The sequence below is a fragment of the Agelaius tricolor genome, unplaced genomic scaffold (assembly GCF_023055355.1).
Source record: "Agelaius tricolor isolate 1412-34295 unplaced genomic scaffold, bAgeTri1.0.p SCAF_9, whole genome shotgun sequence".
Classification (NCBI taxonomy): domain Eukaryota; kingdom Metazoa; phylum Chordata; class Aves; order Passeriformes; family Icteridae; genus Agelaius; species Agelaius tricolor.
Window position 1 is genome coordinate 20227525 of NW_027269269.1, and position 258855 is coordinate 20486379.

The 258855-nt window shown below is 40.9% G+C and overlaps 3 protein-coding genes across 10 annotated transcripts; all 3 read left to right on the forward strand.

Annotated features, from left to right (window-relative positions):
- Nucleotides 1-3268: 3268 nt before the first annotated feature.
- TEAD4 (TEA domain transcription factor 4) lies at nt 3269-40113 on the forward strand. The gene is made up of 11 exons (XM_071433031.1): nt 3269-3403; nt 19713-19777; nt 20412-20474; nt 24326-24460; nt 25269-25312; nt 25875-25930; nt 26670-26800; nt 27772-27945; nt 35553-35693; nt 37100-37252; nt 39870-40113. The coding sequence occupies exons 1-11, from the start codon at nt 3397-3399 to the stop codon at nt 39981-39983; spliced, it is 1083 nt and encodes a 360-aa protein (XP_071289132.1). The 5' UTR covers nt 3269-3396; the 3' UTR covers nt 39984-40113.
- A 7090-nt stretch (nt 40114-47203) lies between these two features.
- TSPAN9 (tetraspanin 9) lies at nt 47204-215785 on the forward strand. 7 transcript variants are annotated; one of them, XM_071433035.1, is made up of 10 exons: nt 47272-47351; nt 57108-57151; nt 88406-88554; nt 124535-124614; nt 206396-206587; nt 208184-208258; nt 209767-209868; nt 210428-210559; nt 210680-210763; nt 211718-215785. In XM_071433035.1, exons 3-10 carry the CDS (start codon nt 88470-88472, stop codon nt 211787-211789), a joined length of 822 nt encoding a protein of 273 aa, XP_071289136.1. In that variant the 5' UTR covers nt 47272-47351; nt 57108-57151; nt 88406-88469; the 3' UTR covers nt 211790-215785. The 7 variants fall into 7 exon arrangements, with proteins under 7 accessions (XP_071289140.1, XP_071289137.1, XP_071289136.1 ...); XM_071433036.1 differs by lacking the exon at nt 88406-88554 and having other exon boundaries at nt 47258-47351; XM_071433039.1 differs by lacking the exons at nt 88406-88554; nt 124535-124614 and having other exon boundaries at nt 47204-47351.
- A 10003-nt stretch (nt 215786-225788) lies between these two features.
- On the forward strand, nt 225789-239136 carry PARP11 (poly(ADP-ribose) polymerase family member 11). 2 transcript variants are annotated; one of them, XM_071433041.1, is made up of 8 exons: nt 225789-225921; nt 229395-229523; nt 229622-229742; nt 230971-231046; nt 231972-232044; nt 232132-232262; nt 235967-236118; nt 236542-239136. In XM_071433041.1, the coding sequence occupies exons 2-8, from the start codon at nt 229398-229400 to the stop codon at nt 236853-236855; spliced, it is 993 nt and encodes a 330-aa protein (XP_071289142.1). In that variant the 5' UTR covers nt 225789-225921; nt 229395-229397; the 3' UTR covers nt 236856-239136. The 2 variants fall into 2 exon arrangements, with proteins under 2 accessions (XP_071289142.1, XP_071289141.1); XM_071433040.1 differs by lacking the exon at nt 225789-225921 and adding an exon at nt 226045-226237.
- Nucleotides 239137-258855: the final 19719 nt, after the last annotated feature.

Sequence of the window (258855 nt, forward strand, 5' to 3'; positions counted from 1 at the left end):
ACTTGAAATTAAACTAACATTGCTGGACAAGGAATGAAAAATAAGAAGCATTAAAAAAATGTGTCTGGTCACTTCAAGATTTATATAATTTCTTCTGTCACTGCTATTATGTTCCATATCTCCCTTGATTTACACCAACATGAGAGAAAGTTCACATATTCTGTCTCTGGCTTTGTGGATTTCTCTTAAGGTACGAATGACATCTGCTCAAGTCAAGTCAGTGCAACTTTTCTTTAAGGTTTGGAAAACAGTCTGGAGAGTTGACACTGCACTGAATAGGACATGTTTTCTCCTCAAGTTATTCTGAAGCTTGGATTAGAATGGACCCAAAGTTTCCTGTGTCACCAAAAGCACTTAGTGCAGATGCCAAGCCTTGTAAAATATGAAATGATCAGGGTGTGTGATGGGGGGAGGAGAGTTATGCCTCAGAGATATGCTTCAGATATTTATTGAGTTTCAACTTAAGAGTGTGCCATGATGAAATCATCTGCTAGGTATTCCCCTGTGACAGCATGGACACTAAGGAGATGAAAATAACTGGATTCAAAGTAGATGCTTTTTATGGTCATGATGGTCCTTCATCCCCTAGGAGATGACTGCCTGTGTGCATTGCTAGGGGATTTGGCTTGACAGCAGACCTGTAGCTTCCAGTGACTGTGGCTTTGGGAGTCTTGTAGTTGAGCAGCTGGAGATGCTTTCACTTGGTGTGAAACCTGCTGGCTCCTGTGAGATTTGCAGCTCCCAGTGCAGGTGATATGATGAATACTCTTGCTGTCACACCTTGGGTTTCGTTCTGAACCCTCTGTTTTTCAGCCTGTCATCACAAGTTACAACCAGCCTGGGCCTTTTGTTGGTGGATATTTTGATGTGTGTTAACTGTGGAGGGTCTGCAGAGCCTCCAGGGACTAGGGGTAATTGGGGAAATATGAAAGGAAGATTTGGAGCAGGTAACTTCTCTTTCCCTGTGAGTGTCTCCCTGTGGAAAGCTTATTCCTCTACAGGCATTCCCCAGCAGGACAATCTCTTAAATACCCATGTAATTTTTTTATTAGCATCTGTCAGTGAAAGGGGGAATGTCTGGGGAGGGAAGCAACTGTTACCCTTCATTTCAGGGTCTCTTAAAGTCACACAGCTGACCTTGGTGCCATTCACAGTGTACTGGGATGTCTGTCCCAGTGGTAAAAAGCCACGTGTGTGTTCCCCTCTCTGCCCCTCTCACCTCCCATTGTATTATTTCTTTCCATGTTGATTAAATGGATCAAGAAGGTTGAAATAATCTCATGTAGGTGCTGAAATGAATGGATGGGCTGTGGTAGACCATTCCAGTGATTTGTGTGTTTCAAATACTCTCACAGGAAATAAGTCATCTACTGGGTTTTTTAAATGTCTTTGTGCACCATTTGTTAAAATGCTGCATAGTACACTGTGTCTAGTTATTTGTCTAATTTATATTGTCTGTATTGAAATTAGTCAAAGACACAGTATTGTCTTATTTCCTTAGCTTTTGGAGATGTAAAATAATATGCGTGTGCTGCTGTCGAAAGTCATTAAGGAGCAGCAAAACCTTCTGAGAGCCAGTGTTGCCAAATCTTAACAATTTCAGGTTTTGAAATGTTGAAGTTCTGAAAGAATTTCAGCTTTAATTAAAAAAATTAAATCTGGTCATTGTGGTCTTGGAGAAGATTTAAAAACCACAAAATCCAAAGAGATAAGAAACTAAAGAAAGACTTGAAAAAAGTTTGTCAGAAAAGTTTCTGGAGCTATGAGCCCTGAATTTTTGAAGTTCTGAGCTTGAATGAATGGACTGTTATCCCCCTATATCAACTACGACATGGCATAACTGCATGGATTTTTTTTAATGACTAGTTCTTGACAAATACCACACCCAAATTTCTCCTCTGTTCCCCTTTACATTTTCACTGTGATATTTCTGAGCTAGAGAGTTGCCATGTGAGACTTCTCTCCTTACTCATGTTCAGTGCAGGTTTGATGATTCTGCTGCTTTTGGAAAAGCAGTCCTTATTCTGATTTTCTTGCTACCCAGCTCAATGTGAGAGGGAAGAGGGAGGGAAGTTTTGAACTCTGGCTGGATTCTCAAATGCTGGCTTGTGAACATTCTTTGTAGCCCAGATAACAAAGCTATTAAAATGATAAACAAACAGCTTTGGGATTAAGGCAGAAGAATTATCTGTGTCTTTAGAAGCCATTTATCTCCTGCCTGGTTGACTGGAAGTGTCTGTGTGGTCTGAAGTCGATTTCTCAATGGGTGTTTCAGCAGCTCCACTCAAAGGCTTCAGCCTCTCCTGTAGGCATTTATAAGTAGACTATAATTTATTGTAGTTTTCAAGAGCTAGCAGCTGCCTCATTAGGTTCAATGAGAAACCAAATTCTACTCCTGCCCAGTGGCAAATCTAATAGTTTGAGACTAGTAAGTGATGAGAGAGCAGAGAGGCAGAGGACACTTGAAGGAATTTGCCCAAAGTCGTTCTAAAGATGAGCAGTAACAACAGGCTAAGCACCTTGGTTCTTGACCTGCAACTGGTGCTGTCATCCCTGTACTCATGGTGCCTTCTGCTCCTGCCAGGGTATGGTGCTGGGCTTTGGAAGACACTGCATTAAACTGTCTGGCTCCAGGAATGGCTTTTTAAAAGCACAGCTGATCCTTGAGAAGAAATGTCAGCGTTAGAAGTGACACCAACTACTAACTCTGATCCAGTGAAACAGTATCTAAGAAAATTTCAATCCCAGTGCTCAGTGATGACTGGATAATTCATCACTGCTTTAGTCTTTCACACAGGCTGAATCCCTCTACGTGTGCTTTGGAAAGTTAAATAACAGTGACATGGACAGTGACAGTGCAGGGAGAAAGAAATAAAGGAGATAAAGACATGAGAAGACTCCTCTGAGGAGAACTGGGAAGTGACAGAGTTAATGAATCAAAGAAAAATTGGAGCAGGCTGTTTTTCAGAAGGATTTGTAGAAAATGTTTTCATCTCAACACAAATAAAAACCCAACATGTGGTTGAGTTATCGTTTAAGATAAACTTTGAGTAGACCCCTCCTAACTGAGATTTTTTTCCGCTTTTTTTGCTTTAGTATGTCCTTGGAGGGTTTCTAACTGCCCGGTGGGATGTGCTCGCCCTTGCAGGTTCTGAGTCTGCTCCTCCGCGTGGCACCTTGGAGTTTCTAGCTGGCACCATTACCTCCAACGAGTGGAGTTCTCCCACCTCCCCTGAGGGGAGCAACGACTCGGGGGGCAGCGAGGCCTTGGACAAACCCATCGACAATGACGCCGAGGGCGTGTGGAGCCCGGACATCGAGCAGAGCTTCCAGGAAGCGCTAGCCATCTACCCGCCATGCGGCCGCCGCAAGATCATCCTGTCCGACGAAGGCAAGATGTACGGTAAGGAGAGAGAGAGAGAGAGAGAGAGGTCACAACACAATGCTTCAGACAGCCTGTCCCCTGCCCCAAATGATGCTCTGAGAATTCCCTTCTCTCACGCGTTCCCAGGCTGGCGCTGTTGGTTGCCTGGAATCTTTATTTAGGAAAATGGGTGTGGCATTCACGAAGCAGAAAGAGTTATAGGTATCTTTTTCAGGGGACTATCCATAAGGTAGATCTCAGAGCTGAGCATGCAAGTGAACTAATCTTTATATATAAACATATATATTTATTTATATATAAATCTTTATATACAAATATATGTGTGACAAAGCCTATTTTTTATGGTATCTCTTGCTGCTGTCTTCACTGCTCTTGTTGGAGGTAAGAACAGCTAATGGTCTGCGTGTCTGGTGCTACAGGACAGAAGCTCAGCTCCTGAACCCTTGAATGGCTCTGCTGCTGTGCAAACACCTACACGTTAACTACCTACACTTTTCAGATGTTAAGGGTGGAAGGTTCTGTGTACTCCTTTTCATTGTAGTTTGCCGTCTCACAGCCCTGGCACAAGTATCTTTCACCTATGGATTCTTCTCATCTAGCTAACTAGATACCCAGCCCTGAGTACAGAGGGGCTCTGGCTTGCAGCTACAGCAGAAGTCAATTGTATACGTGGCAGACGTGCTTTTGAATTGGGTTTTTTTTGACCTTTTCCACAGTTAAAATTTCTTTTGATTTTGTTAACCAGAAGCTGGTCTGGCCTGGATTCTCTAGGTGAGAATTGCAAGAAGCCACTTGGTACTTCTGTGATTAAAATGCAAAGCAAAGGTTGAATACCCAGCATTTGGTCCCAAGGTGGAGAGTTTCTCCAAACACTAGCAAGGATCTTATGGAAGACAGCCCTGTTTCTACCCAGTCGGTGCTTGCTTTCCCCCCCCCCCCCATACATTGGAATCTGCCTGTCTTCACAAGCCCCATCACGGGATGCTCCGTGCATGCCCCGGAGCTTCCTACGGAGCACTTCACAAGTAATTCTCCAGGTTTCTGTCCACCTATCAGGCTATTGTTCCCCGAGCAAGGGAATGGATTGCTCTGACTGTGGGAGCGTGGGTGGGGTCTTGTTTACTCGGCCTTATCTGCAGTGGATGGTTTTACTGGGTACACACATCATTGTACCTGGGAAGAGCAATCGGGGCTGGGTAAGGCTGATCACCCTGAGGCTAATCTGGGGGCCAGTATTCTCAGGCAGACATCAATTCCTGCTCTGAGCTGCTGCAGACATTTTTATGATTCTGCTATGGAACCACCTGGGGAACTAATCCAGTTTAAAACTAACATGGCCAGAAAAGGGAAAAGATGTGAACTTTAATTTTGGTACTGCCCCGCATCTTGTGCTGGTATTCAGAGAAAGGATGGTGAGATTGGGAATGAGCAACCATGACTGAGGCTAAAGTAAGACTGCTTCTTTAGGGACTGATGCTTGCTTAAAATGTTACTCAGACTAAAATATTACCTGGGAATCCACCCCATGGTTATTAAGCATGAACTAGTGACACGCCTCTTGTTGATCTATGTCTGCACTGCTTTTCATGATGGGTGACTTTTAAAATGACTGTTGAAAAATTACAGATGTGTTTTAAGAGTGTATTAATTTACTGAACATTTTGCCCCTGAAGTATTTCAGCTTTGGAGTGAATGTGTCAGAGCAGAGAGTGAAAGACAAGAAAAGAAATGAGAGCAAAAGTGAAGCACAAAGGAATACAGAAGCCAGTGACACTTGGCTGGGCCTGACTTAGCATGAATTGGTGTTAAGTGGAACACACCTAGTTGACTGGACTGGTGAACTGCAGAAGGTAAATAACCCTCTTTCAGGGTGAAAGGTTCAGGGTAGGCTCAGGGAGAAGAAATAAAGAGCTTTTCTGCAAGCCCTCCCCCACTATTCCAAATGGGACAGTGTCCCTGCTTGCCTTCAGTGCACCTGTTCCTGGTGGGGATGGTTGGTTCAGTGTGCTCCTGACAGAACCCGGGCACTGATTTATGCCCTCCTTTGCTTACTCGTCTCCAGGATCCAGGCCAAGGAAGTGGGGCCCTGTCTGGGAATCTATAGAAAGATATGACCGGGCAGGGAGAATAAATATAGCCCCTGATTTCATCTTCAGTGCTCACAAGCCAGCTTGTGGAACAGGGCAGGCTTGCTGTGGAGCTGGCCCTGCCTCTGAATAGATGGTTATTTATCCACCCTGTGACTGACTTGCACAGAGCCCTCTGAACCAAGGGGTGAGGTGTTACAGAGAGCTCTATATGCCCCTTTCCCCTGACAAAACTGGAACCATTTCACTGTTTCTCACTGAGGAGTGGCTCATGTGGTTATGGGCAAGATGTTCCAGGTCTCAGAATTTATATGCCTCTCATCTTTTGTGAGGCAACCTGTGGTCAGTTCAAAGTTGGCAGCTTTTAGCTGAAGTGTACTGAGGCAATATGAAGAATTTGTGCTATTTTGCTTAAATGCATTTATATTTGTACAGAAAGTTGTGTTTCAGCCTCTACACAGGCCTCATGCTCATGTTGCCATGCCTCTTCAAAGTTGGCTTGTTTACAGCTCTTTAGGCAGCCCTGCTGACTGCAGAGTGAACACTATTCCCTCTTCACTCCAAAGTCAGCCAAGCTCTTCTCTGTACACTAATAATCTGTGTCCTGATTCCTTTGCTGCCTTTCTTTTCGTTATCTTTTTCCATACTAGACATGTTCCATTTCTGCGTGGAGGCAGCATCCTGGCTGAGTTGATGGCACACCCCTCTCTGGGTGCCAGCCCTCACTGCATTTCTAGCAGGCTTTGCTGACCACCTGCTTAAGGCACAAGCAGCTGTCTCCTGTGATATGGAATGCTGTCCTTTCTCCTAGTCGTTGTGTTGAGTGTGGGGCACTTTCTGCTCTGATGACTTCTGGTACCACTAAGGTCTTGCAGAATAATTTTATGAGTCCTGCCTGCTAGAACACTGAGGGGGTACAGTATTACAAATCTGTCATTTATGTTTTCCAACGATTTTTTTCTGTGGGAGAAGCCATACCTGTAGCATTTGTACTAAACAAGCTGTCACAGAATTAGGTGTTGGGTGTCTCCTGGCATCTTCAGTACTGATGTAGAGAGAGTAGAGTGAAAAAAGCTTAGTACCTTTGTGAGATATTCGTGGAGATGTTAAATAGACCAGGTCTTCCAACATTACTGAGAGCAGAGAAATAAGACATGGTAATTTGCAAAATGATACCTTTTTTGACATTACAAGAGAGACAATAAGATCTTGGAAAAAACCTAATGATTATTTTAGCTGTCCAGTGCTCCCTTCCACCGCAGGAACATCTGGCTTGGAGCGCTTTTTTGCAAGAGGGTCTAGAATTGGTGGCAGTTTGTTGGATGGCTGTTCTGAAGGAGTCAGTAGTTTGGCAGCTGCTTTTCCAACAGCTCAGCCATTTCTGTGCTGAGCAGGGTGGGGCGACAGCTGGGGGCAGTCATCCATCTCCTAGGCTGGTGCCATCTGTTTGTGAGCTGCTGATAGGAAATACTTAAGAGATGTCCAAAGCTTAGAGGCTGAGAGATAGAAGCAGGACAGTCAACCATGTTACTAGTTAAAACTTGGAGCAGGCAGTGGACCACAAAGTCTTGCTTTTATAACATGACTTAAGATAGGATGAAAGGTCAGTCTGATGCTAAAAGCTGCCAGGTCACAGGTGGTTCCTCCCACACCTATTCTGAAATGATTAGGTAAATTTGCAGGATAATGCCTTTATCTCAAAGGGCTAAGTTATCATTTAATGTTCTCTCCAACCTCAAAGAGTCACTAAAAGTAGAACTGACAAGCAAATGCATAAATCCAAAGAGGCATAAAACATATACCGCCTGTCCTGGCTCATAAACATTTCTTCAGGAGAGGGAGGAGCATGGTTGTTATTTAAAATAAAACCTACAAGGTGAGAGTCTTCAAATGCTTTCCTCCTGTATTATAGTTTAGCATCTTACCTGGTGATGGTTCAGTCAAATCTATTAAAACATGCTGAGAATGTGCTCAGTTGACACTGAACTGAATGTTCCAGGTAATTGCTAAATTTCTATTTCAGCTGTGATATCCCTCTGAGAGATACTTCTGAAGCTCCTATCCCTTCCATTATTATGACCTAGTGAACTCCAGAACGGTCCTTTATCCCATGATTTGGGAAGAAAAAAGGAATCTCGTATTTTAAACACTAGAAGACGGACAAAACTTGGATTAGTGGACAATTGGTCAGGATGCAGACTTTGCCCTCCCCTCTTGTGGTAGGTGTAATGTTTCTGGAATTGCTTAATAATGAGATTTTGTTTCACTCAGTCATCTTTCAACTTTGCTTTTGTGTGGCTCTGGTTCTTTGTTTTCAGCTAGACGAAGCCAGACTTCTGGAGACATGAGCAGTGGGTTAAACTTCTGCTGGAGTTTCTCATGCTTTTCCTTCCATCTCCTTTGTAAGCCAGGTTTATGGTTCTTTGTGTTAAGCTGTATGTCAGTTTAACTGGTGTTTTCTCCACGCAAGCATGAAAAGAAATATTTTTGCATTAATTCCAAGCATTTAAGTATTGAGAAATTTGCCACTTTTGAAATACCAACCCACCAGGAATCTTCTTGCAGTTAATAGTACTGGCTGTGGCATCTTTCCTCAACATGCTTAGTACTGAACATAAATATAGTAGCAATCTTATTGAGTACTACATGTTATCAAAATTATTGTGACTCCTTTTGTGGGGGCTTCATTTTGTTGGTTTAATAAAGGGCACAACTTTTTCCTGTCCCTTTTGATTTTTTAGCAGCTTTGTAGTCCCATATTTATCTGTCAGGCTTAAAAACCAAGTGAGCTGTGTAGTACTACGTTTTCCCCATTGTATATGTCTGCAGCCACAGAGTTTTCATCACATTTAAGTGACTTCATTGGCAACATTGCATTAACTCTTATGGCTCTTCCTCTGACTTGTTAATTTTTAAATTTAAATTTAAAATTTAAAATTTTTTGTAATTCGCTAAGACAGAGTGGTATATTGTCGGAAAGGCACTTGGTTTGGGGTGCTTTTTTTTTTTTTTTTGCATTGTAGTAACACGTACAGTTTAACTGATTTATAATTTAGTAGGCCAGATTTTTGCTTTGTAGGTGTATCCACTCATCTGCCTCTTAACTTAGAGACTGTTTATATTTCATTTTTCATCCTTTTTCCTCAGTGCATGTTATTGTTTTGCATCTGCTCTTCTTTTGGATAACTTTACACATTTCCAGTGATTTTCTGAAAAGTTTAGTTTTAAAAAGCCTTAGTGTTCTTTTACATATTAAAACCCACTTTCTTCTTTCACAACTGGCTTCAATACTATCAGTTGTTAATTTGCTCTTAAAAATACCAAATGTTCATTAATACTTAAAAATTCAGATAGAATTCAAAATCCAGGAACAAAAACCAGATATGGAAAATGAAAGTTAATAGTGCCCAGTGACTTGGGTTTCTTCTCTCTTTAAAACAAGTGCATGTAAAGCTATCTTCTGGACAGGTTTCTGCAAACACGTTACCAGAAAGATCTCAAAAACATGGAGTGAGTTCTGAGAAGAGCAAGCATACCAGACTTAACATTGAGCTCTGGGGGTTGAAGGGACTGATTTAGGAGGAAAGATTAAAGTAGCTAAATATACATAGCTTGGCTAAGTGATGACTGAAAGGTGGAGGGTGGGGGGACACATAATAACAGTCTAAAAATATTTGAAGGGTGTTAACATTTAGGAGGGAGAGGGATTTTATGTGGAACATGTGAGCATGACTAGGATTAATGGGGGAGAAAGAGAGAATATAGGATGGATATCAGCAAAGGTTTCAGGACAACATGGTGTTCAGTGCTGAGGGATCTCTCTCCTATGAAAGGCTGCAGTGGAAGTGCTGTTGTTGGGGGCTTTTAAAATTGTATCAGAGAAAACTATAAGGATTGTATTTGTGGAACTAGTCCCAGAGATTGGTGTGTCTGCATGTGCACACGGGTATCTGTGAATGAGAGGAGGATTCCAGATGGGAAGTGCTGTGGTTTTACACAGGAAACAAGAGAACAGTGGACATTAGGTGGCTTTACTCTGTAAATGTCTGCATTTTTTTGTCAATTGTTAGTATTGTGATTCATACTACCTGTGGTTTTGTGACATGAGCATGTTTATTTAAGTGATTGACTGCAGGAGCCCTTCCTTCGGTCTGAAACAAAAAGAGCAGACTTCTAGGTAAATTCCAGGAGTGCTTTCTCAGAGTTTGTCTTCTGTCAATTAGCCAAACATTGACTAGAGAAGGATGACAGCATTTCTCAAGAAAGGGTGTGCATATACATGGACAGAGCTGATAATGTCAATATGCAGATTGTGTGGACACCGGCCTAGGAAAAAAGGAACTCTTCAGTGCAAGTATGAAAAACCTATCAAGTGAACTTTCTTTTAAAGTCTCTTTCAGAGGCATTCCTTAAACAAAACCAGTGAGACAACATTACCTTTCCATTTTCTAGCACCCCAAGTGAAGGGAAGCTGCTTGTTCAGAAAAAGCCAGTTTTACAGCCAAAAGAACAAGCAGTGTTCTCATTCATGTAGGATCCAGATAATGAGCACAGGAGAACTAGGGCTGTCTATTGGTCTAAACAGTTGCTCATTAGCTAATCCATAACAAGCCCTGTATTGTCTGTGTGTGGTGAAGATCTGGGCAGCAAAGCTGGGAAGGCTGTGTGCAGTTTGTGCCCAGACAGATGGTCTTGTAAATCTGTTGGTCACTGGCAGAGCTGACTGAAACCTCTGGGGCCTGGGTACACCTGCTGCTGAAGGGTGCATAGCCAGCAGCTGTTGCTCATTGCTGTCACCTTGAACTTGTGACCCTTCTTCTGGGTACTCCTTCACGTTCTCAGTCTCACTCCATGCACATAAACAGCCAGAGTCTTGCTCTGCCTCTGGCTTCTTGAACAGGAAATGACACTTTTCATGTAAAATGCCTTTAGAATCACTCCTCTTTCCTCTTGGGTTTGATTTGTACAATAGTTGCAAATGCTTTTCCAGGAGTCTGTGGGCAGGAGTGCAAGGAGTGTAACCAATGCTTGCTGAGGTAACCCAATAGCAGTGCCCAAGCTGCTGACTGCAAGCACTGCAGATTCAGGCAGGCTTCTAAGCATGGCAGTGTTGCAGGGAAACACACAGCAGCACGTGTGGCACTCAGTTCAGTGCTGCTTTCAACCCTGACTGGGGATTAGGAGCATTCCTGCCTATAAACATGGCATCATCAGCTTTGGTTGCAGAATGATAGAAAATGGTGCTGGGAAAGACCTTCAAAAATCATTTCATCTGCTCCTGGGCTCAGAGGCAAAGCCAGCTGTACTTGTGATGTTCATTTTTAGTCTGATCCTTTATGGCTAAAGTTGTTGGAAAGTGATTTGACAAATCTAGATATAGAAGTTTTTGTATATCAGGTAGCTCAAGCACCTAGATTTGTGCAAATTCCCTTCTGGATCCATGTGCATTTTTAGGTATCTCTGCAGCTTAAATAGTTTTGTCGTCCTCATGTTCCTGCTCTCCTGCCTGAATCATGGTTGCCCAGTTATCTATCAGATTTACACAGTAGACTCAGTCAGGGAACAGGTACTTAAAGAATCTGGAAGAGAATTGTGCTGGTGTTAGAAGAAAGAGAGCAGGGTGGGAAGGAACAGGGAATATCACAAGCCATTGTAAGGAATTTTCATGATCTTGGCAGAATTCAGCTATTACCCAGACCAGTCCCTGGGTGACTATGCAATTATTTAATCTGTTTTTCTGCTAGGTTTTTCTGTTCACATTCTCTTTTCATCTGTTACAGAGTGTGACATCTTTAACAACTATTCTTGATAATGTTGGGATGGTGTAGAACTGTTGTGTTGAGACCAAGAGTATATTTCCTTCAGAAATGGTGAGATGACCTTACAGTTCACAGCAGAAGAAAAGAGGGAGTTGCTAGTCTTGTTTCCTTGCTCCCCTGCTCTGCTTCCAGTTTTGTGCTCCTGTTCTTTAGGCAAACATCAGTTTCTAGTGGACTCCTCGTGGATACATGTTAGATTGCTAAACTGATAGCAAACTAGATTGGCAAAATGAGCTGGACAGATTTCTGCCAGATTAGAGTTGAACTCACCCTTGGAACAGTCCTGGTGAGAGGGAGGGAAGGGGAAAGGCAACCACATTTTTCAGGAGTGTCCAGGCATTTGTTTCTGCTGATTCTTTAACTTGATGGCTTAAAGTGATCACAAGCAATGGGTGCACTGTAAATCATGATGCTATGAACTGAAATTGAGTGGTGGCAGCTATTCCACTTAAAAAATCAGTATTCATTTATTTCTATAATGCAAGAACAGTCTCTGGGTTCTTTTTCTCTCCTTGCTAAGTGAAGCAGTCATGGTTCCTCACAGGACTGAGCCAGACCAGAGCAGCTGCCATGAGAACTGCATGGTCGTGCAGCGACTGCACAGATCTCACAGACCCCTTTTAGCTCTAGTTTCTGTTGTAGCTGAAGCTTTGAGCACTCATCTGGGCTTGACCAGTCTTGACCAGCCTGTCATCTGGAAAGTGCACAAGATGAGCACGTGGGGCAGAAATCTGCCAGAAACTCTGTACTCTTGCTGCTGGCAGGGGCAGCTGACCACAAAATCAGTAGAAAGGCTTAAGTTTTTGCTATCCCTTAGGGCAACATCACTGTGAATTGCTTCAAATGCCCCACAGTTATTAGAAGATACCGAAATGAGCAGATGCTTATTGATCTAAAGAAGAATTTAGCAGATGTCCAGGTCTGGAATGTAGAACTTGGACTGATGATAACTGGAAAATGCTGTTACACTTAAGGATGGGTTTCAGTGCTACCCTCAATAGTCAAGTTTCTCTGAACCGGGGCCTTGGTGAGTAAAGTGTCTTAGTGCCTCAATAGGGTCATTCTCAGGTGTCCCAAGAGACTGAAATCTGTTGGTTTGACATGCCTTTCCATGTAGGATTGTTATTGGCTTTTTCAGGTATATTGGCTCTTTCAGGCTCTTTCCTGGCATATGAAGGACTCGTGTTACTATATGCAGCTGCTTTGGTGTAATTGTGAGATTTCCTAGCCAAACTGAATCTAAACACTTTCTGTAGGGTTCTTATCAGTCTTAACCCTGGGAAGTACCAGAACAAGTCCCAGCTCTGCTCCTTTTGCAGCCCTTAACGTGTATATGGAAGAGCACTTATTGGATGGATTAACTTACATTTCTGTGGCCTGAGGCGATAATGTGGGAAAACACAGCTGATGAGGACATTCAATTTATGCACTGAAAAGCACTATTAAAGACTGAGGTGTGGTGAAGAGCTGCATTGCCTGGAGCTTCCCATTAGGCTGATGGGGAGGGACTTCTGCCTGTGTACATTGTTGTGCCTTAGAAAGTACTCACCTTTACAAGGAATAACTTCACATGCCCTTGGGGCAGTAATTACGAGGCAGTTTAACGCTGTTTAGCCTTTAGACAAATGATGTAGGCACAGGAAGTGCCTTGCCCATTTTCTTACCAGCCTGTTTGTGTGTGAGGGTTAGGTGGAGTACAGTTCCAGGCTACAGTGTCTCTGGTGGCAAAACTGGTTTAAGAGGTTCTGCACCAGTTCTTCCTCTGTTCTCTTTGCTGTGCCACTGCCGTGGTTAATGTGACTGCAAAATGAACTAGTTCACCAATCCATTTAAAAATAGGCTGATGGGGGGAAAAACAAATCAAAACCAACAAAATACATATGAGGATGGGGAGTTTTATTTTTTCATTATTGGTAATTAGAATGGTGCATGTCAGTCTTTCCTCCCCTGTCCCCCCTCCCCTTTTCCCATGAATTTAGTTGCTACAGCTGCACACAGGAGTTGATGGAATGTTGCAGGAGGAGGAATGACAGCCAAGGAGAGGGAAACCTCTTCCCTTTGTTCTAACTACACCCATGGTGACTGACTTTTCATTTATGTCCAGTACTTGTTTGGAACCAGTAAGAGGCTTCTCCAAAACTGCAGGGTCTATAATTATTATCCCCATCCATATACCTTGTGTGAAGCATCTTAAACTGATCATCAAGAAACAGCAGTTTCTAAATGGTGGTAGCATTGTTTGTGTTTCTGGCTTTGAATTTAGGTTGTGCAGTGGCAAGGGAGAGGGGTAAACACCTTTCCAGCAGAAGGCCTTTTACACAAGAGAGGGTTTCAGTGTTTAGACCAGTTGGTAAATGAGACAACTGAGTTTTATGACCTCGGACAGATGAATCACCCGACTGCCATGTGAGGGGCTTGACTGGTACATCCTGCCCAGCAAATAAAGCTTTGAATTTCTCATTTCAGAAGAGGAAGGAGCTCAGAACTTGCACAGTCAAATGATGAAAACTGGTATTTTGGGGAAGAGCTGACTGTGATGGTGCTAATCTCTTCAATGTTGTGTTTTCAGGCTTTGGCTGTTTTGATGTTTTTCAGAAATACTGGCCTATCCTTCTTTGATTCTTTATCTCAAAATCCCCTTACTGTAGGGAGGGCATGAGCTCAGGGAATCTTTGTGTGGAAGTTTCACCCTGAGAAAATTCAAGCAGGGAATAAATTATCAGAGTGAGGAAATTTTCTTCTTCCAGCTGAATATTAAACTCATTGGTGTGTGTAACTCTGCTATGGAAACTCGAACCTGACTATTGATCGCTGAAGTTCTGCTCTGGTGGGGTCAAAGATGTCTTCATAGGATGGGTCAGTGCCATAAAATGCAATATGGTTTTCCATGGTCATGGGAAATGATCACTGTGTGATGGTCATAGTGGTGTATTAAGTTCTAATATTGCCTCCTGAGTAGAGGAACCAAACAAAATCTTCTCACCAAGGCTCTGGTGAAAAAACAAGGTTTATGATGAAAAGTAAGTCTTAATAAAGGTAGCATTAAAACATTATTATATTAGTAAAAGTTGGATGTCTGTGCATCTTGATAACCATCAAAAAGACAAAAATGTGGTTTCTGGCACATGTAGACCTATTTCTGGAGCAGCTGATGTCCAGGAAGACATTTAGCATAGCTGGGAGGAGGAAACAGTGGAATGAGAGATGGGAAGTAAGGCTGTGGAGGGAGCTATGGATGGGGCAGAGCCCAGTGGCAGTTAGTCCTGTATGGTCATGCAACCGCACTGCTTTTGTCCAAAATGTCTGTCTGGTAAGACTGGTTGGTAAGACTTGGTAAGACTTGGTTGGCACTTGGTTTTGCTTTGTATGCACAGAGAAACACTGACATTTGGTGGACAGATGAGGTGTCCTTACCTTCCCTCTTTTGTCTAGATTTATTTGTCTGATGCACACATTTCATTATGTTTATGCTGATTGTAACAAACAGTTAATTAAATAAGTTCAAGGAGATAGTCATGTCCCAGGAGATATCAGTAAGTGACACAGAGAGATTGAAATGAGAATTGAGATGGCTTTCTTGACCTTGCTTTGATAAACCTTTCACTGGATACAGCTGGATAGTTGCTTCTCTTATAGAACTACTTATAGGTAGCTGTTAGTGTTTGCTTTGGGTACAGAAAGATACTGAATCTGCCAAGAAACATGCCATTTCCATGAAACATGACACTTCCATGCCATTTCCCACTGAAAGGATTTTGATCACTGAATTCTTTGATCTCACTTTCTTTGGCAACAGGTGTGTGAGGAAGTGTTAAGTCCTAATGAGATACTGCTTATGAGAGGCAGAAAAATTAATATACCTTTACTAACAGAAAGTCAGCATGAAGCTTTGAGGTAGGACTGGAAAATGCTTTCTGTGGTGGTGGGAATTCCCTTTGATTATCCCTCTTCCTTACAGGAAGACACTTCTCTGCAGTTATATTCAAAGGTGCACAGGTGTAGAATGGAGAATCCAAAAGCCTCCTTATTCACTTCTCTTAGCAGTTCCTTCCTGCATAACTATTGAATGCAAAATTTTGCAATTTAGTGTAAGACTGAATGGGAGCCAAATTGCTGCCCTTGGAAAATTATCTGTTAAGAATGAGAGGTAAAGAATGTTCTGTAAGGCAGTATCTCTTGACTGCTTTTTTTTTTGGTGCCATGCTTCCCAGGGGAAGGCTCTGTGGAGGATAGAGGTGCTGTGCCACGGTTGGAATGTTGGCTGGAGCTCCGTGAAACCCAATGCGCGGTTTCGACAGAGGAGTCACAACTGTTGGCAGGTTCTGGTGACCATGGCAGACCTCAGCGGGAGTTATTCTAAGAACACAACATATGATCAGATTACTGAGGGACACTTTACATGGCTCTAAAAAATGAACCATCTGACAGTTTGTGACAGCTCTGCCTGCTCCAGCCAAGTGAGGAGTGCTGGTCTTTGCTGACCCTGCAGCCCGGGTTGTGAAACAAAGAAGGTGCCTTCCAAAGCCTGTGAGCATACAGGCTTCCAGCCACATTACACCTGCTTACATCTAACTACTGATAAGAAACACAAAAGACATTTAGGACTTGCTTCTCTTGTAGTTTTGATTCATGGTAATTTAATACTGCCATGCTGCAGTTTACTGGGCTTGGCAATTTACATAGTTCTATATTTAGTAATCCCTGTGATGAATGTCTTTGTAGAGTGATCTGTTTGTTTGGTGGTGGTTTTTTGTTTGGGCTTTTTTTTTCTTTTTTCTTTTTTTTTTCCTTTTTTTTTCTTTTTTGTGCTACCAGTATCTTTATTACCTTAACATAATCTGCCACTTTTCTGTTTTAACCTGACTGTGGGGACACACTTCTGGAATACGAAGACTGTATGAGAGATATTAGCAAGTGGGAAGTGAATTCTAAAACTGGAAATTTTGATGATCCACAGTTAAATGATCTCTGTGTAGAGTTTCTTTCTAGAGAATTTCTGTACTGGTATCCAGTATCTGCAATTTGTACAACAATTTCCCCTCCCACTAGTTTTTTTTGGTGAAGTACATGGCCTGAGAGGACTTTGCAATTTTTGCTGCTGCTGTTGTCAAAGACAAACAGTTAAATGCACACTTATGGAAATACCTCCCAGTTTCCCAGGCCTGACTACAGTTTATTGTCTCTCCTCCCTGCTTCCTACTCTGTTTCCCTTCTTTTGTTCTCTCTAACACTCAGTCCCTCTTAATTCCCTTGATGAGGTGCTGGGTGACGGAGGAGATTGGCATCACTGTGTAAAGGTCTCTTTCTGCCAATTCCTGCCTTTTTTTGTTTTGTTTTATTTCCCTTCTGGTGCTCCTTGTTTCTAGCTGCTTGTCATCTCTGCATGGGTTTTCAGTGGGCTGCAGTCCTTTCAGGGTTGTCTCTGCTCTGGCGTGGGTGCTGCAGTTGTCTCAAAGTGTTCTTCTGTCATGGAGCAACTTTTTCCAAGATGACTTTTCCAGCCACATCCCCAGGAATGTCCCCTACCATGTCTCCTTTTCTCTATATTCATCTTTTTGCGTATCTTGTATTTCTCCTGTGCATTCTCATGTCTTCTTTTTTGGTTCCTCTTATGTCTCCTCATGTGTCTCCTGTCCCTACTGGCTCTTGCCCTTTCCAAAATACATTGAAGCAAAGGTAGCTTGTGCTCCTCTGGTTGAGGATTTGATGGATTGATTGTTATTTTCATCCAGTTTGGTGGTGGCTGGAATTCACTATGACTGGCACAGAGCTGTTCATGGCATCCTCTCAGACCAATTACCCTGCAGCCCCTTACTATTACAGCAGAATAATGTTCTGTCAGACTGTTCAGCCTCCATAATTTCTTTACTTGACACACTATACATATGAATTTGCTCCATAAAATTTATTGTATCTGGTTGAGAATCCATTGAAATTAGTTTTGCAAGGATCACCCATAATTGAGCCAGTGTCTGGAGAGTTCCCATGTGTTTAAATTTTCAGTGTAGCCTGATACATGCCCTTTAGAAGTTTGCTTCAAATTTTCCACATCCACTTCTTCTCAAGGCTAGTTTTTCCTCTCTTTTCCATCAACTCCTTCGCCTTGCCTCTCAAAGGATCCCCTTGTTGAAACAAAAATTCCCTTCTTTCTTTATAGATAATAGAGTTTGAGTGCCTTGTTCTGTTCAGCACATTTCCCATTTCAGATGTTTGTCACACAGTCCTTCTGAAATTTCTTATGTTGGCATCTGTCTGAGAAGAATCACTTCAGTTGTTTCTTACCTTTCAGCTTGGATCCATGTCTAAACAGATGGAAGCTTTGAGAAGCCATAAATGTTATTGTTGGCACAGGAGGAAGGTGGTGTGGATGTGTGTTGCTATAATTGGTCTCAGCTTTGTGAAAATGGTTTATGTGGGTTGGAAGAGCAGCCAGGTGGAAGGTGGCAGAACAGCATCTGCTCCCACCAAACTCTCCTGGGCATGTCACTGTGCTCAGGCAGAAACTCTGGGAACTGAAGAGGTCAGGGCTTACATGGCAGGGCATTGTGTTTCTGGCACAGACTCAGTTCCTAATTTGTGTTTACAGGAGCTGGAGTGGATTTCTCAGCTACAGACCTCTTTCTTCTCCCAGGGGAATAAGGGGAGCTGCTACAATGACACTATTAGGGAAAGATTAGGATCTGTGTATGTAAAATGCTTTCCCATTCCTATGTGTGCATTGGTTGTGTTTCATGAACCTGGCCTAATTGCAGTCATGGACATTTGCATTGTTCTGTTTCAGAAACAGATGGAATTAAGGGCTTTGCCAGTCCTTCCCTAAAGGCTTGAGTGGTCAATTTCAGCAGTCTTTCCTTGCATACACTTTATTTCAGGGCTGAGAGAAATAAGAGTTTAAAATAGAAAAAAGTTACTGCTTTTTCATGAAATATTTAACTACTGGAATAGTTAATACTGATAGTTTAATACTGATTTCACTGCTTGCCTTTTCATGTCTGTGATGTCCTAATATACAAGTTCTTTGCCCACAAACTTTCCACAGACAATACTAGGGTTTTATAATTTTGTTATTAAAAAAACTTCACAAGAGCTGTGGCTTTGTTTCCTGGTTCATTCCTGCTTCATTCTGCAAACACTTGCAGGCATATCAAGATGTCTCACAGCCTTGCAGCTCCTACTCCCAACTTTTTATTGCAGCACTATCTTGATACTACTGTGGTGACCACAAATGTTTTATTTTGCAGAGCCTGCTCTTTCACTGTCGTGTTTTCTGCTTTGAACCAACCTTGAGTTCAGATGTGTAACTTCTGCCTTTCTGTTTCTGCTCTTAATTCCTCCATCTCCAGAAAGACTATAAAATCTGTGTGACTGCTTAGATGTGATACACTGGGAGCCAGAGTAATAAAGCTGAATAGTCTGCCTGCAGGAGCCTGAAAGCACTTGTAATTCAGTGTATCATATCACACTGATAAATTCTATGTAGCTATTTCCATGTGCTTCCCCCTTGTTGTTTATTTTCTTGGACTTGGTTACACAGAATGACAGGCTCCTTTTGGTTGGAAGGGATCTTCAGACTGCCTAGTCTGGCCCTGATGCTCAAGCAGGGTCCAGTAGGTTGTTACTATCCTCCAGGGATGGAGACTACAGCCTCTCTGGGCAGCCTGTGGCAATGTTTAACCACCTTTAGAATAAAAAAGGTTGGGTTTTTCTTTTTTTTTAATTGTTTTTAGACAGAATTTCATGTGTTAATTTGTATCAGTTGTTTCTTGTTCTATCTCTGGGCACTATTGAGAGGAGGGTGGCTCCCTTTTTCCCTTTATTGCCTCCCATCAGTATTTATTTTATTATTATTATTGGTTAAAAACTGCCCCTAGGTCCTCTCCAGGCTGAACAGACCCAGTTCTTTCAGCCTCTCTTCATAGGACAGATGCTCCAGTCTCTTAATAATTTTTGCTGACTTCTTGCTGGACTTGCTCCAGTGTGTTTACACCTTTCTCATGCTGAGAAGACTTGATCTGGACTCAGTACTCCACATGTTGCCTCAGCTGTGCTGAGTGGAGCTGAAGGATCAAGGGAAGTCCCTTGACCTGTTGGCAACTGGGATTTGCCATAAAGGGTGCATTGCTGCCTCATTGTCAGCTCATTGTCAGCTGGGACCCCATCCATTTGTTCAGCCAGTTTTCACCAAGCCACCTTGTCCAGCTATCTAGCTCAAACTTTGTCAGTTTGTCTATGGGGATGTTATAGGAGACTGCTCCTAAAACTCAGACTTCTACCATGTGCACTAATAAGTTCCTTTCTAAGAAGGAAAAGAGTGTGACAGAGTCATCCTGCTGCTGATCTCTGTAGATACACAATGGAATTATCTATTTTGTTGGGGTCACTGCTTTCTAAACTTGGATTTGCATTATTCCTGTGTTCCAGGCCGAAATGAGTTGATTGCCCGCTATATTAAGCTGAGAACAGGGAAAACACGCACAAGGAAACAGGTAAGGTACAGTTTTCTCTGGAAGGATTAGCTTCTGTGGACCTTTCGAGATTATGAGGGCTAATGCGAACAAATTTCTTGCTGTTCGCTTGTTGGTAGTTTCTGACTCTGGTGGAAGGAGGTTGTTGTGCTGAGCTGGTTAATAAGAATGGCAGGAAGAGTCAGCTCAGGCATTTTACAGGAGGTTTGTAATGCTCATGTCTGCCAATCATATCGTGACCCACAAATTTTTCTGCTGTTAAACAGTGTGATTTTATTTGCTTGGCCTACTAATGAATGTTTCAGGGAGCACCAGTGGTTCTCTGCATGAAGATTTCTTGTTTAGCCCAAGCAGACAAGTCAGCAATGATGATTTTGAAAGTACCTGTCACACAAGATGGAAAAGGAATCTTTGTAATTTGGGCATGAATATCCAGGCTATGCTGGACAAAGCACTGAGCAGCCTGGACCTGCCTTAGATGGCTCATCTTTGCAGGCCCTCCACCCCATTTCATGGCACTGGAGTTATGTGCAGAAAATCAGCTCCTTGTTACCCCCAATCCCTCCTACCCCCAACCCTAAATAACTGCCTAATTCTACAAGAAGCTGCCAAGTATTCCTCTGGAATGAACATGGAATTTTGTCTTTCAATGCAGGTATCTAGTCACATCCAGGTGCTGGCAAGGCGGAAAGCTAGAGAGATCCAAGCCAAGCTCAAGGTATGATGGATATCCCTTCGCAGTTTCACACAAGCCCCCCCAGGTCAGCTATTCCCTCTTTGAATGGCCTTTAAAAAGCCTGAGAGATTAATCACTGAACTGTAGTGGGCTGGAGAGGAAAAGGTTCTTCCCAGGAAATGTTGTGCAAACATTCATTATTGTTGAAGCTCTGTGACGTCTGGAGCAATTCTATTTAAAGAATAAAGAAACAATAACTTTTTAAATTTCATGTGTCTTATTTCTACCTCCAGTTTATGCTGTTGTCATTCAAATCTGAAAGACCCTTAGACTTAGGAGTGTGCAGAGAGTGTATACCTGAGCAGGAATTGTTTATGGTTACAAGTGCTGACCAGTAAGCAGTTGCTGGTGTTGTGGTGGCCTTAGAGTTATCAGAGCACCAGCTCCACCTCTACTAGAGGTGGTGATGTGGAGTTGTCCACTGAGAGGAAGCAATAAAGCCAGCTGGCATCTTCTCAGGTAAAATGGTGCCAGCTGAATAGACTTTGCTCCTTGATTAATTCAGACCTGATGTGAAGAGGCCGGTGCTAACGGGAAAGAGAAAATGGTTGAATACTTGTTTGAGAAAAGCTGTGTTTTCCTTTCCATAGGAAAAGCTCCAAGATCACCCTAATGAACCTCTTGACATTTATTTCCACTCGGATTTGATGTGGGGAAATGGTTTATGTGCTCAGACTGAATTGCCAGAAATGTTGAGAAGGTCAAGTTTGTATGTGACAATTGCAGAAGAGGGTGTCTGTCCCCTGTTAAAATGTGAGCTATCCAGAAAGGGCTTGCTGAGCAGGATGTGAGGTCTGAGCCTTGTTATGTTTCACTGAGACAGCCAGAGAAGGAAGGTGAATGCTGACCTTTCTCTTTGGTATGGCCCTAAGTAATCTGGAAGGAAGAGTTTGCTTTCCTGGTTTTCCATGCTTCAGGTGACAATAACCGTGACAGCCCAGCCCTGACTACTGAGGGATGGCTGTTAGCATGTGCTTCCTCTTGGCTGCCTGGGCAGCTCCTCACTGGGCACCAGGGCAAATGGACTGTCCTGTGTTTGAGCTGCTGGCACTCAGCTGCCCAGGGCTGACATGCATGCAGCTCTGTTGCAATCAGCGATTGTCTCTAAGCCATGACAGCACCCCCCCCACATCCCAGCCCCATTTTAGAAAGCTGTGCTGTGTCTTTTATTAGCCTGTTGTGTTACCAGCTGCTCTGATAAAGAGAAGGAGGCACAAATTACAACTATCTAATTCAGTGCACCCAGGTAGGGCTGCCTCAGCTTGAAACCTGTGGTGCTGTTAAGTGGTGAGTTCAGGTGGAGGCCTGCTGGAGAGGCAAGTTAGAGCGAGCAGGAAACAACAACTGCCCAGGGTGTTAAAAGCCTCACTGCTGCTTACATCTGTAACCTTGATTCTGTTCCTTGTGTGACACAGCTCTGGGGCTGGGCATGATTGGAAAGCCAGTCAGCCGAGCCTGTTCCCACTTAGCTCACAGGCGCTGGCCGGTTTTGTTCTCAGGGAATGAAGGTGTCTCGGGGAGCTCCATGGAGCCATTGGCTGCTGTCCCTTTACACACCCAGGCCATGCTGTGAGCTCTGCCCAGCTGCCTGCAGAGAACCCTTCCCCAGGACCAGGCTGTTCCTTTCCACCTGCAGTGGCAGGTCGGGAGCACTGATTCAACTCATTTACTTCTTTGCTTTTGCTGGCCATTTCCATAGAGCAGGGAAATGAAATCACAGAAGCTGCTGCCCTTCCTCCAAGGTCCTGCTGACAGCTGTGTGCTCTCCTATCACTGCTCATTTTCCATAGCAAGTGCATGATTTTGTGTTTATATCCTAGTGATCAGAGCAGCTACATGATGATTTTTCAGAGTAGTGACTGCAATAATTCCACCTCCACACAAATGAGTGTTTTTTAAATGTCCACTGTGTCTGTAAAAGATACAGTGGGGAAATAGGGTAAAACTTGAAGAAAACTCTGTTCCCAAGTCAGTAGTTTTTCCATGCCCTGGGTGGCTAATAGATATCATCTGCACTAAGGAAAAAATTGGGAAATCATGGTGATATGATGGTATTATCATCATCATCATAATCACCATCATCATTATAATGTGTTTAAAGAATAATAAAAGAAAATACAAACATTGCAAATGTTTGGTCAAAGCTTTTATTGTTTTTATCATGTTTATCAAAGTTTTTTATCTTTTTTCCATTTTCTTTCCTTTTCATACTGGAAAACACTTGAAATGCGTATAGAACTGAAACAGAAAGATGTCTTTTCTAAAAACATGCTCCTTCCAGCAGTCTGTCAAGCATTTAAACAAAACAAAAGCACAGCAAAGGTTAATAGGTAAAATACTCTCCTTCCCTAATTATTTTACATTTTCTTTTAACTTTTAGTACCTCCACAAGTAAATGCATCTTCCCAATAAACTGAGGTAGACAAATGCAATTTTTCCAGTGAGAAAATAAGGGAAGGAAATAAATCCTTTTCTGCAATGGCACATGCAAAATAGTCCTTATATATATATTAAGAAAAAAGCAGAAAACAATAATTTCACTTAAAAAATGTAGGTAATCCTTCAATTATTCCCTACAGCATAATTTAGAGTGGATTCTGAAAACATTTCCCATAGCTTTGGAGAATATTAGGAACTTTCTCAGCATTTAAAATGTTTCCCTTCCATTCACTTGACTGATGCTGACAGAAGTCACAGATGCTCTAAAAAAGAATAGGTGTAAGTTCTGCCTATTTCTAGTGATCATTCCACTTAAACATATACATTTATTATTGAGATTTTAGGGGAGGATGCCTCCTCCACTTTTGTGGTTAGACACATTAGGATATTTGGGCTTTGAACTTTAGAGAACCTTAGATAAGTTGGAGGGGTTAGAAAGAGTGGAGGCCCAAAGGTGAGAACTTACTGCAGTTTACTGAATGCAAGTGGGAAGTGAGAATTCCCCAAGAAGACAGCAAGGGCTGTTGTACCTCTTTCAGCAGTTTCTTCAAGCTATGAATTAATCTGTGAGTTTTTTGTGGTAATTATAATACCACAGAGAAATGTGGAATGTTTAAAGGATGAAGATTAATTGTAGGGGATGTAGGAGGGAAGGCAGAATATAAGTGCTTCTGTTTGCCTATTTATACCTTGAAGAAAATAAGAAATTAAGAATGCTGTTTGTTTTATACATAACTCAGACCCACTAATTGTGACACTGTCATTGCCTGTAAGAATGTGTGTAAATCTACAGTCCTGTTAAGATACAAAAAGAAATGTCCCTGCATATGTGCCCTGGAGATTATGAAGGTTTCAAGTTTCCCTGAAGATAGGGATAAAATGATAAACTCTACCTGAGACTAATGCAGTCCCAAATTGAGATAGTCATTTCTGCAGTGATATGATGATCTCTTTTTGTGACATTTTCCTCAGAGGTTTTTTTTTTTTTTTTTTTTTTTTTTTTTTTTTTTTTTAATAATCAAGAATCTTTCCCATTGAGTATTGTTACCAATTATTAAAACACTAGAGTCAGCTAGGGATATACTTTCCACAACAAAACTTTTCAGCTGTATGGTTGAAAGTCCTCAGACAGAAAGGATAAATGCTTCTCAGTCTTTAAATCAGCATTTCAGAAAGCTTGATTATTCACATCTAAAGCTATAGTAATGAGTCACAGCCTTACAGCTTTAAAGAGTTCTTAGGACAGTTATTGGTGAGTTTACTGCCCAGAATTTCAGAGATGCCTGTTCCTGACAGAGAAGCTGATGAGAATTCTGTTTATAGACCATTAGAGCTGGCAACTAGTTAATCATTATAATAATCCTGTTTTTTTCTGTTTCTTTTCTTGCTCATAGGATCAGGCAGCTAAAGATAAAGCCATGCAGAGTATGGCTACAATGTCATCTGCCCAGATTATCTCTGCAACTTCCTTCCATAGTAAAATGGGCTTGCCTGGTCTCCCACGACCAGCCTACCCTGCTGTTTCTGGGGTGAGTGGATCAGTGACTTGGTGGAGTTTTGAGAAGACACTTGACTGTTTGAAAGGATATTTGGACTGGCTGAGGAAAGTCCTGAGAACTGAGACAGAATGGGCCAAAAGGCATTGTCTCTGTAGAATAAATCTGTCATGTGGCTTCAACAGTTTTGTCCAATTCTTTGCTCACACTGATGTAAAACAATAGAGTTTCACTGTGTATATTTTTTTAATGATACAAGGGAGAGAACAATCAGTTCTTTTGGATTTTCATACCACTTTCTTAGTCCAGCATCTTTTTGGAATAAATCTGTTTGGGCCATCCTGACCCTTTCCCAAATTTATATTTCCCAATCTTTTTCTCAGCACTTTGATCAGATGGCCCTTACATAAAATCCGTAATAGAGAAACGTCTGTCAGCATCCCTGTACCTATGAGTTGGGCCTAGTGAGCATTTGCTGAGCATTGATTTCTGCCAAAATAACTCCCATGGAACTTTCCTGGGGAAAATGGTCCTTTCAAGAGAGTGAGCATCATAAAAGCTTTGGAGACAGAGGCACAAGTTGCATGCATAATATTTAACATTAAAGATCACTTTCGGGTCAGTTTTTTGCATATCATGAGTAGTAGTGTGTAGAATGAAAAAAAAAGAGCAGTCAGCATCTCCACAAGAATGAATCCAGGAATGTAAAAAGAAGAGAGAACTCATTCACATCTTTAAAGGTGTGTGAGCTTGCAGTTTGTTTCCTCAGAAAAGAGCAAGCCTTCCTTTTCATCTCTGTCCTAAGAGTGGTGACTTCTGGCTATGTGTTGTTCTCTTGCAGTTTTGGCAAGGACCATTGCCAGGCCAAGCAGGATCTTCCCAGGAGTAAGTATTCCTTCATGTGAGCATCCAAAGCAGGTGCTTCTGCTGCTTTCTCTGCTGCCTGAGGAACACCATTAGCTATTACAAGATCTGTGAAATGCTAAGGCCTTCATTTTTCTTACAGTAGTGTTAAAATGGAGCTGAGCTCTAGCTCTCCTGAAAACTGTGTTTACTTGTGGGTGTTGAATGTCTCTGAATTTGGGCCTGAGTCTGAGAGGCATCCAGACCTATATCCACTTGCAAAGATATAAAACCACTTGAAAAAAAATATAAAACCAGTGTATTAGGAGGCTGATAGGGATCTCAGAAAAACAAATCTGGAGGGAGGGCCTGCTGAACACCTGCAGGGAAATTTTTATCTGTCCTGTCCTGGCCCCTTACTGCTTTCTGAGTGTTTGCCCATGACCCTTCTCTTGCCCACACAGAAAGATAATTTCCAAAAGACACTTAGGCCACTTTCTCCTTGAGGAGAAATACTTTATCTAATCTGTGCAAACAGTCAGTGAAGAATATTTTTTGTTTGGTTGTGTTTTTATTAACCACCTCTCTTTGTGTACTTCTGTAGTGTGAAACCTTTTTCTCAACAACCTTATGCTGTACAGCCTCCACTTCCAATACCAGGTAGGTAAGGAAATGTACTTCCTTCCTTTGAAATTGTATTTCAACTTCAAAAACAACCAGCACTCTAAAATCTTGAAAGTTGATTAAAAAAAACCCAAAACCTATTGAAACATTTCAAAGAGCCAAAACCAATTTTATATTATTTCCTCTTATTACCTGTGCTCATCCTTTTACTGAGAGAGCTGAAGCTTCTAAATTTTGTTTTCTTCCTGTTTTATATTGGTTGTGTTGGGGTTTTTTCTTCTTGGCTCAGCAGAGAATAAAAGTTTACATATCTCTACTGGTCTTCCACCATACTTCATGCTCTAGAACACTGTTCTTTATCATAACATGATTGTGTTCCTAATTTCTCATTAAGTAGGATAACAAATGTCTTTTCCTTCTCAGCTTCCCCATTTTGAGAGATCAATGGTGACACCTCATTCTGATACTAAACAGATTATTTCAGTGCTCCTTTAGGGCTCTGTCTAAATCCTCCTAAAGTTGCTGAACATGTTTTCTCTGGTGTCAGACTTGGGTAGTTTGTCTTTTACATCATGACCCCAGCAATGCTGTCTTAGCAGAGGGTGACTGGCAAGCAATTTAGAGTACAGGTAGACTGAGGGCCTTGTGAATGATATTTTTGCATGATGACTGAAGCCATAAGGAAACTATGAGTCAGCTTTGACAGTAGGTGTTCTACTAGAAAGCCATTGCTGTTTTTTTCTAAATTATTGTTATATAAATCCTGTGTGCTTAGGGTTTGAATCTCCTACTGGCCTCTCACCTTCCCCGTCAGCACCAGCTTGGCAAGGACGAAGGGTTGCTAGCTCCAAACTTTGGATGTTAGAATTCTCTGCATTCTTGGAACAACAACAAGACCAAGACACAGTAAGAAACACACCTTGCTTCCACCCCTCATTAATTTTGCATCTTTGGACAGCTCTTGTTCATCATGGATGTGTTATACTGCTCTATGTGTATGGAAATACTTGCTTCGTTGCTCTTCAGAGAATAGAAAGGCATCTTTGGGAAACACCAGATATCCTCCTCTTAGAGGATAAGTAGTGATAGAACCAGGTCTGTGCACTGTGCTTCTGGCTTTCCTGTCCAGGATCATGGATATTCATACACCAGAGCCCAAGGCACTGAGGTCATAAACCCATGCCAGGCTATGCTGGTTGTTCTGTCCAGCCTTGTAAGATAGACTCCAATATAGAACCCAAAATCAGAAGTTGCTAGGATCACATAAAGCCATGTGTTTCTCTGGTGTGCTAAGAAGTTAAAATTGGTGGAACTGTGATGAATTTGCATCAATGTGTTTCCACAGTGAAATGGAAGTAGTAAGATTTGCCTCTCTCACTAAACTTTTTGATTCTGCATCTTGAGATGTACTCTGGTGAGTACAGAGTACATCTCTGTACATGGGCTGAGATAGGAGAGTTCAGAAAAGATAGTGTTATTAGCTTGGGATTTATCTGCTCTGGGATTTCAGGCTTTTCATTGGACAGGAGCATCAATGTTTGGCTGAGTGACCTGTCACAGGTAACACTCTGTGTCTCAGGGTTTTGCAGACTATATGGCAGCAGCACAAGGCAATGATTTAGGAGTGAAAATAGGAAGAAAAAACCCAACAACGGTGTTTCAGAGAAGGAAGAAGCATGAATGTATTGATAGGAAGGAAAGAACAGCATGAGCTGGTATTAGCAGAGATATTTCTATTGATTTCTTCTGCTCTTTTAGAAAACTCTATCAAATCTTCATTGACTTCCAGCAGTCTTCTGTGAAGGACAATGGATGTTCAGTAGGTACTGAATGGTACTGAGCAATTTTCTAATTCCATATTTTTCCTCTTTTTGCAGTATAACAAACACCTGTTTGTGCACATTGGGCAGTCAAGCCCCAGCTACAATGACCCCTACCTCGAGGCAGTGGATATCCGGCAGATCTATGACAAGTTCCCTGAGAAGAAAGGGGGCCTGAAGGAGCTCTTTGAAAGGGGGCCAGCCAATGCCTTCTTCCTTGTCAAATTCTGGGTAAGAGAAGGGCCCTCTGTAGGGTACCCATTTGCTATGAAGGTTGTCACTTTTAAAGCTGTGACCTCCCTGGCTGTTAGAAAACTGCTACCTCCCAACAAATTTTTCCCCATGTAGTCAACTTAAAACAGCCACAACTGTCACTTTTCTTGACCCCACAAGATCTTCTCTTGACCCCACAAGGCACACTTTCTGGCCTGCAGCAAGATGGATCTTTCACCTTGTCCATCTGTAGAGTTGTTCTTGACTACTGTCTGCAGATTTGCTAATGGTGACTTGGACCCTCTAGAATTTTTGTTCATGTATAAGTAAAGAATTCAGAGGAAATTATTCTCTGCATACTCTTAGGCCTTCACTTCTCTCAGTGTTGTGTAACTCCTCAGCCAGAAGCAATACTTTTCCATCTCTTCTCCTGTCTCTGTAGCTGCATTTTGTGTTTTCCAAGTACTAATAATTTACAGATGCATACTTACTGCTGGAAGAGCAAGAGATAAGAGAAAAATATCATGAAATTGGATTATGCTGATAATATATTACTGAAATGACTTCTGGTAAATTGGTAGAAATCAGCCTGGCAAAAGCTTACTCACTCAATTTGGATTTTTGTGATTTAACTGAAATTTGCAAAAACTGCCACTGTGCTTCAAGGTACAAACAAAATAGCTTTGGTGATTGATATTATCATAGGAATTATGAAATTAAAAATAATAGTAGCTCAGGGCAGTTGTACAGTAGATGGCTGAGGGAATGTGTAATGGGATTTGGAGCCTTTCACCTTGAGTTTATCACATCATTCAACCTCAAGTCAGAATGAGATGATGAAATATGAGCTTTTATATCTCATTCCCTTCATACAAAGTGGCACTGGAAAGCCTCCTGACTGGTGCTTTCAGAAGGAAGAGTTAAGTGCCTTGAGATGCAACTTCCCAGCTGTCCCAAGCCTAGCCTTTCCAGAAATGAGTTGGAGAATGTTGGCTGGGAGTCTTCTTCTCAAGCGCCTGTGCCTAGAGTGTTGGTTGCTGATGATTTTTGAGGACACATAATTTTATTACCTGCAGTCTCTGCTACTGAGCTGAGCCCTTTGTGGGATTAGCTCCTGGCAAAGTACAACAAAGCTTGCCTGGGGTGCTTAAAACAAAAGGTGGAAGATCAGCTCTCTTCTGGCTGGGAGAGAAAACAGCACCTTGCTGAGAAGCTTATCCTTTGACAGGGTATTTTGAAAGGTATTGATTGCCTTTTGTGCTTTGGAAGTTTCAAGAACCAAAAGAAAGAGCTTGGAGATGTTATGCAGAGAGAATTAAGCACTTTGAACTCCCTGACTTGAGGAGAGAGAAATCATGAAATTGTGATCTGCTGCAACTGTGATTTTATTTATCAAAATTGACAGTGTGCTTTTCTGCTTTTGTGGTTCAGTTTGGGGATTGTGATAACTTGGTTTTTAATATCAGAAGTATAAATGTGCCCTATGCACCATGTCAGACCAACCTCTGTCAGGGTTTTGAAAGATTTAGATGGTGGCATGCCATCAAGCTGGGTTTTTTCTGTTCCCACGTGAGGTGTTCAGAGGGTATCAGCTCACTGGAATTTGGCTTGTTTTAAGAGATGTGACATAGGATTTGAAACAGCTGTACTCCAATGTGTGCACAATGTTGTGGGGCTCTGCAACTCTATACTTAAAAGGACAGAAATATTTCTGGGCTTGGTTTAATATTTTGACTGTCTGATACTTTTTTTGGTACCCTTGAATTGTTGAATCCCATCTGGAGTTAACATCAGGTTTTATTGGTGGCACCCATTACAGCTTATCACTTAGAAATAGGCAAAGTTTACAAGTCGAGTCATTAGTTAAATGTAAGTTTCTAAGACTTTTAAGAAGCAAATAAAAAAACAAACACTTTTCACAAATAAGGCAATATGATTAAAAACAAAGAAGGAAGAAAATTAGATTTTAGCAGAAATTTTTATATCCCTCTGCATTTTCATACTTTTGTAGCAGTATGTGTTAGGGTGCTTTTTCATTTTGCTGCCTGATAGTTCTGGACAACTATACAAATATGCTGTTGATGTTCAAAGATGTATTGGATAAAGCAGTTACTACACCGTTGAATTTATAGCATCATTTTAGGATAAAATGGTGAGTAGAATTAAATACTTGAAGGGATGCTTTGAGACATGAAGACATGATTGATTTTTCAGAGGTTCTGAGTTGAAGTTGTGGTTGCAGGTGACAAAGACTTTAAACAAATCAAGGAATGAGTAAGTTGGGGTTGTATATCTGTAGTTTTAGGTTTGAAGAACCCAAGGCATGAACCTACCATTGCTACAGTAACCATTGAATATACCAGATGATCTGCTGTGTACCAGAGGCCTAGTTCTAAACACCAGGGTTGAAGTTTCCTGACCTCTGTGGTAGCACTGAGGATCTAGTATGACTGAGAAAGAGATGTTCACCTTTGTTCAAAGGTGCTTTAAATTATCTATACAATAGCTAAAAGTTGAAAGTTGATGAGTTTGAAACATAAGGAGTGTTGCAGTGTTTGCAATTCTTCCTTGATTTTTTCATTGGGAATTTGGTACAATGAACTGATTTTTGGACTTGGGTTGGCAAGTTGAGTATGACATCTGTGTGACATTTCTCTGTGCTCCAAGTGCATTCTAGCACACGACAATGAATGTGAGACATCAGCCTCCCAACACATGGACAGTGGCAGCCCTGCTCTTTTCCAGGCTAATATTATCTCTGCCACCTGTTCCTTGCTTCTCCCTGTGAACTCCTCCTCTATGGATCGTTATTAATAGTTTGGGGAAGAGGCGTTCTCAGGGCTTTGCACGTTAGTAGAATGGTGCACTTGCATCTTGGAGCTTTCAGAAGTTGTGAGACTCTGCATGGAAGACAGAAGGAAAAATGACAAATCAGTAATTCAGGACAGTTAGTACTTTGCACAGAGCAGTCATCTCCAGAGACATGAATCAGGGGAATTTCTTGTCCTGCCTGTGAAGAATGTATGTAGTAATTTCTTCTTGGTGATAGGCAAGCGATCTTCTGAGCATCTGAGTGCTTCTTTCAGCTAGATGGAACATACTTTTGTGGGAAAGTGCTGAAGGGTGGGCTGGAAACTGCTGTCTTGCACCTGGCTTCTCTCCTGTCACAACCAAATCCAGTCAAAACAGCAGCAGTGCAAATTGCCCTCAGCACCCTGCCTTGCCCACTGGATGCTTTCAATCCTGGAACTGCCTGGAGAGCAAGGAATGGCAATTTGTTCTCCATGTTCACTCTGTTCTTGGTACTCCTCAGGCAGCAAACAAGACAGCAGATAGAAACAGGGAATTTCATTATTTTTACACACATTAATTTCACCTGCCATCACCAGCACCATCCCCAGTTGCTGCCCCCCTCCAGGGGACTCTGCCAATGGCACATCTTCCACCAAATTTCAACAGATTGTTAGCAGCAAAAGGCAGATTGAAAGATTGAATTGCTGAGAAATTTTCAAAGAATCTTTTCCAGAGATGGAGGGGAGAAAGGAGCAAATTAACTTGTGGAGGGGTAGTATGCTCTTCCCAGAACAAATGCCTTCTCTTCCATCTAGAAATCTTGTCTTGTAGGTAATTAAACATTCTGCTTACTTCTCTGGAAAGGAGGAAATCGCAGATGTTCCCCCCAAGCAGGCAGATTCACTCTTGCATGCAGTATGTGAATATCTGGGATGTGCTATATCACAGATATCTCAGTGATTGCAGTTTCAACATGTTTAGAAGTCATCAGGCAAGCTATGGATAAGTGTGTCATTTGTGCTGAGCTTACACAGCAAGTTGAACACATCCCAGACACATCAGATTTGTCAGATATGTCAGAGTGTGCTCAGGTTTTTGCATCTGGAACTTCTGGGACAGAAAGCAAGAATCCTGACTTTGTCAGATAAAGTAGTTTGGTCCAGCTGGTGGCTCCTGACTCAGATTTAGCTTGTAATATGCCTCGTTTATTTGATCTTTACCTTTGCCTGTAAAAGAGACTGAGAACAGCTGTTTGAATGCTGGACACCACCCAACAGCCTTAATCCTGCTGCTGCTGCCCCCACAGTACCACCCTGTTCTAGCAGTGGCAAGTAGGAGCCTGGTGGGCCAGGCAGCTCAGCCCCCTCAGTGAGACTTTCCTAAATCCTGCCTACGTCTCCTTTGGCTGCCTAGATTGGGCTAAGGAATGTATTTAAGACCATCTCATTTGTTGTTGGACATACTAGGGCATTTGCCAGAGAGAAGTTGAAGCACCTGGGTTCTAGTCACATCCGGTTACATATCAAAAAATTCTATGCATTCTCAGACTATAAAGTGAAGATTTTCTCTCCTGCTTGATGGAGTTCTGGGAAGATGAATTTCCTTTGAATCATAGTCACTATTTATTATCTTGCATCTTTTCAATGTGGAATGTACTGGACACAGTAAGTCAGACCTGTCTCTGCTCACCTCGGGTGCTCGCTCCAGCGCTGGATGTGCTTTCACACAAGGTTTTCTTTAGAGAGGCAATGTAGTCCTGATGGTCTAGGTGTTGTGAGGAACTCATAGGAATCTAGGCATGAAGGCCATAGTGGTTTTAGATGTTAAGCTAAATGCAGTAGCTCTTTTGGTCACTATGGTCTTGTCCTCATCCTGAGAAGTTTAACTGCATCCTTTCGTGAATTACCCCAGTGTCCAATTGACATTTAAAAGTTAATTTGGCTATGGCAGATTACACTTTTCTTCCTCAATTTTCTGCCTTGCCTCCCTTCAGAAGGTAATCATCTCCACAGCAGGGAAAGCTAAGAGATGAGAGTTCCACTTCTGAGTTTTTCCTTGGTCTTGTATTCATGTACACCATTGCTATTTTCAGTTCACATGTATAAACCAGGTTGCAAATAGTTCAAGAGCAGATGTGCTAAATAATCTCTGGTACTGGGGCAGTGCCTTCCTTTAGAAGGTGGGAACCAGCAGCTGTAAATAGATGAAAAAGCTGTAACTGTAAGGCCAGCAGCGTCTGGGGTGCTCCAGCATTCTGCAAACATGAGCTGAAGCTCTCAGCAAACTGCTACTGTCATTCCCTGGAGTTGCTGAAACTCCCTGTATGTATGTTTATGAGATCTGTAAAGGTGACAGGAGGTGGGTACACAGCTCCTGGTGACTGATCACTCCATGCCTGACCATCCTAGCCCATAATATGGGACAAGCTTTAGAGTAAAATGTGCAGTGTAAATGTGAGGGAGTTCCAACATGATCCCGCTGCTCCACTGCAACAGGGCTTCCAGGTACTGATTGAACATAATGTCAGTGAATGGTGACAACTCCTTAATTCAAACAGTATTACTGTAGTTTTGCCGTTAATGTTGATTAATTAGATGTTAATTAGCTGCGAAATTCTAGTCTGGCCTTGTGATGGGAGGCTTGTCAAACTGTGGGAGCACCTAGAGTGGCTTCTTAGGGCTAGTGAAGCTTTTCTCATGAAGTGGAACTAGCACCTTTCTGCTTTGCCTTGTATTGAGTGTATTTATTTTTAAATTTTACCAGTGAGTTTTTGGAGAATGTAACCTTAACTTTACTAGTGGGACCCTGAAAATGTTTGTCTGGTTCTGCAAGTGTTTATGTAGCAGTGGCCTGACCAAGCCTCTGTAGCCTTGACCCTTTGTTCTTTTTGACTCAGTGGGAGAATTTCTTTGGAAGAGCGGAATCAAGTCCATACATTGTGTTTATTACTCCCAAGGGAAATAGCAGAAAAATATTGTGAAGGACTCCTAGTCTAGCTCCTCTCTGGACAAGGGAAGAAGTTAATCTTTATTCAGACAGTTGGAGTGTGGGTGAAATAAACAATACAGTTGATTGCATTGACATGGATGTGAATATTACAGTATTAAAGTACAGTGTTACAGTAACTTAATAAAAACCTAAACCAGAATGGAGTAATACCACTATTCTCTAATACAGGTGCATTTGTGGTACAAAGAAAGTAGCTGCTACAGTTATTTAATACCAAGGTCTTCAACATGGCCACAACAATACATTAGAATAAGCTGTCCTGCCTTCTGCTATCCCTGTTGCTTCCCATCCTCCCAACACATTCTTTATTTGAACACACACAGGTGTTTCTGAATCAGGCCAGGGAACTGACCCCACTGAGAACTGAGTAATTCCTCAGTGAGCCTTGTAATACAGCTACAGAGATATGTGTCAGTACAGCAGGAATGGGGAAGCACAAACTGTTCTGGAAGACTGAGACTGCTCTCTCTTGGGGTCAGGACCAGCCTGGTATCATCAAACTACAACTGAGGTACAATTTCTCAAGACACTCAAGCCAATCCAAGTATGTGTTGCTATGAAAATAGGCTTTCTTTGTGGTCTTATCTTTTGTGGTGCCACAAAGGCAGCAGCAAGCTCACGTGTCTACAGAAAGAGAGAATACTTGACTGTCACTTTCTAGACTGACCTAAACCTTTTGTGAAGCTGCTCCTTAAGATAACTAAGCTAACCATGAGGTATTTATTACCTCGTGGCACTTAAGAGGCAGGTATTTTGCATGGCAAAGAAAGAGGGGCATTCATTATTGTGGTGGTCCAGTTCTACCACATTGCTTGTCCTTAGTGCTGCTCTAGATCTCAAATAAAAATCTCTTCACTGACATTGGTTAAGAAAACCCTGCTAGAATGGCATCTAATGCTGTCTTAGTCCCACTGTAGCTGGAACACATTTTCTGCAGTTTCCTCTTCCCTTAGATCAGCTGGAAGAATAAAATGCTCTGGAGCAGCCTATGGGAAGTGATCCTTGCTTTTAGGCTGATGTGAATTAGCACATGGGCTTGTGGAGCACAGAGGAGCTCTGCCCTTTTAGTTTTGAAGGGGAGGGAGCTGAGCGGGGCATTCCCACACACCCGTAGTGTTTCTAGAGCTTAAGGGAACCGCCACTTGTTTCATAACTGCGGTTGGAATGACCCCTGGTGGAAGCTTCAGACAGCGAGGATTTTTAGGAGTTCTGTCCCAACAGGAGGCTTCGGTTGGCCAGCCTTAGGCACCCACATTTGAAAACTGTGGCTGCTACTGGAGATGGGTTTGAATTCAGGTGTCACTGGGCCAGATCCATCAGTAACCTACATTCCTTATGTTGCATCCTGTCTATTTACATTTGTAGTACCTGAGCCTGATGTGTGTGTGTACTCACACATTCCTTTTCCCTGCTGTCTCTTTTCCCTTACCTATGTTCTTAGGGTGGAAAAACTTTTTTGCTGTTGCTTTACTATTTTTTTCCTTCCTGGAGAGTCAGCCTAGTCTAGCCTGTCTGTTGCACTGCTCTGATTCTGCAGTCTGCTCTGCACAGTGAGTACCTCCAAGCTGTGTCATATGTTTTTCATGTTAGGAAGATATTCCACCAGATTTCCCCAATGTGTATGCAAACCACACCATTTTTTGAAGTGGAAATAGGATTTTATTCAGTACTCTTCAGATTTCTCCCACTTGCTCAATGCACATTGGTCTGCTTAAGGACACTCCCAATACTTCACTATCCTGGCTATGTAAGGTAATGGTGAGAAAATGCCACAACCATCTATTGATAACCATCTGAATTTTTATTGCTCTTCTTTTTGACAGGCTGATTTGAATACCAATATTGAAGATGAATCCAGATCTTTCTATGGTGTTTCCAGCCAGTATGAGAGCCCAGAAAACATGGTCATTACCTGTTCCACCAAAGTGTGTTCCTTTGGAAAGCAGGTGGTAGAGAAAGTAGAGGTAAGGAGTAGACACTTGGGTGCAAGATTCCCTCTGGCTGCCGTTTTGTCACATCAAGTATTTGCATCCTGCCTTTGTATCTCAAGGCAAAATATATCTCATGCTTCTTGTCAGGGAGATGGATGCCATAGATATAAGATCACTCAGCCTGCAAAATGCTTGTCTTAGGATTTCACTGAAGATCTGCTAGTGTTTGCTACTTTTCCCTTAAATCTCAGTTTCTGAGGAGGTTTAAATACATATGACTCTTAGCTCTGCTGATTCTCTGGGGTTTTTTGGGAAGCAAAGGAAAGCTAGGGAATATAGATGTGTTTTGTAGTCCAGAAATGTGAAAACATATAAGCAACACCTCAGTCTCACCAGTGTTTTTAAACAGATCATCTATAAACTATAGCTATTAATTTGACTGCAATAATTTACAGACTATAGCCTTACAGCTTTGTTAGATCTAGAGCTTATACGCTTACAGCTTGAGCAACTGCAAATAACTGGGTTATGCATAGAACTGGCATTGAAGAAATTCTTTTTGATGCCACATTCAGCTGCTAAGAGAGCTGCTTTGACATGCCTGCTGCTGCTCTGTTTCTTAAGGAACCTCAGGATGCAGAAGCATCTATGTGCAGAACACCAGCTGTTCTCATGTCAGCAGTCAGTTCAAGGTGCATCCTTCCCCAAAACCCATCTCCAGCCACATGATAGGCATGCCTGAAGTTGAGTTAAGTATTTGCAGAGGGACAGAGGGGCTAAAGGGAAGTGTCATGATGCACATGAAAGAAGACCAAGCCTCTGGGGTGAAAGAAGGTTACAGGCATTTAAGGGTCTGCTCTGAAATCATAGAATATGGCTTCAGTTTCTCTTCAAAGGCAGATAAAATATGCAGGAACCAAGGTGGGAATGTGAGAAAAAAAAATCCCTCTGTGTATCATTGGCCAGACCCTTTTTTAAGTGGGGGGCATAAATTCTGTGTTCTCTCACACAGATCCCAGAAGGCTTTAGTCTTTTTAACTATAAAGCATCCTGAGTATAGTATTACTATCATTACTTCCTGGTCTTGCTAAAGCAGTAGTTATTAACTTTTTCAGTTTATTCACACTTAGTACTTTTCCAGTAGAGATGCAGACGGGAGTGTAGGTGTCAATTGGTCTGTTCCTCTTAGTTACCTTTCACAGTGCCTTGAGGGTTTGCTTCTCAGAAGCTGGAACCCACCATTCTCAAGAAAACAAGAAATCAAGCTAAAGAACGTGGAGGATGCAAGGGGACTGACCTTGGTGCAAAGTACTGTGGTCACTGTTCATAAAATTATTTAAAAGTGCCACTGTAATTTTTCTGTTCTGAGTGCCTTTTTGTGATAGTGCCACTGGTGTGGCAGCATAGCCCCACGTGCCCTTCTCTGTTTTTCCCTGCAGACAGAGTATGCACGCTATGAGAATGGACACTACTCCTACCGCATCCACCGCTCCCCTCTCTGCGAATACATGATCAACTTCATCCACAAACTCAAGCACCTTCCCGAGAAGTATATGATGAACAGTGTGCTGGAGAACTTCACTATCTTACAGGTAGGGATTTCAGCTGTTTTCATTGCAACTTGGCAACATGTAAGCACCATGCAGAAGTTCACTGTTGAGAGTCAAAGCAGATTTCCTTTTATAGCTCAGCATCTAATTGAACTTAATTTCTTTCATGTGTATTGCACTTCAAGACCATTTATGGAGCTCTAGAGATGGTAACTCATGCAGAGGAGCAGCAAAAGAATTTGAGAGACCTGGGTAAGAGAGAGATAAAAAGAAAAATAAAGGGAGAGCTCATGAGGCAGAGAGACAAAGGAAGGGGAATAATGAAAAAGTCAGTGAAGGAAATGCTCATTCCACTATTTCACAAATATTGAGGTCCTTTCTGTGCCCTGGCCCTTTTTGCAAGGTAAAAAACCCCATAAGGGTATTGTTGAGTGGCTATAAAATTTTTCTGTGGGAAGAGTTCTTCACTGACCATATTAGGGGGGAAAGTTGTTTCCTGAGGACCACCCGGAACCTGTACAGAATATGGAGACATGCAAAGGAGTTGTGGGGAAACTCTGTGACACCTTCTGAATCACTGCAATCTCTAGATAGGTCAGGATTACAAGGCTACAGCAATTAGATTTCCATTAGTGTTTTGTTATACTGGGAGCCTTTCCAGGCTCAGATGCAGAAGCGTAAATTTGGGAAGAGGGCACACAGCTAAAAAAGTGTATTTTTCTAATGGACTGAATTCTGTGTTCACCTCTGTAAGAGGCATCACAGATCTTTGCCCAGAGAACGTGAGGCTGGGTAAGTAGAAGAGATGCTGGTGGCTGTATGAAAGACTGGAAATCAAAGTGGTTTTCATTCCATTCTCTGAAGATCTTTGATAACTGCAGGCAACTCGTTTCACTGCTCTGTGGCTCAGACACATCAGCTATAAAATTCAAGGTTAATAATATACATCATAGGGCATTAAGTTTACTCTTTCATGCTTGTATTAAGGTCTTAAACATCTGGAAGAAACGAGGAGTATGAATGCTGAGAGTTCTTTTAGATGAGCAAAAGCATGAGAGGGGCAGAGACAGAGAGAAGGAAGACTTGTGTGCTGTAGTCCATACTGGGGAACATTGTAGTTGCCTTCTGCATGTTTCATTCCTCAGTCAAGCCAGCCAGCATTTCCTATAAATTCTAAGAAAAAACCTGTCACATGGTTATACTTCCTCAGGGGCTTTATGTTTTGAGAAATCTCATGTCCTTCCCTTATCTTCTGGCACTGAAGGCATGTCCCACGTGGTGGCTGGCACACACTACCTTGCAGTGCTGTGCAAGATGAAAGTGCTGCTCCCTGAGCAGCAGCATGGGCATTTCCCACTCCCCACTGCGGAGATGAAAAACACAAAATGTAAGGCATGTTGGTAGTCCTCAGTCCCCACTACCGCCTTTGAGCCAAGTCTAATTACATTTTTTTTATAAACCCTTTTATAAGCTTAGAATACCCCTAATCCTATAAGCATCATTTATCTTGCTTGGCACATTTCTCTGGATCTAGATTTCCCAAGATTTCAGAGCCCGTTTTTCAGAAAAGGGCCTGGTGCCTTAGCACACCTGGATGTGTATAACTCACCACATCTTGCAGAAGAAAGGACTTCAACTGCAAATCCAATCATGAAATAAGAAAAGAAAACAGACCAAAACCAGACTGCTAAAATTAGTAGGAAATTTTGAAAACAGCTATTTTCTTCCTGTTTTCACAAGAACAGTTGGGCTTTGGTACAATTCAAGCCTCCAGCTGGAATGGTTTTCTTCTGCAGTTGAGCTTGTGCTGCTGCTGATAAAAATCTGTGTTCTCCAGCAGGAGAGAACTTTAGCTATGGCACAAACTCAGGTGACAAGAATGTGCAAAGCTGTGCAGTGACAAAGAGAGGGAGGCTGAACTAGGAATTCTGAGAGCAATATTTCTCTTGTCTCTGCCACCTAGTGCATGCTGCAGAAAGTAGGACAACACTGCTCCTTCACCATGCTGCTGACAGAGTCACGTTGTAGAGACGCTAAAGGGTCCTGAGGGGCCATAGAAAAAAAATGGGAAAAAAGGAGCTTCTATAAGAATGCATGAGTGTAGCAGCCATCCTTCTCCTAACATCTACAGTGTGTGGAATGGGAGGTGTAATGGAGTCAAATCTGTAAGTCTCCTGTAACAGGAGTTATACTCTCTAATCCTCGTGTTCTGTGTCTACCATTGACAAGCAGGAGCAGATGAAGGAAAACAACTGTCTGTGGTTGTGATGTATCAATATTTGTGTGATCAGAAGTGGGTGTGCCACAGGAGGGGGCCCCTCTATACCCAACAAACAGAGGAAGAAGAGCTTTTTTTTCAGAGTGAAACACTTTCACTCTGCTGAAATCTGCAACATCGGGGTGGGAAGTAGAGAACCTGCTTCCACTGATGTGATCACTGCTTGGTCACAGTGAACTTTTTGTCATCTCCCTGTCTCTTCACTGCATTGTAGTTCTGAGGATGCAAAAGTGCTGTGGTCTGTGGGCCAAGTTGTGTATCGATCCTGCACTTCTCTGTTCTTTGTCTATTACTGACTTTCTGCTTTGTGTTAAATGTGTTGGAATACATAAGCAGAGAAATAGCAGTTGCCATTTCAGCTTCTTCTCCTTTTCTGTCTAGGTTGTGACAAACAGGGACACACAGGAGACCTTGCTGTGCATAGCATATGTTTTTGAAGTATCAACTAGTGACCACGGTGCCCAACATCACATCTACCGGCTGGTGAAGGACTAGAGACTCTCTGCCCTGAGTTGTCCATGGAATGCATGTCTAAGAAAAAAGTCTGTGCTTGAACAACCCCTGCCCCCCCCCCCCCCCCCCCCAAACCAAACTGAAAAATAAACTGCAGATATTGTGTATTTTCAGAAAAGTACCTCTGAGCTGGTTTGTGATTGATAAAATGAAGTTTCCATCTCCAGGTTTGTGCAAATGGGAAAAAGATTTGGAGTCAAGGAAACAGGCAAATGACTGCTTTAGGGTCTCACCACAATCAGCATCCTGTGAAAAGCATTTCCCACAGTGCACACCCAGGGTGTCATTACACACATAAAAGGAGTGTGCACCTGTGTGCACCTGAGCATACAGGCGGGGCAGTGGCAATGGCAGCAGCTTCCACAACTCTGATCACATATGAACAGGTTGAAAATGTTTATGCTACACCTGGTCTGAGTGTGTGCACTCATTTACATTCATTTGAAAGCCAACACATGCCCAGACCTGGTTATCATACATTTATATAGGTGTCAGTTAGACATACACAGTCATGTGCCTGTGTGTAGAGGTTGCACATATATCCTGCACAGCTGCCTGGCCACATCAGCAGTTGTGCAGTCACAGGCTCATTCAGCCTTGCTCTGTTAGAGACTGTTTCTTCTGTTAGAGGCTTGTTTCTTCTTCCCTCTCTTCCATGCATGACAGTGAGAGACCAATCTTTCTTGTGCGTTTTAAATAAAATTATGCTTAGAAAATTGGGTATGTTAAATCATGTTGTCTTGCCCAGTAGATTTCCTCTATGTATCAAGTCTGATAACTTGACAGACTAAAATAGTTCTTGCTGCTTTTGCTTCTTTTCTCCCTGCACAGCTACCAATGCTCAGTGAGCCAGTCTGTGCTCTTGTGCACCAGCAAAATAATTGTTTACAGAGGTCAAATTATTCCACCTGTTAGTTGCAGACAGTGAGATGCACAAGTATTGCACAGGATGTCATTTGTGAGCAAACTGGAGGAAGAGAATGAGAGGGAAGAGTGAAAACTGCTTAGCTTTCTGTGTTTCCAAGGCAATCAAACACAGCCTCCCTGCTTTACTTGTAAACTGAGGTTGTCTATTCAGAGAGGAGTCACTGAGAGGCAATAATCTTGGTCTCCACAATGCTGCTGATGTGGGGGAAAGATGCAGCTATTCATGTTGCTCTGAGGGAAGAGGTGGTTTGCATGATGCTCTGGCAGAGGGTGAACAGGAAATTTATTGGGTGGCCAGGCAGAGTCGTGTGGTCTGGACAATCAATTTAATGTGGAAGGGGGACTAATTGACTTACTTCCTCATTAAGCAACTGCATGCCAGTCGATCTGTTTTAACTGTAAAAGTGTGGGTTTCCATTTGCATGTGTGAGGTCCCTGACAGGCATGAGTCTTCACCAGGCAGACCCTGTGCTTTGAAGCATGGGAAGGAAAGGATAAGGGTAAGGAGGATAGCAAAGATAATGCCATGAAGTCAGAGATGGAGAAGGATAGTTTGTTTCCTGTTATGGGAAAAGTGATATTTTTTCCCCCCAATCTTGTAGATGCTGCATTCTCAGAGGCTACTTTTAAGGACCTTGCAGGGCTAATGCTGTTAACCACCTCTGTGCAGGAGCCAAAAGTGGATGGTCAAGAACAAAAAATTTGCTTGCACCTATTAAGCAAAATCTGCACCAAGTTCCTGCTGTGCCTGCTCTCTCCAAGACAAAGAAATATCTTCAAGAACGGACTTCCAAACAGTAATACAGACACACAGATGCCAACAGCTTTCCTTAAGATCTGCATGGCTGGTAACCAGAATCAGTCAAGCTTGGAGAAAGATGAGCCAAGTACTTTAAACACCTAGAAGACAAAGCATCTTGAAATACCTGCTGCTCTGTGCTACACATGAAAAGTCCATACAAGCACAAGCTGCCCTCGCCCTTCCATTGGGTGTTATTGCTAGTCCCAGCCAGGTGACCAAGCCACCCAGGACTGAATTAACTAAATCTCTGCAAACCAGGCATCCCCTCCAGCTGGCCACATAGGTATGAATGGCACCAACTGTCTACAGTCCATTGGTAATGCATGCACCTGCCTGCTTCAGCCCTGTGCAATCTCCTTCCTGATCTCTGAACCATGTGTGGAGCAGGCAACAAATCAAATAAAACCTCACTAATAAGAAAAAAGACTGACCCTTGGGAAAAGTATTTTTGGCCAATGTTTTGAAATGAAGCCTGTACAGAGAAAGGGCAGAGAAAGTCCCCAGCAATGGAAAATTCCTTATGATGTGTATTAGTACTCTCCTGCAAACATGAGCTTGGTGCCTTGCATGCTTTCACTGCTGGGTTACACCACAACAGCAGACCCTTTGGAAGTCAGTCCATGAAGAAGATGAGCCCTAGAAGTTCACTTAGTCCATTAGTTGATCATTAATAAAACCACATTAAGCAAGTTATAGATGTTGTCAAGGCAGTAAACGTGAACCAACAGGCTGAGGGACAGAGGAAATCTTTGCACAGTTGATTTTGGGACACTTATGCAGGGTTTATTTTCAACTTAATACCAGTGGAAGATTCTTCTCTGGCAGTATTCCTTTCTATGCTTGCTCTTGGAGTTCACAGCTCCCTGGTGTCAATAACCAGGGTTAGCAAGAGACATCTACCTGCCTTTGAAACTCAGTGGAGAAAGGAAAAGAAAATTTGTGCGTCTGGGAGACCTCACTTTTATGTAGGCCAAGAGATGAAGAAGATTTACTAAAGCTAAGAGGCAAAAGGAGTACTGGAAATTTTGATCTGGACTAAAAAGCTTCTGTCCCCTTGCAGAATGGGTGAGATCCATGCAAAAATACTTCAAAGACTGGAAGGACTGTAGCTCTCTGTCCCCAAGGCTTCCTTTCTTGGAATTTCACCAGAAGAAATCCAGACAGTGCATCAAACTAAGAGCCAGCTGCAATTTTGCTAAAAATAAAGCAAAACAAACACAAAATACCAGCATATGTAAAAAAAGACATAGATTCAAGAAGAAAGGCTAACTGAACTCTAAAGAACTGACAACAAGTGAGGATATCAGAGTGTCTTACAAGTTTAATTTCTGTTGGGGCAGAAATACCAGAATTATTAACTTAACCTGTGAGAACTTGCTGTAAAATCAAAGGACGAAACATTAAAAGCTGATTCCCCTGGTCACTTTACAGCCACAACACTTAGGCCTTAGAAGGTAAAGTGACAGACCAGATCTAAATAGCCAAAACAGATCTAAATATGCAAAACAGATCTAAATATCCATGTTTTCTTTATAACAAAGCACTTAAAAGCTTTCCATTTAACTGATTCCCTTTTTTTCTAATGTACATGCTTCAGTTTATCAGCCCTCATTTGTGCAGCTACATCTGCTTGTGGAATCATGTCAAACTGAATTACTAAAATGATTCCACTTACTGATAGTCTTCTGAGATAAGACAGACCATGGGTCTGAGCAACACAGAACTAGGCAAGTCAGGAGCCCTCCCTTCATCTGCACTTCAAAGCCAAAAGGAACACTTCAGGTAAGACAAGTTCATTTGAATTCATTCATGGATTTGTGGTGAGGGGGTGGGAACTTCTTAAGCTGACATTGCCAACAAAGACAACATGTAGGTGGGCCTAGAGACAAAGGTAGGGATTGAATTTAAATCTCCTTCTACTTCAATATCTAGATCCAAGGATCATTATTTCCTTGAGTATAACACGCATGCTTTAGCCTTTGGTGCAATGGTTTCCCAGTGTCATTTCTTCCCATTACCCAGCTCATTTTTGTCTTGCATCTTTGACATCTTGGACCAGATGAAGGAGTTGAAGATCTTGTGTGGTTACAGAAAAGAATAAGAACTAATTCAGACAGGTGAGAACACCCTCAAACTTGCTGTAGAGCTGTAGAAGGGGCAGGAAGAACACATGCTGAGCCCTTCAAGAAGCTGCCAGGGGGTCATGCTGTTTCACCAATCCTGCAAGCAGAGTCTACATCAAAACCAAGCAGGAAGGCAGCAGACAACTTGCATGCTTGTACTGAAATGGCAAGATCGGGGCTACTCTCTATGAGGGAAGGCTAGCCAGAAGCTTAGGTTGACCACAGCTCTGTCCATAACCTCACAGACTGTGGTGCAGTCCCAGTCCTCTTGGACACCAGATCCAGATCTACTACCATGTTTGCCATGGGTCAGCCATGGAAGCCATGTTTGCCTGCTGGTTCAACAATTTGTCAAGACTCCAAATCTTGACTCCTCTCATTTAACAGGCCATACAATTTTGGCCTCTTACATGAGCCATGAAAGTACTGGTGCTCATTCTGAGGAAAACTAATACAGCATCTTTAGAGAAAAGCACCCCCCTCATCTCCTTGAGGTGCAAAATACAGCAATTGCTGGATGGAAAGAACATGAATATAAGCAAAGTTAGAAAGTCTAGGTGAATGATCTATTTCTGTCAAAAAGAGAAGCAAAGACTTTGATTTTCAACCTCCTTAATTTCCCCACAGCACTCAGCTCTGTTGCCATATTATGATTTCATCTGAAATTGGTGGCTGGGACCAAAGCCACAGACTTGCTATTACAGTAGAGGGGGTACATCCTGTGAATTACACTGGAGAGCATCCTTTTCTAGATGCCTCAAATGCAGCTACTCAAAGCTATTCTCAGAAGCTGCATTTGGCCTTCATGTTTGCTGGTCATATGCCATGGATTCAGGTACACAAAATCACACAATTAAGGTTGAAAAAGACCTTTGAGACTGTCAAGTTCAACCTATGACCTAACATCACCTTATCATCTAAAGCATGACACTAAGTGCCATATCTAATTTTTTTTAAACACCTCCAGGGACAGTGACTCCACCACCTCCCTGGGCAGCCCATTGCAATGCTGAACCACTCTTTCTGTGAAAAACATGTTTCTAATGCCTAGTCTAAACTTCCCCTGGTGCAGCTTAAGACTGTCGCCTCTTGTCCTGTTGCTGGTTGCCTGAGAGAAGATACTGATGAGGTGCAACTCCTGTTCCTCACTGTATGGACAACATCAGAGTGCCCCCACGTTAGATTTGGTTGCATGCAGAAGATGGCTAATTGAAGCTGGAACACAGGTCCAACAGACCACTTTCCTAAACTTAATGGCATAATTGAGAAGAGACCTGCAGATAAATGCAGTTTCCTTGGTAGAAAGTGTATCTACAGTATCAGCAACTCCAGTCCTCAGTTTCACAGTGATCCTCAAGCTCTTCCCTAAATCCTCAGGTTCATACTAAGCTCCCATATGTGTTTGGTTTTTTTCCTGTGCATGTTTTACCTTTTTTCCAAAGTAGACACAAAATGATGACTTGAATTCACATATTGATTTTTTACTGAGACTTGAACTATAGAAATCCCATATACCTGGGTATAAAGCTGCTTTGCTTATGCAACAGGTGAAGAACACAACATAATGCTGTCTCTTTTAGAGTGAACAACCAACCAACAATAACACCACCACCAAAAGTGTCAAATGTGTTCTCATTTTCTGCTGACTTCCTGTGCCGCTTCTCTTTCAGGAAGTTGTTTATTTCCAAAGTTTAACGTACTAAAGATTGGCATCAGTTCTGGAATGAAGATCCTTCAGTCCTCAGGTCTAAGGGGATTTGCTGCATTAGAGCTACAGCATCCAGGAGATGGACTCTTCTTGGAGCCTGGAACCAAAGAACCAAAAGAAGTGCTCTCCACAGATCTCTTTATCTCTTGATGCATTGCAAGATATATTTCCTTCATTGCTTGCTTTAAGGTAAACACACACCAATGTTTGTGTACTTCTGCACATAAATAAATGATGAACACAGAGATGCTGCACATGCTTCTCTTCTGGGAGGGAGAGAAACAAACATGCAGCAAATGACAGTTGTGTTGCTGGCAGCACTGCCACCAGGATGCTTTGAGTCTGTTGAACAAGCAGTTTATAAAAATCCACTTAGGACGTGATGGAAAGTACAAGAGAATATATTTGATGTGGACATCCCCTTGAACTGAGAAGTGTGACAGCAGCAGCAGTACCAGAGATGGAAATGAGAATACACAGGGAACCTCAGAATGTGAAACAGATCTTCTTTCTGAAAAACATTTATGGTAAAGCCTTGAGTTGCTCCTCATATACTGTAAAATACAGTTCCTCTCAGGAGGCCCATGTCCATAACTGCACTGCTCTCCTTCTGTAGGCATCTCAGCCCCAGTTCTAGGTTGTTTCCTCAGCATATAACACTTTGCTTAGTGGTTCATGCCAAAACTTTCCCCAGCTCTATTAAGACAACTTGAGAGAGTCTTCTGCTGGGGAGAGTGTTTGAAATTTACTTAGTTCAGTTTTTGTTGCACTTCCACTGACACCCAGAGGAAGGCAGGTGGGGACTTTCTAGATGATGTCAGAAGATCTCCCTTATGGCCCTGTCTCTCACAGCACCACAGATAAGAATCATTAAGATTGGAAAAGATGTCCAAGAGTCCAGCCATAAACCCAGGACTGCTGTGTCCACCACTACAACAAGTCTCTGAGCACCATATATACGCATTTTTTGAATACTTCCATGAATGGTGACTCCATCACTTCCCTGAGCAACCTGTTCCAATGTTTGAACACACTGTCAGCGAAGAAATACTTTCTAATATCCAGTCTAAACCTCACCTGGCACAGTTTGATGCTGTGTCCTCTTGTCCTATCACTTGTTACCTGGGAGAAGACACCGACCCACACACCTGTCTACAACTCCTGCTGCGACCGCAGCAAGCTCAGGGGAGCACTCAGACACGCTCTCCCCCTGTGCTAGAAGCCAAGCAACACACTGGCAGTCGTGCTGGGCTTCTCAGCCCGGGGCTGCCGCTCGCAGCGGCGGTCGGGGCTGCACTCCGGGCCGCCTGCGGGCATGGGCACCAGCCCTGCCTGCCTGAGCCCGGAGGGGACCTCCAGCCGCGGGTCCCTCGGGGCAGGGGCAGCTGAGGGGGGCGGTCAGTGCCCCCCGCCCCGGCGGGAGGGTGTGCCGGGGGATGCTCCTGGCGCTCACCCCAGAGGTTTCCCGGAGGGCACCGCGGGCGGCAGAAGGAACGGGTCGGGCTCCAGGCAGAGCTCTGCCAAAGGGGCTCCGGCGGGAGTAGACGGAGCGGGTGGGGTGCGCTGGAGGAGCGGGCCGGCAGCGCTCCCTCCCACCCTCCATCCCTCCCTTCCCTCCTCCGCGGGGCTGGAGCCTCCCCTGGGCAGCGCCCCCAGCTCCTCCCCGCTCGGTAACGCCGGTCCGAGCCCCTCCTCCCGTTTCCGCTGGCAGGAGCTGGGGCCGTGTCCTGCCCTACCTCCGCCGCTCCCCCAGCACTCGGCCCCATCCGGCCCGGCCCAGGGACGCGCGGGTGAGACCCGGCGCCGCGGGGGGCGAGGGGCGGCGGGGACCTGCGGGCCATTCCCGGCCCTGGGAGAGGGGAGGTGGCAGGAGCGGGGCGGCCCGGGGCGGGGGTGCCGGGGGCTGCCCCCTCACGGGGGTCGCGGGATGCCGGCCCGGCCGCCGGAGATGCTGGGGAGCGGCGGGGTCCCGGCGCGTTGGGGCTGCGGGAGGGGTGCGGGTGGCTCGTAGGGGCGAGGAGTGTTTGCTGGAAACAATAATCCCCCACCCCCTCCTCCGGTGCCTGCGTGATTTTTGCGGAAACAGGAAAGTTAGTTCAGAGGGATGAGTCGAGCCCGGCGGCGTCTGCGTGCGCTGTCCTGCTCTCGGCCGGGGAGCCCGCGGTGCCCATCCCGCACGGGAGCGGATGGCTTCGGCTGGGGATGGATTTGTCCCCGCCGCCGGGGAGAGCACCCTGGGACAGTGCTGCTGGCCGGCGGGGGCTGCCTCTGCTGTGGCCTTGCGCACCCCCGGAGGTGCGGCGGGCACCCGTGATGAGGGGCTGGGAGCGCGCAGGGCGCCCGTGAGGGGAGGGAGGCTGCCCGGGGCTGACAGCGGCAGCCGCCCGCGGACGTGGTGCCAGCGGTTCCTGCCTTCCCCCTTCTTATGTAAAACTTGACTCCAGCGTGGCCTTTTCCTGTTGGAGCTTTTGGAAACTTTTCTTGCTGTATCTTGGGATATCTGCCTGTCACCGTGCTCCTGGTGGGAGGCGGGAGCTCTGTGAGGTTTGCCTCTCGGGAGGGCCTTCAGCTCCAGGGATTTCTGATGGGCAGGGGAGGACCTGAGCTGTGGAGATGCTGTGTTAAGGAAAAATTAGACTGCAAGAGCTGCATTTCTCTGCTTAATCCTTCTATCAACTCTTTTGTTCTGTGCTTTTACACTGTATAGTTCTGTGGTTTGAACCACGAGAATGGGGTACCTGATTTTCCTACCTGACCGCACTGAACTTACTTTAAGACTTGGGCATAAGTCACCTGGGATATGTCTGGGTAGAAGTTAAATATTCTCTAGAACAACCATGAGAGTCAAATCACAGAGTTTGTTTGGGCTCTTGGCCCATTCCTAGATGGGCCTAAACGTTGCCTATGGAAGCCAAAACTTAACGTGTTCCTGTAGCAAAGTTGTTAGTAACAGGTGCCACAAATTGTTTTAATGGTTTGTTTGTTAAGCTTTATAGCCAGGGTATACAATTGCAAAGGATAGCAGCCACTGAAGTGTGCATTCATAGGAGTTGTGTTGGCATGGAATGTGGGGACAAAGTTAGCACTCCATAACTTTTTAGAATGTCTAAAGATTAATTATCAATGTGATGTAGAGAACACCAGGGAAAAAATCTGTCCTTGCAGTTTTATGTCCTTTGCTTCCAGTTTACATTTTTCCTGAGCTCCAAGTATGAAAACTGATGGAGCTAATATAGCTTCTGCCTCCAGATCTTTCCCTTTCATATTTTTAGACCTGTGATGATCAAATTGCATATCCTACAGAAAAAGCCTTTTCTATAACTGGGCTGTAAGACTTGTGGCACGCTTGGTTTTGGGTACCTGCACTTTCTTTAAACCTAATTCTCATTAATAAAGCTGCATGAAAAGACCTTGGGGTCAGAATATAACAAATGCAATGTCATTAGCATTAGTCAGGCAAAGCTCTGAGGTTAGAATGGCCCTGTTCATCTCTGTTGAGTAGGATAGAGGGTTAACTGAGTGTCAGTGTTATCTTAGCTATTTTGGTTATTTTAGCAGAAAGTAGCTATCAGAGATGCATATCCCACAGCCTTTGCTTTCTGTGCTATTTTAAGTTATTTTCTTCCAAAGCATGCCAAACCTCAGCCTGTCCATGAGGGTATTTCCATCACAACTGTGTATTTTTAGTGTTTAACCCCTGTCTCCCCAAAGACACAAACTAAAAAACTGCAGTAGAAAAGTGAAACACAGGAAGAGCACAGATTAAAATAGCAAACCAGCACTGAGGCAGCAGCACTGACTGGAGGAGTTACTTTCACATTTGTTTCACAAGTGAAACTAGCGAGTTTTCACTAGAGAATCCAAGACTTTGTCTTGGTGTTACTGTGAGAGAGCTGGAGCAGAAGTGGCTGCTTATCTTAGAAGTAGTGTGTTAATATTCCCCAGATACTTGGGTTTTACAATTGCTTTTCAATACTTGGGTTTTACAATTGCAATTTTTTGCCCAGCTCAGTTTTTCCCTTTTATCATATTTCAGGATTGTGCTGTTTGCAAATGACTGATGCCCCGTTAGTTTTCTGTGTTGAATGTCATTAGATTTATCGATGCATGACAAAAAGAGATGAGAATGCTTTAAAGAGGCTGAGCATGAGCCAGTGTTGTGCCCTGGTAGTGAAGGCAGCTGACAATAGTTAGGATTATTTTAATCAGACTGCAGCCAGTACCCAAGGAAGTGATTATCTCAGGTCAGGGTCTGCATCAGCAGGGTCCAGGACCAGGATTCACACACCTGGCTGGAGGCAGGGCACAGCTACTACACAGGGTGGGCAGACAATGAATGCCACAGGCAGAGCTAAAATGGGGTCCCTGGTGCCATGAGCAGAGAGCAGGGGTGGATGTGAGGCTTTTATAGAGAGCATTTAAAGGCCTTTCAGTGCTCTCAGAGCCCTGGTACAGCACGAGGGTCATATGCTGAGGGAACTAGGCTTGTTCAGCCTGGAGAAGAGAAAATTTGATGGGACCTATAGAGACCTCCTGGTACTTTTGAGGAGGTTCTCAGGAAGACAGAGCTTCTTCACTTTTTTGTATGGTGACTGTATGAGGGACAACAAAGGGAAGTTGAAATGAGGTTCAAGATAGATGTAATTTCCAACAAGGAGGATAGTCAGATGCTGGAACAATTTGCCCAGAGGGGTTGTGCAATGTCTGTTCTCACAGGTTTTCAAGGCCAAAGTGGATGAAGTCCTGTTGGGACCTCATAGCTGGTCCTGTGTAGGGTAGAGCATGATGGAACCCCCACAGGCCTGCTCCAACATGAATTCTCTGATCCTGAGATCAAGCAGCCATTTGGTCTGAGAAAGAAGGAGGTGTGTGAAACAATGGCAATACTTGTAAATACCCCAGATGAAGAAATGAAGGAAGGTTTTAGGATGCTGATGTGTTGCTAAGATGCTAAAAGAAATTAAATTAAAAACTTCTCTCAGTATGCTCACAGCTTATGCTGGAGAGGTGTGTGTGTGGGTAGGGGAATGATTTGTATTTGTAAACTCACTTTCCTTTAGTAATTCTCAAAGCACAAAGTGCCTTTTTGGTGGAACAGCACTTCAAGATGCATTCTGGAATGGATCAAACCATGCTCTTTCAAATTTCATGTAGGAAGTGTGATGACAATAAAGCATGGTGCTGAGCTTGGGGAAAGACAGTGTGTGACCAGGGAATAGCTCTTATCTGAGGGCTGTCTTCTTTGATTCTCTAGAAAATAGAATAAACATGCCAGGACCAGCAGATCATTTCCCCATTTGTGCTGTAGTTGTTAACAGACCTTAGGATTGAGTCAGTCCTAGTGAGACTATCTTAGCAATACCCAGAGAATGTGAGTGGATCAGAAATAGATATTTGTCTTTCCTCTCTACATGGCAGTGAAATTGTGGAAAAGTGGGCATGTGCTCAGGAAGTGCCAGCTCTTCGCTCAGTGCAATGCATGTTGGAATTTAATTTTGAGGAGAAGTACTTGTTGGGAAGATAAAAATGTTGTATATTTTACTCAGCTGTTAACAAGATACTTTATTGGAGACCACAGGTATTACTAGTCCCCTTCCTCTTCACCTTTCCTGATCTCCTAAAGCTGACTCCGAGGGGCTGTTTCTGCTGCTCCTTGTAGCCTCCCTCAATGAAACATGCATTGCTGAATGTCAGTGCTGTGTTTCCAGGGAAAAAAACCCTTCAAATCTGTCCTATGTGTTATTTCCTGTGGTTCAGCGCCATGTTTTCTGTGGTGTGTTTGTCATGAGGCTGGACTCTGTTCTCCAGTGAAAGATGTTGGATGCTTTTGTCATCCTGCTTGCACAGGTGTTTCTGGGAAGGTGATGTGTCTGTGAAGCCCTACCTCACCTTTCCCTCTGTTTTCTGATGATATTCCAAACACTTGTATTTATTGCTGTCAAAAAATAAACCTTGAGGGCTAGAGTTTGTAGAATGAGGCATGATCCTTGGGCAAAGCCCAGCTGCTGCAAGGTGTCACTGTCTGCAAGTCCAGTAAGAAAGGAGGCATCTGACTGTGCTTCACATGGAAGAAAGAACAGATAGGAAATGTGGGATCCTGAGTAAGTAATGAGCTGTGTTTTGATGCCAGTGGGATGTATTAGTCTGTTAGACTGCCTATTGAGGAGGGGTGAAAAAATTCTGTTGTTGAAAAGCTTTTAAAATCAAGAGTATAAAACAGGCAGATATGTTGTAGGGATAGCTCCAGGCAGACAGGGCAGATTAAATCATAAACATATGCTCCAATAAGCCTTTAAGTGGACAAAGGTATTAATTAAGCTTAGCATTTCTTTACAGTGATATGAATATGATGTTGTAATAGTATGATAACCATTAAGTAGTAACATACATTTAAAAGACTTGAAGTTTGCATTAATCTTTGTTTCAAAAGGTATAACAGGAAAACTTATTAAAGTTTTTTTGAAAGCACTTTTCCCTTTTGCTGTAAGAGTTCTCCTTTCTAATGCAAACGCTGTCATGCTGATCTAATTCCTGATATTTCTGAAGGTGGAAGTGACTAGTAGCTGGGTGTTTATTTCCATGATGCATGTTATGAGTGCAAAAGGGGAAACAAGTTGCATTAACTAGTAAAATGCTGATGATATTTTTGGGGCTGAGTCACTGTATGTCTCTAGAATCAGCTGAACTGTGTGAACTGGGCTTTAGTTTCTACTCTGATATTGCTCAAGCAGAACTGCCTGCCTTTGCCCTGGGCTGTCCTCACTGATTTACAAGTGCTTGGATTGGTCTGTGTAAGCTCACAGTGAGGGTGTGATGGAATATATCAACCTCATACTGGCACAGGACCACAGGAGCTGCATTGTCCATGTGTGGTGTGTCTGGGCAGGAGGCAGGGCTCGACTGGAGAAGGAGCTCAGGGGGGACTGGGTGGGAAAGCAGGAGCCTTGAGGAGGCACTAGGCTAAAGGAGAGGAAGTCTGCAGCCCTCCCCTGGGAGGAAGGGCTGGAAAGGAAGGATGAGGTGGTGCATTGAACAGAGAGCTGAAATGTCACACTCTGTCAGCAGGTTTGAAGGAGACTTAACTCAAAATTTTGAGACTCTGTTCTAGGAAACAGGAATCAATACAAGTCTTAGAGAGCATAGGGCTCTGTGAACTCTCCTGTATTTGGTGTTCTTTAATTTCACTCTTACTTAAATTCATTTGACCTAAAAGATGGAGGGAGTTGGAGGAATCCTGGGTTTAGGTCGCTGGTGGGAAGAACCCAAGTGACTTCTCTGGTGCAGTTGGGTAGTCAGTGCTGTCTCCTCAAGTGCCTTATGGCAGTATGCTGACAATCACATTTATGGTGATTTCAGCTGTACTCCAAACTCATGTTGAGCACAAGCAGGAGACTTTCTGTTTTCATTTGTACATTTCTAAAGGTTAAATAATTCAAGAATGCTTTCAAAAGCTTACTTTGTTTTCTGTTTCTCTACTGGTGTTTTTTACCTACAACTCTGCATACACTTCAGTGTAAGGTGGTTCTGCCAGGATTTTCATCCAGCTTTGTTTTAAACTGTTCCTTGATTTTGTAAATACATACTTATCCCCAAACCAGCTTTTCATTCAGTTTTAAGACTGCAACCATATGTGAATGAAGGTTGTTACGTGACTTTGTTTGAAGAAAGTGCAGCTGAAGTTGTGAAGGATTGAAAGCAATGTTCTGAGAATGTCTAGTATGTTGTTTCCACTGGAGGACAGTCTGCACAGTATTGTTTATATGTATTTATATACATGTGGACAAAATACCATTAGGGGAATGGGATAATGGTTCTGGCAGTAGAAGAGACCTGTACTAGCATGCAGATGGGAGCATGTCTCCTTGTAAAATAGAAACCTAAATGGCTGGCCTAAAAGCCTGTAAAGGAAACCTTCCAAGTAAAAATTAAGTGATTTTCTTTCATACATCAGAGCTTTTGGATCTCTCCAGTGCTGCTGTGCTGTCTCAGAAAGTTTTGCCAAGTAACAGTGGCTCTGAGCATTAGAAAAGCTCTTGCTGATCTGTTTCCCAGCAGTGGAGAGAGTAGCAGGACTGGCAAGACTTTACATTCATAGAACCTGGGACACTGTGGACAGCAGCAGAGGCATCTATAGGGAGGATATAAATAGCACAGACACCTAATACTGAGCTATTGGGTGCCATCAAAGATGAAGAGCAAGGGGGAAGAACTGCAACTCTGGGAAAATTCCCAATATATTCCCCTCACACCTACTCAGGATGGAAGAGCAGCTAAATCCCACACACTGAAACTGCTGCTGTTTCATGTGGGAGGACTGAGGATGGTATTTCAGGTGAATGTGGTCAGAGATTGTGATATGAAGGCTGTCGTAAATGTAATTGCTGGGACCAGTGATTTGTAGAGTGATTTGACTATCTGTAGAGGAAGAGACTTCATTGAGAACAGGAGCTTCTTGGATGTGTGTGCTCTATTCTAGTTATATAGAAGGCAAAGTAAAAAGGACCATGAAGTAAAAACGGGATTTTCTAGGGAGAACCAGGAGGAGGAAATGAGAATAGAGTCTTGAGTTCCCACACCAATGCAAATTCATCTGGATAGCTTTGAGTTGTCCAAGTTCCATGTTGATGCACCATTTCCCTGGTGAATGGTCACCACAAAGTACCTCTGAAGACTTATACAAGAAACTCTCACATTTTCATTCTGTTTTTCATAAAATAATTTCTGAAGATATCTTTCTTAAAGCAGTCAGTTTGCCCTGAAAAATCCATCTTCAGCTGCCTTCTCTCCAGGGACACCCAAATAATCTCTATTGCATCTTGCTTTCTTTTATGAAAACAAAAAATCCTGCTTGTTTTAAATCATAGCTTGGTTTTCACAGCTATTTAGCCTCTATCTTCAGTTCTTCCTTCTTATTCTGTTCTCCATTAGTTCCTCTTTGAAGAGCTGAGGAAGTTCATTCTGTGGTAAGAACAGAACAGTTTTGCTATCTTTAGTCCATTTCTTCCTTGCTGTTTCTACATTTAACCACACAAAGGAAACAAAGCTGATCCAAGTAATTTAGATATGTTGCTGTTTTTTTCTGAACTGCATTTTAAAGAGCTTTTTAAGGAGATACGTTGCTTCATTTAGGAATTTCTTTCTTTCTGCTTTAGCAAGTACTATTTAGTTCCTCTCTTTCTAAAATTTGAAAATAATTTATCAAAATCTTCTTAAGACCCTTGTTTGTTTTGAAGGTCCTAAGTCATCTCCCTCCTTTACTTCTAAGAGATACTAAGAAGTGATGTTCATTGCTTCATATTCTCTTAAGTCTTTATTAGAAGATCACTACCAGACCGTTTCTGCTTGTAGCACTGGACAGCCCAGTTTCTGTTTCAAAGTTCTCTAAGTGGTTAGAGCTGTAGGTTGTAATTTTATTAATAAAATGCACTCATACTTGAGGTACAAAATACCCCCGTGGCAAGTTCGAAAGTGTCAAGGACAACCAAAGTAGGTACTTATGTGTGATGGTGACATTGATCCAAAGCACCTATTTACAAAAGCAAGCAGATGTTGCTTGCCCTTGGGCCATGGTTTGAGGAACTGGAAGACAAGAATGCTTAGTTTAGAGATTGAGGTGTGGTGATATACCTAAAGGCTACCAGGAGATAAGTGCCTACTAGTCACTGTGCTTTCTAGAAGAGAAAAGTGCAGCATTTTCTTCTTCTAGGTTTTGTTAAGCCTCAGAAGTTATAGGACGTCTGCTTTGGAAGGTAGACTTGTCTCCTTACTTTCTTCTGCTGTGAACTGTGGATTGAACAGGTTGTCTGGCTGCTCAGTACAGTTCCCTACTCTTGGAGAAAACATAGTGAAAGATTTGAGTTTTTGAAGGACTTGCAGAGTGGCTGTTCCTTGCATCATAGTTTTTGCAACAATCTTGTACCTACCCAAGCCATGTAGTGAATCTTTGGGGGTATGAACTGAGGTCTTTGGTTGCATCTGCCCATGAGTTCTTATCTCACCAGTTCTGGTCTGTCAGATGAGCCTTGTTTCTTTGAGTTTATTATTAATGTTTACCTTTGCCAGCAACAAGATCTCCTTAACAGTTTTCTTGCAGGCATTTCATTTTCCTTTTTTTAATTTTGCAGTGTAGAGCTGGCTTTTGTCAAGCCAGTCTATGTACCTCTGACGTGGCTAGGACTTACCTGTTTTACAGGATCACATGACTTGAAGGGCTCCTCTCAGACCATTTCTGCCTTTGCTACAGATTGTGCTGTGTTCATAACTGGTTTATATCAGTGGTAAAGAAAGTTCATCTATAAGTGTAGCTGACAGCATGTTGTGTGTGACAGCAGTTTGACTAACTTGCTCACATCTACACAATGGAACTATGGGAATCTTGGCTAATTTAATTCTTGGTTTTTTAAAAAAATATTTATTTTATTATATATTAGTTACTGCTTAGCTACCCTTGACTTCAATATGGGTACTTCAATGGCTGAAATTGTTGTCACCTTTGTCACTGGGGAGCTGGTTAGATTGTGTGGTTGCCATGTAGCATGACAAGTGCTTGCCATGGAGCATGACATCAGTGATGAGTTCACTTTAAAGGAAGATGTATAGAAGTGATGTGTATGACCTCTTGAAGTCTTCACGTGCTGAAGCACGTCAGTAAACAGACTGTGAAATCAATATCAGTGTTTCATTGATACTTGATACAGTGAAGAAGGCAAAGAGAAAACATTATTTTAGAAATCAACAACAATGGAATGATGGAAACATTTCCATTGACCAAGTTTGGTGAATGATCACAATTTAAAGAAAATACTTAGTCTGTAATTATTTTTTTTTGTTTGTTTGTTTACAGCTGCAATAATATTGATGGTCTTTTAAACAGTGGAGATGGTACTGCTCCATGTCTTTCCTCCATGTGGTTGAAGGAAATTCTAGTCTCACTTTGCTAACTGTAGCACCCTTCTAACAGTGGGGTGGTGCTGTTACAGGCTTGAAAGCTTCAGTATGGACTGGATAAGGTGGAGTGCTTTCTGTTGTGTGTTTTTGTCCCAGAAGTAAAGGACTCTGTGTTGTACTAGAAGCAAAGGTGACATCTGGACAAGACAACTGGAGGAGAGTTTATCATGAAGGGTCTTGTTTAATTTCTAGTTGGCTGCTGTAAGCAGGTCATCAGGAGTCATGGTGATAATGGGGGACCTAAATGCCAAGGGGTAGAAGCACTGGATTTTTTTACTAGTATTTCTGATTTAATAGACACACAGGTTTTGCTTTTCCCCATGATCTCCGTTTTCCCTTTAGTTTCTGTTTTAATATTTTGCCTATTGCCATTATTTAAACTTAAGTCCAGATCAAATCAGTATATTATGCCCTGGAGACCAGTGTTAAGACTTACTCCTTTTGTTCAGGAGCAGGTGGAATTTGATATACCTTTTCCTGTTTGTTTTTTTAAATCTCCCTAAATTTCTCCTTTCTGTCCTCCTAAGCTAATTATGGTTTTAGTGGGAAGTGGGTCCAAAAGACAAATAAATTCATTTTGTTCTTCTTCTTCTTTCCAGGTTTGGTCTGTGACTTTTTCCTTGGTGTACATCCAGTTACCTCAGTAAGTAAGATCTTGGTGAAGGATTCTTGGAGTCATTGAGCTTTATCATTAATATTCTTCACATTGACATTAAGGGAAGACAAGTTGGTCCAACACTGAGCCCTTACAAAACCTTCTTGTAATCTTGCCACAAATGCTGAGAGAGTCCAGAGTAACATGGTTTTTGTTGGGATCATCTCCAAGTGCTGCCATAAGTACTGAAGGAAATGTAACAGAGAAAGACAATAATCCTCTTCCTTACATGCAAAGATTCCTCTTCCCCGTGTTTTCTTACCTGTAACATTTGTAGGGAAAGGAGGCAGAGAAGAATGAAACAAGGTTCCAATTGAGAGCAATTTCATTAGTCCGCATAAATTACATCCTTTTGTGAAAGGGTGGATCTATAAACAGGCTTAGAAAAACAGACTCATTTTAGAGGAACCCAGGGCTACCCTGGGGTTGGGTGTCTTCCTACAGCTGCAGGCCCATTGCTTTGTATTTTTACATTTGCTGTGTTCTTCAGGGATTTAGCCTTGGCTAGGAGCAAGTGACAGATGTGCCACTGCTTACCTTTCATTAAGTTTCTGACACAGTAGAAGAAACAACTTCTGCTCCTTTAGGGAAAGCAAGGTGATCCACCTTTCTGCTGAATGCCATGTGTTCTGCCAAAGGCTGCAAGGAGTGCAGTTTGATAAATCTAAGCAACAGAGAGCTAATAGTCCACTCTTGTACTTGGCTTGCCAAGAACTGTTTCATACTTCTGTGCTGCTGTGTAAAACTTGTCATGACAGCTGCAGGCAAAGAACATCTACTGTTGTACATTTTGGGATGAGTGATGAAAGATTATGGTCTGTGAAGGGAAAGAATCCCCTTGCAACTGGGAAAAGCTAAGAATATGTTAGGTGAGGCTATGAAAAAGGAATGCTGGAGCTTTCCTTTACTCCTGCGTAAATCATCATTAGAGGTGATGCTGCTCAATGGCCCAGTCTTGGGGATACTGTAAAGATGCATTGACTTAGGGATACTGTTTATTTAAGAAAGAACTGGGAAATATCCTGAGAGGGTTTTCAATGTCAAGGCAATAGTTCTGTTGTCAACTGCTTTGGAAAATTTCACTTGTAGGATTTGTATGTTTCCAAGAGAAAAATCAGTAATAGGAGGTATACAACTAGCTTAAAACCTGTTCATTTGATGTTGGACATGATTGTGGTTTAACCCCAGCCAACAGCCAGGCCCCACACAGCTGATCACTCACTCCCCCACCAATGGGACTGGGGAGAGAACTGGAAGGGTAAAAGCTGGAAAACTCATGGGTTAAGCCACAAGCACAAGCAAAGCAAGGAATTAAATCACTGCTTCCCATGGGCAGGCATGTGTTCAGCCATCTCCAGGAGAGCAGGGCCCATCACATGTAGTGGTGACTTGGGAAGACAAAAGCCATCTCTCCAATCTTCCTCCCTTTCTCCTTCTTCCTTCACTTGATATGCTGAGCACGATGTTATATGATATGAAATATCCTATAATATTTCCTTTGGTCAGTTGGGGTCAGCTGTCCCAGCTGTGTCTCTTCCAAATTTCCCACATACTTGCAATTTCCTTGCCATGGCAGTACAAGAAGCAGAAAGGCCTTGGTTCTGTGTAAGCCCTGCTCACCACCACCAAAAACCATCTCTATATTATCAACCCTCAATTTGTGTTCAGCACAAGTCTAAACCACAGCCCCATACCAGCCACTGTGAAGAAAACTAACCCCAAACCAGCACAGATGTGAATAGCTTCCTGATATTTCTGTTGCAAGACAAAGAATGAAAAGATAGATGAGGGATGTTAGGCATGGACACAGGTAACATCTGTATTTGTAGTAGATGAGACACAATGTTACACTATGTAAGATAAAGAGCCTATGAAATTTCATGCTGTAGAATTTAAGATTGTTATGAAGAGTCTTGGCTTGGTCATAAAGTGTCTCTCTGTAGGGCTGCTGTGTGTTTGCATCTTGCAATGATTTTTCTGATTACCTTTTGCATGTGTGCCATGCTCTGAATCACCCAGAATGGTGGTTTCTTGATTACTGTGTCCTAGGAGAGCTGGGTGATTGAGTGCACTAGGGAAAAGACAGCTGGGAAAGATTGAAGTGGATGTTATTTGTTCCAGGAGTTTTCTTTCTGTTCATTCCAGTGCCACTTGAAATGATGGCTGTATTGTGAGCTCTTTCATCTTGTTTCCACACCTTTAAAATTTGATACTGCAGAAATTAATGTAACATCATCTATAATGTTAAAGCTGCCTCATGTTATGAAAGTGAGAACTCCCACAGCAGCCTTAATTCTGCACCCAGAAGAGAATGCAAATCAAGTTAGTGTCTTATGTTACACCATTGTGTATCACTGGGCACTAGGATGTACATTTTGGCAAATATTTACATTTCAGATCTGGTCCAAGTCCATGGCAGTAATAAAATATCATGTGTTAATTATGCTGAATGATCATATTACACTGGTAAATGGGAATAGGATTGATTCCCAGAATGCTGATCTGTGATTCACATCATCAAGGACTACAAAAGAATCCACATCCCTTAGAGAGGGAAGACAAATAGGATATTTCAAACATTTTTCTTGCATGCATGGTAATATGCAATTTTCCCCCTTTTCATTATGTTTCTGAAATCTGTTTCACAGCAAATTGAAAAATTAGTATCCCATGTCTAATGGAGGTTTAGAAATTACCCTACTTTCTTACCTTGCTTATCAGTGTTAGCTACTGGATTTCAGATACGCTTTTGTATTAATTCAAGCATTTTCCTTTCAAAGTGGTCTATTTCTGTGAAGAAGATAGGACTTGAACATGCTGAGCAGAATGGGAAACATGCTTTTTGCTTTCTATGAAATGTACTCATGCATATTAAAAAGCTTGCCAGACCTGAATTTCTAGAATGAACAACAAATTGTTGTTAAAATAAAGTGATTGAATGCCTTGCTGATGTGTGGTATTGAAGTTGAGTGAAATGCTGCTACTTATCACTCAAAATTAAATAGAGTGTATTACAAAAGCTATTGTAGGAAAGGGCTGAGTAGAGAGCTCAGACCCAGACTGAATAGTGAAGACAATCTTCAGCTATATCTTGAAACCAGCACATACTGGTTTTAAGTGGGGATTTTTAACTGTCTGGAAAACACTGTTGTGTAATGAAATCAAAAAGGGTGTGTGAGATGCTTTGTGATGGCTTACTTTTGGCAGGCAGCCATTCTAGGTGAGATGGACATTTTAACATATAGGATGTATTGAATTATGGGTTTTAAGTGTTTAAGGTGCTATTGTATGGGAACAAGTTGTCACTGTGCCCTACCCATGTGCTGGACTGTGAGGCGTTCTAGGGTGATCCTGGGTACCTCATTGGGGCTGTTCTTCATTTGTGTGGTTTATTTTGGACTGTGAGCAGGGTCATTGCTCTCAAGGTCTTCATACTGTGCCCAGCAGAGTGAGGCACAGAGGGGAGGACCTGGGACCTACTGAACAAATACAGGCTGTAAAATTTAATCCAAAATGAGATCAGGCAAGCAAGGCGAGAAAGAGAATGAGAAGAGGTTTTGTTAACTTATATTGGCTGTCTTACAGTCATAGAGATAACTTGATGACCCTGTTGTGCCAAAGGCACATATTTGTAAAATGTGTGAAACGTGCTCGGATGTTCCACAGTTGGGCTAACACGTTGTTCATGTCTGATTTGAACGAGTACTTGGCATCAGTCTCTGTTCACAAGAAGAGCTTGTCTAATTACATGGATAATGTTAGACCACATCTTCAGGGGCATTATTAGAAGTTCTGCTAAGGTAGCCTGAGGAAAAGAAAGTTGCTGTGGGCAGTGGCCTTGGGATTGGCATTAGGCCAGGTCAGGGTAATTTAATTTTCAGAGTCTCAGTTTTAAGCTGCATTCTGAGGCCTTGAGGCAAAATTGTAAATGATCCTGTCCTGTAAGTTACTAAGTAATACGATACAGCTAAACTTTAATGTGCCATAAAGTTAAATCTCCATGTATGGAGCACCCCGCTGGCAAAAGATAAATTAGTTATGGGGAAAGGAAAATTATTTGTCCCAGAGATACTGTTAGTTAATCGCTGGTTCTTCTCAGGTTGCTTGAACCTGGAATATTTGTCCCCATCATTAATTAACATGTTTTATTATTACTTCTGCTCCCTTGGAATATCAGATTTGTGGCACTTTCCCATGAGTGGATTTTTATTTAAGTTTTTTAATATGGAGAAAGATTTTCACTTGAGTATTTAGTCACACATATAACCAAATCTCCTTATGAATGATGGGGCGAGGCTGTCTCTTACTTGTTTGTCATGTGAGAGAAGGCATGGAGGAATGTGTTGGAGCACAGTTTTCTGCTCTTACTTAACTTGTTGTCCTTATTGCCTGTCACCAGGCTCCCACAGGGCACATCTTGGGCATGGCAGCCCCTGAAAGAAACTGCAGGGTCCATCTCTCTGGGCTGAGCCGGTTTGTGGTACCTGTTTTGTTGCATGCAGTGTGTTGTCTGCTTCTCTGTGATGGAATAAAAAAGCTTCATTATAAATAGTGCTATGTAGATATTCCTATGGTAGCCTACTGGACAGCTGTGAACTACAGTAAATTTCTTAAAGCAGTAGTTTTTATTTCTACTGTTATCAGCCCTTAAGCATTTTCTGGAGAGTCTCTGTATACTCAGTTCTAATGCACTTTGATTTCTGATTTATTGTCTGCTGTATTTAAATTGTTGACCCAACTATTCATTTCTGTTTGGTGTATATCACACTCATGCAGCTATGCTTCAGAGAGGCTGTGAATGGTTAGAATGGTTAGGTTTTTTTGTCTTTAGAAAGCTCAAGGAACTGATCTTACCAGAGTACCAAAGCTTTGATTGTCAGTGGATTCTTTCTTGCTCTTTATTCTCTTGCATAAAATTATTGCTCTTGTAATCCCTGTACAGTTTCTTTCAGTGTAGGAGAGAAATCTGTGTCTTCATGTGGGCACAGGTGGGAATATCAGGAGCTGCATTACTTTCCTTGCTAGTAACACTGGAATCCTCCCCATCATTTACAAAGGGGTACTGCTGTCACTCAGCAGAAGCATTTGTAGTATCACAGAGGTTAGAGATGCCAGTGAGGAAAAAACACTACACTTTTCAGCCAGCCCTCTGCAGAGCCAGTATCAAATTTCTCCCTACTAATGTGTTTCTTGGCACTTTGGTTCAGTGGATTTTCCAGCAGCTGGGTGCCCCTTAGGCAGGTAGGTTTCCCCCTAGCAGAGGCACAGAAGTGTATTCCTAATACACTTGATACTTTTTTTGCAGTGTATCATTATCGATTGTAGAAGTCATTGCCCAGTTTTTTTCCAAGCCCATTTTCCAAGCCAAGTTCAGTGTTTTTGGTAAAGAAGTTGGGGATCCATGTAGGTATCAACAATAGCTGTTAATCCTGTTTTTATTCCCTTTTGTCAAGCTAATCGATCACTCTCCTGCTTTGTGTTCTGCCATGGCAGTACTGGGGGGCTGTCGGCTCGTGCTCAGCCCTGTGCTGTTCCTGACTGAGCTGTGCTACTCAGCTGCTCTATCTTTGCCATCCTGCCAGTTCCTTCCCTGCCTGCCTCTGTATTGCCCTCAGGCTGACATGGAGATTAATTGACCTAGTATCACAGGATGTTTCCTCTTTTGAAGTCCTCTCTCCAGCAATGTTTAAGAAGGAAAAAGGGAGAGTTTGAAAACAGCTAGTTGGCTAGCTAGGATTTGGTGGGCAACGTCTGAGGACAGCTAACACAAAGCAGCATTATTAATGGGAAAACTATGGCATAAATGCACTATTGCTATACAGAGCACAAGAAGTGAAAGATGGAAAGCCTATTGTATTTCCTCAGTTTGCCCTCAGTAGTGGGTTTCAGAGGCTCATGCACAGATCTCATTGTTATAAATACATATTATAATATCAGCTTTTTGAAAATATGAAAATGGATGCTATATGTATAATGTTAAGGTAACTGCTATAAAGATACAGTTTTTATTTCTGCTATTAACTAAACTTAGACATAGTAGTGAAAGAGCTGATGCAGTTGTACTTGTGCTAATTGAGCTGCCTGCTTGGTTGGATAACACCCAATGAACGTATGATGAAAACCCCTGCTACTGATATGCCAACTATCAGCACCTACCCTCTGTAGAAAATATGGACCAAAGCCCAAGCTGGAGGTGATAATAAAAACAGAATAACACCACAGCCGAGAAATGTATATGCTCTAAAAAGGCAGACCCAAGGAGAAGCCATGCTAAACGGTTCTTGGAACATGTAAACTAGTTTGGGGAAAAGTTTAAATATTAAATTGTTTATGAATATGCAATAGGCTGATGCAATAGAAAAGGTGGTGTGTAAAGGTGTCTCTGAAATAGCAGGTGTGCTCCTGGCTGAATGCCAAGCACCTGGCCGTTAACTTTGCTTTATTTTTGTATCCTGTTGCCCTTTATTAAACTTTTAAATTTTACCAGGAGAGTGAACCTTGTTTTTCACATCCTGAAATAACTCATCAGGAAACTTCTTCTAAATGTTCTGCATCAAGCAAATTGCAGAACCTTACCTGATTCAATTATTTGATTGAATTGAGAGTGGATAAAACCTATTTGGGGCTTGATAGGGTATTCAGTAACAAAGCCAGGCAACAAAGTGAGATGGAAATTGGAAGACACACAAACCGACAAGAGCCTGTCACATGGACCGGGAGGAGTGAAGCTGCAAACATTTTGAAGCGGCCTATTTGATGCTCTGCAAGATGGGTAAAATTTAAACTCAGGGTTGCTAGCATTTGTCCCATCTTTGTGTGTTTATTTTTGCCTTCTGTTCCAGGGGAGCACATTAGGTCAGGCTTGACTGTACATTGCCAGCAGTGCTGAGAATGACGGGAGATGCTGTAGGCATGGAGAGTGAGCCATGCATGACTAAGAACAGAAATGGAATTCAGTGCCTGTGACTCTGAGTAGGACAGATAACACAGATTTGTGTGGAACAGTTGCAAATGCAGACTCTTCCTTACAGAAAAATTATTAGAAAAATTAGTTTGAATTTGGGAAGAAAGTAAGCTTAAAACACAATCAGGCTTTGCAAAGGGCTCTTGTCTCTGAAATGAATGTTCACCCACAGAGTGTTGATACTGTAGTATTTTTGGATTGCTCTCAACCTAAAAAAGCTGAAAGGTGATGGTTTTGTCATATAAAACTGCTGATAATAGGTATGTTAATACCAATTATTCAGCAGAACTTGTATCATGATGAGTATATTTTTGTCAGAATAATTTTTGTGATCTTTTCAAAGCGTTGATGCAATTTAAGGTGAAAACAGAAAACTAGATAATTTTAGATGTCATGGTTTGATTTTAAAATGTGCTTTCTTTTTTAAAAGCATATTTTAAAAATGTTAATGACTACAGTTAGTTTATCTTGTCTTGAGGGATTTACTTTTAGCCTAAATAGTGTTTATGTGTCTAATTTAAGTGTGCTTCTTTGGCAACATTGCCTGCTTGTTTCTTACATGCTTTGTGCATATCAAAAAGAGTATAGGAAGAGTCAGGAAGAACTTAGGGAAGGCTGCGTGTTGTGACGTGTACGTTTTGCTCACTGTGTCAGGAAAATCCACAAACCCCAGAGGTTTATGCCCAAAAAGGAGACAAGGGAGTCCTTCAGCTTTATTAGAATTAAAAGGGGAGTCCACTGGGGTGCACACCCGCAGGGTTTTCTCTCTCGAGGTTTCGGAGGGTGCAGCCTCCCATGATCCCAAACTCCCAGCCTCATCTTGTTTCTCTTCTTTCCCCATTGCTGAGGCATTAGGAAGGTACAGCCTTCCCGAACCGCCTACCACACATTGCCCCCCTGAACCTGCTGGTTTACCCCAAAGCTCAGAAGTTCAGGCTTGTGCAGCCCCTTGTCTGTTTCAGGAGCCAAGGTGTCAGGGCTCTGCAGCAAACCTGCTGCCCGAAGTCAGCAGAGACATTAACACCCATTGCAAAGACGTTAACACCCACACCTTCAGCCATCAAACTCTTTGTAAAGACACCAGCTTTCCTCTTGACTGTTTTGGTGTCAAAATTTTTAATCGTTGCTGTGCAATTTCAGCTTAAGGCCTTGTGAACGTTGTTACTTGAAATATGGATCTTTAAGCCTATTTGTTTTTCTCTTATGCCTTGTGATTTTAAGTTCTGTTCACCTACTGGAAAGTAGGGATTTGCCAAGAGCTGATTTTTGTCTGGGAGCCTCACACAGAAGTGTCAGGTGTGCTCTTTGTCCATCCACACCTTGGTGCTGTTTGGGTCATTCCAGAGGCATGCAAGATAGGAGGAGGACTTCAGGAATGAACTGAAAATTAATAATTTGCAGTTTTGTATAAGTAAATCAGCATGCTATTAAAACTGGTATTCTTCCTTGTGATTTATTATTATAACCTTGGTACATAATTAAACAAAAAAAAGGAGAGAATCTCTGGAAATTAGTGAGTATGTCTGTATAACAGTACTAATTTTTACCTTTTGCATTTACTGACATTTGTATATATCTGGCTTTCAAAGCTGACAGCTGAAATAAAAATGTTGTCTCGGGGACAGCACTGACCTTTGTTAAGGTTTTTTTCTTGTCACAACTGTTTAATGCTTTGGTCTTCATTCTGCTTGGGTGTTTTTCTTTTTTTTTTCTTTCTGGAGTAGTGGGGTGGCTGTTTGTTTGGTTTGGGCTTTGTTTTGGTTTTTTGTCATTTGTTTTTGCTTTGAAGCTGCTCACAGTGCACCTTTTATATATTGGTGTGATACAGTACACAGTGAAGACTGAAGCTGGCAAAGAGCTGGTGCCACAAAATGTATTTTTTTACTTTTTCCTGCTTTTCTATTTTCATGCGAGTGCTTCCTTTGATAGTAGCCCAGAACAATACATAGCCTAAACTCTAATTTTTTTTATTTTAACAATTGTTACTTGTTCAGGAACAGTGCTTTACAGTTGGCTAGTACCAGTCATCCACAACTGGTGGATGAGGGTGCAGTTGAGGGAATCCAGCCAAGCTCAGACAAATTCCTGTTTGTTAAAGCATCCTGAGCTACCCAACTTGAAATGTATTAGATGAGGCTGATGAACCCTTGATGAATGAGAAGATGTAGCAAAATGTGGAAAGAAATAAAGTAGTTTGGGCATGGAAATTTTCTCTTTTAAGGGAAGGAGTGTAAAAAGAGAGAAAAAGACTAATCTTCCACATTTGTATAGGTTAAAATAATGTAGTGACTTTGTCTGCATTTTGTTCTTTGCACTCAGATTAAATGAAGCTGCAGATCTCTTTGTGTACCCTTGTTTCAAAATAACATCTGCTAATTCACCTTAGGCTCTTCTATTTACATTATCATAGCTCCATGGATACCTAACTGAAACAAATATATGAAATACTTAAAATTGAAAATATATGGTATTATTATTCATGCCATCGTATCTTTTAATTTAGTAGTCTCCCAAGATTCTTAAAGAAGGGGAGGTTCACTGAAATACAAAGATGGTGAAACAAGAAAATAGGGTGGTTCTTTTCATATATCCTTATTATAGGTTGTAGAAGTCATCATCAGGGTTGATGGTGGGGCTGTGAGTTTAAAACAGTTTGAGGTTATAGTTAGGTAGTGAATACAAAATATAACACACAAGAGTTTGTAATTGGTGTGGGATATTAAAACTTGGTTTCAGCTCTTAAGTCTATTTTCCACCTATTAAGTTCAATTAGGGATTTTCAAGTATGAACCATTTTTCTTTTTACCAACTGCTGTGAGGTTCTTGTCCTGTTTGAGGACAGTACTGGGTATTTCAAGGCTGCACATGTTGTAATCTTTTCTTCAGTGCAGCACCCTCAGACTGTGTTTTGTGGTGCATCTGCTCTGATCTGACCACGGTGCCCACGAACAGGAAATTTGTGGGCACCAGTGAACTTGTGGTGCTGTAGGAGCACAGCTCATGGCTGCGTCACCATGTCATGGGAAGGTGGTCACATCTGATCAGAGGCATGCTTATTAGTCAGCAAGAATGGGGGGCATTTTCCTCCTGTTTCAGTGCCTTCTGTTGTGAAACCAGAGTGTATTTTATGTGAGTGCCAGGAAAGAGAGAGAAAAGAAACAGGCTGTAGGCCCCTGGGGAATTTTTCTGCCCACAGCTGTAGGACAGTTAACAAAGATGATGGGAAATTGGGTTAGATGAGTTGTTTTGCAAAAGTGGATGGATGCCAGACTAGATGCTGTACTAACTCAGAGAATCCCAAAGGACGGCACATGTGCTAGTTGTGGTATCTGAGCATGCCCAGGCAGCAGAATTGTATTACCATGCTGAGAATGGTCATAGAGCAGCAGCACTGCCATAAAAGTATGTAGCTGACCAAAGTGATTTTGAAACTTCTGTCTTTGATGAGCTCTGGTCAGCTTTAGAGACCTTGACATTCCTATCAAATATTTATAAACATCATTCTATGTTTTAAAACTGTATTTGTCTTTGTCTTCCTAAAGATCTCACTGGGCTTCAGAGATCCAGTGTGCTTACTGTGATGTAATGCCTTCTGCTGATACTGGTGTGAACAGCATTGAATTTTTTGACAGATTTCACAAAACTGCTTAACAAAAGTAGCTGTGTAATGTGGGTGACTGTATCTGTATGTGTAACTGAGAGTCATGGGAGCAACTTGAAGCCAAGTATTACATCAGACTCCACATTCCAGGCAGTGATTTGGTTTGGCCCTGCTGGATTATTGCTGCTCTCAGAGTTTGTGTCAGCAAATTTACTCATGATTGACATGGATTTTTAGTCCGGATTAATGGAATTAAGTGTAGGCCCCATTGTTGACTATCGTGATCAGATACTTGACACTACTCCACAACTGGCAGCCTTCATGCCAGTGGTGCTTCTTATGGAGCAGACATGGTAAGGACAATGCCACTACAGATGTGATACCCAGGCCAGGAGTCACCATCTGTGTCATGGAAAATTTCCAAGGGCTTGCAGCCTGATTAAAAGCCTGTGTCTATATGACCTTGTGCATCTTGGTGCCCATATCAATATGTTTGTACTGAGGGAGTGGGGACACTGTTTTAAATTTTCTTGAAACAAATGCTGCTAACTAAGCAGATAAGCTGTGGGTGGAGCGCAAGCATTCCTCAATGCTGCAAACATATGCCAGCACTCCTTGTGCATTGTATGGTGCAGGAAGCCTTGGGATAGGCAAATTAAATTTCAGATATTAAAGCCATTTCAAATGATTTATAAGGTGATGTTACTTGCAGACTCATTCAGATTGGAAGGGACCTCCAGGGGTCATCCAGCCCAGCTCCTACTCGAAGTAAGATCAATGCTGACTTCAGACTAGGTTGCATGGATGTTGTTCAGATGGTTCTTGAAAATCTACATGGACATAGATTCCACAGTCTCTCAGATACTTGTTTCAATACTTCAGAGCAGTGATTTTTTTAATGTCCCGTGGCAACTTCAGTTGCCTATTTTCTCCTACCACATACTTTCATAAAAAGCCTGGCTCATGTTCTTGTTAACCCTCTCTTGGGAATTGAAAGTCTGCTATTGTGTTCCTCCAAAGCCTTCATAAGTGAAGCAAGCCCGTTTTTATCAGCATTTCCTCACAGACCCAGAGTTCTAATTACCTGAGAAACTTGGTGATCTTTGGCAGGACTTGCTCAGGTTTCTTATGGAATAGTTTGGGTTGGAAGGGACCTTTTAAAGGGCGTCTAATCCAGCCCCCTGCAATGAGCAGGGACATCTTCAACCAGACCAGGTTCCTCAGAGCCCCACTTAACATGACTTGAATGTTTCCAGGGATGGGGCATCTATCACTTCTCTGGGCAATCTGTGCCAGTGTTTTATCACCCTCATTGTAAATCTGAGTCACCATCATTATAATCTAAGTTGGTTCTCCTTCAGTTTGAAACCTTCCCTCTTCGTCCTATCAGTGCATGCCCTTGTAAAATGTCTCTCTCCAGCTTTCAGGCCCCCTTAAGGTATTGGAATGTGCTATAAGGTCTCCCTGGAACCTTTTCCAGGCAGAACCACCCCAACTTTCAGCATGTCTTCATCAGAGAGATGCTCCGGCCCTCTGTTCATCTTCACGTGCCTCCTCTGGCCGCACTCCAACAGTTCCACAGCCTTGATCAACACTTGCTTTTACTGGAGGCTCAGAATTGGATTTAGTACAGTGTTGAGTAAAGGAAAACAATCACTTTTGTTATCTACTGTGCATTGTCTTGTGGATACAGTACAGTAAGCTTTTAACCTTCATTGCAATTCCAAGTCCTGTTTAGCCCCATCTCCACTGGTACCCACAAATCCTTTTCAGCAGAGGTCCTTTCCTGGCAGCCTCTTTCTCTGGCCTGTCTGGGTTCCTCAAAATGGTAGCTCTGCCCTGGAGCTTATTGTCTGCATCCCCTAGTTTGCTGTCATCTGCAAGCCTGATGAGAGTGGACTGTATCACCTTCTCCAGGTCACTGGTAAAGGTGTTCAACAGGACAAGCCTCCAGACAGACCCATGCTATACTCTCCTCATTGCTGGCCCCAGCATAGATCATGACGCTTCAACCGCTGTTCTTCAAGCCCAGCCTTCCAAGCAGTTTTTTACCTCTCTAATTGCCCACCAATCCAGACTGTCAAAAGGCTTGCTGAGGTAAATCACATCCACTATTCATTGTCCACAAATCCAGTTGGTCAGGCATTATTTGTCACTGGCTGACCTGTGTTGGCTGGTCCCATTCATCCATACCATGTGCATATGCACAGGAATGTGTTCCAAGAATACCTGGTTCATACTCCAGTTCGTACTGACCCTCTGCAAAACAGCTCTGTCTGGTTGGTGCCAAGCTGACCGTGAGTCAGCAGTACACACAACTTAAAACTTAGTTCATCTATTAGAACATTTCTCCTTCTATCAGTACTTAATATTTTTAGGAGTTTAACTTATTGTTATATGAACTTTGTCATTGGTGCTCAAGATTTTATTGAATTTGCTGATAAAGAACCTTCCAGAGATGGTTTCCTTCTGAGCTTTCCTTTTTATGCGTGGTAATTAAAATCAAGTTGAAATTTATATGTGGAGCCTGAGGAGGAAAAGGAGAATTTTTCAGCCATGCTTATATAAACAGTTTGTTTTAAGTAGAGTGAATTATAAAACCCAGTATTCCTTTAATTTTCATATTTGCTTATCTTACAACTTGGGTTATGAAAATAGATGATTGATTCTTTTCTTTTTTAAAAATTCTAATAATTTAGTTTTTTTAGCATCAAGCAGAACTTTTCCTTACGCTGAAATAAAGGGCTGAAGCTGAATAAAAGATCTCCCATAATTTCATATAGTTAGTTGCTGTGGGGCAGAATTGCATGTTACAGGAAAGGTTTGAATACCTTAATTTTAAAGGAAAAATTGGCCCCGTGCTATTTTAAAATTTAATTTTTAATTTTTAGTTTCAGAGTGATTAAAAGTAAACCATAGTGAGTAATTTCTTAACTCAAGCGTCTTTTCAGCCTCGCTCTTGACTTACCCGTACATTCATTTTAACACTAGAGGGCAGCTGAAACACTTCAGTTCTTTCAGAAAACCAGCTTTAGGAGAACAGTTTGCATTCTTCCTTACCCGAAGAAAGGAGTTTTGTTAGCTGCCTATTATATGATGTTTATTTTAGCAATTAATTTGCTTTAATTCTTTCAGGTTTTTTTTTTTTAACTTTAAAATCGAGCTTTTAGCTTTCTAGCTTTCTTTTTGCCTCTGTAGCTGTATCATGCAGTTAAAATTGATCAGCAGTTGAAGAGGGAGAATAGTTTCACATTTTAGTGGCTATGAAGACATAATGCTTGTGCTTCCTGTGTGATGGGTATTTTGAACCACCTTGCTTCAGAAACAAGGAGAGAGGCCAGAGATGGGAAAGTGTTAAAGACACCTTCTCTTAAATTTTCTCAATAAAGTAGACGTTTGACTTCTAGCACTTGAACAATTTATTTCATAGTTTTTGTTTGTATATAATTTTAAATTTGTTTCCAAAATACTTGAGTGGATCTTTTCTTATTCTCTGCTTTGCTTTAAAGCCATCTTTTTTATTGTAGCAGAGCTTCAAAATGGCAACTTCTGTCCCTCCAGATGTTATTCTATCCTCTCAGCAATCAGGAAACAATCCAATACGAAGGCTTTAGAAAAGAAAGGTCAAACCAATTAAAAATTACTATTTTCACAGCTCGTGTGAAAATTGCCTAAGAAGTTCTTGACTTAAACCTGAAATTGGAAACATTTTTTATTAAAAAAGTAAGGTGAAATACATGGTGAAACATGTAAGTTGTTTTAAGGGTGTATTGTCAGAGGTCAGATCTGTTCTGGCTCTAAAGTAAAAATATATTCTGTCTTGTGAGTTGGTTGTTTTTGTATCTTATTTGGTTTAATTTCCTCTCTTCCTGTTTTGAATCTTACTGCTTACTGCAAGTGCTGAACAACATTATTCAGCAGCTGAGCGATTGAATGTTTATTTGCACTAAAACTTTGAATTGTGTCTGGAACAGTAATAAAATAGTATCATTAAGCTTTTAAGAAAGGAACTCTGTCTCTTAAGAGTTTAATCTCTTGCACTTAAGAGTGTTAGAGATTAAAGCTCACTTTTCTGACTTGGGATCAGATATTTTTTTCCATATTTACAGATGACGTGGTCTGAAAATTCATGTGTGCCTCTCTTAAGGAAATTTTGCGCTTTTGCAACTTTGCAGTGACTATAAGGACACAGTGTTTTCTCTTCCAAGCTAAGCTTCTGGAACTGTGTAGTTACAAGGAAATTATGTCTGTTTTTGTCAAAAGCTTTTCTTTAGCTTCAGAGGTGGAGAGATAAAATACTAAAGCAGTAGGCTCAAGCAATACGATTTTAAAAAAGGTATAATTTATTATTTTGAAGGAAAAAAAAAAGATTGATTTCAGACAGTGGGTTGTGTGGTTTGGCTTGTGATGCTAACTGGTGCCAAATTATGGACTGCACTTTTCCAAGGCTTGAGGATAAAAAGGCCTGAGCTGGGAACAGAACAGCTTTATCTCTTTTTATTGTGATATCCTGAAAATGCTGCAGGTTTTGTGACTTTGCTTGGTTTCTGCCATGATTTCTTTCTTATGTTGCAGAGTGTATCTGTTATCTGTGACACTTCTTTGGCAATTTTGGACATAACACAAACATTCTCATCTGTACTGACTGATAGGGCAGATTTTGAAAATGATTGATGCATGCTTAGTTTTTTCATACAGAGTTCTGCAAAGTGCAGGGCTGCTTGGCTTATGGACAGTGTCAGACAACTGCTGTAGTAAAAGCTGGATTTCTGTAGAAGGGATTAAAACAAATGCAGTAGTAAAACATTTTTCTTTCTGTTATTGGTTCTGGATCACAAGAAGGAGCCAAGCTGTAGCATTTTTATTTTGTCCCTAGCTGCCACTCCTGCAAGTTGAGAGATTACAAGTAGGCTTCACTTATAAAAAAAACTGAAGGGAAGTTGCTAAGAGCCAAATTTTCTCTCTGTGAGGCTTAGTTGTGGGGTTGTGTGTGGTTATGCCCCAATCTGTCACTGTGCAATCTCATTGTTTGGAGGTGTGGAGAAATTAAGCCAGCTGTAAATTGTTTTGATGATTTACAATCAAGGGTAAATTTACAATCAAGGTTCCCTCTCTCTGAACTGCATTGCCTTCACAGGGAAAAAAGGACCAATAAAACTTAATTGGCTATTTTTATCATTATATTTAATAGATGAAACTGTGGCTGCATGTTAGGGAATAGACCTGGTAGAAAGATGCTGCTCTTCTGATGACATTTGAGAGCAGATTCTATTTGAGCTTGACTGCTAAATAGGCCATCCTTCTTTGGATGTGGCTCTCATAAAAGAAATTGCTTTGTAGTAGGCACTCTATATTTTAATATTAAGGTTTCATATTTAAAGGTCCTAGTAGATAACTAAGCTTTGCTTTGGTATTTTCCTCTTTCTGCTTTCCTATTTTAGATATGAGTGATTGGGAGACTAGCCTTTTTCAGTAGCTTGTTTCATTTTATGCCTGGTTATGCAATGTCCTGGCAGCAGTTACTTTATGCTCTCAGGAGAAAATTTCTTACAGAAGTTTAGATTTTGCTAGTCCATTACAGCTTCCTCTAGTGTGTGAGAATTTAAAGGAAACAGTCCTTTTACAAAAATATAAAGCTTTGATGTTTTTGAGATAAAATTATGCTACCATTCATTGCCATTTACCTCTCCTACACCATCAGCTTTCATTTTGATCTTGTCTGAGCTGATCAGCCTGTCTGTGCTGATCAGCCCACTGCAGACAGAGTAAAACAAATCAAGGTGGTGAAAAAATCATGTGGTAGGACATAAGTCTTGTTCTCTTCCACCTCAAATCTCTTCTCTGTGCAGTGTGGGGAGGATGTTGGGTATCTTCCTATTCTCCACTGCAATCTGTCTGGGTGGGATGAGGACAGTGGAGTGATTTTTTCTGTTTTATGCAATGTGGTGTTGCTGTGTATGAGGAAGTCATAGGAGGAAAACAGAACTACTTTCCTGCATAATCCCACTGCCTTTGAAAGATTCGTTGAGAAATACTCTCCCAGTGGAAGAGCTGTGGCAGACAGTAGGTACTGCTTATCTTCCTGTACTTCTTTCAGTATGAAATTAATTGGACTGCTCTCTGCAACAGCATCACTGCATTGGTTTGGCTGGTGGTCTAAACAGCTTAAATTCTCCTTGTAAGTTAGTTAAGTCTGTGAGGCACTAATGTAATGGTCTCTTCCTCCCTGAGGGTGGAAAGCTCCTGAGAACAAACATGGAAGTATTTGCAATAACAAAGCCTCTTCTGTCTTGCTCCAGTTTCTTTTTAGTTTGCTGATGAAGAAGCATCTGGTACAGCCTTTAGCTGTCCCTTTATAGGCCATAAGTCCTGATACATTGCCAAGTGGCATAATATTATGTTTCAATTTTATAGAGGATTTTCCAGGGCAGAGGGAACTGCACAAAAAGTTTATTTGTTGCACGATAAGGTCATTCTTTAAGAATGAGGCAAAACTGTAAGTGTTTTATTTTTGATCAGCTTTGACTTGTGATTAGTTACAGCTTCCCACAACCAATGCTGTCATAGCAGTTTTTATTCTCAGCCATAAACAGTGATTGTAAACCATAGGAAAATAAAAACAACAACAAAAAATTATCTAAGAAGGAATGTGTTTGCAAGAAGATTTATTTCTGATGTGAGTCATACAGTTCATGAACTTCTCACGGATGAGCTCATCATAATCATAAGGGAAATCTTTAGTAGGAATGTTGGTATCTAAGTCACTCAGCTATAACCTGCTTCTCAGTGACAAAGGGTGCTGTGGATCAGCACATCTGCACTATGCAGCTGTGTTCCTAAAGTAATCCTATAGCTTCTTCCTTCTATTTGAAGCTAAACCTGCTTGAAATGTAGTTTTTCAGTTGCTTAAATTCTGACTCGCATGTCTTCTTAGTTGTAGGAGGTACCTTAGACTTCAAGAAATATCTGGGATAGTTTTTAATTCCGTTTCTTTAATAATGCAAATTGTTTTGAGTGGTTCCTAAAAAGGTGGTACTAGAAGCTTTGAGTATAGAAACATTTGAAGATTTATTAAAGAGGTAGGTTATTGCATTTTGGCAATACACATAAAATGCATGTTTTTAGAGGAACAGAACAGGATTGGCAGTGGCACTTCTGTTTTTTTTCTGGATATGTAAATTATATTTTGTGTTGAAAGAGGCCACAGTGTTCTTATATATAAACCAAGAGACATATGTGACAGGGATGGGCAGTGTGTGATTCATGTCCTAATGATTCCTTTGGTGATTTCGTGAATTTCTGGTGACTGCATTGGATTAAAATGGATTTGAACATTCTTAACTGGAAGTAACTAAAGCAAAATTGGCAAGACTTTGCAAAGCACATCTCCAAGAAAAAGGAACTACAAATGATGACTGTCAGAGAGAAACTACTAAGTGAAATCCTGTGCTCTCAGTTACTTCAGTGGTCAAGTGAGATGTCCAGAATATCTGCACAGTAAAGCGATTTATTTAAAAAGTTTTGCTTGATAGGCATTTTTTATTTTTTGGGTTTTTGGGGTTTTTTTTGTTGGTTGGTTGATTTTGTTATTAACAGCAATGTGTTTACCGAAAGCCTGTAAGAGCATCTTTTATGGTATAGGTCTTTATCTGCAAATGAAATACAGACAAAAGGACTGTTTATAAGTCAGTCACCCCTTGTCTCCAACCCTCCCTTTCGCTAGAGTTTGGGAAAGGTTGGAATGAATAAGAAAGCATGCCAAAATGAATTTGAACTATGTTGAACTCTTAGTGGACATGGACAAACCAAATCTAGAACCTCTCTTTGAGACTCCCCTCTTGGGTAGTTTAGTTTATCTCCAATACCAGATTGTTACAGCAGCAGTTGTCAGCAGGGCTCAGTTTCTTGGATAATTCTCTCTCATGTAGTTTGGCTGTAATTATTAAAATCAGAACCTTGAATTTTTCAACATACAAGTACAGAGCACTGAAACATGAGCCCAATCTGCTGAAGTGGCGCCGTGTCTCCTCACAAACGAGCCTCAGCATTCTGTGCCAGCTGCAGGGCCTGCACAACATCATTCCATGTAGGTCGCAGCAGTTCCAGTTTTGAGGTGACAAGTTCATGCATCACTGTGCCAAGATGTGACTGGGGCCAGCAATGACAGGCAGTGCAGTACAATGAGATGAAAATGAAAAATAGTTCTGCTCACTATAGCCTCTAGTTGACACATGTTCCTGACAAATTCGTACTTTGGTGTTGCTTAAGTACCTAATATATTGTTCTAATAGCATTCTTACAGAACCGGTTGATCTGAAAATTACTCTGGAGCTAACAGCTTATAAGGAGTTCTAGCTAATGGTGTGGCAAGAATCTAAAATGGGGATAGTACAGCTTTATGCTGTATTAATTATAACTTGACAGGGATGTAGGATTTCAGGAGCCTTGGAAGAAACTTACAACACAAAATTAAAAAAGAAACAGAATAGAATAGAGTATTTCAGTTGGAAAGGACCTAAAACTATGATCTAGCCTAACTAGGTCCCAGTCTAGCACCTTGAGGGCTGACCAAAAGTTAAAGCATATTAATAAGGGCATTTCTCAAATGCTTCTTAAAACAAACAGGGATGGAACATTGATCACTTACCCAGGAAATCTGGGTGTTCCAGTGTCTGAAGCACAGTAAAGATGTGCTTCCCATTGTCAAGTCTGAGCCTTCCCTTGTGCAGCTTTGAACCATTCCCAGTTTTGTTGCCCTGCTCTGGATACATTCTCCCTCCTTCCCATCCCACTTAACGTTGTGGTGCCCAGAGCTGCTCCCAGCACTCCGGGTGAGGCCGCAGCAGCGCTGAGCACAGCGGGTGATGGATGATCCCCCCTCTGCCCGCCTGTGCTCTGTGTTTGATGCCCCCAGGACACGGTTCCTGCCCTCTGGGCACGCCCTGCTGGCTCTCACTGAGCTGCTGCTGCCCCCAGCACCCCCAGGGCCCTCCCTGCAGGGCGCTCTGCAGACACTCCTGTCACAGTTTGTACTTGTGCCTGCAGTCACTCCATCCCAGCTGCAGGATCTGGCACTTGTTAAGTTTCATGCCAGGCATGATTGCCCAATGCTCTATGCAGATTCCTCTTCAAGGCCTCTGTCCCTCCAGAGAATCAACAGCACCTCCTGGTTTAGCATCAACAGCAAACTTACTGATGGTGCATTCAGCTCCTGTGTCCAGATCACCAATAAACACATTGCACAGAACTGTCCCTAGAATCGAGCCCTGCAAAACACCACTGGTGACCAGCCAGATGTAGCCCCCTTGATTCACTACTCCCCTTGGCCCTGCCCTTCAGCCAGTTCTTCACCCAGCACAGTCTGAGCCTGCTCAAGTCACAGCTGGGACAACTTGTCCAGGAGGATGCTGTGAGGGACAGTATCCAAAGCCTTACTAAAATCCTGAAAACCCTAACACACCAAAGATTGGATTAACGCCCTACAGTGTTCACGTAGAAGCTATTGAAACTAAACTGTGCTGAGATCTAGCCAGAGTCTATCACAAGCTGTCCATACTTCTTTTTTCTGTCTTTGCGGGCAGATCATAGATTCTCTGAGCCTCTCAGCTGTGTGGCCATTGGATACAAAGGGAAAATAAATGAGAGCGGAAAAAAAGAGAAAGGACACAAAAGAAAAAGTCAGCTTTTTATAAGTACAGTTAGCTTTTTAAGTATAATAGATGCTGTTTTGTGTGGATTTTCCCTCCTCCCTTTCTGTAAAATTGACCACCTACTTAAAAATTAAGATGTAGGTCATGCCAGATTGATGAGCATTTAATCAAATTGATATAATCTCGTATTAGTCTATATATCTGAGGCTGTCATAAAGAAATCAAAACAGCTTAATTTCAATAATTTTAACATTTCTGTTTTTTAAATTTATTTTAACCAGAAATTAGGCTGAATGAATGATTGACTCAACAATCAGTAAATACTTAAGTATTCAAACTGTCTTCAGGGTCATGTATAACTCAGCCATAGCTAGGAAAACTCACAATATTTGTAAAATTTTAAGACTGGTCCTGCCTTTTTCTTCTCTTGTTTAATTTTTTTAGTCCCATTCATTTATCCTTGCAGCGCTCTATGACTGCTGCCTTTCTGTAAACATCCATAGGTCAGAGGTATTCAATTTGGCTTAAGCAGCATTCTCATGGGCAGTTTGCCAGGAACTCATAGGCTTCACCTAAATTGCACATTGCTGGGAATAATCTCACTCTCAGCTGCTCTTATCTTTTGTTTGTTTCTTGCTTAGACCTCCATCTGGCTTTTTACTGGGTCAAGACAAGTAGCAGTATTTAGTGGTATCTATAATTCCAGTAGTTTGAAGCTTCACAGCAGATTTGGAGGCAGGTACAGAACAGAGATGCTGGAGCTAGTAGAAGAAATTTACACCTGGTTCCCATTTTTTTATAGTCCCTACTGAGAGAAAGCATGTACTGGCAGTCAGAACATAATAGAGCATCCCCAGCTTCAGACATAATTTGTTAACAGTCTGATTTCAGCTCATTAAGAAATCCAGTGCACCTTCCAGCCACAGTAATTCTAATCCCCTGGGACATACGGTCTCATCAGTGTGCTCCCTGAACATCCTATGAGGATGCATGTATTTGAGATATAGGTTGGAAGAGTTGGTCAGGAAATAGGTTTTGTCTGGATAACAGTTCAGACTCACTTTATATTACTTATCACCTAGAGAATAGATTTTCTCACATAAAACATGTCTTTGCTTGGAAGATAAAAATGTTTATTATTACTCTCTGCTACTTTTTCTTTTAAAGCGTAAGTCATCCCTCCCTGATGTGATGGAACAACTTAAAATTAGTGTTTCTTTTTGTTTCTGTGGTGAAATCACTGGGGGTTATTTTCTGTTGAAGTTTGAGCTCACAGAGAGGGCTTTGAAACAATAATGTCTTGATTCTGAAACACTTGAAAAAACATATCTGAACCTCTGCCACTGCAGGACTGCCTGAGCTGAGCCTTGAGGAGAAATTTTGGTATTTCAGTGCAGTCATGAAGACTGACAGTATAGAAATTCTTCAAATTCCAAATAGTTACTCTCTATTCACAGATAAATTTATTGAAAACTAAACTTGTGTCTTAACAAAAAGGTGTGTTCTTGGCAGCAGGATGATTTTGACTTTCAATGAGAAAGAGACTGATTATCCAAGTGGGATTTTGCAAAAATTTTTGTGACTGATTATCCAGAATGAAAAGCATGCGGAGGAATAGCTGATTCAGTGTAGACACTTTTCCCTCTGCTTTCCAGTGATCTCAACATTATTCACCTTGAGTGGATGCAAGCTGAACCTGAAGCACACCTTGCTTTGTCCCTCTTCTTCCCTCTCCCTGACTGCTGGGAATCTTTTTCTTAAACTGTGTACATATGCAAAGTATGTGGCACCCTGATTTGTATAGATTTAAACCCTTTTCCACCCCAAAACCAGAAGGAGAGTGTCAAGAAGTCTTGTGCTTCAAATCAGATAGGTAGCTCATTGGGAATTCTTGTACCCAGTTGAGCAACAATTGCTTGAGAACAATTATAGAGAGAAGGTAAGCTTCAAGGTAAAGTGCAACAGCTTGGTGGAAGTCTTGAGTTTCAGGATGAAAAGCTGGTGATAGCAGCTTAAGGAAAATTCTGTTATTTGTTTTCCTTTATTAGAGGTTTAAGATGGATGTGTTTCCTATTTTAAAGCCCTGCATTTAGTGACTCAGGGCCAACAGTAACACAGGCATCTGCATGGGAAATGTAAACCTGCAGCCACTGTGTTTTGTGAGCTGCCCAAATGATAAGATGCCTGCCTTTACTACTCATATTTGATTGATGTCTTGACATTTCCTGGAACAAGCCCATAAATTGATTTGTTTCCTTTTATTTCCCACCTGTTCATCTATCAGGACCCTTTCTAATTGCATCATAATGCAGTCTGCAAGAAAAGGGTTTATTTGTCAATAGTTAGGGCTGTAGTAGCTTGTCTAAGATAGGAAGGCTGTGAAAGCTTGCAGGCTTTTAGGTGTAACAGAAGAGTGAAGGAAGTGCTCAGCAGATAAAAGCACCTCTGAGTCACAGAATACAAGCTCAGTTGGTTTTGAGAGCAAACACAAGAACCAGAACCAGTTTGTGGGAAGAAGCAACCTCAGGAAAAATTAATTTAAGTAGCCAGCAGGTAGTGTAGGAGTTGCTGCTTCACTTCTGCCTACACAGTATTAACGGCAATTGGTGTTATTAATATAAAACAAATAAAGTTACCCCATTAACAACTAGATGGATTTGAAGGTGGAGCAGTGAGCTGCAGCTGATGCTTCTAAATTCCATCAGGCACATGGGAAAAGCAGAATGCCTGGGGACATGTTTAACCTGTTTAACAGGGGCAGGAAAAGTCATCCTTCTGCTGGAAAGGTTCGATTTTGAAGCCCACTGGCCCTGCTGAGGGCAAGCTGTCATACTGAGTGCTGGTTTATTTTGCCAGTGGTTTTGTGGTGGCAAAGTGGCTCTGCACTGACTGAACATCAGCTCTTTTAGTAACAAATTGAAAGCAGAGTGGCTCTGCACTGACTGAACATCAGCTCTTTTAGTAACAAATTGAAAGCCTAAGCTTTCAATACTGCCAAACTAAGCTTCTTAATACTTCCATGTCTGGGTAGAGAAAAGGAGAGGCTGAGTGTTCATAAGGTTTTTTTGTGGATGGCTCAGATCTTGTTATGGATGTTACATGTTACTAATAGTAGTTTCCTTGGATTTTCTTCGCAATTACATTGCAGTCTTGGCATTCTTTACCATTTGCTTTCTTGAATGTTCAAAGTTCATGTTTTTAAAGTTCACAGGGTAGATAAAGTAACTTTAAAGCAGATAGGTAACACTCAAGGTTATATAGATGATAAAAGAAGATGGGGGATGCTAATGGTTCAACTCTGTAAGGCAGCCTGGGAGAAAATTCAAAGCTGGATCTTCTCAGGAGAGATGAGATTGCAAAAAAAGGAATTTCTTTGTGGTAGAACAACTTGGTATTTCCACAAGTAAACATGAAAAACAGGAGGCTTGTGCAGACTGTCAAACAAGTAATTTGTTGAATGTCACTAAGCTACTTCAGTGTAACTGTGTCAACCAAGTGAATTACATTTCAGGAGCTGCTTTGCAAAAAGCAAGCTCGGGGATAGGAGCCATTCAGTGTCATGGAAAACAAATTGGAACTGTAAGAGTTGGGGGAAAAAAAAAGCATAATGTTGTAAGTGCACTGTGGATATGCAGTAATAGCCATACAGAAGCTCAGTATTGCAGCTTATTTATTATACTGTAAGCCTTTTTATTTGTAGAGGTATATCAGTAAGTTTGCTGTTGGAGGTGTAGTTTAAATCAGTTCTTTAAGTGGAAAGACATACAGTGCCAAGCTGAATTTTGCTGATGTGATGATACAGCATGAATTTCCAATCTGTGCCAATTTAAGTGTGGGATTGAGGCAGACAGCATGTCTGTATAGGCAAAACCGAGGTGTAGACAAATGACCCCAAGTCTTCATTGGCCTACTGATGGCAGTACTTGCCTAAGTAGTGCTTTGTGGTCAGTGTGCTCTGCCCATGCAGTCACTAGTGCTCATTAGAGCTCCAGCCTTGCTTTTAGCTTCTTGGATTTCTTTCTGTAAGCGTTGTTGAAGGGCATTGCAGGCAAAGGCTGTGGCCTGGAAACTCTGTACGTGTGAGACTGGATCTGTGCTGCAGAATACGGCTCTAAGTGGAGATCCTTGAGGCAGTAATAGAGACTGCAGCTTCAGAATATGTGATGTGGTGTGGCTTAGTGCAGTCAGTTACTCTGATCTGTGTCAGCTACAGTCCAGCATTCCAATCCTGTCAAAATGCAGAGCTTTGGGAGATATCCTTACACCCTTGTGAGACTTTCATCATTTAAAAAAAGCAAAACAAAAAAAATTAAATTGTGGACACTAAGGTCTTCAAGATGCATATCATAAATGAATTTTCTTTTTTATTGTAACCAGAACTGAACTCAGGCTTATTTGAGATGAAATCACTTAAGGGGTAGCTACAGAAATGGAAAAAGTCTTTATTTAGAATAGTCTTCAGCATTCAACTGGGGAAACTGTTGAGCTTTTGGTTGAAACTGTAGTGTTTCTCTTCCTTATGTAAATCCTGCCTCTGGCCAAAGGGATCATTTCCATAGTGTGTGGCTTTTTTTCCAACATGCAGTGTACATGGACATTGCTGTTTTCATCAGCTCAAAGCTTCCCAATGTTTGTCCACAACAAAGATGCTGAATCAGCTTCCTCACTACAGCTGAGCAGGGAACTGCCAAAACATTATTGCAAATAAAAACCAAAAGGCTGGTGCAAATGTGGTGGTCAAACAGCTAAGAATGAAAAAACCACCTAAACCTTTCTTTCCTCTTCACACCCCATTTTCTTTGTTCTTTTCTTACTTCTTCCTGTAGACTACCTGAGCTTTAATTCATAGATGCAGCAAGAACAGAAGCTTTACTGGTGTGTAGAGCTGAAGTGTGTCATAAAGAAAGGTGTTTATTACCATTCCCTGCCTAGATGTGGCATCACAAAGCATTAGTAGCCCTGAGTGACCTGATGTAGGTATCTGTGAAGTCCCTGTTGATATAGAGAAGCCAAAAATCTCCTGCAGCCAACATGCCATGGTTTTTGACCTGTGAAACCACAAACCTTCATTTGAAGGTGTAACTTCTAATTAAAAACTTATTTGCTATTCACCCTGCTACTCTTGTCTTCCTGGAGTTTTTTGTAGTCTTGTTTTTAATAACCTGGGTTATTGCAGCTTCTCACAAGACTTTTACTAACAGGTAAATGCTAAACACCTCCTTGATTTGAATGATGAGGCAGCAAGGAATCATAGTTTAGGGGTGTTTCTTTATTGTGAACATGCTGCACTACATTTATATGCCTGCTGTGGAATGTCATCACATATTCCATAACTCAGTGTCACTCGCATCAGAGAGCTACAAGTGCAGGCTGGGTTGTGTTTTATCTGTTGGCTACATCTCTGTAAGACTACAGACTAATGCTCCATCTCCATTTGAGGTAGGAGGGCAGTGGGAGCAAGATGAAGTGTCGCAGCACTCCTCATGCTTAATCCAGTTCCCAGAAATGACAAAAGGAAATATGCCATCTGATACATTTCATGCACAGTCGTCCCAACCACCAAGGCCTGGCTGCTTGCCAGTGAGGACCTGAGCAGGGCAGAGTTTCAGAATGTGCTTGGGGTGGTCATGAATGTCAAGTTTCTGATGCCTCTCTGAAATGAGATGTAGTAACAGCTGTGCATTCCTATCCCGCTACAGAACAGGAGTGGGATTCATATTCTGATTCATATTCATTTGCTAGAGGGAGCTTCTGATTGCCTTCCAGATGGTGGTCAACTGAGTCTTGCTTGGGTGTCTTGAGAAGTGTCTGTTACATCAGGAATATTCAGGAACTGGGAGTGAAGAAAGAGGGAGAGAAATAGTCAGCAGTCTTCAAAGAGCATTTTACCAGGAGATACTGGCTGTCTAAGGCAGCAGGTAATAGAAAAGGTTATATTCAGGGATGGGGAAGTCTGCTCCTAGTTCTTGGAACTGCTTGGTGATAATGGTATAGTAGTTACGTCAGCCACTGCTCTAGTATTTCCATCTGCTAGATGGGATGCTGCTTGTGAGATATATTCAGGTTGACAAAATGAAGTTCCTCTCATCCAGTCAGTTACTAGGGATTGTATTTTTCTATTATAACTTTGTGTAGCCTGTATGCAAAAAAAGGGTGTTGGCATGAAAAAAGGAGTAAAAGATAGTAACATCAACATTTTGTGCTTTTGTTTCACATGATACATCATCACCACTACTTGTTTAAAACTATTGAACAAGTTTTTGTCTCTACAAGTAAGATGCTGTCATTCTTGTGGGAATTACTCTATTTCTCCCACCTTTAAAATGTGTAACAACCTGCTGATTCAGAAATGAGTGTGTCCCTTGGCATCATGTTTCTTCATGGCTCTATCCTTTCCCTTCCTCAGGTCCTCAATCTAATTACTGTCAGTGCAACAGCTGCTGCCTCTGCCCTGCTGAAATCTGTGTCTGTTCATTCCAGCAAGTTTCCTTCTCATTTCCAGGCTCAGCTGAGAGGTACCCTCTGCCTGTGCCTCCTGCTTTTGTCTCCTCCTAACTAACGACATAAAGCATTTTGGTGTACAATTTGCATTAATAAGATGAAAACAAAAATTGCCCCACAAAAACATGAGCAAGCACCGAAAAATACTGCGTTGTGTGAGACAGTGGCTCCTTTGGAGCCTTGTTTTGATAACCTTAGATTGGGGAAAAAATCCTACTGTGCATCTTCATGTCTCACTGAACTCTTTCTTCTGTGAGTTAAGATCAGCTCCCTTTCCCGCCAGCTCATTGTTTGATCAGGAGCATGCAAGTGCCCAAGATGTAGGGCAACACAAAGAGATGTTGTGTCTGTTCATGTAGCATAAGTATAGATATATATATATAGGACAGGGCAGCATAGTCTGAAAATGTAATTAAAGGTAATAAAAAAAAAGGAGTGGCAGTGAATAACATGCATGCATTATTCTAATCCTGCTCCCTTCAGAACAAAGAACAAATGTGGTTGCTGCTACTCTAGTTGCAGCCTGTTCTTCCTAGCCGATCTGCATGCATGAGAAGAACCAATTCAATAGAAAGTAAACGTAAAATCACAAGATAATTACCAGTAATGTGTTTAAGGATGGCCTCCTCTGAGCTTGCTTTTTTTGCTCTTTCTTTGTCTGCTCCACAGCTCACGTAAAAAGTATAATGTGAAAATAAGGGATGGAGGAAAAAACCCAAGCCAGTCTATTTTTTGCTTTTGAGCCATGTGAAGAATGCCTTCAGAGGATTTTTTAAAAAATCTAAATATGTTGTTTACTTAGATTATTTGTTCCTATGTGCTAGAAATTTAGATGCACCAGCAGTATGGTGGAAGAAAGATTGATGTTTGTATGGAATGAGGGAAAGAGAGATAGGAATTAGGGGGATAAAGGGTAAGGCTTTGTCCTTTCTGCCACTCATCCTTTTTGATTTTAAAGCTGTTTTGCCTTTGTTTTATTTCCCATTAAAGCTCACTCTTTCAAGCTTATTTTCCACAGCCAGAATCAGAATCTCCACTCCCTTCCCACCTCTCTTAAGTTTACTAGTACAAACTAGAATTAAAAAAACCCACAACCCTGCAATTTCAGAATGTACAGCCAAACTGAAGCTGCCAACACTGAGTATGTGTACTGGTGCATCTAAGGAATAAAGGTCATTTCACTGACGCTACCTAATACTGAATACTTGATTGTATGGAAGTAGCCATGGAGTTAACTCCTCCATCTTCTACCCATTCCTACCCTCCCATCAGCAGATGATGGTTTCCTCTGTTCGTACTTAAATAGGTTGTCAAACTGACATAGTAGGAACATGCTGGAATTTTTAGGTGACATGAGCATTTAAATTGTCTCCTTGTCAAGGTGAGAGCTGCTTTTTTGTTTTCATTTTCCTGAGGCAGAAAAAGAGAAAATTGCCATTTGCCTGGGATTTCTTGATGACCTGAACATACAAGTGCCCAGGGCTGCAGCCCCCCTCCTGTTTCTGGTAGAGGCCCCGTCACTCCCAGACAAGCATGGAAAACCCCCCACTTCTGCATCCCCTGCATTGTGAATCCTCCAGTTGTTAGCCTTGGATGTAGAGTCCATCCATTAGCAGGTCTTCAGGTGACTTCCAGATTTGAGTCTCTCCAAAAGGTGGCCAGGACCACCCTGATGTCTCCAGAATCCAAGTCCACTAGCACCCTGACTCCCTGAGACACATGCATACCTGTCTGCCAAGCCATCTAGCTTAGCTACCTGTTTAGCAAGCAAGTAGCTGCTGTCTTTATAGTTCCTAGCAATTGCACACCCACTGCAGTTGCTGACACCACACATACATGGACTTTCAGACCTGTAGTCCCACCCCAAAATCATCACCATCTACAGAAAGGTGCATAAATAGGCTCAACGACCTTTGGATACCAATCATTCCTACACAGAGTGGAATTTTTTTCCCCCCTCATTTATCTTCTTTTAATGATTCTTATTCAAGAATTTTTAACTATTAGGTAGCTGCAAAACCTCTTTGTGTAGGTTATGACAGTGGTGGATGCTTGGCTTTGTGGTCATCTTTGTATTTATTTTTCTGTTAAGGTGCTTTCTGTAGTGCTTATCATCAGCATTTTTGTGTGCTTATATAAGGAAGATCCATGATGTGATGAATGATGACCTCACAGGGTTGATGATAACAATTCTGATTAGTTTATTTATGAGCTACTACTTTTTTTGCTGTAACTGGTAAAATATAAGAGGGATGAAAAGGATGTGGGAACTCCAAAAATACCTCACTCTTAGGCTGTTTTTACCCAGCTGTTAGTTTGACTCCAGTCCTTCAGTTTCTCCCCATCTCTATCTGCTTGCTTTCTTTTTTCTTTCCCCCCTCCACCCTTCAGTCTGCTGCAGCTGTTAGAATTTAATCATTGTCTCCAAATACCACGTTTCCCATTAGCAGCACAGCCCCTTCTGTGCTAAGGGGAATGTCATTTGTGTGCTTTGCATGTGTATTATTGTTAGATGGTCTGCAGCCAGAGCAGTACTTACACCTTTGATTGCAGCAAGGGTCAGTTCCTCGGTAAGAGGCACACATAAGATGCATAAATATTGAAGGATGAGGTTTGCAGACTTGCTGGCAGAAAGTGGTTAAGCCTTTTTGTTCTCATGCTTTGCTTTTCAGATGCTTTTGCACTGTAGTTAACCTTATCAGCATTTGATTTAACACTGGATGCTGGAGTATTTATTCCTTTTGGCAGTTTTAGTGCCATGTCACTCACTGACTGTCACAGTTGTATCATATATTAGATGGCTTATCCTAAAAAATTATTTCAGGTATGAAACCACTGCTCATTCTAATATACTTTAGCTGTATATCTGTTGGGGGGCGGGGGGATTTCAGCTGATTTTTAGGTTTGTGTTCATTTTGAGTCAATGGCTTTTGTGAATTTCTTTCTGCTCACTATCTTCATTTCTGCCTGATACCCATTTTGCATTTACTTTGGCTTTGCAAAAAAACTCTGGTAGTGCCCTTGCTCTTTCATTACAGTTCTCCATGATTAGAGTCTCTGATGGACTCCTGCAGGGCATGGCAGGGCATTTTAATTTGGACTTGGAGGTCAGCGTGGAGTTCTAAGTCACTCATAGCATGGTTCTATCTTGCTCCCACAAAATGGCCTAAAATAGATGTTAATTACAGTTTTCTTTGCTACCCTCTGGTTCTCTTTAATAGAGATCTTAACTCTCCTTATGCTACAATGCCTGTACATTTAACTTACTGGACCACTGGGAGGAGAAATTTATTCCAGGGAACAGAATAGGCCTCCAAGCTGGTTTATACCTGCACATGTAGTCCTCATGTGTGTATCTAGAATAGGCCTCCAAGCTGGTTTATACCTGCACATGTAGTCCTCATGTGTGTATCTATGTGCCAAAATAAACCATATGACTATGGATGTATAGGATGAAGTCATGGGAGGGACATCTGTGCTCACTGATGCAAAGCTTCTGTTTGCACAACTGAGGACTAAAAGCATCATGCCATTGTGTATTGCCTCATTTCTACATTGGATGCATATTGTGAATTCTGTTGTGCAAATACAACCTTATTTTGTGCAGTACAAGACAGTTCAAAGCAAAGTACTTCTGGCTGGACTTGTCATCTTCTATTATTCCCTCTCAAAAATGTCAAGGGCATTTGCACAACACTTTGACAATTCTAGATATTTTTCTTTTTTCTGTCATACTTGTTTCATTAAATCCTTTGTAAAGAGATAGTAGATGCAACTCCTTTTGCAGGGTCAGTTCTCTGTATAGTGCATGGGCTTAGGACACTTTCTAGTCTGCCCCAGCATATCCTGGTGCATGGGGTTATTCCTCTTCAGGTGCAAGACTTTGCATTTCCTTTTGTCACTTTTCAAGAGGTTCATGTGAGCCCATATCTCCAGCCTGTCAAGGTCCCTGTGAATGGTGGCAAAACCATCTGGTGTATCAGCCAATCTTGTTTTTGTATCATCTGTGTATTTGTCAAGGGGAGACAGTGACAGTGGCAAATACAGCTTCACAAAATTCTCATTTACTTTGGTAGCTCAGAGTGAAGGCAGGGTCTTGCCAAGTGGCCTAGGGAGAGAGAGTGTTTGCTGGATGCAGTTTAACTCCATGGTGTAAAGCTTAAAAAAATTTCCTCAACCTCAGGGCTCTTGGATTTCTCTGCTGATGTGGACTATGTGTGACCTTTCTATGTTTTAATTATTCAGGAAGGATGTCCTATGCTAGAGAGTGCCTGCTAATAAAAACTCTGAAACAAATGCTTCAAATGACTACTTCTGATGTGTTCTTTAGCTCCTGTAAGACAAGGAGATCCTAGTTGGAAATCCTTATGAGACTTTAGGAAGCCCTCAGGGACTGCAGGTGTTATCTCCCAGTGCATAAGTAATGCTCAGCACATTTTGAGTTAAAGGAAATGTGATTTTTTTGGTAAATAAATACAGATTCATGACTATCTTGGATGGACCTTTCTGTTTCTTACTTTTACTAGTCAGGAGGGACCTGCTCTCTTCAGCAGTCTGCGACTTGTTGGCCGCGTGGCTTTGATATGCTCCATGCAGGACAGAATGCCCAGCTCTCCTCCACCTGGTGTTGAATGCTGCTGGTTGAAACTCGCATCTGCTATGGCTAATGCTCACAGTAAGCAGTACTGAAAATGCATTTCCACCTTGTGTTTATTGACCTAGAGGTTCTGGGGAGATCACTTTAAACAATGTGCTTAAACTCTGCAAGCTCTGGTCTGAAAACAGGTGTTGAAAACTGATTGCCAACTTGCTTTGGGGATGTGGACTTAATTGGTTCATTCTGCTAACAATGTTTTTAATAGACTTATCTCTTACAAGTCTCATCAAGTCCTCTTTGCTTTCTCCTGCCAAATAAATATTCCCTAATAATCCCCAAATCTCTTCCTTCATCTTCATTATTTATTTGCTTGTTTAATAAATTTTTTTTTTTTCTCCCAGAAGCCTAAACTGACTTACATGTGAGCTGCTTCTTGGCTGAACCACACAGCAGTGGCTGTATGGTGTGCTGTGTTTGTCAGTGTTCTCTGAAAAACTGCTGGTACTCCTGAAAATCAGGGCTACACAGTGATGTTCCTGAGGCATGTGGAAGTGCCTTGGAAGAATAGTAATGAAACAGGTCTTGCATTTCTCTGCTGCGCCAGAGAAGGCGCAGGGAAGCTGTTAGTTCTGGGCCTCCTGTGTTGTACTGAGCTTCTCTTCCATCCTTAAAGTTCTCAATGAATTCAGAAAATGCTTGAATCACATTAAGAAAAACCACAAAGATAGGGATCTTCTTGGGTATTTGCAGGACTATGGGCTGGATCTCCTGTAGAACCCCACACTGCAAGTGCCTTCCTACTTGAGAGTAAGACATTAGGAACTAATAACTGATTTCATTTAAACTGTTACCTAAGTACACTATGTAATTGCTTCATAAACAATCTGAATAAGCATTTTGAGTGATGTTTTAAAATTCAGTTGATCTAATTTATTTTCCACGAGAGTATCTTTAGAATAGAATAGATTATTTCAGTTGGAAATTTATTTCAGATAAACTTCTGGTCTGTCAGCGTCCTAATGGAGGAATTGCACACACAATCTGCAGCACGTTTCCCAAGGAAAGAAAAGGAAGGAAATGCAGATTATCAGATTTTTTCCATGTCATTCACTTACAAATAGGTCCCTGCAGAATAATAAAGAACTTCAGTATCATTGACTGGTTTGTTTTTTTTTTTTAGCTAAATAGTCACAGGCTTCACATAGTGTAAGGTCCCTCTAGCTGGGTACCATTTTAGGAGAGCTCTATATTATATTTCATGTTTCTAGCTGCTGGTTCAAATTTCTAAAGTAGGATTTTTCTGATTACAAGCTAAAGTTTGAATTTCCAGCCCCACTGAATCTCCCTCCAAATCTGCTGACTCCGCCAGGCAGACTGATGTTTTAGTGGATTTGTTAATGTTCAAGCTACATTCTTACCATTCTTTTCTCACAGGAAAATATCTGTAAATAACTCTGTCTAAAATTTCTTACTCTGCTGGGTTTCCTGTCACTCTCAGGAACTTTAGTGCCTTCTTTATTTTGAGTGTTAGTATATCTCCAGGAATAACCAACTAAGGGTATGAGGATGGATCAGTGCCATTTGGGTAAAGAAGCATATGTTGAAATGTGCTTTTCCTACCTTGTTTTAAAGGTACATAGTATGACTTTATCCTTGCATGTATTAAGGGAGATTTTTATTTCTAGGTTTTAATCTCAAAGTAGGATTATTGTAACCCTAGTTTCTTCCTTTGTTTCTTGTCATTGGTTCTATTAAGGTTTAGTGATTGAATCTCACCCAAAAGCCTTCCCTCTCCCTCTCAATTCTAAAGTTTTCAACCTCAAAAGTCAGTATCAAAAATTACATTTATTGTATCAAGAACAAGGAGTCCAGTTTAACTAGGAAAAAAATTGCAAAGCTGTTGCTGAGTATAAAAGCTAGTTGTAACCTTGAAATTGAATTTAAAGTTTTCTTCCCCTTCAAGACAGTTACACAAATTTATTTAGTATCATTTCTAGTCTTTTTTCTCATCCCCCAAACCACTCTTTGTAGTTTCTTTTGATTCAGCATAGATGCACTAATGAACTCTATCAATAGAGCTATGTTTAGGCCAACATATTTGAATTTTAACACTCACAAAATAAAGACTTGAATATATTTTCCTTTTTTAATATTAAAAGATTTTGTAACAAGATTGTGGGTAGTTGACAGTTTTACAAATCAACCCTAAGCGTGAATTTCAGAACTTTAAAGCAGTCAAATTTCTAAAGTTAGTCAGTATCCTCTGTTTGGACCACTGCCAATCCTTGTTGCACTTGGGAGGTGAGGTTGCTATGTTTTTCTGAAGCGTTCTTTTGACACTTTCTCTCAAAAAGCCCCAAATCATCTATTTGTTATCCAGTTTCAAGAACTCGATAGACCATAGAGAACTGCTAGGTAGTTCACGTTCATCAGGGTCATTATGTTGAATACCTGCTGTCTTTTTGTGACTTTTCAATCCTTCTAAGGACTGCTGTGGGAGTCAGTCAGCAAACTGGTGAGGACCTTCCACTGCACTGTGCTGGGGCGAGGACAAAATGGCTTAAACAGGATTAAACAAGGCCTTGGTTTAAGAGATTTCTGATGCTCCAGGTTTTAGCTGCAGTGTGGCAGGGTTGTGGCTTGTGTCAGGAGTGTGGTTGGAGCAGGAGTGTAGGAAACTGTGCATTATCTGAGTGTAGGAAGCTGTGCATTATCTGTGCTCGGAGCATGTGAGGAGTTTCCTCTTTGCTCACAGCTGGGTGCCTGAGTGGGATGAAAGCTTTTCCACATTCCTCAGCTCTTAAGAGTGGAACTTTCTGCGTTTAAAGTGTGGGGTACCTGTTTAAAGTGTGGGGTACCTGTTTAAAGTGTGGGGTACCTGTAGCTGATGGAAGCCCCGAGCATGGAAAGCCACGGTCTCCTTACAAACACCACCTCGGGAATTGCAGGATCTTTGGGTTTTCTGGTCTCAGTAGACAAGCCTGAAGGTTAGTCAGCTCTATGTGGAGGGGAATTGTTGTAATTGTACACTCTCCTGTAGCAGGTAGGCAATTATGTGCAAGAATGACACAGTAATAAGAGCTACAAGCACGAACTGTTTTAAGGTAAGATCTTTTTGCTCTGGTTGGCTGGCAGTTTGGACTTAATTGGAACTTAATTTGTTATTCTGATAATTTATATTGAATTTAAAGGCATTGTGCTGGCTGATAGGAGTATATTAAATGTAGCAAATCTTCTGCTGGGTAGTCTATAATACAAGGCATTTTCAAGAGCTGGCAGGCTTTGTACAGGCCAAATTATCATGCAAAACGTCTGAGAGCATATGATTTATGACAAAGGTGCTGTAAGATTGCATAAATTTAAGACTTTTATTCTCAACTGTTGCATTCATACACTAAAATAATTATAGGGTGCTGACGATGCAGCACCATTTAAGAAAATGAATGACTTAATTTTACTTAAGTCTATTGTTAAAGATAAAACTATGCAACTGTGTTAGAAAAGAAAAGAAAAACCCTGCACAAGATGATGAAGTGCTGTCAAGTCATAGATCATAACACTGCAACTGGGAGTAGCTCTCTGTGGAGTAATTGTATTGGTTTTACATCCTTTATTTTAAAGTGTCCTTACATGATCAAACAGTCTGTTAAAATCAAACAAATTTTAAAATTTGGTGAGACCTCTGTTGCTGTTAACCTTTCTTATTGACTGTCTAAGAGCATGGACAGCAGTTGGATCTGAACTGACTCACTGCTAAACCTGCTATAATTATTTATAATCATTGTCTATGAGTGGGGGTGGGTATATCATTATTTCTGGCACAAAGATACTCAGAAGTAGAAAATTACTAGGTCTTGTGTGTACACATAGTACCACAGTGTTACCACCTGATGGTTGGCACTTGGGTGTGAGAGCCTACAGCATCAAGCTGAACCCAAGGCTGTCTGCTTGACCATGTCCTATTTGGAAACCAGGTTCCTGTGTGTGTGTGGGCATCGTTTGTGCTGTAGGAATCCAGACTGTCTTCTGGTTGATGTAGGAGAACTTGTGTGTCCACCGAGGCATGGGGTTTGTGAGGCCTGCAGGGAAGGAAAGAACTTGACAGGCTCTTGGCACAGAAACAGTCACTTCTCTTGTCCTCACCCTTACAAATAGGTTGGCTTTTCCAGAAAAGTACTTGGCTTTCCTTATGTGACAGACCAGATGAAAAATATGAGTAAACTATGAAAAAGAGTTTTAAAAAAAAGTATAAAAAATTCCCCACCAAGTTACATCTGCTGTTAAGAGCAGGCTGAAGAAGTAACTGAACCAAAAAGCTTGGACAGGCAGTGGCAGGACAAAGAAATGATGCTGAGAGATGGCCCATGTCAAGCCCAAATGGGACAAACTGAGAAGTAGCAGCCATCACTCAGCAGTTCTTCCCTGTGCAGTGCTGTGGCTCGTTAGATCCTAATCCTCATTAGGTCCCTATTAGTAGCCTACAGCTGTGTGGCACTTTGGTATGAGGCAGGTGTCCCACGTGGAAGCAATGGAGCTGGAGAAGAGGAAGAGTAGGGAAGGATGGATGGTACAGATGTTTTATTGTACCATTTCTTGACCCCCTGTATAACTTCCTTACATAAGGACCCTGAGAGCAAATTCAGTGTTGACAAGACAAGTCACAAGCAGTTGCCCCTTCAGCTGCTTTTCAGTCACCATCAACAGTGAAATGGGAAATCAGTAAAAGTGCAGTGGGAGAGGAATTATAGATAAATAGCTGATGCTATTTGCTAGCAGGTCTTTCCAGGTCAGCGTGACACTGACAATCCATATCCCAGTTGTGCTAAAAATTTTTGATAAGAGCTCAGACATTTAATATTTGAGGTCACCTTTGTAGTAAGTTGTGATAGGTGTATCTTAACAATTTTTTTTTTTTTGCTTCATATCAATCCTCTGGTTTTATTTATCATATTTCTAATTCTAAGTGCTCTATATTTTCTTCTTTTTTTTTTTTTTAAATAAACCTAAAGTATTTATCTACCAGAACAGAGTGGTGTTGATATAAACTGATACATTGATGCTCTGTTTTCCCAGCCTTCCAGAAAATTGCTGGTCAGCAATACCTACCATGAAATACGTAGTCTTCAGGTAATATAAGTGAGGTGTGTGGACTTACAGGCTTTTGTGGAACTGTGCTGGATTTTTCTAAGAAAAATTTAATTGCAACTCTGATAAAACAAGGGAAAGAACTGCAAAAATCTTGGCAGTTGCAAGAGAGTGACCTATAGTAAAGAAGGAAGAATGAGCAGCTTCACTTTTTTTTTTTTCTCTCATTTGTGCTGCTTAAAGAAAACTTGGAACATTATGTCCGTGTTTTTACCACTTACAACAATAAAAAACTCAGATCTGGCTAAACATCAAAGTATGTTTTCAATAATTGGAGAGTAGTGGACATCACAGCTTTCAGATTAATTTTGAAATAAATTATTACTTGAAGATCCATAGATTTTTTTAAAATGTAATTCAAGTTCTTTCTGAATTCATTGAGAATTTTTAAGGATGAAGAACCACAAGTCCACAGCAGAATTGCCTATTTTCAGAATACACTGAAAAGCAAACTTTATCATTCTGCTATATTAAGCATATCTAAAAGTCCAAAACCTTGAGAAAAATGCCTTTTTTTTGTAGTGTGGTTTTAAATTCCCAATTTTATGATAAGTTAAATAACGTGGAACGTATCCAGATTAATCTTTTTCCCCCCATCATTAATTTAGTTGTTATTCTCTGAGGAAAAATAGATTTGGTGTTAGCTTTGGTGTTAGTTTTGGCTGGGAGAGTGGGAAATAGGAAAATGGTTTTACTGCTTCTCATCTTATAATGAATGGTCCACTGATTAAGAATTTCAATTTCCATGTTTTTTGCATTATGTTAAAACCTCAAAAACTACTTATTAGGTAGTATAATATTTAATTTAGGATTATGTAAAATCGGACGTGGTTTGAAATCTGGAAATGAGTTAAAACTGTAAAAATTTGTTATATGGTTATATAAGGCTACATTAATTGTGCTGGAGGCTTAAAGAATAATGTTTGTAAAAACATGCTTTGCATTTAAAATTAGCATTAGGGCATAGAATCTATTATATATTGAAGTTTATTTGTTAGTCACTGTGTTGAAGTGTAAAAATGGAACTTATCACTGTGTTTCAAGGTTTGGGGTATTTATAGTTAGGAAGAAACCGAGCTAGTTTTTTGTGGTTTTGTTGGGTTTTTTTTTTTTGTAGTCTACAACTTCATGTGAGGTTGTGTTGGGGTTCAGCCCCAACCATCAACTAAGTCCCACGCAGCAGCTTCCTCCCCATGGGATGGTGAAGCAAATGGGAAGTGTAAAAGACAGAAACCTCATGGGTTGAGTTAAAGACACTTTAATAAGGAAAGCAAAATCTGAGCACTCAAGCAAAGCAAAACAAGGAATCATTCACCACTCCCATGGGCAGGCAGGTCTTCAGCCATTCCCAGGACAATGAGGCTCCATCACAGGTAACGGTGACCTGGGAAGACAAATGTCATCACTCTGAATGTTCCCCTCTCCTTTCTTCTTCCCCAAGCTCTACATACTAAGCAGGACACCATATGGTCTGGGAGATTCCTTGGGTCAGTTGGGGTCAGCTCTTCTGGCTGTGATCCCCCCAACTTCTCGTGCTCCCACAGCCTCCTTGCTGGTGGAATGGGATGAGGAGCAGAGGGAGCTTTAATGCTGTGCAAGCACTGCTTAGCAATTGAAAAAAAAAAACAACAAAAAACTCTGTGTTATCAGCACTGTTTCCAGCACAAATCCCATACCAGCCCCACACCAGCTACTGTGAAGAAAATTAACTGTACCCCAGCCAAAACTAGCACAGGTGGTGATGAAACAGAACTAGTTGTTTAAGCTGCAGTGAGAACAGTAGCTTCTCAGAAAATCCTGCTGCTGTCAAAGGTGATATCACCCAGTTCTATTCTACACTTTATTTAACAGCAAGCCTGGAATACTTGAATATATCTATCTAATTAAAAATATTTTAATAGCATGGCAGTTTTTAGATCTTAGAAGTTGTCATACCTTGGAATTTTTAGTCATTTCATTTGAGGTGAAAATATACCTTGAACTTGCAGATATATCTGGTTGTCTGATTTTCTTAAAGCATTGAGAAAAAAGGCAGTCATTGTTCATAACCAGCATGGCTTCACATGGGGAAAGTCCTGCTTAACCAACTTAACTTCCTTTTATGACAAGGTCACTCACCTAGTTGACCAAAGGAAGCTTTTCTTTTTTGTAATTTTATCAGAGCTTTAGGTGCTGTCTCTCACAGTGTCTTTCTGCATAAACTGTTCATCACACATTTAGACAAGTTCACAGGACATGGCCTGAGCAAAGGGCTGTTGGGTGGGGCTCAAGGGGTTACAGTAAATGGGGCAACATCAGCCCGGCAGTCGGTCACCAGTACAGTTCCCTATGACTCAGTTTTAGGGCCAGTGCTCTTTAACGTCTTCATAAATTATCTGGACACTGGAATCAAATATACCTTGAAAAAGTTTGTTGGCAAGTAGGATCTGTGGCACCTTCAAGGGCAGAGAAGCCTACAGAGAGGTCTGGAGAGCTGGACAGTCAGCAACCATATGAAATTTAGCAAGGGAAAGTGCCACATTCTCCGCCTGGGATGGGACAATCCTGGTTGTCTTTCTGGTCACCAGTGACAGGATACAATGAAATGAAATGCGATGCAATGCGGTGCAACGCAATGAAGCTACATCAGGGAAGTTCACCTTGGGCATTAGGAACAGGTTCTTCGCTGAGAAGGTGGTCAGTCACTGGAACAGGCTCCTCAGGGAAATGGTCGCAGCATCAGACCTGTCAGAACTAAGGAGCATCTGGCCAAAGCTCTTAGTCATAGGGTCCAGTTTTAGGCAGTCCTGTGAGGAGCAGTGTGTTGGACTTGCTGATCCTTATGGGTCCCTTCCAACTTGCGATATTCTGTGATTCTATGATTCATTTTTTTACCTACTATGTGGAAAATTACATGGCTGTTATTTAAAATGCGGCAACCACCTGCCAAGTTGTTCACAGAATTTTAAAGAATTCATTTGCCTTTCATTACTGTGCACACTTTGGCTTTTTTCAGGTTTTGATTTTAAAATGTGGCTGTCTGCATTCAGCTTTTGCATTTGAAAGATGAACAAAGATTCAGGATAATGTTAATTCCTGCAAGGTCTGGTGTAAAAGTGCTGAAATATACCTTTTAGCTGCTCTGTGAGGCTTTTGGAGAGGCTGGTTTCCCATTAGGGTTTCAGTTTCAGAATGGAAAAGACACGTGTAGCAAGCAGTCTCTGCATTGCTGTGCTGCAGCAGAATCCCATAACGTGAGGTATCTGCCTGTAATTCAAAACTTCAAGAGGGATCCAGCTGAAGCAACAAAGGTCCTACTTTTGGCATTTGTGCAGCAGCTGCCTGGGCATTGTGCCATTCATCAGAGGCAATACACATTCCCTCTCAATCCTGCTGTGATTCCCTTCCTCCCTTCTGTTTCAAATGCTTTCATAGAGCTGAGCAGTGTGAACTTTCATCAGAGGAGGTGAAAGTGGTGTTGCTCATTTTGAACATGCTGGGATGATTTTCCCAAGTTCATGTCCCACTGAAGGTTTATTCCTGTTTTTCTCCTCATGTTTTCTCCCTTTTAGCCCTAGAGTTGACTTGCTCTTTGGTGTAAGTACATAAAAAATGCTAAGAGCCTCTTCCAGGCAAAGAAAATTAATGTCCTTCTACACAGAGCTGTACTGCAATCCCAGTAATCTGGTTATGTTTGGTCCTTTGCGAATGAAGACCATAAAAGACAAACAGCTTTGATCCATCTCAGTTACAATTGCCATGATATCCCATCCTTGGAGTCAACGTGGGGTTTTTTTTTTTCAGTTGGAGCAGTTTCTGTATGTGGAACTTAATGTTCATTGTTATGTGATATAAATGACGGTTGGGGAGATTTTTATTACATCATTTTGTAAGAAGCTGTAGCTAAAAACATCAATATCATCCATCTGTCTTCTGGAAAAAAATTGAAGTAAACCCAAAACTTTGTCATTGTGAAATAAACCTAAGGAATCTCTGCACAAGAGCAGCTGTGAAAGGGAATAGTGAATGGGTGGTCTCTCCATCAAGGAATCTCTCTCTCAGTCTCTCCCCACCCCTTGCTCATGCAAGCAGTCTGGTGAGCATTTAGATGAGGTCCTATGGGATAAACTAACTTTCTATTTTAATATATTTTGTGGTAAGATTGTTGTGTTTAAAGCTTGCTTCAGCTGTATCCCATGTGATCTTGTTGGCTGTGTCCTGAAGTAGGAGACTGCTGTGATAAAATAGATGTGGAAGTAATGCTGATTATGAGCAATGCTAAATTAATGGTGGTTGAAAGAGCCTCTTTGAGTCATTCCTGCCCAGGGGAAGACTGCACACACAGAACCTTAAAGACAGTGCTCTGAATTGCTCTTAAACCCTTCAAGTTGTAGAGCAATTCAGCTTGCCTTTTGAACTTCGCCTTAAACCCATACTTCCACGGTGTTCAAGGGAAAAAACTCCAGGAGGACAGATGACATGGGTGTAATAATCTATAACAGTTTCTCCATATAATTGTTTGCACCCAGCCCAGGTGGTAAGGTCTGAAAGCTGTTGCCAGCTGATAACTTTTTGGCGGGCTGTGAGAAATGAGCTCCCAACTAGGACTTAGAAAGTAGAGACTCACTGTGGAGGAGAAATGCAGTTTTGCTGCCTGGTACCTATTTGCAGTGTCAGCAGAGGTGCTGATGCAAAAAGAGACCCAGGAGACCAAATTGCTTTGGACTTATATGGCCCAAAAATAACTCTGTGTGTTTCAGAGAGGACTGTAATGGATTACAAATAGACTTTGTACAAACACTACAATTTTATTTTCACATAACAAGGTGTTAAAAGCAAATACAGTAGTAAGAATAAACTATACTGGGTTTACGTACTAAGTAGGAAAGAAAGAGTAATCCTGAGGCTGCCACATTAGCACTGACAAGAAGCTAAAAGCAAAGGGAGCTTGCCATGGCTGCTGTGACACCAGGGAAAAGACAGCCTTGGCACAGGCTGCCTGAGAAAGGTGCAGAGCCTCCAGCCATGGAGGCTTTTAGGAACATGTATTGTGCAAACTACTTTTAGAGAGAGAGCACAGCCCTAGACAGTGAGTAGGTATTTCTGCAACTATTGTGAGGTCTGGCAGACATGAACTGTTTCCCACAGAACTGTGAGAGTTACTTTTCTTTTTTTCCCTCTGCTGGTCTCTTGGGAAGCAGTTGCAGGCCATCTCTTCTGTTTCCCAGCTGTGGCTGTGGCATGAAGCATCTGGCAGAGTTGGAACTGGGATACAGCTTCCTGCTGAGCAGATGTCTGTATATGTTGATACTGCTTTTGGAGGGATGGGTGTACTAAATGAGTGGTTGAGCTTTGCTTGGCTGTGAGTCTAATTCCTTGAAAATTAAGGGAACAATGGAATTAAGGTACATGACTGGTTTGTCATGTACTTTAACCCCATTGGTGGGAATGCCTTATGTGTATTTGGTGTGAAGCCACTTCTCCAGTTTCCTAAGATGCCATCCCATTGTCTTCAAGGGTAGTGTGCTGCACTGTACAGCCAAGAAGCACCTATTTTGCTTTTTCCTCATTGTTCAATTGTAATTAATATGTTCTGTTCAAACACTGCTCTGAAGACAGCCTGCAATGACATTACTGTGATAATACTGGAGTGCTTAATAAAATTTTACTACTTAATTTTTCAGACCACCTGGTTGCAGGAAAGTGAAGGGTTGCAGTTTCTCAATTATAATGCATGGGAACTGGACACAGTGAAGTTCAGAAAGCTTTTCATTTCTGGCTGCCCAGTTTTAGACTCTATATTTTTTCAGGACACTGTGTTAAATAATAGCCTGTGTTCATGGTGCAGGTCCCACTATAATTTTAAGTGCATGGCCATTCTGTCTGCAGAGCAACCTTGGTCTGAAGAAAAACAACTAAAATCCAAGGAATGTGATTAGTAGGAACATGACTATGTGAAGAATTTTGCTATGCATTGCAAAAAACCTCTGTGGTAAATGCAAGGATCATGTTGGATTTCAAGGAGACAGGAGTTGACTGGTTTGACATTCAGGGTATTGTTCCTTATCCCTTGCAGGACATGATTAGGTCCTTCCATAAAGGAAGCAACCTCTAACTGTTTCCTTAAATATTTCCCATTTTTCGTGGTCATGTTTTCAGGGTGTTCTTGCACACACACATATGAGCAAGAGTATATGAAGAAAGTGAAAGTTATTAATTAGTGTTCTAACATCCTGTTCTGATCAGAGCTGAGCTCTCTAGGCTTAAAATGTGAAAGATCATATCAAACCATGAGAACAACAGGTCCTTACATGGGCAGCATGATTCCCATTTTCTGCACATTGAAATGGAAAGCTGCAATTCTGTTTTCTGTAGAGTGGGAGAACTGGGCTGAAGATAGATCAGTGTTCCTATGAGGATGCACAGCCTGAATGTTCATAACTCATTCAAGGATGTGACCTTCAAAACACTTTTGCACTTGACTATGCAAGTTTTGGTTTGCTTAATTTTAGTTTTGCAGGAGGGCTACATATAGGAATAGGTTTTTAAAAATGTGATCACCTCAAAATCTGTAATTCCTGTCAATGTGTATTGAGAGAAGTTCTCTTTGTGAAAGAGCTGTAGAGTGCTGATTGCCTTTGCATGCTGAAAGTAAGGCTGTTCTGCTCTGAGAGCTCTTAAAAATCTGAGGGTAAACCAGGAGCTTTAGTGCTATTTGCTCATCTGTCTTGACGAATTAATGGATATTCACTCTAGCTATTTTTTTTAATTAGTTTTCTCTGTGACCTTTTTTCTGATATTTTATATGCTGTGTCTTTCAGTGTAAGGCTGTGAGGTGCCTTCACGATTCCCTTATAAAATTTCAGGACCTGACTTAGTGTTTCCTTTCCTCTTTTAGCCTAAAGTGCTTGTTCATTCTGTCCCCTTCCTCCCCGCCCCCACTGCCCCGGTTTCCCACTACTATCTCAGGATGCAGTGCTCCTGGTGCTTTGATATGCTTGGGCTTACACTTTCTATTTGAGCTGAGCTCCCTGTCATGGGATAGTTACAGGCAGCATTCCTGTGCTGGAAATAGATACTTTTTGCATAACCTACTTCCTTATACCCTTTAGCATCTAAGGCCTCTGGTGAAGCCCTGTCTCCACTACCATAGATGGAGCAGCACGGGAATCATCAGAAGCTCAGAAAGGTGACGGGGAGAATGGAAAAGCTGTTAAGGTTCTAAGAGTTGGAAGTTCAGAGAGTCTGTTGGCTGTGAGTTAACTTCACTGTATTATTTTTTTTATTTAAACTAAATAACAGAACTCATCTTTTTCTTGTTAGATGCAGATATAGAAAAACCCCAAATACCTTATGAGAGTGACTTAATGCACAAGCACTTAGAGTCACTTTATTCTCCTCTGTGCCCTTAATAGGAAATTTTTCAGCAAGTTCTGCTTCTGATTTTGCCAAAAGATGTCTTCTCAAGGCCTGAGCAGCAAAACTGAAATGTTGCTCAGAATATGTTCTAATAATCATCAGTTGTCTGTTGAACTATTGTTTTCTTTCTCATTAAAAAAAAAAGAAACTTAAATGGTTAATTTTTTTGATAAAAGGTTGCTCTCAATTTCAGAAGTCTATATATTAGGCAAGGACTGCCTTGTAAATACAAATTTCTGTAGTTCTGAATTAATTTTTGCCTGTGGTTCTGTCAATGGCTACAACTGACTTTAGGAAAGTCACTTATCTCATATGGGTATCTTCTTCCAATTTTTAAATAGCACTTCTTTTGTCTCTTAGCATTCCAGCTCTTTGCTGCAGGGACAGCTTCAAGTGACAGGGTCCAGTTGTTGGATAAGGCTCTCCTTGAATCATGACAAACCTAAATTCAGCCTCCTGCTCCTGCCAAAATTTCTTGTGAGAGCTCTGGCAATTTCCTTGACATCTCTGCTACCCATGAAATGGGAGGGCTAATAGGTAGTTCCGTGCTGCACAAAAATATCCAGAAGGTGCATATTCCAGAATGGACATGTTTAGGTTGTGGTTCCACAGCTTTTGAAACTGACCTCAAATTGGGATTGCTGTGATCCAGCCTTTTTTCCCTGAGCATGATTTCCTCTATGTGCTAGTACCTTCTGGAGCTGCCCTGGTGCTTTTTTTCACAGGGATAGTTTGTGGTCAACTCAATTTCCTGAAGGGTCTCATTGTATAGATATGAATACCAACACCTGGGAAAGATAGAATGCTGGGAAAGATAGAGAGTAAGGAGACTAGAGGAACTCAGGACTTTGGATTTACAACGGCTTAAAGTTGCCAAAACATTGCAAACTAGAAAAACTGCAGACATAAGATGTCGAATAAATAGCTATGTACAGGACAGCACAGAGACACCTTGTTCTCCATAGGCTTGGTGTGTGGGTCCTCTTTGCTTGAAAGCTGGTACAGAGTGGTATCTTAAAATAAGATTCTAGAGTTTTCTCCAGTCTACCCTGATTATGCTGAGAAATCTCATCCTCCACCCGCAATCTATACTTCACTCAGTTCCAGTGTTTCATGCTCTTGAATGTGCCTCCCTGTGCTAAGTCTCCCCCAGTTGCTCTGCTCTGCAGTTCAGAGTGTTTGTTCCTGATCTCCAGAGTGGTTCTTCCTTTGCCTTAGGCCTTTTCTCTTGCAGGGCAAACCCAATTCTCTTTCATGTTTTTCTTAATATGTAGGAGGTGACATCCCCCTCTCTTTCTCTTTTCCGAGGTGCTACAGGGGGGTAGGTTTAGATTAGATATAAAGAAGATATTCTTTACTGTGACAGTGATGAGGCACTGGAGCAGATTGCCCAGAGAAGCCATAGATGCCCCATGCCTGGAATTGTTCAAGGCCAGGTTGGATGGGGCTCTGAACAACCTGGTCTAGTGCAAGGTGTCCCTTGCACACGGGGGAGAAACTAGATGGTCTTTAATGTTCCTTCCAACCCTAACCATTTTGTGATAATATGAAGTGCAATCTCCATCACCAAACAAAAAAACCCCAACAGTAAGGGAGGAATTGAAAATACTTGATTTGACTTGGTCTTTGAAACTTTGTAGCAAATCCTTCTAAAAGCATAGGAAAAAGTGTGTTGATAAGGGAGTGCCTCACTGAAGAGTACATAGTTCCAAAATATATCTCGTAAGGAACAAATCACTGGAAAAAATAACTCTGGGGTTGTACATTTATTTCTTTAGTGTCCCTGCTGGCAGCAGACAGCAAAATACTTTCATTCATATCTAACGTTATTAATTTATATATAATATATGTGTGTGTATATATACACACACACCATAATTTCAGTGTAGGATGGGATATGAATTTTTACGAGCAAGTTCTAAATTTTAAAGTCTGTGTTTAACAAAAGACTTAGGTTGTTTTTATCAAGTTGCAAGATGTTCATAATAACCTGTATGCCCTGTCCCTGTTTCCCTTTATTGATTCTGTGGAAGAAATAAGTGCAGTGGTTAAGCACAGTGCAGCCTTGGATTAATTCATGCCAAATTTCAGAGGATACTCTAAAGTTATGTGATAAAAGGGTCATAAACATAAAGGTGCAGAAGGTGAGAGAACCCAGCCAACCCAAAGTACTGCAAAGGGAACACCCTGACCTGACTTCTCCCTAGACTGTCACAGGAGAGGGGTCAGCCAATGGTGTGGGTGTAAAACCTGTCAAGATGAGTCAACATGAGAGACTGGTCAGTTCATTTGCAATAATGCCTGGCATGAAACTTAACAAGTGCCAGATCCTGCAGCTGGGATGGAGTGACTGCAGGCACAAGTACAAACTGTGACAGGAGTGTCTGCAGAGCGCCCTGCAGGGAGGGCCCTGGGGGTGCTGGGGGCAGCAGCAGCTCAGTGAGAGCCAGCAGGGCGTGCCCGGGCAGCCCAGAGGGCAGGAACCGTGTCCTGGGGGCATCAAACACAGAGCACAGGCGGGCAGAGGGGGGATCATCCATCACCCGCTGTGCTCAGCGCTGCTGCGGCCTCACCCGGAGTGCTGGGAGCCACTCCAGAGGAAAGTCTCTGAATGTGTGCAGAGGGGGGAAACAAAGCTGGTGAAGGGGCTGGAAGGTGTGTCCTGGGAGGAGTGGCTGAGGGCTCTGGGTTTGTCCAGTTTGGAGAAAAGAGAGGCTGAGAGGTGACCCCCTTGCTCTGCAGCTCCCTGAGGAGGGGAATTGGAGAGGGAAGTGCTGATCCCTTCTCCCTGGCATCCTGTGAGAGTACAAGGGGGAATGTTTCAAAGCTGCATTAGGGGAAGTTTAGACTTGACATCAGGAAGCATTTCTTCCCCAAGAGGGTGGTCAGACACTGGAACAGGCTTCCTAGAGAGGGGGTTGATATCCTAAGCCTCTCAGTGTTTAAAGGGCATTTGGACCATGAGTAATAACATGCTTCAACTTTCAGTCACCCCTGAAGAGGTAAGGCAGTTGGATTAGGTGATTGCCAAAGGTCCCTTCTGACTGAAATATTCTATTCTATTCTATTCTATTCTATTCTATTCTATTCTATTCCGTTCCACTCAATTCCGTGGCCATGCCCTGTGTCTAATCACTGCAGTTCATATTATATTCTTATTCTATTTCTGACTGTTCCTGTGGGTGAGGTGCTTCCTTTTCCCTGTGGATGCAGTTAGGCTAAGTGCCAGCAAGTAGAGCCAGGGCCAGGGATCACAGCACAAGCCACAGGAGGGATTTTGTAGGCCTCATGAGTATCACCTGTGTCAGCAGCCGTGGAGACCAGGGCCTTGGTACTGGACTGACCAAGCATCTGAGGCCAGCAATTGGAGGGATCCATGTTGTGTATGTGTGCAAACAGTACAAATTTCACTCTGATGAGCTTTCTTCCTGATCAGCCAGCGAGTAGCTCAGGATCAAGCCTACTGTCTGTATCTATGTGAAGTTGTGCCTGTGGGGCGTTTAGATTGGTTGAATTTTAGGAAAAATTTCTTCACTGAAAGGGTTGTCCAGTATGGGAACAGGCTGCCCAGGAAAGTGGTTGAGTCACCATCCCTGGAGGTAATTAAAAGATATGTAGGTGTGGCACTTAGGGACATGGTTTAGTGGTGGACTTGGCAGTGGCAGGTTAATAGTTGGACTCAATCATCTTCAGGGTCATTTTCAACCTCAACATTTCTGTGATTCCGTGATATTCTGTATAAGTGTGTGTGTGCATTTGAAAGATGTGCATTGCCTTGCTACTGGCTGGATGTGGGGACATGAACCTGTATTGCCTTGCCTAGTGGGGCTATCAGATTTGGTAGTCTTAGCAAGTTCTTGTTACTCTTTCTAGCTTTACAGCTGGAAATTTGAAATTTAAATATTGTTGATAGGAGGATGGGTGAAAATGGGGTTGATTTGGTGTGTATGGGGTTTTTTGGTGGACATTTGAGAGCAAAGAAGTTCACAAATAATTTGGTATCTTTTACACAAATGAGTATTAACACAATATTCTTAGAGGTTTGCCAGTGCTAGCAACTGGGACTAGGCTTGCAGTTACATGTCTTAGTCTTCTTTTGGCACTTCTCATTGGCCTTTCTCCATCTTACTGTTGAATAAGAGCTTTGGTCTGTCTCCACTAAACTTTTCCAGGACACACGGTGCCTGAATTCTAAGATGGATGCCTGAACTCCATCCTTATAAAATGGCTTGGCTAATCTAATTATGAATGCAGGCTGCAGAGAAGTACACAGCTGGTTCTGCTGAGCATACAGAATGCCGTTACAAATGCTGAAAAGTGATAAAAGTGTCTTTATCTAAAAATAACTTCTAGTGATTTTGTATCATCCCCTTAAATTGTGACTCACCTGGTGATCCTGAACTGTGAAGCTGGAATGCAAAACAATGGATGGCATACTGTGAAGTTTGGCACAGAAACCCTCCTTGCACAGTTTTTCCAAAATAAAAACTCAGTGTGTTGCTGACCATAGAAGTGCACTTCTTGTATTGTGTAACCGTGCTGGAAATGTTTTTGAAGTATTTGCAGATGTCCCATAGCACCTGAGCCCTGTTCCTTTTCCAAGAGCTTTGGTAGTTCTGGAAGTGAAGAAAATCAAAACTACACTAGGTTATACTTTTTTTGATGAAATAGTCACAGGGCTAGATAGCACTTTCTTTGGTTCTTGGTCTCAAAGAACTCCCCTCTCATCTGTCAGACTCTGTATTTCTGTTTCTCCTGGAGCCAGAACCTGTATTCTGCTCAGCTTCCCAAGACACTGCTCCAACCAGCTGGCCTCTTGCAAGAGAGGAACTTCTTTAAATTGTAATGTGTGTAGCATATAGACCTTTGTTTCATAATAGTTCTCAGATGTTTGCAAAGAGACATTGTTTTAAGCCATCCTATTTTCTTACTGTTTGTTTTTTCAGCCTCTCTATTAAGCCATTAGATGAATGCAATAAATATCCTGAGAGTAAAATTGGTCCGTGTTACTCCTAAACTATAACAGAACTATTCTGTGTTCATCAGGACATCACTATTAAAGCAGAATGGAAAGCAGAGGCTGCCATATATGTCTTAAGACAAATCCTTGAACTGAAATTGAAAAGCAAAAGATCTGTACAATGCATATGTCCCTTTTTGGTCTCCTGTCCAGCGCTGCCCCATTATTTATTATTTTTCGTTGCCACTGAAGCCATTGGTCTGTGCTGTGTACCAGGAGACCACTAACTTTATTTTTTCTTGGTTTGTGAAAGAGCGTAAAAAACCAGAAAACACAGACCATCTTCACTCATTTGTCTTCTCTGCCTTCCCTGGTCCTTGTGAGTATTGAGTATTGAGAAATCTCTTTCCCAATCTAATATGAAGAGCAGCACAGAAAATATTTAAAAGTTCAGCCAAGGTAAAGCTTGATCTTGCTGGGCTTTAAGGATACATATGGGAAGATCTTCCAGTTTTGTGTGTTTTTACCACTTCCTGGCTTAGTAAAATGTGAACCTTCTGAACTGCTACAGCTGCATGCTGCTGTCTGCCCTGCCCTTTTCTCCCTCTTGTGCTGCTTTCCCTGAGGCATTACAACCCTGTTTGCACCTCACACTATTGGTTTTTGTCCTGTTGCAGGTATTTGCATTCCTAGGAAATTTCAGGTCTGAATTCCTATCTATCTTCCCTTACCTGGCCTGTTTGTTGCAGCCCTTCTCTCTGTCACTCTTCTTGGCAGCTGTTTCCAACTTTGAGACTTGCAAGTCAGCTTATCCTCACTGGGTGCTGATGACTCTGTCTGCAACTGCCCTGTCTTTGCTTCTCTAGCACTGGGGTACAAATACAAGGCTTTGGTCAAATGTCTTCCCCTCCATGTATTACCCACTTTATCAAGCTGCTTTTCAGTCTGCTCAGTTGTTGCTTGGTTGATGGTAGAAAACTGGTTAAAAGCATAGAGAGGCATGTAGAGATCAAGTGCAAATTCTGTAATTTGGTGTATTAAAGACCAGCTTCACTGAATGCATCAATTCAAAGGTTGGATTTTCAGTGTGATTAGAAATCCTCTGCATAGAGTGCAAGGAAAGTCAATATTAAAAGTTACCACTGCGAGAAAACCTGGACGACTGAGATTGAGAAAATGCAGTCAGATGCCTCACAATAGCAATGGGGAAGAGAACATCTCTGTTTCCCGATGCTCAGTGCTCATGAGGCCACACCAGGCTGTACCCAGGGCTGGTCTTCCCAGTACCAGGTTGATGCTGACAAGCAAATGCAGTGAAGGGCCACAAGGAGATTCCGAAGGGTCTGGAGCACATGCTGTTGAGAAGATGTAGGTAGCTGGACTGATTTAGCTGGAAGAACAGGTTGATTTTCATAACCTTACTTTACTTAGGTTGTAGAGAAGACAGTCAGGTTCTTCTCAGAAATCCTCAGGGAGGACAAGAGCCAGTGGTCATGATTGGTGCTTCTGTAAGTCCCAAACAGAGATGAGGAAAAAAGTTTTTCCTGGGGGTGCTGCTGTGGGAAGAGGTTGCTCTAGGAAGCTGTGGAATCACCAACCTTGGAAGTTCTCCAAATTCTGCTGGACAAGGTCTTAAGTAATATGATACAGCTTTGAAGCTTGCTCTGCTTTGACCATGGGGTTGGACTAGGTGATCTCATGGGGTCCCTTTTACCCTGCATCATTCTGTAAGTCCAAAGAGTATCCCTGAATGTTTTATTGTAGCAGAAGGCTGACTGTTAAAATTTCATTTAATGTTAAAGAGTGATGAAGGGAGTATGTGAAAAAAAAGGTTGAATTTTCCCTCTTTCTTACCCCTCAGTTTAAAGAGTTTGTGTTTGGTGAGCTTTCTTGCTGTGCCACTATTGTGTGATTACTGTTTTTGTGAGATGGTAGCTAAAATGAAATGTCAGTATGAGTGAGGACTGGAAACTATAATGTTGACCTTCAAAAGAAAGCCAAGGTTTTTCTTAGCAATTACTGTCCTGAAAGTATAACCACTGGTAAAATAATGGGCCTGATATTAAAAGAGGATGCAAACTCATAGTCTGCAGGGTGACAGAATTGTAAGCAATAACAACATGAGTTCATAAAGAATAAATCTTGCCAGACAATGTAATTGCTTTTTTTGATAGAATTGCAAAATTAATGATTTTAGGGAATCAAGAGGGAAGTAGGTATATGTTTACTTTCTAACATGAAGATTAATTGAAATTTGCTTGGGTAGGAAGAAAAAAGTTGGGTGAAATAAACAGGAGCTGATTATCAGCAGTAGTGCAATGGTTATGTAGGTTGGGAATTAGACTGGAGTTTTGTAACATTTCTGTTAATGATATGACAGAGGGAGAGAGAAAAATCTCTTAATGAGCTTTGAAAACAAACTGGGAATTGTGAGCCTCGGAGCAGAAAAATAAGGGGGCGATGGGTTTAGACACAAAAAGAGAAAATAAAATTATATTAAACTTGGAGGACTGTTAAATCAGGAGAGTATGTGCTATCTGGAGCACATATCCTAAACAAAAGTGGGGAGAGAAGTATTGAAAAGAGAGGCCAGTCTGTGATGCTGAAAATGGCAGCTGTGGTCCTAGAACCCCTCTCGAGCAGGGCACTCAGCCTTGCTCCTTCCTCTATGTAGGGCCACTTTAAGCCCTTGTCCAGGTCATGGGGCTTGAAGGGCAGAGTACTCTGAGAAGAAATTCACTTTTTGCTGCTGTTGTGATGTGTGCTTGAGGCTACTCCACACACTGAAGGTGTGACTGCCCAGCTCCAGTTCTGTCTGTTACTGTTTACAATTCTGCCAAGAGCAGAATGAATGAGTTCTGATTTTCTTTTGGATGGTTGAGCTCATTACAGACCTCTCCCTTCTTCCCCTTGTGCCTTGCCCAGACTGCAGGATCCCCCCTGTGCCCCGTGACAGGGCTGTGCAGGGTAAGAGGCTGTGCAGAATGCGAACCCAGCCGTGTGTGTGTGCCCATCCTTCATGCAAGCTCCAGGTCAGGCTCACATACTGCTCTGCCTTGCTGCTATTGATACTCCAAACACATGCTGCTGAGCATTGGCTTGGGTTTCCAGGCCTTGTACAGCACCCTGCCTGCTCCCTTCCCTCAGGTTTCACTGGAGACAGTCTGGATGCATAAATCTTACTTCCTTAGAAATCCAGAGTGAGAGCAAGTTACATGATTTGGGGCAGGAAGAGTTGCCAGGATCTTTTAGTGTTGCCATGTTGCAACTTCATTTATAGCTAAGAGGAATTTTTTTTTTATTAAGTGTGGAGACAGAGGCTGCCAGGATAAACTAGAATTGACCACTAAATGACTTAAGTTTATCAGTGTCCCTATTTCTTTCGGAGCTTAAAAAATTAATCTAATTTTCTGTATGTTCATCCCCTTTAACTCTTGTAGCAGTCTTATGTGTCTACTTAACTGTACTGACATGCTGAAATAACACTTCTGAAAATCTCAGGGATATCTGATCCTATTAGGAGCGGTAGAATTGCTTATTACTTTTTAAATCCATAGGAATGGTATCCTGGGTATTTCAGATGTAGCAAGTTTTTTCCTTGGAGTTACAGCAGACAATGCTACTTTAACATAGAGTATGGTCACTTGCGATGGGAAGAAATCCTGTTGACAACCTGCATGGCTACCCAGATGACCCTCAAAAAGATAAATCATGTCAGGTTATAAAAATCCTTTAGATTCTGTAAGAATGAAAGAAATGTACAACACTTTGGAAGTATGTGCCTAGCATTCTCTAACTTCATCATCAAAATTAATTGTGTTTTATAGTTACATGAGTACTGGAAGTAGGGAAGTTAAAAATATTTTAGCTCTTTCAGCAGTTCCATCAAAATAGCTCTTTAGCATTATTAGCACCCGAGGATCAAAACCATATTTGTCTGCCTTCTTCATATATTATGTTCCTTGTGATATAGCACAGCAAAGGAAGCAAAACACTGTGAGGAAATGTTTTCATATGCTAATGTTTGCCCTTAGAACAGTTCATTTCAAAAAGGTTAGAGACAATATGACTCATAATCCTTCAAAATCCCAAGGAAAATAATGCACCATGTATGTCTGATGCAAAATGAAACATCTAGGGTGAGGTCACCTTCATGGCAAGACTGTCCACAACTGTTAAAAGCTCTAACAATAAAGCAGATATTGGGGTATATGGCCAGATGTAACACCATTTTGCCTTTTTTTTTTTTTTTTTTTAATTTAAATGGATGCATCTAAAACTGTACCAGCTTGTCAGGTCAGTGTCTTTAAATAGCTTTCCACTCTCATGACATAGTGGCAACACCAAAAGAAACTCCACCATCTCTGTGCTCAAGGATCAAGCTTTCTTCTCCCATGTAAATAGTTTAATTTGGGATCTTACAGAATTTTACTCTTGAAGAGATTAAACCAGCCCTTCATCTGTGTGGCTGGTATATGTCTAGGGGCAGATGGATTGCCTTTAAATAATTACTAATCCCTGCTTTTTGCAAATGAATTACACTCCTTTCCTTGGGGAAGGTCCTTCATTCTGACAAATGCACTCTTGTATGGAATTCACACTCCAGTATGAAAAAAAACAAAACACCAGGGCATGGTGATGGGAAAGACTGGAATTTGTTGTGTGGTTTCTTCTGCTAAAGAAGAAATTTCTGCAGTTAAAAGAAGACAGTAGTTAACAGATTTGAAGGGATAACTACCAAATTAAGTCACAGATCAGACAGGCTTTATGATCTGCAGATACCCAGTTGATAGGATGAGGATGTTCCTAATTTGTCAAATCTAGCTACTGAGAAGAAGCATCTCTTTTTCCCCCACCTCATCACTGGGATTGCAGTTTCAGTTTGCCAGTTTTTCACAGTGTGCAACTGTAGTTCAAGTCACTGCTACTCCAAGAAGTTCAGTGTCAGTCTTTCACAGTCTGAGTTTTGGATCTTAGAACAAAATGTTAGAATCTCAGCAAAGTCTAGGATGAAGGGAGATGCTGGAGAGCGTGTGGTGCAACCTTCTATTGAAAGCAGGGCCCCAGTTCCAGTTATGCAGGCCCCTGTCAAGCTGTCTTGAATATTTCCAGTAAGGGAGATTCTAACATCTCTCTAAGCAGTCTGTTCCAGTGTTTAATTGCTCTCCCATTGAATTTTTTTTTTACTTACAGCCAGGTCAACTTCTCTCCTGAACAACCTCTTTCTATTGCTTGACTTGCTAACGTGCATACTTGTGAACAAAGTACCACCATCTTCTGTAACTGCTTTTTAGTTACTGAAAAGCATTTATTGGCCTTCTGGAAAGTGAGAGTGTTGTACATGTTAGGCAGCACATCTGTCCTGACCTTAATGTCTGCCTAAAGCCTTAATTTTATGAGATGGAAGTTTTATTTCAGAACAGCATATAGCATCTCTTGAGGGTATCTTAATTTCGAATTCTGTCCCTAAGCACGTACCTTTTCTCTTCTATAACAGAAGTCAATGCTTTAAGTTTTCACAGTATTGAGAGATGTATGTCAAAAATGTGTATCTGGTTTTTTCATTTTGAAGGGTCTCCAGTTGCTTTAAAAATGTGGTTTACAGATTATGCATAAGAGCTACTGGGTGACCAGCCTGTGAAATCTGAGAGGGAATCTGGTTGACAGAACTTTGTTGCAGTCTGTCATGTCAGGCCTTCAGTAGTCTGAGGGTTTTCTTTTCAGTGCTTGAGAATGCAGGACACTGTAGAAATATGTTTCAGAATATTTGGCTTCTGAGCATTTGTTCTTTATATTAAAATAAAAAATAACTGAATCCTTAATATGAGGGATGCTTAAAATGCATGAAGATAGCTCTGTGATAGACACTTTGAAGGCTCTGGTGCCTGGGAACAATTTGTTAGGGAACACTTTTTAGGGAAGAATTCATTATTCCCCACTCCCCGCTTCCTGCCTACAGCTTTGTATTGATTCAGTCTTTCAGACTCAGATATCATTGATATTTGATAGAGACAAACACAGCAGATGGAGTAGGTAGGGACAAAAGGGAGATACCTGTATTAAAGGAGCTAAAAGTGCTATAGAACAGCTATAGGCACTCTTTGGGAGGCACTGAACTTTGAAAAGATCAAGACACTTTCTTAGTCTTATTTCTTTAAGCATAATACATAAGCCTGGCATCTAATTACAGGACAAGTGCAAAGCATCATTCTGCTTGGAAAAATATTACCTGTAAAGAGAAACTGTACCTTGCAACTAATCAGCTCTCTTCCCTTTGTATGTTCAGAGACCCATAAGTCTTGATTCTGTTGATTAAGGTTTTGTTGCTTTTTGTTTCCTTTCAACCTCATTTCCAGTGGTGTACCTCTCAGGGAGTGAGAGGAAATTTTTTTCTTCTCTTTTTTTTTTAACTTACCATATTACAGTTTCCAGAACTTTTCAATGTATGGGGCAGAAAGCATTCAAGTTGATTTAAAAGTAAAAAACACAGGGAACTGAGATGACTTAATCTAGCAATCCTTGGAATACTAGAAACATGGGATTTCAGAGTACAGTTCATGCAGTCAGGTTGGGTTGGAATCTTGTGTGTTTCAAGTACTGTGTTTCTTCTGGAAGTGACAAACCTGCAGAATCTTTTCATGATTTTATCGACCAAATTTCTTTGCTTCAGCTTGTAGAAGGGAGGAGCCCCATTACTGATGAACGTTTAATATAACATCTTCCATGCTGTTGGAATAGAAACACGAAGTATTATACACGACAGGCCTGTAATAAAACCATTGGCACAGAAGTGGGGGAGGAAGGAGTGAGATACGCTCAATTTAGGAAAGTTGTGTTTCAGGTATGGGATGAGATTGAGTTCATAAAACTCTTCTGAAAAGTGTCTGGGTGGCTTGAGAGAATTTCTGTTACTTCTGAGCAAATGTTTGGCTGGAAAGGGACAAGTGCAACATAAGAAATGAGTATATGAGAAAAATAATACAGGAGAAGAACCAATCAGCTGGATAAAATCCAGGGAATTTTTCGTTTTGGGGGCACTCATGTCCACACCTGCATATATCTGTTTTATAGACATGGTGATTGTAGAGTTAAAACAACAACAAAAGCAAACAAAACATCACCAATGGATTATATTATTGAAGATTTACTATTAGCTTGCTCCCCTGAAGGGAAGAAGTCTGGAAAGTCTTTTCAGTAAATTAGTTTAGATTTAAAATTACTCTAGATTTGGACATTCAGGAGAGGAGAGAAAGTTCAAACACATATTCATGCTATGGGCATCAAATTTGACTCCTAAAAGGCATATTTGGACCCAAACTAAAGCTGTCTCCCCTAACATGAGACTGCATTTTGCAAGCCTTTAGTTTCATTCATGTTGTTTAAAACCCCATCTGGATGCACACCATTTGCTAAGGATCTATGGCCGTGTATTTTTGATAGATTCCCCTGAACCAGTCTGCAGAGCAGAGCGTGAAACATCATGTTGGTTGCTTCTGAAATAAAATGCCAGCATCCCAATTAATTTGTAAATGGAAAATATCTGCCTGTGATGAATTTATGAAGTGCAGCTTCTAAAGGCCAATTGATATTTCATACAATAGCTACTGCATACTTGTGGCACACCTAAGTGGATCAGAGCAGACTGAATGACACAAATAGTTTCCCCCTACAAAAGACTTTTCCTTTTTTTTTTTTTTTTGCCTTTCAGATGCCTCCATGAGCAATTCTTGGAACATTCTTAGTTTCTTACTGCTGATCAAGGGTATCTATCTTGGTTTTCTCATCTCTGAGAGACACTGATGATACAATTAAACTTTTTCAAAATGAAGTGAATGTGGGCTTGGCTTTTGGGAAAGAGTCAAACATGCTTGCATCCATTCTTTATGCCCCATATTAGGCTCTGAATGTCTGGTATTGCAACTAGCACACAGCATTCTCTCCAAGTGTAAATGAGTCCTCCATAATGCAGATAAGGTCATAAGAATGATGTTTTCCCATTATATGTCTGCCTTTACAAAAGCTTGTTAATGAATGTACTGTAAAAAGTTAAGTAGCTCCTACTGTAGGTCAGGGAATTTAACTGCTGGATAGATTTTTGTGACTTGACAGGCAGGGTCATGTCAAACTGGTTTTTCCCCCCCTTTTCTTTCTTTTCCTCCTTTGTCATTTTAAGTGTCTCACACCCTTATAACAAGATCTGACACCAATCAGAAAGCTCATGAACAGCAGCAGTGTTACATAAACCTGCTGGATTATAGTAAGAGGGTTACCTTGTTTTCATTATTACACCCTTTCTTGTATCTCATGCAGAATAGATGAGAACCATTTAGCCTCGTTCTTGTGAGATGAGTAGGGTGGCTAAAATATCCGCCTCCTCTTGGGATTTAAATCTGACTCTGTTGTTGGCAAAGCAAAAAGCATTAATTGCATGACTGCTACGTTACAGGCACATCCTATTTTAAATGTTGAAGTTGACCACATCCTACAGTGTTGCCATACAACGTGCTAGAAACTTCATTGTGAAGATAAATAAGCTTTACTGCAAGGGCAGATACAGATGGTCAAATGTGACTATTTTTATAAATTTAAAGAGCTTCAAGACAGGAAGGAGACTGTGAGCTTTGCTCAGGCTAGGTGTTTTGGAAGTTTGTTGAAAGGCATAGAAATGAACCCAACTCAAATCAGCAGGATGGAATGTGGCTGTTCTGCAGTGCTTTGATCAGAACTTGAGAAGTGCTGTTAATGGCAGTGAAGGTATGATCCATTTACCTTGAATTACTCAAAATCTGTTTCTTATGATTCAGAAACATCTGCCTTGAAAGAAAAAAGGAGCTATGTGATAGGAATTGTTAGGCTATGTAGCTTGGTGTCACAGTTGATAGACTGTGGTCAGGAAGGGCCAGGAGTAGACTGAGGACTGAATGGCTGTAGAGACTAGACCCCACCTTTGTTTCCAGACATTTCTACCCAGAGTCACACTGGGGGCCCAGCACAGGGGAACCTGGTACTGTGACATGAAGTCAGCCCTCTCTGATGCCAGCTTCATCTGTGAGGCCACTGGCTCTGGGCAGATACTTAATAAATTCAATTGGTGGTGTGACTCCTCTCTGGAAACTGTCCCTCTTTGACCTGAAGGTGGGACTTGGGGTTAGGTTTTGGTTGGAAATGCTGCTGGAAGACAGCCTTTTGATAACTCACAGACATGTGAGGTGATGATGCTGCAGTAAGGCATTCAGTCTGCCACTTCCAGTGAGTCTGAGGTTGGAGGCTTGCGCTGGTGATGAGTAGCTGCCCATTGAAGATATCTGGGTCTCTGCCAGCCCTGACACAGTGGTTTTAAATGTCCCCATTCATGGAATGACACCTGTTTGTGTTTAAGTGCCAAAAAAGGAATATTTTAGCAATGAAGGAATTCATTCAATTGTGAAAGGAATGTGCTTAGAAATGTTCCTTCATGGCATAACTGAGCAGGTTTCAGAGATGTGTGCTGCCTTTTAAAAAGGAATGCTTACATCATTCTCTTGGTTCTTTCTTCACATGGAGCCATTTGTGAGGGTTTTTTCAATTTGTTGGTTTTTAAGTTTAATAGTTCTGCTAATACATAGACACCAGCTGTCAGTTAATTCAAAACAGCAGACTGCTAGTGAAAGATAGCCTCTTTGGAACAGATGTTAGAGAAAATCCACCTGATTTTGTTCAAGAGACTTGTTCACGTTGGACACAGTTACAAGAGTTATTGTATTAATGAAATCCTGCTGCACCATCCAAGAGAAATAAGGGATATCATCTCTCATGATAGGCAAAAGCCTATCTAGCTGGCTTTCTTTAATCTGTAGTCAATATAGGAGATGTAAAAACCTAAACTGTCATTTAAAGTGGGAGTGGAAGAGAAGCACTCAGATCATGTACTTTACCTCTGCAAAAAATAGGTGTTAAATAAGAAGAATCCTTTTCAGTTCCTCACCCCTGCTTTCTTTTTTTGGTCTTTAATTTTTAAAGCATGGTTTTGGAAATCTGTTTTGGGATGTTTACTCACACAGTAGTGTCGAGGATGTGATGCTGCTGCCTTCCTGACTCTGGAAGGACTTTCTGGGCCCTCAATCTTATTTTCTCTGTATGCAAAGTAAACAGCATTTCCCTGCATACACTTTTTTTTTTTTTTAACGTGTGTACTGGATGGAGACAGCAGTTTGTGCCACACATTAATGGATGGCCAAGAGTTGATTTGGATTATGTCAGCATCTTTACAAAGACTCCCTCTTTTGAGGGCGGTCTTCCTGGTGACTTTACAAGGAATCAGTATTAGACTTATATCACTGTAGTGAGAAAACTCCCTTTCTTCTACAGGTAAGATACAAATTTAAACTACAAGTGTTTTCCTGTTAAGCTTGGAAAAGTTCAACATTTTCAGAGCCAAATTTTGAATTTTCAGAGTCGAAATTTGAATCTGAAATAGAAAAGCAGAATGGGGATGATGGAAGAATGTCTATTGAATCTGAGTAACTTCACTTTCATTAAGATAAGATGTTGATAGAAACAAAATTGATTAAATTTATTTTGAATCTGAACATTGACTCTTGTCCTTTAAAAAGGAGATCTTTTCATCAGCAGATTGGGAAAGATTATGGTAGAAACGTAGCTCAATTAGAAAGAAGCCCAAGATGGTTAACTGAAATTATTAGGGAGTCAGAGAATTTTCAACAACATGACATGCTGAAAAGTGCTTAGTTTAATGAAGGACAATAACATAGGATGTAATAGAGGATTACAAACTAATGAATTATGGGATGAGGATGAATATCCAGACAGAGGATAAAGCTGGAAAGCTTAATTATGATAGTGAATAAGAGGAAGATGCTGGGTTTTTTTAACATGATGCATATCTGTGGAAATCACTGCCCTAAAATATTGAGGTTAAGTTCTTGGCAGAATTAAGGATTAACTGTTGATGGAGATGAAAAAATGTATTCATTGTTATGGAAGATGAGATAAACACCCTGTAATTAAAAGGGATTCAGATTCTTAAGCTAAAAGTCATAAACAGACTGTTCCAAAGCATCTGTTAAGCTCTGCTGCCTTGTAGGATAGACCTATCTGCTTGGGCACATGCTGTTCTTTTTGCCCTCATATTTCCTATTTTCTCTCACCTGCTAGAGGAAGAATTGGTAGGGTAGTTTTGGGAGTTCAGGAAAAAAACCCAGTTTGTGGTTTTTTTTCCCCTCAGAGCCAGCTGTTTATATCTGTTTTTCTGTTTGGAGATTAGACTGTGTGCGGGTTGACTTTCTCTACGTATGCACACTGCCAAGCCCAGGGAGACTCTGATTTCCAGATTTCTTAGAAACAAACAATAAATAGACTCTCTGGATTTTAGTTCTTAAAGGTGAAACTAACAATGGTGAATTGTAGTCTAACATAGTATTTACAGTGCTTCTTTCAGATCTAACATATTTCATTATGTTTGTGAAGTGAAAACCAAACCCCAGAAGATCCCTGTATATATTGCAAATGTTTTGATTTAAAAGCTTAAACGTTGGTAGCAGGATTTCCGTTTTCTCTTCTGTTTTTCTGTTGTTTTGGAAACTCAAACATTCTTTTTGCTCAATCTGAGAGCCCCTGAGGAACAACTGGGACAACACACCAAAGGTGTGACATAATAAAAATTTCTTAGCTTTTGGACCTCATATTGCATTTTAATCTGCATGCCCCACATCTCCTGTGCATTAGCGTATCACCTCATCATCTGTAATTGACCACTGTGGGTTAAGGTTCCTGACATGATTTACAGCTAACTTCTCTATACAATTTGGAGACAGAATCTTATTCTGTCCCTGGTGTGAAATCCTAAATGAGAAGTCTCAGCCATATGCACATTATTACCAATAAATGATTTTTAGTGGAAATCCCAGGGACCAAATGACACTGAGTGTTTGGCTCAGTGGAAAGTCTTACAACAGGATCTTGTTTTCTTGGTCATCCAGTCAGTGAGGACCCCATATGAGAAGGATAAACTTGTCTCACTGGGATATATGAATATAAACTAGTAAGTATTAATTTAGGCCATTCAAAGAGATTTTACCTTTTTTTACCTCTTTACCCTAGGGAGGCAAGGAGTGTTACTCATCAGAGGCAACCAGGAGCTGCTGTGCTCTTGTTTTTGTCATAGAAACAGATTAATTCGTTTCCTTTCCAGTAACAATGTCAAGAAGTATAATTTCTCTTGGTGAATTCAGGACTAATGGAGGTGGGTGTTGGATTGAGGTGCCTAGACACTCAATTCCTCTGTCTGTAAGAAAAGATTCTTTACCCACAGATCTCAAACTCAGTGCCTCCTCAGGGGTGCTCCTTCACAAAGTTCCTGCATCCCAGAGTGCTGTCTCACTCCTGTCTCTCTGCAAGCCCTCCTTTTCTTCAGCCATGCCAATACTAGGTAGAGTCCCAGAACATGGAGTTCACCCTCCGAAAATCCATCTGAGCACCTTGATTTTCCTTCCAGCTTATGCTGTATGCATATCTACCTATCCCAGATCCTCTTACCTGGCCTCTGGAGCTGGCTTTCTTCTGCAGGAGGAATTGAGGATCAGGTGATGCCTTTTGGATGCTTTTAGTTGTGCTAGAATGTGAAGAGAGAAGGGCATGAGGTTGTTGCCTCTCACAAAACATTGGGATTGTTTGCTGGTCAGGTCACAGGCACCAGCTGTGAGTAAGCCTGTTTCTTAATGAATCCAATCTCCCCCTCCATCAGCTGTCTGTCCACTAAGTGCCAAAGGAAATGGTGGTTTTCTGACCATAAGAGAAATGGCTGCTCCTCATGCTAGTAGGGAAACTAAGTGTGCATTCCACTCTTCTCTGAACACTTGGTAGTGATTCTTTTTTAGCATTTGTATCAAACAAGCTGTTCATATGGGCTCTAAATAACGTGTGAAGCTATGATCAGTGATTGGAGACTCCAAAGCTGAAGTTACAGTAGTTCTGTCTGTTTCTAATGGAATACTTCTCTTAGTGGAAAATGATTGTATGTCAAAGGTTAAATATGGTTTGGGCTATTTGGATCTAAGAAACATAGGCAGATTTCAAAACTTGTCTACCACACAAAGTTGCGCTTGAAATCTACCTTGTTTTTGTCCAATCCCATGGTCTGCAGAATACTTTGGATTTACAACATCCAAGCTGGAGATTGGCAGGCCCCAGGATGTGCATTACAGCTGTCAGAGCATCCACATTTTTGGTTATAAATTCTGCAGCATTGAAAGACCTCAGAACTCCAGGCATTTTAACTTGCTGGGGTCTGTAAACTTTTTGGCATGAAACCAAGAGCATGGAAGACCTGAGAACCCCATGGTTTTGTCTCTCATGTGATCCTAATCTCAGTTCTATTCTTTGGACATTCTTTTCCCTTTAAGCTTATTCTGTGATCAGTGTTGGTTTGGTGTTTATTTTAATCTGAGCTTCCAGCTGTATGCAACTTTATGTCAGTTGTAAGCTGTTATTTTCAACTTTTGTTCCTTATCTCCTTCTCATGGACTTCCAGGATTCAGAGCAGTGACTGGAAAGATGTAGTCACTGAGGTTATACCCAGCAATCTCTGTTCTTTGCCTATCTAATGTACCCTGAGGAAGGCTTGTAAAATTGAGTTCCTGGTCAATACAATTCGAAAGAAAAGACTGAATTTAAGAACCATATCCTTTCAACACATGGTAGCATATGCATTTGTTCATCTCTCTGCAGGGCTCAGTATTGTTCTGAAGTCATGGGGCAGCATTACTAAAACTCGTGATTTGAAAAATAATTAATTTGAGAATGGTGCAGTGGTTAGTGAGCTAGCTGAAGATGTGTGAGGCACAGATTTGGTTTGCTTCTCTGCCAGCAGTTTCCTATTCATCCTCAGCAAACATCTTGGTCCTCGAATTCTCCATATTTAAAATAGTGACAGTAGCATTATCCTACCTAATAGAAATTGCAAGATAAAATATATAATGAGGTGTTAAATGGCTTGTGTACCATGGTGACTGGAGTTTTTCCTTTTTAAAAAACCCATAGAGTTTCATATTTCATTTTCAGGAATCATGGGAGACATAAAACAAGCCTAAGATATTTTTGCTCAGCTTTCAGTATTTTTTCCTGTTCTTTCCTGTTGTAATCCCTCTCCCTCTCACTGGGTCAGCAATCTCACTGAAGGGGAATGTCAAGTGAAATTGATTTGAGACTTTTGAAAGGGGGAAAAAAGTTCATTTTTTTCTATATTGCTGAGGTACCTTTTATAACTGTATTAGGTGTTTTAAAATCTGTGTTTCTAAATATGTTTATAAATTGGTCAGCTTTTCCTGTTTTGCAGCACGATTCCTCAAGCCAGTTGTGCAAGAACAGCTGAGGAGGGCAGAAACAAACAGGGGTTCGGGAACACTGTAGCTGGGTGTAATTGGCACTGAGGCTCTGGTGAGATTAAACTACAGGTTGACAAAAAAGATTAAATAATTTTTTAAAAATTGTGAAATTCACAAAGAAATGAAGATGCTGGGATGTGTGCTTTGGGCACTATGGTGGACTATTCCCAGGAGGGAGCCAAATAAATCAGTTTCAGTAGGAGAGCCAGCCTATGCTTTTTGACCATATTAATAATATTCCTCCTTTCCACTTTTTGGCTACACCCATTAATTGAATCATGACATCAGTCTTCATACCTGCTATCTGAAAGTGGCCTACATTTTTACCCTTAATATTTGGAAGAGCCATTTAAATGCAAAGGATTGTTTATTGCCTTGTCCCAGGCATATACACGTGGGACTGAAATTATTTTCTTGATGTGAAGGCATCACTCAGCAACAAAATTCTGTGATTCAGTAATCAAACATTAATGAAGTACAGAGTGAGCTTTTGAATGTTTTTCATGCCCTGATTACTAAACAGAGTTAAGATCTGTAGTGAAGCAAAATGTGTTTGTCCTCACGCTGAGGTTGTGCTGTTGAGTGGGACCCTGAAAGGTGCTGTTGCCACGCAGCAACACCTTCTGCTGAAGTCTCAGTCAGAGGCAGAGTTGAGTGCAATGGCTGGTCAAAACACAGCTGGATGGACTGCTTACATCTTTTTCACCATCTATTTTTTCAGCTAGTAAGCAGCCCTGTGTGGTTTATTAACTGAGTACCTGAGCACTGAGTTGGAGTTGCAGCACCAGGAAGTGGCTTCTAATCTGTAAAGATACACCATGGCTGCAAATTCGAGTGGCTGAAGGTTACTGAGGCTTGTAAAGTCTCCCTGGTGGCCACAGCATAACCATAAGAGAGTCATATGTTTTCTTGCTACACAGCAGGAGGAGAGGCGGATCTGGAGCCGTGTTTTCCCCACTGCTCGTTGTTCAGGTCTGCATTTTTAAGCTGTCTGTTGACTTTACATGTGTCTTTGCTTGGGACTGTTGTGAAGTACAAACTGTGCTGTAGACCAATGATGAAGATCTCTTAATGGAAGGTACATTAGAGGTAATGGTGCAGTAAACCAGTATTTTACAGTATTTGGAGGTAAAAATAGAAAACAGGAAAACTTCATTAAGTTCTAATAATGAAAACTTGAAAAAAAAAAGGTTGGAGGTATAGTTGGTTTGCTTTTTTTTTTTTTCCTAACCATCAGTAGAAAGTTTCCACTATTTACAAACTATGAGAGTATTTGTGAAATTTTTTTGCTTATTACAGAATATTCTTTCAATTTTTTTAACCTTGAGGAGGGCGGATTAATTATTTTTGTCATGTACTTTCAATGGGAAGGCAAATATTTATATTGCGCTAATTTTCACAAGTGCACAGCAATTTTTTTTTTCTGTAGCTAGTCTAAGTCAGTGTAAATTTTATGGCAAACCAAAGGGTGGAAAAACTAAAAAGCTAAAAATGCTTTAAAGTACTTGTGTGTTCTCACAATTTTTTGGCTGAGAGCTCAGTTTTGTATGACAAGTGAATACCGCTGAAAATATCTAGCTGTAGCATTGGTTTGCAGTGGTACAACTTTACACTTCCAGTAAGTGAATTTCAAACAGAAGAAGAGTCTTCTAAATTCATACTCAGACATTTGCCTTGTGTTCCAGTGTGAGTTATCCTGCAGGCTCTGGTGTTTGAGGCAGGTACCTGGCTGTGACCTGCAAGTTGCTTCCATGTGTTTTGCTGAGAAGGTTGCTGCTTGATAACTGCTTATGGTGAAGTTCGTACGTGCACTGTAGACATGTGTAGAAATGCCCATTCTACTTTGGTCATGGCTAATTTATCTTTTTTTACTTGGGAGTTTTGTGTGTAGCTTTTTCTGTTCGCACAGTGCTGAGCAGTCATCCTGCTGTCGTCTTTCTGACAGACACATCTGATGGAGGGAGCTTTGAAATTACTTTTGAAAAGCAAAGTGAACAAACATTGTTGATATGGGCTTGGACCTGCCTGTTGTTAAAATCTTACTTTAGAGCAGAAAAGGTGAGAGAGATATTACACATCCAAATACTGGGTATTTAATGTACTTTATTGATGGAGGGATCTTTTAGCAGAAAAAAGGCTGTCAAGAAAGGTACAGCACTGCTTTAGGGTGTTGATTCTGATCTTGTTACATAAAAGTTACAGAATCCTTAGAGGCTTTTGGCCATAGATATACAAGATTGAATAAATGTTCATTGTCTTTTTTCAAAGATACTGGAGATAACCATGAACAGTGCATTTTAATGCGCACGTGGAAGGGTCAGCTGAAAATTGCATAAAATTTTGCTTTTCCTGGTAGCCGTATTTCCTTCACAGGGGCCTCCTACTGTGGTTTCTTTCTTTACAGAAAGAAAAGAATAACCTGCATTTTAAGTCTGCTATAGCACTTTGCACCATTGGTGTGCTGCTTTTGTGCTTATGACAAAATGACAAATTTGGAAGTATGGGGAGTAGTGACCTGAAGTGCTTCTCTTCCTCCCCTCCAGGCACTCGCATGCATATGCGCAGGCACACGTGCACAGTCGTGCCCTCCCTGTTTCAGAGTCCTAGCAGGCATGTTGCACTCCTCTGTGGAAAAGAAATGTGGCATTTGGGTCAGTGTTTCTAGTTCACAGACAACCTGTGATGTAAGATGGCTTATTGCTGTGCACAACAGGAATCTCTGATGTACTTGTTAAATAGCGTGTAAAGAGCTGCAGGCTTAGATCCCCTTACATTTGGGGAGTTTTAAGAATTGAATGATGACCTCGTAAGAGGCAGCCGCTCTGTCTGGTTAATTATATCACAGGTGATGGTGCTGCATTATGTGCACGTACAGCTGAGATGTGTGCCTAAGCAGTGTATGCTGGGTGCTAGCCTATTCTCATTGCTTGTCCCGTGGGATTTGTTTAAGCCAGAAAAAAATGTAAGTGACTGTTAATGAGCAGAGAGAGGTTAGCACCTGTCTATCTAATCCATACTTTTTCTGTATTTTATTGCATCGAAGGAATATCACTGCCTAACGGTTCTAGCGCATAAACAGCTAAACAGTACTTGACATTTAAAGAGATTTTCTGTTGTGCACTTGTATAGTCAAGAGTAATTCTAATCCTATTAAAGATATTATGTCATGGAGGCGTGTCCTGGAGGAGAAGGCTTCTGCTAACTGGCCCGATGGAAAGCAGAGGGGAGGGGCGAGCAGGAGGGCGGATTTATTACTCGATAGTTAGGTCAGGGATTTCTGTGGGAAATGCCCAGTGGTTGCAGTTGCTGATGATTTCACGGCAACAGCAGTGAAACACAGAGTGCGCTCCGGTAGCGGGTTACTGAATGAGACACTGCAAATGGGTGGAAAGAAAAAAGACAGCGTGTGAGAGAGAGTCAGAGAGACACAGAGAGGGAAGCTGAGAGCAAGGAAAGTGCTCTGGCTCGAGGAGAGTCTCCCAGGTGTACTGCAGAAGCTTTTTGGAAATGGATGCAAGGACCATCTGCTGCCTATAGATTAGAGGACTGTAGACTAGGAGTGCAGAGAAAGAGCTTATGGCTCTTTTTAATAAAAATCAAAGTTCTGCATAACTGATTCATCAAGATAAATCATGAGTATGCTCTTGCACGGGATATTAATGTATAAATCCATGCTTCAGACAGACAGAGTTCAGCTTTCATTGCTATAAAAAATAAACCCAGCAACAATGCAGTGAATAAATTCTGCAGTGATTATCTGATTTATGTACGAAGAAAAAGAGAAGCAAAGCACAGACAGCTCTTAGCGCACTGTGGCATTTGCAAGGCACTGCATTTAATGCTGAGAGATGCTATACATTAAATCTGACAACTGTGAAAAGAGAGATCATGGAGAAGTCAAGTAGTGAGGATTCTTCAATTCACCGGAGTCCATCTTTGGATAGCAAAGACTCAGATTTTGCTAAACCTTCTACCTCAGGGAGGCAATTTGGTCGAGGTTTTACTGCAGGAGCTTTCTATGGTACAACTGGATCACGCACACAGAGCCACACTGGGGTCGGAACCGGGACCGGCGCTGGGACTGGAACTGGCGTAAAAAGTGAAAAATACAGTGCACCCAAAGGCAGCAAATACGTGGTCTTTTACCTGGATCTATCCTTTGTTTTCCTTTTAGAATTTAAGAAGTGCAACATGGCAAGAGGCTGCCTGTGTTGTTTGAAATACATGATGTTCCTTTTCAATTTAATATTTTGGGTGAGTACTGCCTTTTCAGTTGCCTTCATCTGTTAGTGTATCCTGTACTGCTGCATTATGTGTATAGTGCATCTTTGAAGCAGTACTGTAAGTTCTCTCCTCCCCTCCCTCTCTCTCATACCTGCTTGGAATATTTTCATTGTTAAACTTGTGTCTATTGGGAAATACACATGCTTTCTGTATCTTTATTGCTACCTGATTGCTGTAGTTTGGCTTCTGATTGCTCAGACTTGCTATTCTAATGTGCTTTCAACTGGGTTATCTAAGAAAGGGCAGAATTGTTGCCCTTTAAGGAAGACCAGAATTATTGTAGCATTAAAATCCTGCAGTGGCTGGATTGTTGCATTCTGTTGTAATACTTGTTTTGAAAAAAGCTTAAGGTTAATTTTTAAAGTATATTTTCATTGTCACTATAAATCTCATTTGCTTTGTGTAAACTTCATTTGACAAAGTGCTTTTTTCATTTGAAGGAAGTTCTGTCCCATTTCTCCAATTAAAAACAGTAAATCATGTATGTTCTAACCTCTTAAGGTCTCAGCATAAATGTAAAATGCCTGGAATGGTGATTTAATATGGGTTCAGTTTCAGCTGCAATTGTACACATTGGTGTGTGAAGTTGGAGACTTGCACTTGCTTCTCAGGGATCAAAATTGATTTTCCTCCATCAGCCAGGAGGTGTGAGGAGTTGCAACAATGAATGTTTCAGCCAGCAAGTTAAAAGCGTAATGGCTACTTAGAGCAAAGTATTGTCACAACAGGGAAGGGAGAAAATGTTAAGTCTTCTGCCAGCTAAGCATCCTTCAGTACAGTATTTTTAAGGAAATCACAGGCTCTTTGAGTACTGAGTATTCATGAATATAACCCAATATGAAAGGGTTTGCTTAGTTTGAAAGCAAAGGTCACTTTTTTCCTGGTGGTTACAAAGCTTGGGCACGTGAACAAAACCATTCATGGTTGTGATCCAGAAACATACAGTAAGCTTCATAAATAAATGAAAACACCATCCTGGGATTTATTTTGGAAAAAGGAGCATTAGCAGTCCAGTTCAAATAGCTACCTCTGGTGTACAGATATCATTGTTCAAATTAGAAGCCTTACTAGCTGGTTGTCTGTTTATCTTGACCCACTTACTGAAATAACCTCTAAGAGCAAGAGTTAATGGGAGATTTGGTACAGTGTTGAACCGCTCACGCAACAGTGAGCTTTTATCAGTAATAGACTGAAATGCTAGACTGAAATTACTCAACTTGTGGCATCTTACTGAAATAGAAAGATAGAACTGATCACTGAAGAACATCTGATCAAAGTTCACTTATGGTTTTTAATTTTTTTTTCCTTTTCTGTACACATACCCTACTAGACAGTTGCCATATGTAATTTTGGAAGAAATAATTTTAACCACACCATATGAATATCAAACTGGCTATTTGGCTCAGTGCTGCATTACTTTGACACGTTGAACTATTTTTTTTTCATATATTTATGTGGTGACTAGTTTTAGAAAAGTTTTTATCTGGCCTCATTACTCATGTCCTCTGTGATCTGTTATGTAGGTGTCTCTTACTCCTCACCTCCTTAGATGCAACATCTTTCTTTGTTTTTTTTCTTCTTCCCAAGCAGCAATTTTCTTGACTCTGCATCAGACCTTCAGAGTCCTTTTTTTCCCATTCCTTGAACTCACAAGAACATTTCAGACTTCATCTGTGTGCTCATCTCTGTCTGCTCAGCTCCCACTGGACTTTTGTACAAACACATTGCTGCTTAGGTTAAAACTAGCCTACCATCTGGAACAGTTCTCTAGTGTCCTGTGCTTCTTCAGTTCTTACCCTTTTCTCCTAATCCCCTTCACACTCTCCTTACCGTGTCTTTTGTTGTAAGGCTTATATCACTTTTGTTTCTGTTACTAAACTTTATCACCACATCACTAGCCAATATTCTAAAAATGCCTTTTTTTAAAATGTGAACTATGCTATTCAGAATGAAAATAATGCTATGGCCTGGTGAATCTGAGAGATTATTAAAAAATGCTAAATGCAAGATGTCAGGTTCTTTTTAAAGTAGTTTACAACAGACATGTGATCCTTCAGCCTGATTTAAATTGCTCAGAAGTCCTCCCTTCTTAACAGTAGCTGTCTTATACTCAATTTTGCAAGCCAGAATGATGTTTCCATGCATTCTTCCAGTTTTGCTGTATTCTTTTTTTTTCTTTTTTTTGACTGTGCTGCTTTATTGTTTGAGACATTCAAATGAGCAACATCATCCTTTGATTCCTGGGAATGCAACTAGAATGAAGCACACTACACTATATGTTTTCTGTGGTTTGCCACATCTGGCTTCATACTTGGAACCTCCACTGGTTCCATCATGAATATATCCGAGAGGTTGTGAATGTTTGACGCTGTGCTCCTAGCTGATGCTGTGCACCTCCAACAACTCGCGCTCCTGCCCTGAACCCTCCTGCTAGCCCAGCAGTGGACTCCCCACACAGCTCTGCCAGTGCACTTTGCTCCTGCCCTGCCCTGAAGCACTCCCTGCTCTTTCCGTCCTATCTTTCTTCTTAACCTACTTTTTCCATTCCCAGGTTTGCCCGTTCTCACTGCTTCCTTCTGAATTTCTGTTAAGAAACCCAAGTCCAAAAACATGAAGCTGTGGCCTGCTCTTGAGCAGGGACTATCATCTTTTACAATGCAAGGTGATTTATTTTTAAAAAGAGAAGCTTCACTTTTAAACATGAAATTTCCTGAACTGTAATTTAAAGCAGAATGAGGCTCCTGGTCTTCAGAGATGAGGAGACACATCGACACTGTTGCCATATAAAATGGTGCTTGTGAGATGCTTCCTCTGAAAATGAACACTGGAGGTGCCCTTTGGCATCCCAGCATGCTGGGCATGATTGTTTGGACTGATTCTTTGTGTTGGCTTACAGGAAGATGTTCTTCTGTAGGAAAAGAGGAACCTTTTTCCATCATTTCTTCTTGAGGCAGAGAAATGGGGTCTAATCTGTGCCTCATGGGCCAATGAGCTCTACTCCTCTTTCAGCCTTGCAGCTAACTCATACAGATTGACAACTAATTATATGTGAATATTATATATTACACACATTATTTTTACATACAATGTATTTTACTTATTTTAATGTGTACCCACAGATACTTACGTACAATTGTATGTTTCAAGTGATGGAGAAATGCAGTAGTCAGTGGATTCTCTCTGCACTTTGTACTTGCTGTTGCTGTGATAACTGACCAAGGGTTGTAGCAAAAATTCACTGTCTGTGAATTTGGTTCAGGGCAAGAAAATACAGCTTTTGAAAATTACTAGCATGTGTATCAGTTAACCTGGAAGAATCACCTATGATTTGTAGAAAGCAAATTTGTCTAAGTGGAGCCTAACAGTAAGTTGGAACAGAAGGTGTTTCTCCACTGAATTACTGAGAGCTTCAGGTATTTCTCTGTGTCCCTCTGATTCTTAACAGTTGTTCATGGCCATCTGGCATTGCTTTCTTTCAGAGATTAGGAAAGTCTGAGCTGAGGGTTAAGGAAGCTTATAGTATTTAATTGTGTGGCTAGGATGATGATTTACACTGAATTCATCCTAAGTGCATAATATGTTTTGCAAAGGGACTGGATGGACAGCTACAAATGTTAATTGATTTAGTTTGCCTTCAAGAATATTTATGTGCAAACATGTGGAGATTGCAAAGTAGCTGATATTGCTCTGCAGAAGAAATAAAGTATTGATTTTTGCTTCTACAGATAGCAGCTAAATTGTCAAAGAAGGTAATCACTAAATATAAACATTAGGGTGTATGTCTTTCTATGGGAGATTTCACTTCATTGTTATTAGAGGAAAGGATTACAATAATTATTTTCACAAAATGCATCAGAAAATATTACTGGTTATAGAAGAAGAAGTTCTATGAGACATGATTTTTAAAAAAAAAATCACTCATGAAATGAGCCTTTTGTGTGGTCTTAAAATGGAATTTTTGAAATGACTGGCATAAGATACCAAAAAGTCACTAGGGAACTTTGCAAGCGGTCAATGGTCATGGTTACATTTTGTCTTGTTCTATTAATTTAACTTAGGTTAATGAGTCTGCATACAGAAGCATTCATAATAGACATCTTGATAATTTTTACTATTGCTTAATTTTAATATAAAATGCATTTTACTAGGAGCTGTATGGCAAGATTATTAAGGCTGATCTTTCTGATCTTTTGTGTTTCAAGAAGAGCTGAGGAAAAGCTAAGCATAGTCAAGAAAATCCTTAATGGGGTTTATTTTTAAAAGTTTTTAATTTTAAACAACTAAAGAAATCTGATAAGAATAATACCTGTGTATTAATGTTACAATTAAAAGCAGAAGTTATGAGCAGAAGTTACAATTTATTCAAAGTGGAATCAAATATACAAATTCAGTTATTTAATATTTACTTTCAAAGTAAATTTTCTACTAGCATTTTCCTTTTACTGAAACATAAGTTTAGAAGAGAAAAACATGATCTGGAAACTTGCTGGTCAAATACAGCAAATTTTTCCCTAATGCTCTGTAATTACAATAATGGATAAAGACTGTTGCTCCTGGATAATATTTTTCTGCATTAATTATTTGTGCAATTTAATCTTAGAGCGGGAGTAATTAATACTTTTTTCTGTAGATTAAAACCAATATTGTGCATTTACCAATGAGCATAAAGACAGTAGTAGAGCAGCCATGCAGGCCACTTATACTCAAGTCTCAGATCATACTAAAAGAGAAGGGAGCATGCCCATTCTCTGGGTCTGGCTGCTGTCAAAGCTCTTGGTACTGTAAAGCAGCTGACAACTTTAGAATGGTTTGCATAAGGTAATCCATACTTATTTATGCCAAACTGGAATAAATAATATAGTGCACTGTTTAGTTTGAAGTACAAAGCTTGAATGCCTAACTGAATCTGTTGGACAGACAGTTAAATCATGTGAAGAGACTTTGACCCTACAAATAACTGAAAATTAATCTCTGAGGTTTAAAAGGGGTGGACAGTTTGTCCTTTAAATCAGAACAAAATTGCTAACGACAAACAGCTTTGGAAGCGACACACATTAAATTTCTCTCTCTTTTGTTGCCCTCCCGCTGGCTGCATTATCTGATAGTCTCCATTTTCTCACACAGGGGATAATGACAAAGACAGACCGTCAGTGACCCTGGGATGCTTGTCTCTTGACATAATAAGTGATATTTACTTCTGTTGTATTTTCACTCTAATGACATAAGTGTGGTGACAGTTGTGGTACAATCCTGTGAAAATAAGACTATCCAAAAACACCCAACCAAACAAAAACAAACAGAAAAATCCCAAACAAACAACCCCTCCCCCCAACCAAAAAAAAAACCCATATCAAAAACCAAAGAGAAACCAGCAAGACAGTGAATTCTGGAAAAGCTAATGTTTTCAGTGACACTAGCTGGAGAATTCTTGTTTTTTTCTGATAGGAATTTGAGAAGCTGTGAAAAGATCCCGGCTATTAGTTTTAGTTTCCTATCCAAATGGTGTAGTACTGTTGCTGTCCCTATGGAAACATGCACCTTGGTGGGGGAGAACTATTAGAAAAACATTTTAGCATGACAATGTTTTGGCTGGGAGGAGAAGGAAACGTAATATTGAGTTCAAACAGTGTGGTGTCCTAATGAATGTGAGGTAAATTAAGTCCATTTGTAACCAGCATGATGACATTACAGAATAATATTAAAACGTTATTGGAGACCTGAGACTAGTTTTAATTTAAAATATTGAATTTTGCTTGAGAGCTGAGTAAATACTGATTAATCCTGGTGGTGAGGGCCTCAAACCTCATTTTAGAGTCTAAGCTATTGCAACTTGAAAGACAAGACATGAGATTCAGCATTTTTTGCAGTGTTTCTCTCACTAACTACTCTTTGCTAGCACTATATTTTATTTAGGTTGTTTTGGTTTTATTTTTTTAGATGCGGGGGATTTTAAAATTATTTTGGTTTTTCTTCTGTGTGGAAGTGTTTTAATTCTAGCTGTTGGTAGGTGTGAGAGCCATTTGTGTCTGTTATTTTGGATAAACAACGAGTTGATTCATCACTCAGGCAGACTTGTACATAACTGCTGTTAATGTGGACATTTGTTCATTTGTACATTTGGAGGTTTATGGTCATGGAAGGGGAGAAGCACAGTAAGAATTTCAAGTTGGAAAACAAATTCCTCCCCTCCAGTTCTCCCTGCACCCTTGTACCCCCAGAGTTAAATCTTTCTTTAAAACATATAACTCAGGTTCTGTTCCTCATATCCTTTGAGGATGTGAGGATGACATTAAACAAATTTCTTCAGCCTTCTATGTCTCAACTCTCCTAACTTTAAAAACAAGAATGTATCAAATTTCCATAAAGCAATGACTTATTGTCAGTTTTGAATAAGTGTAATAACTGTGATATTTCCTACTTAATTCTGCATTCCTAGACCCATTTAAGTAAGCCACTTCGTAGGGCCTTGGTTAGCAGGTTCCCTTTTTGTCTGCTCCTGCTACCCCCAGGTAAGTAGGTCTGCAAGAGGCCCATCTAAAGGGGTATAATCTTTCTCATGTGAGTAAAGGATGAGTTTGTAACTCCATTATCTGGCTGTCCAAGGAGGCATCTAATTTGTTTATTTAAACACTGCTGACACAGAGCAAGACCTGGGTAGTAAAGATGGGAGAATGCATTCTAGTTTCTGGAAAGTAAAGTGTGGTTTGTTAGGGTTTTGCTGTACACATAGTTGGGATGTTTCTAATGGGTAGCCAAGTCACCACAGGTATTATGGAATACTATAGGTCCTCTGTTTTGTAATATGTAAAATTACCCAGCCTTTCAGCAACTTATGAAAACTGTGAACAAAAGGAAGAATCCTGCTGTTTATGTTGGGCTTTGCTTTAAATATCTTGCAGAAATAAATAAACCACACTTCCCAAACAAAGGGAAGGGACCTTGTATGGCCGAAGGTGACAGTGAATGTTTGTTGAACCTATTAAGGACTTCTCACATGAAACTTAATAGTTTTAATACCACTTTATAGAAATTACTGCAGACACTGAACTGAAAGCCATTTCAGAACTTTCTGACACAAATTAGCTTTGAATCAACTCAGATCTCCATTTAGCTCAGTCCCTTGCTGCTTAGGAACAACTTAAATTGCTTAATTTATTCAGCACAGATAATTGAACTTCCAGTTGTTTGGAAATTTGACTGGAATGATTGTTCTTTCTTGCTGCCTTTAATGAGCTGGGCCAAAGTTCACATGGCTATCTGAACCTTCTTCATTTAACTACTGCATCCAGTAGGGCAAGGATTGTGAACATTCATGGGACTTGCTGCCAGTCTGAATTTTAGAAGTCATCTATAGCTCATCTTCAATACTGTCTCTCAAAACTTGGCACCCTGGCCCGTGGCTTTGTCACTGCAGGTAATGCAGCCAGGGCTAGGCTCTCCACAGGGTTACAGAACATCCAGCCACTGTTTGTCGTCGTCCCTAATCAAGCCACAGACAAGTCCCTACAGTCTTCATGAGCACAGGAAAGACTAGTTTGCCATTTATTTTATTTCTTTCTTTGCTTCCTTGTGTTTGCTATGTTTTTGTTGTTAAATGTAGGAGATGAGAATTAACTTTTCAGAATCGAATGCATTAGTAATGTTTAAAAATGTTTCTTTAGTAGGGAAAGAACTCTGTACCCATGGATTCTGTTGAATCTACTTGGTCCTCATTTCAAGCTCCTTTTGCTAATCCTGTCTTCTGACTGCTGAATGAAAACCCCTTATTACTGTTTCTAATCAATGCCACAGGGATAGTTTTGAAGATACATTAAAATGCTCTCTACTGTCTTTCTTCCCATATGACACTGGCGAGTCATGAAGCATCAGAGACTGAATCTTTTATTTCTTTTGTGGATTTCCCCATACTTCAGCTTTATGTGCATTCTGGTACAATTTGTACTGCTGTGGGTACAAATTATAGGTGTGCAGTAGAAAGTGATCACATTATAGTTGATTCTTAAAAGTGTATGACATGTATTGAGAGTTGCTGCAAGGAATAAAAAACAGCAGAAACTGTTATGCTAATCATCTGTTACAGAATTATTAATTTCTAACTGTATTGAGTTGTGACTGATAAGTACTTTCTTTTTACTAAAATAAGCAGGGTTTAATGTTTTTAATTTTTTTTAATGATGAAGAAGACTGAAGCAAGACAATAATGGGCTATGGATGAAGATAAGATTATGAACAATAAGATTATAAGCTGTAGGTTTTATCAGCTTAACAAATTACCAGTCATTAACAGAGATGCATTAGTTGCTCATGTGCACATTTCTACCATGTTGTGGATGTACTACAAAGCAGGTTAACGTAAACCATGCCGTTTACTCTGCAAATAATGTATGGAGTGGTTAACAGTGGAAGCAGTTAACTGGGAATAATTCCATCATATATTGTTGTGTCTCTATACCAAACATACAATCATGAGGCAAAAATAAAACAGAGAGTAAAGAATTTGCATTGTACTAATCAATCAAATTTCCTCAATTTGGTATCTTAGAGAATTGAATTTACTAGGAGGGCTGCTTCTGAATTAGAGGTTTGTTCTTTTAGGCTTCTTTAATTGATGTATTAAGCACACTTTGTTTTAAATGGTGCTTCTGAATACTTACATTTTGTTAGTAGCTGTGTCACTGCTGAGAAGCATGGATTCTTCACAAGACTCCTTTCTTCTTCTGTATTATCTTGGGGAGTTTCCGACTAGTTATGCTCATAAGCAGGTAAGAGAGGTGTCTACGAATAGATTGTAATTCAGAAATGTAAACATCTATTTTTGTCCCATTTCATAGTAGTTTTAAACTGAATTGACAGTTAAGAATCTTATTATCCTTTACTTCTGTGCCCATCCCCCACTTTTTTACCTTTCATCAAGTTATTGCTGTGTTCCAAAGTTTCCCTTTTTCTTTTGCAGTGTCCTCTGGATGCAGAGACACAGTTAAATTAGAAAAAAATAAACTTTATGTTCTCAATTGCTCTTTCCTTAGAGTTTCAATTGCCCCCTCTTCTCCATTTTCACTGCTTTAAGGAATTGATATTACATCTGTTGCTGTAATCCCAGAGTGCCTTAGGACCACTTAATGTATTTATCCTCTTGACACCCTGTAAGTATGGGCCGTGCTTTTATCCTCCTGATACAGATGGAAAGCCGAGACACCAAAACAAAGAGAATGTGTGCATTAGAGCACAGGGTAGAGGGCTGGGAGCCTTTAGAGACCAGAACTAGCAAGTTGTCGTGGTTTAACCCCAGACAGCAACTCAGTACCACACAGCTGCTTGCTCATTTCCCCACCCATCTACCCCAGTGGGATGGGGAGGAGAAGCATGAGAAAGGTAAGTGGGTTAAGGTAAAAGCAGTTTAATAATAGAAATAAAATATAATAACAACAACAACAACTATATAATGATAATTGTAATTAAAAGGGAAATAACAAAGAGAGAGATATAAATTAAATCCCCAAACCCCCAAGTGATGTACAATGCATCCACTGACTGATGCCCATCCCATCCCTGAGCAGTGATTGATGGCTCCTGGCTGACTCCCTGCCGTTTATGTACTGAGCATGACATTCTATGCTATAGAACATCCCTTTGGCCAGTCCTGCCCACGCTCCCTCCCAGCTTCTTCTATACCTCCTAGCTGGCAGAACATCAGACCTTGAGGTGTCCTTGACTCAAGGTAAGCAGAGCTCAGCAACAGGTGTGAGGCACTGGCACAGATTGCCCAGGGAAGTTGTGGATTCCCCATCCCTGGAGATGTTCAAAGCCAGGTTGGGGCTTTGAGCAGCCTGGTCTAGTGGAAGTTTCCCTGCCCATGCAGGTGTGTATGGAATTGGATGATCTTTAAGGTCCCTTCCAACCCAAGGCATTCTGTAATTCTGTGTTACCAGTGTTATTCTTATGCCAAATCCAAAACACAGCACTATACCAGCTACTAGGAAGAAAACTAACTCTATTCCAGCCAAAACCAGAACAGAAGTCCAGTCCACATGCAGCAGACTTCAGCATGGAGAGGCTTGTGTTGAGATCTGTATGGCAGTGCCCACGAACTCAGAAATCCTGCAGATCATTTCCCTCAAGCTTGGGTGTCTGCAGCAGTCCTCCTGCACTTTCATTACCAGATTAGCTTGGGCAGAGACAGCTTAAATCTGTCTATATCCATGGTGTAGATGTGTCCTTCTAAGAGACTTGTACAAAGTTAAACTGAAATTGAATCTGGATCCCTGAAGTCCCTGCTAAGTGTCTTAAGCAACCGACCATCTGTTATGTGCCATTTGCCTTCTGAGAGACTTCAGAGCCAAGCCACCCCAGAACTCCACATGCTTGTGCAGCGTTGTCTGCAGGCACAGAACTAACAGGTTTAGGACTGGTGCAGCATCCTTTTATTTGGCTGTGTACTCCAGAGGTCTGGCATCATGCCACTGACATCCAGAAGTACCTAGGGGAGTGGAAGTTTTCTCATGACACAACATAAACCCTAAACCTCCCCACCCCCTGCAAAGTGTCATGGAGTAAACTGCAGGTCTCTTGAGATTGTCATCCAACAGATGACAGTCAAAGTGAAGATTTGGCTGTGGGATATCTCTCTTTATTGATTTCATTGTAATATTTTTTCATAACTCCAAAACAGCAAATAAAGTATATGTCATAACTAATGAACAAGTAACCCAACATTGGATTTAACAGTTATAGAAGGTAGAGTTGTTGCATGGCTGGCAGTAGGATTTCTTCCTACTTTCCATAGCCCCTTGAGCCATATGTTAGTCTTTTAGTGCCTGAGCAATGTTTGTGCTGACAGCTTTTTCAGCATGTGGAATGTAGAGAGGACTCTCAGGTGGGATCTCTCTTTGCATTCTCAGCATCTGGGAGGATGTTGGGATGTCTTTCAGTGCAACATTGGTTTTGTGTCTTACAGGATGCAGTCCAAAATGCAGATTGCTGGAGTTAGATTTACTCCTGGTTTGATATTTTTGTGCTTGTTTAGGCTTTTTTTAGGTGTTAGCTACTCTCTTAAAGAATATGCCTGTGGAGGTGGCTTTGATGTATGATGTTGGTGTGATAGAGCTGTCTGTTACTTTGGCAGGTTGGAATCCCATTTTCTTTGGAAATTTGAGTTTGTCTTTCTGCTCTTAGGTAGAAGTGGAACCTAACACTGTTGCTGGATTTTGTTCTTGTTTTGTCTCTTAGTCTCTTCGTCCATTTACATCTTAATTGAAATAAATAATTGTTGTGCTTAGTAGGTATTAGTGGTAAGGTTCACCTTATTAGTGGTAGGATTTCCATGGTTCTCTTTTGAGTATTTAAATTCATGATCCAAATAAACCATAGTGGAGTTACAATTTAATACTACAATGTTTGACTTCTGATATATTGATTTATCTCCCATTCATGAAGCTCAAATGCAAAATTGGATATACCAAATCACACCAAAAGTTTGTGTATCTTGCCTTTCAAAGTATATGGTAAAAAATGCTTAATAGAGACTAAAGGAATTGAATGAATTCATGGAACTCCTTATAGCCATTTATCCAAAATTCTCTGACAGAAATTCTATAATTTTTATAATTGTATAATTAAATATTCTGTGAAAGGGCCTTTCCTTTAAGGTCTTGTGCTTGCTAATTTCAGTAGATGCTGGCAGTTATTTTGAAAAACAGTAAACCATCCTCCATTATCTTGTCTCCATTACTATTTTTTTTAAATTTTTATTTTATTACTGGAATGGAAAGAAAAATCAGAAAAAAAATCATATTTAAAATAAGCTTACGGCAAAAGTAGCGTTTAGCAACGCATACAGCATAACATATGTTTAGATCATGGAGTCATAGGAAAACCTCTAGGTTGGTAGGAACCTCTAGAGAACATCTGGTCCAACCTTCTGTTGAAGGGAAATCCTAAGTTTGTGTTACCCAGGGCCCTGTCAAACTCAGCACTGAGTATTTATAACAAGAGAAATGCCAGCATTTCTCTTGGTAATCTATTCCAATGTTTGTTTTCAATTAGTTTAGTTTGTTTTCAGTTTTTCTTATAGCTATGCCAAAATTTTCTGTGAAGCAACCTGCATTCATTATTTGTCTTGGTGCAACAACGTAGGATGGTGTTCAATTTCTTGAGCTGGGATGACCAAGCCTGGATAGTCCAAGTGTGGTCTGACAAGTGCTGCCTAGAGTGGAATAATCCCATCTCTTGATCTGCAGGATACAGTCTTGCCAATGCTGCCCGAGGCTGTATTTAAATGCTTGCACTAATATTTCTGTGGTTCTGTGCCCTAGCTTTTAACATCAAGTTTAGAGTGGCAGCATGTGCAGTGCTCTGTATAGAGTTCTGTGAGATGGACAAGCTCTGTTGTGAGGACAGATTTTCTTCCTCATTTCTGAGCATTTGCTCACACTACATTGCTGCAATTAGAGACTCATCCTTTTATTGTTTTTCCCTCTGGACTGCCTTCCCTGGCAAGCCTCCCCTGAAGTACATTTCAGCTAAACCACTTCTCTTTCTTCGAGCTATTCAGCAATTTTTGTAGCCCATCCTGCAGCTCTGTCCCTGTAGGTCATGCTCAGTTTTAAACTCCCATCTAGCTTGAAGGTGCAGCTGGCACAAGTGCTGACAAGAACAGAAACATTGATCTTATCACTCCTCCGTCCAAGTGGCCACAGTGTGTGATTGTGTTCTCTGGTACAGAGTATTGATTTTATGCGTTGCTATATGTGTTACACAGCTTCACAGTATTACCAGAACTGCTGACTGTTTTGTTCCATGTTTCTGCTCTCTTTAGGGCTCCTGCAGCCCAGCTACTGTTTGTATTCTCTGTTATGTTCATTCTCATTAACAGTGTATATCTCAGGATAATGAGATTTTAGGAGTTCATGATCTTTACCAGCAGGGTTGGGAGTGGGTCAGGTTAATGGTTCTGGGGTTTTGTTTTGTTTGGGTTTCTTTAAAAAATGAAAAAGCTATTTTTTTGATGCATTCTCATGAGTGACATTTTTTAAAATGATATTTTATATTTTAGACTTACATTGAGGGAATCTGGGCAACAGCTAAACTTTGAAAGCAATATGCTTGTATGAAAAATAGTCTGTAAAAATAGTGTTGTTCTTTTAAAAACATTTTATTGAAGTGCAGACTGCATGACAGCTCTGAGTGTTTCCCAACAGTGTATCTGTTCTGACATGTGTCCTAGTTTTAGACCTTTTCCAAGTTCATGAATGCATTTTCTTCAGAGGGCTGTATTAAAGCCCAGCAGTATTTCTTTCAGGATACTTCATCTTGCTTGTCCTCCCAGAACAAGCTGGGATCAAGCATGTTTCCACACAATTCTGGAACGTCCGAGAATGCAGGTTTCTCACTTAAAAGCTTCTGCAGCTGTGTGTGAGCAGTAATAAATGGTTGACACAAGCCTCTGGGGACAGCTTTAAATGGGTGAACTGTTCCCTGTTCCAGCCGTCTCGGGGATTTTTTTCCCCACTGGTTGGATGCTGTGCTATGAGCCTGACCCAATCCTTAGTGACAGCTTGTCGGGCTGATTAATGCAGACTCCAGAGAATAGCTCTTTGCTCTCTGATTGATTCATTTTACCAATAGAACTCACATTCCTGTAGTGTGAATAATAAACAAGTGATTTAATGAGTACTCCCCAACCTATTCCACTGACATATCCTGATTGAAGTAGCACATGCTTTTGGAAAGCTGAAATACTCCCTGTGTGTTACATACTGAAGATCCACTGAATTATATACTTCTCCCATAAATCCAAATTAGAAAGTTAAGGATTAATTTTCTTCTGTGCTGTGCCATTAGACACATTATCAGAAATGTCACTGATGTTTAAATTGTTACTTCCTTCTAATTTTTCTGGTTCTTAACCAGTGATTCTTTTTTGCTTTGTGCTTCCTACCATGAAATGTGTTTCTCATGAAACTACTGTTTCTTTGCAGCATTCCTCCACTTTTTTTTTTTTAAGTCTCAGAAGGTGACATGCAAGAAGTAGGATAAAATTTGTTCTTCCTCAAGGCTGTCCTTATTCCCTGCATCCCTGATGGTGGTCCCATCTCATTCTGTGGTTCTGTACACAACTCTTTGCAGGAATTGGGTCTCCCAGATCCTGTATCTTGGAAAACTCTTGGGAACACAAAGAAACAGATAGCATTACAGCACTTCAGGAGGGCAGGGGAGTGGAGCCAGAGCAGTGGAAAGAAGGAAGAATTTCTTGTTTGGGTCTGGATGGTTTCTGTTTCCTTATTATTCAGGAACTCCTACTACTGCAATTAGGAGATCCTGACTCTGGATCTACAAAGAGTTCTCCAACAAACATATTCAAGAGAGATGTGCATAAATTAATGTGAAAGGAGGGAAACAACACTACTGTAATTTGCTCATTTGTGGGAATATAGACATAGAAGTATTTTTGTCTTCTAAAGCTTTGCTGTGTGCTTCATAAAGAAGTATGAGGGAGAAATGGGAGGATGAAAGCATCCTTAATCTCTTCCCCTGTATTCCCACAGTCTCTTTCCTCCTTTCTTTCTTTTTCTAGGATCCATGGCACACAATTTGTTTCTGCCCAACATTCAGCTGTACACCTACTGATCTGTTCTCCATGCCCAGCCTTGCTGGTACTAATATCATACCTGCTCTTTTGTGGTTCAGAATTTGAGTAACTGAGTGGGGAAGCAAAGATCCTGATGAGGTTATGATCAGGTTTCTGAGGAATAACAGCTGCTGGCTTACTTGCTTTCTTTCCCAGCCTCCACCAGAGAAAGCTGAGAGGGTTCATTTGCACTTGTGTGAGGCACCGCTTTTATAAATCTGATAGCACTGTGCCTGCATGCACACAGTTTTCTGACGTGACTTCACATTTTTGAGTGGATGATTGAGAGATGTTTTTCTGTTTTCTGTTGAAAGAAGCTTGGCACCTTCTAAAGAAACTCTCTTCTGTCCTCAACTTACTGCTAAAAGGTTCTAGGAACTGTAATTACAATACTGCTTTAATGACAGTCTCTGGCCTAATTTTTTGCTTCATAGCAGCTTGGGGGAGAGAGGGAGGCTTCTTCCTTTATTGTTTCTGCCCTGTAGTGTCTCCTGCTTCTGTCTGTTCTTCCGAGACTGCAGCCTGATGTGACATTCATTTCAGCAGTGGTTCTTTTTGCTGCAGCATCAGCGCAGATTTATGTCTGGCCATTGACGCAATATATTTTATGGGTAGTCAGCTCAAGGTTTTCTGTGTTATAGGATGTGTTGTGGGCAGGTTTAGCAAAGGAAATGTTCAAACCCAATAGCATGAAAAGGAAAAACAGGCTTATTGAATCATGTCTGCCTAGGATTATATAGAGTGTATAGATTTAAGATCTGTCTTAGGGCTGAAATGAGCACTGCCATGCTGAAACAAAAGGCAGTGAAAAGATTCAGGAGCATATGCTTGAAAGGAAAAACCTTGGGAGCACAAGAGTTTGCCACAGAGACATGAAAGTGTCATCACTGTGCTGGATGGACCCTAAATTATTTTCTCTCTGGAGGAATATTAATGTAGAAGTGGTTAAGAAACCCTGATAGTGAGCATGACATTACATGGGATTGAGTTTGAGTTTGTTTTCATGATAAGTCACAGCTCAGCTCCTTGAGATGGAGCAGAGGCAGCCTTCTGCCTGGCACCCCAGGAAGGAGGAGGAAGAAGAGGTTACAAATACTTTGGGTTCTCCAGAGTGAAACAGTGGGCACTGGAGAAAGACTGAGTACTCTTGGTCATGAACTGAAATTAGTTTTGAGTTCTTGACAATAGTTGAGCCCATTAAAAATGCCTTTTTAATAGACTATTGTTTTCAGTAAAGTTTTCATTTTGTAACACTTCTTCAAGCTCTTGGAAAATCAAACCTTGATCTACAGTCCTATCTGAAATCAATTTTTAGAAAATTATACCTTAGCCATCAGTTGCAAAAAACCAACAACAAAACTGGCAACCAAAAAACATAACAATTTCAAGTGAAGTCCTGAACTTGAACATCATAATCAAAAGTAGGATTTTGAAAGGTGTCATCACTGGCTGGTCTTTGCTACTGATGAAGTCAGCTCTCAGAGAGAAGAATGTTGATGGCCAGTTTTCAAACTCCAAAGTGCTTGGTACTCTGTTCAGTGACTGGCCAGATGCTACTGCCTGAGGATTTGTTCAGCTTGCTCTCAACAGCTTGTGACAGATTTCTTTGTTTCAGGAAAACTCCATTGTCTTTCCAGCTCCATGGACAGGAGTCATCTTGCTTAATTATCTATCTATCTATCTGTCTGTCTATCTATCTACCGACCTACCTACCTACCTACCTATGTACCTATCTATCTACCTGTATATCTATGCTTACAGATGTGTGCTATGGAGGTGTGTGTTATGTATGCTGTACCTGAAAGATTCCCCAAAAGCTCCCTTTGGAGGTGATAGATTACAGCTAAGCTTGTTCTGAGGGAGGTGCTGCAGATCAGACAGGTAAATGTGATTACAGAGGCTTCTACATTGCTTCTTTGTAGATGGCTTAAGCAAAGTGTGATGTATCTCAGCTTGAATTTTCAGTTTAGCATTGCTGTGCCTGAGTAAGGACAATGATGTTTCCATTTGCAGACTCATAGGGCACATGCATTTGTTGTAGCATTTTTTACTGTTTTAGGGTTTTTTTCTGTTGTTTCTTGTTTCTGTGAATAGAGTTGTCTGTCATGCAGCGGGACACTTAATTTAAAATGTCCTTTGCATTGAACAAAAACTATTACCTTGATGTAGTTGCTGTTAAGTCACATGACTCCAAGTTACCTCTGTTTAAGGTATTAATTAAGAAGAGAGTTTTAAAAGTTGTTTTCAAGGCCTAGTCACTCAAATATGGCAATAGAGATAGAAAATAGATTTCAGCTGACAAATGACATGAGCTTTTAGTTAACAGTTCTTATTCAAAAGTACTGAATTGGGAAGACCTGCTTAAATGAACCCATTCTTCTACCTTCAGAATAGTGTGGTTTTGTAAAAAAGATTCCTGCTCATTTTGGACTGATACGCCCATGTGATCCCATGGCAAAAGCATAAAGAGCTCTGTTTATTCATGACTTTGTGGGGACTTTCCACAGTGAGTGCAAGCCAACAGCACAGGAACACTGCCACAGCTACCACTGAACTGGAGCCTTAAGGCAATTTCTTTACAGAGCCTTCTTTTAATATATTTGCTCACAAAAAGATGCCTGGTGATGCTGCCTTCCAAATAGGTTTGGCATACACTGGCAGAGCATGAAAGTGTCTTATCTCTGCTGCAGATAAAAAACCTTGTAGTTTTTTTGTTTTCCTAAGAAAAAAAACTGGGGAGCAAAAGTGAGAAGAACTCAAGGACTTTGGCAGATACTGTGTTTACTTTTAGGCTTATGTGCGATTCACTTTTTACTGCTGCCTTTCATAAGCACAACTCAATAAATAAATCAAGACTCACAAGTGTTGGAGGCAGAATGGGCGCTTCAGACAAAATGTATTAAAGAAGCCCTCCTGTTAAGTCACAAGGTGCAGAAAGCATCCTCCTGCTTTCTAAACTCCTTCTCAAAGAGGAGTCTTAGTGCAGCTGGAATCAATCTTGGCCCCAGACTCTGCCAGCAGTTTATCTCTAAAGGTTTTTATAGGTGTAATTGAACCTTTATAGAACTTTGTCCTGTAGCATTAAGGATGTAAACCCTAATCTCTATCTATCTATCTAGATATGAAATAAATTATTTATTTAAACTTATTATTATAATTATAATCAGGCTAGAAGATCTTCATCAGGATAGGTAGCTATTACTACTAGTATAGTGTACTATTTTTGGAGCAATATTCAAGCAACTATATTAAAGCTAGCAAAACCAATTATTAAGTAGAGATTGATGTTACTCATCTGTGCTGATGACTGTGGGGAAATCGCTTTTGCTCAGCCTTGAGGAGTAACCTTGAGGAGAATCCCCACTCAAGGGAGGAATTTCCACTCACACACTTGGAGAAGGAGCATTTTAGAACACTTTACAGTTAAAAAGTAGGAATGGATTTTTTATAGTATAAAGTGATTGACTGTCTGTGCTATGTCTCCAGGCCAGCTGTGCCAGCTCAGCATCTTTATTTAAGTTGTAAGTAGTATCACTTCTTGGGTCCTTTGTCAGGTACTTTATCAGATACTTTTTTCTTCCTCGGAATGTTTAACTTTGGGGTTGATGAGTCCAGCTGGTTTCAGCATTCTTGAAAACTAAAACCAGCATGGCATCCCTTTCTCCTCGACACTGATAGCTTTGCAAATAAAAAAGTTCAAGCTGGTTTTCCCCCACTCTAGGCAGAAAATGATGCTACAGTGAGAAGCCTAATACTTCCCTGTGCTCCTGACAGGGAAACTAAAAAAAAAAATAAATAATCAAGATAAAGACAGGGACAAGGGGTATTAAGACTAACCTTTCTTCTTTAAATTTCAAAGTCCTTTATTAAGGATTACAAGGCACCTGAGGGTTTGACTGTCTTAACATGGCCATGCAGGAGGACATGTCAGACCTGAGATCAGCACTGTGTACTTCTCTTCTAGTCAGGCCCCCTGCCTGCTCTAGATCATCTCTCTGCTTTTTTGCCCTTGTTTATTATTTCATGTAGTTATAATGACCTCTGAAGGGGCAAGCAGATGAGATGACATTTTATTAGCTATGCTGTATGTGGTCTAAGAGCTGTATAAAAGTGACACTTAATGAAGCCATTTGTATCTTGTGGAAGTGTCCAGCTCTCCCAGCCTTATGAGACATGCATTAAATTTCTCAGCAGTGGAATGCCACAGGCTACATACCTCATATTTAGGAGAGCTCTGGGGAAGGGGGGATTTCTATGAGTAATTCAGGAGAGTGAGGTGACAGCTTCTTACAGCTCCCTGTACTAAGTTGCTGCATGAGGCTAACCTGGGAATGTTAGTCAGATAGGGGTGAACCATGAGTGTTACCTGCAGTCCCTGTTTGGCTCAAAAGTTCTGTGTTGGCCACCTGTAATGCACATAGTCACATCTATTGATTTTATTGACTGAGGTAACCTGGAGAGCTTTTAACTTTTTGTCCTTTTAGCGCTTTTCCAGCTCAGAAGCAGATCTTCATGTTTTACAGAAACAGTGGCTTTGTTAAGTCAATGAAACCCTGCACAGTAGAGCAGAACTTGCCTGCGAAAAAGCTGTGATTAGTGAAAGTGTGACAGAAGAAAATAGCTCAGTGTGTCTCTAAAACCCATGGTTGATACTTCAGGATTCAGAGTCAGCAGAAAATACACCACATAAAACTGTGTTTGAAAACTGCAAACCAAACATGACTGATGCAGAAAAAATTGAGATATAATGTAACACTGGACCTCCCTACTGCTTTTTGACATTGACTTTTGGAAACGAGCCATGCTCAATGCAAAACACTGGGGAGTATGAGTGGTTTAAATTTTTGATGCTGAGGACAGAAAATCTATTTGCTTGAAATGGAAAATAGAACTCCCTGTAAGAGGGATTGTATGTTATCATTGGCACGTGAAATAATTTTGCCTTGATAATTATAATTTTCTATCTAGTAGTCAGATCTGGCACTAAAAAATACCTGCTTTTTACTTACTTGCAGTCAGGTTTTTGTTAGACTCATGGGAAGTTTGAAGTAAGTGAAAAATTGATAGAGGAGCTGCAGAGACTAAAAAATCCCATCTTAAATCCTGGTACATAGTATGTACCTGCCAGCCAAGAAATTAGCCCTGGGAGGATGCTTTAACTTGTATTACTCTGTCTGTCTCCTTGACTCTGCTATTCCTCCTGGGACCCTGCAGGTAACCTAGCATGGAGCACGGTGGGGCTCTGCCTGTGCTGTTATATGCAGAAGTATCATCTCAGGGACACCACTCAGTAACTGAGGTTCTGCTTGATGAGATTCTGAATTAAAAACCAGTAAAAGGTGCTCCCGGCAACTGAGTCTTTGTAATCTGAAGTGGGAAATGCTTCTCCATATATATTTACAGATGGTGAGTGTTGGGGAGTGATTTATGGAGGAACTAAGAATTGAACTGGAATCTGCAGAGGTTTGATTAAAGGTCCTGTCTTCAAGGCTGTTCTTCTTCCCTTTAGGACCTCTAGATGATGATGGTCTTTCTCAGGTGTTACAGATTTTTCGAGTCAGTAATTCTGTAGACACTGTCAGTAATCCACAAGGTCTCCTTTCGAGTGACACTGAATCCAAAATGATCTGTGGAGTCAGTGGGAAGGTAATGACTCCTGAAAAATATATGTCTGTGTTGGCCCTCTGGCTTTTCCAACTGGAGAGGAGGAGAGGAATTGCAGGAAGGGGGAAGCAGCAAATCTATGTCTCTATAGAAAACAGAGTTTGTGATTATTGTGGTCTGTAATTAGGGTAGAACAGTTGATTGTAAATGTTGATTTCACTTGAAATGAGGAAAGGACTTGAAAGGTGAAGGGAATATGAATTACACTTAGTGAATCCTTCCAGAAGACTGCTGAACTGCACATGCTGATTACTAGGGTCTATCTTGACCCTCAAACTTGGAGTTCTCAACCTTGGTGAATGGTGTCTTTGACTGTCTTTTAGGAATCTGTAATCCAACCCCTCCACTCAGCCCCAGAGCAGAAATTTACTGTATTTTTTTATTCTCCTGGCTGCTGTTTATCATTAAACAAAACACATACTCATCAGAAAAAGTGAGCCAGAGCTGTCGTATTCTTGGAGGATTGCTAATGAGAATAGAGTTTTTAATTACAGTGGATCATTACCACATGTAAACTGACCATCTGTTAGAGGAGAGTACTTGTGAAGGATAGAAAAAAGACATCGTGTGTACCTTTCAGTGGGGTTGCTGCTCTCTGATAAAATATTAATAGATGGTAGCCAGGAGGGCTTTGGAAGTTTCATCCTGTTGCTCTTAGTAACTTAGTTATCCTTATGAAACAAAGTTTCCCTCTGCATTCTTCCCAATAATGCATGCTGTCCAAACTGACCCAAGTCCTCATGCTGAAGCCTGGCACTTTGTTTAGTTCATGCAGTTTTGTTGCTTTAATGACTATTTTGTTAGAGGTTCTTAGGCCAGGGTAGAGGACTTACCTTCTGCTTTTATGCTCCTTGGGTGTTTATGCAATTGGTATCATTAGAGGGAAGTCTTGGGAAGCCACAAATTTTCAAAGCACACGCACTGAGTTTTGTGCAGTGAATTTCATAGATGATGTAGCATGAGATGTAACATGAGGCTGTCATGCACACATGTGGCCTTCAAAAGGGATGAAGTCTGCAGAAGTGAAGATTAATGCTCAGCAAGCATTTAGTCTGGAAAGCAATCCAAAAAGGCTGATTGCCATAATTTTAATAAAATATTTGTTAACATTATCATTAGTGTTTTTAAGAAAATTAAATTACTGGATTATTTTAATGATGCTTACAAATAGCAACACGGTTGTGTGTCTGTGTGAAGATTCTGTCTGCAGTGGTGTACTCAGCATGAGATGTTGCTCTAAGAGAAGTTAGACCTTTCTTTCTTGCACTGACAGTAATACAGGAGTAGTGGAAGGTAAAACTTTGCTTCATCTGTTGCACTTCCTCACTGAAGTAAAGGCCTTTCTTTGAGAACATTGATTCTCCATGCCTGGCATGATGCTGCAGAGAAGCTCTTTGCTTCACTAACTGTTGTTAATGGCCCCATCCAGTTAGCCTGAAAAGTCCATGACCATTCCCTATCTTTTCCTCCTCCACTTTTTCAAGCCATGTGTAAGAGTAAGTGGTGCTCATCTGATCTGTATCCTGGTTGATTTGTCTATTTTTTGCTTTTCAGTGCAGTCTTCCATTGAATTGGGAGCTAAGGTATTTTTAGTTCATTATGTAAACTATTTTTGATCAGATTAATGATATGGTAGGAATCTGTCATATTGCTCTTTACTGAATGTCTTTGGCCACAGTCTTTGCTAATCAGAACTACTGTACCAACACCTTTCCTAAACTTTTTAGAGCCCATACCCGTTGATGTTTAAGAAAATGGAAAGGAATTTCTATCCACTGAAGCAATAGTGTTGTACTGTGGGGTTAAACAACTTTCTTTCCCCTGATCTCAGTACTCACTGAAGCAAGAGATTTGATTGCCCATATCTTAGGATGCCGAGCAGCACATCAATAAAATTCACACTGTTTTTCTGTGTTTGTGCACATCATCCTAACTGATCTAAAGGAAAAGCAAGGCTTTTTAATTTCCAGTTTGAATATTCCGTTCAGTCCTCTAATTGCTGAAAGTAATATTAAATACTCTAGAGAGAAGGTCATTTATCAGGAAGAAGAGTTTTGGGACTACTGAAGAATTAGGTTATCTTTACATTATGAAACCACAGTGTCAGAATTAGGTCACTATTTCCTTTAATGTCTCTGTGTAACTGGCTGAAAAATCTACAGAAAATCTAAGATAGCTAAGGGTGTGTTATTTATGAGACAGGGAAGAGCACTTGGTTTTCTGGGTTGATGCTGGTCCAGTGCACTGCTAAGGGATGCGCTGATGCTGCAAATCACTCAGGTGTATCAGTAAAGACACTTTTCTCAAATCTGTGTAAAAATAATGCCTCAAATAGTGTTTGGGGGCCATCTAGCAGGAGATGGTTTTATTTCCTTTGGACGAGAGGCAAAACAGGCTTCCTGGCCACTTTTCAGAAGTGTTGGAGTGCTAATCCTGGCCTCCTAGCCAAGACCAGCTCCGGTAATTATGTTGTGCCTTCTTAAATTCCACAGCGTGTCCGAGTGGGCAGACTATTCTCCAATCCATGTCTCAAACATGGTGTCACAGTTAGGTGTTTTCCCTGCTGTAACTTGTGCTGCTATTGTTGATCTCACACAGTGCTGCAGCTCTTGCTTTTGCTACCATTATTACTTACTATAGTGTTGAGGTTTGTAGGAAGAGATGATACCTTTGCCTGACCAAATTACACAGCTAGAGAAAAAAAGCCTTTATGTAAGTGTAAGTAGAATGTCTAGAGACTCCTAGAGATCTGGGCCTGGTTGTTCATGGTTTTGTGTAGATGCAGAGGTAAAGGCAGGGTCTGTTTTGGGAGTTTATACACATGGAGTATGAGACAGGTAAAGGGATAAAAATATGCAAGCAGAGTGGTTGATGAGGTGACATTTGCTGGTGGAATATGAGTGGAATTCATTCTGGAGGTGCTGAGTTAATTCATAAGGTAAAGGAAGGGAAAAGAAATGCAGAAAAGGTGGGACTTTTCATGAGCTTCTAGGCCAAAGAAGATGGGGATGCTGGTAGAGCAAAGCTGAGATTGGTAGGTTGGCCAAGCTGGTGTTGGAGGATGTGGCTGACTGAAACAATGGACAAAGACAAAACTTTCTGTGATCATCACTACCATTTTGCCTACTGTGGAACAAACTGGAATTCATGATCCTTGCTTGTTCTCTGGGTCTGAGTTCCTGGTGCCCAGTTCTGCATGGCTTGGGCTGAATGTGGAACAGTGTCTATGGTTACAGAAGGGAGAATAGTACTTTGTTTGAGTTTAAGATGCTTTGATGAGTACAGTACAGATAGTCCCTCATCTTGACCTCTTCATTCATTTCCCACTGGACACTGTGTGAATCCATGGGGTGGAATGGTGCTTACATCACTGGTGATTGCTGTGCTCAGTTCAGCTACCCTGCTCTACTGAAAGTGCTGCAGAGCTTTTTAGGCAGCTTAGGTGGGACAGCTTTTCCTCTGTATCTGAAAGCAAAGAAAAGAGGGCTGCTATCTTTGGATTAGTGTTTAGAGGAATATCATCTGATTGAAAAAGTCCCGAGAAGAGAACCCTGGACTGTTCTTTAAATCAAATGGCTCTCAAATGGCTCTCTTCTAGCTATTGTGGAGATCTCACTATTTGTTTGTGATGTTGGAGAACACTTGCCATAAACACATCTGCTGTTTATGTTAGTGTCCTAGAGGGTAGTTACTTTTACTATACTAGTTTATGTAAACTATCCTTGCAAAAGTGGATTTTTCATTCAGTCCTTCACTGCATAACTTGACGATTGCTTGTCTTTGAGCAACATAATATAAAAAGCACAGTGCTTTGTCATTTGGTGCAAACTACAGAAACTGGCCTGCATATGGCCCAGCAGTGAGGGATGTGTAAGATCTCTTCCCCACTGGCTTCTCATGGCCCCCATACCTAATGTGAGCATAAGTGGCATTTAAAATAGCCTACCCTCTGAAACAGAATAATTCTTTACTCATGGCAGTACTTGTTCTGAGTTAGGAGAGCTCAGCACAATTTTCTTAGTGTTTTTTTTTTTCTTGTCAAAACCCAGACTGCTGACAAAATGCACGGATCTACCTTTGCTTTTTGACTGCTGAGTGGAAGTAAGTTTTATGTTTTATTTAACTATGTTCTTGCAGAGATGAACCATCCTAGCAGATGATGGGTTTATTTTCATTGTGTAAGAGGCAAACCAGCATATTTTCACTGCTTCAGCTACCCAGGCTCTGATTTTTTTTATTTTTTTATGATTCTTGTCCTCAGTTCTGAGTCCTTAGTTATACCGTTACTGAGCAGCTGAACATGACCACCCAAGAGAACAACTCTCCACTTTTTTGTGTTCTGGAAATGTTAGGTTTTAAACTTTTAGAAGAATGTCTTGTGTTGTAATGCTTACAGTGCTCAGTGAGCAGAGATGCAGGGAAGGGAAAAAGAGAAGGAGAGATGAATCCTTATAAGCAAAGGAGTTTGGTTGGTTGGTGCTTGACCCTGCTCATAGTCTTCTGACTAAATTAAACAATGGAGAGTCTCTCAAAGTTATGAAAAAAATCAATTTCTATTAAACCCTTGAAATAATGAATTGCCATTTTGTGCTGTTTGTTTCAACAGCATTAGTGTTTTAGTGTTGTGCTTTCTCAGTCTGAAATAAATTCCTTCTCTTTGTGTAGTACCTCTTTTTTTAAGTGTGTGCTAGCCCTGTATGGGTAGATAAGAGACATCTCTTGATGGTATCTTCCTTGACTAGATTTAAGCTCCATTTGAAACTGGTAATGGGATGAATTTACCAGCAAACAATAGGACATCAATGTAGGAGTTAGAAATGGAAAGATTTCAATATTGCCAAATGTCATGACCTTAATTCTTCTGTCACCTTAAGGTCTTGAGAGTAATTATTAAAATACTAGCTGAAAAGAAAGCAAACCAAAAAGCTAGGCAGAGCAAAGCATGGCAGAAAAGCTTGAGGACTTTTGGAGTATGGAGTAAAAAATGTAGTAACTGAAGACAAAAAAATAATCCAGAATATGTTAGTTAATACAAAATATCATTATGGGTTTTTTGCTTGTGAGGTTTTTTGTTTATTTGTTTGGGGGTTTTTTAAGTGCGCTTGGTTGATTTTTACATTCTTAAATACGAGTTTTAGAGGCACCTGACTGTTAACTTTTACTGTAAACAAAGGTGTAAAGAGTAAAAGGCTAAGTCCATTTGAAAAGCAAGTGGTTGGGCCATTTTCATAACAGCTTGGAAGTGAAAGCGACTTCTCAACTGGAAGACTTCTAAGAATAAGTCCCTCCATTGACTGATTGTGCTCAGCCCCTTGTATGTTCAGTGGGATATGAGTGATGACCCAGCACTTTGCTGTCTTCTATTCCAATCGATCCATTTATTGAGAGAGCTGAAAGGGGCATTCACAGTGAGGGAAGTGTACAAAAAAGAGGGTTAAGAACCCTAGGTGTCAGTAACATTGTTCCTGCTTGTAGTGGCAAGGAGCAAGTTTTAACTGTGGAGGAGTGAGCACGGCAATGTACTTCGAAGCAGATTTTATTGAGGGACTGCAGCACTCTCTTGAAATGCTTCCCAATTCTTATTAGTTGTTCTGTGAAATGAGATCCTGTTTCATGTGGAGGTTTTGGGGGCAAGAGTTCTGCTTCCATGCAAACAAACAGTAATGCCAGCAAAGTAGAACTTGTTCTTTCCTTTTCCCCACGCAGCAAAATTTCTTACACAAGCCTACAAGAGTCTGGGGTTGATTTTTAAACAGACCATCACCTGTGCCGTGTTACTTTTGAAAGCTGTTTCCCAAAAGGAGCAAATGCTTAGTCAGCACCTTTCATGCTGACTAGAAGAATGCCAGGGAATAGAGATGTACAGAGAATACCAGAGATGTATAGAGTGGATAATGTGTAGAGATAGATACATAGAGATTAGAGATGTATAAAATGGAGAATGCCAGGTGCAGTGCTTGTCTCTTGTACATGTTAGCAGCATCTTGAAGTGAAAATCTCTAAACAGAGATTAAATTTTAAATACATTTCTGAGTATGTTCGGCTGTATCATAAGCTCCTTCAACTGCTGTCTCAGATTGTGTGCACCTTTGACTATACCCAAATTAACAGAGAGATAAAATTTACTGCAAGCCAGAGCTGTTCACTGTATACTTTGCTAAATAAGATGTGTTACTGCTCTCTCTGGAAGACTTTCTATTATTAGGAAAGAATTCAGTTGCCCAGTATCTAAAGCATATGCTTTAGGACAGCTACTCTGTAGCTCTGAAATACTTTGAGATCAGCCAGTGCCTGCATTTAATCATGCAGCCTGAAGCTGATCTAGTCCATGCCTGCAGAAAGGAGCAAGCTAGCATATTTGGGGTGCTGCTGAATCTGACATCTGGAAGTTAGAAGATCCATAAATAGGCAAAGCCAAGCCCACTGTGTGCTAGAGAAGTGAGCTCTGGAATGCTGCTGTTGTTTTCTTGTTTTCTGCTCTGTCTGTAGTGCTCTGTTAAAGTCAGAAGCCACAATTTTGCTGATTGTAGGGTTGTGACACATGTGACTGGTGATTCTGTAGCGAGAGGTGTTTCAAAGCTGGTAGTGAAGCAGATAAGAAATGAACTTTTCCCCTAGGTGTTGTAGAAATGGATTCTTATGGAATTTGCTCTCATTCATGCTCATTTAGGCCTGCTGTGATGTATGCCCAGAGAAGGGGTTTCTAATCAGAGGGTTTGTAATAACCATTTTGAAACCCCTCCTGTGCATGATGTGTGCATGAAGAGGAGTCAAACTCCTCATGGAAGTTGGGAGCGTGGTGTTCCCTCAGCCAGCATTTCACAGAGCTAAAGTAATGTTTCCTGGTATTTAAACAACTTGAGAGGAGGATGAGCTTTTATACAATTTCAGAAAGAGCTGAAGTAAGAACTGACTTGAATGAGCCTTTCATCTGTCTCGAGTGCTGTGTGTTAAGAGTTCGGAAAACATTTGAGTAAGACAGTGTTGCTGGGGGAATGGGCTGAGCTAATTTTTTTACCTCCTTGAAATGGCAGTTCCTTTCTGTTCCCTCTGTGCTGAAGCTTTCATGATTGGCGAAAAGTTAACTGTCTCCTATCCTTAGTGTAAGCAAGTATCCTTTGGCTGCAGAACAGAGGAATTTGGGTTCTCTTAAGCAAGCTTTCTATACCTGTATGTCTCATCCTGGTAGTGTTCCAGAGAGAACTGGTTGAGGTTATATTTCATCCCCTAATGTTGCTGATTAGATGTTAGAAAAACTGCCAGTTGCTATGAGCAACATGGGAACTGGGATGGGCCAACAGGTCCTTTCCTGTCCTTTCCCAGCTAACTGGAAATTTTTTCAGTGTGTTTCAAACTGTTGACCTAGATAAGGTGAAAGGTGAAATCCCTTGACCAGCCTGTCATCCCTGGAGCCATCTGGCTCCTTCCCATTCCTGCATGCTAACTTTTCTAGTTCAGATGCTGAAGGACTGGATGATGCCTTGCTTTAATGTCAGCACACACTAAATGGGTAAAAAAAAAGCATTTATTAATTGACTTTCCTAAAACCTTCATTTAAACTTAGACAAAACATGCCTCCCCAAGTTATTACTGAATTTCTGGTATCCTGTTAATACATTTTTCTTTCAAGGAGAGATTAGTAGTGATATATGAGCAAGGTAGTGGAATGGTAGGCACTCAGGTATTCTGAACTGAAGTGCTGTACAGCACGTTGCCAGTGACCTGTAACAGCTGCATGGCTTAGTGAAGGGTTTGGGAGTATTTTTGTTTTTAATGCCTTGGTTGCCAGTGAGTTTGCAACTTTATGTCAAGCATTTTAGAAGCTAGTCAAAAGCTTCCTACCTGGAGCTGGGAAAATTGAAAAAAAAAAAAAAATTGAAAAAAAAAAAAAAAAAGAGAGACTAGCATTACAAAAAGGCAGTGCTTGCTAACTCTGTGTTTGTGTATGCACACATGTGGATGTGTGTTTATAGAACAAAAAAATAGATAGGGAGGAATTGCTCTGATGTTATGCAAGCTTCCCAACTATCTCCTGTGTTGGCTTCCCCGTGCCTCTTTCTGCCAGCTTTATTACTTCAGTAAGGGTTGTAGAACCCAATAGAACTCCCTGTTCTAGTGGTCATTATAGATGAAGGCTAAGAAAACATCCCTTGCCCCATAAAGACTGTGGTTAAGAAATTTGATTAAATGCAATGCATGATGCCCAGGCAAAAGGGAAATTAAGGGAAAATAGCAGGTGCACTGGTGTGTGTTAAGTTCCTAGTGATTTACATCTTGATTGGTGACAGTCAAGCTAACTGGGGCCAATTGGCTGCTATTTTTCAGAGAGCTTTTAAAAGGTTTCTATGCAAAAATTTCTTTGCAATTTTAAATGTTGAATTGATGTCACACAGCATGTTTGACAAAAAAAAGCAAAGAGTTTTTGGAAGATTATGGTGTTAGTGACTACTTAGGTGAACCACACGTTGAAAACACGATAAAGGCCTTTTTACAGTTGAAGAAAAGAGGTGGTGAGTTTTGTAGGGATGTGTTGCCTGCTAAAAGTGTGGAAAGATGTGGAGGGACCTTATATAATAAATCTGCCACTACATGGCTGCTGAGCTGCAGTGGCATTGCCTCTCACTGCTGCAATTCTTTACAAAAAATCATAGAATCCGTCATCCTGTACTGAGGGGTAGAGCAACATCCTTGCTTTTATGTCGGGAGTTGTTTCATTTTTCTGTGTTGACACATCAATTACTTCTACATTTAGAGTTAGGATCTAATTAATTGGAAAATTAAGTGCCTTGCAGTCATTGCCTGGTTAGAGTGCAGCAACAACAGCTTCTTTCTCTGGTACTGACACTCAGAAGAAATGCATTTCCCCCCCCCTCCACCTTCTTTCCTTTTTTTTTTCTTCTTTTCTTTCTTCCCTGTGAGCAGGTGTTTGAGTGGCTGCATTTGCCTCCACCCATGGCTCTAGGTTAGCCACACACTTGAGAGCAGCAGAGGCACCTTTGAGATGTTCCAGTGTCTGCAGAGTGTCGAGGCATATCCAGTGCAGTGCTGGGCTTCTCTTCAGCTGTGTACATCACAGACAAGAGAATTTTTGACACCTCTGTTATGGATAAGGCAAAAATCAGGAAGCTAGCACATCTCTTGGAACCATAGTGTCATTTTGAAAGCTGGCAGATTTAAAAATAAGCCTTTCATTTTTTGTTGGACACATTTATTCAGGTGTGGATGGCAAGGTGTCAGAACCTAATTTTAATTGGAATCTTTTTCTGACTTCATTGCCTGTTTCTTAGGTGTTGCTATTGTATGCATCACAAGTTTAACCTTAAAATATCTCTAGTCTTCTGAGCAAGAAACTTGTATATATTATGAATATCTCTAGTTTCATTGCCCTGATGGTGCACTGGAGGCTTCATCTGTGCTGTTATGAAGTGTTTTATTACATTACACAGATGTATTGATCTAATCAAGTCTTATATAAAGTAATTATCACTTGCTCATTCAACATTCTGCTCTTCTGGCATTCTTTCATGGCACAGTGTTTAGAGATTCTGACACCATTTCCACTGTAAGTCTGCATGTGAAAGGCTTGTAATGTCAAACAAATGGGTTTCCTGTGACTGCACTTCTTAACCTTGCAGAAGGAAGAACCTGCAAGTCATCTTCAGCTCTGTGTGTATGGACTAACAGCAAGGGACACAGCAATAAAGCCACTGTCATTCAGCAATTCTCCTCTGCCGTGAGGATGACATAAAGCACAAGGCTGTGGGTGCCAAATAATAATATAGAAATCTAAAGACAGATCTCAATACTTGTTCTCTATTCATTTGCTCATGTTTGGCTCAAATAGTGACTTTAACAGTTTGATTTACGGTGCTGATGTTTTGCTTACAAATTGGAGACGTTACTGCACTAAGTCTGCGTTTAAAATCAATGCAGAGTAATGGCAGCGTTCTCATAGTTTAAAGACATTAACAAGAGAAATGTGCTACAGCAGCAATACTTGGCACAAACAGGAGCTATTACAGCTAAATTCCATGTCCATTTCCAATCTAATTTGAACAAAATTTTACAGTGTACTTTGTAGTTGGTTCCTGTGGACAAAAGGATGAAAAGCATCAGGCTGAGCTATCTTGATTAACAATATTGCAACAGCATTCTGCTTATGACCCATATGCTGTTTATCTGTCCTCCAGATGCAGTTCTTCAGATGTCTGTCTCCAAGGATCTGCTGCCTCTTTTGTTTTAAAGAATAAAGTATTGGGTCATGTTGAGAATCCTTAGGATGTAATGTTTTGTACTCTGCGATAACTTTAACATTTGGTCCCAACTTCCTTGAATTTGCTATTTTAGCAACCATACTGTGGAGAAATATGATCAGTTGTATTTGGTATATGTGCATCAACATAGTCCCAGTCTTTCCCTAGAACTGGCGCATTGCCTGCTAGCAAAGCAAGTTGCTCAGTCTAATGGAGAGTTTTTGACTAAAGGGTTTTTTATTTGCCTAGTTTGCAAATTGGGAGAAGTTTATGGTACGAGCAATGGGAATGTGCAGTCATGCATCATTTTCTCCAAGGGTGTTTGTGGATTTTCTTTTGGTAGACTATCAAACAGTGGTAATTGCAAACCCACAGAAGTAGTGGAAGGCTTCTGGAGTGGCTGCAGGAGTCTGGAGATTGCTTCTGAGTTGTCCTGTTGCATTTTACCTGGCAAGGCTTAAAGTTGGCTGAGACCCTCTGAGTATTTATATTCCTGATAGGAAAGAAGCAAGTGGAATTTCATGTGTAATGTCCCACTGGATATCAATTAGAGGTATAAGAAATGTGCACAAGAGTTGTCATGAAAGCACTGAACTAGCCAGTAGTTTAGACAAAAGGATGTATGTTCTTCAGCTGAAGACATAGTATGGCCTGATGTTCTCTGAGGCATGACAGACTAATAGTGACAGCTGTCACAAAGCATTTAATTTCTGGTTCAGTCTGATTCCAAAATCAATTTGCCCAGCTATGTTTCTATACACACCTTCACTGTGCAAAAATGTAAAAGATGGAAGTTACTTTATAGCTGCAAGACATGATTGCTCAGTTTGGCTATACAGATGTGCAGGCATGTTTGTGTTTTATGACTTCAGTGTTAGATTCAAGTTTTGCTGCTGCACAGAACTTAAATTCTTTTGTTATAAAGGAATATTCTTTCTAGATGAATAGGAAGTTAATAATATGAGTGTCAAACATAAACTTAGAGCTAAGTGAATATGTCAGTATTTTGCTATTTTTTTTCAATGTGAGAATTTATTTCTCTCTTTGGTCTCATTCAGTTGGAGGGAAAACACTTTGATTACTGCTCTTAGTACTGATGAATGTCAAGAACTGAAAAAATGCCAGTAATGTTTTGCATTAGCACTTGAGGAAAAAATAAGAGGTTTCTGTCTTGATCTTAGAAAAAAATTATTATTGTTATTGTACACTTCATTATACCCTTGCTAGTTTTGTTGCAGCACTGTTTCTTGGTTCTTACATCTTCTCCAGGGCTGAAAATGTGCTTGCAAGTTCAGGTGATGGCATCTTCATACACAAATTAATAACATTTTACTATCACTTTACACTTCCATAGTACCTTTCGTCATGGTACTGTGACATGTTTACTGTAAGAATATTTGGAATGAATGGCTTCCCCTGGCAGAGAATTACAAGCACTGTACAAGTAAGAAAGATGGGAAGCACAGTTGAAATGATGTGGCCAGGGTCAAGTTGCTGGCCATTGAATATCAGCACCAGAGCTGGGTACAAGTGTTGTCACTTAGTGGTAGACTTGAGAATTAAAGCCAGAAGCTGGGGGTGGAAGTATTGACTTGAAGCTAACTTAGTTTATTATCCTGCTGAAGTTTTACATTTAATATATTTTACACTTGGGACACCTGAAGGGTTTTAATAAAGGAATGCAATGAGCCTGTCGTGGAAGAGAAAGATAAAGGATATAAACAAGTTCATGAGAGTATGTATTGTGTGTGGAGGCAGCCACTTCTGTGCAGAAAGGGACTGTAACACTCAATATCTACATCAAAAGTATGGCATCATTCTGTTTTGCAGCCTTTTAAGGCTTGCTGGGGAGTACTGATAAAATTGTGGTAGTGTTCCACTAGTGCATCAAAAAGATGTGTGGAGTACAACAAGAAATTAAAGGAACATTCTTTAATTAAAGGGTGCATGTAGGGGAAAGAAAGCACTTTTATCTTTTATGTGAGTTCATGTATGTGAGAAAGGAGGTTAAAAAAGGGAGAGAGACAGGGTCTCTCCCTGGTGCCATCACTCTTGCAGTAGATTTCTGAACATTTAAAAAACCTGAAATGTTTACTGCTTGTGAATGTTTCTCCACAGCTGATGATGGAAAGAAAGGAATGGGTCCAGGGTGCTCAGTTCTCCAGAGGGATGCAGTACATGGTTCATCTGTTGGAGGGACAAGGACTGAAGGTGACATTGAATTGATAAATAAGGGTGAAAACTCTTATCTTAACCACATAGAAAAGTGTCAGAGGATGAGAAAAGATGATCCTTTTTGTCTGGCGTCTGTTCTAGATGCTTACCAGAGGAGAAGATGAGGGTGAAGAGTTGCTAGAGGAAGTAGATGGTTGGAATAAGTGATGTGGGGACTCTTGGGGTGCTTAAATATCCAGAGACCTTTTGTGGGAAAATACATACTGAAGAAAATTTATAGAATTTTAATGAAAAAACAGCTTCTTGTCACACCAAATTGTTTAATCTTATATCACACCAGAGGGTTGGTGGTCTGAGCTGGTCTGGCCATCTCTGTTGAAGTTGGGCATGGTGAAGGCTCAACTGGGTGATCCTAAAGGAAGTCACCCAGTTGAGGGTGACTGACAAAATCCTGTTTGCTGCAGGATTTGATGCTGGGAATCAGCAGATGCTGCTCTGTTCCCATACAGCAATAGTTAAATATGCTGTACTTTGGTAAGGCACAATATCCTGATGGGGAGATGGCTGGGATCATGTATTGGTTTTCCTTACAGCTGCCATATTTTCAAGCTGAATTATTTTTGTCATCTGTGTAAGATAAAGTCCTTTTTTGACCTGTCTAGTTTTCATTCAGGGGGTTTATGTATGTCCTTTTAAGCCTTCTCTGGCACAGGAAAGACCCAGAGAAGTACCATGTTCTACTCTCAGTGCTCCCATTAGTTTCACGTGCTGTCTCAACAACAGATGTTGGAATTGTGGTGCTGATTTATGACCTATTAGGAAGTGTTGGCTGGGTGGCTTTAATGGCTGGTTACAATACTGTCAAGGGTATGAGAGGATAACACTGACAGTGCTATGGTGCAGCTCCTGCATAAGCTGATTTCTCCTTGGTGTGAAATGGAGATATCCTGATGATTTTTTTTCCATTATGAATTAGAATGTTTTTCAAGATGTTCTGTCTGATGGGGAAGAAGGAAGACTAAATGCTACTGCTTGAATCTGTGTCTTCCCCATGACAGCCTGAGCTATGTCATCCCCAACCTGTGCTGCTTCAAACCCATTTAGTGTGCCTCAGATCATTAATGAGCTGCTTCAAGGGAAGCAGTGCACCTGAGAGCTGCTGCTCGCATCTAGCTGTCGTGTGTATTGCTGAGAGCTCACAGATTATTAAATGACATTCTTATTTCTTCATCCTCCAAGTTGTAGGGACATCTGTGCTGTTTCTACAGTCCTTCTAAAGACAGATTTGGTATGGACAGGGTGAGCCCACTTTTTTCTCAGGCTTGATGATGGGGTAAGAACTCAGGACAGAAGAAGTCCATTAGACTTGTTGAGGCAGGTGGCATGGGATGTGTTACGGTGCAGAAAGACTTGTTCAGCACACGTTTGTAGACCTGCCCTCCACATGTGTAAGCCATAAAACCCTCTGGTAGATTGGATCAAACTAAATGTCTTTTGTACCAAGCACAAAAAATATAAAAAAGCTCTCATACTCTACAGGAAAATGCTAGGCATCTAGGTCTGTACAGAAGTATGGACGTTGCTATTCAGAAATGACCATGTGCTCCTTGTGAGTGGACAGCATTACAGAATAAGCAAATTACTCCTATAGGTCCTAGAATTCCTGCTTTGAGGAAGCTCCTTTCTGAGCCTAAATCTGTGCTTCTGTCTACTTTGCTTTTATAGTCAATTCACACCTCTAATCTTCTTGGTAGTTTCGCAGCGCTAGGAGCACTACAAACCCATGAAGTCTGCGTTTTATGCTCCCAAAGAGACACCCATCAAAACCAAGCTATAAATACTCTAATTTACCAGTGTCATTCCTAGGGTTATCAGGCTGTTTTTGGTGGGGGGATTTCTAATATGAGCATTGGGTTTTTTCCTAGTGGTCTAGGATGAAAACCAGGAAGGATTAGCATTGTGCTACTGTGAAGATCAGAGGCTAAAAGCAAGTAATGCTTTGTAGGAAAACATATTCCTCTCATAATAATTGATTTCCCACCCTCTCAAACAAACGAACAAACCCAAAAAAGAAAAAAAAAGGATGATTTTAGGTGTACAACTGCTTTGTTAGCTTTGAATTCCTCTCATCCCTATGTTTCTTCAAATTATCTGCATAGATTTTGCTAGGAAGCAGCTTGGTTTGACATACACCCAGCCTGGATTTGAAGCTGATGAAAATCGATCATTCAGGGCAAGGACTGTTAACAAACTCCTGAATTGTAGACTGGTGTCGCCTTTGCTCCTAAATGCTATAAACTCAGTATGAGCTGCTGCAGAATTATTTCTGCATGATGAAAATAGCCTCTGTTACTCATCTCTCACAGCTACCACTAGCAGCAGTAGGGATTGGAAGGATAATTATCATATAAGCATTTTGCTGTGAATATTGGGGATAAATGCACACTAAGGTATTTGCAGTTGTGTGACACAGAAAATCTCAGCGTTCTTAATATTTTATTTATATTTCAGTCAGAGGGAATAATTTTGTCTCAAGCCTGTGTCACAAAGGTCCATGTTACTGTTTCTTTTTGACTTTTGCTTAGCCAAAACACCATGAGAGGAAGGACAAGCATGAGAGGAGTCACAGCCAGTCTGTGATTTTGGGAGACTTCTGGTCTGATTATTGTTTTTCCATAGACTTTCAGTGGTTGTTGCAGACTCACCTTCAGCACTGCACTTGTATATCTGTCCTTCATCTCTCACTGGAGATAATCGTGCTTCTTTTGCAAGGGTATTTCCTGGGAAAATTCATTGCTACCTGTGAAATGCCTTAGTAACACAGTGAGGGAGCCATATAAGTATCTAGATTGATAAATAAATGCAAATTACGCTACCTACAGATGAGGTTACCTGGGTACTCACAACAGATGTCTCATTGTAACATCTTCTTAAAGTCTCAGCACGCACTTATGTCAGTGGTAAGTCAGCTGTAAGGTATACAGCATGTTGTGTGCTCTTCTAATATTAGTCTAAGTATTGAGTATTTTAATTTCTGTGATGGTAGAAATTTATGCCATAGGGAGGGAAAGCAAAGGGGTTGGACAACAGTTGTAAATTTCTTACAGGGGTTATTACTGTACACTCAAATTGCATATTCACCCCTGGGAACAGGGGAAGGAAGCAAAAGAAGAGCTCTGTCTTATTGGCTCTTGGAGAATAAATAGAGTTGCAGAATGGAGAATTCAATTCACTTGAATTCCAAGCGCTTTGAATATATATAGGGTCAAAATGGCCCACATTTTTCTGAGGTTCATAGACTATTCCTAACATTATTTAAAAATGAGCAAAGCAGAACCTGTCCAAAATTTGTCCTGAAAGCCTCTGTAAGTGAAGCCCTTGCATAACTCTAATGCTCCATCAAGCAGAACCAGTCAACTGAATTCTGTTCCAGTAGCTGCAGAAGTTTGCTAGAAGACCCAGTGTTCATTTTCAGGATATTTTTTGTGCTTAGCCAACTTCTTAGAAACAACAGAAGAATAAATACTGCTGAATAGAAATTCAAGAGTGTCTTGGGTAATGGTAAAGCTGTGGCATGCCTCAGATCCTACAACTGTTATTTCTAATTAAACAGGTACCTTTAGTGAATCACTTAATCACCTGGTAAGTGGCCTGTTTCTCCTGCAAAGGTACTGTGTTTGGAAACTGATTGTACAACACTGATTGTAAGAGATGTACTGAGTGTTTAATACCTAACTTGTTTTCATTGTCTTGTGCCAAGGAAGAAGAAAATTGGACTGTTCTGAAGTTGAGGTTATAAGTTAATTGAGTCTGTCTGTTTAGCTTTCGTGGTTTGAAACAGCTTTGTGTCATTTTGTGTCATTTACTGCCCAAGTGTTCAACTGAAGCAGACAAACAAGAGTTCCTTTGATGGAGAAAGCTCTCTGAATTGTAGGCAAAAGTTGCATATGTACCTCCTATATTTGTCATCTCAAAATCTGTTCTTATGAGTACTTCCTTACTGCCTGGGAAGAGGAAGTCTTCTGTCACATTTAGATGCATTTGGTTTCCTCTGGGAGTAAAGGTACCACAACTGTGCACAAAATCCACTTTTTACTGGTAGCTTTCCAGGTATTCCTCCTTTTGACAGTTTCTTTTTGCACTGTGTAGGAAGTGAGATGGATTCCTTGATGAGTCTCAGGCAAAGGAGTCTCCAGCTGCTTCACAATCCAGGATGTAATAACAATAATACCCAGACCTTTCCTTGTTCAACACTCATATAAAATTCTGGTTCTCTTCTATACGAAGAAAACATCTGTAGTTTAATATTAAAAGTTCAAAGAAATTACGCCAGGTTTTCAGTCTAGAGGCCTTGTTAACATTGAAGATCGTTGTAAATACAACAAAATATTCTTGGAGAAGAAAAACTACTGTTGTGAGGGAAGCTTGAGTTTCATGTGTAATGAAAGCACACTGCAAAGAGCTGTTAGTTACATAGCTGAGACTTCTAAATGCAACCTTAATTATGCAAGCTCTTATCAGTTATATATAGAAGACAGTCCATGGATAGAGCAATCTCATATGTCTTGTGACAGCAATGACTGTATTAAATTGCATACTCTGGTGGCATTCTGCCAGGCAAATGGGACTGTAAAATTGAAAGAATAAGATTATTTTAAAGTGCTAAATCTGTCCTACACCCATTGCTAGTTTATCTCTCTAAGGATGGAGCTGGATACAATGGTACTGAAGGTTATAGGAAGCAGGCTTTGCATCCCAGATCAGCAGTAGCAATATTGCTCTTATGCTATTAAATTAAAACATTCTCTTTTTATGTTTTACATGCTTGTTAATGACATTGTTGCAGTGACAGCCTGCTCAGTGACTCTCAGTGAGGATACCTGTATCTGGGGAAAATTTTGGAAAACATCCTATTTAGAGAAAATGCTTCCCATTAACTGGTTATATAGTCTCAATATCGATACAGTTCCCCCCCTCCCCCCTTCTGACTGTGTGAACTATATCCATGAAAATACATTTATTTCTTTGTTGTTCCATCTGCTTTTGCTTCTAGAACATCATCTGATACATCTGTCCTTTCCCACATCATGTTTTGTAGAAGCTGTGAAGTTTGGGAGGTTTTGGATAGTGTCCCAAACATAGAGATAAAAAATAATATTAAATTACTTGCTCAGTGTGCAACTTCTGCCGTGATGTGCAGTCTCTTTATCTAGTGTCCAGTTTTATTTCAGCTCTCAGGGTTGGATCTCGCCTAGAGAACCATTCCACTTGGCCTGCCAGCTTCCCATCTCTAATAATGTGCAGGGAAAACACAGAGCAGAATGCAAAGCATGGCAGTCAATAATGATTGCTTTTCCTTTCAAAGATGCAATCTCCATTTTGTGCCCCTGTGTTACTTCAGAGGAGGGAGAGCAAAGTAAGGAGGGATTTTATTGGTTAATAAAGTTAAAATGTCTAGAAATAAGTCAGTGGTACTTTTACTGGGTATGGGAGGAAGGGGAGGTTGATTTGCCATGGAAAATTATAATCTTTTTGAGAGGAATGTGCATTTTTCTGTGTAAATAATAGCATGCTGTTGGCCCAGGGATTTTGTTTTAGTGTGTAATTATCAACTGAAACATCGCCCCAGCAAAAATTTTGAACTGAGAATAAAAAGTGACAAACAGTAAACACACTTAAAATTGGCAGGTTGTGCAGGGACATTAAAAAAAACCCTGAAAGCAAGATAAGAATTGTGTGAAAACATTCTCTGTGAATGCAGGTGTTCTGAATGGAATGTGGCTTCATTCCTTCCTGCTATACTTCAGACAGCTCTGAAGGAATGTTTGAAAGATCAGTAAATCAATAAAAGGATTCCTGGTTTTTAATTATAGTTTTTATTAATTAAAAAGTTAAAAAAAATAAGTACAAGTAGGAAACTTAATAAGAAACTTTTAAATTTACTCTGTTTGAAAGATGCCATCAGGCCTGTCTGATGTTCTTGGTTACTTCCATCTGTCACCAGTGGCTTGAAAGACCCATCTGTTCCTCAGGTGTGTCTTTTGCCAGTGCTGATACCATCTCCATGCTAACAAGTCCATCATTTGCTCTTCATTTCTTCTATCTTGCTTCTATCCTGCTCTGCACTGCAGAGGATGAGAAAGCAATTTAGTTTTAGAAAATGCAACATTATTAAAAAAGAAATTTTTTTTGGTGACAGAGAAGAGAAAGGATCTTGGTCCAAAGCGAGTGAATTTACTCAACCTTGTTTAAGGTGCATTTATTTATGGAATATAGAAATATTGTCTGTATTTCAACTTATGATTAAACTAGGTACCATCTGAAATTGATTATTGATGTCAATCTGTTACGTTCTGTTCAGTCTGTTTCATCTCCAACATTTTGCTGCTTTTTATTTGTCAGACCTGTAAATGCCACATCTGAATAATCAACTTTCTCAACACAGATTCACAAAATGAAGTAAATCTCAATTCCTTGCTTCTGCAGCAGTACTCTTCCTAAAATACAGTGATTGTAATGACATGCAAATATTCCTTGGGTAGTTTAGTCTTAACTAGTCTTTCAGAGAGCCATAGCACGCATCTGTGCATTCCAAGACCTGCTTGTTACTTGTGCACATAAAATCAGTTTCAGTATTTCTGTTCATCAGACATGAGCATGATTAGTATTTCTGTGTGTCAGGTACACTGAGGTATAGGTACATCTTTAGCTAAATGTAATCCTTTTATCTGGGCATTGATTGCCTCTGAGTTTCTGGTTTTTCTTCAGTGTATAGACTGTAGATTATGGGGGTTTTTATTCCTCTGAATCACAAGAAAACTTGCATTGATTGCATAATCAATGTAAAATAGTCACTTGTAAAATGATGAGCATGCCCATATCAGTTAAATTCAAGCTAATGGGCTGACAATAAATGGCTTAATTTGTAGTGCTTCCGATTTGGATAAGAACAGCGTGGCATTATTTGGGCTCAGTCAGACTTGTTTTATTCAGTTATTCAGCAAGTTATCTCATATCTTGTACCTGAAATTATCTATTGGAATGGCAAATCTGTTTCACAACTTTCATACCATACATTACCTCTAACTTACATATTTAGTATGTAGCCTGGGTTTACTGTTCAGAGGGATCATCTGGGAAAAGGAAGTTTTAATCCCATTCTGGAGAAATTTGTAAAATGTGCAGTTAAATTTCGTGTTATGAAACGGAAAGTAACACCATAAAGGTGTATGGTCTTAGGCCTGAACTGAATCGTTTTGGAGTTATGAGTCCTCTAAGTGCTCTTCTGTATTTGGAGACTTGTCATGTTTCAGGTTATTGCACACTGCAAGTGCACTCAGGAGACATGGAGCTGTGTGGATCTGAGGCAAAGTGCACAGTGGCCTGGAGCAGGGACAGCAGGCCTGTTCGCAGCCATTGGGAGGTGCACTGCCTCTTCCACTACAGCTCTTCCAAATGTATTCCTTTTTCTGCTTGTCAGGGGTAACTCCAGAATGAGAAATGGGGCACATGGGAAAAAAGCAGACATAGGACTCCAGCCTGTGTTCCAGTTGGAATGGTCCTATAGCAACCTATTCTGACTGCCTGACAATTGCAGGACTGACCTGAAGTTAGAGCAGGTTGTTGAGGACATTGCCCAAATTGCCTCTTAAACACTGACAGGCTTGAGGCATTGGCCGCCTTCTGCAGGAAGGCTGTTCCAGTGTCTGTCCACCCTCTCAGTAAAATCATGCTTCCTAATGTCCATTCTGAGCCTCCCAAGAGGCAGCTTTGAACAATTCTCACACATCCTATCACTGTAAATATCCCTTGTCACTGTCCAGTAGGAAGCACAATGCATTTTTTATTTACAATGCAGTCTATTCTACAGTGATTCAACATATGGAGATAGCCTTGTACCCTAGAAATCCTTCTTGGATGAAGAATTCTGTGGTTCTAACTGTTGTGAAAGCAGTCTGCATTGTAAGGGAGACAATTAAAGTAAAATAGTGTCTCTTTTTTACAGGAAGCAGGCATTCACTTAACAGGTGGCATTGCAGTAATGTTGTCCTGAGTTAATAGCTGGTCTGGCCCCCAGCATTCTGGAAATTCAGCTGCCTGTAGAGTTACTGAGGATTTTTTATGACCTTCCTGGGAAGTTCACCAGTATGAGTTATGTAAGAAAAGAGTTGACTTCTGAGAGTGGGACTTATTCCTGCATTTTGCCTGAGGAGTCTTTATTTGCAGAGGTGGTCTCACAGAACCCAAAGGCTTCATTATCCTAATTAAGGATGTACAGGATAAGATTCCTTCTTTTATGCTCAGATATGTCATACACGATCTTTCTTTGATAAGAGAAATCTTCTTCTGGAATTTATTAATGAACATCTTTCAAAGATAAAGAAGTTTGGAGTTTTCTTGTCAAATGCATGTTTTCTAACTACTCTACTTTTCAGCTGGGGATAGTTTTGCACAGTAAGGGATATGCTCATATTCAACTGGATATGATTGGCCATTGCCAGAGGCAGTTGAATTTGCTGGCTGAATAATTATGTGATAACTCCTGCTAATAATGGGAGCAGAGTAGCATGAGAAATGCACCCTTACTCCAGTGTATGAAAGTCTAGTGCACATGGCATTTTCAGTGGTTATTTATTTATTTATGTATTTTAATGCAGTGTTTAGGAAATAATGGAGAATGGGTGAGTGTCAGAGATGGTACTTAGAACCACAGAGTATTGAGCTGCAAGGGACCCACAAGGATCATCAAGTCCAGCTCCTGGCCCTGCACAGGACACCCCAAGGGTCACACCATGTGCCCAAGAGTGTGGTTCAAAGGCTTTTTGAACTCTGTCAGGCTTGGTGCTCTGACCACTTCCCTGGGGAGCCTGTTCCAGTGCCCAACCACCATCTGGGTCAAGAATCTTCTTCTAATACCCAACCTAAACCTCCCCTGATACAACTTCAGGCCACTCCCTCGTGTCCTGTCACTGGTCAGCACAGAGAAGAGATCAGTGCCTGCCACTCTGCTTCCCCTCAGCCTGAGGCAGTTTCAGACTGCAGTGAGGTCTCCCCTAAGTCTCCTCTCTCCAGGCTGAACAGACAAAGTGACCTCAGCCTCTCCTCACATGGTTTCACCTCCAGACCCTTTTCCATCTGAGGATGGCTCTCCTTTGGACATTTTACATCTTTCATGTATTGAGGTACCCGAAACTGCGCCAGCACAAAGTAGAAACTTGATTAATTTCATTTTATCTCTCCTCTTACCTTGTGATTGCAGTACTTAACTTACATAGGATGTGGTCATATGAGATGTATTACAAATTGATTTTTTAATAACCTGATGAACATGTTTCTGTTGTCTGGTGTAATGAATTATTATGTCTAATGACTAAAGTAATATTAGTACTCAAGTTGAATCGATGTTAGAACTTATTTTATCTTGAAATCTAATTTGCTGATGTTAGGACAGAAGTCAAATACATTAAAATAACATCATTAATTATAGCAAATATACCTTCTTATAATAAGATTAAATCTTGTAGAACTCTATAATTCTTGCTGGGTGTGATGGAGCCAGATGCAGTTTATTCTGAGTGATCTTCCTCCCAGATACATAACTGAATGCACTAGTGCTGTATGTCCTGCACAAGTGTGTTTCTGTCTACTCTATAAATACTATTTTATGGCTGCTTTTTGAGATGATAGACTGAAGCTCTTCAGAAGGTAGATTTTGAAATAGTTCAGTTATGCTTTGTTCTGATTTATGTTTTCCTTGGCATTCTTTTTGATTGTCAGAAACTTATAGTATGGTTGTCCATAGTTTTTACTGCTTGCCTTGAAAGTGGATTCCATCCAGCTGTTTGTAGTTCACACAGCCAGCTGTTGCAGTTGGGCTGAAAGGTATAACTGTCGCCATCTGTGACAGCTATGAATTTTGAGAAAATCTCTTTAATCGTGTTTATGAACTGTAAATGTGTTCTATGCATGTTGGAGTTTGAAAACTGAGAAAATAATTAGCTATTAAAATTACAGGTTCCATATGAATCTCTTACTCCTTTTTAATAGCTCTCTCTAGGTTGTTGTATTAGGCTTTTTTTCCAGTTACTTTTTTTTTTTTTTTTAGCTTTTGGTACCATTGAGTGTTGATAGCATATCAAAGACTGGGGAGAGAGATACATATAAAATGTATTAGCATCATAAAAGAAGTATTTTTATTTTTAGTTTTTGTGGCAGATATTTTTTAATTCATGACAGTATGCAGCAGCTTTCCAGGTGTTTTGCCCCTATCCTGCTACAAGTATGGGAAGTTCTCATTTAACATCATCTGCATGTAAAAGACTGTTCTTAGAGATAAGGTTTCAGACTATTTCTTTGTGGGTGAAGAGAAATAATCCCTCTGTGGTATGTCACACTTCAGAATTAAATAGTTCTCATGATTCAGTGTGCATGTAGAACTCTGCTTCAGCTCTGTTAGTCCAAGGTGGTTCAATTTCAGCCTTGCTAAACACTGACAGTATTTATGTTCTGGTTATTCTACCAGTGCAGCTGTTGCAACACATTTTCCTAACTCCAGTGAATAAAAGCAGCTAAAGAACACTCACCGTAACTATGGGAAGAGCACGGATGTGTTCAGTAGCTCTCAGAAGGACCTCCAGTTCTGTGGTGAGGGACAGAAGGCTAGAGTTGTCATCTCCCTAGTGGCAATTCCCTTCCCTTTCCTTGACCTGCCACTTGGGATCTCCTCTGCCCTGTCTGAGAATTGTTAACAGCCCATGTACCTGTGTACTTGCTAGTTATCTCAGTAACAGGACAGGCAGTTTAATTCTCTATTATGCAAAGCAGTCACATAATGTGTGCTGAGGGGACAGAGCAGTGAGGCAACATGCTTGTAGTGAAGCATTCAGAAAGGGAAATGGAAAAATTTGAGTGCCACAGAGCAGTAAAAAACATAATAAGGTGGTAGGAGGACTGCAGTAGCAGGTTTGGGTGGTTATAAAAAAAAGAGGAGGGAAAATAAGAGGAGGAAGAAGAGGAAGGGGTTGGGAAGAGGCTGAGAATATGTAAGGAGAAGTGAAGGGGTCAACATGATCCTTTTCACGTTGCTTTCTTGAGGTTGCCCCTCCAGGAAATAATTCGGACAGGTTGGCATTCCTTTAGGTTACATTTTCTTACTGGAAACATCAAACACATCTCTTTCTTCTGCCCTCATAAAGCTTATTAAGAAAGAAACCCCTGCCATGGACTATAGGCACTCACAAGCATCCTCAATACTTGATCATTGCTTTGATGGCTTGAATACTATGACTTTTCATTTCAGCCTGTAGTTGGCTTTTGAACAGAAAAGCTGGGAAGGGATGAGTGATTGCTGGGTTGTGACTCGTGTTAGCTTCACAGTTCAGGTGTCTCACAGCTCTGCTTCAGGCCCCCAGACTCCTTCACAATTTTGTCAGTCAGCTCAGGTACTTGTAAAAGCTGCGTGTTTTTAGTGATCTGTTTCTCTGTACCCCTATCTGTGTGCTGTCATCTGTAGCTGGCTGATTTGTTCACAGCTCGGGATGCTAACTGGCATGAAGGGGCCAGATTTGGTTTTTCTTTCCTTGTGTCAAGCCTGCTGCAGCCTGAGAGAGCTTAGCCTATTCCCAGTGTTTCCTTTAGCTGCTCTCTCCCTCTTTCCTTCTTCAATTTGTAACTCTCTGCACATGTTGTTTCCTTTTACAATCCTAGCAGCAGTGCTCACTGTTGGTTTGATACAAAAGGTGTGGTATTTTGGTATAATTGCTGAACTCTATACTTGCTGTGCCAGTGTTGTTGATGTATATCTAGAGGAAGGCAGCACTTCTGCCTTTGTCCAAGTCATATGCACAGAGGGAAATACAGTATAAGACAGTATACCTAGAATTACTTTTCTTTCAAAGGACACATGCATTTATTGCTTAGAACATCATTAGTACCTTCTTATTCAAGATGAATGGAAAAATGACCAGGTAGAAAATCAAATGTAGAATTCCTTATGTTTTTATAGGAAAGCAAGGTCATTTATGTGAAAGAGAGGGCTTTGTGCCTAGAGAGTCTGTGTTCATATGTCTAGTATGACTTTAGCTGTAGAATTATGATGACAATTGTGTGCATAAATTCTGGTTTATGGACAAACTGTATTCTGTATTGCAGGCAAACTCCAAATGTTAACACTCCAGGGGGGGAGAGCAGTAGTTGTCTGGCTCTACATTTTCTTCTTGACTAGACTCTGCTGTACTTCCAGTTCCCTACAGGAATGATTCTCCATTTCTTCCTGATAATGCATATGTGTAATCTAAGGGCTGGGTGTTCACCTAAACATGTGAGATGAGCATAAATAATTCTCAGGAATTTAGCTGGGAAAGCTCTCTTTATTAAAGCATGTCCTTTTGATGCTCTTAATGGGAGGAAAAGAGTCTGCAAGGGATTTGTCTCTTTTCTTGTCATTGGGAATAATTCACATGTAATTTAAACCCTATGGTAAAGAACTTCTGAAGCTTCTATCTGAAAGGCAGCTCTTTGCTGGTGTGCAAAGAAAGAAATTGGACTGAGTTTTTACAGTGTGGATGATAATGTTGTGTCCTCTACAGCTGCTGAAAAGGTTTAACTGCAGTCATTGCTGTGTGTACCTACACTGCTTGGGGGTGAGCAAACAGAGTCCCAGCAAAACATGGAGTATGGTGTCTGTCTGATTACAGCTCTGGAAAGACAGAAAACTTGGGTGAAGGAGCCCTTCAGCAGAGTGCTTTCTGCTGTCACTATTAAGTGGGGCAGCTGTGCAGGTGACCATGTTCCAATAGTGAACACAGAGGAGAAGCTGAAATGTCAAGAGTCCGCTGGTGGCTTTTCACATGTGCCAGTGCAGCCACAAGTTGAGTAAAACATCAGCATTAACCTGAAGACTGTCAGAAATGGGCTTTGGGAAGTGAAAGACAATCCTGGGCAAAACTGAAATGAATGGCTTGTGCAAGCTGCTGACAGAAAGGCTGAAAGATGCTTTTTTCTTTTGCCCTACTCCCCTCCTTTAGTGAATAGTGTGTACCGGGCTGAGATAAGGGTGAGACATCCATGGGGTGAGGAGATAGGACACAATCTGGTACAGAGTCCTCTGCCGTTGTGTCTTTCTCCCTCATTCTCCTCCCTGGTGACCAGAGCAGGCAATGGAATTAGTTAAAAGCTTGGGAAAATATTTTGGGTGAGCACTTGAATTTTGGCTGAAAGTTAACTGTGTGCTGTAAAGAACAGGATATCCAAGGATATAAGCAAGAGACCACACACTCCAATCCTTCTAACACTTTGGAGTTTTTTGCATCCTGGATTCTTAGCTTAGGGTTTGGTTGGTTGGGATTTTTTTGTGTGTCAAAAAATACTAAGGAAAAACAGATGTCTCAGAAAATGCCCGACATTTAAACTTAATTATTAACCACTGATACTCAATTTCCCCCCACATTTTGCAGAATGTCAGAATTCTTTCATTCTGAGGTCACCAAGGTCATCATGGTTCAGAAGTTTTCTAGCACTCATTCTACCACTTATTTCATAGAGCTTGCTATTATTTCCTTTTTCTTCACCTCCGTAGGACAAAATAAAGCTTAAATTTAACTCCTCTGCTGCAGCCTGATCAAACTGGGTTCCTAATTTTGTTTCTATTGACTAATGGGTAAATGAGATTTTTCCTTCTCTTTTCTAGTGAGCCTTCCATGTTCTGAATAGACCTCTCAGCTGTGCATATATCATCTCTCCTTTCTAAATTTGTTGTGTTATTGTAGCCCCACATTCACTGGCATTACTCAGCATGGAGTTAATTTAAAGAGAGAAAAGACTTCCTTAAGGAAAAATAAATGAAAATATGAATTTCTAAATGCAGGTCTTTTGCCACATTTCATTAAGAAAGGCAAAACATGAAGACTAGAAAGTGAATAATACATAAATTAGTTATGAAAGGTCAGGGCAAAAGCAATATACAGAGACTCCTACAATAAATAAGTGTAAGCTTAGTTGCATTGCTGAATTGATTTTCACATCTATGGATTTTTAAGTAAAATATTTACTGAGATTTCCAGGCGTGAATGCCTAGGGAGGCACTTTGGCTCCAGGATTTGGGAAGCTGGGCTATCAGTCTGCAGCCACAGCTTATGCTGGCTAGTGAACAGGCTGTCAGAGCAAGAAGCCCTCTAGCTTTTGGTTGCTAAAGAGGAAATGAAAAACCATTTGTCACACATTTCCCTTAAACTTTAAAAAAATAGTCTAGCCTGATACATTGATTTATGTTTGAATAAATGAATAAACTCTGTACATGTGTCATCAGCTGAGATTGCTATGCCACACTGCCATTTTCCATTTTGGGAAGATTATCATCTCGGCATTCAAATTCAGTATTCAATTTAGTCCCAGTCTGGCCAATAAGATCTGTCTGTATGGAACATCTGCCAAGCCAGTTAACCCTTCTTCTGTTTTTGTGCATTAAAAAGGCATAATCACTGTGAATTGCTTCCCATTTGTCTTTAATGTAGTTCACTTTAATTCATTTCTGTCCTCTCCTTCAATCTGTCAGTTTTATTACTAGATTGAATGTTAAGCCTAAGCTTCTTGGCAATATCCCAATTTTAAAGGTACATTTTTATGAGATGGGTGTAATTTTTAAATAAATGATGAGAAAAGCCAAAAATTCTTTTTTCTTTGAAAAAAAGATCTGATTTTTTTTCTTTATCTCTGTGACTCATGACAGTTTAGAATTGAGAAATAAATTTGGTTTAATCCTTTTAAAAGTTTGTAGCTCAGATAGAATCATTAAACAGTAACATACGGTATGTTAGCACAGAGTAGTATTTTAGAGTATGGCATTTTGAAATATGTATAGCTAGAGGATTATTTCTCAATTTGTTCAGCTTAACCTCTCCATAATTTCCATGAACATAATTTATGCATATCTAGTTTGAATTATTAATGAAGCTGAGCCCAGGCTTTCCTTATTGGAGTAAAGGACCGAGAAGGACTGAGAGAATGCTTGATCAGCATACAGTTCCCTGGCACAGGACAGGTTTCGTTTTGCTGGTATTTCACCTCTGAGTGCAGTGCAGAGGAGAGAGAGAGGGAGACTCAGCTTCCAGGGTTCATTGCTGTGGGTTTATGTCACCCCCTGAATATAGAACAGAATTCTGCCAAGCGACACAGTAATTCCTGTGTGAAAATAGATGCTGTGCTGTGCTTTCAGGCTAGCAGCTGCCTGCTTTGATATATGGGCCTTCAGCAGGGAGGCAGTCACATGACCTTGATATAAAAATGTCCAATTCCTTGAAAAAGTTCTCCATATTTCAGTGGATGTCAGCAAATGAAGCCAAGCAGCTTTACTTCATGAAAAGAGCAGAAAACAGCCTGTGATACCATTTTGGTGTGGATTAGCCTCATAATTGTTTGGGGTTTTTTTTAAGCTGCTGGACTTCTAAAACTACTAGAGATCACTTGTCTATGCTCAAAGCAAATGTGTTGTTTTTCTCTGACTCTTTTTGAGTGGTGAATTGCAGAGGTTATTTGAATTGCAGTCATAACTGCTCATGGTTGATCGAGAATGTGTCATAGCAAGGTGATGTGCTGGTCTTTGTGCTGTGCTGGGGACACGATGGGTGAAAAACTCTCACTTCCCAGACTTCTGGCATTGAAGGGAAAACTTGCTGTGCTGTTCTTTGCTTCAAAGAGGTACAAGAAGTATGAGGAGCCAGAGAAGACTGCTCAGAAGACTAAGTTTGTCATAGAAATAAGTTGAATAAGGAAATGAGGAGTTGAATAAATAACACTGTAACAGAATGCAAAATAATGAAACTTGGTAGAGAAGGGAATCTGTAGTTTCTCTTCATCTTGTTCTATAAAATGTAGAGAATCAAAATGCAAGTCACTTGAAACCCAAAAAATTCCAAGATGCTGAAAATTCCTGTGATACTTTGGTTGTGGAATTGACTGCTATAGGATGATATCAAAGCCATAAAAAGATCTCACTTACTGTGATTTAATCTGACCTTTGTCTCTAGGGCATCAGCTGACATTCTTAAATTGACTTTCATGGGTGTGTTTTGCTTATTGGGCTTCTTTTGAATGTGTCTAGTTTTCCCAGATTGTCAAAGGCAAGCTACTGACATGGTGGGCACTTAACATTCAATCTAGTATGGCAGTTCTTCTGTAAGAGAATCCTAGAAATGATGGTGCTGAACTTGGAATAAGGAATATGATTGGCAGTTTTACCCTATGCTTTCACACTGCCATATGGCCTCACTTCCATGGCCTGGTAGCTTCTGATCCTACTTGGATTTGCCCATCCTCTTTGGGGGGTAATGACAGACTACTCCAGTCACTGATCTTGGCTAAGTCCTGTGCTCCTGACAGTAATAAGGGAAAGCCTCTTGTTTTCTTGAGCACCAGTAATTGCTGTTAGGGGCAAACTTGACCACAGCTGTTTCCATGATCCTTCTTAGGAGCAGTGGTGGTGCAGCTCCTGTGACACAAAGTTACTTAACACAGGAAGATGCCGTGGCCCACCGAGGCACTGTCAGCCTACAGCACCCCTGTTCTTTAACAAAGGGACAAAAGAAGGTGACATTCCTAGCACAATTCTCATGCTGGCTATGAAATAATTCTTTCACTGTATCATGCCTCATGATGTCCCCTTGAATTTATAAAAATGGTCCTGTGTGTATATTTTAAAATAACACTAATTAAGAGGGATCTTAATGGAACAAGGGAGAATAAATATCCTCTGAATACCTTTGTGAGAAAGCATGGCCCAGAGGTTTTGCTACTAAAGTTTAATGGAAAAGAATACTGAATAAAGTATAGTCATTTTGAGGGTCTCTCTTGCTCTTCTCCCTGTTGAAATGCAAACAGTACAGGCTTAATGATCTATTTTTGTTCTTGCTCTTCATTTCTTTTTTTTTTTTTTTTTTAATATAATACAGTAACAATGGGTTGCTCCACAAGGGGAGATGAGTGAGGAGCCTTAATTTTGGTGGCTGGATTAGTGTGAACTAGATGTTTGAGAGACAGAACTAAGGATGTACTAGCAAGGTGTCAAGTGAGCTGTACCTGCTGATATTGAAACATGGTGAACTCAGCTGGGATTGCAAGAATTGTATCTTCACAGAAGAGCCACCAATTGATCATTTCATAAAAAGAAGTATGACAATAAAGTGACTAAGAAAAAATATCCTAGTATTCTTGTACTGGAGCCTTCAGTTTTGTGGGCTGTTCAAAAGCTGGTGTGTATCGCTTCCATCAAATAACTTCTAATCAATTAGTGTAAAAATGGACTATTGTAAAAGCAGCTTTAGCTGCAAGAATTCAGGGAGACTGGCAAAGATGATAAAAATCTTCTTTGCTCTTGTCTTCCATTCTTTATTATATAGGCAGAGGGTGAAAAATCGAGATTACTTTTCCTTCTTAAAACCAAATGTCATGATGTAACTTTTGACAAGACATTAACCTTTGACAAACTAAGACTCTAATGATTCTTTTGCTGCTTGCTATTGTTAAATGCCTTGGAAGATGCTGGAATCTTCTGACTTTCTCCTTATCTGAGGAGAAAATACGGAGCTGTTAGAAAGGGGAACTTTCCTCAGCACATTTGCAATGAATTGGTTAAGCAGATGTTGACAAAAGGAATTAATGGTTAAACACTTAAATGTTCTTAGCCCTATGGTTAAGAATTTCGTTGAACTTTGAAATGGCAATCTCCTGTCATCCGTGTGAATCTACTGAAATGGAAAGTGTAATCTCGGTTTTTAATTATGTGCACACACATTGCTTGTGCATGTATGAAACAGATGCAGGGATGGACTAATTTTTTGTTGTTTGTCTTTCTTGACAAGGCATATGGCTTACTCGTTACATATGTATAAGCCTGTGTGGATAGAGAGGTGAAGGAGGAGGCAGAAAAAGGACCCCAGCTGGTTGGGTTTCCTTGACTTGTATTTGGACTATCCTATTGTAATAATGTTTCCATTTTCATCTGCAGACATTTCTGCAGTTTCTTAAATGTTATGGAAAAGATTGTAGGTGTACACTTCAACCATCATAAGGGTTTTTCATCCAGTAATGCAGAATGAAGACCAGTAATAAGCCGAGTGGTTTGTTGGTCCTCTACTAAGCCTTGGAGATTTGAAAATATCCACAAGCTTTAGAGGTGGGCAGGTTTGTTTTTTTTCTTTTAATACAATCTGGTTATATACTCACAAATTGTTCATTATCAATATATGTCTTGGCTAGCTGCTGTTTCCAGAGCATTTTTATAGGGCCAAACATCTGGCTGAGGATATGGTGGTAAAGGGCAATGTGTGTCTCAGTAACGATGTACAATTCAAGAAAAGAATATTATGGTGAAGAAATACCACCATTACACTTTCTTTTACACTTGAGACACAGGAAATATAAATATATAATACATAAAGCATTGTGCAGCAGGTCATAGTTTTAAATCTCACCCAGATTGTTAGCAACAAATCTGTTGCCATCTAATTTATATCTTCCTCTGTGTATAAAGCCTTGGTGAGGGGCCAACCCAATTCCCAATGAAAACCAGGGTATGGACAACATCACTTTTACTGTATGGAGCTACTAAGCAAATTTGGACCTAGTGGCTGTGTGGATGATAGATCCTCTTGAAGAACTTTCCTGCTGATTAGAAGTGAATGAATTGATTCTGTTTCATTTTTAATACTGCAACATAAGGTAAACATATGCAGGGACTACTAGATTTCAGGTGGTTGGCATTTGGTTTTTGACAGTCAAGTAGCAATGACTGTCCTGATTAAGTCTTTTCCTAGTGATCATTATCATCATACTTACTTTGATTTTCATTGGTGTAGAGCCATTGAGTCCCAGGTAGGTCCTTACTGTACAAATACAGAATCAGGAAATTAGCAAGACTGATTTTGAAAAGTGCTTTCAAAAATGCTAAATGCTTGTAGACCAATTTTATTAATGGAGAAACCAAATTTCAGGCAATGAAATCACTCCTTGCAAGCCCTCCAGCAAACCAGCATCACACTGAGGAGAGAATCTAGGTCTTAAAGGTCACACTGTTCTCCTGTTCCTGTATCCACTAACGCATCAGGATTGATTTACCAAGGACCTGATTGCCTTGAGTTTGTTTTGATTTCATACAAAGTTCGGAATGCCCAAAGCTACCAGTATTTTGACATGGAAGGCTGTGTTCTCTTTAAAAGCAATTGTGCTTTTTTTTTGTGTAAATGATTGAATATTGAAACTGTTCATACCAGAGAGGGATAGCATTTATATGCATGTGCTGTAATTCCTATTGTAAGGGGTAGAAAGGCATTGTGTGAGGCAGTGAAGATTCCTGATCCCTTGTCCAGAAGCGAGGTGATAGTTCTCATCAAATCTATACTGCGAAATTGAATATTTTAATAGATACATTGTGCATAACTTGAGATTTATAAGTGCTAATAACATGAAAAGCTCAGCTGGTATACTCTCTCTGTCTTCTTGTTGTACATTTAAGTCATTCACTAAGTGAGAAAACATTTAATGCAATTTGTCTGAAAGCGATCTCTAATGCTCGTCAGGGAACAGGAGACTTGCTTTTCTGATTTCCCTTCATTGGTTGATTTTTCATATAGATGTCAGGTTGTTACTAGATATTCACTTGGGACTAGAAAAAATTTGGGAGGATTTTGTGAATAGCTGTGTAGAGCATCTTCATTCTTCTATCTTGCTGGCAGGAAAAAAAAAAAAAAGAGAATATGTTTTTAAGGTGTCTCTGGGGCTGTTTGCACATCTTTGCCCATAGAAAGAGCCATGGATTTGGGCATGGTCATCTAGGGCATGGTCAAAGACCTTCTACTTCTGTCTTGGCTGTTTGTACAGTCCACAGGGAAGATCTAAAATTAGGAAACTGCAAATAAGGTCCTCTCAAATCTTGTACCAATCTTAGCACCTCTAGGCAGAGGCTAGCATTTAGGGCCAGAAAATCCAAACTATTGATGTGAGTATCTATTTTAATTTGATTCCCTGAATATTCTAAACAGCCACATTGGGAATGGAAGGGTATCAGCTGCCCTGAGAGGGAGAAGTTACACAAGTGAAAATGACGGGTGGGGTAAAGATATAAACTAAAACTTGGGCTAAGCAGTTTAGAGAATTGTCCTTGTGTGTAGCAGAATATGTTTCTACATTACTTACACTAGCTTTTAATGCTATTAAAGGGCCTAAAGGGATCAGATATTAGGTTCCGCTCTCTCAGTTACACTTTCTAAGTGAAACAGTTGCTGTCCTTCTCTGTCAGTTGCATAGTGTAAAGTTCATTCATTCTGCATTCTTGCTGCAAAGCTCTAAACTGTAGGAAACGTGTGGTCACTTTCTATTATATTTCACCAGGGTATAGCCACCTGACAATGTATTTAACACATCTGAGTTAATACTTGGCAATGCTTCATACTAGAAAAGTGCTTGAAATTCTCTGAGTGCAGCTAGGCACCCATATCACGGCAAACCCAGGCTATGTAGATCAGCAATTCTGTTTTATTTGCCATCTCCGTATTTGAAACATCTGGGTTTAGCTGCTTTTGCTTTTGTCTTGCTGTTAATTGTTGCACTAAAAAGGTAATATGTGACTTTTCCCTTTTGATAGCTGTCAGAAATGTGCTAAATAGAGATCAGGTCAAGATTTTGGAGCACATTATTGCATTTCTCCCTTGGGTTTTCTTGCCAAAAATCTGCCAACGGGCAAGGTCATTCCACTCTCTAAAACCTGAAGAAAATATATAGCTACATTTTATGAAGCTGGGTGCATAGAAGTGATTTTCTTTTCTTTTTTTAATGGCTCCCCAAAAATGTTTTCCTAAAAGTGGTGAGCAAGAGTTAATCTATTTACTGGAAAACAGCTGTTCAGTTAATGGTGGGAACCAACTGTGTGCTTCAGAAGTGGGGCAGTGGCATGGCTTGGATCCTGCTGCCATTGGTAGGGTGGGGTCCTTATCCCTTTCACCATCTCTTCCTTCTGCTCTGAGTTTTATGTTATCTACATTTATTATGAAACATTTATAATGAAGAAAACAAGGAAGCCTGACTTTCATCCCTCCTTTCTGTGATTCTGTTAAGTCAGTAGAAGCTATAACATTGATTTCCCTGTAGCTGGAGTTTTATCTTTTCTATTTAAGAAAACTGTTTATGCTTAGACTCTTTTTATCACTTAATTTTCCTATTATAGTCACATCTAAATGTTTTACCTGTAGTTTGTTGCTGTTCAGGAAACAATGTGCCAATTTATTTTCTTTTATGAGCAATTAAGATAGCTTTGAATGAAATGTTTTGAAATCTTTGTCATGTGTCTAGCTTATTTTCTAGGCCTAGACATTTCAGACACACATGACAGACTTTCACACACATGTATGTATATGTGTGACAATGAGATCAATAACTCTAGCTCACAAATATGTTTAGAAAAGTGCATTTGAATGTACTTCCTTCCTAAAAGGACCTTCTGCCAGTTTTCCCTGCATAAAGCACATCTGATCTCTGGTGTCAGACAGGACTTAATTTAATCTGAAAGTTGAACCTAACGCTGTTTGGAAAGCGATTTAAAAACTGTAATTAGTGAGAACACTAGTCTTTTTCTAATAAAAGTGTTCCTTGAGAATTTTTTCCAACAGAATCAGTGAAATAACTGCAATAATGTTAAATGGAAGCCATTGCTACTTTTAATAAAGAAATATATAAGCTTCTTGAAACATTTTAATCATGGGTGTTGGACTGGATAGTCTTAAAAGGTCCCTTCCAACATAACCCATTCTGTGATTTTATGATTTCACCTTCTTACAAAGAATGTTAGAAAAATAACTAAGAAACCATCCTCACCTAGAAACTTTTCTGGAATCCATGAAGGAAATAGCCTTTGAAAATTTTTGCTGCAGTATAGAAATCACCACATAGTGCTTGTCACCAAGAAAGGATTCATTTAGCCAGAAATTAATCCTGAGCTGCCTCCTTGTAAATGTACTTAGACAGATCTAATTCTTGTGAAGCACAAAGCAAGTGATGCATAAACAAAGAAATTCAGCACATTTAATTTATGATTGCTAACCCTGCTTCATTTCTGACCACTGTGTTCCTTCAATGTTTTATGTGGTGTCAGCTGTTCAATTTGAAGTCTTATGGCCTTTTTCAGTTTCTACCATTTTGCAAAGGTTACAGAAAAGAGGGAGAGCTCTGTCTGGTAATTCAGTTTAACCATGGCTCTACACCTGCTGGCATGTGCATGGTTTAGCATGTGCACAAAAAAATTCTGCATGGGCTGAGAATGAATGGAGAAATCTTTACAGTGGCTTTGGAAAACAGCATAGAAAATATTTCATTCAGAGGGCAAGGCAGAAGAAACATTATTACTGCACAAAAATGTGACTTTTTGTTCAGCAAGTTGTCTTTCTTAAGGATTTTCCAACCACAGCTATGCTGGTCAATAAAGTTGAATGAAAGACCTCCAAGTTACTGTTGGTTGGTGCCACTAAGTCCACTTACAAAGCCCTCCTAGCCCATGCCTAGAGCCAGTTTAGCTTTACCACTGCCTCCTTTGAGCCCCATGTACCCAGTTCCAGAGGCAGCTTGCCTATACTGTGCTGTCATTGTACAATTAGTGCACTGAAAATTGTCTTGGATTTTCTTCTGCATAGAGTGAGTGGAGGGGAACGAAGAATAAACAGAAGTTGACATACGTGGCAACAGTACTTGACATACATGGCTGACCATTCTGTTGAGTTTTTAAATCACTTTCCAAACAGCGTTAGGTTCAACTTTCAGATTAAATTAAGTCCTGTCTGACACCAGAGATCAGATGTGCTTTATGCAGGGAAAACTGGCAGAAGGTCCTTTTAGGAAGGAAGTACATTCAAATGCACTTTTCTAAACATATTTGTGAGCTAGAGTTATTGATCTCATTGTCACACATATACATACATGTGTGTGAAAGTCTGTCATGTGTGTCTGAAATGTCTAGGCCTAGAAAATAAGCTAGACACATGACAAAGATTTCAAAACATAAATATCCTTGTTGGCAGTGTTCTGTTGGTCAATAAATCCTTAAAAGATCTTGTAACTAGGGGTCTTGTGACCTTCTGAACCATGTGGTGAAGATGTGAGCCAAACTCACCCTTCCTGCCTATGTAGAAGATAAGAAAAATAAATCACATCATGTAAAAACCTCAGAAGTCCCATCTCTAACTCATTCAAAACTCCTTCAAAAATCCCCATACCTATCCACATCTCTACTTTGGTTTTTTACAGCCTTGAGGGAGTAGATTAAACGTTTGAGGCAGTCAACATCCTTATAGAGTGATAAGGAAGATGCTTTGCTTGTTCAAAGATCATCTAGTTTTACAGGTCAAAGAAGGCAATACATCTAGCTCAGGTTATGAACTGACTCTCTGAGGTCATATGACATGTCAGGAGACAAATGACAAGCTGAGGGTAAGAGTGCCGCGTGCCTGACGTAATTGCTATATAGCCTCTGCCATGACATTTGGGTAGCATTTCTTCACAGCAATTACGCTGCTCTTTTTGTGTTGCTCGAAATTGGGCACAGCAAGAATGGCAACATGACTAAGAAAGACCTTGGGCCTGAGTGGATGGCAAGTGGAACATGAGTCAGCAGTGCCCTGGCAGCCAGCAGGGCCAAGCGTGTCCTGGGGTGCATCAGGCACAGCATTGCCAGATGGGCAAGGGAGGGATTGTCCTGCTGTGCTCTGCACTGGGGTGGTCTCACTTTGAGTGCTGGGGGCTGTTTTAGATGCCTTTATATAAGAAGGACTGCAGACTATTTAGGGTGTGTCCAGAGGACAGCCAAGGTGTTGAAAAGTCTCAAGGGCAAACCTTAGGAGAAGCAGCTGATGTCAGTTTGTTTGTTCACCTTGGAGTAGAGGAGGCTGAGGGGTGACCTCATCATAGTCTACAGCTTCTTTTGGGAGGCAGCAGAAGGGAAGAAGAAAAAATACTTGAGGAAAAAAAAAAGTAAATTATTTTAATCTGTTGTTTTGAAAACCAGCAGGCTGTGTTAACAGGTCTTTTTTTTGTTTTTCCACAAGAGACCACACAATCTTGTCATTTTCACTTTCTATATCATCAAGGAAAGGAGCAGCAGCATGAGAAATGCCGTTCTTATTTGTGACTCCTAAATTTTCATTTGAGTAATGAAGAGAGTCTGCCAAAGTGGTCATTAGGATGCTGTCTTAAGATGTGTTCAAGGCCTTGCTTAGTAACCATTTTTTCTCTTGAAATTTGAAAACCAGGACTTCTATATTATACTCGAATCATTAATACCAATGAAGTATTAATGCTTCCCCCCCGCCTCCCCACCTCATAAGAGTTGTATGGGTCTGGTTTAGCCTTCCTATTTTAGGACTATTTTGTGTTGTATAAAAAATGCTGCAGCATTGTCAGGATTAAATATTGTCTCCTCTGCTTTTTCCCCATCCAGCTGGAATCAGAGTTCTTTTTTTAGGTTTGGTTTCTTAAATATTCTCAGACTAAAACAAAGCAGACAACTGCTTTAGCTAAGACTAAATAGCTGTTTCTTTGCAACTGGGGAGTAGGTTTAACAGCAACATAGTGCATGCATTCATTCATTCATTCATTCATTTATTCATTCCATCAGATTACTCTGTTCCACCCTTCTAAACTGAAACTATGGCTTAGTAGTTCCAGAACTGAAGTCACACATTTGCAAGAACCCAAGCAATAAGAACTCTGTTTAGAGCTGTACTGCTGCTTTTTTTCAGTATTTTTCAAAACTACAACAGCAGGTGAATATGATTTCAAAATAGCAAATAAAACATAAATATAACACAGCGAAGCCATTATCAGAGACTGGTCTAGCTCTTGTCAGTCCCATTCCCAAAGAGGAGTCATGATGATAGAGTTTAATCATGATAATAAAGTATAAAATTCCTATGGCTAGGGTAATGTAACCAATTTTCCCAGGCAAATTCTTTGAACCTTGGAGTCAAGATTCCCCTTACCTTGGAGTGGTTTGAAGGGACATAATTAGCCATCACTGTATTGTCTTAATTCACATTCTGTCAGTTCAGCCCCTGAAAGAATGTCATCCATTCAACAGAGGCACCTTCCTAGACATGAACAGTTTAACGGCTTCCATATGATCCATTATTTATGCCTTCAGTGTATCTGCAGGGAAATTTCAGACGTGAGAGTCTGTTGGAGAAACTCCTTGAGTCAAGTGCTCCTTTAGCACTCCTGCCCATTCCCTTGGCCAGGAGTGTCACTTTGGAGAATTGCAGTATTTCCAGTTGTCCACCTCTGACGAAAAAACTCCCAAGAGGTAAGAAGTCATTGATGTCATGGTGCACTCTTTCCACCTTGTTTTCTGACACTTCCACTGCTATGTGGAAGGTCTAGAGCCAGTTTAGGGGGTGTGTGTAAACCTCATCTGTTGGGGTGGCTCTGGAGCCTTGTTCACAAAATATGGTGGATGGTCATCTCTTGCTGTTTTGCTCAATGCCAGTGTTTTGGCAAACAGCTGGCATTCTCTGTCTCCTGCCATGGTATTTCTGCTTCTCACTGCTTCTCCTCTGGAAATATAAGGTGAGCTCTTCTTTCTGGTGTATGTGCAGTTTCTCTTTGTGAAGATACAAGAGCTGTAATAACTGGTGTGTGAATGGCAGAAGTTGCTGTATCCTCTGCCCTCCTGTTATGCAAGATGCTGCTCTAATTTTCTATTTTATGTTGGTTCCTATTCCAAATTGAATTTTTAACATTATGACGACAGAGCTAAAGCTACCATGCAGTGCTGGGAATGACCCATGAAATACATGGAAAAGAGAGCTTGTGAAGTCACACATGCTGTCACATATACTTGAATATAATTATAAACAAATAAAGAAATCCATTGATAAACAGGATAAGTTTTCGGAGCAAGAGGAAAATGAGTTCCCCATGGTGGCAGTCAATACTTTGCTCCATTTTCAAAACAAGCTCTAAATACCTAAAGATGTATGCATATGGTCTGCTCAAAAGCAAACTTACCAGTGACTTTTTGATTACTTCAGGACTCTGTGAAGATTGCATCAATCCAATTTATTAATTTGGCTGTTTCAGTAAACTGCTGTCAGAATTGGTCAAGTTTATGAAGTTGTGGAGCTGCTCACAATTCAATGTGCCAGGTCTTGTTGCTGTAGGACAGCAAATCCCCCACCATGGTTATATATGATCCAAAGGATCTCAAGGCAAATGCTGGCTAGGAACTTATGCTCTCTGAGAAGGAATCAATGTGCTGCTTCTCATCTGTTTTTTTTGACTGCCTAAGAGGGAGTTAGTGTGGAAGTGAAGGGAGATCATCAGATTCAAGATGAAATTCCCCCAGGAATTTCTGTGTGAAGAAGTGTGAAACACCAGGAACCAGGTTCCAGGGGCCAGCAGAACTGCTGAGAGCTTGGATGTGTGAGACAGGGAAGTCAAAAGGTTAGATTTACATGGCTGCTGGTGTGAGTGGCTGTTGGGATTTTGGACAGAGAATATGTGAGTATTTTGTTTGAATTACAAGTACTGCAGACACTTATACATTGATCTAATACATCTATCCAATATTTTTTATGTTGGCTTGAAGTGAGACGGATCATGGTTTTTGCACAAAATTGAGGCTTAAGGCAGTTAGGATTAGAGACATGATGGCTTCTGTCAGCTCTTCTGTTTCCTGAAACAAGAGCTGGCTTTTCATTGAGTTAGTTTTGCACACTGCAAATCTGAGCTCAGTTAATATATGCCTGCAGGCATACATGGGCTTTTGAGATGCTTCTGCAGATTCCAGTTTAAAAAAAAAAACAAAAAACAAACCAACAAAAAACCCTTGAATGGAAAATGTCCAAAATGAAGATATTTCAGCCTGCAAGCAAATTTTATGCAAATTAGTCAGTAGGCATGAATGACAGTCTTGCACTGTTGGTGGTCTTGGCAAGCCAGGAGTAATGTTGGGAATGGCTGTTGTCCCGTGTCTAACGACACGGGCGGAACACACCGCCTTCTGGTTGCTGCACTGTCTTTGGCCCATATATAGTAGCTCTTGCAATCAGATGGGAGCTTGGCTGATGTTTTTAGTAGGCCTGGGACAGGGCAGCTCCATCTCTTACCGTATGAGCAGCTCAGCAGACATGCATGAGCTGTCTAATGACACACTGCTGCAAAGGCTCAGTTACGGTGCTTGTTTGGCAAGGAAGATATAATTAATAATGTCATTGCATAGAAGTCAGCTGTTCAGTACTCATGCTAGCTGCCAAATGTTACACGATGCAGATTCAGAAATATTTTATCCATCTGCCAGTGCTTTCAAATCATTCTGGCAAGGTTTGTATTTCTATTTTAAACTGTGTAAAGGGAAATTGCTCTCATTCTCTCAGTGCTAAGGATGGTGCAAGCCTTACCCTACCTACTTTTAGAGAAATAGACCAGGGTAAGAAAAGTGTTGGAGGTCATCACAGAGGTATCATTTAGTGTCTAAAATGTACAGGACATATGCCAGAGTGATTCTGATAGCATTTTTTTTGGAGGGGGAAAGAAGTGGTGCAACTCAGGATCAATAATGTGTACATTCAGGAAACATTCCACAAAAAAAAAAAAAAAGTGAAGTAAATTTATCACTTCATATTAATAAATTATTAGCAATTACTGTTTTACACCTTCCATTAATGTTGTGAAACAAGTAAGTGTCTTTTCTATTAAGTAATGCTACTTCACCATGCTAGGTATGGAAATTTTATTTATGCAGCTTTGATTATTTTTCTTTATTTGAAAAAACCCACAAGTCTTTCATCTGTGTGCCCCCTTTTTCTTTTCACACATGCTGAGTGATTGCAACCTTCAGTGTTCTCTTGGTTAATAATGGAACAATCAGCTGGAGTTTTCCCTCTTCTTCTCCTTCTGTTCCTGACCATACCTGTCATCCCAGCTTTTAAACTGCTCCTTATGGCCACAGCCAGTCCTTTAATGTCAGACATGTAAGTTATGCAAGTGAGATCCCTTAACTAGTAAAATTATGCATAAAACAATGATTAAAGATCTAACATTTTAGGCAAAATATTATTTGTTTCATTACCTTTGTTCTCACTAGGCAGTACAAGCTTTGTTGTCCCTTATGTAACCTCACCTCAGCAGTCCCTGTTACTAGGGACAGACAGGAACTTGTGAGGTAGGACTGCAAAATCCTCACAGTTATACCTGGGACAAAAATATCTGAGCAAACTGAAACACTGCTGTTCTGGCAGTGAGGAAGGAGCCTAACAGACCACAGGGTCTAAAGAACCAGCATGGACTAATGCCTTTACTGCTACTCCCAGGTTGCTGCTTTTTATGGAAATATTGTTCCTCGTTTGTTATAGCGGGGTGAATTTGCATGTGACAGTCATTTCATGCTGCTATTTTGACCATGGCATGAAGAGATATTGTTCCATTGCTACTGCAGTGTGAATCCTTACAGCATCTGCTCTGTTATCTTTGTGTCTTTCCAGCACAGCTCCTACTGGAGATGTTTTTTCTTTTTAAATGAAGAGAAAAATGAAAATAGTTTTTATTTTTGAAATGGCAAATGACTTGAATAAGTGCAACATAAAGAATGACTAGAATTCCTTCATGGTTTGCCAAGAGAGTCCTCTCTGATTTTTGCTACTTGTTAATTAGCATTCTAAGTTAGAGGAGAGAAAAAAGATACCCTTTAATTCAAGTCTGCTTAACTTCTTTTGAAAAACTAACCCCATTCCAAATCTTTGCAACACATTTCATGACTGTAATCTCTGAAAATACAAGTAAAATAAAAACATACAAGGAATGGATACTTCCTGGCAATTTCTGCAAAGAAGACAAGGGAAAAACTGGTGGAAGACTTAGCAGCTGGAAGCAATGCTTACTGAAAGACTAAACCAGTTTTTGAAAGCCTAAACCAGCAGTAGCTTTCATTTTAGATCATTCCTTTGGTTCTTCTCAACACCTATTTTATTTAGTATTGAAAAACTGGCAGCTGAAAAAGCAGACAGACTTGCCTTCTATTTTTGAGCATATAGAGAATGAGGTAAAAGCATTTAAGAGTGACAGTTTCTACAGTTTTACAGTTTGGTCATGAGAAATATTCAGTTCTTTAACTACAGGTAACACTGCCACTGTTAAATAAATCCATTTAAAATTAAAACTTTGATGATTTCTTGATAAGAAACCATCCCCATTTCTTATTCATACAGCACATTAAACATAGTACTGTGTATAGTTTTGAAATGTTCTAGTGTGGCTTTTGATTGAGTGCAAATTTCTACCAAAATTCAGTTACCAACAAAAGATGATTTAGTGTATAGAAACAGATGCTCTTCTGGCCTGACAAAAAGATGCACTAATTATCTATAGAAAGAAGCTGAGTAAAGGGTTCAAAAGCAATGCAGGTTAAAATGCATGACTTATTTGAAGTTTCTTTCCGTTTAAATGATGATGGAAGCTGATGATTTAAATATCTGTGACTTAAATGAATCTGCATTTACCCTGACCCATTAGAGAAACATTTTTGAGACCAGAGGTCACTTCCAAAGGTTCCTGATAGAAGAAGCAAAATGTTCCTTTTCTACGTCTGGGGAGAGTGGTGAGATCTTCCTCCAGCTGTCAGTGCTCCAGTGCATGTCTGTTCATAGTTTTGTGTTCAGAGTAGACAAAACTGGATTTCATGACTGAAGATCTGTGAGTCTTTTTAGCATGTATTGTCCTTTTGCTCTTGTTCCCACTTGATATTCAGTTTACAGACTTTTCAAACAGTTGAGCACGCTGATCCTCATTCACCTCTCTCCTAAAGCAGATGGACAGACAAGAGTTGTGCCTCTTGCATGTGGCTGAACTGCCATGAAAATGCAAGGCAGATGTGAAGCCAGGGTGGTACTAAGTCATACAAGAGCATGCTAATCTGTGGGAGATGATGTTTGTTGCTGTTACAGGGATCACTTTTTTTCTTGAACCCTGCAAATGCAAACAGTAAACTTAAATATCAGGTAGCTTGAGAAAAAATGCTCTCTGACTCTATGTAGGAATAGAGGGCTAGTCACAATCTAGCACAATTTTCTTTTTTTTTTTTTTAATTTTTATTGCCTTCCATTTTGTAGCTAAGAGGTGTGTTCAAGTGTAATCTAATTTCTTTAGAAATGAGCTAGGAGCTCAAGAGGGCAAGGCACAGGGCTCAAGCCTCAGTCAGGCATGCATTAGGAGCAGCAAAGCAAACACTGCACAGGGTTCTGTATTCTTGTAGTGTGTCTGAAGTCAGAGGATGATTGGAGAAACATGTCAGCACATATGAAGACATTTTGAGAGTTAGATTCATCTCTCCTGACTTTAGGGTCTTGCTGGATATATTTCACAATGGCAACAATATCAGAAGGCACTTCAGCTTCTCTTTGATGCATGTGGTAAAAAAGATGGAGGCATATAGGAAGATAGGTGAGCAAGGACTGCCATTTTGGGTATTACAGCTAAAGCAAAGGCTATTTCTACTTGTGGAATGGGAAGTATTTTTTGAAAGCTTTTTGGATAGAGACTGGAAAGGTCAAAATCCCATGGCTGTCTCTCTGCTGGGAGATTATTTTAGTCAATGTGTTCATGTAACCCATATTTGTATTGAAATCTATAGCACAGCCTGCAGTTTAGGATTACCTTTATTTGCCAGTCAGATACCTTGTGTAAGGCAAGTCAGTACTGAGATATCATATAAGAAAATTACCCCAGAATGATTTTATCATGACAAGCATCAGAATGCAGGCAGATTTCACTGCACAGATTTACAGTCAGCAACTGGAGCTTTATGATGAATTCTACAGATCTGGTAAAGGAAACTCAAGATTCACATGTGATAACAGGATATCTTGACTCTGTAAGAAGCTAACCAGTCCCAGCAAATGTGTTTGATGACACATACCTCTGATATAAGTAGAACTGCTTTTTTCTGTTTGTTTAAATGCTGCCACTCTTACAGATTTGGAGATGTTATGTGTTGCTTATGCTTTCACATGTGGCTCCTGGCAACTCTTCTTTCCATCTTCTACCTTCCTATGCTTGCCAGATTGTGAACTCTTCATGGGCCGCATAAACTGTTAAAGTAGTGGCATGTGAGTGACAGACCTATCTTGGTGTGTCCTTGCAGGAAGAACAAGTTGCTTAGGGCCTTTTTGGTAGCTCTTACTGTTTAGCTCAAAATATAGCATCTCATGGTTTTTGGCTACAGAGAGGCCCAGTTTAGTTTCAGGTGAGTTCCTTCTGCTTTAACCATAATATAAACATGATGTGGAGCTGGTTTTCACGGGCTGACAGGAAACTCATGAAGTTCAACAAGGGAAGATGCAAAATGGGGAGGAACAACCCCATACACCATTATGTGCTGGGCCCACCTGGCTGGAAAGCAGCTTGGCAGAAAAGGACTTGGAAATTCTGGTGGATACCAGATTGAACAGGAGCCAGCAATGTGTCCTTGCTGCTAAGAAAGCCAACACTGGGAGTGTTCCAAGCAGGTTAAGGAAAGGTGACCCTTCGTCTTTATTCAGCACTGGTGAAGCCACAGCTGGAGTTCTGGGCTTCCCAGTACCAGAGAGACATGGACATAATGGAATGAGTCAGTGGGCCACTAAGATGATGAAGTATCTCTCCTGTGAGGGAAGGCTGACCAAGCCAGAATTGTACAGCCTGGAGAAGAGGGGGATCTAAGTAACGTATGCAAATACTTGACAGGAGGGTGTAAAGAAAACCAAGCCAAGTTTTTTTTCAGTGGTGACCTGTGACAGTACAAGAGGCAATGGGCATGACCTGAGGATCAGGAAACACTTATTTTACTGTGAGGGAAAACAAGTTGCCTGAAGAAGTTGTGAATTCTTTGTCATTGAAGGTATTCAATAGCCACCCGGACATGATCCTGGGCAACTGATTCTAGGTGGCCCTGTTTGAGCAGTGGGGTTGGTCCAGATGACCTTCAGAGGTCCCTTCCAACCTCAACTGGTCCGTGATTCTGTGATTCATCTTTGTGCCATTTTGAGTATGTTGTCTGCACATAATCGCAGATAATTCTCAGGTCTAAATATAGTAAATGAGCAGTCTCAGCACAACTCAAGGTCCCTCCAGATGGGCTTTAATGCATAAAGACTGATGACTTGGCAAACCCATGTGGGAAAGGACATTCCAGGTATACCAGGCTTGAAAGGAAGACCAGGGACAAAATTTTGAGAAGCTGAACATCAGCAGACCTCTGACTTTGGAAGTTGCCATTTCTGGACAGCTGAATTGTTGCTATGCTAGTCAATCACTAAAAGCATAGAATGTTATCTACCATAAGACATCAAGTATTCAGACTGATGTTGACAGCTCCATCATCTGTTGTCATGCAGAGCTGTATAAACAAACACATTTCCACATAGTGGGTGTTATGAATTGTCACCTTCCAGAGAATCCACTAGTCCTGTTACATGCACGCTGAGGTATCCTGTGGCAGCCAGTAAAGACAAGCATACTTCCTTCGCAGCAGTAAACTCAGCTCTTCTGGGAAAAAGACTAGCTGTTTTTGGAGGCTGTGTACAGCCTCCAAAAGAAGGAGGCTGAAGATGAAGAAACATCATTCTGAGAAAAAATACACATCAGAGGAAAAATGGTAGTGGTCAGTTCAGGCTTAGAATGATTTCATTTCAAATCTGAAATGGTTTGGGTTTTTCTCAAGAAAAATGAAAAAAAATCATTTTGATGAAGAGTGTTCTTTCCTTTAAACTCAAAAAGATATCCACATATGGATTTAGGAGCCTGTATTTCTATTTTCTCTATTTTATACTTCTTAGACTTTTCATGGCTCCACAGGTCTCAGCCATCCACATGGCTTGCATGTATCTGTCCTTATAAAGCCAGCAAAACCATCATTAGTACTAAAGAATTAGCTTGCTCGAATGGCTCTTAATAACTAGGGTTGAACATTAGTTTAGCCATGGAAACAGTGGGCCCAAATACAGAAACACAAAATGGCACTGAGAAGAGGAGCATCAAGAAAATCCAAGGAATGAAAGACTGCCACTCAGAAATTATTCTTAGTGAGGAGTGGTCCTTTGATTCCCAAGCTCATGAAGGTAACTGGCATAACTAAAAATAGGTATAGCTTACCTCTTGAGGCATTCTGTGCTCGAAGTTTGTAGACACTACAAAAGTACCATACAAACAGGGGAAAAAAATCACAAAAAGTGCAATGTGTGGGATGATAAGATGGAAATGTTGTTTGTATTTCATATTCTGTGTATTCTCTTTTTATTCCCAAGCTTTTCCCTGATTTATTCTGGTGCTTCAATTGTTTGCTTTTCCTCATAAGGATGTTTTAATTAGAGAAAGAAGATACCTCTGTAGGGTATAGAAGTGTTATTTTCTAATCTTCCAGATGGGGAATCTTGTATTTCAGAAGTAATAAAAAGCTTTTGACTCACTTAAGCCACAGTGCTTACATGCAATAATCTTTGTTCTCATTAATGGCTAATTTATATATAGTGTCCAGATTGATGGAGAAAAATGAAAAGATGGTCCAAATGCAATTTATACTTTTTTTACACAGAGTCTCATCCCATTAGAACTGAACTAGGTTTTATTTCTATCTCCATGAGTTGTGTTACTTGTAAACATATGGAATGCAGGTGGAATACAGGTACTTTCAATGATCCAAGTCATCGTCATGCATTCTGAAGCATGGTATGTTCCAATTCTAGTTCCACCTGATCCATGTTTGGCAATACAGCTTTGCAGTTTTATGCCACAACTTTTAAGACAACAAAACTTGTGTGTGTGAATGACCTCTGTCTCTGCTTGTGGGCTGTGTAGGATGCTGTTACCCACATGGTGTATATCCAAAATGAGCACCACTTCTCACTGCCATGAGTCTTTTTCTGAAAGTGTGCATATTTATACAGGCAGCCCAGGATGATGAGACTTTAAAGTGCCTTAGGAAATACATAAAATTATAGGATAAGGAAATTCTAACTGTTTTGCCAACAGTAGGGACTTGAATTGAGGTCTCCTGTGTAAATTTCTGAAGGTTTCCATGCAGGGGAGTGAGACTTCTTACAGAAGTTTGTTTATACCTTTGGGTTTAGTCCTTGAGTCAGTTCCCACTCAAAAGCAATACTACCATAAATGTAGAAATTAATCTTCAGGGAAGTTAGGCTTTTGATGAGGAATAACCTGAAAACATGTGTATTTCTCTTCATCATGGATAAAATTTTTGTAACCAGATAGTTTCATTTGAGTTTCATTATTAGAGTTTGAAAATATGAAGACACATTTTCTATTAGCAGGTGTGAATCTAGACAATCCCATAGCTACAGAATACATGCATAGCTTGCCAACTAATGCATAGCTTGCAGTTGACTTTGGTGAAAACTAAAGTAATCTAACATTGCAATTGGGCTAGAGATGTTCTTACCAGTTAATTTTTTTTTTTTTTCATAACAAAGTTGGATGACAAGGGCAATGAATCCTTTGTTTGGAATAAATATATTTAAAATAGGAGGGTCATTCATTGTCTGTTACTGTATTTTGTTGGTTTTCTTCTTTGTGGTTAATCATTAAGTATTTCTGACACCAGAATAAGTGTCTGGTAGCTTGGTCTTAGAGACAGACAAGTCAGAGATTACTGGAGAGTATGGCCTAGGCTTACTAAAAGAACAGCCTATTCTGTACCTAATTTATTTTTCTTGATAAATTACTTACAGATGACCTACAGAGATGGAAGGAAAAAGTGCTTAGAGGCAGTTAACTTGTGAATAAAGAACTAGAGGTAGGGAAACGGGAGATATTTTTAGGCCATATTTGAAGGATCTAATTCCTTCCATCTGTTAAGTTTTTTAATCAAGCATGTGTCCAAACTGCAAACAAATATCACCTGGGATAAGAAAAAATCAAACCTAGTGCATCTAGAGATGACCTTTGGGGATAACTTTCACTGTGTATCATACCACTCAAAGTGGTTGTCTATTTTGGATATCTGCATAATGCAATGGATGAAATTCCATTAACAGTCTTATGTTTTTTTCAGTAGAACGTAATTTACATTTTAATGAATTCTGCAGGGACAGAAATAAAACTGAAGATGTGATTGGGTGGGGGATACAGATCCTTAGAGAAAGCCTGCAGAATGAGCTCCCCCTTTACTAGATGCCAGAGAATCCACACATGAGCAAATTGTTCTACATGCCCTCTAAGAGGGCAAGCATTAACGGAGGTTAGTTCACAAAGGATCAGAAAGCTGAGATGCCAATCATAAGTCACAAATCTGAGGGAATCCACATTTCATTACATCTTCTGTGGCAAAGTCATTTGCTTTTTATAGGCCACAGTCAAGTGAGTATGAGTTGTTGAGGACATATTTCCCTCCTGTAAACTAAAATGGATAAATCAGTCTGAGGAACTGCTGGAGTTTCTTCTGCATGTGGAAAGAATCACACATAGGAACTATTATATTGATTCGGTGTTGGCACAAAATACTTGACCCCTTAAGAGTAATCTCACTGCATCATACCCAGATGAAGCTTGTGGGCACAGATTTTTGTTCCTTACAGAATTTGAATACTGCTTTTCTTTTTCTATGTGCATATGATGCAGTTAGATAATGATTTTCTCAAATAGTGATGCTGTTGCTAGTTATTAGCAGTACTTGAGTAAAATGTGATCATGAAATTGGGCTTTTGCCTTTTGTTTCTGCTGTTTTGTACATTTATTTTGGCTTTCCCATATCTGAAAGTGGCAGACCAGAGATAAGAGCCTGGGAGATGTCCTATGTGATATTGTGGCTAAAGTTTTTTTAATCTTATCCTGAAACATTTTGTAATGAAGTGTGCCTTTTGTTATCTTCATTGATTGTTGACAGGGTATTTTAAACTGGACTCAGCTCTGTTTTTAGGTAAAAGTATGAAGTAAAACAAAATAATTCTGAGTGCAAAGATATAGTCAAGTGAGTATGAGTTATTGAGGATTTATTTCCCTCAACATAGTTAACATTCATTAATTTACTTGCTGCTGTGTCTGGTAGCAAGAAAGCATCCAGTACACTTTGTAACGCTTGTCAGCACAAAAGTTAGGGGAAATTGTTGTATACTACTGCTACTGATCTGGCAATCATCTGCTCTGTTCATTGCTGAATTTTATTTGACTTGCAAAATAAAATGCATTCACTCCTCTCAGTTTGGCTGCTGCAAAAACTCTGTACCTGTTCTGATCTGTGTGGAAATGGATACGGACAGATCTGCCAGATCTGTCCATCCCATGAACAGTGGGATGGAACTGTCTTCTGTAATTCCAGTTCCTCCCAGCTGTGACCACTGCAGTCTTGTCAGCATGTTCACATGGAATGCTGTCAGAAAATCAGTGTTGGCTCACTGAAAAGAGAGGGAAGGGTGAGCCAGCAACACTCTCACTTAGTCTTCCTTACTTCTGGTAGTGTTTTTTGTGAACCTTATCCAGCCCCAAAAATTAGAACATATGGTCTGAAGAGAAGTTACAGAAACCAAATTATTTTATATGTTACAGTTTAAATCAAGATCTGTAACTTTACAGATTGTACAGCAAGTTAATTTCATTTAGGATACTTTTTAGATATTTTTGAAAATGTAAATTTCTGCTAAGGTCCAGCAATTTCCTGTACATTTATATCAATTGCTTTTGTCTTTGGGAAGACAAAAATGCAAAGTGCAACTGGACTCCAGTGGGATGCAATTTTCTCTGCTTCACATCAGGTTCAGTTAGGTTGTTAAAGGCACAGTCAATACAGAATATCTGCCACCTGAAATATTTCATCCACTGGTCATATTAGCAGACTCAGCATGTGGTAGGGAAAAGACAACCTGAGCTACAGATAAGCCCGTGACTCCTTGCTCTCTTCTCTGGACATCAAGGACATCAGGTGTCCTTGTCACGTGTACTGCTTGCAGAACCCCCTCCTGATAGTGTATGAAGTTATTTTGCTAGTTTTGAATCCTTATGGCCTTGGATTTTTCTTGGAATTCCTCCTCAGTCTGGCTTCCTCCTCAGTGGAAAAAAGAGATACAGCTTATCTTCCACTTTGCATATGGCCTTGTTTGTCTTCCTTATTTGTTCTAGCTGCTTTCCCTCACTTTTTCTAGGATGATGTTTAGGTTTACCTCCTTCTAATTCTTTTGAAATCACTGCATCACAAACTGTGCTGTTTTATTAGCAGTGCCTGTCAGAAGACTAAATAAATAAACACCATGAATACTCATTTGTTTGGTACAGTAATTGCCGGAACTGTTTACAGAGATATTTACAGATGGTTGCTAGACATCATTTTGTCCCAGTCTAATTTTCCAGCATTTCAGATACCAAGATAACATCACAGCTCATATCTGGCAACAGTGGCTTCTTTCCTAACTCTTCTGCTACCGAGATTGTTTCATCATGGTATATGAAAAAAAAAATACCATAATAGTGATGAAACAGCCTCATCTCTTTCTCACCCTGGTAGTAGCTAGACCATGGAGGTTAATCAACACAGAGCAGGATCAGACCTGACCTCAGTACTCCTTTTACTCAACCATTCCGACATCTGTATCTCTGCAGGTTCCTTCTTCTTGTAGTGAGTTTGGCATGAATATATTGTTAAAATATTCTAGATATGAATTGGAACATTTCCTTTTTTTTCCTTGCTTCCACAATAAGTATTCCTCAGTCTTCTTCCAGACAAGTCAGTGAAAGCTTTTAAAATGTATTTTCTTGGAAGTGATGCACGACTCAAAGACAGTTTGCAGCATGCATCTGTATTTAAGTGGTCTAATGCCACTGTCCCATGTTTGTTTTGGGATAGCAAAGGCATTTATTAAATCTGTAGCTGGCTGAATTTTCTTACTGAATATTTATGTTTCTTCTTGAGCCAGTGTGATGGCCTGTTCTTCATTTCCCTAAGACAGCTCTCTGGATGGGAGGGAAAAGTGAGATTCAGTTAACTGACGAGTCATCTGCCTACAGTGATGCTTCTCACTCTTCTCACTGTAGCACATGGCTGCTCTCCTACCCCTTTTTATTTCTCTGATCTGGCCCCTTTATAATGTCAACCCTTGTTGGTCTCTCTGGAGAGAATGAGGCTCAGCCTGGTAGTATTACCAGCAACCTGCAGGTGAAAAATTTCATGTGCCTGAGGATTTTTACATCTTGGAAAGTAATGAGATAGAGATGACTCAGGCAATGGATGGATAACACATAAAATATTTTTAATTTAATACCTCTTGACAGAGTATTTAACAATAAGTAGGAGGTGTTCCCAGTCCACTGGGAGATGTTATTTTCTAGGTAGTAGCTTCAAAATAGAACCTATTAATAGAAAGAGATAGAAAAAATACTACCAAAGAAATAGTAAATCTGCCCTGAATTAGTTGGAATACTATCTTTCTCTGGTTGATCTAATAGACTTACTGATTTCTTTTCCTAATGAGTGCTGAGCAAAACTGTTTATCCTTTATTGTCATTGCTATTTCCCTATTTATTTATCATTGCTATTACAAAATCCAACTTCACTTTCACGAAGAGCAGACAGTGCAGAGGGCAAAGAACTTGTTGCCTAACTTCACTCCTGTTGTCTGTTTTATTTGAGTATTGCAGTGCTTGTTCTACTGACAGCTTAAGCAATACAAGGTTATTAGGAACTGGAAGCCGTGCTACAATCTGTAAAGTACAATACATAAAATAAGTAAAATTGGAAGTTGGTTTTACTCCTTTGTCAGTTGTCAGTGATGCCAGATGTTGTGAATTAAAGAGGGAAGTGCATCCCCCAGAGTTCTGTGCTGTTTTAACATGCAAATTGACCAAGAGTAAAATGCTTATAGTCCAACAATTACCAGGCTTACTTCACACATACACAGTGAACTGGTTTACAAATAACTTCTGGAGATAGTTTCTTCACACTGATCCCTTGCATCTTTTCTCATATGTGCCTCCAACAGCTGAAAGAGAAGGATACAAGTGGATTTGCAGAACATAGTGTAAGCCCTTTTTGAGCAGATGGAGAACAAAGTGTTTGAGATGCACAGTGGTTTTGGTTGTGGCTTGTAGTTTATCTTCAAGAGACTATGTTAAGTCACAGTAACTTCTTTGGGGCTGGAGAAGTCCTCAGTCCTGTGACACAGATTTGGATGAGGATTACTGACTGTTGCCTCACCACAAGTCCTTCAAACATCTGATTTTTATTTTTTCCTGGGGGTGGGGTTGTTTCCTGCTGCTTTTATTTGGTATTAAGAGATATAGTAGAATTAAGCAGCTGTGGTTAAAATAAACAAAGCGGATAAAGCGGCTTCAGGAGAATTGGCTCAGGAAAAAGGAGACAGATTAACAACATGTGACCAGCAGAGGTGCCTAGATTCCATAGAGTTATGCCAGTGGGTGCTAAGCATTGCAAATGTATGTTTGATGGATTGACCAGAATCTGACTGTGCTCCTTGCTGGGCAGAAAGTGTCTGTGAATAAGTAATAAGGGCTTCCATCTCAGAAGAAAGTACTGCAGGTGCATGCCCCTGCATTTATGCAAATATAGAACAAATGAATTTAGCATATAGTTTTAAACAGCCACATAGTTCTGTTTTAAGAAGGCTTTAATGCCGTTGCTCAAAAACTAGAGCACTGAGGGAACTCAACTGATCATGATTACATTTGTTTTTCTCTCTACTATCAACAGGATAAAATAAGATTTCCGGTCTTCTCTGATGCATTTCCCTTGGGGTGTTTGTATACTGGAATTGGACTGTTAGTTACTCTGAAAACTATCTTGGTAAAACTGTCTCTTCCTGTTGACATCTATGAAAATTGTTGAAAAGTTTCCTTCTAGCTTTCGAAGTCTTGAGTGCTAGTGAATCAAATTATTTTGGAAAGATATTTTAATAATGAGGCAAACCAAATCTATTAGCCAAATTACGGTTGCTAACATGTACAAATCTTTTACTTTGTCGTGCTTATTGAGGGATTAGTAATTGCAGGTAAATATTCTTCAATTTTTTCTAATAACTGGGAGAGTAAAATTCAGCTCCCTCTCTGTTCTGCCGATCTAATGGGATGAAATACCAACACACATTTGTTTTTGCACTCTTACTCAAATCTGAATGTGTCTGTGGAGCAATGAATTCAGGAGATCTCTCTGTCCAACTTGTATTCAGATTGGATTTTCATTTCAAGTGAAATTACCTGTATGGAAATAAATAGGAAAAAAAAAATAAAGTAATTTTAAAATAATTGCAGATTTCAATTTTGTAATTAATGTTATTACATAGGGAAAAGCCCTAGACTTACATCTCCTGTCAAGCCGCTTCAAAAAGTGGTGCATTAAGAGACAGCATTGTAATTTGCTTCCTGTTTTTAGTTTGAAGTCTGTAGATAGGGTCATTTGCAGGAATTAAAGAGAGACTGTGTTTAATCCCCAAACTTTGCATTTCAGAAAGATATCTTTTCAGTTATGTGTGTTTAGGAATAGGGTTTAATGCTCAGAAGTGCTTTGTTAGGCTGATGAATTCTCATTCATTATGGTGAATTGCTTAGAGAATTTTTCAGCTCTTATCCCCATGCTTACTAATGAGAAAATGGTTTAATGTGAAGATTATGTATAATGCTTTGTTACTATATTTTAAATGAGCTATTATTGTCAGTCTGTTATCAGGGACAGTGTAACTGCACATTCTAATGTATGCATAAGGTTAGTGTTTTTGTAGGAACCACAAGTCCTTTTTGGGCACTATGAATTATATAGCCTTTAAAAATTATACAGCCTTTATGAATTTTATGTTAAATATCCTTCCAGTCATGTCTCCTCTGTAGAGTGACTGCATGATTCCTTCTTCTAGATTAGTTATTCTCTGGATTTTATATATGTTGTCCTTGACTTTTTGAACTCTCTTTTGTCTTTGATGTTTTTCTATACAGCAAATGACAGGTTAGGGCCCTGCCAGTCCTTCTGATTTCAGGCGTTTCAGTATTTGATGTATAATGTTTAATATTTTTTTTTCCCTAATTCTAGTTTCGAAGTTCTGCCACCATTCTCCTTCCAGACCTCTGAGTTTAACTATCACTTAATTGTGTTGTGCACATTTTAATCCTTCTTCATACATCATCTCTGAATCCTCTTCAAATGTTTAGTCTTTTTTGCCTGCTGCACTTTGGGCATTGTGACTTAGACACAAAAAGATGATAATGCTGACATTGGCACAACTAAATCTGACCTTTCACACCTGCAGGCAGAGAGAATTTTGTTGATTTTTGCTTTGTGCATGCCACTCAAAATAGCTGTGAAGTTCTGGGAGAAGACCTACTGCAGTCCAATGCCTTGTCTGTTTTGCCTCTTTGCCTCATTTGTTTTGACTCTTTGGTTTTTTGCATCAGTTTTTCCCAAATAATTTTGCAGGAAGTCTGTATTTGGGAATATCATTCTACAGGTTATGTTCATTTAAATTAATCCTTTGTTTCCTTTCTACTGCTACATTTCTCCACACTTAGTTTTAAATACTGACAATTTATCACCTAGAAATTTCAATAATGAGGTGTTTATTCCCAAATTATTAATGGCAATTAGAAAATCAGGGCTGTGCTTGTCTTGGACACAAGCTGTGTCTTGGACACAAGCTGTGTGAATAATTGAGTGTGTTTATTCCTTACCTGTTCAGGCAGACATTGGGTACTGGGGAGGGGAAAAAAGGATGGGTATGTGTGCATAGTTGAGAATACCCCTGGAATAAAGCTATTAATTGATATCTGAGAGCTTATCTCCTAACAGAATAATGGAAGTGGTGGGAAGGGACATGTTGAGGTCATATAATCTGCTGTCCATTGCTTGAGCAGAGTCAGCTAGAGCAGAGACTGTAGAGACTCTCTAGTCTACAGACAGACTGTGGAGTGTCTAGTCAGGTTTGGAATATCTCCACAGATGGAAGCTCCTCAGCTTCTCTGGAAACATTACTTCAGTGTTTTGGTCCCCCTTGCAGGTCTTGCATCGAATTTTGTGGTCATCTTGTCCAGTCACTGAGCACTCCTAAGAGGAGAGCAGCTCCCTGTTCTTCAGTGCCTTTTATCAGGTATTTATACAGGTCAGTAAGAACCCCCTGAGCTTCCTCTTCTTGAGGTCAAACAGTCACAGCCCTCTCAGTCTCTTAAGAGGCTCCTTTCCCTTCCTGGTATTCTTCAATGTCTGTCTTGTACTGGGGAGCCCAGAACTGGACACAGCATTCCAATTGTGCTGGATTCACTGGTGTTGAGTAGGGGGAGAGGATAGCACTCAAAACTGCCAGACACATTCTTCCTAGTGCAGCCCAGGGTGCTGTAGGCGTTCTTCGCTTTGAGGTTGCATTAGTGGCTTCTGATCAGCTTGTTGTCCACCAGGACTCCAGGCTCTCCACTGGAGAGCTGCTTCCCAGCCTCTCAGCCCTTGGTGTGTCCTGGTGCACAAGGTCATTCCTCCCCAGGTGCAGGACTCTGCATTCCACCTTGTTGAACTTCCTCAGATATCCTCTCTGCCCGATTCTTCATCCAGTCCAGGTCTCTGAGGGGCAGCTCTGCCATCTGCTGTGTCAGCTACTTGAGTTTATCTATCAGCTTGCTGAGGGAACACGCTGTCCCATCGTCCTGGTCATAAATGAAGAGGTTAAACAACATTGGCCCAGTAGGCGGGGTCTGTAACCCTTGGGCACATCTCAGTGTGTCTATGTCCATCATCCTTTTGTTCCCCTTCCACCTTCTTGAAGTCTTTCCTCACTTCAGACATGTCAGGGCTTGTTCTGCAGTCTGATAAAGTGGGGGACAACAAAACTGCCTTTTACTGTTTATAGTTATTATATATAATTTGAATTACTTATTCAATTAACTCTTATTAAAGAATGTTCTGTCCATTTTACAACTGTGTTCAGCCAATCACAGAGCAGTGGTGTTTGTTAAATGTAAACAAAATGGCAACTCCCTGCCATAAAACTTGCAGGCATTGGAGACACACACACGCAAGTGAGCTGATTCCCTAGCGTGGCAAGAGAGCTCTCCCCATAGGGCTTCCACAGGAAAGAGATTTCATGTGTTCATTAGAAATGACATGGTTTTGTATTTTTCACAAATTAGGAATAACATGGTAGCTGAGGAAATTATAAAATCATAGAAATGTTGCTTGACAGGAATCTCTTCAAGTCATACCAAGTGGTGCGGCTGCTAGTGCTAGCTCAGGTCAACCATGACTGCCTGTAGCAAAGCATTGAAAACCTCTGTGACTGGAGGTTTTGACACCTTTTTGGTAACTTCTTCCAGTGCTGTACTAATTTCTCAGTGAAAGTTTCTCCTAAAGTGCAGCCTGAAGTACCTGAGCTGCCCTTCAGCTGAATAAAGAGAAGTTTAAGCTGTCCTTGACAAACCAAGCAAACCCAGGTCTTACAACTTTTTTCACAGAGCACATCCTTTATTGAAGACTCCAGAGTGACCAGGGAAGAGCATCCAGCCCAAAGCTTAAGGCTTCTGGGACACATTTCAAAAACACAGACTGATAAAAGTGTCAGAATTTAATGCTCCCCAGGATAGCTCTCGCTCTGCTTGCCTCACAGAAGATCACAGTCGCTGATGCCTCACTTGAGTTTGTCAGGACCATCCCAGGAGTACTGCTTGGGAGAGTGACTCTAGGAAGATAATAAATGCTTTCTCTGGCAGATGGATTAAGGAAACTCAACATTTGCACAAATTCCAGCTCTGTACCTTCTATTATACACAGGCTGTCAGTACAGCTGTTACAGAACTAGACTCAAAGAAGACATCAAAATTATTCCCTTGCCTTCCATCAATGCTCAGTTCATAGGAATGTTGTAGAGGAGTTTAAATCTGCCATATTGCTCTGGCAGTAGCACTAAGTAGGTTTTATTTGAGTATGTTCACCTACTTCCATACTCTAATTTTCTAGTATATGGCTGAAGAACTTCTCAGGTTTTGGTGTCCTTGCAGTACTTTAGATCGTATTTAGAAGATGATCTTGCTTTGCAAGAGACCTCTGAGATTGTCAGCTGTTAAGTCCCAGTTTTGATTAATCCTGTGGATTATCTAGACAGTGCAGGAAAATTTATCTAATCTTACCTGAAAATCTCCTTTAAGCACCAGCCCTTTCCAGAGATAGTTTAACCACCCAAATCCAGAGTTGGCAATTGGCATCCAAAAAGTTAATTTGCAGAAAGCCTATCTCTGTTCTGGAGTGTGTTTTGAAGTGGTAGAAACCATGTAGTTCTCACCCCTGCCTCCTTCCAGAACAGTTATTCTGATCTGTAATACATTAAGATACCATAAATGAAGGAGAGGGGAAAATACTCAAAAACCTCCCAAAACACACAAAAACCCCAGACCCCAGGATCAGAGTGAGAAGACTTTGCTGCTTTATAAGTGCCATTGTCTTCCTTACCTCATCTGCACACCCATTGGTCAGAGAGTCAGTTAAAAAAATGGTAGAAAATCTGTCTTGAGAAGAAGACTTGAGATAGGTCACCTTTATCTTGTGGAACTTACCAAACAGAAGGATAATATTACTGGCAGCTTTTCCAAAGTGTTGCAGACCCCAACAAAGGGGAGGGTTTTGAGAGCCACCTGGACACTGGACACTTTCTGTGCTAGGCTTTGGTGGTGCATTCTGCTTGTCCTCATGGCTTCTTCATGCTTGTCCTTTTGGTGCAGGTCATCTTCCTGTTGATTTTCTGTTTCAACAAAAGTTTTTCAGAACCTAATTCAGACTGCCCTTTTTGTCACTGCAGTTGTCCTAAAACCAGTTCCCAGCTCTGATACTTTTTTTTGCAATCATGCTGTCAGTATTTCCTTGTAACAAACCTCCTGTGCTTTTTGCCATTTTATGGGGCCATATATAAGCTGTAGCGTGTATTTTTCATTGTATCGTTTTCACTTCAGGCAAGATCTCCTTGGAGCTTTCTGCACTCTGTAACTGGGCCACAGATGGCCATGGGCATGTTATTCGAGGTGGAGTACAAACTGAGACACTTGCTTCTTTTTGTCCCTTGTGGTTGTCTCTCATTATTTAGTTTTTAAATGTCTCTGTTCTATTCCAAGTGTGTTAAGAGCTCTCCTGGTGTTTAAGCAGCACTAGAAGATCTGATGTCAAGAACAAGCTCTTTCTCTCTCACACACCTATTTGTGCAGCTTTTCCATCAAGCATTCTTTGCATGGGATGGAATAACTGCAAAAGTCAACAAGAATATGGCCTCATCCCTTTTCCTCTTGGTAGTGCCTTCCTTACCAGTTTCCTTTTTCTGATGCTGTTCAGTAACTTCAAGGGCAAGTCTATCAATATTATTCAATTAAAAACATTACCAGAATGGCATTTCCTACCCCTTCTTTACCCCAGCTTGTTGCCGCTTGGTAGTTTTGCTGGATTCTGCGCACGTGATCTTACTCTGAGAAGCACAAAATGTCATTGTTTGTGTACATGCTAAGAAACCACAAATGCTATTACCAATATAAAAAATTATCTAGCCCTTACTGACAGTTGTGGGCACAATGCTTGATTCTTGTGGCGTAATTAATGAATTTACTTCTCAGTTGTGTGAAGCAAAATGTACTACAAATACTTGCTAATATTCCCCTTGTTCATTATTGGAAAGGACTGAGGCACAGGCTGTTGGGTTTTCTGACTGACCTCTAGAGTTGTGAACATTTCATTCACATCCTGTCTAATAATTCCTCCCAGGCTAGATAATCCTGTGCACAATCTCCTTCTGTACAATATGTCAGTCTTGGTATACTTCTGACCATCTGTGTTGTCCTTTCCTGGGTCTTGTATCTTTTTTATGGTTAAGGCAGCTAAACTTGGGTATGGTGCTCTATTGTGAAAGTTTGTATTGTTGTATTAGTTCACATAATGCTCAAAAATGAGGAATAAAATAAATGAGCTCCTTCCCTGTTCTGATGATAGCACTTTTCAGGGAAATGCTTGTTTTGGGGTTTCTTTCTCTTTAAGTTTATCTGGAGTTCTAATTTCCCTCAAAAGTATTTGAGACTCTTAATGTTTCCTAGAATGCTTTCTGTTTTCTGGACACAGTGATGAACACAGATAGACATTGAGGTAGTGAAGAGAATTCAAAGTGTGGGAGAACCTGTGAGGAACATTGGTGTTCCTTTTGCTTTTAAGCTCAAAATATGTTTACCATAGCTTGGATAAATTGCCCTGTAAGTAAAAGTGACTGACTTTATGATAGTGTTCTGCAGTGACATAAACAGCAGGGGAAGGAGAGATTTGATGGTTGCCTAGAGGATGATGATTTCTAATCATGAGAGGGAAACGAGCCAACGTTTTTTGAGAAGAAAAATCCATTGAAATTTATTACTCTCTTGAACCATTTCTCTGGGGAAGGAAAGTCAGTGCCATCACTCTTACCCAATTAAATACCAAACAGCATATATTATTTAATTATATGGTGAAAAATGAATTAATGAGATGACTTGATATATTCTTCTGCTTTCACACTCCAGGATTCAGTTGTTCCGAACAGAAAGAGGTGGATCCTGTGAGAATAAATACTTGTCAGAGCATTTTTGTAGTGTTCACATTGTATAAAAAATGAGACTGGTATAGAATAAAATGTCAGTGAAAGGTATTTTATTGCTGGAATCCTAGCCAGCTTTGGTTGGTATGGTTGTATGCAATTAAGTCCCATGTCAGTGGAATTATTTGGGATTTTTTTAAAGAAGCACGAGTGAAAAAAGCATTTGTCATGGGACCTGAAGTTTAAAGCATAAATTTTAGCTTCAGCAGTACTGCTATGCAGTAGAATGGCAGAGAGGAAAACAGAGAAGAAAGCACAAAAATCGAGGAGCTGTGGAGAGAAGAGATAGGAAATTTGTCTTAAACTTTTAGTGCTATTTGGTATGGGATGCCACCTTGTGGAAGTTGTTAGGTTGTCATGTCTTTTATCAAATCTCTGACTTACTACTCTTCAGGCACTAGAGAATCCCAGTTGCATAGATCAGCCTCTATAGCCCCTCCATCACCTGATATTTTATGTAATCTGAACTTCCAGCGTTACTCTGCCTTCCCTCATTTAAGCAATTAGGTGCTTCTGACTATTTATAAGTAAACATAAACATGAACCTTCTGGAGTAATCTCCTAGCCACCTTTCTCTTCTGGACCAAATCTCTTTCAAGGATTGTGCTGCAGGATTTTTTCAAATGGTTAAGAGACGCTGGCTAAGGCTTCTTTCTTCTATTTCTTTTGCTACGATCTCATAATTGGTGTTGGATTCTGAGGTGTCATTCTTTATGGGCTGAGCTTTGTATTAATTGTATGTACTCCTTTTTGTCCTCTACTTGTCCTTCCTCTGTAAGCTTTTTTCCCTGAGCTTGCTCTTACCACCGCCTTGTTTATCTGAAGTGATCTATTGCTTTTGGCCTAATGATTCCAGAATTCATTGCACTCTTTCAAAACACTTGAGCTAAGGCTGTGACTTCAGAACTTAATAGACTATGAAAGTCCAAGGAACACATTTGTGAATGACCTTTGAAGTGTGAAATCAGGATCTTATGGAAAGTTACACTGAACAATTTTGGTCTTTGGTAGAAACTTCTTTGGAAACATTTACAGACTCATCCGTGGAGTGTCATGAAGTCATTGATTAAAGTGCCATCAGCTAATGGCAATGGCAGCCCTGGCAGCTTAGAAATGTCATTTAATACTTTAAATGAATGTTGTGTGGTGAGAGCTGTTCCTGACTTCCTGAACCATTAAGCTCTCAGCCCCTGCCTGCAGTTTTCATCTAATGGTGGAAACAGCTGAACCACAGGGTGGATTCCTGAGTGAGCTTGAGGCACCAAAACTGCAGCAATTCAAGGACAGAGTAGATGAAATTTAAAGCAGGAGCAGTAGGGTGGCTGATTCCATGAGCTGCAGACAGTTTGAACCTGTGGCCATGTCCACTGGGTCCTGCAGCAGAATATGATCAGGTGGCTTCTGTTTTGCATCCCCTCACAGCTCTTTACTACTCCAAGTTCACACTGACCTTGCAGACATCTCATGAAAGGCAATGAGAAATCAATTCAAGCTCATTTAGTGGAGAGGACGAATTTGAAGGAAAAGATGAAAGTCCTACCCTGCCACATGCATGTGTGTATGTTTTGTACCAGTATTTTCATAGGGATAGCTGGTGTTTGACTTTCTCCCACTACTCACATTCCTGTTGCAGCTGTGTCCAGCTCTATGATAGGACACAGATGTTGTAACATTTATCCATACCTGGTGATGCAAAGCTCCCCAGCCACTCTGTGGAGTTACTGCGTGTTGAGTTTTGGAAGAAGAGGTGCTTCCCAGTCTCCTTACAAGAATCCTGAATGTTTCCTCTGTGTTACTCAGTGCATTTGTTACTCTGCTTCCCTTGGGAATGCCTGTGAGCATCTTGCATAAGGCTTGAGCTTCCTGTACATAATGTATCTAGAAATCTGATTTTAATGACATTTTGAGATCACTGACCATCAACACTAATGCTATGAGAACTTGTACTAAAACTCAACCTGGGTACTGTGACTGGGCATTTTATGACAAATATTTACTGAAATTATGCTTTTGATTGTAAATGTCTTCAGGTCTTCCTTGCCTCCCGTAGGATAAGGCAATACAGGGCTGAATACTCTGAGACATTGCAGATGACTGCACAAATAAGTGCAACAGAACATTCGTTCAAATAATATTTTTTATTTTCACAGAGAAAGATTGCACTGGGTTGCTGTTGGGACATCAGTGGGTAGCCTTGGTTTCATGTGCTAAGTCTCTCAGAAGAGAATTCTGCCATCTAGTGGCTTTTAAATAGAATTATGACTACAGGTGACGTGACCAAGTCCAAACACAAACATTTAATTTCACTTTGTTTCAACATCAAGACACTGAGAGCATTACTTCAGAACATTTACCTGAGAACTTGTTTGTGAAATTCTTTCTTTTCAGAGTTTTGAGGGAAGGAGACAATGACATTTCTGTTAATGGTGAAACCTTTCTTTTGTTTGTCTCTGCAGTTATGTGGCTGTGGTCTGCTGGGCGTAGGCATCTGGCTGTCAGTGTCACAAGGGAACTTCGCCACGTTTTCTCCCAGCTTCCCATCGCTTTCAGCTGCCAATCTAGTCATTGCCATTGGCACAGTGATCATGGTGACCGGCTTCCTGGGCTGCCTAGGTGCTATCAAGGAAAACAAGTGCCTGCTGTTGAGCGTAAGACATCAATATTCCTTTTCACTAAAAACAGTGGCTCTTGCCTTGTAATTATTTTATTTGAATGACCTGTGCAAAATAGTCTTGTGGCTCACTGTGACATTGTCCTTGGCTTTCAATCTTCTGTAGGCTTGCAGTACAACATCCCACAGCTTTGGTCACAGTGATATCAATGGTGTATTAGCAAATCTGTCCTTGTTACTATGTGCTCTAATGTATTAGGTAGCAAAGCAAATTGCTATCAGTCACTTCTGAATGGTTGAGCATGAACTGTAGGATCAACCTGGATACCCTTCTGGAAATGTCTGTTGGAAGGACTGACTGAAAAAATTTTTTGTTCAAAGCCTCTCATGGCTATTTTCTACATTGCTTTTATCTAAGGCCTTTGTCAGAGGATGGTGGAAACCATCTGAGACAAAGTTAAGAAGTCAAGGTCTCTGCCAGGCCTTATCAGTAAAAAATAAATAGTCTGACCCTCGAAATTCTCTGACCAGCACTGAAGCACAGAGGTTGGGAACCTGTCTCAGAAAACATAGTGTGGATCTTCTCTCTTGGATAAACCCAGGAGGTTTCATCATTAGCTTCCCTGACTAATGATAGGAGGTTATATGGGGGAATATATAATACCCTCCCCCCCCCATATAAATATCCCTCTCCAAAAAAAAGGCTGGGGAGAGGAGAACCCCCCTGCAAGGAGAGGGGTATTGTGGCAGAAGGTGGGAGGAGGGCTTTCAAGGCCGATGGGTTCAAATTCAGTCACAGCTTACAAATCCAGATGCTGTGACATTAAGGAGCAGATTTTCCTTGTGCAAAACTCTCTTATATGGCATTGGGGAACAGCTGGGCAGAATTCCTTAAACCACCTCAGAGAATTAAACTGGAGGCAAAATGTGCACCTAGTTTTTTGCTATCTGATTGCTTGGTTTTGTGTGTTGTACAGTTAGGAAAGCAAACAGAGATTAGTGTTGAAGTCCATGTGACTCACCCACACTAACTGCAACACCAGCTTCATTTTTAAAAAAGATTGTATAATCTTACGAGGTTCTGCAAAAGTAATTTTATACTACCATGACTGTCATGAGTTTCCAGTTGAAGAGCTAGCTGGGCTCCACACTGCTTCTTCCCCAGTGTCTGGGGGTCATGTGCCATACCTGTCTGGAGTCCACCAGGGCATAAAGGCGTGAAAATAAATGCCTACTTGGCCTGAAAAGTAGTGAGGAACAACTAGAACTCACACTTGGGATGCCTCTGCAGAGAGAGAAATTTCAGATACAGAGCTGGGAATAGAAGTGCTGAGTAATATGATGACTATTCCAAAGTCACATGTGGTTCAAGCCCATCTGCTAGGGAATCATTTCTGAGGCACGTCACATTCATCTTTGCGCTAAGGGATTTAGCATCTGTCCTGTAGTCTCTATGAAGGAAAGAGACTCCCAGTACTGTGTGCTGTCACAGCAGTCAAAAGGAGCAGGACAAAAGCATGGCTGAAACCTGCAACCTGGTAGTAAGCCTGTCATCTTCATAGTTTGTAGCAGCTCCAGATTTACTCTCTACTTGGCAAGTGTGTATACACTATCTCTTTTTTCTTTGTTCTAGTTTTTCATCGTTTTGCTGATAATTCTCCTGGCTGAGCTGATATTAGTCATTTTATTCTTTGTTTATATGGACAAGGTAAGCAAATATGCCATATTGTTTAAGTATCTTTACTAGCATGTAAACCAGGTTTAGTTTTTTGTTTGATGAAAGTATATGAGTTCCTGGATCTTCACTTTGGTGAAGGTTTAACCTTGAGATTTTGGCTGTTTATTGTAAGCTACTTCTGAAGGGGGAGGAGGAAGTGATGAGGAGAAAAAGCAGGAGACAAGTCCCTGAAATAAAACCATGGTCCAGAGCCTCCCTTTTCATCTTGTCCTGAAATCTTAGATAGCCTTCAACATGTTTGATGTCTGCAGGCTGATCATCTTGTAGTCCTGGGTTGTGGAAGGTCCTGTTTAAAACCTTAGAGTTTCTTAGGGCCAGCCCTTGGAACAGGACTGGAGGAGAGAGGCATGAGATATTCACAGGTTATTCCAAATGCCAGCAGTTGTCTCACTTGACTGGGCAGTCCCAGAGAGTTTAGTGTGAGTGCAAAATGGATCAAGAGATAGTTTCTCATAAAGCCCATCTGTAGGAATCTGCTATCTTGGAGTGACTAAGTGACTTAAGCACAACTGGCTGGCCCATCAGATACATAACAGTGCACAAGTGACTGGGGAACTGGAGACCTCTGCTAAACACAGGGCAGAACCTTACAGTATGAATATGTCCAGATTTATTCTAAAACAGCTCCTCCCAGACCTTTATCTCTTCTCAGGTTGTCATTATTATGCCTGCTACTTTCAGGGAGCTGAGGTGAACTGCTGATTTTGACTGGGCTGTAAAAGAGGGATGAAACAGATCTTATAAAATCATTGACCTTTATGCCAGGACCATAATCCTTTCTCTTCTACCAGCTCACTACTGTCAGAGGCAAGGTACATTCCTACCTGCATCCAGGACTCTGGGCTCAGACTGAAATTAAAACAAGAAATGGCACATCTCAGATACCCTGTTAAGCATTTCAGCTTTGTCTTCTAAAGAAAGAAGAGCACATTTGAAAGTCATAAATCCTACAAGCTTGGTCCCACAAGGAGAAAAACAATAACGTCTTTTTTCAACTGATTTTGTACTGGCTCTTGACTGTAGCCTGCCTGAACCCATGCAAGAATAACTCCACTAAGGTTGGGAAGCCGGGACTCTGGGTTTGTGGTATTAGCAAATTAAAACAGGCCACAGGTTAAGGCAGGAGAGGCTGCTGTGGTGTATTGCCAACAGCTGCGTCTGGCAAGGTTACAGCAAGCTCAGCAGAGATGCTGTTCATTTTCAGTTAGTTTTAATCAGATGATGACTGTATGATGGACTTCTGGCAGAGGTCTCCTATCTCAAGAGAATTAACCCACTGTTTTGCAATCTGAGGGAGAGACTAGGCCTTGACAGCTGCTTAAAGATCCCAATGATTTATGAAGCTGAAGCTTTTTATCCATCTTAAGTTTGTGGTGAGAGAAGGTAAAAGATGGACATTTTCTATGTGTGTTTGTACCATTTAGTCCTTTCCTCTGAACAGCAGTGCATTGACTTCCTCTGTCTTCTACATGGTGCAGGTCAGTGAGAGTGCAAAGAAGGATTTGAAGGAAGGAATGAAGCTGTACAATTCAGAAAATAATATTGGACTGAAAAATGCATGGAATATCATTCAAGCAGAGGTAACAATAGTAAAAAAGTAACTATTTGGTCATCAAGGCTGCTGCAGTGGCATCCATACCTAGTCTAAAAGATGGCTAATGCAGGTTTTGATTTCTGATTTTGTTCTCTTGAACATGCAGGGAATACTGTGAAACCGAGGATCAAAGCGTACTCTGTAAGGTGAAAGATGCTCACCTGTCTGGGATTCTCTGTGGCTATTACAGGCATAGAGACGATCTGTAAGAGCAGAGAGGCAGCAAAACCTGCATGGGTGGCACTGCAGCTTTGGAAGGATTTTGCTTTTAGCAGCTGTGGGCTTATTACCTTGTTTTGGTGTTTGGGCTTGTGTCTCAAGAAGATTTGGGACTGGAGCCATTTATTTTCTTTGGTTTTGTTTTTTCTTTGTGTTTTTCAGTATTTGCTTTAGGTGATCAGCAACTACAGAATACCTTAAAACTACCAAAGTGTTGTGGTGGCCTTTTTGAAAATACAGAGTGGTTTAGTGGAAATAAAAGTTTGTGGTTGTGCGTGATTTACAAATTGTGCTAGTTAATTTATTAATCCTTTACTTCTGCACAGATGAAATGCTGTGGTGTAAATGACTATACGGATTGGTACCCAGTGCTGGGAGAAAACATTGTTCCAGACCGATGTTGTATGGAAAACTCCCAAGACTGTGGACGGAACTCTACTGAATCACTGTGGAAAACGGTAAGGCTCACTTTGCCCAGGTCAAGTCTTAGGTAGGGGTGGGAAGGAGCAAAATAGAGGGAATGCACATGAAAGAAAATGTGACCTTGGGGTTTTAATTTTCATCTTTCATCATTTCAGGGATGTTATGAGAAAGTCATGAGCTGGTTTGATGACAATAAGCATGTCCTCGGCTCGATTGGGATGTGTGTCCTCATAATGCAGGTAATACCGGTCTGATGTTTTTCAACATGGCTTTGATTTGCTGTCAGCATTCTTAGCTCTGCTGTGTGAAAAGTGATGCTCAACTGCTTTGAGTTAGAATCTTATTTCAAAAATGTCAGATTTGTTTTATGAGTTAATTTAAGGCCATGTGCTCAGAAGGAAGCAGGTCAGTAATCGGTCCTGCAAAGAAGACATGCTACACTGGGGTTTTGCTTGCCTGTGTTTTGACTTCAGGGTACCTCTTTGGAGTTCCCATATTAAGCCATCTGTTACACTGTCCTTTCAGGAACTGGTTGATTTTTCATTTTGAAAGCAAGTTCTAGAAATTACCAAAATTAGTCAAATCATGGCCACTGAACTAAGGAGGTTGATATGTTAAAAAAAAACAAGTGCAGAAGTATCATAATAATCTAATGTTTTGGGGTTCTTGCTCTGGGGAAGTGGTCACGGCACCAAGCTTGCCAGAGTTCAAGCATTTGGACAATGCTCTCAGGCATATGTTGTGATTTTTGTTATCCTGTGCAGGGCCAGGAGTTGGACTCAATGATCCTAGTGGGTCCCTTCAGGATATTCTATGATTCTATCACTGCCATACTTTTGGGGGAGAATATCTGAATCTGATCTTTTCAGTCACAGTTCTCTGACTGTAAACAAGCAGAAATTGTTGGGTCAAAGGGAAGAATGACTTGTATGTACTGATTCCAAAAAATTGTTGCATGTACAACAAAGAACCCCAAGAACTTTTTTGCCTCCATCTGTGCTCTGACAGATACAACCCTGGACATCACTATGTGCCTGAACAACATACAGTCAGATTTACTGCTCAGTGTTGAAGCTTGAGACATATGGCTAGTATAGAATGACTGTTCAAGCTACAGCTGGGCCACAAACACAGGTCAGCAGTGTAGTTTTGGCAACTTTCCTGTACTAAAGCCCTTATTTGTTTTCCTTCAGATTCTTGGCATGGCCTTCTCCATGACACTATTCCAGCAGATTCACAGGACTGGCAAAAAATATGATGCCTAAAGCCTCGGAAACATTATCACATCAAACCTTCTGTCTCATCATAAAAATGAACACAAAGAATGACTGCAAGGAGCATCACGCCTAGCCCTGCTGAGGAAATCCGTCCCATTGACAGATCCACTTCGTTGTTACTTGTCCAGTTATTATCACAACTTATTTGACTCATTTTTTCTTCTGTTTCACATTTGCCATTTATTTGCCAAAGAGGGGGGAAACTCCCCAAACAAATGGATTTTCTACACGAAATCATAGATCTGCTCTAAGAATGTTTCTTAACTTAAGAAAATGTTTTGCTCTACTAATCCATGCTATATGTGCGAAAATTATGTGTGTTTGACATCAAGGAAGAATTCTTCAAAGTCTTCCATTAGGCTTTCAACCCTTATGTCTGATTTACTGGAAGATTCGGAAAAGCCACTCTAACTGAGAGTCCTAGGATTTGGAGCTGCTTTGCTTTGCAGCTTCTTGTACCTTACGGTGTATACTTTTTTATTATGATAATGATGATTATTATTATTATTATGGATATAGCTTAGAATTTAGTTGCCTGACTTATAACTTCTTACTGTTTTTGGTTTTACACATCTATTGTACATTAATTTGGGAACCGCTGTGCGATCTCCAGAGGACCTGTTTTGCAAAGTTGATAGTAGGTGCGGGCAAAGACATAACTTTTCTCAAGTCCAAGGGGAGGCAGCACCTACCTTTATTAGGGCCTTGATGCCCTTACTGTAATAAAGGTATTTCCTTTAAAATCAGAGACTCTGTCCTCAGATGGAATGCAAAGCCTTCCCACTGGACCAGATGATGAGCTTCCTGCTTCTGCGAGGCAAAGTTCCAATGCCTTTACTCACCCAAAGCAGTGCCTGGCTGCTTTATGTCATGCTACTTTGAAAGCTAAAAGCACTGACTAAGCAAGTTACTGCCAGCACAAAGGAGAGAGATTGCAGTCTGACCTACTGGCAGCAGACTTCACTGACTGTGTTGTCTGCTTCAAAAAGTTTGCCCAAGGCATGGCAAGCTGCTGGATGTGAAGGAAGGGGATGGCAATTTGATGGCACCATTATCATGCCATGGCCTTTGTTATAGCAATATCCTCAGGCTAAAGACAGCTACCTCCCTTAGCTAGAAAGGACAGTTTTATTATGAGTGACCAGATGATGCAGGAAAGGGGCAATTTCCACAACAGCACTGGGAGATGATCTGTATTGGCACACCTTCAGTAGAGAATTGTTTTTTGCTGACAGATCACCAAGTTCATCCACTGGAGTAGTTTACTCAATGCATATTTTTACCAACATTCCTGTTAGAAAACTTGAACATGTATTTCTCCACTTTGAATGCTTCTTCATTGCAAGGGGCACCCACTTACCCGTTGTTACAGGTTTTTGCTGTTTTGTGAAGGAAGAAGGAAAGGCTCAGACAATGCAGGATGCTGTGATCAAACTTCAGTCAAGGCTTGACTCAGCCCTGAAAGAAACACTGCTTTTTGCATGGACAGCTGTCAGAAGTGACCTTCAAAGGTTACCTCATCCAGTGTCACGCCCAAAGAGGTATTGACACATAGGTGAGATGGGGTTCAGTATGACATTATTGGGCTGAGTTTCAGAAACTGTTGAGGATGAAGATTTTGTGCCTTTCAGAGCCACGCCATCTCAAACTACTCCTCTGGTAAACAAGATTCTATTAATGTCCAGTCTGAATATTCATACTTAAAGCTCTAAAAATATGTAATTTTCGTTGTATCATTCAGCCTATCCTTTTCCTTGTGGGCTGAAATACCCACTTTATACCTGGGAGGTTTTAGTCACCTATTTATCTTCCTAATAATTCCTGCATGCATCTGTACATCTGGTAGCAATAGTGTTTTATGTGGCTTACATGCCACTTTTTTGAGTTCCTATGAAATCAGTGTGATAGGAAGGAGTGTGAATGTGTGGGAGATAGAGATGAATTTGGGGGTTGCAGTGAAGAAGAAGGTTACTATTCTTAAAGCACAGCCCTTGCCCATATGAGCACAATGCCCAAATTTCACAGGGCTCTGGTTTCCCACTGAAGCAGACAAGGCCATATGGGTTCAGATATTTCAGTTGGATTGCCCTTGAAGGAATCAGGGAAGAAGCAGAGGGAAAGCACAGAAACTGAATCCAGTTTTACTTCCATTTCTAACAAAAATTGGGACCAGGAGCATCTGAGCCTCACTGGAGATGGCTGTTCCACGTTGAAAAAGGGGCTCTGATGCCCAGTGTATCTGCTGCTACATGTAAGACTGTATCCAAAGTTGCTAAGATGTGTTCCCATTTTTGCAAGAAAAGACGGGATGGTTTTTGTCTGATGGCTCCACTGCATTCTCCCTTTGGGCAGAGGTGCTTAGCTTTCTCTAGATTTTCTGGTGCTCAAAAAGAGCCAGGTGCAGGGCTGAGTAGGAGCATCATCTCTGTCCTTTTGGGTCGCACAGTGGTATCTGCCGCATCTTACATTTTAATCTGCAGTCAGTTTTTGTACAAAAATGGCAAAATATATTAGTGAAAGTAATAAGGAAATAAAAGATGTTTATGAGTAACTCAGAGATGAAATGTGTAGTTGCAAACTCAGCTACTTTGCCTTCCATCCAAACTTATTTTTCTAGAATGCTTCATTCCATTTCACGATCTAGAAGCATAGATCCTGAAATCTTTTTTTAATGACTACTTTAGGCATTTTAAGCACAGTATTAAGTGAGATAGTTACATGAGCTTCATGTATTCATCTCTACGAAGCCACCTACAGGAGAGGAGTCAAAAGCAGGACTGATTTGTGTCTCTAGCTGACTCTCTGATGTGGGAGGTGATGACAGACATCCTCAAAGATGCAGAAAGGTAATACCACTTTCCAGGCAGCAAAAAACAGCTCTGGAAAGTGTGAGGTTGCAGCAGTCGGTTTGTCAGAGAAGGCACTAATTGTCCTGTAAACTGGTCAAAGGGAGCTTTGACTCATGTATGTATGCACTTTTTTTTGCTTATGCTGGTGGGTGGCTGCCTGTGTGTTTTCCCCAAATGTCACTCTGATTATTTAACTATAAGTTTTTAGCATGTTTTTAAATAAAAACTGATACTGAGTAAAAGTATCTTTAATATACACAAATATTGATTTGTAAAAATGCATACCTCCCTGTATCTCTAATTCATGAAAGCACAGTTCAAGTCTGTGAAAGTGCTGTTTCTCTGAGTGTTCCCTCAGACTGTAGCATACCTGCTGTCTTACTGTCCTTCATGCTCGGGAGCTGCCATAGAAATTACAAAGAGACAAAACAGGAGAACTGCCCGAAGAAGCTCTGTTTGAAAGCTGATGAAGTGTGAATCAGCAGTGAACTCTGCTCACTCCTGGTCAAAACCAAGGCTGTTTGTTACAGGAAACCCAGGTGGAAGTCACTCAAAAAAAGTGCCCATAGCTAAGTAGCATGTGAAATGCTGAAAGACAATGACATAAATGTCTCTGAGATGACAGAAGATGCCTTGGATTGGATATGTCATGCTTTGTGTTCCTGGACTATGGCTACGTTAGGCCAACTCTCCTATCCTGTGTCCACCCGCTCCATTTCTATGCATGAAATACAAATTCACACACAGGGAGGGTGCAAGCACAGAAGACAGCCAGACTGATCGTCATGGTCTTTCCTGGGTGACATATTGGTCAGGCATAGAAAAGGCAAGGAGGAAAAGGATGTTTTCCCAGCAGATGGTTCTTGGGAGCAGTATGGAATAGGCCACACATAATTCTGATGTAACTTCTTTCCGTAAGTTGAGCAGCTTCATCCTGTAGCTGGCAAGGGGAAACCTGGAGATGTTTGCCTCTGGGGTAGCCATCTGTTTTGCAGTGGAGAGTAGACACTAAGAAACAACATGCCATTCCCACCGGGTGATGTTTGCACCAGTGTTTCTTCTATGCAATACCTACTTTCGCCTTTATATAAAAGATTTTTATTAGGATGATATAAAAATAAAGGATTTTTTAAAAGGTGCTTCTTTCAGCTCATTTGTCTTCTAACTTCACCACCAAAACTGAAAAGGGGCAAAAAAAAAAAAAAAGGTGACTCACAGAGATCTATTCCAGCCCCACTGCAGCTAAAATCCAGAGCTCCTGAAGCTGTTTCATTTCTGAAAAGATTCCTCTCCCCTGCCTCCACCCCACCCTCCCCAGTCCTCTCTCATCCTTCAAAACAATATTAAAACAGAAAAAGTTGTGAAAAATCCCCAAATAATGGAAAAATGGTTTTGGGAGCCTGATACAGGAAAGAGATTGCAAGGGTCATAGAGAACACAGAATAGCTGAAATGAGGACAAAATAGTAGAGAGCTTGAAAGACATTCAGAGGACTCTGAGAAGTCTTGGACAAAATGATTAACTGAACACTGATTAACACTCAGATAGAGAATGATTACAGAATAGCCCTCCAAATGCCAGGAAAGTAGAAGATGGGCTGAAAGATCCCCAGATGAAACAGAAGCTAAGCAGAAGTGAACAAAACAACTGAGAGAGTCTGAAAGATTCCAAGTGCATACACTAGCCTCAGGGAAGGGAAGAAAGTCTGTAAGTGCTCAAGAAAACAAAATGCAGCAGTGTCAGAGGCCAAGAAAGAAAGAGATAAGGCAAAGAACCACGTCAGAGAATACAGAAGAGGCTCAGTGATAACAAGTATCAGAGCTGTTAAAGGAGCTCCAGACTACTCACTGGTACCAAGGGTGGCCTCAAGAGAAGATTTAAAAAAAGGGGGGGAAGAAAGATTGATAGTGCCCCAATGAGTAGCATCAAAGAAGGGAAAATCAGTCAAAAATCTGTAAAAGACTCAAGAGAACACAAAGTAGCCTCAAAGAAGTCAAGAAACTATAGAAAGCTTGAAAGAACCATGATGAACACACAAGAGACTTTAACAATAACAAGAAAGTATCAGAGATTCTGAAAGTGCTCTAGGAGTGTATGCCGGCAGCTGCTAGGAGAGGAGAGAGGCTAAAAGAGCAAAAGAAAATAGTCTTGGAGAGGAGAAGAAACAAGCATGAAGGCTGAAAAAGTCCCAGGAGAAAGAAGAGAAGCCACTGAGATGCCACGAACCTTGAAGGAAAACTAAAACAGTCCCAGAAAATCCAGTCAAACTTCAGAAAGAGGGACTGAAGGGTGAGTGGGAAATGAAACAAGCATAAAGACTGAAAGTGCTCCAAAATCCCCTTAGTGAGAGGAAAGAAGAAACTGAGAGCCAAAGCAGCTTTGGAGAGGCTAGGGAAGAAGTGGAGAGGTTGGGAGAGTACCAAAGAACAAAGTAGCATCGCAGATACTGAGAGATTAGAAGAAAGCGTGAAAGAACCTCAGAGAAGAAAGTAGCATAAAGTCTGCAAATGTGAAGGATAACAAAGATTAGCCTCAGAAAGGTGGAAAAAGGTAGGCAAGAAAGAGTCCCAGAGATCATACAGTAGCCTTGGAGAGGTGAGAAAATATGGTATTTTCTGGGATCCCCCGTTGCGGGGAGGAAAGATGAATCTGACTCCATGTTCTTAATGGCTAATTTATTATTTTATTATATTATAATAAAGAATACTATACTAAAACTATACTAAAGAATAGAGAAAGGATACAGAGGGCTAAAAAGAATGATAATGAAAACTCGTGACCCTCTCCTCAGAGCTTGACCATGATTGGTCATTAAGTCAAAACAATTCACATGAAACTAATCAAACAATGAGCTGTTGGAAAAACAATCTTCAACCACATTCCAAAGCAGCAAAACACAGAAGAAGCAAATGAGATAATATTGTTTTCTTTTTTCTCTGAGGCTTCTCAGCTTCCCAGGAGGAGCAATCCTGGCGAAGGGATTTTTCAGAAAATACGACAGTGACAAGAAAATACTGCAGAAAGACTGAAAGAACCTTGAGAGAGCAGAGAGTAGCTTCACGGAGACAAGAAAGAAGCAGATGTTGAAAGAGTCCAAGGAGGGCCCACAGTACCACTGGAAGGCCACAAAAGCAGGAGAGACACTAGAAGAATCCCACTGCATGCAGAGTATCCTTAGGGCAAGCTTTCCCAGTTAGGCTGGAAAGCCCATTGGAAAACATGCTCTTGCCATTGTTCCTCAAAGCAGGGGTCCATTGCCATAAAAGCCAAAGCTCTGTCTGCAACACTGGCTGTGCAGTCAGGTCTTAACCCAGGGGCTGGGGGCTCTCCTGCCTGAGCTTTGCCTCTCCTCTGGCAGGAACAAGGAGAATAGCTCCTGGGCTCTGGTGCCCTGTAGCCTCTCTTGGTGTGCCTAAGGTCTCCCTTGACAGTAATACTGATGCACACATGGTCAGAGGAGCAGGCCAGAGGAGCAGGCCAAAGTCGAGACATGCCTTGATGCTCTCTGCAACAGCCCCAAGTCTGCCCTCCCTACAATCAGGATGTCATGTGAGGTCTAAACAATGTCAGTAGATGGGTGCCTCCCTACCCTGCAGAAGGCAGCTCCAAGCAGTGTCCCAGTGCTGGCTCGGGCGGGGTGCAGATGCAGCTGGTTGTGGTGCATCCCTTGGCCGTTCACAGCATCTGAGGAGTGGCATGGTGAGTACATGAATTACAGCTTGGATGCATGTATGTGTGCACACTTGAGTATGGGAATGTGCTGTAGCTGTGTGGAAGCCTGACTGTGTGTACACCAGAGAGATTCTGGAGATTTTATTTTCTCAGTTTATGGGAGGTTGACTTTCACCCACATCTAATCACCACATGGTATCTCACTCACCTCCCCCCCCCGAAAACCACAGCAGCATGGGGAGAGCAAAAGTGAGAAAACTCACAGGCTGAGATAAATATAGTTTATTAACTGAAGGAAAGAGGAAGAGAAAAAAAAAAAAAACAGTGATGCAAAAGCAGACTGATGTCCAGTCAGTCTCTGGGCAACAGCTGCCTTCCCAAAATCTCTCTCTCCTCAATTTCTGTTACTGTGTATGATATTGTAGGGCATACAGTATCATATGGGTCAGTTTAGGTCAGCTGTCCTGCTGGTGTCCCCTCCAAATTCTCAAATACCCCTGAGGGAGGGTGAGTGGGAGCAAGAGAAAGCTTTGAGGCTGTGCAAGCAGTTCTCAGCAATAGCCAGAACACAGGTATGTTACCAGGGCTTGCTTTAGTCACAAATCCCAAATGCAGCACCATACAGTCTGCTACAAAGAAAATTAACTTTATCCCAGCCAGACCACAGTAGACTCTTAAACATCACTTGAGTGCTGCAGGTGGATGGAGACATCATGAGGATCCAGAGAGATGTGGAATGCAATTTTGCCTCTTCTTATGAATACCTATCCTCCCCAGACTTCCCAGACAAACACAGTCTCTCAATCCCACAGTTTGCGTTGTGGCATTGTGGCTGATCATCCCAATCTTGCTCACCACATTCCCCAGGCACAGAAGAAACTGTGGGTACTTGCTTGTGCTGCCTAATGTATCTGGGCTCAAAAGTACTCAGCAAAGTACTCTTCAGACATAGTCCAGCCCAGCATAGGCAGCAAAGATGGACAAACTGCTCCCTACGTAAGTGTTATTCACTATGAGGGGAGGTGGACCGAGATGCCATATCCAGACATTGAACAAATTTGCAAGTAATCCTTTCCTAGGTTGCAATGGATGGTGGGAGAGGAATGCATCAGGCTATGGATAAGTCTTTGTTCTCTATATAGAGACCTAATGTGTATATTCAAATCTCAGGCTGATGGAGTCCATTGCAGGCATGTACAAAGAAACAAACACTATGCATACTCCACAAAGGAAGATGTTAGGGGTTAGGCTTTTTCTTCATTATTTTCTTTCTTTCTTTCTTTCTTTCTTTCTTTCTTTCTTTCTTTCTTTCTTTCTTTCTTTCTTTCTTTCTTTCTTTCTTTCTTTCTTTCTTTCTTTCTTTTCTTTCCTTCCTTCCTTCCTTCCTTCCTTCCTTCCTTCCTTCCTTCCTTCCTTCCTTCCTTCCTTCCTTCCTTCCTTCCTTCCTTCCTTCCTTCCTTCCTTCCTTCCTTCCTTCCTTCCTTCCTTCCTTCCTTCCTTCTTTTCTTTCTTTTCTTTCTCTCTCTCTCTCTCTCTTTCTTTCTCTCTTTCTCCCTTTCTTTCTCCCTTCCTTTCTCCCTTTCTTTCTTTCTCTCAGGTAGTTTTCTCCCCATTTGTTGCTCTAGAGATGATGAATGGCCAACACTTATGAGACAAAAGACCTAGCTGGATGTCTTTGAATTCCATTGCAATGGTCCTGGGGGAGGAGGGGAGAAGGGGTGCAGTTGCAGAAGATGGGGGGCTAGTAGATGGGGAGTGAGCTCTCTGCCTGGGAGGTTTCTCTTGGGAAATGCAGAGATACCGTGAGAGGTCAGGGGGCTTACTGAGACTTGGCTGGGGGTCAGGGGCTGCACTCAGCCCCTTCTGCTCTCAGCGACTGGAGGGGAGAGCAGTCGTGTGTGGTGTGGAGAGTGGACACCTGTGTTTCCCTAGACGGGGCTGCACTGTGGTTTGCTACAGACAAGCTCGCCACCTGGAGCGGCACTGAGACTGGCTACTCCCTGTAAGTTTTGCAAGGGGAAAGTAAGTTTTGCATCTCCTCTCTTGCCCCTCGCTTGAGCCGCCATTGCCCGAGGAGGGGCGGCTGCGCTGTCCCACAGCGCCCCCTGCAGGCGCAGGGCAATCACCGCACCCCCTGCCCGGCCGGGAGCCAGCAGCGCCCCTGCCGCAAGTGACCGGAACTGCACCGAAGGGAAGGGTGCCCGATAGACGAGAGAAAGCTGTCACTGGGTTTGGGGTTTGTTTGCTGTTGCTGCTGTTGTGGTTGTCTGTTTGCCTTGTTATATATATAGTCTAGTAAAGAACTGTTATTCCTTTTCCTTTATCTCTGCCTGAAAGCCCTGTTATTTCAATGCTTTAATAATTTGGAGAGAAGGGTGTCATATTTTCCATTCCAGGAAGCTTCCCGCCTTCCTGGGCAGACACCTCTCTCTTAAACCAGGACATACAGGAAGTAGGGTGATGAGTGAAGTTCAGTCATTAGAACAACACAGAGGGAGCAGCACTGCAGGGTCAGTGAGAACCAGCCCCATGCAGCTGTTCATGTGTTATACCTGAGAAATCATGCTGGTGCTGGCAGAGTCACTGGTTTTGAGGTTATCTCATTCTCTGACTGTTTGACTCAGGTAAATAGTCATTATGTAGTGCTGCAGTTAGCAATGCTGTGCCAGCCTAGAAAAGGTAGGAGTCAAAAATTAGTGCAGGTATTATAGTGTTCGTTGTGGGTCTTCTGTGTACATCTCCAGAGAAAAACAAAGAAACTAAAAGCTCTCTGCTTTCTGCAGCTGCTACAAGTGCATCTATTTGTATTTAAATTCTCTCAATGTCAGCTGAAGATCTGGAAACTTCCCAGACTCCTCCTTCCTGCAGAAAAAAAACCTACAAAATACCATTACCAAAAAAAAAAATCCCCAAACCCCAAACAAATAATCCAGAGATGATGGAGTTCAGTCTACCCATAAAAGGAGACAGGCAACTGGCAATTTTAAGCAGCCAAATAATGGTGAAGTATTGGATATAAGAGTGAGAAAATCAGGGGAAAAAAGAACATCAAGGAATGTGCAAGAAAAGTGAAAGGAGACAAGGAAGTCCCTAGGGTGTGGGTTTTATCATCCATTAATGAGAGGTAGAACATGTACTGCTAGAAAAGGATCTTCTAGAAAACAAGGATGCAGGAGATTCAGGTTAAGAAAAATTACCTGACACATTTAACAGCTCCTTGAACAACAAATCAAAAGGATGTAGATTTTCAAGGAAAGAATGTAAAATAATATTCTACAGTTTCTTCCACATCTCAAGACCAATGCCATATTTGAGGTGGACAGCCATAGCCTTCAGGTGTGATGGTCTGTAATAAGCAGAGTATTTCCTCAATCCCTTCTCTTGCCTCTGGGCAACTGCATTTGTGAGTGTACAAGTTTGTGGATACCACAGGTGTCACATGCATCCTACAATTTCCTTTATGCTGCAATACACATGCCCATCATAAAATCTTGAAGAGTTCTGAAAAGTTGCAAAACATTGTCAGTATTTCCTTTTCATGACACAATCATTGTACTGTTATGGGGGGTCTTGGGGGCATGGCATGTTTATATTTTATTCCTTCTTTGGTTGTTCTGTTTGGTTTCTGCTTACTTTCAGTTAATGCAGGCAGAATTATATGTCATTATCATTTACATTATCATTCAGTTGCATAAATATAACATTACACTGATTATTAAAAATTAATCTACTATGAAATGGGAAATACCAAAGAAGCACCCACTTTCCCCTCTTGGAGAGCCTATAAAGGCAGTTTATGTTCCTTGTCTTTTCTTAGTTGATACACTCAAGGGCAGAGAGCAGCTCTTCAGAGGGACACAGACAAACTGGAGGAGTGGGCTCAGAGGCACCAAATGAAACTGAAAATGGACAAAGGCAAAATTCTGCACCTGGGAAGAGATAACCGCCGGCAACAATATGTGTTAGGAAATGGTGAGCAGCTATTCTGAAAAGCAATGTGGTCCTGGTAGATGGAAAGCTGGATGTGATCCCACAGTGTGCCCTGGAGGCAGTGGGGGACAACTGCACCCTTGGCTATAAAATAGCAGGACCATATTCAGGATCTCAGAAGAAAGGAATACTAGGATTTTTTAACCCCATTTAAAATACTGCATCCAGTTTGAGGTTCATCAATACACAAAAGGCTGATAAAATTGATCAACTGAAACAATTTCAGCAGAGGAGCACCAAGACAATGAGAAGGCCGGAGCACTTGTCCTGTGAGGAGAAACTGATGGACCTGGACTTGGTTAGCCTGGAGAAGGCTTGGGTGAGAGCAACTGCAATATTCCAACAGAAGATTCCTTCTGCAGAAATTAAGACCAGGCCAGGGTCCTCACAGTAGTGCATGGTGGTAGGAGAAGAGGCAGAAGGCTTAATCTATAATGAGAGGATTTAGGGAAATTTTTTTCCTGCTGATGAGAGTCAAGTATCGAGCACTAGAAGAGGTTGGCTAGAGAGGTTGTGCAGTCTATATCCTTGTAGGTTTCAAGACTTGACTAGATACAGTCCTGAACAAAATGACCTGATCTCATAGTTGACCCTGATTTAAGCAAGAGGTTGTGCTAGACCATATAATTGTAGAATGGTTTGGGTTGGAAGAGACCCTAAAGATCATCTAGTTCCAACGCCCTGCCATGGGCAGGGACACATTCCACTGGACCAGGTTGCTCAGAGCCCTACCCAACTTGTCTTTGAACACTTCCAAGGGTCAAAATGAGGTCTCCCTGGAACCACCTCTTCTCCAGGCTAACAGCCCCAGCTCTCTCTGTTTGTCTGTGGAAAAGGGGTGCTCCAGCCCTCAGAACACCTTTGTGGCCCTCCTCAAAGATGACCAAGGTGTTCCAACTTGAATCCTCTTTTAATCCCCTGTCAGATGCAATTAAAGAAGCACTATTCTAGGGTAATTTACTGTAATTTCCCTCTGTTTCAGGTAGCTTTTACCAGCTTGGAGACACTGTGCCTGTTATTTTCCTGCCCAGGTAAAGGCACTGACAGGAAAACTGAGGGACCTCACCTCATAGGGTTACACTGAAAGAGTCAATGTGCACAAGTCGCAACACAAGAAAATCTGGAATGGACAGAAAGACAAAAGCTTCTTGCCCTTGAAAACTGTTCAGCAGACATGCCTGGAAAGGAAAAAAAAAGTTTGAATGAGGAATTGAGCAACCTAATCTAGATTTTAAGTAAGGCCTGCTTTGGTAAAGAGAATGGATTAAAGAACTTCATCAGTCCTTTCAAACCTAAATTCTTCCATGATCGTACAATTTATGTACCAGGCAGTACCAGGGAGTTCTGTCTTTCACTTCCACTTGACCATTCCTTGCGAGAATGGGTTTGTAATTCAAGTCATGTGGCCAAACCTCTCTACTTTCTGCCTTTTTGCTGCTTGAAGTAGAGCTGATGAAAATCAATTAATGCAATTATGTCTTCTTTAGATAGGCTGTTAGTCTGCACACAGTACATCACATATCCACAGAAATCTTTAGATTTGAAAGGTTTTTATGTTCTTGTTGCCATAAGGAGTCTGGCATTAGCATGCAGCTTGCTAAGAATACAGTCTCATAACAGGCTATTTTTTCAATGCAATGAAGATATTCTTATCTCAAGAGATGTTCACGCTCCATTATTATCAGTCTAAACATACAAAGAAAGGGAAGAAACACACAACAAAAATCTCAACTCTATCCCACACTTCAAGGCACAGCAGCAGAAACCTATTTAAAACTTTTGGCTGCTAGAAAGCTGTGCATTCCGCTACTGTAACTTCAAATACAGAAATTCTGCAAAAAGCGTGACCCTTATTTTAAAAATGCACAACAGACAGTAATAGCAATAGATATAAATTACTCAAAGAGGCCCACATTAGACTTAAAGCAGTATCAGCATATTTTCATTAAAAAAAAAGAAGTTCAACAGATATCCAGCAGCTAAGGTGGTAACAGAATCCTTCTTTGCTTCTAGCCTCTGTATAGATCCATCAAGCAAGGCAGGATATGTCCCAACAAACTTCATGTGCTTTCCAACAGTGTCAATACAAATAACATACTTGAAAATGATGGCTCTACCTCCAGAAAACTCCTTTATTCCAGAAGCATTATATTCATGCCAGTGAAATACGTCCAGAGATTCAGCAAGGGCTGCTTTTTAACTCAAACAGATAACCTTTTCTAATTCTGTATTCAGAGGCAAGGTCAGCACAGCCAGAATCTGGATAAACATCCTGTTTGACACTCCCTCAGAACTGGAGAAATTAATCATTCTCACTCCACCTGTGTTGTTCTTGGCATGCTGCTCAATGAAAACCCTTCACTGCAGGATGTGCTGCAATGACTGCACACATGTATGAGGACTGCCTGTGTTTTGGAAGTTACCAGGCCACTGGCTGACAGCAGAATGCTGTAGCTGGTGTCACTGCCAGCTTCTCCACTCAGCAGGTCCCCTCTTAGAATGTCTGCACCAAAGGGTGCAGCACTGTGGCTTCTCCACGCTCAGCACTGTGGCTTCTCTTACTGACTGGTCCTAGAGCTGCTGCTTCTGCTTCCAGACCTCATTGTACCATAAAGCTGCTCATGGGCCCCAAGCGCCTGCAGCAGCCTCTTACTGCTGCCCTCTTTGCTCTGTGTGACCCACGCTGTGCGTGGTGTGATGGTCACATCTGCTGCCGTGCCTGGCAGCAGCACGGCGTCATGGCTCTGGTACCACAAGGGACTGGCACCAGTACTGGTACTGGAACTAGGACTGGGACTGTTACTGTTACTGGTCCTGGCACTGGAACTGAAACTGTGACTGGCACTGATATTGGGACTGGAACTGGGCCTGGTACTTCTGCAGCTACAGGGAGAGGTACCAGACAGCTATTGGTACTAGAACTGGAACTGGGATTGATATCTGTGCTAGTACTGGTAGTGAGACTGGAACTGGGATTGCTACTGGTACTGGTGCTTGGACTGGGACTGGAACTGGGCCTGGTTTTAGTACTGGAACAGGCACTTGGACTGGTTTTGGAATTGGGACTGATGCCAAAACTGGGACTGGGCCTGGTAAAGGTACTGGGACTGGCACTGAACTGGTATTGATACTGGCACTGGGCCTGGTGTTTGTACTGGTACAGGTACTTGGACTGGTTTTGGAACTGGGACTGATGTGCTGGAACAGGGACTGGTGCTGGTACTGGCATAGGCAGTGGTATTGATACTGGAACTCGGCCTGGTACTGGTGTTGGTACTGGACAGGAGTTTGGACTGTTTCTGGCACTGGGACTGGGGCTGGAGGCGGTGTTGCGGTCGGGACTGAGCCGGTGCTGACCCTGGGGCCCAGGGACCGGCCCTGGGCCTGGGCCCACCCCGTCCCCTCCGCGCGTCACGACAGCGGCTCCACCCCCGCCTTCATTTGCCTGCCTGCCCCCGACGGGCCAATGGGGCGTGGCCACCGCGGCGCTGACCCCGCCCTCCGCGGCCGCCGGTAACGGAAGCACTGGGAGCGGAGCGGGCCCCGCGCGCCCGGCCCGCGCGGCGCGGGCGGCCTGCGGGAGCGCGCCCGGCGCGCGCGGCCGCTGCGGTGAGTGCGGGCGGGGCGGAACGGCCGCCACCACCGCCCCTCCCCCCGCGCCGCGCCCTCCCCCCCGCGCCCCGCAGGCCGCCGCCCGCCCCGCCCCGCCCCGCCCCGCCCCGCGCAGCGCGCTGCCAGCTTGGGCACGGGGGCGGGAGGCGGCGGCCGCCGCGTGTGGGGGAGCGGCCTGCGCGCCCGATGGAGGGGTAGTGGTTCCGTGCTAGGCTCGGTGGCCGGGCCGTGCCCTTGAGCGCCCATGGCTGCGGCTCTGGAGGGGGCGGTTACGGGTGGGATTGCGACGGCGGCCCCCGGCAGCACGGAGCGGGTGCGTGGGGGCGCAGGTGGGAAGGGCATTGTCACTCCAGCGTGTGTCCCGTACTGGTGCTAGTGCTGCTCCTTCTCCTGCCTCCCCTCCCGAGCCCTGCGGGCTCGCCTCAGGCAAGTCTGCTAATCAGGTGTCGTGTTCTCTAAGGAAGAGCCAGAGATTCCCTTGGCAGTACCCTGCCTGTGTTCCCAGCAGGATGCTTGTACAAGTCGATGCATGTAGGGAGAAGAGCCTTTGACAATAAAGCACGGTGTGCCAGGTGAAGCAGGCAGCACAGGAATCCAGACACAGTAGTCCATTGGGATGCTCCTGTGTTTGTGATCATCCGGCTGGTGAGACCCTGGCACAGGTTGCGCAGAGAAGCTGTGGATGCACTGTCCCTGGGAGTGTTCAGAGCCAGGTTGGATGGGATTTGGAGCAACCTGGTCCAGTGGAAGGTGTCCCTGCCCATGGCAGGGGAATTGAAACCAGATGGTCCTAAAGTTCTCTTCTAACCTAAAGCATTCTCTCAGTCTGCACACTGTAAAGGATATATATATCAGTCGAACATGAAGTGCTTATGGAAAAAAGAGGAAGTGCATGGTCAGTAGTACTAAAGCCATTCAGCCACAGCACACAACAAGTGCTATTCCTGTTTAGGAGGATGTTTTTCCTTAGACGTTTGTTTAATTTGAGCTGTTCTGGTAGCTCCTGGACCAATAGAAACAGTGCTAATGATGGGAGTTGAGACCCTTCTCAAAATGCTACCTAATGCTTGTAAATGGTGTGCATTTGATTTTGAATTAATCAGAAATTCCTTTAAACATTTTGGATTTGTGTCACTTTTGAGAAGTTCTCTTGTTTTTATGGCTTTTCATATTAATGCCTTCAGGTGTTTCCTCCACACTTCTAAAGTATCCTGGAATCTACCTGTTTACCCTAGGCTTTGTGATGAGGGTACAGATATGTGGGTTGAATGTAAGATTTTTGAAAGCCATGGGAATAACTATCTCCTTATTAAATGTTTTATTCTGGAGAGAATAATGAGATATCCCTGGAGGACTCTAAGTGTGTTGTCAGGCACAGATAATCATGCCTTCCCTGCTTGTAAAGGCATGTCCTCTTGTTCCAAAGGCATCATTGGTTTGACTATCAGAGTCAAGGCCCTGAACTAATGGTCTGGGAGGGAGCTGAGCTCACCACTTTAATGGGAGCATGAGGAAACAAATCATTACCAAGAAAAGCCTGAATTGCTTTCCTCATCTTTAAAGAAGTGCAGCCTACCTCTGCCTGTGCTCATTAGGATAGAACATAGTCAAATACTTATCCAATAGGAAGAACCAAATTGAAGGTGAAAGATTTTCACCAAAAGATGTTGGCCAGTTGTGCTTTTAACACCAAGGGAATGTAGGCTCTGTGGCTGTGTTGCTGTGTTGCTGTGGGTAACAGAAGAGATGCTGACAGATGCCCTCTGAAGCAGAGAATGGTTTTCTTATCTCTTTCAAAATACTTTTTCTGAGCAGCTGATGAACCTTTTGTGTAGTGCTGTTTGAACTTGAGGCAGCAATCCATACATGGAGCCTCGGGTAGGCTTTCACTGAAGTAGGTTTGCCCTCAGATTCTGCAATTTGGTGATGTTTTGGAGATCCACTTTTGATTCCCCTGATAAGAGGTTTCTCAGATTTTTTTTTTTCCAAACAACTACAGAAATACAGCTAGCTTGGGAAAAATGGGGGATGAAGGGTGGTGCCAGAAGTGCCTCCTGCTCTGAACTGCTGCCCCAGTAGCACTGGCCAGAATGGGGATGCCTACTTTTAGTCTCTGGTATTTGTCTTCTTCAGGTCTCTTTTTTCTGGGTTGAAGTGACCAGGAAACAACTGAAGCATCCAGGATACTAACTGCACATTGTTTGACTTGTGCTGAAGGGTGTTGTTTCACTTCTTAGAAAAAAGTGAACATGAGGACATATTTGGGGAGAGTGCCAAAGTGTTTTGCTTAAACAGAGTGGATGAATTGCTGACCTTTTCTGGGTGTGGGGCAAGTTTTTTGTCTGAAAGATTCCCTGAAACTTACTTAGAATTTTTGCTTGGGGAGGTTGTTGCAGAAAGTTGACACATTAGGAAATACATGCAAATAGAGGTGAGCACTTTCAGAGTTTTCAGAATTTAATATTTTCAGAATTTATTTATTGACAAACAAAGAATGAGCTGAATTCTGGCAGGGACTGTTCTTCTAAAGGTATTCTGGCATAGCTCTTGGTAGACTTAAACTTGTCTAGCTGCTTTTTGAACTTCCATAAATTTGCAGCATCCACACCAGACCATGAAAAGAAATTCCATAGGTTGCCATCTGGTTCATGAAGTTTTTCTTTTACTTACTTTGAACTTGACATGTGCAACCTTCAATAGGTGTCTCCTCCATCTGGTAGAAGAAAATGTGATTCTTTATTCCCTATTTGGTTTTGTCATGATTTTGTAGACCTCTGCTGTATCCTCTCCTCAGTTCTTTTTCTTCCATCCTTCAGAATCCCAACTGTGGTAGTTATTGCTTGTGTGGGAGCCAGTCTGGCTTTTGGTGTGAACCTTTTCTATAAATACAAGTACAGAGTATCAGGAATTTTACTGTGTCATTTTTAAGTGAGTGCATTAGGGGGAAAATTCTTCTTCATGCAATGGGAAGGAATAATCTACTGTGGTCTTTCACAGTTCATTAATTGTATTCTTTGTCTTAGTCTTATTTTTTTTTTCTTACAACTGTTGATTTCCAGTCTGATTTGTTCACTGCTGGTGAGTCCCTAGTAGGTGTTTCCATCAAGCTGTTGGATGTAACCCCAACATCTCTTTCTTGAGAAGTAGGAATGAAGAGCCTGTTGTATATTTCTGAGTGGCCTTGATCCTACAACCATCAATTCAGCACCTCTCTTTGATCACATAAAGCCTATAGCTCTTGCCTTTACTGTTACGCTTTACAGACAATTAAGAAAATTTTGAAAGTGTTTAGCTAAGTTAAAAGATAGTTCTGGATAAGTAGCAAATTGAGAATTTTTCTCTGGAAAAGAAAGACCACTCCTCAGCCTGATAGGATTTTTTTTTTTGTAGTTATTGCAAATGCATTTTATTTTGCTTTTTAAATAAATTTCTCTAGACTTTATTTGTGTGTATGTGTGTGAATGTTTCAGGAAATGCTTCAAGGACCATCAGAAGATGTGTTTGCAAAGATGGAAAGTTCAGTTGAAGACATGGATACCTCCGATACCCAGTGGGGCTGGTTTTATTTGGCAGAGTGTGGTAAATGGCATATGTTTCAGGTAAATACCTCTGAAGTTATATTGGCTCTGATGGATCCCATACATCAAATTACCTATGGCTGAGTTTGTCTTAATGTGCTTTTTCTTTTTTTTTGAAGACTGACTCAAACAGTCACTGCTCTATCAGCAGTGAAGATATAGAAAGGAGTTTCCGAACAGACCCCCATGGATCTCTGTCTTTTACCACTGCAAAATTTAACTACACACTGGACTTTTCAGGTATGTGTTTTGCCAAAGAGTAAATTTAAACAATAGAAGGTCTCAGATACACCAGCACATTTGTTCATTCAGCAGGTTATTGTCTTCATATCTGGTGTGAAAACATGATTAAGAATGTTTTTTTTACTGGAAATACAAAGGAGTTTTTAGAAACAGCTGATCTGTTACATTTTTTGTGTAGTTTATTAATGAAGTTGCAAGTTTTGTTTAATAGCACTGCATTGGAATTCCTACTGCTTGCTCCAGCTGCAAGTGGCATGTAGGATACATCTCTTGAACTGGGAAGGTTGAACCTTTTTTCTTTAATGTGCAACTGCCTGCAAGCTTGGAAAACCTCTTCCATTCATTCTGTATAAGAAACATTGCTGTAAAGGAGGCTTCCTGCAAAATACTGGCATCAGAATGATTTAATAATTCAGCAGGTAGTTGAAGCCAGTTCTGTTCTCAGAATAACAAGGAGATAGGCAAAAGGATTTACTGGTAGATTGTAAAGATCTTGCTTATGCTGTTCTTGTCAGTTACAGAGTATTACAGGTTTCTAATGTATGTAACTAATTATAGAGGTAATCTGTTCTTTGTTCACAGGTGTGTTCTAGTAACTTTTTTTTTTAGTTTTTCTATTCATAGATGGTTTATTTTCTGATTAAATTACAAAACAGCTATATGCTTAAATATAGGAAATTAAGGAAATAAATACATATTCCAATATATGTATTCAAATTTCAAATATTTCAAATACAGAAAGTGGGGACTGGGTTAAACAGCAATATACTGGCAGTAAGGTGGTATCTGTGTTGAAATGTCTTTTTATTAAAAACTGTGTTTTGCATCCAGAATAAAAACACTACACTATAAGCAAATGTTAAAGAACAGTTTTTATGTTACTCTCTTTAGGCCATGATGTCTTACACTAAGAATAGTGTATTCTTTGTCATCCCTTTCAAGTCAGTGGAAGTTCTGCCTGTGATTTAGTGGGGCTGAATGTTAGATGGATATTTTAAAAATATATCTTTGGTGTGTGTAATATTTGGACATTTTCCCAACTCATGTAAATGACAATGCATTTAGATATATTTATTGAAAATGCTGATTTGTTACTTGTTGAAATGGGATTCCTGTCAAGTAGCTTAGGGTGTAGTAACATTCTTTTAAATAATGATACTTAAATGTTTCATATGCTGTAGATGAATTCCCAAAAATTTCTTCCTAATTCTTGTTTTATGCTCAGTGATGAAACAAATCAACCTAACTACCCTTAAACAACGTCCAATAAAGCGAGCTCCCTTTGCAATCAATTCATTCAGGTAAGGAAATAAGAGGAAGACTCCTTATTTTTCTTTTATTCCTGCTTCTTCTAAGTAAAATGAAACCAAAGTGTTTTATCTTTATTGTTTATATTTATTTGCTTTTGGAGTCACTTGCTCTGAATACCTGTTGAATGAGAATTGCTGCAGGGAAGCAGCACCAAAAAAATGGAATCCAGTGACTCCATAAATTATTTAGAAGTAGTATTGTAACAGCAAAAAAAGGGTGAGTTATATGTTGTGCCTATATTTTACTCATTTACTCTAAACTTACTTGGAGTTTAAGAAATTGTGTTGTAATAATTCTTTTATGAGTTTAATTGCTTTAGATTGTCAGTTTCTTGCCATTTGATCAGTCATTAGATGTAAAGCTGAGCTGATGTAAAGCTGGAACTCACTAAGCAATAAACTGAGCTATGCAGATGAAATTGAGTATGTGGGATATGTGGATTTTTTTCCCCAGATAATTTCTGAGAAAAAATTTAGTTCTGAATTGTAGTGTGGTTATACATTAAAAAAGAAATCTGTCATTTGTCATAAGAAATGTAGTAGCAATCTGTTTACACTGACTTTCAAGAAGACTGTTTTTGAAGTGCCAACTTCTTTTCAGTAGATATTTGCTAATTAGTGCATACAATGACGTGGCAATTTACTTTGTTCTTTGAATAATTGCATTCAGTACTCTTATTTCCATGTGGTGACATTTTTTACTTTCAGGAGATTTCTTCTTTTAGTCACTGTTTTAAGGCTTAAGAGCTTCAATGTATGTAGTGCATGTACTTAAACCACTCTTTTTTAGTAGCTCTGTATAAACTTCATAGGCGTTTGCTTTTTTTGCACACTATGTTGTTTGGAGCAGGAGTTTGACAGGAAGAAAATGCCTCATGTCTTTGAAGTGATGTGCTTTTACCTTTTTTGTTTGAAGTTTCATCTGTGAAAATGAGGCTATCCCTATGCCTTCCCACTGGGAGAATGTAAATACTGAGGAGCCATACCAGGTAAGAGTTGGTATGCAACTTGGTCAAAAACATGTGACAATGAAATAATGCATCGAATTGAAATCGCACTAACCTCTTTTTTTCCAGCTTATTCCATTGCAAAAGAAAACAAATGAATATAATGAAGTTTCTAGTCTCTTTGGAAAAACAATGGATAGCCACCGAATTAAAAGAATTAAGAGAATACAAAATCTAGACTTGTGGGAGTTTTTTTGCAGGTGAGATTATTTCTAAAACCAACAGTTTTAGGATTGTTAATGGAGAAAAGTTTTAAGTCATGCAGCAGAAATATGTTTAACTGTTTTTACTATTAATGAAAATTTTCGTTACATTTTAACTTTAAAAAAATTTTCTTATTTGTCATTTCTCTTTATTCAAAATTTAATTTTCAAGACTGTGTAGCTTCTACAGGTTCAGAAATTGAATACTTGTAGAAATGCATTAGATAAAGCTGTAGCATAGATAATGTATTTAAGGTGTTCAGAATATCTGTGTGGTAGATGCCCATGATCCTTACAGTGAAGTAAGGAGACAAAAATTAGCTTTTTGTAAAATGGTTCCTTGAGAGGCTTGTATTACTTTAATTTTTACTGAACAAAGCAAATCAATATTTCAGTCCTGTTAAATTTCTCAATTTTATGAAGCATAGGACAGAACTAAGTGTCTAATGAACACATATTCATGTAATTCTTTTAAATTTAATGTCCTACAAAACCTTCTTCTAAGTTTTTGGCTTTTTCTTCTGCATATTGTGCTGGCCTGGAAGAAGTAGGAAGTGCCCACTTCGGTATCCACTTATTTTTTGGTGTCAGTCTTAAACAATTGTACTTGACAAAAGTTATTTGTGCATCTTGTAGGAAGGAGTGCATATCAGGAGGTTTAACGATGTTTTACTCTAATAAAAAAATCTAGACTAAGTTAAAGAGTGAGGAAATAACTAAGCAGATGTATACTAAAATCTTGCATAAGTTACATGATTTTTTTAAAGATATGCCATTTATTGTTAATTTAAAGCTATATCAATATGTGTGAGGAAGTGAAATTCCTTATATATGTTAATGGTTAAGAGAGTAACCCAACTTTTAGTTAAGTTTCTTTTTTGTCTTGATGGAATAACGAAGAGGGTCAGCAGAACTGCTGCCTTGGACTTCCAGAGGTCAAACTTTGGGTTGTTCAGGAGATTGTTTGACAGAGTCCCTTGTGAGTCAGTCTTGAAGGGCAGACAAGTCCAGGAAGGCTGGACACTCTTCAAGAGGGAAATCCTAAAGGCTCTGGAGCAGGCTGTCCCCATGTGCTGAAAGACAAGTAGTTGAGGAATAATATCATCTTGGCTGAACAGAGAACTTTGGCTGGAATTCAGGCAAAAAAGAGGGTTTATCACCTTGGGAAGAAGGGGCAGACAGCTCAGGAGCAGTAAAAGATGTTGAGATGTTTTGCAGGGAGAAAATTAGAAGGACCAAAGCCCAGTTAGAACCTAATTTGGCCACTGCTGTAGAAGACAATAATTTTTTTTTTTAAACAAATCATCAACAAAAGGAGGGCTATAGAGAATCTCTGTCCTTTACTGGATATGGAGGAAACATACTGACAAAGGATGAGGAAAAGACTGAGGCAACAAAGGCATTAATATTAAGACCAGTTGTTATCTGGGCACCCAGACCCTGAGCTCGTAGACAGAAGTGGGGAGCAAAATGCAGCCCTCATAATCCAAGGGAAAATGGAACCTGCTACCCCACACAAGTCTTTGGGAATGGATGGACTCTACTGGAGGGTACCAAGGGAGCTGGGGGGGTGCTCACTGAGCCACTTTCAACCATTTACCAGCAGTCCTGGCTCACTGGGGAGGTGCCAGTTGGCTGGGGTTGAGCAAGTGTGATGCCCATGTACAAGAAGAGCTGGAAGGAGGATCCAGCGAACTACAGACCTTTCAGGATGAGTGAGCTCAGTGCCAGGGAAGGTCAAGGAACAGCTCATCCTGAGTGCCATCATACAGCATGTGCAGGGCAACCAGGGGTCAGGCCCAGCCAGGATGAGTTTAGGAAAGGCAGGTCCTGCTTGATGACCAACCTCACCTCCTTCTATGACAGGGTGACCCACTAAGTGGATGAGGGAAAGGCTGCAGTTATTTTTTACCTGAACTTCAGTAGCGCCTTCGACACTGTTTTCCCACAACATTCTCCTGGGGCATCTGGCTGCTCATGGCTCGGACAGGTGCACTGTTTGCTGGGTAAAAAGCTGTCTGGATAGGCAGGCCCAGGGAGAGGTGGTGAATGGAGCTACAGAATCCAGCTGGTCACCAGTGGGGTCCCCAGGGCCCAATGTTGGGGCCAGTCCCACTTAATTATCAATGACCTAAGGGGTTCAAGGGCACCCTCAGTAAGTTTGCAAATGTCATCAAGCTGGGTGGGAGTGTGGATGTGCTGGAGGGCAGGAAGGCTCTCCAGAGGGATCTGGACAGGCTGGATCCATGGGCTGAGTCCAGTTGTGAGGTTCAGTAAGGTAAAATGCCGGGTCCTGCCCTTGGGTCACAAGACAGTGCTGTAGGCTTGCACATACTGGTGAAGAAATTATTGCCTGGTAGTATATTACAAAGAAATAGGTATTCCAGCATTTCAAATTCACTTCTTTTGGTGTCCCAGGTAGGAAAGTTGAAAAGAGCATGATGCTTAGTCTAGCATCTCAGTTTGGAGTTGTCAAGGAGTACAACAAGTAAAAAAAGTTGCTGGTCAGTGAGATTGATGACCAGTTTTAGAAAAAGCTTATGTGCTTACATAGGTACAAGGAACATGTCTCTGGGTATTTAGTTTTGCTGTAGGTTTTACCTTTCATTCAGTGAATTGGCTGAACAAGAATTTTCATAGTGCTGGAACAAGTTAATTTTGTTGAACTAGATTATCTTGTCACTGCTTGTACAAGGTGCTAAGATGATGCTTTTTAGAGCAGTTGGACCCCTTGATTTCTGTTCCAAATAGCCAAAGTGTCCTGTTGTGGCATTTCTGCATTCTGCCCAACCAGCTTGCCAGTGTGCCCAGCTTATTTTAAATTTTTATGATTGATCTTATTACTTATCTTATCTTATCTTATCTTATCACTTTTTTTTAAAAAAAGTGATAAGATCAATTGATTTAATTGGTTGATCATTGCTTGAATGATTATTTGCATCACTGTAGGGGTCAGAACACATTTGCCTCTTACAATAGTTCCCATATTTAATAATGATTCTAAATTGACTTTATGAAAATAACTGGTCAGAGATAGTAAAGGATTATCACAGAACATCTTTTTATTGATTATTCACTTTTTCTATAAATCTATTCCATTCCCTTGTTTCAAAAGAAGTTACTCAAGGCTACATTTATATATTGTCAGAGATCAACAGCCAACAACAGAGGGCTCTGGTTGAAGAAATTTCAGATGTTCAGCATAACTAGCCCTTAGATCAGTTTTTGCTGGTTTGCCTAGTACTTCATAACCTACCAACTTTGTTATCCCTTCCACCATGACATTAAAGCAGGTGGAGGAAACAAAATGTGCAAAATTACCTTTCTTTTAAAGATGTATCTGCTGAAATGACCACACTGAAACTAATAACACATGAACAGTGTTGATAAAATTGGTGTAGAAAGACCTTTTTTAAAATCTTAGACTATGTGGGAAAATAGTCCTACAGCATTCAGAAACGTGTGATTTCTAAATACGTACCTTAAGAATTCCAACGTGTTTAAAACCTAGAGTCATCTAGGCACTTGTAAAGTGGAATGTGTTAGGTCTGTACCCTCAGCAGTGTTTTCACAGTAGTAATTTAGTGTGTTTGTACAACTCTTTATTTATTATGTGCTTATTGTGTACAGCTATTTATTCATTATGTATTTATTGTGTACAGCTATTTATTTATTATGTATTTATTGTGTGTTTTCTGTAGGAAAAAAGCTCAACTGAAGAAGAAAAGAGGTGTCCCAACAATTAATGAGCAGATGCTATTTCATGGCACTAGTAATGAATTTGTAGAAGCAATATGTATTCATAACTTTGACTGGAGAATAAATGGGATGCATGCTGCTGTGTATGGAAAAGGTAAGTATTGCTGTCACATACAACAGTGAAAGTGTTAACAGCTCAACATTAAGTCTTCCCTGTAGTGTGTACTTTGTGATGCATGCCTTGTGTTTACCCAAGAGCTGTTTAATACAGATCTGCTTTTATGGCAAGTGTAATTAGGATGCAGTAAGGAATGTAATTGTTACAGTGGCTGGTAGGGCCAGGGAGCATGGGGAAGGGATGCCCAGCAAAGCAGTGTTGATCACAAGACAATCTCCCTACTAAAATGTTCACAATAAAAATATTTGGTCATATTGTTACAACAATTAACAACAAAAAAAGGATTCCTAATGAACATAAAAGAACTGTCATTTTTCATCATGTTGATAGCTATGCTCTGGTAGTCAAACTGTCATGGTAAGAATGTAATCAAATTTTCTTTGTTTTTTTATTTGAAAGGGACCTATTTTGCAAGAGATGCATCATATTCCAGCCATTTCTGCAAAGAGAGCATGAAGCATGGAGATACTTTCCAGATTCATGGTGTGAACCTGCAGCCTCATCTGCACAGACCAGATAAAGTCATGTTTCTTGCTCGTGTATTAACTGGTGACTATATCGGTGGCGATTCAAAATACATGAGGCCTCCTTCAAAAGATGGAAGCTTTGTGAACTTGTATGACAGCTGTGTGGATAATACCTGGAACCCAAAGATCTTTGTCATCTTCGATGCCAACCAAATCTACCCTGAGTACTTAATAGAATTCTGTTAAGTTTGAACTGAGTATTGTTTGTGGCTTTTTTAATACTTTTGTTCCTTTTGTAAAGACAACAACATAGAAATGATGCATGAAAGAGAGGTGAAAGAAAAGCTGGCATACATTTATGGACGAGGGAAGCTATTAAATATTTAAGAGAGACTGGTGAACTGTTTTTAAAAATCTGTAAACTTTATTAATGCATTTTTCAAATGTAGAGACTATTACAAATCTGAAGTTGCATAGTGAGCCTTAAATACATTGAGCATTGGTAAGTTTTCAAAGGCAAGATTTATGTTTTGATTTTCTAAAGTATATTAAAAGTGGTTAGAAATATGCCTCTAATATAGTATGCATATAATGAAATTAATCTTTTATAAAGATTGCCTATAAAACAAACTAAGAAAAACAACAGCAAAACCCCAGGGGACATGGCTACTTGTGTGTGTATGCGTGTGTATGTGTCCATGTTCTGTAGTACATGTTACTTTGTTTGGAGGTCTCTTAGTTTTGATTCTAAACCTAAAAAAAGAAAAAGAATCTACAGCTCCTTCATCAGTTTCCTCCAGATAAAGTTCAACAAAGCTGTAAGGTTTAACTTTATGTACATTTTACTGTAAGCTTCGATTATATACTGGGAAAATAACAAAGCCAAGGCAGTAGGATTTGACAGTTTGTTTTGATGGAAATGAGGCCCATAAACTTGTGGTTGTTAGTTGTTTGGTATGTAACTGTTGGGCTCACTGTTGGGATATCATATGCCTTTCTCAGTTCTTATCCTATGGAATTTTTGCCATCTTGTTGCAGTATTCATGAGCTGCTGTGATTGTGTCTGGTCAGAGTTTAAGATACACTCAGTGCTCATATACTTGGTGTTACTGAAGACAACATTTAGATTAACTTAACTGTAAACAATACAGTTAAACTAATAAGGGACATTTCAAAAGATGCCATCCTGTAGCTTTTAAACACTACAATAGAAAGCTTTCAGTAACATTTGTGTAGACCAGGTTTTCATAACTGGTATGGTTGTAAAGTTGAAGAGTATTTTTCACATGTAGAAAGAGCAAAAGAGACAATATTTGGGTAAAGAGCAAACCTGAGTACCTAAACACATGAAGAGGCTGAGGAAGAGGCTGTTACAATGAAATGCACTGTTGTGTGAACGATCTGCTATGGAATTGTGTCCCTAGTGTGCTTTGTTAAAGGACCTAAGTAGCACTAATGGACAAAGTCAAAGTTGAAACCTTTCCAAGATTTTTCTTTGGCTATGGCCAGTAACAAGTCCCTGTAGAATTGGTATATAATTGTGGCAGATATAGAATGATCTCTGTTGGTTTGTTATAGAATTGTTAATGGATTTTTTGGATCAAAGGCTGTGTTTAAAATGCATTGCATTTAAAGGCACTGCAGCTGCTGGCATGACCAGGTCTGCTCAAAGTCCTACTGAACTGGTGGAACTGGAAGCATGAGATGACAACATATCTGGCATCCTAACTGAGGACACAAATATCTCTTCCTTCTCCTGTGTGCTGTTACTGTTGTCTCTCAGTGGGTCTTGCACAAGTTGTTTATCTGTTTCTGTTTGTAATTTCATGGCAATTTTCCTGTCCCTAAACCATTTAGGGCTAAAATGCATTTTCCTTTATTTTAGGAAGTATGATTTCTGATCCCAGCTGGGAACTCTAGGTTCTACTCTTGTAGGTGTGATTTGTGTTTGATTCACTACTACACTAGCTCTGCAAAAGGCACTTTGTTCCCTACACTGTATAAAATAATAGCAAATCACGCAGGGAATTTGTGTATTACTGAGTCCTTTTTAATATTACACAGTATTCGACAGAGCATACATTTTGTGAAACTAACAAATACATGTGCTGTTGTTCCTTTGATTTGGTGTTTTATTTCTTCTGAAACAGAGGTTTTTAGTTAAGAAAACTGAAGTTTCTTTTTTAGCGCCTCATGGACACAAAGTACCACAATCTTTACTGATCTCTGGGACTTTTCTGATTTTTTGTGTGGTGGTGTCTTGTTTGCTGCTTAATTTGAATTGAATGGCACAATCTTAATCTTACTGCACAATTGAAGTTTTACCTCTTCTTTCAATGTTCAATGTGTTCTGCTTTTTGTGCTGATGAATTTTGTTATTGAAGATGTCTGTAAAATAACTGTCCTTTCTCTGGCAAGGGGAGAGTGATTATTATTGCAAGCAAAGTCCAGAACTGTACAAGTAGCCAATACAGGAAATAGTCAGACTTAATAAAAGGAACAGTGAGAAAGAAAGGGAGGAAAATAATTTCTTGGCCTTTGGAGTGTTAAAGAAAAGAGAAGGATCTTGGTATGGTTCTGGGGAAGAAAACCTGATACTTTCTGTTACTGTTTCAGGTAGTGAAACTTTGTTCTCCATTTTGTTTTTACACCTGTGCAAGACAGCATGCTACTCTTTTATGTGTCTTGATCTGAGGTAGAGCTTTCTTACTAAATTATTCTTGTGACAGTGTGTTTTCACATGAGCACAGCACTTCAGGATGACATAGAAAAATAAGATCAGCTCATACTGGCCTCCTGGACCAGCTTTGTTTTTTACAATTGGTGTGTACTCAGTTATTGCTGAATGGATCTCATTTCATCCAGAGCAGTTTGGGAGAGTGTCTGTCTGCATTCCAGTTCGTTTACAGTTTGCACAAACTCTTGCTTTTGTTAGAATCCAAAGGGAGAAATAAAGGATACAGCTCTGTTTTTTACTACATGTCTCAGTACACTCTCATCCAAGCTAGATGTGAGATACATGATATGATGGCTGGAATTGGTGACTGAAATTCAGGCCTGCATTGGATGCCAGTTCAGCTGGCAGCTTGAGGACAATTCTCACCCTTTTAAAACATTTATCAGCACAGAATAGCATAGCAGGAAGGCTCAAGTGAGTCTGTGAAGTTTACATAGTGGAAATTACTTTCAGGAAGATGAGCACATGTCAGTCTTAAAATTCCTGTGACCTAAATGTCCATCAATGTTGTAACTATTTTTGGCACTGTCCAAAACAGCAGACTTGCAAAATAGCACAGGCCTACTCCAGTATAGCCATCTACTCTTCACAAGTCACAAAAAATACTATGGGGGCTGACAGATGCAATACTTTGTCCCATTTTAAAGCCAGCTGGCCTCTGTTATGCCCCTCTGTCAAGGCCATTTGTTCTCTTTGACTCTGCCTTCCCCTGTTCATCCCCCACCCCATGGGTGTGTGCAGCTCCATTGATTCCTGCACCTCTTGCAGTCTGATCCCCCAGTACCATTTCCAAAGTCCAGGATCAAATAACCTTTTGCACACTCTTACATGCTCTTATCAGGTAATATGACAGACCAGGTTTGGTTTTCATCACTGCCTCCCTTATCATGCCAGCCAGGTTTATCCCCATACATTCCTGTGTCCAAAAAGGTAGTAGAGGAGTAGTCACTCCTTCCACATACTCATACTCAGATAATTGTGCCACATAAAACATACAGCAATTTGAGTGCTATGCTTGTCCTCGCTTGGGGATTTAGATGGAGATGTCACATTTCCTTCCTATGGTAATGAATGGACAAGAGACAGCCAAGGTGTACAACACCAAGACTGGAAATTTGCATGTTCAAGTGGATTTTTTAATTGGAAAGTGCTCACTTGAATGTACAGAAATAGGAGAGTATTTGGTGTATATTGCAATAAGGAAAAAAAGAATTCCAGTGTAGTAGAGAGTATAGGGAAAGGACCTGTTCAGACAGTAATCAGTTCCATGGAATACCATACCATAAAATGAGTTTCTCTTCCTCGTGTGCTTTGAGCTGTTAAGAGTTTGATACTGCTGTCATGTTAAGGATTGCAAACCAGCTGGTTCTGGCTGTTTGCACACTTATTTGCAGACATTTGAAGATTAATTTACTGGTACTACTTTTAGAGTCTTTTGCAAAAGAGATTATGACTCCACTGCTAGAAACAAGTCTGAAGCTATGTTCTTCTCAGCTATTGCCTTTATTGAATAGAAATGTTATTCATTTCTGTATTTGTATTTTGTCTATTGCCTTTGAACATCTTTGAGGTGTTTCTGTTTCAGTATTTTCCTTTCTAGAAAAACATTTTTGCAATTAGAGAGGGATGAAAGAAGAATAAGAAAGGATAATGTATCAGCATTTGGAAACTGCTGGATTCATATCCGGAGATGGTGCCAATCAGGAAGGCAGGTAGTGGAAATGACATTATGTTTCCAAGCCAATATCAGTGACATCCATTTCCTGTTTGCCTTCTAACCAATAAATGCCAAATTTAATTTAAAGGGAATGAAATAATAGTGACACCAAAAGCAACAACCTCAAATGTTTCCTATCTTTACTCAGCTTCTTCTCCAATACATTTTTCTTCCTTTGAACTCCTAAAGCAATGTAATATATAAACCAATACAGGCAGTGAGCATCTGACTTGTGTCCAAGTTTCAGGAACAACATAAAGCCTTGGCCTGCTTGCCTCCCTTTTCCTGTTCCCATGCTTTGCTTGCATTCATGTTGCCATAAAGTGAAACAGATGAAGTATCTGGAGCATTGTTAAAAGCTAATTTGGAGTGGGAATATGCTAATGCACTGTATTGCATTAAGTGATGTGTTTGGTTACAGACCTGGAGGTGGCCAAGAAGCTCGTACATGTAGTTTTTTTTTTCCAGTCAATATCTACCTTTAAGCTGGTGAAAGTTGTCCAAGAAAGTAATCCCAGCTGAGAACAGTTGGTGCAAATAAGACTTTCAAAGGATGACTGGATATTGGATACACTGTGTTGTTGTCTATGTATCAACTAGGGAGATTACATTAAAAAGATTTATTTCTATAAAGCGATTGGCTGACACAAATACTATCATCACATATTTTAACACAGCTGCTGAAAATACTGTAGCCTGACAATGCTCTATCAGCTAATTACTGGATGTTTATAAGAGTGACTTAAATAGCTGCTCCAGGCTGATATTTTTAAATTGTTTTGAATTTTATTTTTAGTATAAGAAATATGACCCAAAACAATGGGATAAGACAAGGACAAGAGATGGAAAAGTTGTGTTTGGGGCAGGGGGGGAATCAATGGGAGAATAATGGTTACATAAGTGAAAGGGTGCTTCAGTGTGCATGAACATTGGGGAGTGATGTGCATCACTGAGGAGTGATGCAGGAAGGGGAGAGAACATAAGAATATTACTGATTTAAATCTGTTCTTCAAAATTTTTAAATTCAGTTTTCATGCTGATGATCTTCCTGGATATTTAGCAATGTTTATATATTCCCAGTGGGATGGAGTATTGGATGGAGAGTCAGGGGACTCTCCTGTAGTCAAATTTTCATGTCTTTTGACACGTTGTGATGAGAGCAGACTTAGAGAAGTGGTGCACAGATGATACAGAGCTGTCAGAAGTGAGAGGTGTAGCTACAGCACCTCATCTGAGCACTGTTGCGAGGAGCATGGGGAGCAAAGTGTTGCTGTCTGCTGTAAACATAACTGGTTGGCTTCTGGCTCCTTCCACCATGCTTCCTGAAATATCCCCACTCCAGTGACATTGCACACATCTTGTCTTTGCACCTCCTCCATGGCAAGGGTGTGGCATCAAATTTACTGTATTTAATCAATCACTGTAGTGTGACAAAAGGAGCAAAAATGTTATGGTTTGCATGAACAAATTGGAGAAAACTGCTATTGCTCTAAATTGTCTGCTTCATGAAGTAATTGATATCTGGAAAGAAACTGTCTTATGTTGTGCATTACATTAGGTGTCGCAATAGATCTCCATTTTTTTTGGCCTTTAGCTGCTGTGGTGGTAAATATGACTGATTTTCAAATTTCAGAATATAAACCTATGCTTTCTCTTTGTAAAAAACAGGTTTCTATCAAGCATGCTTGTAAAGGTGGTGAGTTTCTGAAAGTTTTTCTTTAATGCACAAAATTCCTCACTCAACAGAATTTCATGGCCTATCTATGAGAATTGCATTCAATAAGACAACGTAATTCTCTTTATAGTAACTATTCTTTTAAACTGAAAATCCCTGAGTGGAAGGTATGTATCTAACAGAGCCCTGAGCTGTCAGTGCACTTTAGGGCTGGAATCTATGTAATGCTTCATCACAGATGGACAGCTTGTGGCCAAAAATACAGTTTACCACCTCAGCATGAACGTGGGGGGAATTGGTAAGGCGGTATATAATTAATGCTGGATTTGATCCAGGATACCTTTCCCTTAGGAGAGGAGATCAAGATTTTTAGTGACAGTCTTTTAAAGACTGGTTTATGGTTCAGCAAACTGTGGAATATTGAGTAAAATTAGAACTGTATCATGGCACAGACTGAGAGAGAAGTCCTTCCACTGTACTGCTAGCTCCACATCCTCACAGGGAAACACTCTAAAATTGTGTTTTTCTTTAAAAATTAAATGCTAATTATTTTCAGTTTGAGAAATAAGAAGAGCATGGCTGTAAAATGTGATGGGAAAAAAAAATCAACTTGAAGAACTGGTTTTAATGTTCCCCTGGGAATGTTGTGGTTTTTAATATTTCAGAAATGGGTTTGCTTAGCCCTGAGGGAAAGGGATTGGAAGAGCATGATAGACGTGAACATGCACGAAGACTGTACGTTCAGTATTTAGGGGGAAGAAATAGGTCACTGTGTATTAGAGAGCTCGTTTGGTTTCCTTTAAAGCCACAAGAGACAGCAACTGCTGAGCTGCAGTTAGGAGGCTGCTCTGTATTCTGAGGGATGGGGCAAATAAGCAATGTAGATGTCTTTGTTTTACGCAAATACACCTGTCAATTCATGCCTTCTTGTGGAGCTGATGGTGCCTTACAGGGAAAAGTGCCCGTTTATGCAACAGCTCTAGTTATTCATGTGCCAATGCTGAGCTGCACATGGCTTAAGGAAAACATTTTTGATGTGTGTTATATGAAAGGAAATACTTTTCTTGTTATTTTTTGATAGTTTATTATACATTATGCCTGAGAATGTTCCTTCCCAACACCCAGAAAGCCAAGCAAAAATATCAAGATGCCTTCACGGATGAACAAAGAGCTCCTGACTGAACTCAGACATCCAAAGGAAGCACACAAGTGGTGGCAGCATGGAAAGGTGGTCCAGGGGGAAACCAGCAATGCTCTCCTGAGCTTGCATGGACAGGGTGAGGAAAGCCAAAGCAGCCAGGAGAGACAACAACAACAATGCTGAATTATTCAACAAGGAATTGAGGGATATCTCTAGTTCATCTGCCCTTGTCCTTGTGGAAGATTTTAACTTCCCAGGCATCAACTGGTTAGTATCATACAGCAGAAACAAACAGGTGCAGGAAACTGCTGAAGCACATGGAGGATAACTCCTTTGTGCAGGGACTAAGGGAACCACTTAGGACAGGTGCCCTTTCCAGTTTATTTGTTTGTAAACACAGAGGGTTCAGGGGTGAAGTGGTGACTGGTGGCTGTCTTGATCACAGTGACCACCAAGTAGTTGTGTTTCAAATAATTGGTGTTTGGAGAAAAAAATACCAGGAAATCTTTGTTCCTGGATATGGGAAGAGCAGATTTTGGGCTGCTGAAGGAGCTAGCTAGTAGGGACCTCCAGGGATCTGCTTCAGGTATTTGGGTCCATGAATGCTAGTCACTTTCTAAGAGCCATCTCTTAAGAGCACAGTAGCAGGCAATTCCAAAGGAAGGGAAGTCAAGCAAGGAGTGCAAAGGGCTGCCTTGGCTGAACAGGGATCTTATAGAAGTTAGGCAAAAAGAAACTGTACAGACACTGAAAGCAAAAACAGGCAACACAGGAGGACTAGAGAGATTCTGTTTGGCACTGCAGGAGAAAATTCATGCAGTCAAAGCTCGACTAGACTTCAAGCTGGCCAGCACTTTGAAGGAAAAAAAGGCTTTTCAAAATATATTAACAGCAAACAGAGAATCAGAGAGAACACTGGTCTGTTGATTGATGGGGTCAGTCACCTCACAAACAGGGATACAGACAATGCAGAGGTATTTAATGCCTTTTTTGCCTCTGTCTTTAACACCAATGCTGGGTCCTGGGATCCCAGGAGACCTGTGTTGGAAGACCAGGACTCAGGGGATGATGAACTCCCAGCTGACCCTGAACTTGAACAAGAGTAGCTGTTCAAGCTGGATGCACATAAATCTGTGGAGCCTGACAGGATTGATCCCAGGATACTGATGGGGCTGGACAAAGTTATCACAGGACATCTCTGCATTATTTTTCTTCAGTGGTCTTGGGTCAATTGGAAGCTGGCAATGTTTCAAGAAGGGTAAGAAGGTAATGATAGACCTGCCAGTCTTACTTTTCAGTGCCTGGTAAAATTACAGAGAAGGTTTTTTTGAGAGACAATCCAGTCATTGATTATATGAGCACAAGTTCACAAGGGGAAAGTCCGGCTAACCAATTTAATTTCCTTTCATTATAAGGTCATACATCTAATTGACCAAGGGAAGCCAGTAAACGTGGAGTTTTGGAATTCTACCAAGCTTTTGATACTACTCTCCATCAACTGCCCAGCACAAAGGTAGACAAATCCAAAATATGTTGGGTAAATGGGGTTACATCAGGCTGACAGCCAGTCACCACTGTCATTCCCAAGGGCTCAGTTTTACAGCCAGTGCTCTTCCATGTTTTCATAAATGATCTGGACACAGGAATCAAATATACAGTAAGTCTGTCAATGATACTAAATTAGGAAGAGCTGTGGACTTCTTTGGGGGTTAAGAGGTCCTGCAGAGAGATATGGAGAACTGAGCCATCACCAGCTGTATGAAATTTAACTAGACCAAGTGCTAGATTCTCCTTGTAGGACACAGTAATCCTGGTTATTCATACCAATTGGAGGATGAGAGACTGGAGAACAGCACTGTGGACAGGGACCTGGGGGACTCTGGCAAGTGGAACATGAGTCAGCAGTGCCCTGGCAGCCAGCAGGGCCAAGCGTGTCCTGGGGTGCATCAGGCACAGCATTGCCAGATGGGCAAGGGAGGGATTGTCCTGCTCTGCTCTGGGGCAGCCTCACCTCGAGTGCTGGGGGCTATTTTGGGTGTCACAATAAATAAAGGATATAAAGCTACTGGAGTGTGTCCAGAGGAGGGTGACAAAAGTGGTGACAGGTCTCAAAGGCAAGACTTAGGAGGAAGTGGCTGAGGTTGCCTTGGTCTGTTTAGCTTAGAGAAGAGAAGGCTGGGGGGTGACCTCATCACAGTCCACAGCTTCCTGAAGGCAAGCAGTGGAGGGGAGGGGCTGATCTCCCCCCGGTGACCAGCAACAGGACACAAGGAAATGCAGTGAAGCTGCACCAGGTAGGTTCAGATTAAACATCAGGCAAAGGTTCTTCACTGAGAAAGTGGTTGACCACTGGAACAGGCTCCCCAAGGAAACTGGTGATCGTACTAATCCTGTCAGAGTTCCAGGAGCACCTGGATGATGCTCTTAGTTGTATAGTTTAGCTTTAGTTAGTGCTGCGGGGAGCAGGGATTTGGAGTTACTGATCATTATGTGTCCCTTCCAACTTGAGGTAGTCTGGGATTCTAAGTCTGTGGAACCTGATGGGATGCATCCCTGAGGGAGAGAGCTGGCCAGTGTGATGGCAAGTTCCCTTGGAGTGGGGGAGTGTCTCTGGCAGGATTGAGGCAGATGATCTTTCCCTTCCACTGAGCACTCAACCACATCTGGGGTGTTGGAGGCAGTCCTGCATTTCCCAGTATGAGACATGGATGTACTGGAGTGAATCCAGAAAACTGTTCCTAAAATGATTAAAGGATTGAAATATTTGAGAAGAGACTGAGAGACTGTTTAGCCTCAAGGAAAGAAGGCTTGGGAGGGAGTTTTACCAATGTATATAAATATTTGGTTGGAGGGTATAAAGAAGACAAAGCCAGTCTGTTCTGCAAAATGGAAGGACAAGAGGCAGTGGACACAAATTAAAATACAGGAAATCCACCTAAATATAAAAAACCCAATATTTTTACTGTGTGCAATGCCAAGGATTAGAAGAGATTGCCTATGGATATTGTGGAGTTTCCATCTTTGGAAATAATAAAATTCCAGTTGGACAAGGCCCTGGACAACCTGCCTCTGCTGTAAGCAACAGGTTGGTTGGAATGGATGACAGTCAGATTAATTCTGTAATTAAACCTTGATTTTTAGAAAAGTCTTGCTTTTTTTTTTTGGTGCAGTCCAATCAAACTCATACTGCACTGCAGGTGATGTGAGCATGAAATCTAACATGTGTCCCCTTTACTGTGTCAAGCAAAATTACTCTAGAGCTGATCAAGCTGGAATACCTCCAGTTTTCTACCTGTCACTTAATGCAACTTCCATTTTGCTGTAAATTTCTGGTAAAGTTTACTGTAAATCTGCAAATTTCTTGCAGCATGTTTATGACTCCAGTTCTGTAACTTTTCCTCTGATCCTTGAGCATAAAGAAGGAAAACACGATTTTGAATGTTAGTATGAAATTCCCTCAGGGTGGTGCAATTTCATAGGCAATTAAAAGCTGCATTAGAGTGGAAAGACAAAATAGGCCTGCTACTGACAGCCTAAATGCAGAAGAAAATGACCCCTTGCATCCCAGCAGTATGATGGCTTTGCAGACTGAAATAAACACACATCACCCTGAATAAACTGTGAAATACAGCCTGTTTTATTTAAGGGGTGGTGGTTTCATTTTTATATTGCACTTGGCATTTCCTGATTTAAGAGCTGCAAGCTGTCTTCTGCCTACCACATGTTTCTGTTTGCAGTTCTGGCATTTGTATAACCCAGTGGTAGAAACTGTCATCCACTTTCTAACTCACTGTACATTAAACATAGCAGTCAGAAGGATCCTAGCTCCAGACAATATGTTTTGCACACCAGAATTTTTCAAAATCTCCTGCTTTTAGTCCTTGAAGAAAATCAAGTGAGTTTATGTCTAGATTTCATAGAGGACAATTTTAGACCCATATAAAAGGGTTTAATTCTTTCAAGTATTCCATTTAGCACTGTAATTTGTGTTGAAGTGCAATCTGTGTTAAGATGTAGATTCATGGCTGTGCACATTTATTCTTGGGCTATTTTTTCTCTTTGCAGTTAGCGTCACAGTCTCTGACATCACAGTACATGAGTTTACTGCTTTTCAATCCACTTATTTCAGGAGAGAGATATGCTAATGGATTTGATTCTGGCTGTTCATGAAGAACAAATTGTGGCTGCTCAAGACCATCAGGGTCTTTGTCTCTACCAGCTAGGGAATGGAATGCATATGAAGGTATATGAAACTGCTGAAAGAAATCACAGCAGTACACAAGTGCAACATAATCCATAACTTTTTGCTATGAGAGAGAATAAAATCAGAGAGCAATAGACCATTTCTAGCTGGCTTTCTAAGGCTATACTCCAAAGTATTCACAGATATATATAAGAACAGCATGTCCAGACAAGACCTAGAAAATTTCATTGACCAGCTCTTCTACTATTGCTTATTAGGCCCCACAATTTTCTTACAGAAACTAAAAAGTCTAAACTGCCTCATACTGAATGGTAAGGAAGAAAATGGAATGACTGGTTGCAACGAGATACCTAAGCAGTCTTCAATTTTAAGGTATATTCCCTGGAGTCTTAATCCACGAAAGTTACCACTAAGTTTGCAAATGCTATTTCAGTGAGTTTTTCTCCCCATGCATGTCACAAATTCTCTGCTGTTCTGAAACTTTCTATATGCTGTCTTCAGTTTCTCCACAAGCTTTTGAATTATGTCTTGTACTTTGTGGCTGATAGTGTGCCTTCATTTCTCTGAAAGAGTCTTGTAAGATTGTCCACATCTTTAAAAGAAAGGCAATTCTGTTTTTTACCCACTGTTTTACTCTCTTAGCAAAAGGTTAAATAGAAAAGATAGGCTGAGTCAAATCAGCATGTGCAGAGTATTACAATATTTAGCAGGCTGATGATTTCATGATAAGTACCTGTGTGCCTGTTTTCACCCACAGTACATACAAGGCAGCTGCTGTGGTAAGCAAATTTCGATTACTTACCTTTTTCACAGAGCATGGATGTGAGCAGTAACTGTCAAGTAGCACTTTACTGCATGGTAAATCCACAGTCAGGCTTCCCTTGCTCGAGCCTACAGTCAATCATTGTAATGAGTGAACTAATACTTCCCTTTGCAGAACCCATCCTCGTTAAAAGCACATCATCAACTCAATGTTCAATAACTGTATTAAATGATTACTTGTAGTGCTTTGTAAGTAGTTTTATCAGGCTTATGGATGTGTCTGTATTTGGCAGACTACCTGCTGGTCTTCCTTGCATACCCCCTTGTAGCTGCAAGATTTGCAGTTTACCAGAGCTCTGGGATTGTAGCTTACTTTAGGGAGATAAGCCTGAAGGGTTTCAGGCTGTTCAGGAAAGATGGATTGGAAAGGCAATTAGGAGGGCTTTAACAGTGTGAAAAGGAGTGCCTTGGGAAGCCACTTTACCTTGGGATGGTTGTTGAACCCGAGGACAGTGTGGATAGGGACATCAGAACAGACCGGTGCAGTTGATGTCACAGATGTGTCTGCAACCAAACCATCTGATCAAGAAGAGGGAGGTGAAGCTTTCTTTGGACACTGTGCCCTAGAAGCTCTTCTGCACTTGGGAGACCTTACAGCGATGGGAATTGTGTCAAAGTTTTTTCTCTTCTTTTGGGACTACTTGGAAAATCTGATCCCAGAAGTGGGTGTTTTTCAAAATTTACTTTGGGCTAAGTGAAATCTTTGAATCAAATGTGAACCAATTCTGTCTCTTGCTGCCACCTTCTGCAAATGGAACTTGAAGAGTTTGAGATGACAAGGTGGGAAGATCCTAGCAGGTCCATTTGGACTGGTCACTGCCTTAGGACCTTGCTGTGGATGAACGTTCCGGTGCCCTTCCAAACCCTCCTGCCCTGACCCGCTTAGGTTTCCCGTACCCTTAGCCTGGAAAACCATCACGCACGCAGTCCTGGCTGCAAGAGAGACCAGGGAAGGCTCACCCCCCTCGCCTTCCCCTGGCTCTCTGATCTCGCCGAGGGCGAGTCGCTCCCGCCCGAGGTGAGGTGAGACCGGGCGGGGCAACCGGGCTCCGGCTGCAGGTAGGGAGGGAGGCAGGGAGAGCGGCCAGGCCGGCCGGCCCGCCCCTGGGGCACAGCCCGCCTCGCCCGATTATGTCACCCGTGCTCAAAACAAAGTTAGCAAAGTGGTTTCAGCCTTTCCGCGGTCTCGCTTCCAGCCCGGGGAGCGCCGGCCGGGCCAGCCCGCGGGGCCGGCGCCTGTGGCAGGTGAGTGGGGGCGGCCTGGCGGCCCGGAGGAGCCGGGGCAGGCACGGCCGCTTCGAGCCCGGCCGGACCGCTCTCCCGGCGGGGAGGCACCCGCGGCCGCCGCTCCGCCGCGCCCTGCAGAGAGCCCCGGTGTCCCCAGCGAGCCCCGCTGTGTCGCAAGCCGCGCTTCCTGCGCTGTCCGCGGGCACGGGGCCCGGCGGGGCCGCACTTGGCACCAAACGCGCTCCGGCCCCGAGGGGAGCGGCGGCCCGGCAGGGTGGCGGGGCGGGGGGCTGCGCTGGGCCCTCCCTCCGCTCGGTGCCGGGCAGGAGGGCGGCAGGAAGGCGGCAGGAAGGTGGCTGGAAGCGGCCGCCAGCAGCCCCTGGTGCAGCCCCCGCAGCGCCGGCTGCGGCGCGAACGCCCGCACGGCGATGGAGCCGAGTCCGCCGGGGGCCGGGGCTGGCGTGGGGAGCGACAGCTCCGTGCCGGGGCTGCCTCTGCACCCCGGAATGCTGCCCAAAGGGGGTGCCCGAAAGGACCGGCGGCGGGCAGGGGTTGTGCTGGCACTCCCGCCGTGCCTCGTGTGGCTTCGTGCCGACGCCGTCAGAGAGAAATCCCTGGATGGCCTGGCCGCCTGAGGAGCTGCCCCGCTGGTTCTCGCTTCCCTGCAGATAGAGGAGATGATTGAGATTGTGGTTGGTGGCTGCCCTCAGGCCCACCAAGTGCTTGGTGAAGAAGAAAGCAGTGCTGTTCATGGTGGTTGTAGAAATGGTTCCTGTGTACCCCTGCAATAGTTTGGTGTCACTCTTACTCTGCTGTAGCACTTAGGTGATCTCTGATTTAATTTTCTGTCTTTCTTGACACTGAAGGTTTATGATGGCTGTAAATGACAGTTATGAAAGAAACGTGCTGCTAGCAGGATAATAGATTTCTTAATGTACACCAGTAGAACAGATTATTACTGCATGTAGTGAAATGTGGGTAGTGTCACAATTGGGAGAATGGTAAAATCCCTCTAGAACACGTTGGCTAATTTAATGTGGTCTTCTGTTTTCTTAGTTGCATTTTTGTGGTTTTCAACAGTAGTTTTCAGCTTAGTTTCACTTTTCTTTTTAGAACAATAAATTGTTCTGATGCATGGGCAAAAATGTATTGGTTTTCTGTGGGTTGTTCTAAGAACTCTGGTCCCCATATTTGAGCCTCAGTAATTGCATAGATCAAAAGGGAACCATTACACCCAAAGTGAAAATTAAATGTTGGTCTTCTCTAAACTAGATTCTCATCTTCCATGAAATTGAGAAAAGAAATCAAAAGACAGAGTCTGAATTACAAAAAGGAAGATACATTTCTGTGAATGGATTAAGTAGCAAATGAGATTCAGGGCAGTAATACTTTACAGTCTCCTGGTCTTCCAGCTCTTAGAGACTTAAGTTTCACTGCTGCTATAATGAATGAGATATGTTTGGTTCTTTGTGAACTATTTCTGCCCCCACCACCACCCTTTCCTCTTATCTTGTGGCAGTCTAGAAGGTAACAGTAAAACAAGTAGCAGAAATAAATGCACTAAAGAGCACCACTCCACAAGCTTTCTTTGTGGTTTCTTCAGACCACAGGATGAATGTGCTGCTTCTAACAGGTCTCTTTTGTCTCCCTTTTCTGTTCATTGACAAATGATATCCTATCATCATTTTTAGATGGGTAAATGGTGGGTAAATGGAGGAGTAAAGAGTATAGTGGTCTTTCCTGATTCCCTCTCCACTCTTTGCTAATTTGCATTCTCAATATATATGAACATATTGTCCCAACATGTAAGTTGAGAGTAACACATCTGTAGGGTTTTATTTCTCATGTTGAAAAATACAGATTTAGTCACTTCAAGTTAAACCTGCTGTAAAAACATAATTGATTCCACTGTTCATGACCTAATCCATGCAGAAGCACCAGGATGTCTGTGTCTGATTGAAACTGAGTTTAAAGATTTTTGGACCTATCTCATTCTTTAGTCTCACAGAGAGTGTGTCAGGGAAAGTGAAGGGTCTTGCTGGGGAGCTTCCATTAGCTGAAGAGCAGCATAGATGAAGTTAAGGATCCTGCCCAATTGTAAAGATAACTTTCTGAATAATTGGATCACAGAGAAAGGGGAGGTTGTATCTTTATTCAAAACCAGTAGTGAATTAAAATCCAATTAAGAATCTGTAATGATGCATTTTCAATTGTTTGCATAGCAAGACTTTTTTTGTAGAACTGAACAGGATGAAGTATACCAAGCCTCCTAATCAAACATAGATAAGTGGATTTGTTTATGTGTTCCCAAGGCCTTGGAAGTGAGCTGTGTGGAGCAGATAGCATGAAGGTTATCTTGTTCTGCATATAGGAAAACATGAGTCTTTTAGTATCATATTTTACCATTACTTTTTGCAGTGGAAAACCAGTGGACTACCAATCTAAATATTCTTGTGCCTTACTGACATGCTCTTGCCCCATAAAACCTGTCCCACTGACTCAAGTGAAGGTATTTTCCAAGAGCAAGTTTGTAGTTTTAGAAATTCTGAAAGTTTTGAAGACAATAATTTGTGCCAACCCAGCTTCAAACTGAGTGCCAAATAACTAAGGAAACACTTGGAATATGTCTCTCTGTCATCTAGTGGAATCTGCATTGACTTGGGTCCTTTAAGGTCCATGGCAGAGTAGACTGAAATTTTATATTAACCTTTTTTCCATGAAAAATGATTCTTACTTGAAGAGAATATTTAATTTGCATCTCAAAATCATTTGACTTAAGTTGAAGATGTAATATTCCTTGAAAAACTGGAAATAGAGAGTGTATTTTAGACTTCAAGCCAAATTGTTGTTAGCTTTCAGGCAGATAAAGGTTTTGATTTTTTTTCAGACGTTACATTTTTAGCAAGGGCTTTTGGAGGAGGCAGAATATTTCAAGGTTTTTTTTGTGAAAATGGTGTACTTTAAAGATGGTCTTGTCAACCTGATTTCACCAGCTGAAAGTAACTTGATTTAGCAACGAGTCATTAGGAAAACCTGAACGATAAGACAATTAAAAGGGATATATACTATTTAACTTAAACTTTTTCCAGATCTTTACTTCAGGGGGAAGGGGTTTCCAGTGCAAATAATTTGTCTACAAATGCAACAGCTCATGTTAACTGGCAATATCTCCTGCCAGAACGTCATGTTACTCCACTTACTAATATAATGCTGTTATCAATATAGTTAATCACATTTAATTTCAGTACTTGGAACAATGCAGCACAATAAATTGTGCTTAGAGGCTTTTTACAGCATAAGTGATTCTGTGATTCTTTGCAGTCAGATGGACTCAGCCCAGTTTTGACTTAACTACATTTGGGATGTGTTGCATATGTTGTAGGATACTCCTTCTTAACAATAGTTTTTACATCCATGAATTAACGAATGATGTTTTAGAAATAAGTCAAAATAATGGTAGAATAGTTCTACATTGTTCTGGAATAGTTCTCATGCAAGTTCTGAAAGTGCTGATGTCTGTCCAGTTTACAAGCAGACATTTATAAAACCTCATGCTGCAGCCACAGATGTTAGCCATAGTTTTAGCCCAAAATAGGTAACTGGCCAAGCTGTATTTGTATGCAGTAACGATTTAGTGGTAGTTTAGAGAGATAAAGACAGACTTAGTGAGGAAAACACCCACTCAGATCCTCATGCACACTGGTACCACCATCCTGCTCAGGTCAGCCGCTTCTGAAGATACAAGGTTCATGCAACCAGCAGGCAGGTGAGGAGCAAGAGGTGGGGAGTTCTTCTTGGAACCAGTTTTCTGGAATGAGGTGGAAAGAGCAAAAGGAGGGAGAGGAGACAAGGGGTCCTTAAGCCTGCACAGACTAGAGGCAGGGTGCTCTCAGTTCTCATGATCTTGTGATTATTCTGCAACAGTGATTTCCATGATGATGGCTGCCCCTAAATTCAGTGTCCCTCCATAAGAAGTTTGCATTTTCAGGCACCTCTTAGCTTTTGACTTCTTAAATGCATTAAAAAGGAAGCATCTAAAGCAATGAAGCAAGAGGAAAAGATATATTTCTGCTAAAACCATTACCTTGAGTAGCATTACTGCTCAAGGATCCTAGTAGCACTTAACAAGTCCATTTTAACTTAACCCTGCCTTTTTAGTATGGACCCTTAAGAACTGCTAAGATTTAGGCAATAAATATCCTGTTAGTTATTTTTCATTAGTGTTTTCATATTGAAGAGCAGGATGGTAAATAAATGAATATGCCTGCTTACCGATGGCATCTGAATTTTAATACATGGATAGTTTTATTTACTACTTCCATAGAAGCCAGCAAGAATCCAGGCACATCTTTTGTCTTCTTCTTCCTCTGGGGAAGCTGGCCTTTGGGAGAAGAAGATTTACTTACAAGCCCAGTGAAAACTAGTTGCTTGGATGCAAATGTTGAAAATAAAAGTTTAATGAAGACAGGTTCATTAGTCAAGAGTTGGAATTCTGCATCATAGTGCACAGAATTGACATAGTTTGTTTCTTTCCCCAACATGTGTATTTGTGGATTCATCTAGGGACAAATGCCAAGTGGGGAGTAAGTTGGCTCTGTCCAAAGTCTTTGGCTGTCTGTTTTGGAATCCTTAATGCTTAATCACTTCAAGCATATTTTCTGGTTTTCTCCTGTTTCACAGTTAATATTGTTGAGGCACTGCTTCAGATATTTAATCTGGATTTTTATCCTTCTTTAGATTTAAGGTGGGTTTTTTTAAGGTGGGGTTTTGTTTGTTTGTTTGTTTGTTTTGTTTGTTTTTCTTAACGAATAATCTTCTGAAAAATAGAAATTCCATTTATATGACTTTGGTGTATGTACAACACACAATATCTTCTCCCAGGTCTTTTTCCTTGTTGACCTCTGCTGAGCTCCCTTACCTTGAAATAAATTGTAAGTAATTTTTAAAGCCTTGTTGTCGTATAAATGAAGCTTTAAGCTTGGCGATAGCAAAGTAGGTGATCCTAGTGGTTCCTTTAATCTTTCAAAGCTAATCAGGTCTGGCTGGAGAGTTTCTGTTAAGACTGAATCTAAACAGTCTGTCAAGACTGATTCTAAACAGAATTTGGTTCTCCCACACAAATCTACTTACACTACAGGAATTCCTACATAACTTAGTTTTTCCTTTTACAGGCCAGTGGATATAGGAAGCTTCTTTTGTCTCCGCCTTTGCTACTTCCCTGAAATTATTTTCATGACGTGTTCCTTTCGGACTATCTTCTTGTGGTCCCTCACAGGAACTGCAGCCTGCCCCAGATCCTTCCCTGCAGAGTTAAACTCCTCACACCCACTCCATGGTGTAAAATGTCCTAAGATGAAGAGTCCTGAGAGATCATGTACATCATGAGAGAAGTGAATTCAGGCTGTGTGGAAGAGGCTTTGATGATACATTTCATCACAAGATTTTCTGACTTGCACGTTTGTACTTGAAAAGCCAAAACTGGAAGAATCAATGTCTCCTTTTTTTCATTCATTTGTGTCTAAGTGTCCATATGGTTAGGCCAAGCTTTATAATGCTTCCATGAGAGCTAAAGGTTAATTGTCATGGTCATAATTGAGAAAAAACAGGTTTTTTCTTGAGCACACAACTTTGTATCTCTGCTAGTTGTTTTAAGTGTGGGACCTGAATTTTTACATTGGATGGTCATAAAATATTTTTTTAAATGGCTAGAGGTAACACTGAAGTCCACTGATCTAGTCATCTTTCTCAAGAGTGATCTCCTCTGCCATTGTTTGCAGATTTGTGTTTGGTCTGTTCTTCCATGATGGCAGAACTGCACTGCCTTTGCAGCCAGGGGTTCAGTGCTCCACCTTCTTTATCCTTGGGTGGGTTTTCATGTCTGGCTTGTCTGACATGTTTGCTTCTTGTGGATTGTATTATGTGCATAGGGAGCATTTTTCTCCAATCCTTTACCTAGAAAACTTCTATGTACTTGAGCTTGGTTATTGTGATTTCTTTGGTCTTAGCAGTCCCATTCATCTGTCATTCTCTGTAGGTCCTGCTTTTTGATTCTTCCTTGATGGGCCACTTGGGCTTAATTAAATAAACTTTAACTTTCCAGTTGAAATTGAAAGGATTCTACAACAGATTTCACTGTCTAACTGGATGAATACTTGTTCAAAAGCAGGGCAGAGCAGTTGGGAACAGAATGACTTTCTTGTGGTGATGCATTTTAGCTTTAGGAGCTTTTCAGCACAATGCTGTATTACTAACTCTGACAATAAGTTATTTCTGAAGGGGTCTCTGTTCATGTGTCAGGCATGCTACACTGCAGCTGTGGGTTATTTTAACATTTGGTTGTAGTAAATAAATATTTCTTGTAGAGAAAGTATGCAATCTATTTTTTATTTTGTAGTGTTTGCAAGACATGTGTTCTCTCTCATAACAGTGTTTTGGATAAATCCAAGGTGACCTTGGTATTAAATAAGCTTACAGTATTTTTCAGCTGATGATATATTTTGAAGTGTGCTGCAGAAAATTTGTACCTGTAGACACATGCTAAGAAAAATATTTCACTGAAAGCTAAAACCAGAAGAGATATGAGGCAAAAGAGCTCTCTATGTTTTTAACTATCACAGTTAGGGAGAATGGGTTTGTCACGCATCGTGACTTGTGAAATCTGTGGCTCAGCATTGCTCTGCACTTCTAGAGTTTGGTGATTTGCAGTAGACCTGACTGGAAATTATGGAAATACCTTTTGGAATATTAACAGTGACCTCCCTTTTGCAGATCCGTCCAAAATTTCCCTCATGATTAGTGGACAGAAACCTTGTAAATCACACATCCTTGTTTAGTATTCGGAGCTATGCTTGTTTGCATCAGGTCATGATATCACCTATTTTGCATAGTGAAGTGTGTTTGTAGCTAAAAGAATGGAAATCAAAGGTCTTAATGGAATTGATTTTGTAAGCCATTCATTTTCTAAAGGAGATGGATGAGTGAATGGAACTACCTATGTTATTTGAAACTGGCTTTGAGGTAATTACTGAGTGCTGATTCAGTAATGTGGGACAAATTGCTGTTTTAATCTTTCATGTTATTACCAGCATTTGCAAAGTATCAGGACACTGTAGGAATTATGATGAACTCTAGCAGCTTTAGAAGATGCCATAAGGATTAAGAATTTTTGCAGATGCTCTAATTTAATTTTCTGCTGTATTGAAGATGCTGTGTGGCAAGTTTTTATGATGTGTATAAAAGGTGGGGCAACTTATAAGAAGGTGCGGCTCTCATGATGCATGTAATTTCATTTTGTGTATGGAAGTATTTAGAAAGCATGGTGATGTTTGCTGAATTGTACTGTTTGCTAACTGCAAACAACTTCATTGAAGTGTATATAGTGCCTTTTGTTCCACCATTTTTAATCTGGTTTTGTATTTCTGTTTTCACTTACAATGGGCTATTTATTCCTTGCATAGTTTTTCTTTTTTCCTAAGGAAGTCTGATAGACTGTGCAGAGGCAGGCACTAGCAGCACTTACTGTCTTGATTAGCTTAGCCTGTTCCTGAAGTTGTTGCCTTCTGGAAATTGTTGAAATAAAAAATTTTAACAAAACCCCAAAAACATTTTGAGTCTGGGTCAGATCTTGTCAAGACTGTCTGCAAGCTGTACTTGTCCCATTGATTTTTGGTGTTTTTACACATATTTTTCAGTTAGTATCATTGCTAAGCTGAAGCTGATGGTCTGGTTTGTTACCTCATACACTGGTGTCAGCCAGGAGTGAGTGTATTGAAGTAATGGAGGTTCAGGTGTGTAAAAGCAGTATGAAGGGAGAATTTTATTCAGACTAATACACCAGTGTAGTTTGATTGTGGCTTTCTATCTGGTCCACTTGTGGGTGGCTATATACAGTGAGAGCAAAGATTCATCTGGCTCATATACTGTTTTTAAGACTGTTGGAAACATCATGGACGGATTTAAGAAACAGGGCAATTATGGAGCAATCTTTTCCTTTGTGTATCTTCCCAGCTACTGAATGTTGGTCAGACTTTCTGAGCTAGAAATTTTCCTCACAGGAGAAAGAGATTACAGCTGTTCAGGGAGCTGTAATAGGCAAAAGCCCCTTGTATGTGCGACCAGAATTCCCCATGACAGCATTTTCTACCCTTGTTAATTATCCAGGGCTGCTGGCATGGCTGCTCTGGCAGGCTTTGGTGCCTCTTGGGGTGTGGAGTGTGGCTTGCCCCAGCAGAGAGGTCTTGGGGCTTACAAGGCACTGCTGACAGCTGTACATTAAAATTCAAAGAAGATCCATTCTGAGGGAGGAGTTTCCTAAGGTGGCATGATACTGGGTGGTTTAGACATCTCTTGGCTTTCTTGCCGAGTGTTTTTTCTTCTCCTTCTTGTAACACTGCTTAGGAAGGTTCTGACAGGTTCTTTGGCCATATAGCCAAAGTTATTTCAGTTCTGGAAAGTATTTGAACATGAGTCTTGGGATGACTGGAGTGATAAAAGAGAGGAGGGAGGGAAAGAAAAATTACCTATGTTTGCAGATTTTTTCACATGGTTTCAGAGGGGCTGAGTGATTTGCTCACCAAAAGTTTAGTTTGGTTTGAGGTCTATTTGCAGTAAATTTACACTTACATGCAATGTGGGAAGTCCAGCTGCCTGGCCCATGGCTATCAGAGAAATCACTTTGTCACGGGAAGCTGTGTGAGTTCTGTGAAGATGAACACATCTTAGAA

What these genes read in the sequence shown, in the direction of transcription:
- PARP11 (XM_071433040.1), top strand. Translation starts at nt 226,169, where the DNA reads ATGGCTGCGGCTCTGGAGGGGGCGGTTACGGGTGGGATTGCGACGGCG. An exon ending in CCCCCGGCAGCACGGAGCGG is followed by an intron (nt 226,238 to 229,394) that starts GTGCGTGGGGGC and finishes TGAATGTTTCAG; the next exon opens with GAAATGCTTCAAGGACCATC. An exon ending in CTACACACTGGACTTTTCAG is followed by an intron (nt 229,743 to 230,970) that starts GTATGTGTTTTG and finishes TTTTATGCTCAG; the next exon opens with TGATGAAACAAATCAACCTA.
- TSPAN9 (XM_071433033.1), top strand. Translation starts at nt 124,249, where the DNA reads ATGGAGAAGTCAAGTAGTGAGGATTCTTCAATTCACCGGAGTCCATCT. An exon ending in TCTTTGTTTATATGGACAAG is followed by an intron (nt 208,259 to 209,766) that starts GTAAGCAAATAT and finishes TACATGGTGCAG; the next exon opens with GTCAGTGAGAGTGCAAAGAA. An exon ending in TGTGTGTCCTCATAATGCAG is followed by an intron (nt 210,764 to 211,717) that starts GTAATACCGGTC and finishes GTTTTCCTTCAG; the next exon opens with ATTCTTGGCATGGCCTTCTC.
- TEAD4 (XM_071433031.1), top strand. An exon ending in CAAGCAGGATCTTCCCAGGA is followed by an intron (nt 25,313 to 25,874) that starts GTAAGTATTCCT and finishes GTACTTCTGTAG; the next exon opens with TGTGAAACCTTTTTCTCAAC. An exon ending in AGAACTTCACTATCTTACAG is followed by an intron (nt 37,253 to 39,869) that starts GTAGGGATTTCA and finishes TTTTCTGTCTAG; the next exon opens with GTTGTGACAAACAGGGACAC.